General features: G+C 37.2%; 2 protein-coding genes across 17 annotated transcripts; one reads left to right on the top strand and one right to left on the bottom strand.

Moving 5' to 3' along the window:
- Positions 1-3,582: 3,582 nt before the first annotated feature.
- On the top strand, positions 3,583-41,867 carry ZC3H14 (zinc finger CCCH-type containing 14). Of its 12 annotated transcripts, XM_067728495.1 has the most exons (18): positions 3,583-3,745; positions 4,228-4,270; positions 7,700-7,780; positions 9,204-9,318; positions 11,782-11,822; positions 12,296-12,491; positions 12,846-13,275; positions 13,815-13,975; positions 14,372-14,472; positions 15,708-15,863; positions 28,844-28,918; positions 33,587-33,746; positions 34,712-34,944; positions 38,402-38,522; positions 39,425-39,561; positions 40,084-40,175; positions 40,997-41,103; positions 41,590-41,867. In XM_067728495.1, exons 1-18 carry the CDS (start codon positions 3,710-3,712, stop codon positions 41,594-41,596), a joined length of 2,292 nt encoding a protein of 763 aa, XP_067584596.1. In that variant the 5' UTR covers positions 3,583-3,709; the 3' UTR covers positions 41,597-41,867. The 12 variants fall into 12 exon arrangements, with proteins under 12 accessions (XP_067584596.1, XP_067584509.1, XP_067584531.1 ...); XM_067728408.1 differs by lacking the exon at positions 7,700-7,780 and having other exon boundaries at positions 40,087-40,175; XM_067728397.1 differs by lacking the exon at positions 7,700-7,780 and having other exon boundaries at positions 3,584-3,745.
- Positions 41,868-41,996: 129 nt separating this feature from the next.
- Positions 41,997-208,211, bottom strand: EML5 (EMAP like 5). Of its 5 annotated transcripts, XM_067728349.1 has the most exons (42): positions 207,595-208,207; positions 174,495-174,654; positions 165,975-166,073; positions 164,088-164,156; positions 162,453-162,638; positions 160,408-160,543; positions 158,905-159,106; positions 140,573-140,710; positions 132,615-132,871; positions 131,301-131,513; positions 124,941-125,108; positions 124,158-124,264; positions 123,523-123,641; positions 121,967-122,153; positions 118,948-119,053; positions 117,446-117,539; positions 116,357-116,457; positions 111,581-111,783; positions 110,471-110,582; positions 109,263-109,390; positions 104,787-104,928; positions 93,558-93,710; positions 92,699-92,830; positions 91,568-91,656; positions 90,597-90,773; positions 88,359-88,560; positions 87,530-87,656; positions 81,119-81,197; positions 79,873-80,002; positions 77,500-77,598; positions 64,543-64,563; positions 58,641-58,814; positions 57,621-57,829; positions 53,852-54,009; positions 52,324-52,438; positions 50,034-50,222; positions 49,688-49,860; positions 47,863-48,025; positions 47,449-47,552; positions 46,540-46,693; positions 45,990-46,090; positions 41,997-45,700 (listed from the first exon to the last, which is right to left on the bottom strand). In XM_067728349.1, the coding sequence occupies exons 1-42, from the start codon at positions 207,789-207,791 to the stop codon at positions 45,664-45,666; spliced, it is 5,910 nt and encodes a 1,969-aa protein (XP_067584450.1). In that variant the 5' UTR covers positions 207,792-208,207; the 3' UTR covers positions 41,997-45,663. The 5 variants fall into 5 exon arrangements, 4 of the variants coding, with proteins under 4 accessions (XP_067584450.1, XP_067584459.1, XP_067584473.1 ...); XM_067728358.1 differs by lacking the exons at positions 41,997-45,700; positions 45,990-46,090; positions 47,449-47,552 and having other exon boundaries at positions 46,546-46,693; positions 207,595-208,209; XR_010941171.1 differs by lacking the exons at positions 41,997-45,700; positions 45,990-46,090; positions 46,540-46,693; ... (1 more) ...; positions 47,863-48,025; positions 49,688-49,860 and having other exon boundaries at positions 50,088-50,222; positions 53,852-53,990; positions 207,595-208,211.
- Positions 208,212-237,999: the final 29,788 nt, after the last annotated feature.

Raw genomic sequence — 237,999 nt, 5'->3', positions numbered from 1 at the left:
TTTCTCCTGGCCCAGAGCACCTCCGCCCCCCCCCTTCCCTTTGTCTAAGCCTTCTGTTGCTCTCCAAGCGTCAATTCAAGGCTCTGCTTCCAGCACAACTTGCTAGCCACCCCATTCCACAGTGATCCCCACACTTGGCAAGAACGTTAAAAACTGTTTCATGTAGGCTTCTTTTATATCTCCTAGAATTCCTAGGACACTACTGGGCAGAGGGTAGGCACTAAATAAAAACTTGTTAATTGAATCGGGAAGAAAATAAAAGAATTTTAAAAATAGAAAATGATTGTAAAACCCAAGCGATGTTATACACTGAGCTGAACTTCCTCCCTCACGGTCCACAAGTGCCACTTGCTGACCAAGTCCTTAAGCTCTATTTTCCTGCAACCATGTTAATTTGACAGTAACAGCCCCATGACAAGCCACTTGAACAAAGACTTCAAAGTGTTCGGCATGAAATTATTATTGGCTTCTGTTTGTATGGAAGGAAGTGAGATAATTTATATGGTTCAACCCCAAAAGATACAAAACGGTGCAAGGAAAAGTCTCCTTCTTACTTTCCTGCACTCCTCCTGGGGGTAACTGGTGTTACCATAATACTATGTACCCGTCTACAGAGAGTGTGTAGATGAATAAGCAATTACATATCTGTCTGTATTTTTACCTCCTCTTGCTACCCAGAAGTGATATACATTCTTCTTCCTGTGAAGGTAATTCTCTTTAAAACAAAGTAATAATTTAAAAATTTCTACAGTGAAAAGATGTTCAATAAAGGGAAAGAAATTGTGGTTTTGGTGGTACACTGACTGATACTTCCTTAGGGGTTAAGAAATTAATCTGCTTTGATACTTGGTGAGTACCCACTATCTCTCACTATATAAATTACCATGATGATGCTGGCAATATATTTGTTCAATGGACAAGAAAATGAAGAAAAGTATGTCAGCTTCCATAGCAAAAGCAATTGCTGTGACTGGAATTCCCAACACTTAAGGGCTTTTGATCCAAGGGTAGACATGCCATGAGATATTCACTAATGAAAAAACTTGTCTATTCAAACCTCATCTCTTGGAAGCCAAATGCTGCAAAGAGAAAGATAAATAAGATGTATGGCCCTGTTCTCAAAGACTCACCATGTGAGGAACAGGTGAATATATAATTCTAGTAGGCAAATACACTTAATGGGTAGATATTCTAAGTGGAGTGATATTCAGTTTATCACTATGATCAGCTTCTGGCTGTGTCTGGAAGGACAAATAAAAAGTTCATTAGGCATTCAAAGAAAAAAAGAGAAAAGCATTCCAGGCTGAAGGACACCCCCAAACACCTCTCTTCTGCCCTCCTCTCCCCCGACACTTGCAAATGATGTGCAGCACCCAGTTGGAATGCTGCCCTGAGAGGAGGCTGGAGATGCTAGGGGGCCAGTGTTAGAAGACAACGGACTCCATGCAATTGGGGTTAGTACTCGACCTCTTTGACTTCAAAACCAATGCTCTTTTTAGTAATCTTCTCTCTTTGAAAAACAGCCCAGAGCCCTCAACTGGGATTCATTGAAATCTAGTCCTCATTGTCTCCTAGAGCAAAATATGTCATTCCTCCTGAACTGGAGAGAACTTCCACGCCGGAAAATAATTCTCATTGTCCTGCTTAGTCTTTTTCAAGTTGAATACCACTAGTCCCTTTAATGGTTTCTTTCAGGCATCATTATGATCATCTTCCTCTGGATGCAAATGTGGTTTATGAAGATGCATCTTACAGGGAAGCACCTGTAACAATGTCAGACCACTGAACACCATCGGTTTAGTGGGGTCATCCCCTCTGTGATCCAGACACACTCCTGAGATCTAAATATGCAAGTTCTTAAGCAGCCTGCGAGTCTCCTTCTGCAGTTTTAAATGGATTGTCTTGAAAGTTGACTCTTTCTTGAATACATTTTAAAAAAAAAGTTTTACCTATTCTGAATACATTTTAATGAAAACATTCTCTATTTTTCATAAAATGTTCTTTCACTATTATCTAAATATTGACTAAGGATTTTGTATGCAGTAATGGCAAAACATGTGTTTGCATTCTTAGTTCTGAAATGGTGGGTAAAGAGATAGAAATAAGGTGCCTGTCTTTTGGATTGTGAATGTTGTTAATGCAGGAACTCAGTCTCACTCATTTTTGTGCTCTGGCTCGTAGCAGAGCATCTGACTCAGGGTAGGCATTTAATTTTTAATCAACAACCACAGTACTGCAATGAGCCAAGCACAGTTCAAAATACTTCCCAACTATGAACTTACCTCATCCTCATAATAACTCTATGAAGGAGAAACTGCTATCATACTTATGTCACAGATGAGGAAACTAAGGTAGAGGGGATAAGCAACTTGCCTAAGGTCTCAGAGAGGGTAGCAGAGCTGGGATTCAAACCCAGACAGTCTGGCTCCAGGGTCCCTGTTCTCAGTCACTCTGCTCTGCTGCCTCTCATCAATGTTGAATGAGTGCATGATCATTGGATTTATCCGTGAGGAATGCTTTTGTAATGTAGGTCATTAATTAATTTTATCCTTCAAATATTTAATAAGTGCTTACTATGTGTCTAGCGTCCCAAAAGAAATTCTGGAGAAATACAGACCTACAAGGAGTTTATAATTTTGTTAGAGAGAACAAACGCACATGTGCACACACACATGCACGCAAATGAGATGAACATTACAGAAAGGATAGTGTCATACTAGTAGCTCCCACATAGACGTTATAGTAATTCCGAAGAAAAAAAGGATTCTATGAGATGAAGGACCGTGTGGCCGACAGACCCTAGGTGGCCTCAAGATTTCTGCCGCTGCTGTTTACACCCTTTGTAATCCCCTCCCCTTGAATGCAGGCAGCACCTGTGATTTGCTTGCAGCTAATGAATATGCATGGTTGAAGGATTTTGCAATCTAATTTTGTAATTAAGACCCTAAATCAGTTGATTTGGGGGTCAGGCCCTGGGAGGCCCTGGCTTAATCAAATGAAAGCCTTTAAAAGAAGGACTGGGCTGGGATCCTCTCTTCCCGGGCTTGATGTAGTGAGCAGCCATGTTGGTGAAGCCCTCGGCAAGGAAGTGTGGGCAACATCTCTGACCTGAGGGTGGCCTCCAGACAACAGCCGGGAGAAAGCTGAGGCCCTCACTCATAAACCTGAAAAGAGATTAATTCCGCTTACAACCTAAATGAGCTTGAAGGTGGCTTCTTCCTCGGTGAAGCCTCCAGACTAGAACACAGCCTTCCTGACACCTCAACTGCAGCTTTATGAGACCCTGAGCGGAGAATCCAGCTAAGCTGTGTTCAGATTCCAGACCCATGGAAACCACAAGATGGTAAATGTGTGCGGTAATTTGTTATGCAGCAATTAATAACTAATGATACCACTTCAGGAATTAGCAGATATGGGGAGAGGGGAGTCCTCTCTCTACGCTTACTTTGATTCTAAGGTTTTACCGCGGCTCTCCTCCCGGCCAGTAGAGGTCGCCAGAGTGCCGGCTCCCCGGGCCCGAGTGCGCGCAGGCGCAGGCTTAGGCGCAGGCGCGCTCGACTTGGCTCGAGCCGGTGGGGGCGGGTCACGCAGAGCGCGCGGCCGGGAGCGGCGGTGGTGGGGGCGGTGAGGCTGCGGGCTGGCAGCTGGACTCCGGCTCCCAGTAAGCGGAACCCTTCGCGGTGCTGAGCCCACCGCCGGCCCCGGAGCCATGGAGATCGGCACCGAGATCAGCCGCAAGATCCGGGTGAGGCCCGCGTCGGGCGGGGGCGGGAAGCCGGGCCTCGGCGGGCGGGCGGGCGCGCGGTTGTCAGGAGTAACGGGGGGTGTGGGGCCCGGCCTGGGCGCCGCGGCCTGCTCGTCGCCGACGCTTTTGACTGGCCGCGGGGTCGGCGAGCAGCGTCTCCTCGGCCAGGCCGCCTCGGGCCTGGGCGCAGCCGCGGCCTCAGAGAGCGGGCTCGCGGCTGAAGAAGGAGCCGCCGGGAATCTGAGGGAGGCGTTGGGGTCCCGGCGAGAGCCGCGCGGGGAGCTGGAGGGGGCGCCGCGGGGGGCGCCGCGGAGGAGGGGTTCCGGGGTGGGACTGGGGGGCCCGAGGCGTCTCCCCACCCCCACTCGGGCGCCCGGGGGGCAGGAGGTGTGCGCGCTCGCGAAGTTGCCTCTGCGCTGCAGTCGGTCTGTTTTCCCAGGGCCGCCTTTCTCACGCGCACGATGGTTTTTTTCTTCCCTCAGAGTGCCATTAAGGGGAAATTGCAAGAACTAGGAGCTTACGTTGGTAAGTCTTCTGTTGTTAGCCTAATAGACTTTAGAATTTGCAGCGAATTTAATTTTAGGAATGCATTTTTCCTATCATGCCTTTGACTTTGGAGAGACGCCCTTTTACCTTCGAATCTGATACTCCCTGGTTACTTCTTTTCCGTACTCTTTCCATTGAAAGCTTTATATGCAACATTGTTTTTTTTCCCAGATCCCCTTCTAATAGGGTGTTTTGAAATCGTTTAGCTTCCTCTGTTGAGGCTCTGTCATATTTTCCTTAATATTTGTCTGATTTCTGTTGTTTTTCCTATTTTCTTTCCTCTTGAACTTCATTTTTCAGAATTATTATTTTGCATGTGCATGATGCTGTCTGGCAATTACCTCTCTCGTGGTTCAGTGAGTTTTATTTTCAGATCTCTTTATTTTTCCTGCCCCTTTTTTTCTTACCTCCCGATGGTAATGTGTCTTTTTTCTTTTTATTTTTTTATAAATTATAACTTGAGTGTTTACTCTGGGCCAGGCACTGTGCTTAATTATTGTCGTATATGCATTAGGTCACGATAATCCCCAGGAGAACACTGGAAGGTAAGTGGTAATATCCCCAGTTGTACAAGCAGGGGAACAGGCTTTGGGTGCTTGGCTTGAGCAAGGTTTTATGGATTGAGACCTGCGTCTGTTTGGCTCCAAAGCTGGTGCCTCCTGTAAAAATAATAGCTACCACTTATGATAGTGGTTCTCCAGGTGTGGGAGACCCCAAGGGTCTCTGAAGTCAAAACTATTTTCATATTAATACTGACAGGGTATTTGCCATTTTCACCGTGCTGACATTTGGACTGTGCAAAAGTGGTGAGTAAAACTGCTGGTACCTTAGCCCGAATCAGTATCTCACACCAAACTTTACAAGAAATTATCGTATTCTTCACCACCCTTCCACTTGCAATTACAAAGAAAAAAAAAAAAAGAGGCCAGTTTCATTTATGAATGTAAGTGATGAAGTAAAATATTTTTTTAAACCCTGGCCTTGACTACATCTTTTTAATATGTGGTGTTAGGAAATAGGAAGTACTCATAGTACTTCTGCCATACTGAAGCATGATGGGTTGTCTTAAGGCAAAGAATTCGTGTGATTGAGTTGAGAACTGACCTAGCCACCTTTTTCATGGAATTTTTTTTTCTTTTGTTTTTTTTGGAACTATTTTTTAAAGTTTAGTTGATTTACAATATTGTGTTAGTTTTAAGTGTACAGCAAAGTGATTCAGTTTTACATATATATGTACTTTTTTCAGATTGTTTTCCGTTATAAGCTATTAAAAAATATTGAATACAGTTCCTTTTGCTATACAGTAAGTCCTTGTTGCATATCTGTTTTATTATGGTAATTTATCTGTTAATCACATACTCCTAATTTATCCATCCCCCTCCCCCCTTTTACCCTTTGGAACATCATTTTTAACTTCTAAGAAAGACTAACGGGCTAGTTACATAATTTGGATTTTTGGCAGACATTTTCCTGAAAGTGAGCAAAGGTAAAGAACTAGTAAAGTTTGTTGCCAATGACAAAGTTGAGCTTTCAAATGAAAATCAGAATTTTGGAAAATTTGTCTTCCTCCATAAATTTGACAGCGTGGTGATATTAGCAAATGGTTCTTCTATACTGTATAATGAAATGTATCCGTATGCCAGTGGTTTTTAGCTCAGTGAACCAGTAATTTTTCAAATGACCAATGCATGAATATTTTTAAACTGTACAGGGATAAGAAAGATCCATTAAAAGTGCAGGATGGATCAATGGATTTTCATGTAACAGAGTACAAAAAGGTCATTGATACAGTTTTTAGATTCAGTATTGTTGCTTACCTTCAAGAAACTACCACTCGTTGAGTTTTGGTGTAGTATCACAGGAGAATATCCACATTATCTGAAAAGGGTACTAAAATACCCCTTTTCCTGTTGCATACCTGTGTGAGACCAGATTTTCTTCACATTCTTTTTTTAGAACAACATAAAACAGGTTTATTGTTTATGGCATAGGTGTATTATTTTAAACGAATTAAGAAATCTAAAAATTCTGAGTTGCAGTTTCTAGTATGGTAAATATCAGTAGCTATACGCACATGAATAAAAGCTGTTTGGGATCATCAGTAATTTTCAGTAGTGTAAAGGGGGGCCTGAGACCAGATGGTAGTTTGCCACATACTAATTATTTGTTGTCAGGATTGTTGTAAGACTAACAGATAAGAAAATTGAGGCTCACAGGTTAAAGATGAAGCTGAACCAGGATTGTTTATTCTTTTATTCATTCAACATTTAATGGATGCCAGCTTTGTGCCAAGAACTTGTTTTGGGTCAAAAAGAAATCCACAGAAAACCTACAGTGAGAACTTTAGTAATTCTAGCACATGAAAACATAAACACATATTACTTGGGTCTAAATTCAATCTGATGATTCCTATCATTTATCAGAAACCTCAAACCAAGAATTTTGAGCCTATTAATATTAAAAACCTGGTTACAAGCTTGACGAAGTCCAATGGGAAGTGTAATTGTAGTAAAGATATCATGTATTTTATAGTTTTCAAAATATTTTCATAGAGTTCTATTTGTACCTGAACACAATGCTGGAGTGGGGATGGCAGGTAATTTACTTTTTTACAAATAAAGAAATGGAGTCTTGGGAGGGCTAAATACAGCTGGTCAGCAGCAGATTTAAGACCCAAGAACTCAGGTCTTCTGGGTCGTTGATGTTTCTATTATGGTTGCTTCATAATAGAAACTTGGTGAGTGAACAGAAGGATAGGAGTCACTCCCGTATGCTCCTCTTGAACTCATCTGTCCCAGCTGTTAACATATTAGCACAGCTTCTCAACTTGTTTGTCTCTACTTCTTGACTGGAAGTTTCTTGAGGGCAGAGACTTCATATTGGTTGTGTCTCAGTGGCCTAGCAGAGCACCAGATATTTTCATAAATGTTGATTAAGTGGGTAAACAGGGATCACCATTAGACTATTTGAAATATACATTATTTGTTTACAGTTAGCTACCTAATTATTTGAATGTATAGGCATCATTGTCCTTCTGAAAAGGGTGACTTTCTAATCCCTTTCTTTGTGCAGAAGTACTGGAAACCTTTTTATGGAAACAATTCTTTAGTAAATATTTGAATATCTATTTTCAAGGCATTGAGTGGGATATAAAGATGAGCAGCTGTTTGTTAAGAGTTGATACGGCTTCATTTGTGTTTGTTTAAAATGGAGTACTTTAGTGAGATGGCAGTTATAATTCAGAGCAGTCTTAAATTCACATTTTAGGAAGTATGAACTTGCAGGAACCGTCAACATTTTACTGTTTTTCAGTACATAGATTTCAGATGAACTTGAGAATGCTATTAGAATTCTGTAGGAATGTATCATGAACACTTTATTTTATTTATTTTTTGGCCGTGCCACAAGGCTTGCGGGATCTTAGTTCCCAACCAGGGATTGAAGCACCGAGTCCTAACCACTGGACTGCCAAGGAAGTCCCAGAAACACGTTAGTTTTCATTAGATTCTTATTTCTCATTTTGTGTCTACTGAGAGAACGATGTTAGAATTTCTAACAGCCTTGTTGAAATATAATTGTTATAAACTCCACCTATTTACAGTTTGCTATGTCTTGATATGTATACACCATAATCAAGCTAATGAACATATCCATCACTTCCAAAAGTTTCCTTTTGGGTTTTCCTGGGGCTCTTTTGTATCCTTCCCTACCGTCTGTCCTTGTCCCCACCCTGTACCAGAGCAACTGCTGACCTCATTTACATAAAATTTTATAAAATGCAAACTAATATATAGTGTCAGAAAGCACAGCCTATTTGTTTTCATTACTGACATTATGAGGGAGAAAAACTGTCAAGACTGCCAAAGCACCCCAACTTTGTTTTCCTTTCCTGGGTTACCAATGGCAGCCCATGGTAGGGACACTTTGTGTAAATAAGCTGTGAGGCTTATTTACTAAAGTTGCCAGAAAGCAGTGGAGCCTTTTGATACTTTACAAAGAAAATAACAAATGACTGGCTACTTGTTCTTTTATCTCCTCACATTGAATTGCATGCTTCTAGCAAGTATTCTGATTTCTCTGTTTCCATTTGTAGATAGGGCTTTAGTGTATTTGTGCTTTTCTTGAACTGGATTTTTGATATTTCTTCTTGAAACAAATGTCTGATAGTAGTTCTGAAATGAACCTTTCTGCCTACATAGAAATGTTGTGAATATTTAAGGTATTAAAGAATCTAAAGGAATTTTTTTTGGTAGGGATCAAAGTTCCTGATAAATAGCTTTTGCTTTTGCTTTGGGGTTTTTTTGTTTGTTTTTGGTCCTAGACCTCACCCTCATAATTCACTGTTAGGAGGGTATAAGAATGAAACAGTGAGTTGAGTAGAAATCATTTAACTAATCTTAAGATTAAATTTTTAAAATGATGTATAATTTTGGGGTGGTTTTAGTTTATTTGATGTTGCTGCAAGTTTATTACCCTAATTAAAATCTGCCTTTACCAAGGATAAAGGTGTTCCTTGAGAAATGAGTGTCATTTTGAAACAAACACGCACAAAACTGAACAAAACTCAGTATTATTCTTGAGAAATGTCCAGTATGCTTTCTGGAAGCTTTTCTGAAGTTAATGAGCATTATTAAAAAAGATTAAAGGAAATGAATGCACTCTCAAGTTTGATACCGTAATTCAGAATATCTAGTTATGTAAATATTTATTAGTTATTCCTAGTTCCTGTTCTTCTAGTAATTGAAATACTTATGGAATAAAGAGAAAGAAAGCTATACTTTTTGTCCAGCATAATTCCACTAGAGCTGACATTCTTAGAACTACATCTATATTTTCAAGCACATCAGCTTCAAGTAGAAGAAAATATTAAGGAAAGCATAAAAAGTTTTTATATACTTTTCCTTTTAAATAGATGAAGAACTTCCTGATTACATTATGGTGATGGTGGCCAACAAGAAAAGTCAGGACCAAATGACAGAGGACCTGTCCCTGTTTCTAGGGAACAACACAATTCGATTCACCGTATGGTATGTTTCTGAATATTTACCCCTCAGACCAAAGTTTGGCTCAAGTCAAGAGTAGGTGTTCTGTCTGAAAAGAGGTTCTTGAGAGGAGAGTCAGATTCAGTGTTGTGAGGCAGGTTGTGAGTGTTGAGAGCACAGCCTCTGGAGCCAGACTGCCAAGGTTGAATCCTGGATCTGCCTCTTTCCTTGGTTTCTCCATCTGCAAAATGGGTATCGTAAATCACCTTTATAGGGTGGTTGTGAAAATTAAATAGCTAATACATGTAATGTGCTCACAGCTGTGCCTGGCCCATAACAAGTCCTTAGTATGTGTTGACTGTAGTTAATACGTTTCTTTTGTAAACTTCAGCATGTTATCATTCCTTTCCCTCCACCAAAACCAGTTATAGATGTTTTTTGGACTGGGTTGACTTCCTGAATTGCTTTCTTCAGTCAGCTAACTTAGGAGGCAAGGTTTTTTGACAAAATTTCAAATCAATTTTTTAGTTTGGAGCTTTTTTTTTTTTTTTTTTGGCGGTACGCGGGCCTCTCACTGTTGTGGCCTCTCCCGTCGCGGAACACAGTCTCCGGACGCGCAGGCTCAGCGGCCATGGCTCACGGGCCCAGCCACTCTGCGGCACGTGGGATCTTCCCGGACCGGGGCACGAACCCGTGTCCCCTGCATCAGCAGGCGGACTCTCAACCACTGCGCCACCAGGGAAGCCCAGTTTGGAGCTTTTTGAAGTCTGGAATTTTGAAGTAGGCAACTTTGTGTTCAAATATAAATCAGTATTTTAATTTCCAGTGTCCTTTTTCAAACCACATATTCCTTTGGTTGAGAATACTGACTAAAAGCATGAGATTTAATTTATGAAGGCAGGCCAGGTTCTGGTACCAGGTTTGAGGTAGAGTGAGAGCTGGGGGAGGGTAACGATGTGGCTGAGAACAGAGCAGGAAGGATCATATAAAGGTCCTCACTGGGAACCACCAGTTGCAGCACAAGTTGATAGATGGAGCAAAAGTTGCATGAGCAGTGGCCTGCTTAATTTGAATGGCAAGGGACTGGGAGACCAGATAGGCAATAAGGAGGGATATGAAACTGGTTAACTTGCCTTTAAACCAAAGTTTGTCTTAAAGGCATTTTGGCCCCAATGGGAAACTGTATCCTTTATAACTCCGGTGAAGCTTTCTTGAAATTCCACACAGAATTCTCTGGGTTTATATTACACATTTTTGAAGAACATTGAGTGCAGTGGTTGTTCCTTAAATGTTTTGGTACATACACTCCTACAGTGTGGGTGACCTAACCCACTTATTATGGTTTGTCCCCAGAGTTTACCAAAAGAAGAGAGATCATGGTGCTTTTGACTGGGGAAATTACCATTATCAAGAGTACTGCTTTTTTTTTTTTTTTTTTAAATGCTTCAGCGGTCCAGGTACTTGTTTTGTTTCATGTACGTTTTTTATGACTAGACTTTTGGTTCAACATTTGGATCACTTTGAGTCCCAGTAACGTAATATGGGACATTGACCTAGTAGATCCTTTCTCAGATAACTTGAGGGAGTGCTTTAGACAAATTTCTTAATAAGCAGACTGCCAACTGAATTTGAATTTAAAATCACATTAATTCAACTCTTTCATCTTGCCATAAATTTTATTCTTCACCATGTACTGATAAAAGTGATGGTGTCTCTGTTTTGACACTTTGCTTTCTTAAGTGTTCATTTACACCCGCCACAAACAGACTATTCTGATTCTTTGGAGCCCTGCAATAACTGTATCCTAGGGGATAGTGGCATGTGACTGGGTTCTGGGTGAAACATTATTATAATGAGATATTTCTGGTGTTTTTAGGATGCCTGGCCTCCTGGAAGGATTGTAAGCCAGTTTTGCCTTGTACATAACTACTAAAATAGGTTATATTATAATTAAGGTTGTGGCTTGTTTACAGCATTAGTTTTGAAAACAGTAGTTATAATGAAGTGATATAGTATATTTTGAGATTATTTTTAAAGTTTTTTCACCTCTCAGGATAAAGTTCTTCCAGAAACCATCTAAGTAGATAAAAAATAAATTTAAACTGTGCTTAAAACAATTTTAATAATGTTACTTTACGTTTATGGTATTTTATCTCCTTTTATCTACCTTGAATCTTTAGTTCTTTTGAAACAGAATGATATTCTTTGTGGATCAGCGCTGTGTGGTCAGATGATAATCATTGCCCTTATTTTTGCAGAGGCTAGGTGTTGAAAATAGTGATGAAAAAATAAGATTTTTGATTATTCTACAATATTCATATACAGCCTTTTTAAAAAAAATGTAAAACTTAATTTTAATACTATTTATCCATTAAATTCCATTCAGTACCATCTGTCAGTGTTTATCTGAAGACTAGATCTAAAATGTCATCAAATTTAGAGTCACAGTTGAAATCCAATGTTTCTTGATTAACAGAAGCTTTAACTTTTTTGGTTTTTTTCTTTTAGGCTTCATGGTGTATTAGATAAACTTCGTTCTGTAACAACTGGTAAGGTTCATAAAGATGATGTGTGAGTTTTTGGAATTTGCTATAGCATATGATCGTTTTTCTGAAGTCACTTATACTGCTTTGGGGAAAAAAACCATAAATTTGAAAATGGTAGTTCATTTGAAGTTTTTGAGGAAGCCCACATTTTTATGAATTTAAAAGCAATAAACTTAATATAATTCGAAGGTGATTTGAACAAGGGAAGGGAAAGTATGCAATTTATTCTAAGGAAATAATTATGGATGTGTGCAATGATTTAGCTTCAAGGGTATTTCAGTGTTTTATAATTGAAAATTAAAAGTCCAGTAATAATAAATTAGATATATTATTATATCACTATGTATGGAATAATATTCACCCATTAAAAATGTTGTGGAAGAACACATATTTATTGCTTTAAAATTGGTGGTGAAGAAGGGGAAGTTTCAAAGTAATAAAAATAGCTTCAAGGGACTGTGTGTTTTTCGTTCTAGACCCCTCTAGTCTAAAGTCTTCCGATACCAACATCTTTGATAGTAATGTACCTTCAAACAAGAGCAGTTTCAGTCGAGGAGATGAGAGAAGGCATGAAGCTGCAGTGCCACCTCTTGCAGTTTCTAGCACTAGACCTGAAAAAAGAGAATCTAGGGTTTCTACAAGTTCACAGGAGCAGAAGGCTACTAATGTCAGGTAAGAGTCTTGTGTAGACCTGTGGGCAGGTGGGTGTGTGTATGTGACATTTACATTAGTTAATATGTCTTTAAATTGCTGTTTTCAGAAATTTTTGGAAATGAGGTGGTCATGAGCAGTTTTTTTGAATAAAATAATGAAGGATAAGTCCAAAGTATGATTACCTTTTATATAAAATGTAGTAAGTCAAAGTTTAAAAAAAAGAATGCAATTTCAAAGTAGTTTTTAATGGACTACATAAAGGGATTATCCATACTTTTTCATTACGATGTATCTAAATATCCTTTGAAGAGTTGAAGGTACTGCTCTAAATTGGTAACACACCCTTTTTGGTTTTGTTTTCCTTTTTAACAGACAGACTTATGATGATGGAGCTGCAACCCGACTAATGTCAACAGTGAAACCTTTGAGGGAGCCAGCACCCTCTGAAGATGTGATTGATATTAAGCCAGAACCAGATGATCTCATTGATGAAGATCTCAATTTTGTGCAGGAGAATCCCTTATCTCAGAAAAAACCTACAGTGACACTTACGTATGGTTCTTCTCGCCCTTCTATTGAAATTTATCGACCACCTGCAAGTCGAAATGCAGACAGTGGTGCTCATTTAAACAGGTTGCAGTTTCAACAGCAGCAAAACAGTATTCATGCTGCCAAGCAACTCGATATTCAGACTAGCCGGATATATGAAACAGGACGTTTGTGTGAACCAGAAGTGCTTAACAGCTTAGAAGAGACTTATAGTCCCTTCTTCAGAAACAGCTCAGAAAAGATGAGCATTGAGGTTTGTATATACTTTTAAATTCTGACTCATTAGGCTGAAAATTGTCAGTTCTTAATGCTAAATTGTACATGGAATAACTAAACACATACTGCAAGTTTGTTTTAAACTGATTTCTGTGCTGCTCAACATAATACATCAGTCAGATTTTCCTCTCCACAACTGGCTACAGATACTTTACATCTTGTTTACTTTCCTGGATGCTAACAGTTGAGATAGCTTTAACCTTACCTTATCATTTTGCGAGGATTTTAGGTCAGTATTAGATCCTTCACAGCAACTGCCAGTAAACAATTGAGTAACTCCATTTTATTGGTTTCCTCAACAGTGCTATATGCTGCTGTTTATAAATGAATTAAAGCACTGGTTTTTGTCTTAGCTAAAGGTTGGCTATTGGAGATATTACTTGTATTTTTATAAGAAACCAGGGAAATAGCCCATGAATTCTTAATGTGCTTGGCGTTTTCTTGAAAAGAAGCAAGTATTCTGTAGTAGAATTTTATTTTCTGAGACTAGGTAAGTGGAAATTTATCTGATTGCAGGAAGAAAACTTTCGGAAGAGAAAGTTGCCTGTGGTAAGTTCAGTTGTTAAAGTAAAAAAATTCAATCATGATGGAGAAGAGGAGGAGGAAGATGATGATTGTGGGTCCCGTACAGGAAGCATCTCCAGCAGTGTGTCAGTGCCAGCGAAACCTGAACGGAGGTACCCGAATATGTCTACATTAATTTTTCACCGCCTGGTGGAGTCTTCTGGGTTCCTTGAAGAGGGTATCATGAAAATATAAATTTAATACCATGTAAGACTTTTCCATTGGTTTTTGAGCAACACTTCTATTAATGAAAGAGAAGTTGCCTAAAATTGGAGAAGATTGCAAAGAATATTAAAAACTGTAATATGGGTGGGAGGAAGGTTGATCCAAATTCATTATTTTAAAAAGTTATAAGGTTATAAGGTTCTCATCCAGTTGGCATTTCCTAAAAACTACAGCTAGTCTGTTCCAAACCTAAGAGAAGGCTGTAGTAAAGGTATAATGGATGGCTAGCATGTAAAGAACTCAAATCTAAAATTTAATCAGTATACCTTTCTTAACTATTTTAGACCTTCACTTCCACCTTCCAAACAAGCTAACAAGAATCTAATTTTGAAGGCTATATCTGAAGCTCAAGAATCCGTAACAAAAACAACTAACTACTCTGCAGGTAATTTAAATGTATTATGTTGACATTAAGTAAGAGATTTCTGTAAGTCTTGAGTAAGCTATAGATGATTGCTCCTCAAGTTGTGATAAAATACAGATGCCTGCCAGATGTCAGGACCAAGGTGAGGTTCAGAGAATGATTAAAAGGAGATTTGACCAGTTTGAGAAGCTTTCCCGACTGTCAGTGGAACTTAGTTCTCTGAGCAACTCTAATGCCTTTTACTCCCTCTTTCTAATGTATGTGAAATATATAACGGAAATCTTAAAGGGAGTTTTGATAAATATGAGACTTTTCATATTTATAGCATTAGAGTCAACATTAGATATGAACTTATGTTATTTAAAAGGGAGCAAAATTTGAAAATATTAAGAGCCTGAAATTAGAAAAATTTGTCTAGTATACGAACAGGTTGGTTTCTTTCCTCTCAGTAGAACCCATTACTCTGTGCCCCATGTGCTATAGCCAATATGTAAAATTTTCTGTTAATAAGCTGTGATGATTACCCACTCTAAATTTTTAAATTTTATTTTTGCTATGGATTTGATGACTGTTCTTTTCGCATTGTTCTGCTTTTCTATTCTCCTTTGCATCTTTTTATATGACCGCTTTCTGAAGTGAAATAAACTGTAAGCTACCAACTTTTGAGCCTGATCGTCACCTGTCCCCTTGCTTCTCCTCATCCCTAATTTAACCCTGAACATAAACAGCTTTTGGCTTATAGGGTAAGGATTATCAGGCAAAGGCCAACACTTGACATAACAGTTCATCTGTTTACATTTTCTTTTTTGGTCTGTCAGCAATATTGAGTGTTTACAATGATGAGAAATTCAGACTTATCACTGTGACCTTAATTTCCTGCTTTTGTCATTGGAGAGTTTTCCAAGTTTTTTGAGAGATAGCATTGAAATTCTTTCTTCACCTAGGTTATCTAGATTACAGTTTGAAATTGTTATAGAACCATGAGGCAGAACCCAGACTACATTTGGTTAAAAATGAATACATGTGTGCTGCAGTGTATTTATGGCATGTAGTTTAAAATGTATAAATGTTGTTTACATAAGTATGGGTAACTGAGTCATAGAATATTATAAGGAAAAATGAGGTGTCTATGAATTGTTTCTAACTCCTCATATTCTAAACCCAAGGAGGCATTTATATTTAATGTGATATTCACTGTTGAGTTTTGAAATATTACTTCATTTGGATTTCCATCTTTTTTGCTTTTTATATAAAAGTCTCACAGAAACAGACACTTCCAGTTGCCCCCAGAACTCGAACTTCTCAAGAAGAATTGCTAGCAGAAATGGTCCAGGGGCAAAGCAGGGCCCCCAGAATGAGTTCCCCCATTAAAGAAGAGGAAACAAAAGGAGATAATATAGACAAAAGTCAAGGTAATAATTTAAATGATATTTCATTGCCTATTACACTTTTTTCATGAGGCATTAAGTATTTTCCAGTGGGTATTTATGAAATGTTGGTTATACTATGAGAAAAGGGCTTATTAATAGGCCCCCAAATAGAATAAGGGACCATGAGGAAAGTCTGTACCTACACTTTTTAGAATTTAAATCTTATCATTAGGGAAATTTTTAGTGTTCTCAGAAGTGGAGAGAATAGTGCAATGAATTCCCATGAACCCAGTCACCTAGCATTAATAATTGCCAGTCTTTAGAAAGCTTCTACTTAAAGATACATAGATACCTACATTCTTCCTTTTCTTCTTTTTGTTAATCCTACCCCTCTTCTCTTGAACTTGAAATCTTTAAATCTCCCCTCTCTGAGCATCCTGTCTCTGACCTGCCAGAACTGCCTTATTGTCCCAGTGATACTACTTTATCCCCTTGTGCCTGACATACTTCCAGCTGATCTTTCTGCTTCCTTTCTCTCAACCTCCCACCCCCAACTCTTGCACAGACTCTCCTGTCTGAAGTGTGACTCTGATCATGTGACTCTTCTGTGAGAGCATTTATAGCTTCTCTTCCTACTGTGCATTATCTAGGACTGATGTCATCAGCTTGGCCTTTAGGCAGCTTGTGGTCCCTGGGCCTGCCCAGCCCTTCTCCACTGCTCTCCAACCTGTTTCTTCTGTTCCCATCAGGAAAGAGTCTAGTTCTTTTCCTCTTCTACTGAGATCTGATTAAAAAACTCCACCAAAACTGTATGCTCGTCATGACTTAATACTTTTACAGTGCTGGAATACATTTTTTCATTCCTCCTCAGCTGTGTCCTTTAAATTGTTCCAGGTTCATCTCAAATTTACTTGTTTTGTGAAGCCTTAAGGATTCCATCTTATATTTGTCTGTTCTCTCTTTTTTTAAAGAAGTCTTTGACTATGGTGTGCAATTTGCTGTGTCAGCATTATGTGCAGTTCCAATAAATCATGGACCTGAAAATGGGAAAACCCTTAAAGTAGCCAGTAGGTACTAACTGGGCCAATTTGTGAAGAGTAGTTGGAAACTGGGATTTGAGCTTTAGTAAGGATTTCCAGTGAATTGAAGTCTGTCAAACGGTTTTGAATCTGTGATTTCATGATGGCATTTTTAAGTAAACAGTCGGTCCTTTTGGAGGATAATAGATACTAATTCATTGTCTTGGAAACCAGAGAAATAAAATAATTGAGCATTTATGCTGTCTTTCCTTTAAGGATGGTACCACTGGGTATCAAAGTAGTATAGGAGTTAGTATTTGTTTTTGTAAGTGAAGTTTTATTGGAAGTAAACTATGCCCATTTGTTTATGTATTGTCTGTGGCTGCTTTTATACTACAACCACAGAGTTGAATAGTTGCAACAGACCATAAAGCCCACAGAATTTAAAATAGAAAATGTTTGCTACCCCTTGTGATATAGTAGATGAAGGAAGCATCTTTTAAAATTATTCTAGCTAAGAAGTGAAAACAAAATGATAGAATTCTAGTGGTTTTTCCCAACTAACAGTGAATTAATGAATCTAGGCACTGATAATGGCTACTAAAATGGTTTTTAAAGTGAAAATCAGCCATTTTGTGCCTCCCAATGAAAGAATAAAACACTACCTTAGTCTTGCCAGAGGATTTGAACCTGAGTGATCAAGCCTCTGATGCAACAGTCAGCTTGCAGGAAGTACAGAGGCCAGAGGAATATGTTAATTGCTGCACCATGAGTGTGCAACAGGCAAAGTACCCTCTCTGGGGCACTGTATAGGTCAAACAGCCTGAGAATTCTAGATTAAAAGACTTAAAAGACAAAAGGGGTAAGATTAATCTATAGTGTCTAGGTTCATACACTTGTGTGATAAAATCACAAACTGTAGATATTACTATAAAAGGCGTATGGTGGTTACTTTTGAATAGGACTGATTATATTGGAGTACATGAAGTGGGGCTTGTGGGGTAGCTTATTACATAGTCTGTTTTCTTGATCTGAATGGTGGTTATAAGGGTGTTTTGCCTTATAAGAACTCATTAAACTCTTACTTTTGTGTGGCTTTCTATATCATCGTTTTGTTTTAAAGTAAAAGTTTAAAAAACTGAAAAGGTATCAAGTATCTCTACTGATGAGGACTGTTACTACTCTTACCGGTACCATTTGTTTGCAAGCGTGAAGTGACACACTGCGAAGTCATTAATTAGTGTGCTTACTCACGGTTTTGTAGCTTTGTCTGTGACAGGGTTTTTTTTTTTTTTTTAATTTATTTATGTATTTATCTTGGCTGAGTTGGGTCTTTGTTGCTGCGTGCGGGCTTTCTCTAGTTGCGGCGAGCGGGGGCTACTCTTCATTGCGGTGTGCGGGCTTCTCACTGTGGTGGCTTCTCTTGGTGCAGAGCACAGGCTCTAGGCGCGCGGGCTTCAGTAGTTGTGGCATGCAGGCTCAGTAGTTGTGGCTTGCGGGCTCTAGAGCACAGGCTTAGCAGTTGTGGCACACAGGCTTGGTTGCTCCGCGGCATGTGGGATCTTCCCTGACCAGCGCTCGAGCCTGTGTCCCCTGCATTGGCAGGAGGATTCTTAACCACTGCGCCACGAGGGAAGCCCTGTGACAGGTTTTTAAAAATCTATGCACATGTATTGGCATGAGTTGTTGATAGTGTTCTCTCATCTCTCTGACCTCTGTAGTTTTACTGGGCTAGCCACCTCAAAATATTTTGCTTTTTCTCTTTTTGTCTTGGGTTAATGTGTCACTAGAAGTGTATTTTGTCAGTCTTTTCAAAGGTTTATCATGACAACAATTCTGGCTTTATTGATTCTCTTTTGGTGTGTTGTCTATTTCATTGATTTCTGCTCTTATTTTTAATATACCCATCTATATTTTTCTTACTAATTTATCTTAGCCTGTCCTTTTTATTTTGCAAATGTAAACATTTAAGCTATGAAATTCTCTTGACGTGCCATTTTTGCTGCATGTCACAATTTTTTTTTTTTTTTTTTGTGGTATGCGGGCCTCTCACTGTTGGCCTCTCCCATTGTGGAGCACAGGCTCCGGACGCGCAGGCTCAGCAGCCATGGACCACGGGCCTAGCCGCTCCGCGGCATGTGGGATCTTCCCAGACTGGGGCACGAACCCGTGTCCCCCTGCATCGGCAGGCAGATTCTCAACCACTGCGCCACCAGGGAAGCCCTCACAAATTTTGATATATACATTTTTCATTATCATTTGAATTATCTTTAATTCCCATTATGATCTTCTTCGACCTGTAAGTTATTTAAAAGTGTTTTTAATTCATAGTATATGGAAGTTTTGGGTTTTGTCTGTTAACCTTTTTAATTATATACTATGGACTTAGTTGTACTGTGGTCCGATAATGTGATCTGTGTAATACATACTCTTATGAAAATAGTTAAGATTTAAGGCAGTCAGTTTTGTACGTCTTTCATGTGCATTTTGGAAGAAAGTGGACTCTAATTGTTGAATTGAGAATTTTGCATTTAGTAGACAAAGCTATCCAGTTAATATTGTTCAGATCTTGACCTTGCTGAGTTTTCGGTCTACTTATCGGTGATTGAGAGGGTTTTGAAATTGCCTGTCAGGATGACAAATTTGTCTTCATTTCTCTGTACTTCTGGTAGATTTTGTTTCAGTTACTTTGTGGCTATTAAACTAGGTGCACATATACTTAAAATTATCCTGATGAATTGAATCAGGAAGGTACATCTTCCTGATGAATTGAACCTTTTATCTGTATCTATAATCCTTTATGTACTAAATGATGCTTTTATCTTCAACTCAGTTTTGTCTGATATTAATATAGCTATTTAGTTAGTATTTGCTTCATATATACGTGCTTCATGCATTTTTCAGTCTTCTCTGACCTTGTTAGGCATATGTATCTCTTAACTATCATAAAACTAGATTACTGTTTTAAAATTCAATCTGAGCTTGCTTTTATATGAGTTTAAACCATTCACATATATGAGAATTATTGATGGAGTTGGACTAGTTTCTGTCACCTTTTTTTGGTTTGTATTTGCCTGCTTTCGTTTTTTGATCTTTTTTGTCTTTTTTAAAGATTCATTAATCACTATTGTAATTGTTGTTGGTTGCCCAGCTCTCCTTTATTTTGTACTGTTTTAAACTCTGTTTCTGTTCTTTTATTGGTTACCACTGAAATTTTACCATACAGATTTAATATTCCAGAAGTTAATATTCTGACCCCATCCCCAAACAGTAAATAGATTTTAGAATACCTTAGCTCCAGTTTTACCCCCTCAGACTTTACATTATGTTTCCAGTGTTTCCATTTTGGCCCTTTTTTTAATGGATAAATTGGGCACCATTACTGTTTTACCCAGGCAGTGTTTGTTCACATTTACCTACATATTTATTGTTTTTTTTTTTTCTCATATCACTTGAATGTTATTTGGGGATTGTCATTTTCCAGTATTTTAAAGTATTTTGAAGTGTATTCTTTGGAAGTTTCTTTGGAACAGGTCTGTTGGTGGTAAATTTCCCCAAGAGTCTGTTCACCTACAAGAGTGTTCATTTCTCCTTGTTCTTGTGCAGTAGCTAGCTTTACTGCATACACAAATCTAGGTTAACAAGAGTTATTTGCTCTCATCACCTTGTTTATATTATGCCATTGTCTTCTGGCTTCCATGGTTGTTGAGTGGACTTCTGTTATTCTAATTGTCTGTTGTTCCTTTGTAGGTGATCTGTCCTTTTTCTGGCTGCTTTCAGGATCTTCTGTCTGTCTTTGATGTTCTGCAGTTTCACTACAATGTGTCTAGGCATGGATTTCCTTTTATTTTTCCTATTTGGTATATGTTAAATAAAATTTTATATTTAAAGTAAAATACGGTACATTATGAAATATATGCTCACCATAGAAAATTTGGAAAAACAAAACAAATCATTGCAATACCTGCTGATAGATTAGAAAATAATCAAATAGTATAGAACAATTTAGAATAACAAGTAACATTCTTTGCTTCATTATTTTCCACACTGGTTCTCCTGGAGGCCACCACTTTTAAATGCTTCTGTTTATGACTTTCTTTCATTTTCTCCATGTCTGTAATAATATGCTTATACCGCTGTTTCTTAATTCACCAACTATAGATGTTATGTTTTGATTTCTTGCTACAGTATATCAGTATCTAACTCTCACTTTTCCTTGCCTCCAAGCCCATGTAGTAAATTCACTATTTTTAGTTCATCTACGGATTACTTTTATAATTTTAAGTAATACACCTATTTCTTGTCTGATTAACTGTATCAGTATATTTTGACTCCTGAAAGATAAGGATATTTATGTCCTTTAATTCTTATACATCTTTTCTCATCCCCCCCACTTTCTAAATTCTGTCACCCGTACTTTTATATTGCTGAAGATCTAATTTACATTTTGTTCTGTTTTTCTAGTTACAGTTGCCATGCTTTGTAGATTGACTGTAAAAGTAGAGAACCAGTAAGCAGTGTTTAAATCATTAAGACTCAAAATGCTTCTCAGGGCCAAGTTTACATCATCTTCTAGAGTTCTTCATTTAGGGGTTCCCTAGAGTTGTTTACATTTTTCCCCTTATGTACAGTGTTTTGTTTTTCTTTGATTCTTCTTTTTTTCCCCCTTCTTGCATTGCCTACCTGTATTATAGTCTGAAGGTCTATCATTTTATACTATTAAATCTTTGGGTTTCCCTTTTTTCTTAGGTACCTTCCTCCTAGAGCCTCTGTCCTCTTCTGATCATCCCACTGGTTGCTCTCTAGGTCTGGTTCAAGGCTGTCATCCCAGGATTTACTCCTCCCCCGAGTTTGCTCTGCATTTCCTGGATCCCACTTTATCTTCTCAGTATAGTCTTCTGTTTTGTCACCACATCATGAAGAAACTTATATGGGAGGTAAATTTTTTGAGCCCTTAGAAATCGGAAGTATTTGATACTTCGACTAGGTACAGAATTCTGATCCTCAAAAAACTTTGAAGGCGTGACTTCATTATCTTGAGGCTTCTAATGTTTATGCTGAGAAGTTGGTAGCCCATCTGATTCTTATTCCATTATTAATACTAGGGCTTTTCCTCTGGGGATATTTAGGATTTTCTCTGTGGTGGTTTGTTTTTTTGTCTTTGTTTTTTTTTTTTAATGGAAGTATAGTTGATATACAGTGTTTCAGGTATACAGCAAAGTGATTGATTTATACACACACACACACACACACACACACACACACACACACACATATACTCTTCAGATTCTTTTCCATTATAGGTTATTAGTCTTATGTGTTCTTGATGTCTGAAATCTGCTGTGATAAGTCTAGGTACTAGTTAGTTACTTACGGGCTGGATACCCTGGGCACCCTTTTAATTTGAAAACCCATGCTTTCAGTCTGGGAAATTCTCTTATATTATTTCTATTAAAAAATTGTTCTTTTCATTGTTCTCTTCTTCTGGAAATTCTGTTAGTTGGATGATAAATTTCCTGCCTTGATTTTTCTCCCTTTTCTCTCCTCAATTTTAACTTGATCTTGTTCTACTCTGGAATATTTTCTTGACTTTATCTTCAGTCCCCCTATTTTTTCTTTTTTAAGACAGGCATATTTTAAAATTTCCACAAGCTCTCTCTTGTTCTGTTTTTCATAGTATCTTGTGAATACAGGATCATTTCAAATTTGTCTGAAGAACATAATAAGGTTTTTTTGGATTTTTTTTTTAGAGAATTCTCTTTTGTCCCCTAATGGATAGTTTTCTATCAGTGGTTGTTTGGTGTTTTTGCACTTTCATTTGCAGGCTCTTTTTAAGAAGTCTGGACACGTGGTTACTAGTATAAGAAAAGGCAGTACGAAGACGTACCTAGTGTTGTGGCATGGGCTGTAAGCTTTACTGTGGGCAGGTTTTGTTTTAAATAAAGCAGATAAGGAGCTGCTTTATTGGTCTTGAAATTGCAGAGGAATTTCCCTGGGGGGCCCTTAAACACTCCCACTAGCTGCCTAGATTCTCCCCATATCATTTGCTGAGTTTATTTAGAAAAGAATATTTTTTTAAAAATTAAAAAATTTTATCTTTTAAATGTTTGTGCCTATACACAATGTTTTCTTCCAGATGTCCACATAGCTTGCTCATCTCTGTGAGGCCTTCCCTAGCCCCCCGAGCCACACACTTCCTACCACAATTTTCCTTTTTCTTTTTTTTTGGCCGCGGTATGTGGCATGTGAGATTTTAGTTCCCAGACCGGGGATAGAACGTGTGCCCCCTGCTGTGGAAGCACGGAGTCTTAACCACTGGAGTGCCAGGGAAGTCCCCCAGCCCCCTTTTCTAAAACTTAATTTTTCTCCATAGCACTTATTGCCATCTAATACATATTTTATATTTTCATAGTTTGGATACTTTTATCTAGACTTGGAGCTTTAAATATCATCAACATAAAATGTGTTTTATTTGTTTCTTTTTGAGGCTCATCTCCTTCCCCTCAACCACCACAATATAAGTTCTTTGACTGGGGGGGGGTGGTGGTGGTGGTGTGTGTGTGTGTGTGTGTGTGTGTGTGTTTCATTGCTGTTATCGAGCACCCAGAACAGTGCCTGGCATGTGGTAGGAGCTTAGTAAATATTTGTTGCCTTAATGAATGTGTCACTCCTGCTTGCATCTTACTTGTGGTTCTCCCAGTGTCTCATTTATGGCTTTTTTGCTTGGTCAGTATTTGTGCATGTATTTTCTATTTTCCAGAGGTGGTTGAAATCTCATCTGCTATGATCCCTTCCTAACCCCCATCTCTAAATCAGGGATCTCCAGATTTCTGACCATACAGTTTTTTGTATTCTAAAATTATTTTTCAGTGTGTACGCTAAATGTATGTATTTAGTTTACATATACACACTCAAATGCTCTTATTGATATGTATGTTAGAACAAAGTGGATTATCCTCTTAGAGACCCAATTTGGAATCCATTGCTTTATGTTAAGGATTTGTGCCATTTTTAAGTTCTTTACTTCATTTTTACGGACTCTCCAGAAGGAGAGGCTGTAAATGCATATACTTAATATATCATGTTGGACTGGAATCACTGTGAAAGACTCTTAGTAAAGAGGAGTTTTTGTATTCAGAGAAAACAAGGAAAATTCCCCCTTCGTTCAGCCCACTGCCTTCCTCAGAGGTAAGCACTGCATTTACAGACTGGTGTATGTCTGTAGTCTTGGCATTTTTTTTATATGTATGTACATGTCCATCCTTTCTGTATAGAGTAGAATTATCTGTATATTTATATGTACATATGTATGTCTGTATAAAGGAATTACACCACATGATTTTCTTTGTAACATGTTTTGTTCCATTTAATGTATCATAGAAGTATAATAACCTAGTGATTATGAATACGGGCTCAGGGAGAGAGACCGCTTGCGGCAAACCCGGCTCTGCCACTCACTAGCTGACCTTCACCTTTCTGTGCTCTGGTTTCCCAAGAATATGTGAACTTCCTCTGTTGATGGATATTGACGTTGGAATCTATGGAAGGATCTTTGCTTATTTTGCATTCTAAAGTTGGGCTGGGCCCAACTTTGAAGGGCCCAGGCTTTGAAGCCTCAAATGGCCTCTTTTTAGGCACTTTGTTTCTTTGTGACCCATCCCCTGTTAGAGCACTTTTCTACTTTGCTCACTGAAGTTGTGTTTGCTGCCCAGCTGATTTGCAGGTGGTGCTTGGCTGGGGATTTGCCACTCTTCCTAATATTGACTATACATGTCCTCTGTTAGCTAGTGCTCTTAAAAAAATTCCATGCAACTCTAAAGCCTTGTAAAATTTGAAAATTATTTTCTGTGTAAAGATTTTGAAGAGTTTAGGTTAATTTACAGATGTAATGGAGAAACGAATAAAGATTCTTGTATAAATTTCAGCACTTTTTCTCTGTTCTCTAACTGTGAATGACATCTATTTAACTGGGAAGTCAAAGGCTACAGTTCTTTGTACAAATTCTTTTAGAGAGGCTGTGGGGAGTTGTGTTTACCGTCTTGCATCCTTATATTTTGCACAGCTTATTTGTTGGCTTGGTGAGTAAACCAAAGTAAAAACAACCTTTCTCAAACTAAAGCTGTGGAGAGACATCTGTGATCTTGGATTGGAAGACTTTAATATTGTTAAGATGGTGATACTCCCCAAATAGATCTTGAATTCAACTCAATCTTTGTTAAAATCTTTGCTGGCTTTTTTGTAGAAGTTGGCAAGCTGATTTTAAAATTCACATAAAAATGAAAAGGACTTGGAATAGCCATAACTATTGAAAAATAATAAAATTGGCAGACTTATATTTCCCAAGTTCAAAACTTACTACAGAGCTACAGTAATCAAGACTGGCACTGGCATGAGGGTATACATACAGACCAATGGAATCAAATTGAGAATCCAGAAATGAACCAGTATTCTTATGATCAATTTGAATTTCAGGAAGGATGCAAAGACAATTCATTGGGGAAAGAGCAGTCTTTTCAAAAAATGTTGCTGGACACCTGGATATCCACCTGCAAAAGAATGAAGTTGGACCCTTACCTTACACCATATATAAAAATTAACTCAAAATGTAAGAACTAAAATTATAAAACTCTTAGGAAAAAATAGGTATAACTCTAAATGAGCTTGGATTAGGCAGTGGTTTCTTATGGCACCAGAATCACAAGAAACCAAAGAAAAAAATAGTTAACTTGCACTTCATCAAAGTTAAAAACTTTTGTATTTCAAAAGATACTATCAAGAAAAAGAGAAGACAACCCACAGAATGGGAGAAAATCACATATCTAATAATGATCTAGTATCAAACCAAGGCCAAGTCCTCATTTTCCCTATCTTTAAATTTCCACCATATCTTATATCAGTACAGTTGAATTCCATTATTACCACACATATATATATACATTTTTTTAAGATTTTTTTGATGTGGACCATTTTTAAAGTCTTTATTGAATTTGTTACAATACTGCTTCTGTTTTATATTTTGGTTTTTTGGCCATGAGGCGTGTGGGATCTTAGCTCCCTGACCAGGGATCGAACCCACACCCCCTGCTTTGGAAGGTGAAATCTTAACCACTGGACAGCCAGGGAAGTCCCATCACCACATATATATATATATATATATATATATATATTTTTTTTTTTTTTTTTTTTTTGAGGTACGCGGGCCTCTCACTGTTGTGGGCCTCTCCCGTTGCAGAGCACAGGTTCTGGACGCACAGGCTCAGCAGCGATGGCTCACGGGCCCAGCCTCTCCGAGGCATGTGGGTTCCTCCTGGACCGGGGCACGGACCCGTGTCCCCTGCATCGTCAGGCGGACTCTCAACCACTGCGCCACCAGGGAAGCCCACCACATATATTTTTAAAGAGATTTGTCTGTGATCATGGGTCCAATTACCCTCCCTATCCTCTCCCTAGAAAGGAAGTGTCAAGTACTGTCCTATTACTATTTTCAAGGGGAAATGAAACTCGATACTAGATAAAACAATTTAAAAATAATCTGAAGCTTGAAAATTATGGGTAATTGATGAAGGGGCAAAAGTACATTAAGTTCACATCATATTCAGGTATGAAGTATGTCATGCTGTTTTATTGCTTAGTTTATGCTTCAGATCTTCAGTGCTCCTCATATGAGGTAAATAATAGAAAATTCTGTGTGTGTCACATGTCTGCTTCCAGCCAATCAGAAGCCAGAATTATTTTGTGTGTAATAATAGGGTTTATTGTTTAGAGAGGAGCTATAAGTAAGACTCAGAGGATACAGGGGCCTGCATATTAGGGCTTCTTAGTTGTGGCAAAGAGAACATTGGTCTGGTTTGTTTAGCATTTTCAGATTTACTTTGGAGCTCTGACTCCAGAAATGTACAGCTCTATCTTTTAATTTATAGGTTTTAAAATGTTACTTTTAATACTTCTTAAAGTAACAGCCTTAGTGATTGCTTTTATTTTTGATGAAAGTTTAATGGGCTGTGAAAGAAAAATTACCAAATACTAAGAAGGAAAGAGAATTTTATGAAAATGTCTTCAAGGTTTCCATCACCATCTTTACCAGTTTTCTTTTCACCTGGGCCAATTGACTTAGGTTCTGTAACAAGTTCCTCTTGTTCACTGAGTGAGCTAGACAATATTTCCCAACTTTTAAGGAAAATATCAACTGATATCAGTGAAATTAAAGGGATGAAAGCAGCAATTTTGACAGTGGAAGCAAATCTTCTTGATTTAAATGTTAGAGTGTCACAGAATGAAGCAAAAATTTCATCTTTGGAGGTTAAAATGAATGAATATTCAATGTTAACATCTGAATGCAGCAGACAGTTTGAATATCTTCAAGAGGTAGTAGATTTTGAATCACAGTCAGGAACTACTGATGTAAAAATAATTGGCTTCCTTAGAAACCTTGAGAAAGGTAAATTCCTAGTATGTGATATCATCGTGTAGTAGTTTTCATATGGAGGCAGCAAGGCACAGAGAACTTGAATTTTTCATGGACCTTTAATGACAAAATCAGACTCTTCTACATGATTTAACTTAGAAGCCTAGACTTTAGAATTCCGTCCATTTTAGTGGATCTCTCTAAAATGATGGTTTGAAAAGGTAGATGAGTATAGAGAGATGAAGCAAAACTTAAAATGTCAGAGAATGGTCCTCTTTCATGTGTCTGTCTTGTGAAATTACTTGGAAATGTATAATTCTTCCATTGTTCACTGTTTATGCTAAAGAGACCTGTTGTTAGTATTTGAATTCCTGTAACCTAATTACACATCAGTTTCCCAAGCTGTCCTACAGGAATACAATTTGACCAAATGATATCTGTATTTTAGGTCAGCTCCTCAGGATTTACTGTGTTTTTAACCATGATAATTTTGAAAGGAATTAACTTTCTTTTTGCACACCACTAAAATGTAATATAATATAATATGTTTTAAAAGAAAATAGCTGATAAAACTTTGGTAGGTTTTAAAATTTTTACTGAAGTTGAATTTTAATGAAACATGATAGTTGGCAAACAGTTGCCAACTTACATGTCGGCACTGAGTGAGCAGACTGTCCTTGTGAAACTGACAGTAATAGATTTACTAAGAATTAGCATGCGTGCGTCTTACTGATATTTCAGTATTTGGAACCCTATCAATTACATTCCCTCGTACACCGTACTGTAACACTTCTGTTCTAAATCAGCAAGTGAGTACCTAGTATCTGCTGAGCACTGGGCTGGGGAGGTTTGGAGAAGTTATGATATTCTCCCATCACTGAAGATAGAAACTGAAGATAGAAAAATCAATTCTGTGTCTCTGTTTTATTTCATTTTGCAGTGTAACTATGAGGAAATTATGAACGTGTTTAAGAAATAATACATACTCTAGCTGAGCATCTTTTCTTACAGGAGATCCAAGTGATTGTTTACATGCTTTGCTGGTTTAGGACCTGGGCTGTAGAGCTCTGAGTGTCTACTTACTTGTTCATTATTCTTTTTGTATCCATCCAAGCCTGTAGTTTGTCTTTTGGGAACTCTGATCAGATAACTCTGGGGTGTTGTTTTGCACTTTTGTGGGTGGGGGATTGACTTATAATGGTCAGAGCCTAGGTGATTGAGAGAAACACTTCTCATGTTGATCTTGCAGTTGGCTGTTGCCTGTCTCCCAGGACGCAAGCTGAGGGTCCTTGCAGCACCTCCCCCTCGCTTTTGCACCCCCTTTTTCTTTAGCACCAGGCTTTATCTCCAATCCAAGGAAACCAGCTTCCAGACAGGGAGAACCATTGCCATTTTTGATTTAACCTGAGTACAGATTTTTGTCTTACAGACCTTTGGTCTATAAATATTATTAAATTGTATTGTTGAAGCTTTAAACTATTTTAAAGACTTTCAATTAAGAACCCAGAAAGATTATTTTGGTCTTAATTTCTGGGAAGCACACGTGCTGGTATTGTTTGTTTTTTAAGCTTAGTGAAGTTTTAAAATTTGTATTCTAGGAACTCAACAGAGGCAATTGTTATCCCGACTGCAAATTGACCCAGTAATGGCAGAAACTCTGCAGATCAGTCAAGGTTGGTAATAATCTTAAATTTTCTTTGTAATCTAGCATTTTTCAGTTGTTATTTCCATTCCTTACACCTCATTTAATGTATCTTGTATGTCTTAGATCCTGCCCTAAGATTCCATACTAAGATCTGTGAAAATATTTTAGGGCCAGGAGATAAGATCTGCATTTTCTTCATGCTATGTGGTGTTTGTATTTTTCACCTCATGCAGAAACTTTCTTCCTTTGATGCCATTTCACCCAGATCCCTGCAAACTGTTGGCTGCTCATGCCCCTGCTTTAGGGACCACTTGAGTCCCTACCCTACTCTCCGTCCAAATTTTGCCATTGCCCTGAGCTGCTTTAGTGTCCTCTGGCATGTTCAACATTATCTCCTCACTTGTGCTTCACTTTAGAATCTCATGGCCAGGGCTATACCTAGAGCTTACCATTCTTAGAGCCACCGTAACTTGTTTACCTGTCTCCCTGACCCCCAGCACACAGACAGAAATACCATGGGCTACCTCAGGACTGGGGTGAGTGCCTTATTTATCTTTGTGTTCTCAGTGCCTGGCCCCTGCCAGATGCGTGTAAGTGCCTAATAACTGTCTGCTGAATAAATGAAAGGAACCATTGGATCCCTGGAATCGTTAATTCAGATCCTGTTTTCTCCTGCATCTGTTTCCTCTAAACCTGCCCAGTGTTGGAAGCTGTGGTCCCTTGACCCCTCCCTGTTGGCTCCTAACTGAATTTTCTTCACCCGTGTTCAGGATTCCACAGTCAGCAACTATATTCCCTGACCCGTCCTGGCCTCTGTCTTAGAAAGGTGTGCTTACTGTCTCTAAGGGTTACCTTTTACCCAGATGCCAGATCCTACTCAGTTGACGAACATCCTGGTGTCGCCACACTTCTGTAGCTTTGGTCTCTACCCTCTTCTGGCTTCTCCCTTCTGTCTATAAAGGTGTTGAGGTTTTCTTCATCCTTGATGTTGCCCTCTCATCTCCCCACATTCCATCCTGCTTTCTACATAAGAGTATTTTCAAAATGTTCGGCAGCTAAGGTCTGTGTATGTTGTATTTGCGTCATCAACTCTTAAACTTTTTTTGTTTCCTTTATTTTTATCCATGATGCATGTACAATTTGAAGCATCAAGCAGTTCTACAAGGCTTATGAGTTAGTATATCCTTTGCTTACCTCCTATCACGTTTTTTATTTCTGAGAGCCCTTTTGTTTCTGCATATTCCTTTAATTTATTTTTTAACCTACTGATTTTATTTCATGTATGCAATACTTTCTCTTATTTCTCTGAAGATATTAAAGGCAGTTTTGGACATTTTCCTCCCCTCCCTCCTTGGTCTTGTTTTCTCCAGGTTGTTTGCTTTGATCACTGTATTTCATGACAGGTTCTCAGATGTCTGAGGATCCTTGGTTGACTTACATTTAAGAGTGGGGCACTTAAAAAGCTGGTTGGTGTTTTGGGTTCATTAATTGGGGGATGAGGTAGGGGGTTTTGACTTTTGAATGTAGATCCTGCAGTGGAGAGTGATTTGTCTTGCCTGTTTACTTTGGGGACACCATGATGTCTGTGTCTTTGGGTCTTTTCTATCAGGTTGGTAAGCTTCTCCAAAGAAAGATCTTTCAAGAAATGGAATGGCTGTCAGGGTTCTGGGAGCTAAGTGGGGACAGGGGGCTGAGGGACGCACCTCAACATTAACTACTATGTAATGTTTACTTAACCCACACGTTTTCAGAATCGTACTTCTTTCAACATGGCTGGCATTCATTGGTCCAGAAACCCTCTCTGTTTTTACCTTTTCAGGAGTCTAAAGCTCCACTTTTCTCTAAGAGAGAAGTGGTCAAAGGTTACCAGGAAATCTAACTGATTTTTGAAACTAATAGTATATACCTTTAGTTAATTTTGTTGTGGCACCTTTCTGTCAGAGACCATGATGCTTCATCATAAGCTTATCTAGCAATGATCGATGGGAAAGCACATCTCCAATTATTCCAAGTATCTTTAATATAAAGGTTAGGGGAATAGGTGTGGTAAGGATCAGAAAAGAAGAAAACAGATAAATAAAAGAGAAATGGACACTTGAACCCACTTCTGTTGTACCCTGTTTTCTCCCAACCCCTTCCCAGGGTCCCCTGTGCTGCCACTTTCTTAGCCTTTGAAGAATCTTGGGATCCACATTAGATTGCTTTATTATTGGCTTACGATTCTGCTTTTCGAGATCTACTAAGTTAGTTTTCTACTTTCAAAATATGGTTATCTCTTCTTTTACAATTATTTTCTCTGTGAGTTTTTAAAAAAATTAACCCTTTAATTGACATTTTATTAGAGTTTCAGGAGGAAACAATGCGTGGGTTCAGCCTGTGGTCTTTACCCAGAAGATGTCACTAACTCTCCCATCTGTCTGCCCTACTTGACCCAGGCTGCTCTCGTGAGTCTTGCAGAGGTGACCAGTGGCTCGTGTGGAGTGTATAGCTCTGTTTTCTGTGCACAGTTCTCTAAACTCTGTGGTGTGTGGCACTTGAGTTCCAATGTTTTCTTCCATCTTTGATCCTTTGGCTTCCAGGACTTCACTCTCTCTCTGTTTTTCTACTAATTCCTTTTCATTCTCCTTCAACTCCCCTTCTCCGCTACTGCCCCTTAAAATGTTAACTTTATCCTTTGTCGTGCCCTCAGCATTATTTCCATCTCTACTGTATTCTCCCAAGATGCAGACTAGTAGAACTGCTGTGCCTCAGAAAGAACAGGGCGGTGAGAAGGGGCAGCAGCCCGTGGACTGAACTGCGGCCCTCCTGTTGCTATAGCTCTGAGAGCTCAGTAAACGATCTGAGAGCTTGGAATTGCAAAGTGGTCGTCTGTAACATGGAGGAAAACCTGCTTCCCAGGCTCCCTGTGAGGATTCAGTGAGAAGACGGCAGTGCCAACTATGTGCAGTTTATTAAATGTCCTCATTTCACCTTCAGCTTCGACTCCGCTTCTCTTACTTCTCTCCCCCTCCTGATAGTCTCGAATCTGAATTTTCAACTTCTTTCTAAACACCTGAGTGTCCCACAAAATCCTCAAACTAAAGAAATCTAAAATTGAAATTTATCTTTGCTCTCTTTTAAAACTGTTCTTTCTCCTGTCCTGCTTCAAGGACAAGCCTCTCCTCCTACACTTGTCTTACTGTTTCTCCTGCCCTTGCAGGGGAAAGCAGGTTTGCCTCCTTCCTGGGACAGTAGTTGAAAATGCATCTGCTGTGAAGTCTAGTGCCAATTCGAGTGTGGAATGTGTCTCCTCTTCCTCTGACGTGTGTGAGGAGAGGACAAGGGGTGAGAATCTGGTATTTCGGAGTCTCTCCGTCTCTCTTGGGAAGAAGCCTCATAGCTGAGATCTGGCACTCCAGTCCATTCCTGCCACTGTGTTTTTCCAAAAACCAACTTGCTCATGTCACTTCCCTACTTAGAAAACTCTCTGGATTACTTACTTCTTCTAGACCAGATTCCAAACTCATTGGCACATACAAGATCCTTTACGCCTCAGCCTTCTTGCCACTTACCTACTCAGCCCTCCACATACCCCTCCAGTCACACCACGTTTCTCACCGTGTCCCTAGGAGAGCCCCTGCCTTTCTCCAGTGACTCTACCTGAAATGCTCTATTCTCCAGTTCTCTCTCCCTCTTAGTTTATTCCTGATCATTCCTTTAATACCTGCTTCAAATGTTCATCCTCTGTAAGCTTTTTTTTTTTTCTCTGTAAACTTTTCCTTGATTTCCCAGCCGGAGTAGGTTACTTTGTATTCTCCCAACACTTTGTTCATACCTCTTTTGGATCACCTTTTGGGGCATGCTGTTCTGAAATTATGTATACATCTATTTTTCTATTTTTTCTTTGTGTACCTAGCACAGTGCTCTCACATGCTCAGTTTGTTCAGTGAATGAACGTGAATAAATATCCTGTGAATTTTGGTTTCTGTTATTTCCCTGGTAATTTTAAGAGAATTGTGACTTACTAACTTCATTCTGTTGATTGCCTATTGATAGGTCAACCAACTGCATCCTGGGCTCCAGGGCTTGGTGTATTGTATAAAGTAGTTTAGCTTAAAAATCATATCGTAGATGATGTGATCTGTGGCTGCTTACATTAAAGGTCAGTTTTCCTTGCTATATTTTTAACAATGTCAGTTCATCTTAGAATTCCCTTTCAAAGTAGTCCATCTACAACCAGGCAGAAATTATGCCAGTTGTATTCTTCTCATCAGGGTATGTTCTGCTCTGTAAGTGTGCAAAATGAACAAAACAGATTTTAGAAAGATTGTTTTTTTTAAAACAGCCTTGGTATCATTCTAGGGTGCATTAAGAGTCTCTATTCTTTATGTTTTTAGAAAATATTGTTGTACTTAAGTAAGTTTTATTGTTAATAATATCCCATTAGATGCCTCATGGAAGAACCTTTCTATACTGTAGGCAGGAAGTGTTCATTAGAATGCCTTGATAATATGCTGTATGAGGAAAGGAAAACTTGACTTCTTTGAAAAGATGTTTGGCATAGAATTGCAGCCTTATTCCTGAGTAGAACCATTGTAATTTTCCTTTGAAAATAATTACAAATATATAAAAGATTGACATTCTTCTCACGTGTGTGATGTTGGGAATGCAAGGTATATTCAAAAGTAAACATTTGTGGCCAATTTTTTTGGCTCAGATTACTATGACATGGAATCCATGGTCCATGCAGACACAAGATCATTTATTCTGAAGAAGCCAAAGCTGTCTGAGGAAATAGTAGTGGCACCAAACCAAGAGTCGGGGATGAAGACTGCAGATACCCTTCGGGTACTTTCAGGACACCTTATGCAGACACGGTAGATGGTTTCTTTTTCTTGTGTAGCTAATTTGTGTTGATTAGAAGTGGAGGTTAACCTTTAGTTCCCAGCTTCCCCCCTCCCCATCCTAGCCCCCAGTGTAGAGTGCTTTATTGATTCTGTAGTTAGGCCATGTATCATAAGGCACATCCAGTTTTCAAAAACTCCAGTTCATCTTTCTTATTCAGAAATCCATTATCCTGCAAATAAGTCAGTATATGATTTAGCTCTTTTCTTAAGAGATCCTTAAGAATCTTAAGAGGGGCTTCCCTGGTGTCGCAGTGGTTGGGAATCCGCCTGCCAATGCAGGGGACGTGGGTTCATGCCCCGGACCGGGAAGATCCCACATGCCGCGGAGCCTGTGCGTCTGGAGCCTGTGCTCCTCAGCGGGAGATACCGCGACGGTGAGAGGCCGCACAAAAAAAAAAAAAAAAAAGAATCTGAAGAGATTCTTTTCTTTATGCACATTCAGGAAATGAAATTTAAAAAGCCAGGTGATCAAAATCAGGAAGTCTAACCAGAGAGTTAGCAGATTGGGTTGGGGTGATTATTTCCTTAGATAATGGACTGAATGTTCTGTAAAGAAACAAACATAGAGTTAATAAAATCAGTGTAAATATAGAACTGCTGGCTCTGTGTTCTGAGCATAGATGCTGGTTTCTCCGTTTATTTCCATTTGACCCTGTGAAGGTCAAACGGATGCCAGGGGTCAGGGTTGAGGGGAGATTGCCCTGAGAGCAGCCTGAAGGGTCGGTGGTGTTGATGCTGCAGTGATTGGCCGTAGTCATTGTGTGTTAGCAGGAATCCACTGATGCTGTACCTGTAAGTCCTACCAAGTCTTTTTTGTTAATGAAGAAACCGCAAACCAAGGAAGGGACTGATAATTCTGTTGAAGAGCACTCTAGGAGGCTTGGCTTTTTGTGCGTGTTTCCCTAATTCTATGGTATTTTCTATCTGTCTGGCAGAGATCTTGTACAACCAGATAAACCTGCAAGTCCCAAGTTTATAGTGACGCTGGATGGTGTCCCCAGCCCCCCAGGATACATGTCAGATCAAGAGGAGGACATGAGCTTTGAAGGAATGAGACCCGCACACCACACTGCAGCCTCACACGAGGGACTCGCGGGTCTCCTCCACCCACAGCAGTTGCACTTGCTGAGCAGGCAGCTTGAGGACCCAGATGGTAGCTTTACAAACGGTGTGTTGGGAGCTCAGACTTTCCCTTCTCAGGGTGCTGTCATTGTGAAGGATGTCTTTGACATGTTTCTCAACCTTGAATGAATATTGGTTGTAGGCCTTGCTTTTATTTATAATTCAGTAGTGGCCTTTTTCCTTCTCTCAGACAAAATGACCAGTTAAATTTGAGACTGTTTGTCCCTCATGTGTTCCATAAGTGGGCTGTTATTCCAGTGCTAAAATGGAGTTCAGCCATGGAAGCCAAAAAATACCTCTTCAATATACTTGTTAAAGGATGAACCATCGTTCTTGGTGCCTTGTTTACCTTTTTTTCCCATTTAGAAACTATACTTGTTACTTTCCACTTGAACCAGCAGTAGTCTCTCGTAATTAGCTTGACAGAAAAGTCAATTTGGATTTCGATGCTATTTCTACCTCAGTGAAATTCCCTTGAAAGGAGTTTCTCACCTAATCTGTCAAAATACTTCTTGGAAGTTTAGAAAAGACCTTATGTTTAAATAATTGATATAGAGGCATAGTAGTTACTGGAAATCAGGTGAACTCAGTTCAGATGGCAGCATGCTTTTAGGCATTTCTTATCAGTGCTTCTCTCACTGGACACCAGTGGCAGGTGCAGTGCCACTGAGCATTTTCATTCATGTTAGAGAATGATAATCATGCTCCTCATAGCTTGTAAAAATTTTAGGGACACCTTCATTGGCAGGGGAGACAGTTACTGAATCTTAAATATGAAGAGTATCAAAGAAAAAACAATAATGGGTTTTGATATTTTTGCAAAGTAATCCTCTTTTGGTAGAGATACGAAAATGTACCAAATACCTTTTTCAGTCGCTAAAAATAGCCTTCAGGGGGAGATCATGACTGAGCAAAGGAGATGGTGCTGTTATCTTTAACTGAGGGCTTTTTCTGCTGTGAGTCAGTAGTGTAGTGTCATGGTTTTGATTGGTGGAGGGAGTTGAAATATTTGACCTTTCTTTGAAAGGAAGAAAAGTTGTACATGTTAACCAAGGTGGTAAGAACTATAGTAATCAGGCAGTCCAGATTTCTTGATCCTGTATATATTTGTCTAAAATAAGAGAAGATTCTGGTGTTTTTAGTACTTTGGTTTTCAGTTTGGTAGTTTAATTTTTGGTGTGTTAGGGTCTAATTTTGTTTAAATGTAGATGTCCACGTTAGGCTTTATTGGTATACGTGTCATAGCAGTGACAATCTAAATAACATGTTAGTAGAAATTCTTGCCTGGATTACACAAGTGCTGTGGCCGTTATGGAGACAACTGTGATGAGTGGTGAGCCTTCTTTACCATTGCTTTGATCTGGGACTCTCAATTTTTCATGGCTGCTCAAAGATGAAGCTTTGTAATGGTAGTTAGGACATAAGTGAGGCTGGAAAAACTCCACAAAGAGGCTCTGGTCTCTCTTGCTCTCCACCTCCAAGTAGGGAGGTTGAAACTTGGTAATTGCTTTTGGTGGCTTTCTGTTGAGTGTATCAAGGAGGCCACCAACAGCAGCATATGTTTTAAGCCGCTCCCACTGGCCTTCTATGGCAGCACAGATTTTATAGCTTGCAATAAAAAGTGAATTTGCCTCTTAAAACTTAAATAGGAAGAGTTTTAATAGCTTATGAAGTAAATGTTAGGGAAAACCAGCATTGTGACCTTTGTGTATATATGATGTAATTTTTTCATCAGAAAGATAAAGTTTCTTTGTAAAGTGTTTAACTTCTTTAATATTGCTCATGAGATCCAGCAACTTTACTCCATTTTCCAGCCAACCTGCTCTTGGGTATTCTCTTAACTTCTTTCACATGGTCTGCATTCTCATGTATATGGGTTTAAAGTATGTTCTTTAGGAGGGGATGGTAAAACATATTTTCTCTGTAGGAGTTACACACAAAAAAATTTAAAAGTGGAGAAAACTCCTCCTTCCAGACTATCATATTGGATACTTTTATATCCTGGAGCTAAATAATAAATTTTACTGTTTTTAAAGTAGCATGGAAAATTTGTCAGGCACAGTCCTGATAGCTGTCTGATTATGCTCCTAGCTGGGCTTCAGGTCGGGATTTGTGTGCCTTGTTCTCCTTCATGAAGACCGAGGTTGGGTCACTACAACAATGAGTACTCCTGATACTGGCTGTTGCGTTGTTTGGTTTTGATTGGTTGCCTGTTTTACATTCTTCTTTCCATTAAATCATGAAACTCTTAAGGAAGACATTATTTTCTCTTGGTATAGATGAGGAAACAGAAGTTCAGAGATGTTGGATAACACATGCCCAAAGTGTCTAGTTCAGCCAGTAAGTGACAGAGCCAAATTGCAGCTGCAGGAGGACTAGGTGATGTGCTTGAAGTGCTGTTTGCTCTGATGAACATGAATACGAACCATAATATGTAACACCCTTGATTCTTTGTTTTTTTGGCTAGGGTGTCTTGGGCCAGAAGCTGGCAGCTTATGGCCTTCAGGTGTAATTTTATTTGGTTTATTCTGTGTTTTAAGTTTCAATTAGTTGCTAGCATTTAAAATTTAGATCTCATAGGGGAATTTCTTGGCAGTCCAGTGGTTAGGAGTCTGCACTTCCACTGCAGGGGGCATGGGTTCGATCCCTGGTTGGGGAGCTAAGATACTGAATGCCGCACAGCCTGGCCAAAAAATAAAATTTAGATATCATATAAAAAGGTCTTTGGCTTCCTGAATTGGGAGGCAGTCTGGCAACACTAGTTCCATTTTCCCACGTCATAGTAGTTGACATTGTATCTGGGACATGGCCTCCTGAGTGGAGCGGCAGTGAGCGCCATGGGTGGTCACACACAGCTCTTTGGGCTGCTCTTCCGAACCTCTGTTTCCTCCAAGAGGCTTTCTGCCATTTGATCACCTTACACCCAGCCAGCCTCACTCTGTTAGGTGATCTGCCAGGTCCCTGTAGGTTATGACATTTGTGACTCATTTTAAGCAAAAATCTTTTCTTCCCTTTATACATTGATGTGAAGTTATCACCTGGACTTAGAAAACTGCACATACCTCAGCGAGTGGGAACACTTGTATTGAGACACTTATCATCTTAACCTGAATATGAGAATTAGTTCACATTTTTTATCACCTGGTGTGCTCAGTTCTCATTTCATTTTATTGGCTCCCTATTTGACATTCTTTCCTGTTTTATACTTAATTCAGCTGAAATAATTTTGAGAGAATTTTTCGGTGAGAACTTGGCTCTAGTTGCAGCATCACTGTCCACTTTACTCTTCACAGTGAAAACCGTAGTCTACTTCCTAGTAATCTTTTATAGGATTCTAGTATCCGTGTTAATCAAATTAATTGGACTCATTTATTTTGTGTAACTTATACACGTAGAAGAACATAAGATTGTAAGACTGGGTTTTGAGGGAAATTTATTAAAGGTGCCATGTCCCTGAATTGATCAGAATTAATGAGATCCTTTTAATTTGTTTCCCTTTGTAGCTGAGATGAGTGAACTGAGTGTGGCACAGAAACCAGAAAAGCTTTTGGAGCGCTGCAAGTACTGGCCTGCCTGTAAAAATGGGGATGAGTGTGCTTACCATCATCCTGTGTCGCCTTGCAAGTGAGTAGCGGCGCACTAATTCTGTTTTCAGTTTAATTCTAGATACAGCTGACTTTTGTTTGTTCTTTTCTGTGGACAAGTTTGAGTTCTACAACTAAATGCAGCAGTGATACTTACTCCGGCGCTCGCAGGACAGCATTCGCTTGTGTCTGTGTGTATTTGGTGGCGGAGGTAGGAGGAGGCTTCTTTGGGCCTCATACCTTGAGATACTGAAATTCCTGGGTTTCCTTGAGGATTCTGTACACTTAAGGAGATGGGTATATGGTAACCGCCCCAGTTTGCATTGTGTTCACACACAGATTTTAAGACTTTGGGGAAAAAATTAGTTAATAGGTAATGAGAAAATATTCTGGACTTCAGTATAATTTTTGCTTGCTAGCTGGCTGGTTCTGTGGAGTGAGCTTTGAGAGATGAATTTTTTTTTTTTTTGGTCCTGTAGGTGGAATCTCATCATGTTTTAACTTTAAGGAAATTTTGATGTGAGAATTTTATGGATGTGCATATAGAGGGAGACCATAGGATGTCTCATTTTTTTTTTCCTCATAGTATGGTGCCTTGCATATATGTTGTGCTCACGTAAATTGAGTTTACTCCATACAGTGTTACATAGACCTTAATTAGAGAGTAAGTGGTGTTTCTTATTATCACAAAAAACCCTTCTACCTTTCATGGTGGCTTGGCTTGAGTTGAATTACCAATTACCCCAGGCTTTGGAATAGACAGTTGTGTCCTGTTTTGATATCTGGCATCATTTAGAAATGGAGTTTCCTTTTTTTTCTGTTACTTCTGTGTTTCTCAAAACAAGTAGTGATGAAATTAGGAGTATAATGGACTCTCTCTACAAAAAACTAGTAATGCATTGAGGAGATTAAATGTGAGTAATATGTCTTTTTGTTTTATAGAGCCTTCCCCAATTGTAAATTCGCTGAAAAATGTTTGTTTGTTCATCCAAATTGTAAATATGATGCAAAATGTACTAAACCAGAGTGTCCCTTCACTCATATGAGTAGAAGAATTCCAGTACTGCCTCCAAAACCAGGTTGGTGACTTTGCGCCCTACTACATTTGGGTGAAAAATGACGTTTTGTGACTATAAACTGAATTAAAAAGAAAAACAAGGAATAGTTTCAGAAATCATTGTGCCATAATCAGTTATTCTAACTAATCTTTAAAGAACGAGTGTACCCATCCTGTAGTATTCTAAATTTTTTTTTTTTTTTTTTTTTTTTTTTTGTGGTACGCGGGCCTCTCACTGCTGTGGCCTCTCCCGTTGCGGAGCACAGGCTCCGGATGCGCAGGCTCAGCGGCCATGGCTCATGGGCCCAGCCACTCTGCGGCACGTGGGATCTTCCCGGACTGGGGCACGAACCTGTGTCCCCTGCATCGGCAGGCAGACTCCCAACCACTGTGCCACCAGGGAAACCCTAAAGTATTTTATTTTAACTAATGAATATATAAATCTTGTGTTTTAACTTAAAAGTGGGTCCCATAAAAATATCAGCAGACTGCATTAAAAATTATTTTGCCAAATAAATTTCACCTTTGTCCTTATTTTTGTCAGCAGTTACAACACCAGCACCACCTTCTAGTAGTCAGCTCTGCCGTTACTTCCCTGCTTGTAAGAAAATGGAATGTCCCTTCTATCATCCAAAAGTAAGAACTTTAATTTTCCCAAAAATGAATTTAGTGGTAACTTCTCAATTCTGAGCTTGTAAGGTCACTAGCAAACTATACTGTCTTCCTTCCCCCAGCCCCCAACGTTTAACATTTTTGTTAGAGTTCATGTTATGGTTTTTAAGATCTTTAAGTTATTCCTTAGTTGTCCCTGAGCCCGCGTCTGGCCCATTAGGCCAAGCTGTCTGAACCGATTTAATGTCAGTAGCCTAATCTCTTAGGAGAATGAAGCTCACTTTCGCCGGTCACTTTCCATTCTTCTTTGCCCCTGTGTGTGTTCCCCCTCCCGCAGCCCCCATGCCAGAACTGAGATGATGAAATCCAGTAGTATTTAATGATACCATCCATACTTCTACCATGGTTTTAATTGTCCGGGTACTAAAGATTGGTTGATGTGTCTCCAGCTGTTTAGTTGCTCAGCATGAATCATCTTCTCTTTGGAATAGCAGTCTGGAAACCGTACGAAAGGCCTTTACTTCCCCAACTGCAGTTGGGCACAGATGGGGGTAAAATATAAGGGATGTTGGGCAGTATGTGCAAGGTGGTTAGTACATTGATTAGAGGCAGTTTGTATTACATACTAAAGTCCCTTTTGAAACTTAACTTGCTGTTACTCTTTCATTAGGATTTTGTGTCTTGGTGGGGGTCCATTTTTCAGGGCTTCAGTGGTGTATTAAAGCGGAAGTTGCAGATCATCTCTGCTGCCCCATTAACCTTATGGTGGGCTGGTTACTGTCATCTCAGATTGCTGTGTGTTTTTGTATTAGCTTTGCAGATGTTGAAACTATTCTCTCTCCTAGCACTGTAGGTTTAACACTCAGTGTACAAGACCTGACTGCACATTTTATCATCCCACCATTACTGTACCACCACGACATGCCTTGAAATGGATTCGACCTCAAACCAGGTAAAGGTTAACATCAGTTTTTCTAATGTCATTTCAAATGCTTTTCTAGTATCTAGTTTCTTAAATTTATAAGCATACAAATTTGGGGGAAACTTAATCACTTTGGTTTTTCTCTGCTGTTCAATTAAGGGTCCTTTGGAAAAATAATCTACTACATAAACCAAATTTTGTTTCATTCAGCAGTTGCTTGTTTACCTAGATCATCTCCACATCAGATTTTTCTTTAACTTCTGAACATACTATGTGAACATAAACTTAAGGCCTTCAAGAGTTATACTGCTTACAAATCTCACATCAGTTTTCTTAGACATTAGTAATTGTAAAACATTGAAAGTAAATTTCAAAATATTTTTACTGTGGCCTGTAAATTTAAATGCATATGTTAGTATTAGAACCAAATATTCATTGTCTGAAAAAACACAACTTCTCTTAACTGATGTTAATTAAAGCAGTTAATTGAAAAAATTTTTGGTTTTTTTTATTCAGTGAATGACACCCAGTCCTACTTGGCAGAAGACTGTGGAGTTTGAAAGTTTCCATTACTGATGAAAGACATTCTACAGAATTTGTCAAATCTTTGAAACTTGGAATATATTGCTTTCATAATAATGAAGTTTATTGCCTATCATCTGAAGTGTCTAATTTTTCAAGTTTGTACGTTTATTAAGTGATTTTAACATTGGGTGTTTTTTTTGTTGTTTTGTTTTGACTATGGAAAGATAGTTTCAGGAGAAGATGAATTCTATTAAAACATTTGAGGCATGTTTGTGTGTGAAACTGCTGTGTTCAAGTATCAGCGTTTACAATGTTGGTGATATCATTGTTAGTACTGATAATCCAGTTTCAGGCTACAGCGTTGCTATGTGTGTAGAGAGATGTATGAGGGCATTGTTCTTCTTCCAAAAGTTGGATTGCTGTTTTCTTTGACTCTGAAAACAGGAGTGGCCCAAAGTGTTGAGGTGGCTTAAGACAGTTATTCAGCCTGACTTTTAAAGTGAATTTAGTATGAAAAACATGATAACACAAGCTTCTTGGGTTGACTGCTGCTTTGGTAAATGGTTCCCAAATATCTCAGTCCCTTGCTTTCTGAGAAAGGATGAGTGAGCTGGGGCGTGTAGGGTGAAACAGTTGGAATGGCAAGGGCAAAAAATAGGAACAGTTCCTTAAAATGCCTTCATTTACTGTTAACATATGTTTTTTAAATAAATATTTTGGGATCTACATTATCACAAAATTATACAAAATATTTTTTACAAGTATATACATAAGGTATCAGAACAAACTTTAAACTCACAAGGTTATAGCTATACATATATATTCTCACATTCTGAAAAATAACATTCTAAGAAGTAACTAACTCCACAGAAAATATAGTTATTACTGAAGATAATTTTTTAAATGTAAAAGTTAGATTTTTTTAAATGACAGACTGTATAATTACAGAGATCAGATGGGTAAACTGCAAAATAGGACTAAACTTTTGGAATACTGAATGAAAATAGGCTTTTGTATATGTGGTTTTAAAACTGTTTGTTAAGGCAAGAAGTGTCCAATGCTTTAGAATTAAATAACGGATCACTGATTTTAAAGACGATGTAGTTTTTTAAAAAAGTAAAGCTAAAAGTTGGTTAGAAAAGAGTTAGTTAATGCAAAAGGGATAGTAAAGACTCAAAATATTCTCAGGACCAAATTAAACTATTAAAAAAAAAGTTCATTGACTTGCTTAGTCATATACCCAAGGGATAATAAAACTACATATGTAAAAGTCCACGTTTCAGAGCTTAAAACCAGCAGCCTTGTGGCCATCTCTTTTCCATTGAGAGAAGAAAGAATTATTATCCAGTTATTAAAGTTGCACTTAAAGTCTTTTAAGTTGCACTTTGCTGTGCTTATAAGACTTGAAACATTAGAAAAAGTGCACACAAGAGCATGCATAAAGCTATCAATCATGTAGTTAGTTAGGCTTGGGTGAAATGAATGACAATTCCACTTCATTCTAAAAAGTTTTCTTCATTGAATTGAAGGTATTTTTTCATTCCAGTGTTAACTTACTTGAGATGCTTTACATCTGTGCAGAAGAAATTTGATTTAAATTGTATTTCCAGAAATTTAAACAGACTTTTTAGTATCATTACTTATAAATGGAGTATAGTTGCATTCTCATAATTTCACTGTAAAGAACGTAACTGGGAAACAAGAGCTTAAAGTGGTTTTAGTTCAGCCATTTTACAGGGAAATAAATAAAAACATGCTAAAATCAGATTGTTTTTTTGCTATTTAATAGACACAGCCTGGAGACACATTTAAGAGTTTTTTCCTTCAGTTGCTATGGTTTATGGGCAAGCTAAGGTTGACTCTAAAATATCTGTTGGGTAACTTGGTCCAAAATGAACCATCATCGAAAAAGATCACCAAAAATAAGGGAACAGACGTGGCTAGCATTCCACAGTGGAACCAGGGTGCAGAGGGTGCTCTGGCATGCATCTGCCAGAAACAGGACTAAAGGTGCTAGGAGAAGGCTCAGGTTACAAATTCGGGAGTTTAGTCAAATACTGCACACAGAAGTAATTCTCTGGGTTAAAAAAACATAGGTCATAATCTACATGGCCTACTGTGGTTATTCACCTTCCCGTAGTTGATGGCTGCTATAAGCAAGGTGGCTGTGGGATGACTACTTAAAATCAACGTGACCTTTAATCGGGAAACTGACAACAGTGATTCAGGCTGGCTAATCAGGTTGGCCACTGGGAAGAACAAAAATGCAGTGGAAGCAATTTTATCCTATATAGTTTATTTGCTTAAGGTTATAGTTGAGTTTCTACCCGCACTGTAAAGGAACTGGAATTTCTCTTTAGCCAAAAGCAGGTGAACTTGACTCAGAAGGAAAATTTGAAACTGCAACAGCCTCAAAAATAGAGGGAGAGGAGAGTGTGGTTCATGGGAATTTTTTGCTCTAATTTATTGGCTGCTCCTTTATAATACACGTGAATAGAAACTTAATATTAGTGTTTTCTCAAATTGGGCTTAGTTTAGGAGAATCCATTGATAAGAAAAATGAAAGAAAATGACCTTAATGTTTCAAGCTTCTTAACAAACACCCCAATCAGTCCTTCAGACACAGCTATTCAGAGCTTTAAAACTGGCCAGGTTCAATCACTGCTTAGGCTTTCCATGATAAAATTCAGCCATATCTGTTTTTAATATTTACAAGGTGTTGCACATAGAAAACAGATTTCCAGAAACCTGAAGAAGGGGTCTATTACACTACGAAGATATTTAACACATTAAAGTAAAAATTATAGGACCAAAAGAGCATCTTAAACTTCTTCATACTTAGAAAAATATATTTTTAAATAGCAGTCTGCATAACTTCCAGTCTTCAGGAAACTACAGATAAGCTAAACAGCAAGTTCCTGAATGGCAAGTACCGATCTTTGGCAGCATTTAAAGTGAACAGGAGTAAAGATGTAAGAGTTCAGCCCCAACCCACCAAAAAGGAATTTTTATAGACAAGTTTTACAAGTGGACCTATCTTCATTCCTTTTGAAGTCAGCCGATGGGGTGACATACATCTAACTAAACAAGTTTTTCCAATAGAAAAAAAAGGCTATAAAAATTTTATTTCAAGAGTTAACTAAACTGTATAACTTCGTAAATGTGAACTTAACGTTTTAGTTTACATGTTAAACAATGTTTCTATTAGACTACATCTTTAAATACTCAGTATTCTCTGCCAGTTAAATACTATTGCTATATAAAACCTTAAACTGTACACCACTGGAAATGACTGTTCATCATACTGCTTTTTCATTAATGAGGCCATGATCATATTTTACTCTTTCAATTATAGGGATGAATTCTGAACACAAGATTGACAGCTCAAAAATGAAAATGTAGCGATCATACACTAACTTTGGATTTGTTCCTGAATTTAAAATTTCCAGGAGAAAAATGTCCCTTATAAACAGGACTTCATTAATGCTTAAAAAACATCATGTTCTCCAGTAAAGCCTGTGTGTGTTTTCTTAGGGAAAATAATGTTTGCCTTTTAAAACCTGTGATCCTTTAGGGTGATGGTGTATTTCCTTATGTGAACACAAGGATAAAATATTTTATTAAACAGTTGAAACTTGAAAATAAAATATAAATTCTAAAAAGAAAAAGCTTTGCTAAAAAGAGGAAGAAAATTATCCAAGTTGGATTTTTAAGGTTTTGGTTCATTTCTTTGAGGAGCACTGTCTCCCAAACCTCCCCAGGAAGTCTGCCAAATCTGCATCCTCCCTAAAATGGGGGGTGGCTTTTACCAGCAAATAGTTATTCAGTCCCTCCTTGAAATGTAATTATCTGGCAGTGTATGGATTATGGAGAGTTATTTAGTGCATATAACAAATATTTTGAACTTATCAATCTTCCTACTTTAACAAATTTGGATAAATCCCTGTTACAGTCTTAAGTTAGCACCACATGACCATGCAGCGTTTGGTTCTGGTTTTTTCCTCTTGTGTAGTTCTGGTTTCTCAAGGCTGTTGCTTTATGGAGTCTTCTCAGCATCCATATCTTTCAATGAGGCATATGTACACATTTCCAGACAAACAAACTGCAATCAGAGAAAGAACTGCAGTGAGTTCACTATATTTATAGATTTTCAGAACAGTTTACAATGTTTTAAATTAAGCTTTCAAATCATACATGTGTAAAAACTTTACTCTTTCAACTCCTTTTATTCTGTATTTACATAGTATGTGACCCCAAGGAGCCATATGGTTAGGCGACCTTTTTATGATGACTAGCTGAGTCCATAAACTGAACCTGTCAAAGAAATAGTAATAATCTCTTAACTAGTAAAAGACAGTCCCTGCTCTTCTTGGGCTGAGAAAGTTACCAACCTGCAGTCATCACCTCCAGCACTAATAACATGTCGATCACCACTGGTAAATCGAATATTTGTCACATGGGGTGAATGACCCAAGAACCTTTTGTGCTTCGCCTAAAAAACAAGAACAAAGCTCAGGGTGTGTGATGAACACAGAAGTCAAAGGTTCTTAATCAGGAGCTATTATCTCCATCATGAGTGCTGTGGAGAAAGCAGTTTGGAGCACAGCTAATGATGAAATGCTTTCTCAGAATCAGTAATGGATCTGCATTGAAAAGCATTTGAAATTTGGTAACTGATTAAAGGTTTGATAAAAGACTAATCACAGGATAGTCTGCGAAGATGGCGCGGCTTGGGGGCAAGGGGAGATAATTTCTAATAGCTTTTATTTCAGAGTAATGGATTTAGGAAATTTGGAGAAAATTTTAGAATCACAAATTTAAAAGTATTTTCAAATCATGAGACAATAACATTTTAGCTATTATGTGGGAAAAAGTACTAATGATCAGAAGTCTAAATCAGGAGTAAAGTTGCATAAAATACTAAACCCAACGTAAACTTACAAATTTTTCAGGACATGGGAAGTCAAATAACTTAACCATGCCAAAGTCATCTCCTGTTACAAGGCTGATTCCTGAATGAGAGACGCAGGCACAGGTGACATCGGCTTTCTCAGCATGTCTGGACCAGATTCCCATAACTTCATCTCCTAGAATGCTAGAGAGAAGGAATAAAAAAATCCACCATAGCACATACAGGTTTACCATACTGAAAAAGTTTCTTGGTAATTAACCTCTGAGTACCTAGTTATGTTATTTAAACACAGGAATAAGTTATGACAAGGTGTTACCTTGTCATAAGCCTGAACCTGCCGGGATGGCACTCCCTCACCCCCGATACACACACCTTTTCTCAATGAAGTTCTATAATTTTAAGGGTTTATAGATTAATCCTTTATAAAGTCAGTTAATACTTTATGATAACTGATAGAACTATCTTAAAAGTGTTGATGGCATTTTTCATTTTCATTGATGGTTATGCATGGTTATCTGTTCTACAGCCAGCAAATTTGAACCCATTTTATAAGGTTTCATTTCTAACAGCTGCTATCAATAGCATTCCTTTAGACAGGGAAATAATACAGTTGCCTAACAGTACCCAATACATGTTTTCATTATCTGTTATTAAACCTACTTATGTTAAGGAAGTATCAGGGCATCTTTAAAGTCACAACTTTGATTTCCTTTAATTAAAAGAACTGATAAAGCATAGAAATATATTTGATCAAAAGGGGTCCCAGCATGAGTAAGTATATCATTGTCTTCTTAGGAAGAATTCAGGATGGTAACAAAACTTAAAACTCAATTACTGTTCCTTAGTGGGAATGGCTCTAACTGTTCAGAAATAGGATTTTCCAGTTTTCCTTGCTGACCTTCAGTCAGCTCTTCCCTTCTGATACATGAAATATTTACCTAGTCCATGTAGCCCAAGTAATTCTGTCAATGGCAGCCTGATCCATAAGATGTTTTCCTGAAGGCACTTCATAGACATGCCGTTTATAGCAACCAGTGGAGACCTTTCATAATATTAAAATGGAACAATTCCATCATGTGAGAGGCAAAATCCAGAAGTAGTTTATAGTAAACTGGCAAAGTGCTACTTGATTTACATTTCTAACATTATTAAGACTAAAACATGACTACAAAAATCTGTGAGCAAAAAAAATGAAGAAAAGGACTGGTAAGAATAGATTAGTAAAGAATTTATGCAGAAACAGTGAATAGTAGTGAATAAAAGGCAAGAGTTGAGAAGCTCTGGAACTGAGGAGTTTTAAAAGCACTCACTAACAAAATGTAAAGACTATTCGAATAGTCTTGGTACTGTACCTGGAGATGTCTGCTATCTGCAGAGAAGTCCATTTGAATGACAAAACTTGGAATGTCTTTGCAGTAGCTGATTCTATTAAGGGTGGGACCCAATGTTAGGTCATAAAAATCCACTGAATTCTCACTGGAACCCACTGCCAGAAACCGGGAATCTGGACTAAATCTGAACATGTAACAAAAGATTCCATGTAAAAATGCATTAGACCACATGAAATAGTATAAACATTTAAGACCACTGACTTTTCAGTTCTCAAAAATAAGTATTTGAGACAAATAATGTGTGATATGGCCTCAAAGAGATTTACCTGATAGTCACAACAGATTGTGTACACTGATATTTGTCTGTGTTACAGAAAACAGAAGGTTTATATTTTACTTCAACATTAAGTGGTTCCTGAATTTTCATCTCCTAATTTCTTTAAAAATAGCTCAGTTTTTTAAAAGCCACTAACAATTTACATATATTCCTAAATTACATAATTCAGTACGATAGGATCCTTTCATCTGGAAAGATCATATCTTAAGAGCAAGGGACACAGACCAGCTTAACTCATGTAACGTTATTAGATGAAGTGATACTACTTGAAGCTTGGAAGAAGTTATTTTAAAATAATAAAGTACTATTTGCCTATCGATGATGCAAAGCAGTATGGGACAGTTCAGTTTTTTGAAAATACTCCGTAAGTCTTGCTGATGTACCTTTGGGAAACTGGAGAGCTGAGGGAAGCCATAATTACTGTTTTATATACTGAAGATCCGAGGAAGGCTTCATTTGTAAAAACGGTTTTACTGGTGAAAACAGTGCAAGCTTTTGACAGACCTGGATTCAATAATCTATCTTGATCACATAGAAGTGCTCAGTAAATGGTAACCACTGTTAATATAAGCTTAAGCACTGAAAAAGGCTCAAGAAAAGTTTTAATTAATTCATAATCTGGGGCATAGATGTTCAATGACTATGGATTAAATGAATGAACTATATAGTCAGTGGAGATGAAGAGAAGTAAAAGACGTTTGGGGTTATAAGTTTAATTTTTCAGGCTTTCTAAGAGATGTTTGGGGTTATAACTTTAATTTTCCAGGCTTTTTTGGGGGGGGGGGCTGCATTGGGTCTTCGTTGCTGCATGCAGTCTTTCTCTATGTGGTGAGTGGAGGCTACTCTCTGTTGTGGTGCGCGGGCTTCTTATTGCGGTGGCTTCTCTTATTGCGGAGCACACGCTCTAGGCACACGGGCTCAGTAGTTGTGGCTCACGGGCTCTAGAGCACGGCTCAGTAGTTGTGGCGCATGGGCTTAGTTGCTCTGCAGCATGTGGGATCTTCCCCGACCAGGGCTTGAACCTGTGTCCCCTGCACTGGCAGGCAGATTCTTAACCACTGCGCCACCAGGGAAGCCCTTCCAGGCTTTTTTTTTTTGCCACGCTGTGCGGCTTGCGGTATCCTAGTTCCCTAACTAGGGACTGAACCCGGGCCATAGCAGTGAAAGCGCCAAGTCCTAACCACTGGACTGCCAGGGAAGTCCCTAATTTTCCAGACTTTTAAGGGCAGATGGAAGATAATTCTTGGCAGGATGAACTTACTGGACATGTCCAGTGTGATACTAATTCATCAAACATTCCCTGAATACTTGCTATTATAAGGCACTGTGGCTGGTGCCCAGTGGACTCATAATTTAGTAAGGAGAAGTAGCTAAGTATACAGACAGCCGTATTTCAGCATACAATTTATGATGTGTTGAAATGCTACAGGCACTAAGGACCTTTTTTCCAAATGCAAGCCGGGTCATTTAAAGAGTATCCTTGACATACCATTCCATTTGTTGACTAACCTGATATCGTGGATTGCACATCGTCTATCTCTCTTCTTTCCCCATATCTTTAGAGAGCTCACAAGTAAAATAATAAATTCTCCATTTTTCATTCCAATAGCCACCATGTCCCCTTCAGGGCTATAACACACAGTACGAGCAGCATGTCCCAAATTCACTTTGTTCAACATCTTCTGCATAAGAACCAAAAGAATCACAGAGAACTACATTAAGCAGAGTACTTACAAAGTAAACCAGTTTCTCCCCCAAGTTCTCAACACAATGCTGAGATAGTTCTTTAAGTGCTAGCAATTTAGAACTTTGCTTCTTAGAAATTGTAACATCTTTTAAAAAAAATTATACCTACTTTATCAGCAATGTCCCAGAGTCTCACTGTCCCATCTTCTGCAGCAGAAAGGAAAAAATCCCTGGAAGGATGTGTCGCCAGTCCCCATATAGGTCCATCCACATGACCGTTAACTAAAATATTACATGCTGCATTTTTCTCTCCAACTTCAATTATTTCAGCATTCCTTGTCCCTACTAGTATCTTGCCCTGAAACACAAGTGGGGCCAATATATTTAATGGAATACCACAGTTGCTCTTCTTAATAATATGAGAACGACCTTCTGGCCTATGTGATACTGTGACTTAGAATAAGAAATATACAGATCTTCCTCAACTTATGATGGGGTTGCATCTGATAAGCCCATCATAAGTTAAAAATGTCATAAGTTAGAAGTGCATTTGACACACCTAACCTATCAAACATGATAGCCTGGCCTACCTTAAACATGCTCAGGACACTTACTTGAGCCTCTAGTTGAGCAAAATCATCTAACACAAAGCCTATTTTATAATAAAGTGTTGGATACCTCATGTCGTTTATTGAATACTATCCTGAAAGTGAAAAACATAGTGGTCGTCTCAGTACAGACAGCATGGCTGTAAGTGAATTGATTTTTGGCCCTTGCGGCTGACTGGGAGCTGTGGCTTGCTGCGCTGCCCGGCATCACGAGAGGATTGTACCGCACGTCACTAGCTGGGGCAAGATAAAAATTCAAAATTCGAAATATGGTTTCTACTGAATTTGTATCATTTTTGCACCATCTTAAAATCGAAAAACTTTAACTTGGGGATGGCCTATATATTTGGTCTGTCCCCGCTTACTGGCATGAAGCTCCTAAAACCCTTGGGATTTCCTAAGTGATGAACAAAAGAGGGGTATCTTTTGTTATGGACCTCACCAAAGGATGGGGGCTGGTTGCCAGGAGACGCAACTATGTGATTAGGGGTTAGGAACTGGCAGTTTCACTCTCTCCTCTCCCCACCTCGGGGATGGGAGAGGGGCTAGAAGTTGAATCAGTTACCAATAGTGAAAGATTTAATCAATTATGACTATGTAAGAAGCCTCCATAAAAACCCCAAAGGTCAGGGTTTGGAGAGCTTTCAAGTTGGTGCACACGTGGAGATGCAGGCTGAGTGGTCATGGAAGTTCCTCTCCCCTCCCCATATACCTTGCCTTGTGCAGTTCTACATCTGGCAGTTCATGAGTTATATCCTTTTACAATAAACTGGTGATCCAGTAAGTAACATGTTTCTCTGAGCTCTGTAAGCCACTCTAGCAAAATAACTGAACCCGAGGAGGGGTCGTACAACCCTCTCTAATTTACAGGCAGTGGGTCAGAAGGACAGGTAACTGACTGGTGTCTGAAGTCCAGGAGGAGTTGTTGGGAACCCCAAGCTACAGCCGGTCAGAAGCATAGGTAAGAACGTGGCATCTGAAGTGGCGGTGAGGGGAGCAGTCTTGTAGGATTGAACCTTCAACCTGTGGAATCCAATCCCTTCTCTGGCAGATACTGTCAGAACTTAGTTGAATTTTTGGACACGCTGCTGGTGTTGGAGAATTGTTTGGTGGTGTGTGGGAAGCACCCCCAAACTCAACATACACACATTGGATTTGGGTCCAAAACCAAAATAACATACTTTCAGAGAATTTTTTGCTTTGACTAATTTAGTAGCAAGCCAGCCATTAGCTCATGCAAAGCTTTCTATGACCAGAGGCGCATCTGCAAGAGCACTGAGCCAGGCTGCATGTGCAAGCCCACGCTAAAGATAATACACCTCGCTTCTCCAGTCATCAAAGTTTTGACTTTGACTATGATATATTAGTCTGAAGATCTCCAAAGAGGTGTAAGTGCATTGGGATACAGGAAGAAAGTATTGGATTTTAGTTAAAAATAACTATAAGTAAAAGTAAGCTTAACTAATATTTAATACACAGGATAATACATGTATGTAATTTATAAACACACTTATTGTGAGTGCATGCACGGTCAAATTTTTTAGAGCAATGTGTTTTTTTTAAACAAATGGAGACAGCTGCTTTAATCAAAACGAGTCAACTGGCAAATAAATTTAGCTGTCTACCAGAGTTGAATTAGCAGATGCAAGAAAATAAGGAGGTTTAGATACAGTGCTTAGGAGAACAGCTTCCTGTCTTTCTGCAAAGAAAGCAGCAGAGAAGAGGCAGAGGAAAAGCGGCAAGCAAGTCCATCTTTGAGTTATTATTCATCAAGTTGCGAAGGTGAGAGAATCACAGGAATAACTGTTTTCTACTGTCTGCTGCACTGTAATGCCTCAAGAAACATCTTACCTTGCCTCTGCACACAGAACGGACACAATCTGTGACTTGTCCTGTCTCAAGCCTGAAGGCGCGGCATCGCCTCAGTTCCTGATCCCACAGTTTGACTGCTCCTCCTTCTTTTGACCTAAGAAAATAACAACCCAAACCAAAAGAAGCATTTATTATTGGCTATTACAAATAATTTTTATTATAAACAAATACTAAATTATAAGCAGAACAGGAAAAGAGGCTCCAATCTTATATTCTTCTAAACTTTCTATGGCAATTTTTAGATATAGTGTCTCAAACATTCAGTTTAAGCAAATTTTATTTTATGAACACTTATTTTTCTGACATCAGCATAAGTTTACTTAGCACCGCCCCCTGCCCATACATCATATATCCTCTCTCATAATACTTCTTGACTGAGGAAACGTGCAAAATGGATTTTTTTTTTTTTTTTGGCTGTGCATGTGGCTTGTGGGATCTTAGTTCTCCGACCAGGGGTTGAACCTGGGCCACAGAAGTGAAAGTGCCAAGTCCTATCCACTGGACCGCCAGGGAAGTCCCCAAAATGATTCTTAATGTTAAGAGGATAATGGAAATGCAAGGCTAGATAATAGGATTACAGATGCTGTGCTACAGAATATATTTTCAGGGCCAAAAGAGCAGCACATTTCTTTCCAACCACTATTATTAAATATGCTACTGAACAGTTTAGTAGGTTACTAGTGAGTAGGAGTGTGCAAGACTAGATGAGGTGTGGAAACACGAGTGTCAGAGTAATATGCAAAAGATAAATATAGCCCATTTATGTTTTTTTCTCTTATACAGTCTTCCTTTATGTGAAAAGCAAAAGCTGCTGCATATTTGTGGTTCTTTCAATGCTGTATAGGAATGTACTTACTTCCTGGTCACATATACATTCCATTTTAACATGCATATGAATATGCTAGTAGGAAATCAATGATAAGTATCTGGTTTCCACTGGGAGATTTGAAAACCACTCAGAAAAAGGCCTCTCCTCACACATTTTGAGGTCTTGTCTTAATTTTATCTAACAAGTTTGCCTCAAGCAAAAGCAAACAAGGCAAAGTTTATTTTTAGTATCCTCTCATCCTTTTCTAATGCAGCAGTATGAATTTTATCCCTTAGTATCCAGTTTGAACCAAAAAGAAAGCAGGCAGTCGAGATGCATCCTGAGTCCAATGGCAAAGATTCCCCCATAGATCACCACCTGCTACTCAGCCAGTATTTATACAGGCAGAGAGGCATTAAGAAAATCAATTCCTAACCTGCAAGATAGCTACCTATCCATACCTCAGAAAAATGATCACCCAGTTGGAGTTTAGACTTACCTACAATGTGAAAAACATTGGGAGGGATTTAAGACCAGAAATAAAAATCAACAAGCTGGTGCATAAAAGGCAGTAAAGGAGAAGCATATGAGGAGGAAGGTCAGAGGATAATCCATGTGGCCTAGACATAACTAACTGCAAACCAGAGGCATCACAACGCATGAATATTCAGTAAGGCTGTAAAAAGAAAGAGGACTCACGGCCTCTCCTTGCCACCAGTGACAATAAGTCCGTCTCGAAGGGTGGTGTACATGGCAAACACAGGCCCATTGTGAGCTTTGGCCACGATTCTGCACAATATGTGGTCGTTCCACACACAGACATCTCCACTGATGGTACCTGTAAACGTCAAGTTATTCTGAAAAGGAGTGGGGAAGGGGGAGATAAACTCATGAAAAGTTCAAATAGAGTTCAAACAGCAATTCTCTATGTAAGTGTGAGCCTATGTCACTTTTTTTTTTTTTGGTAGTGAAGTGTTTATTAGGAGGAAAAAGGGTACGTGTGGAGAGACACATGGGTGGACTCAGAGAGAGAGTCACGCTATGTCACCTTTTTGATACAAAGAGCATGGGTGGCGGGAAAACAGTAGAGTCAAGAGTCAGAAAACCTGAAGTCAAGGCTTAGCTTTGTTAGGGCCATTTCCTTTTCCAGGTCTTTTGTTTATTAGCTGGAATAACTTTGGTCAAGACTTTTAACCTCTATGAGTATCAACTTTTTCAGTGTAAAATGAGGGATCTCTAAATCCCTAAAGTCTCTAAGGTCCCTTCCAATTCAAATATGCTGTAATTCTAGTTTATATCACCTCTTTGGATTGCTTCCCTCTAGCTGCCCAAGAAATAACTTAAAAGTCATTAGTAACTGAGAGTAAAAAAACAGAATAGGAATAGGGAGTGAAAATAACTTTATTAGGTTTGATAAGGTATTTTGTCATGGAAAGTAAAACTATTATCTGTAGCAAAGTTGTAGTTTTTCAGAAATTGTATATGAAAATATTTGCCATGATTTCTTAAAATCAAAACAGCAAAAGTTACTGCCTTTCTGCAATGAATCCAAACTAATATAAACGTGTTAAGGCACCGAAAGCTTAAGAATGACTGAGGTGCCTGAGAACTGCAGTCCTGATGCAGTTCATTTATGCAAAAGCTGGAGAAAGCAAATCCTGCGTTATGTGCTAGTTTCGTCTCATTTTAGCTTCACTTTTAGAGCAACTTGTAAAAGATCCTTCACCAAAAACAATATGGAAAGAACCAATAAGAAAATAAGATTTTGGATTGTATCAAAAACAGATTTTCTTGAATCTTTCTGAGAATACTAGTTCGTAGGCTTAATTTCCCTACAATTTAATATTACTTCAAATTCCTCAGCATTTATACTTAATCTCTGTATCTTTTATTTGGAAAACAATGATTACATTGGGTTGGCCAAAAAGTGCCTTTGGCTTTTAAGTAAAAATAAAAGACACATTTTTCATTTTCACCAAGAACTTTACTGAACAACATATTCACCTTTTTGTTCCACCACCTTCTGCCATTTTTCAGGCAACTTCATAATTTCATCTTCCCAAAATTTTTTATCTTTTTGAGCAAAGAACTGTTCCAGGTGCCTTTTACAGTCTTCCAGGGAATTGAAATTTTTCCATTAAGAGAATTTTGCAAATACCTAAATAAATGGAAATCCGAAGGTGCAATGTCTGGTGAATACGGCAGATCAATCAGAACTTCCCAGCCACGCTGTAACAGTTTTTGCCTGGTCATCAAAGAAACATGTGGTCTTGTGTTATCCTGATGGAAGATTATGTGTTTTCTATTGACTAAGTCTGGATGCTTTTCGTCGAGTGCTGCTTTCAGTTGGTCTAATGGCGAGCAGTACTTGTTGGAATTAATCATCTGGTTTTCCGGAAGGAGCTCATAATAGAGGACTCCCAATCCCACCATATACACAACATCACCTTCTTTGGATGAAGACCGGCCTTTGGTGTAGTTGGTGGTGGTTCATTTCGCTTGCCCCACGATCTCTTCCATTCCACATTATTGTACAATATCCACTTTTCATAGCCCATCACAATTTATTTAAAAAATGGAACACTGTCATTATGTTTAAGTAGAGAATCGCATGCAGAAGTACGGTCAAGGTTTTTTTTCGCTTAACTTATGTGGAAGCCAAATATCAAAGCGATTCAAGCTGGTGCAAATGATTTTCAACACTTGATTTGGATATTTTGAGTATGTTGGCTATCTTCCTCGTGGTATAACGTTGATTGTTCTCAGTTAATGTCTTGATTTGATTGCTGTCAACTTCAACTGGTCTACCCGACCGTGGAGCACTGTCCAGCGAGAAATCTCCAGCACAAAACTTCACAAACCACTTTTGACACGTTCGATCAGTCACAGCACCTTCTCCATACACTGCACAAATCTTTTTTTTGCATTTCAGTTGCGTTTTTACCTTTCTTGAAATAATAAAGCATAATAGGCCAAAAATGTGGCTTTTTTTCTTCCATCTTCAATATTAAAATGGCTACACAAAAATTCACCAATTTTGATAAGTCTTTTTTTAAATGCACACTGATATGACAGCTGTCACATACAATCTAACAAAATTGTTTCTAATGACGTTAAAGACATCTAAGTGCTAATAGAGCCATCTTACAGAAAAAACTGAACGAACCTTTTGGCCAACTCAATACTTGTCACATAGGAGCATCTTTAATTCACGCCTTATCTGCGACTGGAATGTAAAAACTAACATTTTACTTCGTCTGCTCTTTTCATAGCCCCCTAGCATAGAGGATGCTCAAAAAGGCTTAAACTGAACATCAACCCATTTTATTATATAACAAAACATTCGCACTGATTGCACTGTTGCTTCAAACATAAAACGTCAATTATGACTAATATTCTTTTTTTTATGAAAATATTGAGAAGGTTTTTATTTAGGCAAAAGAAAAATGAACAGGCAATAGTATCACTCTTTTACTTATAATTTCTAAAGGCTCCGCACATATGACTAACAGTATAATCTTCAAGTTTATTTTCTATTGGGAATGGGCAATTGACTAAATAAGGAATTTTATACACAAAGATTAGTTAACGTAGAAGGGGCATATTAAATGTATGCAAACACTTGAATGCATAAGCTTTTCTTCTGGAAAGAATTACTGGTCTTGTATTAAGAATCTCCACAATATTTAACTGAAGTTTGACATGGCACAACCAGCACTTTCAATGGTCTCAAAAATATAAGTGTTCTTTAAGAATCTAGAATTATAATTTTCTTCCTTCGGGTATTACATACCCACATAAACACTTTAGTAAGAAAACCGACTTAGTTTTTTGATGCACCAAAGGATTTAAAAAGCCTGGCCAGGGCAAGGTATTAAAGGAAAGAGATGTGTCTTGTAAACCACAAGCCCAGATGGAATGGGGGAGGGGAGGGGAGGGGAGGAAATGGCTCTTGAACACTCTTTCTAGTAAACTAGACCAGGAACTGAGCTCGCCTTCTTCCCTTTAATGAGAGACATTGGCCAAGAGCACTTCCAGCTACATAATAAGCAGTGAGTTAAGATGATAGGAAGCAAAGGAAATCCTAAACCAAGTACCACCTTAAATACTAGAAAAATCACGTTTCGTGATTTATCTTTCTCCTATTCTGACAAATTATTACAGGACCTAGGAGATTCAGGGTGACACTTATAAAATGAAGGCTTTTGAGAATGGCAGTGGCCCAAGGACTCAGATGTTTTATAATCCTTCTCCCTCGTTAACTCTCTTTCCCAGTCCCTGATTTCTGAAAGTATCAGAATTTGAAAGCTGAAATATATGCATGACCAGGACATATGTAAGGATTAGGGGACTAGAGTGCCATATAAACAACATTCATGTGGTTCATCTATCTAAGGCAAGAAAATTCAAACTCGTCCAATTTGGGTAATTCACAGTTACACTACCACATGCATTTTAAGAGACATACTGCACCAAATGCAACAGCAAGCATGGTCTGCATCCGGGCATCTTGCAGTGTGCTCAGTAGCCCTTTTTTGCTAAGAAGAGCTCTTCCTGCCAATGTCCAGAACTTAACATGCTTTACTCCCACAGAGACAAACTGGGAATCTGAATCTGGTCGGAATTCTGCCACAAAAATACGTTGGTTGTGACCAGCTCTGCTGGCAATTTTGGCACCTGATAAAAAAGATACAACAAAATTTTCTAGGTTAGTATAAGAACTAAGCTAATTTTTACAGGATCAAACAGTTATTGAAAATATATAGTTCAAAAAATAAATGCTTATAAAAAGAGAGAGCAGGGAATTCCCTGGCGGTCCAGTGGTTAGACTCAGCGCTTTCACTGCTGAGGGCCCCCTGATCGGGGAACTAAGATTCCACAACTTGCGCCGGCACGGCCCCCCAAAAAAGGGAGAGGGCATGTCCCTTGCACTGCTACCTAGCAATCACATGACATACAATTAATAGTGTAGAGGGTCCTTTTTACATATTTTTGCAAGTGATGTGTGATTTATGGAAAGCTTTATTATAATTTAAGGGGCATTTTAGAAACCATATCTTATTTTTTTCTGTGTAGCTCTATGAATTTCACTTTTTTATAATGGCTATGTAACTGAAAAGTTTTGTCCGAAATGTGTTAAAGTAATATTACCCTATTGCCCTTCCATTATCACTTAACAATATAATTCATCGCATTCTCGAGTAAGATCCTCTATAACCAAATAATAATTAGCAAGACACTTACATGCATAGTTTCTTACTGAAAGAACAGTGAATCATTTATAATATTAATAACTTTCATTAGTTTATACTTTGTTTACAATTTCACTGGGTTTTGAAAGTAGAACATACCTACAACTGTGTATGGGTATTGAGTAAGGCTTAATAGTGAATAATGGTTTCAATCACCAAGTTAACACAAATATGAAATAGAAAATTCCTATCACCCCATTTTTATTTTTTAAAATTACAAAGAAAAAAATTCCTACCTTCCTGCCATCTCCAAATGGTAATTGTATGTTCTGGGTCTAGCCCCACAGATAGCAAGAGTTTTCCAGTAGCACTGAAACTAACTGAACACACTCCCTTTGAATGGTAGCATCTTAGTATAGATAAAGTCTGCTTGTTCACTGCATCCCAGATGTGGATAGAAGGAGCTGTAGCTAAACAAAGATAAAATCCCAAAGTTGTAATACACCTATTACAAATGTTTCCATTTCTAAGGCTGATGCATACTCATCTCTGAAACACAAGAAAAATATGTACCAAAGAAAGACTGTACTTAATAAAAAATAGCTCAAAACTAAGACTGAATTAAAAAGAAAGAAAGAAAAGGGAAGAGAAAGGAAAGGAAGGGAGAAAAATATAGACTACTTCCTCAGGCTATAGTCCAAATTGCACTTTTGAGAAAATAGCATTTAGACAAGCAAATTAGGTAATCACAACTTTAAACAACTTTTCAAAAAATAATGTATGTTTTAGATACACGTTAAATCTTTATATAATTATGTGGAGAAATATAAAAACATTATACACTTATGAAATACCAGGATATATTTATTACCTATTTATATGAAGGAGAGAGAGAAAGTGAATACAAATTGAGAAAGGCAGTAGGTAGGAAACCATGTGAATAGATCACAAAGGAAATCTTCAACTGCATAGGCATATATCTGGTAAAAAACTAAGTTCATATCACTTTATAAGACAGTAGTTTTGTTTTTTTTAAACAGGATTTCATGGAAGAAATTAAACTGCTAATCTTTTTAAAAAATTATATTTGTTGTTTTTTTTCTTTTTTAGATTTTTAAATTTATCTTGTCCAGCCTTTTTCTACTGCTTAAAATGTCTTCCCAGTTCTCTGTATTTCCTAGGTTAAAAAACCATAGCTTTGGACTGTCCTTTTTTCAAGAATTGCACCCTATAAAAAGGAATAGGTAAGTCAATTCAGCAGCTAATTCAGTCTCAGAACATAAGTACTTTTAGTAAAATAATCAAAATATGGAAGAGCATTTGCTTCAAATTATAAATGTGATTATAAATTTAATCTCTCCAATGATGGACTCTGCACTTAGCACGAATCCACACTCCTCTCCATGATCGGCAAAGCCCTACGTGACTGACTCCTGCCCCTCTCTAGGTTCATCTCAGAGGCCTTACTGCAGTCACACGGACCTTCCTGTTTCTTGGTTCAGCTTTAGGGCCTCCCCAGGAGGGAGTTAACAGATGCAGGACTGAGGTTACTATCACTAGAATGGCCTGCTTGCTAGTGTGTGAGAACTTGACTTTTGAAATGTTCCCTATGTTGATAAGGTTATTTTGTCCACGGGGGGCACTGAATACCTGCTTTCTTCTGGGACTATGGTATTTTAGTAGTTGTGGCTTTGTGTCTATGTGACCAGCCCCCAGTAAAAACCTTGGTCTCGGAGTCCTCAGTGGGTTTCCCTGGGCAGAAACACTGCACCTGCATTGATATATCTGGCTGCTGGTAGAAGAAGCAGGTTCTGTGTGACCCCTGGAAGAGTGTGTTTTGTTTTTTGTTTTTTTGCGGTCCGCGGGCCTCTCACTGTTGTGGCCTCTCCCGTTGCGGAGCACAGCCTCCGGACTCGCAGGCTCAGCGGTCATGGCTTACAGGCCCAGCCGCTCTGTGGCATGTGGGATCTTCCCGGACCGGGGCACGAACCCGTGTCCCCTGCATCGGCAGGCGGACTCTCAACCACTGTGCCACCAGGGAAGCCCTGGAGGAGTGTTTTGGAAGAGACATAGAAAGCCTGTGCCTCTATCCTCTAGGCTCCACCTGATGTGTCTTTTTCCCTTGCTGATCACTGTAATAAGCTACTGCACCGTAACTATCTCTGGGTCCTGTGATTCCTTCTAGCGAATCACTGAATGTGTGGGTGGTTGTAGGATTCCCAAACCAGGCCTCAGCCTAGAGCCCCCAGGTCACCCTTCAGGTATCACTGTTTTGTATCATTCTTGGCCTAGCTAAATGTTACCACCTCTGAAAAAACACTGTTTTGTGGCCCTCGCCCTATTTGTTGTTTTTATCACATTTATCACCATCTTAGATCATGTTATTTAGGAAAAAAAGTACTTATTTATTGCCTGTCTCCCTCTAAAGCAGACGTCAGCAAACTTTCACTGTAAAGGGTCAGATAAGAGACAAAATTGAAGGTATTATGCAGGTACTTGTGTAATAAAACAAATTTTCACAAAATTTTTATTGGTGAAATTCACTGAGTGAAATTTTTTATAATATAGATCTACTAATGAGAATGAAATTTTTTGGGGGGGATAATTCACTTAAGTAGGGTTCAAAATCAGAGTTCTTTATTTTTTTAAAAAAAATTACAAATGTTCATCTGATAATGATCTATAATAATTTTCAACTTTGAAAATGTCTCACACAGATAGGTACTGTCAAATATGAATATCATCCAAAAGCATATGATTTTTTTTTTTTTTCTTTTGCGGTACGCAGGCCTCTCACTGTTGTGGCCTCTCCCATTGCGGAGCACAGGCTCCGGACGTGCAGGCTCAGCGGCCATGGCTCATGGGCCCAGCCGCTCCGCGGCATGTGGGATCTTCTCGGACCGGGGCACGAACCCGTGTCCCCTGCATCGGCAGGCGGACTCTCAACCACTGCGCCACCAGGGAAGCCCCGAAAGCATATGATTTTAATTGAGCATATTAATCACTTGGAAGGCATTCAGAAAATTCTATTAGAGTCTTATCTTGATATTTGCATTTTAGCATGTATTACATTGCAGAATAATAACTTTAAATTGAAGGTTAGGTGGAAGTTCCTCAATTGTACAGTTAAACAGATTTTTTAAATATGGAAATTTTCTCTACGCTTGTATCAAGATCTAAAAAATGCTGCTGGAACTGTAACTTGAGCCCAGAAAATACATTTGCTACAAATTTTTGTGGGAATGGGAATCTCAGTTCTCATCTTAATTTTTGACAGTATGAGAAGCATATAGTGAAGTTTGGTGTTACTTGTGAGTCAAAGATTAGTTGCCATCAAATGACTTTCCTGCAGTATAAGTTTCACATATATGCACTGTAACTGAAATTTCAGGTTGTAATTGTAATTTCCCTGTTATTTCAGGTTGAATCATTAAGAAACATTATCAAGTATGCAGCAAAAACTAATTTCCAAAGCCACTGAGTTTTCCATAACAGAGACTGAGGGCAGTTCTTCTCACTCAGAAAAATTTCAGTCCTGGCTCTGAGCTACATAAATTGCCAAAAAAACAAAAAAACCCAAAATGTTACCACTGCTAAACCACTGAACTGCTGTGGGGATAAGGCAAGTCAGGACTTTCACCTTCTATTTCTAACATAAATTAACAGAACTGATGATGGTTAAGTCTATGAGAGCAAACAAAATTAACTGTTGACTCCAAATAACAAAATATTGAAGTTCAATTACACATGACAGATTGAAATATTTTCCACAAACCACCTGCTGACAAAGAACACAATGAATAGCCATAAATGCCTTAAATGATTATAGAGGCAAACTTCAGTCACTTAAAAGTCTGCACCGATTCCTCAAATAAACAACTGGCAACATTTGTCAACCCATCAAGAGCCAAGGGAAACCATTAAAAATCATCTGCCTTTTTCTGGCTTTGTTTTTAGAGACTACTGATGTTGTTCCCAATGTCCTCAGTTCTTTTAGAAATGGTTTTTGCCAGAAAGCTAAGAGTCTTAAGTTTATTTTCTCTGGACACTTGTTCGTTGTAATCAAACATGATTTAATTAACTCACAGTAATAAACAGCTTTTCTTGATTAGCTAACAAATGAGTCATTCAGAACCTTACTTAAGTTGTAGCCACATTTTATTTTATTTTTTGAAGAAATTCTGTTGTGATGAGATATTGTTTTAAAGTTTCTAATTTTTTCTGATTTTTGCTTTCCTGTGAACTGGGAATACTGTGATAAAGTTTAGTGTGAAAATGTTGACATATATTGTATTCTTTCAGCACAGCTATAGTATCATTGCATAATAAACACAATGTTTTACCAACTAATTTCATAACAACATAATCCACACTTCACTGTGCCTTTTGAGTTTGACATTTGAAGTCTATTTTCCTTTCCTCTCTCTTGTTTTGACATGATAGATATACCGTGGTTAAAAAACAAAAAAATGGCAGCAATGTGGATGGACCTAGAGAGTAGCATATTTAGTGAAGTCAGATAGAGAAAGACAAATACGGTATGACATGACCTATATGTAGAATCTAAAAAACAATACAAACAAATGTATATGTAAAACAGAAACAGACTCACAGACATAGAAAACAAACCAGTGGTTACCTAAGGAGACAGGAAAGAGGGGAGGGGCAAATTAGGGATATGAGATTAAGAGATGCAAACTGCTTTGTATAAAATAGGTAAGGATATATTGTATAGCACAGGGTAATTATAGCCATTATCTTGTAATAACTTTTAGTGGAGTATAAGCTGTAAAAAAATGAATCACAATGTTGTACACCTGAAACTAATATGTACATCAACTATACTTCAATAACAAAAAAATGTTGTGGAATAGCAATACACGTAGCACTCAAAACCTGTCAAGTTTTAAAAGAGAATCACTGCAATTTGCAGTGTGCTAAGCAGCAGTGGAAAGCAATGAGAGTGTTGTAAACAGTCTCTGTTGCAACTATTCAACACTGCCATTAAAGCACAAAAGCTGCCATAGACGATATGTAACTGAATGAGCATGGCTGTGTCCAATAAAACTTTATGGATACTGAAATCTGAATTTCATATACTTTTCATGTTTTGTGAAATTTTATTCTTCTCGTGTTATTTTCCAACTACTTAAATTAATAAAAACTATACTCAATCATGGGCTGTACAAAAACACGTGCCGGATCAGATTTGGGCCAAGGGCTGTAGTTTGCTAACCCCTGCTCTTGAGTGTAGACCAAGAGAGCAAGGACCTTGCCTGTTGTGTTGAATAAATTTGTAGTTAAATAGTCAAATCACAAAATCATGCTTTACCCTGGAGGAGGGGAGGGAAATAGATACAAATCACATAAATTGGTATAAATCAAATAAATGTTTTCTTATCAAACTGCTAATTCTTACTATATTATGTAAAGTGAAATACAGTTGAAAAAGCCTAGTTATTATAATATCTAAAAACAACAGGCATGCATTGTTCATCTAACAGCTTTTTAACTTCACAAAGCCACGGTCAAAATCAATAATAGGGCTTCCCTGGTGGCACAGTGGTTGAGAGTCCGCCTGCCGATGCAGGGGACACGGGTTTGTGCCCCGGTCTGGGAGGATCCCGCATGCCGCGGAGTGGCTGGGCCCGTGAGCCATGGCCACTGAGCCTGTACGTCCGGAGCCTGTGCTCCGCAACGGGAGAGGCCACAACAGTGAGAGGCCCGCGTACCGCAAAAAAAAAAAGAAAAAAAATCAATAATAAAAAGTTATTTTCAAATCTTTAAATGCTCTGTTGATCTAGTATGTGCAATAATTAAGATGGTTACATAAAAATAATAAATTTTTAAAAATTTTATTTCTAGGCAATACAATTTATTGATTCATATTTAAGATCAAGTTTTAGCCCCACCTTTATTCTTACCAGCTATGTGATATTGGCAAGTTAATATCTACTATGAAGAATTCTTGTGATGACTTACAACAATGCTGGGCACACTAAGAAGGTCAAAATATATTACCTTTTTTTAAAAAAAAACTTATTATTGCAGATAGGGCTCAGCATCATGACATTAAAATGCTGTATTCTTAATTTAAAAGAAATCCAAAATAGGTTCAAGTATCTTATTACTCTATAAAAATTTGGGCTATCATTACTTAACAATACGACTAAAATAGAAAATGATTAATTTCCTTACCTGACATGTCTGCTGAATCACCTATAATGGAAATATAGCAGAATAATAATTATCCATAAATACTATAAGCAAAATTTGTAAAAACTCACTTATCATAAAATGATGATTTTAAGTAATTTAAATAATTGTTATATAAAAATTAATTTTATTATGCAAAATTGAGTACACTGTAAGTAAAGCCACTAATTTCAATTATATATGCATATTAACATTCTATGCATATGACCTTTCAATCTTTGGATCAATATTTTCTTTATATATAGTGAGTCACATGAAATTTTAAATATAACAACTTAAAATAATATTGATATGGTTTAAAATTGATATGACTTTATTTTGGTTTAAAAAATGCCCTGTTAACAGGTCCTTTGGGCTTTAATGGATCTCTACATGCAGGGAAGAATTAGATCTAAACCTTCTGAGAGAAATGATGGCAAAAGTTAGCATGTAGCTCAAGAAAAAAAAAAAAAGCTCTTAATTCAGGCCACAAATTAACCCCTTTCTTATTTTTTTTAATTAAACATTTTCTGTATGAGTAAAAGATTACCAAAAAAGAAAACACGAAACTCATTATATTTGCAGTGGAAATATTTATTAACCACAATTTTAGAAACAATAGTCTATTGCAAGAAAGAAAGCAGAAAAATTTAGCAATCTTTTCAAAATAGATGATTGTTCTGTGCTTTGGTAGAGCTTTATATCCCTATGAAATAATTATTTCAATGACATATGTAGACCTATCGTATCCTGACCTGGAATACGAGAGAAAAGGTAATGAAGTACTTGACTCTGCTGAACAGACCAGTCAGGATATAGCACTTTTAGTTTTGAACATGCTCTGATAACAACCAAATGATGAGAGGACTTGAAACTATGTCACATGAAGAATGGTTTAAAGACTGAGGGTGTTTGGTTTTGGCGATCAGGCTTATCCCAGAATATCTGCAGGGCCTGGGACAATTAAGAGTACAGATAAAGATCTAAACATCACAGGTCTAAATATTCTGGGTGCCCCAAAATGAGGACCAGTGAATTGCAATGAAAGAGAAATAAATTTTGGTTCTATATGAAGAAGCACTTTATAACAGAGCTTCCTGGGCTTCCCTCGTGGTGCAGTGGTTAAGAATCTGCCTGCCAATGCAGGGGACACGGGTTCGAACCGTGGTCTGGGAATATCCCACATGCCATGGAAAAACTAAGCCCATGTGCCACAACTACTGAGCCTGCACTCTAGAGCCCACAAGCCACAACTACTGAGTCCATGTGCCACAACTACTGAAGCACGCGTGCTTAGAACCCACACACTGCAACGAAGAGCAGCCCCTGCTCGCCACTCGAGAAAATGGCGCAACTTGAGAAAGCCTGCGTGCAGCAACGAAGACCCAACACAGCCAAAAATAAATAAATAAAATAAATAAGTTGATTAAAAAAAACAAACAAACAGAGCTTCCTAAGGAGAGGTTAGGTTACTCTGTTAGGCATCAAGTGATAATGGGGTTCAAGCACGTGTAGGAGGATCCTTAATCAAATATGTAAAAAAGGAAATTCAAACATCTAATGATGGACAGCTAATGATGGATAAAATGATATATTTGGCTCTGACATTCCAAGAAAAAAGAAAAGTTTGAATGTAACTGGCTAAAATACCACAAAAGCAAATATTTCACTTCCTCTATGATTTACATGACTTTTTAACAAAGAGAACCATATGCATTTTAGAAAGTGTTTTCGTGCTTTGTGGGTTTTAAACAAGCCTGGCATGCAAAGTACCTACTGATTCAATTTTCTTTAGGTTCAGAAGAGAAAAAGTCTCTTACTCTTTGATCTTCTCTTGAGTCTGTCTTACACTTAATTAGGCATCAGTAAAGAACTTTATGTCTTGTGGAATGGTACAAGTAGGGCAAGGCACAGAACTACATACATGATCTAAAATCCATCTCTGTACTGGCTGAACTTTGACTTGGAAGGAGAAAGAGGGGGAGATAATTAGCCATTCCACATTCTCTATAGTGTTGCCTTTCAACAAAAGAGAAAGAATACAAATATCAAATCATGCATTTGAAACTAACATAATATTTTATGTCAATTATATCTCAATTTTAAAAAAGGAAAGAAGTAGAGGTCAAATTTTATGAAAGATTAATTTGTGACATTTCTTAATCAAAAGAGAAAACTATAGCCCTAATATGGTAAACAAAGTTTCTTTTTTTTTTTTTTTTTGCGGTACGCAGGCCTCTCACTGTTGTGGCCGCTCCCGTTGCGGAGCACAGGCTCCGGACTCGCAGGCTCAGCGGCCATGGCTCAAGGGCCCAGCCGCTCTGCGGCATGTGGGATCTTCCTGGACCGGGGCACGAACCCGCGTCCCCTGCATTGGCAGGCGGACTCCCAACCACTGCGCCACCAGGGAAGCCCCCAAAGTTGCTTTTTTAAAGGGAGAAAAGGGGAAAGAAAAGGAGAAGGAGCAAAGCTGGGAAATGGAAGAACCATACCTTCTAGGATTCCATTCATCCACTAACATAGAGATTTTGTCTTTTTTTGTAAGCTGCTTATACCCCGAGCACCAAGAACAATACCTTGCACGTGGCAGATACTCAGTAAATTTGTTGAATAAATGAACTTAATAAAAATTAACTGATCAATAACTATATGCCAAGAGGCACTAAACATGATGCTTTCATGACCAAAATGGTAACTTGGTCTCTTATTCCTCATGCAAAGTGAAAAGAAGACTTCAATTTCAAAAACTTAGTGTGAAAATGGGCTAGATCTACATATTTATATTCAAAGATTAGAAAGGCTGGGCCTCCCTGGTGGCGCAGTGGTTGGGAGTCCGCCTGCCGATGCAGGGGACGCGGGTTCGCGCCCCGGTCCAGGAAGATCCCACATGCCGCGGAGCGGCTGGGCCCGTGAGCCATGGCCGCTCGGCCTGCGCGTCCGGAGCCTGTGCTCCGCAACGGGAGAGGCCCGCGTACCACAAAAAAAAAAAAAAAAAAAAAAAAAAAAAAGATTAGAAAGGCTGGATCAAGAGGCAGAATAGAAGGATGTGGAGTTCACCTTCTCCTACAAATACATCAGAACTACATCTACATGTGGAACCCTTCTCACAGAATACCTGCTGAACACCAGCAGATCTCATAAAACCAAAGTTGCAAGAAAGATCACCACGTAACCAGGTAGGATGAAAGAAAAAAAAAAAAAAGAAGAATCAGGACAGGACGTGTGCCCTGGCAGAGAGCTATGAAAGAGGAAAGATTCCCTCACCCTGGGAAGTCTCTTCACTGGTGGTGAGATCAGCTGGGACAGAAAGGGAGCTTCAGAGGCTCAGAGAAGAGTAGAGCAGCCGGTTTACAGCAGGCAGAACAGATAGAGACCAATACAGAGGGTCCTGGCCACCTCCCTGCCCTCCCCAGCCTGAGATGTGCATCTGCTAGTGTGTGTGGGGGTGCTGGGCACTGAAACTTGGGTTTCAGAGGACAGATCTGGGGAGAGGACTGGCGTTGGTTGTGTGGAGACAGCCTGAAGGGGCTGAAGTGTGGTCCAAGCCACAATCAGGGGTGTGCGCAGGAAGGAGCTTGGGTCTGCCACTGAAGTCCCATTGTTAATGCTCGAGGGGAGGGGCAGGGCCCCTGCCGTAGCAGCCTCCCATTCTTGGAGTGCTCATGGTGGTGCAGCTCTGCCTCTTTGAGCTCTGGGAGAGTGTAAGTACCAGAGGATTGTCCATACTTGGAGGCAGGGCTGAAATCCAAACCGATCCCCAGGGGCCGTGTGACTTTGGAAGCAGGGCTGAAATCTGAGTGTCCCAGAGGTTGTGGGATCTGTGAATTTAGGCACTTTGTAAACTCAGTGCCCGTGGGACATCCGAGCAGATTACTGGTGATCTTGTGGATGGGGCGGGTCCAGCGATAGTGGCTGTGGGCTTTTCCACAGTCTGGGCTGACTCAGTAGCTCTACAGTGGGTCCAGGTGCAAGACTTTGGCAGTCCCGGTACCTGATCTCAGCAGTTCTGCACCAAGGGATCTGCGCTAGTGGCTTTGTGAGCACAGCACCTAAGGGACACCCAGGACAACTGCCTGAATTCCCACAGTTGAGGTGGGGCCGAGGGCAGTGCCAAAACAGTGTACTTTGTGAATCCACACAACGGGTGACAGGCAACATCACAGAGCGCACTTCCTGGTGGACAGCTCCTACAAAGCAATACTCAGTGGCTCCTCTCCCTGCTCCAGCCCTGCCTACCTCACACCGCAGTTCAGAAACGGATCTGGGGGTGTCTACTCCAACAAGTGGGGAGCAGACTTTGCCCCCAACAGGGCTGTGACAAGCACAGACCAAAGAGGAGGGCCCATTCAATATCCAGTGCAGGCTCTGGTCACCACAACAACAATTACACCCCCTATCAAGGGGATAATGGTCAACACACACTGAGGAAAGATGTGGCAGGTATCCATACTAAAAACAGCCCTCGCACTAAAAATATTAGACTCATGGAGCATACACAGGGACAATTCCACATAAAAAGAGCCCTTCAGGACCACAGTAGATAACTGTTTCCCTTAAATTCATAAAGCCAGAGAAATATGAGTAAAATGAAGAAGCAGAGGAACCACTCCTGATTTAAAGATCAAGAGAATTCCCCTGAAAGAACAAAGAATGAAGCAGACCTCTCCAGTTTACTAGACCCTGAGTTCAAGAAGGAAATAATGAAAATACTGAAGGAATGAAGAAGGGCTATTGATAGAAATGCAGATTACTATAAAAAGCAATTAGAAACTATAAAGAGGAGCCGATTAAAATTAGAAAACTCATTTGCCAAGACAAAAGCTGAGCTAAAGGCAATAAATAGCAAACTGGATAATGCAGAAGAATAAATAAGTGATCTGGAAGACAGAATAATGGAAATCATCCAATCAGATCAGCAGACAGAAAGACAAATGAAAAAAACAATGAAAGCAATATACAAGACCTATGGGACAATATAAAGCATCCCAATCTATGCATAAGAGGGATCCCAAGAAGGAGAAGAAAAAGGGATTGAAAATATATTTGAAGAAATTATGGCTGAAAATTTTAGAAGGAAACATATATCCAGGTACAGAAAGCACAGAGGGTCCCAAACAAGATGAACCCAAACAGACCTATACCAAGACATATTATGACTAAAATGGCAAAAGTTTAAGACATAGGGAGGATTCTAAAGGCAGCAAGAGAAAATAAAGAGTAAATGACAAGGGGACACCCATAAGGCTCTCAGCTGATTTCTCCACAGAAACACTGCAGGCCAGAAGGGAGTGGCAAGATGTATTCAAAGTCCTGAAAGGGAAAAACCTGCAAAACAGGATACTCTACCCAGAAATATTATCACTTAGAATAGAAAGAGAGAGAAAGAATTTCTCAGACAAGCAAAAACTAAAAGAATACAACAATACTAAACCAATCCTAAAAGAAATATTGAAAGGTCTTCTCTAAATAGAAAAGAAGCAAGAATCTACAGGAAAGAGAAAATCACAATTGGAAAGTAAATCAAATAATCCAATAGACAGATTTTTAAAAAATCAAAAAAAAAATTTGTGAAAGCAATAACTACAATGAACATCAAAAGGATAAACACAAAGATGTAAAAGATGACATCAAAATCATATAATGTGGGGGAGGAGAGTAAGAAATGTAGGTTTTTTGTGGATTGTTTGTCTCAAAGTCTCTTTATTCCTTTGCTCATTCTTTATTATGAAATGCTTGAGACATGTCAAGTGGTTTTTTTTTTTTCTTTGTGGTCACACTGCACAGCTTTCAGGATCTTAGTTCCCTGACCACAGATTGAACCCAGGCCTCTGGCAGTGAAAGCACTGAGTCCTAATCACTGGGCCACAAGGGAACTCCCAATTTTTTTTTTTAGAATGTGTTTGAGTCTACTACCTAGTCTACCTAGGTTTGAGTCTACCTACCTAGTCTACTACCTACTGGTAGTAGGACTACCAGTCTAAAGCAAAAAGATATAGTAATGAGTTATCATACTTGAGAAACAGTGAAAAACAGAGTAACCACAAATCAAAAACATACAACAGATTCACAAAAACCAAAAAGAAGAGAACATAAGCATAATACAAAAGAAAATCATCAAACCACAAAAGAAAACAAAAGAAAAAGGAACAAAGAAGAAACACAAAAACAACTGCAAAACAAGGTTTAAAATGGTAATAAATACATATCTATCAATAATTACCTTAAATGTAATGAACTAAATGCTCCAAACAAAAGACACAGAGTGGGGAGGGGATAAATTAGCAGTTTGGGATTAACATATATACACTACTATATATGAAATAGCCAACAAGGACCTATTGTATAGCACAGGGAACTATACTCAGTATTTTATAATAACCTATAAGGGAAAAGAATCTGAAAAAAATAGATATATGTGTATGTATAACTGAATCACCCTGCTGTACACCTGAAACTAACAAAACATTATAAATCAATTATATTAATAGTTCAATAAAAAAAAAAGAAAATCATATGTACTCTCAAGTACAGCTGTAAATTAGTAATTATGCTCCTAAGCCTGAAAAATCTCAACCAAAGCCTTAAAACAGTGTGAAAAACATAAGAAAAGTCTCCATGATACTAAGAAAAAAAAAAAAAGGACACAGAATGGCAGATTGCATACAAAAAACAAGAGCCTACAATATGCTGCCTACAAGAGACGTGAAAGTGGTTTCAGGCGAAGAATACAATAAGTCCCCTATATACGAACAAGTTCTGTTCTGACAGCGTGTTCGTAAGACCAACAAAGTTAGCCTCGGTATCCAACTAACACAATTGGCTATATAGTACTGTACTGTAATAGGTTTATAATACTTTTCACACAAATAATACATAAAAAACAAACAAACAGAAAAAATAAAGAAGACTTTTTTAATCTTACAGTACAGTACCTTGAAAAGTACAGTAGTACAACAGCTGGCATACAGGGGCTGGCATTGAGTAAACAGGCAAGAAGAGTTACTGACTGGAGGAGAGAGAGGAGTTAGGAAGGAGAGAGTAGAGCTGAAGGATCATCAGCAATAGGAGATGGAGGGCAAGCTGCAATTTCACTCACATATGACGCTGATGGAAGGCATGTTCGCATCTTTGAAAGTTCACAACGTGAAGGTTCGTATATAGGGGACTTACTGTACACATAGTGAAAGTGAGGGGATGGAAAAAGATACTTCATGCAAACAGAAATGACAAGAAAGTGAGGAGAGCAATATTCACATCAGACAAAATAGACTTTAAAACAAAGGCCATCAAAAAAGATAAAGAAGGCCACTATATAATGATAAAAGAATCAATACAAGAGGAGGGTATTACACTCGTTAACATACCTGCACCCAATATAGGAGCACATAAATACGTAAAACAAATACTAACAGACATAAAGGGAGAAACTGACAGGAGTACAATAATAGTAGGAGACCCCACTCACATCAATGGACAGATCTTCCAGACAGAAAATCAATAAGGCAATGGAGATCCTAAATGGCACAATAGACCAATTGGATTTAATTGATATTTTTAGGACATTACATCCAAACAGAATACACATTCTTTTCAAGTGCACATGGAACATTCTCTAGGATTGACCACATACTAGGACACAAAACAAGCCTCAACAAATCTAAGAGGACAGAAATTACTTCAAGCATCTTTTCTGACCACAACAGCATGAAACTAGAAATCTACCACAGAAAGAGAAGCGAGAAAAAATGATTACATGGAGACTAAACAACATGCTACTAAAAAACCAATGGATCAATGATGAAATGAAAGAGGAAATTTAAAAATACCTTGAGACAAATGACAATGAAAACACAATCATACACAATCTATGGGATGCAGCAGAAGCAGTTCTTAGAGGGAAGTTCATAGCGATACCGGCCTTCCTCAAAAAACAAGAAAAATCTCAAATAAACAACCTAACCTACCACCTAAAAGAATTAGAAAAAGAACAAACAAAACCTAAAGCCAGCATAAGGAAGGAAATAATAAAGGTCATGGAGGAAATAAATACAATAGAGATTTTAAAAAACAATTGAAAAAAATCAATAAAACCAAGAGCTGCTTCTTTGAAAGGGTAAGCAAAATCGACAAGCCTCTGGCCAGGCTCACCAAGAAGAAAAGAGAGAGGACCCAAATAAACAAAATAAGAAATGAAAGAGGAAAAATAACAACCAATACTGCAGAAATACAAAGAACCGTAAGAGAATACTATGAACAATTATATGCCAACAAACTGGAAAACCTAGAAGAACAAGTTTCTGCAAACCAAAGTCCAGGACCAGATGCCTTTACTGAGGACTTTTACCAAACATGCAAAGAACTTATACTGATCCTTCTCAATCCCTTCCAAAAGACTGAAGAGGAGAGAACACTCCCAAAGTCATTCTATGAAGCTGTCATTGCCCTAATACCAAAACAAGACACAGACAATACCAAAGATACTTGCCTGGTGGCGCAGTGGTTAAGAATCCACCTGCCAATGCAGGGGACACAGGATCGATCACTGGTCCAAGAAGATTCCCACATGACGTGAAGCAACTAAGCCCGTGTGCCACAACTACTGAGCCTGTGCTCTAGAGCCTGCAAGCCACAACTACTGAAGCCCACATGCCCTAGAACACACGTGACACAACTACTGAGCCCACGTGCCACAACTACTGAAGCCAGCATGACCTAAGGCCTGTGTACTGCAACTACTGAGCCTGTGTTTTGCAACTACTACAAGAGAAGCCACTGCAATGAGAAGCCCGCACACCACTACAAAGAGTAGGCCCCGCTCATTGCAACTACAGAAAGCCCGCGTGCAGCAACCAAGACCCAATGCAGCCAAAAAATAAATTAAAAAAAAGAGACAATACCAAAAAAGAAAACTACAGGCCAATATCTTTGATGAATATAGATACAAAAATTCTCAACAAAATATAAGTAAACTGAATCCAACAACACATAAAAAAGATCATAGGCCTTGATCAAGTGGATTCATCCCAGGGTCACAAGGATGGTTCAACATACACAAATCAATCAACATGATACACCATAAAAAGAAAAGAAAAGAAAAGGAAAGGAAAGGAAAGGGAAGGGAAGGGAAGGGAAGGGAAGGGAAGGGAAGGGAAGGGAAGGGAAGGGAGGGGAAGGGAAGGGAGGGGAGGGGAGGGGAGGGGAGGGGAGGGGAGGGGAGGGAAGGGAAGGGAAAGGAAGGAAAGGAAAAGAAAAAAAAACAGAAGGGAAGGGAAGGGAAGGAAAAGAACAGAACAGAACTACATGTTCACCTCAATAGATGCAGAAAAAGCATTTGATAAAATGCTTTTGGATGCTTCAACATCCATTCATGATAAAAACTCTCACCAAAGTGGGTATAGAGGGAACGTATCTCAACGTAATAAAAGCTATTTATGACAAACTCACAGCCAACATAATACTCAATGGTGAAAAGCTGAAAGCCTTCCTGCTAAAATCTGGAAGAAGACAAGGATGCCCACTCTCACCACTTCTATTCAACACAGTATTGGAAGTCTTAGCCACAGCAATCAGACAAGAAAAAGAAATAAAAGGTATCCAAATTGGAAGAGAAGAGGTAGAACTGTCATATGCAGATGACATGATATATATAGAAAACCCTAAAGACTCTACACAAAACTACTAGAACTGATAAATGAATTCAGCAAGGTAGCAGGATACAAGATTAACATACAGAAATCTGTTGCATTTCTTACATTAACAACGAAATATCAGAAAGGGAAAGTAAAAACACATTAAAAAAATAAATTTATTTATTTATTTATAGCTGCATTGGGTCTTCATCGCTGCGCATGGGCTTTCTCTAGTTGCAGCAAGCGGGGGCTACTCTTCTTTGTGGTGCGTGGGCTTCTCACTGTGGTGGCTTCTCTTGTTGCAGAGCATGGGCTCTAGGCGTGCGGGCTCAGTAGTTGTGGCTCACAGGCTCTAGAGCACAGCCTCAGTAGTTGTACGTATGGGCTTAGTAGCTCTGCGGCATGTGGGGTCTTCCTGGACCAGGGCTTGAACCCATGTCCCCTGCATTGGCAGGTGGATTCTTAACCACTGCGCCACCAGGGAAGCTCACACATTCTCTTTTAAAATCGCATAAAAAAAAATTACTTAGGAATAAACCTGACCAAGGAGGTGAAAGACTTAATATGCTGATAACTAAAACACACTAATAAAGGAAATTGAAGATGATTTAAAGAATTGAAAGATATACCATGCCCTTGGATTGGAAGAATTAGTATCATTAAAATGGCCATACTACCCAAAGCAATCTACAGATTTAATGTGATCACTATGAAATTACCCATAACATTTTTCACAGAACTAGAACAAATAATCCTAACATTTATGTGTGACCATAAAAGACCTAGAATTGCCAAAGCAATCCTGAGGAAAAAGAACAAAGCAGGAGGCATAACCCTCCCAGACTTCAGACAATGCTACAAAGCTACAGTAATCAAAACAGCACAGTACTGGCACAAAAAAACAGACATATGGATCCATGAAACAGAACGGGGAGTGTAGAAATAAACCCACACACCTACAGTCAATTAATCTTAGACAAGGAGACAAGAATATACAATGGAGAAAAGACAGTTTCTTCAGCAAGTGGTGTTGGGAAAGCTGGGCAGCTGCATGTAAATCAATGAAGTTAGAGCACATCCTCATATTATACACAAAAATAAACTCAAAATAGCTTAAAAACTTAAATATAAGATATGACACTGTAAAACTCTTAGAAGAAACCACAGGCAAAACATTCTCTGACATAAATTGTACCAATGTTTTCTTAGGTCAGTTTCCCAAGGCAATAGAAATAAAAGCAAAAATAAACAAATGGGACGTATGCAAACTTATAAGCTTTTGCATAGGAAAGGAAACCATAAATAAAATGAAAAGACAACCTATGGACTGTGTGAAAATATTTGCAAATGATTCGACCAACAGGGCTTAACTTCCAAAATATACAAACAGCTCATACAACTGAATAACAAAAAAATGAACAACCCAATCAAAACTTGGGCAGAAGACCTAAACAGACATTTCTCCAAAGAAGACATACAGATGGCCAACAGGCACAGGAAAAGATGTTCAAATCACTAATTATCAGAGAAATGCAAATCAAGACTACAATGAGGTATCACCTGATACTGGTCAGAACGGCTATCATCAAAAAGTCTACCAATAATAAATGCTGGAGAGGATGTGGAGAAAAGGGAACCCTTCTACACGACTGGTGGGAATGTAAATTGGTGCAGCCACTATGGAAAACAGTATGGAGGTTCCTCAAGAAACTAAAAATAGAGTTGCCATATGATGCAGCAATCCCACTCCTGGGCATATATCCAGAGAAAACTCTAATTCGGAAAGATACATGCACCCCAATGTTCACAGTAGCACTATTTACAATAGCCAAGACATGGAAGCAACTTAAATGTCCATCAACAGATGAATGAATAAAGAAGATGTGGTATATATACACAATGGAATACTCCTCAGCCATAAAAAAGAATGAAATAATGCCATTTGCAGTAATATGGATGGATCTATAGATTATCACACTAAGTGAAGTCAGAAAGAGAAAGACAAATACCATATGATATCACATGTGGAATCTAAAATATGACACAAATGAACTTATTTACGAAACAGAAACAGACTCACAGACATAGGGAACAAACTGATGGCTACCAAAGGAGAAAGGGGGTGGGGGAGGGATAAATTAGGAGTTTGGGATTAGCAGATACAAACTACTATATATAAAACAGATAAAAAACAAGGTCCTACTGTATACCACAGGGAACTATATTCAATATCCTGTGATAAACCATAATGGAAAAGAACGTGAAAATAATACATACATTTATATATAACTGAATCACTTTGCTGTATACCAGAATCTAACACAACATTGTAAATCAACTATATGTCGATAAATAAATAAATAATATATTCAAAGATTAGAATATTTTGTATATAACAGGTGAAGTATTGGTCTACTTTCTTTTTAAAAGTAGAAAATTTTACAGAAAGGAAGATTACAAAGGTCTTTGTGGCATAACTGTAGAACTAATTGATCAGAGAACAAGTTTCTAACTGATCAGTTTAGTAATTTATGAAAAATGGAGATATTAGAAGCATAAGTTATCTTATTCAAGAAGAAAAAGACATCTGGAAAGCTGGCTTAGCAATTGAGGCCCACTGAGATCCAATAAACCCAATGATTTTGATAATTTTTACAAATTATACCAGGGTTGTGACGATGTGACTGACCGCGTCTATTATGTAGTAGTCATAGTGATCAATGACTGGTAGATATGTCCTAAAGAGACCTACTATCCTCTCAACATTTTGCTTGTGGAGTTACAGCCTTCGTTTAAGTTTTCTATAGAGTTAAAAGAAAACAGCAAGATAGGGGATTTCAAAAATAGTTGGCAAATTAGATCACTGCCAAAGAAAAGGGCAGAAGGGCTCTACTAACATGGAACAGACTCGGCTTCTCTCTTCTTTCTAGATTATGCCCTGCTGAGGCAGATGTGCTCCCCCTCTCAGTCCAGTTACTTCTCGGCTCCTCTTATTTACCATTCTCTCCTCAAGTTCTTCTTTTCTGCTTTATATGCTATTGAATAAAAACTTTTTGCTCATCAGAAATTTCTGCTACAGGACTAAATCCAACTATTTCAACTACCGCAGAATAGCTTCTTCTTAATTCTGAACCATGTGAGCCAACTCAGATAACCCAAGTGAGAGAAAGGTGCCTGGAAGCAAATAATATGGTAAAACTGAGTATCTGCTTTATGTATAAATGCATTTTGAACAATACACAAATATGTTTTAGTTTTTTCCTAAGATATTAAATTAATTTGAACAAGACAATTACTTAAAATTGTTTCTTTTTAAAATATAGAAACATACCTACTTGGCCAGTTGCCACTATGTTGATAAATTTGGGGTGCTGATTTACAGTGAGGCACAGAATATCATCATTATGTTCCTGATAAAAACTCTGAGTCCCTAGAAAAAAAAGAATTTGAGAATTAAATCTGAAAACTTTAAGGTGAAATAGTCAAATGCACTTACACAGAGTAATAAACTGCTGTGTTTAACTTACTTGCTTATTTAACACACATACATGTATATATTTTTTGTGGCCGTGCCGTGCGGCTTGCAGGATCTTAGCTCCCCGACCAGGGATCGAACCTGTGCCCCCTGCAGTGGAAGCGCCAAGTCTTAACCACTGGACTGCCAGGGAAGTCCCAACACATATTTTTTGAGCACAACATATACACTTCATCCTAAGGATGGAAACATGACCAAGAAATCCTTAAAGTAACGAACCCTGAAATGCATAAACCACGTAATACGAGGTTGAAGACATCAAGTGGCACAAGAGAGTTAAAGATCAAAATGCTATGGAAATTTGTAGCAGATTCTTCTTCTTACGAGCAGATGGCACTTCTGGACTGACACGACAGATTCTGTAAATGTGAATGTGAGTGGGGAAGGGCCTTCCAGGGAGAGGGATACGTGAAGCAAAGGTACAAAGGCAGGAAAGTACTGGGTATGCATATAGATGGCTCATTTGGCTGAAGTGTAGGGTAACAAAAAAGAAAAGAAAGAAATAGGTTGCGCAGGCAAATTGGAACTAGAATTACAGAGCATTTTGAAAACAAGCCTATTATTAAATTTCATACTTATTCTGTAGTCAGTGGGGAGGTACTGAAGAATCCTGATCAAAGAAGTAATGTGATTACTCTAGCAGTAGTGACAGTGAAGAGACCTTAGCAGACTATGATTGTGCAGGAGGCAGTAAAGGTAGGCTTGTGCAAGTAAAACGGAGGGGTGGGAAATGAGGTCAGGACGGTAGACTGGGTCCAGATGATAGAGTACCATCAATACTAGGTCCTCCGAAAAGCAAAACAAAACCAAAGAAAACATTTTTAAAATGTCATTTAACATATCTAACATTACTTTAAAGGAACTTCTCGAAGTGAAATGGGCTTCATATTTCCCAGGGCTGAGAGTTCAGTTAAAGGAACAAACAAGTAATTATATGTGCTGTTGGCTAAATTAGTAGATCAGCTAATAGGTCAAGACTTCTTAGACTGTAAACAGAGCAATGTATCTCCATAATGGTGAGGGGCCAAATAACCAGGACTGGAGCAGGTGCTTAGTCTTCCCTCTGCCATCTCTCGCTACATCCCATCATTAGAAAGATGATTAATTAAAAACCAGGAAATTAAAAATAAAGAAAATTACAAGTGTAAATATGAAAGTGTATTTATACTTTCATCCCTATGTAATTTGTCTTTTGTTATCGTCCCTATTCTCTTTGAAGGATAAGTGAAGCCTCAAAGAGGATTTTCTTTCTAAGAGGTATTTTTTTTAAATGACCCAAATTATTAAATGGAAAATTGCCACTGATTTGTGTAATACTGATAAATCTTTTTCTTAGGGCAACTAAAACAGAAATATCATATTAATTATTAATACTGACCAGGGGTTGGGGGATTATGACTCACATAATCCACTCTACCTAATTAGAATGAAGTTACCAGAGGAAAAAGCCAGAAATGTTTGGACTAGATAATCTATATTTTTACTTCTAACTTTTAGACTTTTATGAAGTTTACAACTATATGTAATAAAATAGAATTCAAAATTAATACTGAGTATTGCTAGTAGAATTATCACATCATTGGTCATCAAATGATGCTCAGAGAACTTTCTTTGCTTTTCAACAATCCAATCAGTTAAAGAGAAATCAGGAAATATTTTCTCATTTTCTTGAATCTAACAAGGTATCATCAGTCAAGTCACCGGCAAGCAGCTTTCTTAGTTAACCTCCTCGGCTTTCCGAGGGCTCAGTGTGAACATTGCCACTCCACCCCGCTCCCTAGCAATCACTCATCCAACGTGCTGCTTTCAGTCACTAACCGTCAAAGACAACCATCCAAACCATCCACTTATGCGTTTAGGTTATGGGGAAATAGAATAAAGTCACAAATGGTTTCACTATAAAACGTGCTTTCAACATACAGTAATCCTTTACTTCTCATCGAGATCTTTGAGCACTTTGCGTTATGAAATCCTTTTTTGCCGTGTTAAATGTCTTCAAGACTGTAAATTTGTTACTTAAAATATTACTAGAAAGTTCTACAGTATGAAATATTTATATTCTAGATTCACATATTTTAATTATTTATATTTTTAACAAAGAGTTTTAAGATGCTAAATTAAAAATTCTAAATTTTAAAAAGTGGGGAATGGAGAATCAGGGTTTCCTACCTGTAGCAATGTTGTGCACAATTCCCACGGATGCAGTGTGATAAATTATATCATCACCATCATTTAAATAATGAACATTATTCCTACAGTCTCTGCCTCGATAGCCAAAAACAAGCTCCAACACAAGGTCCTATAACAATGATAAAACCATTATACAATTCCTCATGTCTAAATGTTCACCATTATTTTGTTATATAGAGTACTGGTGTCTTCAGTCAAAATGGAGGATGCATTTTTGATGTTTTACAAATTTCAAACACAAAATTAACCTAGATATACCTCTCTATGTAACCCGTTTTGGGCAGCTGAAACACACATTCCATACTTTTCTACATAAAGTCATAAAAATGAAAGGAGAACCACAAGGTCATCTGATTCCAAGAATTTTAGTTCTTGAGATTTCATGTGTTAAACATTGAGATACTTCTTGTGTCCAAAGAAGAATATTTCGATTTGTGTTAAACTGTTAGTCAAAATATTTGATCTGCGTACGTAACTCAGGATAACTTATGTCCAAGTGATGTACTTTCAAGGATCCAGACAGTATATCAGCTTTGTGCACTAAGCAGGCTGTCTCTGATAACTCATGCTAAAGTTCTAGCAGATAATTCTGCTACTCCAAGTGTCCATTTTCACTGACCCTGTGAGGCTGAGTGGGGTAGGAAGTACAACAATCACCCTCCCACAGCTTTATGCCTTGTTTTAGACCTCACTTAGCACAGTTTGCTTGTTGCTGCTGATACTGAGATTATGAAATGCCTTCCTTTTTTGCTCAATTATTGTGCAAAGGTTTCTTTGCTTTGAAGCAGAACCTTCATTAAACCCTACAGTGAATACATTACATGGAGTAAAAGTTCCTGATTTGGTGTAAGCATTAAACCTTTAACTTATAAATTCAAACTGCTAAGTATAAGACACTGCCAAAGTGCCTATGCTTCCATAAACCACAGATCATTTCATACATTTACATTTAGAAGTTCTCTGAGATACAGTTCAATTTAGGGTATTATTCATAGAAAACTAAAAGAAAGACTAATTAAAAAAAGGAACAGGATATCCATCCAAGACTCAGATTTGACAGTTAAGCAATCAATTTTTACAACCAAACAAAAAAGAATATTCATCAGTACATTTATTTTCATAAAGAATAAAGAAAAGATTTAGATGTTTTCCAAAAAGGAAACAAACTAAACCCTGTATACATTTTAAGGTACCAATTAACACCGGGGAGTGGGATTTTCCTCACCTCTATGGGTCTCTTTTTCTTGCCGACATTGTTGGTCTGGAGTTTCACTGGCTGTGGCGGGGCCCTGCTCACAGGAGGCCTGAAACAGGTAAGTGGGAAAGAGGAAAGGAACCCATCACTGGGTGCCTTCACTGGGCTTCTCTCACCTGCCCTCCAGAGGCAGATGTCTCTGACACACCTTCACAAAAATGAACCCAATCTGTGTTTCTCACTAGATTCCACCCTCCTTATCTTGATATCTTCTAAAGCAGAAAGGTGGAAAGAAAATATTAGAACTTCTATTCATTTTTCTTTTAAATTCTTTGGTGTATGTTTCATAAATGTAACTAATATAATAGCACAAGAACATATAGATGATAAAAATATACAAATGTTAGTTTTACACACTCAAAAACTTCTACATGGTGTACATTATCAACAAAGCCTAGATTACTGCTCTGAAGTAAGCTACCTCAGTATCTTTCACATGGCAGGTACTCAATACATTCTTCTTGAATTTTGAAAATATTTGTATAAACTTTCCATACTGTTGGCAACATAAGTCATGTGTGAGTTCAAATCTGTACTCTTTACCTGCTCCTCTGTGCCCTTTATCTTCTCTTCTTCTGAAGTCCCTAGTATGGTTATGGCATCACCTTCAGTTAGTCAAGCAAGACATTTTACAGTTACAAAGCACTGTAAACCATACAACACTCTGTAAAAGGTTATTACTATTGTCTCCAACTCCTTCTCTTCCCTTATTCTCACTATTAACTACATATTTTTCAACTTTACCTACACAGTAGCTCTCAAATCTATCCCTCTCCTTCTCTGTTTCCATCACTAGTTCAGGATCTATTTATAATGAATGTGTCATTAGGTGTATAGAGTTCCCATTTTCTATTATTTAAATGTGGAGACTCTTCCCTAAAAAAAAAACCCTTTGTTTAATTTTTTAAAAGTCCACACACATCATTTAGTTTAGTTTTAACTCAGAGAGCCGTTATTCAAATGTTTAGTAACCTAAATACTGAATCTAAATCAATCATATATCAACTTCCTCTTTCAAATTTTAATATTAATTTTGTAACAACTAAATCAGAAAATGATGTAAATTAACTTTCCAGTGGAAAACATTCCAACGTTTCTGAATAAATCCATAAAATTAAAGGCATAACAATATATTTGCATTTTCAAAATGATTTTCAAATTATACATCTATAAAAAGTAAATGAAGTGTTATATCTTGAACATGTAATATAAGAGAAATGTGTATTTTCATATATAATGTGAAGCAGTATGTAGAAGTATAGAAGCATGACTGGTGACATAAAAGTTAAATGTACTTGCAACACTCTATAAAGAACTTTTCAAATTATCACAAAATTTTTTGGTTTCAAACCTTTTTCATATACTTTTTTGAATATCTGTAAGTAATAAATATAACTCACTTTATAATATTTAAAAATATTTCTGCTAAAATCATTTTGAAGAATGACAGAAGCTTTGGCTTTACTTCCAAGTCAATTTTGTTGAACTTTATTCAACATTATTGTCTGAGAACTTTAATAAATGTATAATTTTTATCTATAAATCCTGTAAAATGGTTAAGCATATTTTAATTTTTATAAAGATAATTTATGTAAGATATATTATTGCTTGAAATTCTACAACTTGGAAAATTATACAAGTTGAATGAATAAAGTTTTAGTAAAGCAGTTACTTATATAGTACAAATCCAATAATTAAGATGTAGTCATTTCACGCATACTGATTTCAAAGGAGAAAAACATGGAAAACTGTGAATAGAAGTAAAGAACACCAAGTAACATAGCTTATTAATGGTAAGTATGAAAGATAACAAAGATACAAAATTGGGTCGCATAAAGCATAGCAAAGAGAGAGGATTACCTGGAACCTCTTTCCAGCAGCAGATAAAAAAGGGAAAAGATTACAACACAGATTTGCATTTAAAATAGTAGTACAATATTTCCTGTAATAAAATATGTTTACAAGTTTAATGCAGATAAACTATATTGTATATAGTAAAGGGCTATTGTTTTTATTTATTGCTATATATAAGAAAAGGCCTAGGCTTAGGGCTACTCCATTCATGGCAGGGAAATCAGAAGAAAGAAGATGAAAAAGAAAAGAATTCAATATGTTCTATGTTGTAAACATTAAAGCTTGCCATTCTTATTTTTCCACAGTGCAATCTGAATTTCAAACAAAATATTTAAGCTTTCTTAATGTTTATTAACTTAAATGGCTGGTAGCACTGGCCCTGCTATTAAGGACTGCCTAAGGAACCTAACTAAGCTCCCCCTCCCCTGACCCAAAAGGGATTCCCAGTCAGCCAGTCTAACCAAGTAGGCAGAGTGAGTCTCGGGACCATGCTGGATTTGGGACTTTTCTAGCAAAGGAAGTAACTTAAAAGAAAAAAAATTCCCCTTAACAACATAATGACTGAACAGAACTGGAAGGGATCACAGAAGTTAATCTTATCCATCCTCCCAGTGAAACCAGGAATCGTCTTTACATGTCTAGAACATCCCTTCATAGCACTGATGACAAGTGGTCATTTACTAAACTCTGCATGAACACTGCTCGTCACAAGGAGGTCACTCCTACAGAAGTCATTCATACCTAAGACAGCAATTATATCTCCACTTTGTTTTCTTTTTTTGAAACTAGTGATTCCCAAAGCGATGAATTATTCTTTGTGTAAAGTGGCCTCCCAACATTCCTTTACCCTCTATTTCCTTCTAGATCACTGTAAACTGCCAATGTCCCTTTAAAATGCAGAGATCAGTCCTGAATAAGCTACTCCAGATCTGACGTTAGGTCTGAATGTTTTATTTCTTTTAAAATAGTATAAGATTATGAGGGCTTTTTTAGAAGTCACATCACAGTCTGGACTCATATCTTTGCACACATCACCTCCTGCTTAAAACAGATAATGAAGTCCTGATATCTGCCAAATTAATTAAGGAGTGCCTTATATTTGATGTGTTGTACAATCTGATCTCAAATCGACTTTTTCATCCTATCTGCCAGCATTTTCCTACTGGTACCTTTTTTACTTCTAAAACAGACTAGGCTTTTCCATATTGTCCTGTTTCAGAAACTGTCTGAAGACATTTTTATCTCACTAAAGGTAGCTACAAAAGCACCCTAAAGAGTCCCTTCTTGCACATATCATTTTATTAAACATACAAATATCATTACTGCCCATATGTGAATGTTTTGAAATTAATGAATACATTAAACAAGCATTAAATGAAGCTAACAGGTTTGTTATCAACTGAAAAAATTTTCACTGATAAATATGTGTGACTAACTGTTTTTATGAGTCTTTGAAATTTAAGGAAAAACTAAACTATTAGAGTATAGGAGTTTGTGAAAAGTCATTTGTAAAAACACTGATTATAATGAAGACCCTCATAACAACACCCACATATTGTATCTATAAATGCAACTCTTCTGTAGGATTTGTCCTATTTCACTTTCTGGTTCTTTCTCAACAAATGTAGTTCAATGTTTTATAGGGGAAAAAAACAAAACAAAACCGTAAAATACCACAAAGACCAAAATAGAAGAATAAATTTTTGAGTAAAGTATTTTCTTTAACAAAATACTTACCTTACTACTCCCTGCCTTCAAAAGGAGCAAGAGGAAAAAAGTAAGGAGATATACATGAAAACTGATGATGAATAAAATGTAGCAGTTTACTAAACAGATTAAAGATAATATGTCAACAGAATTCTAATGAAATACAAAAAGGCCTAAATTTTATGTCACATTGTTTTGAATATTTTTATTCAAAAATACTGGAAATTTGATTGACAAGTAACTACTTAAAATACATAAGATTAGCTATAAAAATATTTATAGAAAAAGAAAAACATAAAATTATTAATGTCATTTAGGAAAAAGACTCCATGAAAGTGTCAACTAAATAAAGTTGTCAAACTGTCATCAGAAATATTTTCCTTTTAAGTGGATATTTGACAAGCATTTGTTTTGTTTAAAAAGTGCTTTGTTTTGTATATGACAATATACTTTATTTCAAACATGAAAACAATTATGTATACAGACCATTTTATCTCCTCACAAAAATTCAAAGCTGATGAAAAGAAATATCTCTTCATTTTTATCTCCTTTGATTCCTGCATTTTATGAAAATGAAGGCTCCTAACTATGAATCACAATAATGACTTCTTCTGCGTTGGCATTTTCAGAAGAATTTAGTAGAGGTGAATTGTAAAATAATTTGAGGACAAAATGCAAAATAAAAAATAATTTTGAGAAAGTTAGCTATAAAAAATGCAAGCTAACAGCAAAGATTACAATTATGACCGTGTCAACCATTCTTTGTGAGCAGTAAAATGTTTCCATCTATCAGAACTCAGGTCTCTTCAGCAATGAAGGAGGAAATTTAAGTGTTTTACCATGAGAGATGGCCTACAGATTAAAATTAGGTCACATTTTCTGACATACCAAATTTATCTGATAAGTGATAATATTTTCTTCAAAAAATCAATATAATAAATGAAAAAGATTAATGGGAATGTCTAGAGTTCCTTCTTCCCTATATTACATTTTTCATTACCTGTGAGGTATAATTTCTTTTAGGTAATATTAAGTACTATACTGCAAATATTCTAATTATGAACATCTATATTTGCATACTGATATGTACTCTTCTGATTAATAAATATATAGGTAGTGTTCATTACTTTGTGGATATTTAATTTCAGTACCAAAAAGAAAAACTGTTAGAGAGTTCCCTGGTGGTCCAGTGGTTAGGACTTGCCACTTTCACTGCCGTGGCCCTGGGTTCAATCCCAAGCCATGCGGCGCGGCCTGAAATGAAATGAAATTCAATTCAATAAAAAGGAAGTGTGTCAGTATTAACCAGGTATCTCCTTAGGTTACCTTGTATTTTATTCCAAGGAAGGGGCGAGTGAAGACTTACTACTTAAATTCTTATATACATTATTTCATTTCATGAAGTACTCCATAAATTGGGGATTATAATGCTTATTTTTCCTTTGTGGAAACTGAGGCTCAGAGAGAATGGTTTCTCAAGGTCACACAACTGGCAAATGATAAAAATGAATATTTTAACCCATTTATCTGATTCCAAAAACCATGTCGTTTGCACTATATGACGTAGCCTTCTACCAAGTCATTTCAACCTTGCTCAGCTTTTAAAAAACATACCTCTAGTTTAATAACTTGCCTCTTTATAAGTGATGAATAAACGGATAATCACTGTCTACCCTCTTTCTGTAAGGTGACCCCCCATTGCTATTATCTGAGGTATACCACCATCAGCAAATGGGGCACCTGGAAGAGGAGCTGTGGAGGCATCATGACCTCAACCTTCTACCTAGAATTTCAGTTCAACAGCATCTCTAGTTCTCCCCCCTTTTCCATCAATAACATGTATCTCACCCTTCCAACTTCATTCTTTTCCCTGGATATTAAATCCATAGGTGCAAACTCAAATTCCTCTGCCAATGCTTTCTTTTAATATTATTTCTATCTAGCTGGGCTCCAATGGTCTTTAGCACTATCCTCACTAACTATACATTCACTTGAATTTTCCACAAATTCTGTTCACTGTGAATGAATTCCCTTTCATTTTTAGCTTTTCCCTCAAATACTAACTTTTTATAATAACATTTTCCTCATCACAGCTTTCTACAGAAGAGGTCACTGCTGTTCCTACCTCCCACTGCTTCTTTGTTCTTCAATGTAGTTTCTGAATAATTTTTCCTTTATCATTTCTTAAAACCTCTTCATTTCTGAAATCCATGCCATTCACTGATCCATATGCCTCTTTATTGCTTTCTATCTTCTCTAATGATTTTAAAAGCATCAGGCTCACAGTTTCTCTCTTTCCTCATAAAACTGCAGTGCACATAGCCTTACTTTTGATTTGCTGATTCTAGACAAAGACCAATAATTCCCATTAGAGACAAGCTATACTTCAACTTGCCTTTTTGGAAAAATTTTAAAATAATGACTTTCTATCCTTGATCAAAAAGGCACATGGATAAAAAGGCCTTTTAAAAATTTAATCATCTCTCTGCTCATGTGCTTCCTAAAACATAATAGGTATTGGATTCAATTTGTATTACTTCTTGAAACCCTATCACATATATTTATAAAAGTTAGCAAATAAGATTCCTTTAATCATATAGACTTTATATGTAGCATCATTCCCTAAGCTACTTGCAAAAGACAGTGTCATTACCAAAAAGTATTTAAGGACAAACATGCTTTCTAAGAGGTGCTGGGAACTGTAAAATGCAAGAGTACCACTGTTACTGAGTTTTTGCAAAAATTCATTCAGTTAAACAATCAATTCAAGTTTTAATACCAATATCTTTTTCTTCATCTAGTTTTAAACTTGATTGTTACCTCTCATCAACTGAGGGTTCTTTTTGTTGCAAATGAGGCTTGATTCCAAACACTGGGCGAATATTTGTTGATAAGGCTCTGATGGTGTAACTGATTTCATTCTCCCTTGTGACATCACTGTCATAGCCTAACATCAAAATATAAGAATTATTCTCTATTTTATAACTGAGGAGCTCACTTATGATCTTAAAAATTGGATACAAGGATGTTCAACAATATGAAATAAGTTTAATACACTGTGTTATAATCAAATTATGCAATAACATACAGCCAGTAAAAATGATGTAGAAGAATATTTAATGATAAAATTCTCAAAGTATTGCTAAGTGATAATAGCAAGCTACAAAAAATAAACTCAATATGATATCATTTTTGTTAAAACAATATAATGTATATAAATGCACATACCCCTATGGGTAACCCCAAATGCTCAACAGAGATTACCTCCAAGTGGCCAAATTATGGATGCTGTGTTTATTTTTTATTGAAAACACACTTTCTAATTTTTCTGTAATGAGCTGGTATTACTGGTATATTAGGAAAAAACCAAAATTAAAGTATGAGGCTCAATGCTATAAATTTATTTTAACAGTACTAATTTAAAGTATGATTATCATTCATTGGTAAATGAAGAATATCTAAGTTATTAGTATATGACAGCCTGTTGTTTTTGATTCACAAAACAAATTCTGTTGTTAAATAGACCGAAAGGACTAAAACCACAATTATTCAAGTATTATTATTACTTATTTAACTTCCACAGTTTAAATCAGTTGTGCTAAATTTTTTCTATGTTTTCGTTAAACTAAAATATTTTAAAATGACATACCCCCATCTTCTTCAGAATCTATATCAGATTCTTCACTATCACAAGGCCTTTTTTCTCGATATCCCTCCATTTCATTTGTCCAAACCATTAAAGACATATCTGTACCTCCTAAGGTAACCAACATGCTGTCATCAAAAGTCCAGCGCACATTTGTGACATGTGTACTATGGGCCACATACCTCTTAAACTTTCCAAATTTTCCCTAAAGGTAAAAAAAAAAATTCAAAAAATCTTTCTGAGAAATTTTATTACTTGAAAACATTGTTATAATTTTGAATTTATTTCTTAATCTGTGATTAGAAATTAATCATTACAAGGCACCTTGTAAAAAAAAAAAAAAAGAAAATACTGAAACTCACTAAAATAAAAAATAACAATTCCCAAACCTGATGAGGACAGGATAAAACTAGTAGTTTTGCACATTGCTGGTACTATGGGCATAACTTTTTTGGAAATCAACTTGGCATTCTACATTGAAAAGCATGAAAATGCTGACCTTTGTCTCACCAATCCCTCTTTAAGAGATCTATGCTAAGACATTTTCTGTGCAAAAAATAGTTGCTACAGTATTTACTTATAGCAGTGAAACATTTTAAATACCTTAAATATTCAACAGAGCAATAGCTAATTACAGTGGATATCTTTGGAATAGTACATATCTGTTAGAACAATGGCTAAGCAGACATATTGTTGGAAATAGACACAATAACTGGGAAAATCAGTATATAAATGCCTATGTACATAGAGCACGGCCATATTAACAAAAAGTAATTAGCAAACATTTCGGTATATACCCAAGTAAATATCTTTCATCGTAGTTCATTACTGTTTTTGTTTATAAGCAGATGTTACACATAGGAATGTATTTTTCTTGTAAATATGAAGAAAAATCCAAGTTATAGATACTGGCAACTTTTAAATCTAAACACTAGCATTACCAAATTTCATAAGTAAATTTCAGATCAACATATCATAAGCAGGTTTTAGATGGACATCTTTTCAAGGGTGTTAAAATAAGAAATGTCTTAAATATACAAAACACAGTAATAGCTAAATCAGTGAATTCTTTGGAAATGAAGACTCTTAATAAAAATTAGCTGAAATAGAAGGTGAATCTGTCATCAAAACACTGTAAGAAGGTAGCTTCCCTAAGATTTTGTGGTTCTTGCTACAGTAAGGTGAAGAAGGAATCTGCAGACCAATATCCTAGAACGTATTTTTAAGGTTCCTATACCATCTAGAATATTGAGAATGATGTTTTTGACTAATAAATGTTCTATTGGAACACTTTCTTATACAGAAGATACTACTACTTAAGTGTATCTAAAACAGGGATTTGTGAAATATTTTCTTGGGTGCCTGAGTTCTCTACAGGAATTTTTAAACTTGTGTTTTCATTTTGATGCTGATCTAAAAATATTCATATGAGCAGTTAATTAAGACCACCATGCACTGAATATCACGATTTCAGTGCCATATTTCAAATTTATATTTATGTCCATGTTGGTACTAGATTACAACATATATTTGAATTTGTGACAATTAAGAAATAAATGCATCTATACTTGATATATGAATTTTATTTTTGTGCTAAGTGAAAGCCTAATGTTTCCCAGTGGTTTGAATAAAGGAAAGCAACAAAAGAATTTAGTCATCACACAGCACACAGTAGCATGGGCATGCACATTCCAAAGAATCTCTACAGTTTGGTTTTAGGAAAATAACATCACTCATTCACATTAAACCAAAGTTATTTTGACTTTATAGGCAGTGTCATTTATAGTATTTTGTATTTAATTTGTTAGAACATTTTAAATGTTACAGTTGTAAATATCAAAAGTTTATATTTCCTGTTAATGGTATATATGTAATCAAAAGAATACTAAAATTCTTTAATATTAGGGCTAAAAGAATGTTTCTTCTAAAAGGGCTATGGATACTCCTCAATACTGAGAAACTGTACAATATAATATATAACTTAAGGCATAGGATCATAAATTATACTACTACTTCATAAATTATAATACTACTATTATCTATAGCTAATACTTTTTATCTATAGATAAAAGCTATAAATATGATGTCAAGAATAGGAAACGTAATTCTGAACCTTTCATATTACAACATTACATATTCCATGTGTAATATTCATATTATAAAAAGAAATGCTATGAAAGGGCATTACTTTAACCATTTTTATAATTATGATCATTAGGAGAATTAAAGAAAAACACATACTTTAGCAGGATATCTAAATAACTTCACAAATCCCAAATCATCCCCAGTAGCTAGGACTGTTTTGTCACTGGTGAGGCAAGAGGCAGTTACATCTGTGACTTCTCCAATTACTGGCCAAATTCCCTCACAACATAAACCAAGCACACTTGTCCATGATGCCCAACCAATTTTTTCTACCTAAAAAAGAAAAAAAAATGCTCTAAGGTTATAACATCTAACCCTAAAAAATTAACAACAAAAAATCTGAATATTTTTCTTTGTAATTAATATATGTCACAAATAAATTAAAAATTTTAATAAAAACAGTTAAACAAATTAGTAGCTGTCTTGGTTTTGTAGCTTCCCAAGTCCACTAGTTCCTACAGAAAAATTTTAACATAACATTATTCAAGATGTATTTATTATATATCCACTGTGTATTCTAGATGCGGAACGTACAGTGATAATATATAAGACTTTTTCTGCTTTTAGAATAATCAAGAAATTTATTCTTACACTTCATGTCTAAACTTCTACTAATAGTTTATAAGCATATTTTCCAATTAATCATTACTGGAAATTAAGAATTTTACTTACAGTCCCTCTCCTTATTAAGCTACTTTCACGTTATATTTGTTTAGCTTCTCTTCCTTGGCCATGTCAAAAAATTTTGCTAATATATCAGCCACAAAACCAAACACATTTTTTTCTTTTTTTTCCCCCTCAAACGAGAATTTGCCAATAAGCATCTTAGGCACATGGGTTCCAAAAGATCTGACAGACATGCAGTACTCCAATCTTAGATGGCATGTCTTTTACATGCTATTGCATGCTTCTTATCCTTTGAGGAAAGTAATTAGAGAAGAGCTAGACATACAAGCAAGCAATTTATTTCTTTTCTTAATATAGAATCTCTTCCTTTACCCAGATAGGCATCAGCTTTCTAACCACTTTCTGTCATATCAACATTACAAGCACTACTATCTTCCTACCTCTCCACTGGGGATGGTTTGTTTTTTCCCTCTGGGAGCTTCAAAGAATAACTGTTCTTTAGCACCAGTGTTGACCTGTAAAAGCTTCCCTTAAAAAAAAATTTTAAAATATACACATATATAAAATATAAATACATATACAGTTAGTATGATATTTAACTTTTATGGGAAAAATTAAGCTTAAACCCTCTGCAGTCAACCATATATATAATAACGTAAATAAACATAAATGGCTTAATTTGTGTGTGTGTGTGTGTGTATATGTGAACTATTTCTGTTGTTATACATCCCAATCAATATGGGTTATGTAATTGGTAGTGCCTTTGCATATTCCTACTCGTAAAAATCCTAGAAATAAAATTTGAAACCTTTTTTTAAAGAGTATTTTGTTAAACTACATTTGGAAAAACTTCAATTTACAACACGAGATTTATATAGGTGACTATCTGAAACAAAAATTCCTAAAATGGAGCATTTAAAATATTTAGCATTTATCTAAATTATTAAACATTGCCATATGCCACGCATTCTGCTAAAAAACAGATACTCATTAAATTCTGTATGTTATACAACTATGACAATTTTAGGGAATGTATTTTATTGAATGCTGGGAAAATTACATTAAAACTGGGAGTTCCCTGGTGGTCTAGTGGTTAGGATTCCAGGCTTTCACTGCTGTGGCCTGGGTTCAATCCCTGGTTGGGGAATTGAGATCCCGCAAGCCGTGGGGCGAGGCCAAAAAAAAAGTGGGGGCAAATACTGTTATTAAAAAAAAAAAATCCTCATTAACATAACTATTTTCCAAAATTTCAGTTACTATTTATATCAAGCTCATCTGACAAAACCAGGACAAATGACTGAAAAAAATTTGTATAATATTTAAATTACTTTACAAATTAAAGAATTTATCACTTACTGTACTATCATCTGAATTACATTAGAAGTATTGCAAAGTCTAAACTCACAGCATTCATCTTTAGGTGTGAAATAAAGTAATGGAAATCATTTTGAGAATAACGTTTGTTTTTCACAATGCTTTTGAACTCATCTGTTGAATTACTTGTTTCTCCAAAATAGCTATACTAAGTCAAATGAAACTTTTATCAAATAGTAAGTTATTTAGAGTCTTACCTCTAACATCCCAATCAATATGGGTTATGTAACTGGTAGCGCCTTTGCATGTTCCTACTCGTTTACTACTCATTACGTTGTATATATCTATAAAGCTATCATGTGATGCTACAGCAAGATATTTCCCAGAACCTGTAATAGAAACATATTTGCTTGAAATTTTCTACCCTTAGAAATATTTTTTACACTCTACAACTAGGGTCAATTTTCTTAATTTTTTTTTGGAGGAACTCTTAGATGTTTCCTAAGTTATAACAAGACATATGAGTCAAACGACAAATGGTAACATTTTCATGTATATTATAATTAACACAATTAAATAAAATTTTAATGTAGTGAGGTAGTTCAGTGGAAAGAAAATATCAAAAATTATATACAAAGTAATTTTCATATTCTTTGCATGTAACCAGAAAAAAAAAGAAAATCTCTAAATTTACAAAAAATATAAGTAAGCCAACATAAGTAAATTTTGCCTTAACATTAGTAATCCTGTATTATAGTAGGTTTTGTCATTGGTAATGAATATATGGAAATTGAAGAAGCAAAACTCATGTAATTTCAAAAGCATTAAGAATATAATGAAAACAGTTATCCAATCTGTCTTACATTATAAATGAGGAAAATGAAGCTCAAAGAAATGCCTTGGCCCAAGTCACACAGAAAATTTAGGGACAGAATTGGCACTAAGCCAGATATTTTGCCACTGATCTAATATAGGGCTTTTACCTCTCATTATACTGCCTCTTCTAGTAAAAAACTAAAATTCTGAGATAAAATAACAGTTAATAAAAATCACACATTGATACATTCACTGCCATACTCAAGTTAATAATCAAGTATGATTTCAATGAAATCTTACCTGGTGAAAATCGAATATCTGAAATAATGTCTTTTCTGTGGTGAAAAGATACAAGATCCTCCAGAGTATCTGCATTTGCCATTAAGAAACTTCCATCATTGAGACCTACAGCTAAAGCTTTACCATCAGGAGAAAAACAGCAACATCTCCCACCTAAAAGAGAAAGAGAGCATGTATCAGGTAATTTCCTTTTATTAAAAAAAAAAGTATATGCTTAAGGAAATTTTAATTTCAAAGAGGATTCCTATATTTATTATGGTTTCTAATCAATATTAGAAAGAAATAAAGATGCAGATAATAAAGTTTTCTATTGAGATCAATGGTATGGCATTCCAAGCGTGAGTTAATACAAACCATTTCCTTTTCTGAATGTAACAAAAGTGAGTACTGATATTTACCTTAAAAGGAATTAAGCTGATGAAAAGAATGAGAGATGACTAACATAAAAAGTCAATGATATATGTGGAAAAGTTGTTGTTCGGGGAGTTTGCTACCTTAGTAGTTTCTATCCAACAAAACAGAAATTTAAGAAATAAGGTCATCTTTATAAAAATGTTTTCAAATTAAAAAAAAATCTGACAATAGGCAATTATCAGTTTAAGCTCGGAAGATTTATACATATTTCAAAACTATACATGAAGAAATAGTGATGTTAATATTATTAATTAAAAAAAAATAAGGGTGAATGCTGTATTGGCAAACACAAAAAATGGGCTTAACTTGACGGCAAGGGATGTAGCAGGCATATTCAAAGCCCTAAGGCTTTTGAAGTCTTGCATAAAGTTTGGAGTGGGAGGGATAGGGTACACCTGTTATAGAATGTAAAGTTATAGAATGAACTGAGAATAAGCAGTCATGTAATTATCAAGCATACATTAGAAATCTAGGATGTGATTTCTGATACTTAAGAGTCAAGAGATGATGGTGACCTGAAGCAGGGTAGCAGCAGTGGAGGTAGTGAGAAATGGTAGGATTTGTATATATTTTGAAGAAAGAGATGGCAGGACCTTGACCAACTGGGAGTAAAGTAGGAAAAAGAGAAAAGTAGAGGCTATTTTTTCGTTTGATTGATGATGTCATTTGCTGAGATGGGAAAAACTAGGGGAGGTACAAGTGTTTGGTTTTGTACCTGTTATGAATGCCTGTGAGAAGTTCAAATGAAGACATCAAGGAGCCAGTTTGATACATTAATACTTCTCTGGAGTTCAAGGGAAAAGATATATACAGGCTAGAGATATACATAAGGGAGGTAACAGCACACAGATAGCAGTTATAGCCATGAAACTGGAGAAGGCCTGATATTAATTTATTGCCTCTCAGCTCCAAATCCACCCTCCTTGTTCCTGCTATATGATTACTGGAGCAGGACCCTATGGACATTTTTCCATTGCCAGTTGACTTGGTTTTGGCCAGTAGAGGGTGCTGGAGGGTTCCTGCAAGGCCAAAGAAGAAGGAAGGGACTTTTCTTCCTTCTGCTGTGCTGTAACCAGTGGATCAATTAGCGGACAGGAACTGGGGGAACAGGGGGGTTTCTCTGCCATCATAGCAGATCTCCTAGATCAGCCCTCCGGCAAGTTTCTTTTCCACTGGCAGGTTGTATGTTCCTGAGGCACCTACGCCCTCTCCAAAGAGATCTGAATCTCAGCCTGGGGGAAGAGGGGAGGGTCCACCCTGTAAGTTCATTCCTTGATCACCATCCACTAGCCCTATGGGTAGTAGCTGCTTTCTGCATCTGCTACTTCTATACCCCTTAGAATCCTCTTTCACACCTTTTAGTAGTTAAATCACCGTTCATTAGCTAACACTCCATATTAAATTTTCCCTGTTCAAATTACTGGGGTGGTTTCTGTCTCTGATTGATACAGAACTGGTACTGAAGTGGTCACAGGAGACAGACCATTAAAGATGGGGTTTGCAGAACTGGTTTAGTCATGCCTTTCTTTGGGCTTGAGCATAGTGCTGAGCCCTTGTCAATGGGAAATGGATGCTAGCAATCCAAGGTATGCACTGACATAACAATTAACGAAGCTATCTCCTGTGGTTGACTGTGAAGTATCCACTGAAGCTGAGTGCCCTGGGAGTCCAAGCGGCTGCTGCCCTTGACCATTACAACAATAATGGTGACCACAAGTTCTGTGTTTGTACAAAAGATTACACTGAATACACAGAGCATTTACAGAAAGAAGTAACAAGCGCAGGTTCTTTTAAACTCTCAGCACGAGTCATGGTCTGAGTAGAGAACTTCCAAGACAAACCTAGAAGAATTTCTGACAGGGCTGATATTGCTGAATATTTACAATGTCAATTGAATTCACACACTCACCAAGTTTTCTTGTGTGAAAGTTAGGCCGCTGATTGGGAAGAGAACCCTTAACCGTGGAGTGGGAGCATCTGGCTGGACTCAGACAAAACTGAGAATCTTGAACTTCTGAGTTATTTGGAGTTTCACTGGCCAATGCAAATAGCTTCCTCTCCAGTGTCTGAGAACACACACCTTCTGAAACAGATGCCTTGCAGAGGATGCTTAACCTTCTGAAGAACCATCACAATCATTCCTTTGCTGTCACTAGACCCCTAACTCGGATCAAATCTCAGCATGCCCTAAGGCAGAGGTTGGCAAACTTCTTAAAGGACCAGAGAGTAAATATTTTCAGCTTTGCAGACTACTCAACTCTGCTACTGTAGTGCAATAGCAGACCTAGACAACACATGAAAGAATGAGCATGGCTGTGTTCTGATAAAACCTGATTTATAAAATCAGGAGGTGGGCTGGAGTTGATGTATGGGCTGACCTCTGATATACGGGAAGAAATCCAAAACCCTAGGGAGGTAAGAATGTTGGAGGAGATTTTTCACATGCAAACTGCATACCCTCCCATCAATTACATCCCTTGAAAAAGTCTAGAAAATAGTCCCTTCATGAAAGCACTGAGAAATACATTAATTAAGGGCAGCACCTGCATCACTGAAAAGCTCTGTGACTGTCCTCCCATAAAGGTCAGGAATGGGAAATGTCACCATTAATATGGGCTCCCTGATTCAAAAGATAATCCTGGAGAAGCAGAGGTCAAGCAGCAGCACTTAACCAACAAAAATAAGGTAGATTATTTTATCAAAAAGGGCAGCAGGGATGTACTAATAACCAGAATGTGCTGGCCTGTGGAGATTTCTGTTGGTGGCTAATTAATCATCGTGTCTCCAGGAACAAAATAAGTAACTTACTAGATTAGTGTTTGATCTATAAGTAGGAAAAACTCCAGACCTGGTGGCTAAAACACCTGACTTAAATCACCACAATGGAGAGTCACAGTTTCTCAACCAGTTTTCAGACCTAAGCCAATTCATATACTCAGAGCCCCCTGATTGAAGGAGGGCCAAGTTCCAATGAGGAAGAACCCTGTAGCACTGTCACAAGTGTATAACATAAATCTTTCTCCAAGGATCTGTGGCCGCTTAGTAGAATGACTGTGAACTGAAGGAAAGGAAAGATCCAAACTTTCAGGAATTACTGGACATGGGCTCTGAACTGACACTAGTTCTTAAGAACACTAAAAGCTGCTGTTGTACAAGCAGTAAAAGTGGGGCCTTATGGTGATCATGTGATAGATGGAATCTAAGTCCAATTTTGAATCATAGTGGACCCAGGTGGTCTGTGGACCCCACCCAATTCCTGAAGTTGAATAGATATACCTGGCAACCTGTAGAATGCTCTACGGCTGGCTCTGTGATCCATGGGGTAAGGGTCATTACAACAGGAAGAAGTAAGTACAAACCCCTGGAAATTCCTCTCTACTAAGACAACCAGAAACAAAACCATAAGCCTGAGAATTGCAAAAATCAGTGACATTACCAAGGACGTGAAATATGCAGGGGTAAGAATACCTATCACATCATCTTTGCTTGTTTGGTCTGTACTGAAATAAGATGGATTTTAGCTAATAACTCTGGATAATAAATTTAATCAGGTTATGATTCCAATTGAAGCTACTCTTCCAGATCTTTACTAGAACAAATTAACACAGTCCCTAGCATTTCGCTGCAGTTATTGCCCTGGTTAATGCTTTTATCTCCATACCAATTTGTAAAGACCACCAGAAGCAGTTTGCTTTTACCTGGCTTGTATCTGTGGACACCTTCAAATCCTTGCCTCAGGGCTATTTCAACTCTCCTGTTCTTTGCCATAATACAGTCCACAGAGATCCTGATCATCTTGACATTCCATAAAACATCTCAATGGTCCACTACATTGATGACATTATGCTGAATGGATCTGGGGAGCAGGAAGCAACAAGCATAATACTTTAGATGCCTTAGTAAGACAGAAGTGAATCAAGAGAGTGGCAGGTAATTCCCACAAAAATTCAGGAACCCTGCCACCTCAGTGAAGTTTCTGTGGATCCAATGATCTGGAATATGTCAAGACATTCCCTCCAACTGAAAGACAAGTTGCTACACCTCCCATCACCTACCACGAACAAAAGGAGCAGAATGCTTGGTAGGCCTTTTGGAAAGCAACACATACCACATTTGAGTGAGCTGCTCTCTCCATCTATCAAGCCACTTATAAGCTTCCAGTGGGGACCAGAACAAGAGAAGGCAAGCTGATCGTCCACTTTGGTCTTATGATCAAGCAGATTCAATGATACTCCAAGTGTCTATAGTAAATAGGGATGCTGTATGGAACCTCTGGAAAGCTACCAAAGAAGCATACTTCGGACTGGGAGAAATTCCATGCCCTCCTTTACAGATAACTATTTTCCTTTTGAGAAGTAGTTTCTGGATTGCTACTAGGTCTTATTAGACAGTAAGTAAATGCCTAACTATGGGATATCAGGTGACTGTATGTCCTGAGCTTTCTTTCATGAACTGAAAGCTACATGACCAACCTAGCCACTGACTGGGTGTACACAACAGCAATCTGTCATCAACTGGACACAGAATAGAAAAGACCAGGCTTAGAGAGATCTGGAAGTTACAAGTAATTTATATGAACAACAGGTGGCTCAGAATCTTTCAGCAATAAATCCTATAGTGCAAGGCCTCTTCTCTCTCTCAATCTACACCTATGGCCTCATAGGTGTTCATTATGATCAGCTGACTGAGGAAGAAAAAATCCGAGCCAGACTTACAGATGTTCCAACACAATATGTTGGTACCTGCCTGAAAGCATCATAGCCCCACTCAGGGGTGACCCTGAAGGACAGCAGTAAAAGTAAAACTTCCCAGCGGGCAGCCCTTCAAGCAGTACATCTGGTTTACCACTTTTGTAGTGAGAGACAACTAGATAGACAGATTTACACTGATTCATTAGCCACTGTTAACTATTTGAATGAACAATCAGGGATGGAAGAAACAGGATTGGAAGATCAGAGACAAGGAAATCTAGAAAATAGATTTGTGCGTAAAACTCTCAGAAAGGGCATAGGCTGTGAAGATTTTTGTGGCCTAGGGAAAGCCCAATAAGGGCATCCACTGCAGAGGAGGTTCTCAATAATGGTCAAAATAATATGCTCTATGGACATCAGGCAGCCTCTTTTCCTAGCCAGCTAGCACTTGCTTAGTGAGCCAAAGGTGGCAAGGACAGAGTCTATGCTCGGGTTAAAAAAACATGGACTTTTCTTTACAGAGGCTGATCTTGCTACCACTACTGCTGAGTGTCCAACCTGCTAACAGTAGAGACCAACTGAACCTCTGATATGGCACCATTCCCCAGGGAAACTAGCCAGACACCTGGTGGCATGCTGATTACATTGGACCTCTTCCATTATGGAGAGGACAAAGAGTCATCCTCACTGGAATACACATGAACTTTGGATTCACCTTCCCTATTCACAGTGCTTCTGCTAGCACCACCACCTGTGGACACACAGGATACCTTATCCACCATCACTGAATTCCGTGTTTCTGATAAAGGAACTCATTTCAGAGCGAAGGATGTGCAGCATTCAGCTCATACCCATGGAATTAACTAATTTTATCACATACCCTCATCACCCACCGAGGGCTACTAACAGAATGATGGAATGGCTTACTGAAAACTAATTTATAGCACCTTTTGGGAAACAGTATCTTGAAAGACCAGAGTTTTGTCTTATAGGATGTGGTATATGCTTCACAGCATAGACCATTATATGGTGCTGTCTACCTCACAGGCAGAATACATGGGTCTGGAAATCAAGAGGTGGAGGTGGGAATGGTTCTTCTCACTATTATATCTAATCATATCAAGTATTTTTGCTGTAAGCTTCTTTGCCATAGACATTTTGCCGCAAACATCTTTGGTACATAACTAATTGACTGTGAGGCAATTCTGCTGTAGAAGATAAAATAACTGGTTGACAGTTTGGTTTGACATATACAATACAAAAAAATATGTATGATGATGATTTCTTATTTTGAAACACACTACATTGGAGGAGAAAGAGGCTGAGGGCCTAGAAGGCACAGAGTTGAACCCACAATTCCTATGGAACTTTATAATGTCTATCAACAGGTGTGTGACAATCCATGCTCATGGATTAGTAAAATATCTACACTACCCTAAGCAATCTAGAGATTCGATGTAATCCCTATCAAAATTCCACTGGCAGTTTTCAGATACAGAACTAATAATCTTACAATTTGTATGGCACTACAAAATACCCCGAGTAGACAAAGCAATCTTGAGAAAGAAGAACAAAACTGGAGGCGTCACACTCCCTGATTTCAAACTATAGTACAAAGCCATAGTAATCAAAACAGCATGATACTGGCATAAAAACAGATGCACAGATCACTGGAACAGAATAGAGAGCCCAGAAATAAACCCATGTGCACATGGTCAATTAACTTACAAAAGAAGTCAAGAATGTACAATGGGGAAAGGAGAGCTTCTTCAATAAACTGTGTTGGGAAACTAGAACAGCCACATGCAAAAGAATGAAACTGGACCACTATCTTATACCACACACAAAAATTAACTCAATACGGACTGAAGACTTGAATATAAGATATGAAACCACAGAACTCCTAGAGGAAAACTTAGGTGTTAAGCTCCTTGACATAGATCTTGGCAATGATTTTTTGACTGACAGCAAAAGCAAGAACAACAAAAACAAAAATAAACAAGTGGGACTACATCAAACTATAAAGCTTCTGCACAGGAAAGAAAACCATCAACAAAATGAAAAGGCAACCTACTGAACTGGAAAAATAATTGCAAATTATATATCAGGTAAGGGACTAATATCCAAAATAAATAAAGAACTCATAAAACTCAACAGCAAAAAAACCACATTGATTTAAAAATGAGCAAAAGATCCGAACTGACATTTTTTCAAAGAAGACATACAAATGCCAAAAGGTACATGAACTGATACAGAGAACAGATTAGTGGTTGCAAGAGTAGTGGGGGGTGGGGGTGGAGGAAAAAATTCAGGTTTGATTATAGTTAAAAGCTAAAGCCATAAATAAGAGTTTTTAACAGGAATTTTCCAATATGTCATTATACAGAAAAGTGCAAAGGCTAGCAAATATTTGGAAAATACTGACTTTATACACATTAAGAATTCAGACATTAATTCATGTTGCATATTTATACTTTGGTTATTCTATAACTAGTTACCATAAAATTGGATAATTTGGCAAAATTTTCATAGGATAGTTTATATTAACTATAACGACTTAGGGCTTCCCTGGTGGTGCAATAGTTAAGAATCCGCCTGCCAATGCAGGGGACACGGGTTCAAGCCCTGGTCCGGGAAGATCCCACATGCCGCTGCCGCGGAGCAACTAAGCCCGTGCGCCACAGCTACTGAGCCTGCACTCTAGAGCCTGCGTGCTGCAACTACTGAAGCCCGCGCACCTTGAGCCCATGCTCTGCAACAAGAGAAGCTACCACAATGAGAAGCCTGAGCACCACAATGAAGAGTAGCCCCCACTCGCTGCAACTAGAGAAAGCCCGCATGTACCAACAAAGATCCAACACAGCCAAAAATAAAAATAAAATTAAAAAATGTCTTAGTTATAAAATGTTAAGCCTCAGGACCATAATCCTTGCATGTTCATTTTCTGAAGAAAACAGTATTTACTTACTGAATGTTTGAAAGAGATAACTGTGTTTTATAATATTTAAACCACTATGACTTCAGTATTTTGTTATAATTACGTCAACCAGCATGTCCCTTTAAGGTTATGAACCATACATGTCCCTTTAAGGTTATGAAAATCCACTTGTCTTCCTCTTGAATTAATGATGATGAAGGAAAAATGAAGTGAGTATAGAAGAATATTTAAAAACAAAAATACAGAATCATGACTTTTCTCTACAACCTAATATAAAGATCTACTCCTAGAAGGAGCCAGTAATACTGGTAGACATTTTTTCTGGTCTGATATAAGATATAAGTCCAAAGATTCAGGAAACACAACAAATCCTAAATAGAATAAATAAATAATAAACCACATACATGCACAATGTTATTAAACCTCAGAACTGCAGAACAATGTAAAAGAGAACAATGGAAACCATAGGAATAATAATTCTGAATCAAGAACTCTAGAAGCAGTTAAATTAGCATTCAAGAATGAGAGTAAAAAATGAAAACATGTTCAGACTAGTAGTATACCAAGGGCAGGGCAGTGGAAACAGTTCCCCCGAGGGGCAATATATTGCCAATCAAAAATTTTAAAACAATAAAACTGAATAAAATTTCTTTTGCTTTTAAAGAATTGCAATGTCAGTGATAAAATATTTCTCCTGCCAAAACAGACCACTCCCACTGTCCTAGTCTTATATGCCACTGGTTCATCCAGAGGAAGATGAGAGAATTTCCAACAAGTACTTATTATGGATATTCTAAAACTGTATTTTAGAAGAAAATGACAAAAGAAAAAGTTTGAGATACAAGAAGAAAAGGTGAACAAAGAAATGCATAAGCATAGATAAATCTAAGTAAACACTGCATGAAACAATAATAATGTCCAATTGAAGGGAGGTTAAAAAAACAAACAGAGATCCTCAAAAAGTTACACTCCTGGGTATTTATCCGAAGAAAACAAAAACACTAAGTCAAAAGGTATATCAACCCTCATGTTCACTGCAGCATTATTTACAATAGCCAAGATATGGAAACAACCCACGTGTCCACGAATGCATGAATGGATAAAGAAAATGTGGTATAGATATGTCTGTATGTATATACATATATATGCATACATACACACTGTAAGATTACTCAGCCATAAAAAAGAATAAACTCTTGCCATTTGCAACAACATGGATGGGCACTGAGGGCATTATGCTAAGTGAAATAAATCAAACAGAGAAAGACAAATACTATATCCCACTTATATATGGAATCTAAAAAAAAAAGCTCAAAGATACAGAGAACAGACTGGTGGTTGCCAGTGGGGGGTGGGCAAAATGGGTGAAGGGGGTCAAGAGGTACAAATTTCCAGCTATAAAGTAAAGAAGTCATAGACATGTAATGTACAGCATGGTGACTTCAGTTAGTAATACAGTATTGCATAGCTGGAAGCTGCTGAGAGAGTAGATCTTAAAAGTTCTTCTCGGGCTTCCCTGGTGGCACAGTGGTTGAGGGTCCGCCTGCCGATGCAGGGGACATGGGTTCGTGGCCCGGTCCGGGAGGATCCCACATGCCGCAGAGCAGCTGGGCCCGTGAGCCATGGCCGCTGGGCCTGCGCGTCCGGAGCCTGTGCTCCGCAGCGGGAGAGGCCACGGCAGTGAGAGGCCCGTGTACTGCCAAAAAAAAAAAAAAAAAAAAAAAAAAAAGTTCTTCTCACAATAAAAAAAAATTTGTAAGTATGTGTAGTCATGTTATTATGGTGATCATTTCACAGTATTTACAAATATTGGATCAATATGTTGTGCACCTGAAACTAATGTAAAGTTCTATGTCAATTATATTTCAATTTAAAAAAGGAAAGAAAATCTGATAGGTAATAAAAACAAGTGTGTTCCAAATCTGACTGGTCAGGACTTCCAATGGACTTGGGAAGGAAAGAATCTTTTGACACAGTGGTTTTCTGTGCACAAAGAGGTGTGACTGTGGTTTTGAAATCTTACTATAACCCTTCACACCGAAAGTTCATGTACACAACCACTGGTAATTCTCCCTAGTTTTTCAGAAAAAAACAAAAGAATACAACACACACACACACACACACACCAGAGAATGAAAATGCTGAACATCAATAACTCAAAAAAAAAAAAAAAGAAAAAAAAGGGAAGGACAGTGACTAGAGCTCTAGAGTTCCAGAGATTGTGATTAACTTCAGATTTTTAGTTAAGCATATATGTTAAATATTTAATAACAGCACTAGAAAAAGAGAATAGACTTCTATTGACTTAAAAGTCAATATAAGGAAGCAAAAATAAATCAACTGATTGAATTATAACATGTTACCTAACTTCAGCTTGGTCTTTACATTGCTAGCAATTCTTACTTTCATCTGCTTAAGCTATCACATTTCTTTCAGTCACAATTCCCAACTTTTTCAGCCAGAGCTCCTCCTACAATATCCTCATGCTATAAAATAATATTCCCTACCACTTTACTAAGAAATTTGAAGTGGGTGGGATAGGGAGGGTGGGAGGGAGGGAGACGCAAGAGGGAAGACATATGGGAACATGTGTTTATGTATGACTGATTCACTTTGTTATAAAGCAGAAACTAACACACCATTGTAAAGCAATTATACCCCAATAAAGATGTTAAAAAAAAAAAAAAAGAAATTTGAAGCTATTGTATATCCTCATCTGGCCTAAGTTAATAGTAACAGTCTTGCTCCAACAATTGAAGCTCTTGTCGCTCTATATTGATAGGGTAGCCTCATTTACCTCCTACAAATGTGTTCAGTTCTGTTTCATCCCAAAATATCCTCCTCTCAACTCTGCTACCCCTTTTTAAGTTAAGGCCTTCCTGATTTCTGATTCTGAATTATATATAATCCATAGTCATAAAGGGTAGAAAACTTAGCTTCTGTTTTCATCCTATATTCTTTTTTCCAAAATGATATTAAAAACTGACTCAGCGTAGGCATGATCATAGTAGGTCCCATAAAGCAAAGACCGGGTATAATTAATTTTCTTCATATACCATCATGAGCAAGTAGACACAGAATAAATATTTTAAGTCTTTTTTATATATTTACTATTGCTTTCTTACATTTGTGAGGGTTAAATAATTGTGACAATTTGATCTATGCTCAAGTCTGAGAGGCACTTACCTTTTTTAAGTTTCCGGACAGCCAACATACAATGACTAGGAGAGAGATCCCATATTCTTAAGGTCTTATCATCACTTACAGTAGCACAGATGGGCAGATAAGGATGTGTAGCCAAACCCCACACCTCTCCTTCCATGTGTCCCTGTAAATAAAACATAGTTAAGATCAATTTAACCTAAAGATACTTGTATTTAGAAGAAAACTGAAGACAACATTCAATAATATATAATAATGATAGGATAATGAATAATAGATAAATCTAATAAAACTTTTCTCTTTATCTTTGGAATACACCTTAAAATAACTTCGTAACAGTTTTATCTCCACAGTTACAATATAATCAAGTTGCTGCTGAAAATTAGCTTCAAAATCCTACAACATTTAATGTAGAGAAAATAGGAATTGGCTGCCCTGGAATGCTAATAATTGTCATACAGGAGGGACTTCCTGCATGACAAAGCAAGGGAGTACTGCAGACCTGTGCACCAGTGAAACTGGTAGAAATTATTAAAAAAAAAAATTAAGTCTCTGGAAATGGTTTCGAGGAAATAGAACAAATGAAGAAACATTTACTCAAGAAAATCTGCTAAAATTCAGTAAGAACAGTGAGTTTGCTGTATTTGAACCGAGACACCCCTTTTCTCCCTCTTCCCCACTCACTGACATGAAAACTCCATACCAGATTGATGTAACCAAGAACAAGGGTTGTCTCTCTCCCCAGCCACTAGGGGAGCTTTCTTCCCAGAAGGGGCAGGGGTCAGCATTTCTCATCCTCCCCCAGCTACCTGTTATTGAGGCTAAATTCTTGGTGATTGCTGCTGAGAGGTGGGAGCTCCCTCCTTCTATCCACCCCCTATTCTGAGATGGAGGCTCTATCTTAGGTGCAGTGGCCAGTAAGAATACTGGGGCCTCAATGTCAACTCAAGAAGACCTGAGGCTACTTGCTCCCTCCCCACCAACTGAGCACTGAGATCTAAAGCAACGGACACTCAGAAAAAGGAAGCATTCCACTGTTTTCACCCTCAACTACAGAGCCCTGGATCAGAAATTTTTCAGGGAGAGAGAGAGAAGCAAGCCATAAAACAGCTCCTAGCCTCTTTTCAAAGCAACTGACTTCATTTACTACAACGTGGAAAAGTTGAAGCCTAAAGGTGCTCTTGAAAACAATGGAGGTTGTTATGAAAGTTAATTGGGAGGCAACTGACAGACTCACTGGACGTGTCTAAAATGAAGGCCAGCTAGTCTGTCTAGGAAAAACAGGAAAATCTCATAGACAACAGGAAGAGACTGCTTGACTTCAGAACAAATCTCAAACAGTAACCTAGGGAACTGTCCCTTTTAAGAAGCCTGAATTTGATTGGTTTAGCCTGTAAAGGAATTTATTCTCCAGGAAAATGCTGGAAACAATAATCAGTGAGCAATTAATAGAGTTTAACAGCTGGATGTGGTTAGGGAAAGAGGCCATCAAAGAGGACAGAATACTTCCTAAATCATTTTATGGAGCCAATATTATCCTGATACCAAAACCAGACACATCACAAAAAACTACAGACCAATATCCCTTATAAACATGGATGCTAAAATCCTCAACAAAATACTAGCAAACTTATTCCAACAACATATAAAAAGAATTATATACCATGACCTAGTGGGATTAGTCCCAGGAATGAAAGGTTGGTTTAAAATCCCAAAATCAATTAATGCAATATACTAATTGCTTTTGACAAATGACACAATCTTTTTTTTTTTAACATCTTTACTGGAGTATAATTTCTTTAGGTTGTTGTGTTAGTTGCTGCTGTATAACAAAGTGAATCAGCTATACATATACATATATCCCCATATCTCCTCCCTCTTGCGTCTCCCTCCCACCCTCCTCATCCCAGCCCTCTAGGTGGACACAAAGCACCGAGCTGATCTCCCTGCGCTATGCGGCTGCTTCCCACTAGCTATCTATTTTATATTTGGTAGTGTATACACGTCCATGCCACTCTCTCACTTCGTACCAGCTTACCCTTCCCCGTCCCTGTGTCCTCAAGTCCATTCTCTATGTCTGCCTCTTTATTCCTGTCCTGTCTCTAGGTTCTTCAGAACCATTTTTTTTTTAGATTCCATATATATGTGACACAATCTTTTATGATAAAAATAAGCAACAAACTAGGAATAAAAGAGTAATTCCTCAACCTGATAAAGGGCAAAGATGAAAAATCCACAGTTACCATTATACTTAATGGTAAAAGACTGGATGCTTCCTCCCTAAAATCAGAAACAAGACAAGGATCTTTACTCTCATTACTTCTGTTCAACATAGTACTGGCAGTTCCAGGCAGCATAATTAGGTAAGAAAAGGAAATAACAGGCACCCAGATTGGAAAGGGAGAAGTAAAACTATCTCTATTTGCAGATGACATAATCTCTTACAGTATACAGAAAACCCTAAAAAATTCACCAAAAAACTATTAGAAGTAATATGAGGTAAGTTATTTTAACAAAATAACTACAAGACATGTACACTGAAAACTATAGAACATTGTTGAAAAAAGTTAAGGAAGATCTAAATAAATGGAGAGATCCATGTTCATGGATCAGAAGATTTAATATTGTTAAGAGGCGCTAGTCCCCAAACTGATCCACAGAATACTGCTGCTACAAACATTGTTGTACGTGGGTTTTTTTGGTATATACATGAATGCACTTCTACTGTGTACATACATTCCCGCACTTTTAATTACTAGTTTTATATTATCTTTATTTCTAGCACAGAGAGTTTCTCAAAAATTTCTTGACTATTTTTGAATAGTTTCTCTTCTAGATGATTAAACAAAATCTTTCCAGAATTTGTGAAAAATCTCATTAGGATATGGATTATGATCATACAGAATTTATTTACAGCTTTTATGCGTTTAGTACAATTTTATAGTTTTCTTAATACACGTCTTGCATATTTTTAGCCATCTTTATTTCTGGTTACTATATAGTTTTCTTTGTGAGTACCATTTTGTGTCATATGTGTTAGCTGATCATTGCGATATGTAGAAATACTACTGACTTTTACATGTTGACTTTGCATATATGCAATTTGTAGGACTCTTCAATTAGCTCTAATAATTTTTCAGTTTATTCTCTTGAATATTCAAGGCATAGGGTTATAATATCCGCAAATACTGATATCCATCCAGCGTCATCCATTTGCTTCCAACATGTACATCTTTAATTGTTTTCTGTTTTGTTTTGTTTTACTGGACTGGCTAAGACCTCACATACAATGTTGGACAGTAATGGTGAGACCTGGTATCCTGTCTTGTTCCTGACATTTAGGAGAGAGTAGATATGTGAAATCTTAAACTTTATAATAAATATTAAAAAAATAATGTCATTTATGACTTCTAAAAATCTCTTCTTACAATTATGAAATTGTATTTTTGAATAGGTCCATCTATGGATTCATCTGTAAAAGTGTATTTGCGTTTATATTTTCCAAGAGACCATAAATACATTAAACACCATGACTCTAACATCTTTTTACTTTAAAGGAACATCATGTGACTGAAATTAAAGAGTAAGACATGAAAGTTTGACAGTTAATTTAATATAAAATGTTTTTTTATTTGCTTACAAATTCTCCTTGTTACATCAGGATATTATGTTAACCTTAAAGCATGTGCAATGTTCTCATCTACATGTGCTCTTTGGTGTCTTAACAGGAGTGAAGTGGGGGGTTGGAGAAGAAATCAGTCTGTATTAAGAAAGAACATAATTCTTTTTCAGGGTAAAAGGCAAACCCAAAATGTGTTACTATACAGAGTTGCATGAGGACAATTTTTCATTAGAGTAAATACTACTTCACCTGCTGTGTTTTATAGTATCAAAAACCATAATATACATAGGAAATGTAAACCTGAAAAATTAATACAGCATTCCTGATGGAAATGTTAAGGATTAGCTGATCCTGCTGTTTTATGTTATATTTCTGCCACACAAAGTGTGTACTTCTGGATTTTCAAAATCACTAACATATTTTCACGGATAAATGTTTTCAGCAGTAAAATTTTAGCGTACATTCATTTATTACTTTTCTAAGTTAGAAACTTGAGAAAGAATGAACTAAACTGAAGAGTTTCATAGGAAAACAACTGCCTTAGGGTCAACAAATGTACTTCAAAGAAATAAAATTAAATATGAAATAAATGGACTGGGTTAAATTAATTACAACTCGCTTTTCTTTCCATTGGTTTCTTGCTTTGCAATAAGAAATTACTGAAAATATTGGCAATTATTCTACATGATAATGTGCATATTATTTACAGATACTACTCATTTAACTATGATTAAATTTATGTTTTGTAAATATTAACATTAACAAATATTTCCCTAAATAATTTAACATTATTTTTCACCACTGCCAACTTCTGGCTCTTATGTATTGAATCAACTGTATACAAAGGGAAAAGAAAGCATATTAACATTTAAAATTACCTGGACCAGAAGTGTTATTGGGCCACTTTTATCCACTTCTAGTATTTCACCATTCTTTGTACCAACTAAAAGATGACCATGTCCTAATGATATGGCACGTATAGATGGGTTATCTTCCAAGAGAAGACCTAAAATGTTAAACGGAGATGTTCTTCTAGGTATGAAGTTACTATAATACAAGGGTGTATATATTGCCAATGATGCTATTTTGACAATGCAAATCATGTTACACGGTTGCTTTCTCCTATATTTTAAGTATTCTAATAAATGTACCACATTTTCCCCAATCATTCAATTTACTAATCTCAAAAGTAAGTACCATTTATATGCTACAATTCCATGATTCTATATTATTCCAGATCCCCTACTACCAGTCTGACAGCTGTTTATTTTCCTTTTACATTTGCTCCTCATCCACCTCCTGACCCTCTTAGAGCATGTACAATATTCTGGTTAGTAATTTTAATTCAATTTGATTTAAGATTAATTCATTTATGTTTACTGTACCCTAGGCAGACTTCAGAGATATACTGGTAAACGTGATAGAGCCAAGCTTCTGCCCTCACAGAGCACACAAAGAGGAAAACAGACCTTGTGTGAGGAGCATATTGAAAATGGAACAAAAGGGAATTCAACCTTTTGTGAGGGGGAGAGGGGATGGGAGTGTAAGGAATCATTCTAGAAGAAACAGCGTTTGAGATCTGAAAAATGAGCATATGGTCAAGAAACTGGAGGAAGCAGGAGGGAGGAGAAAGGGAAAATTCTAGGCAAAAGTGACAGCATACAGGAAGGCCTGGAGGCCAGAGACAGAGTGCTGTAGTGCCTTAACGCACCATGAGAAAGGGTAAAGGAAGAAGGGCCTGCAAGGCTAGAGAGGGAGAGTCAACAAAACACTAAGATGAAACAAAAGGCCAAGTTTGAAAACAATACCCTGACTGGTGGAAAATGTGACACTCACATGGCGATTTTCTTTGAAAAATTAACATTGATAATCTTGTATTTGTTTATATATTACTATGCATATCACTGAAAATAGATTTTGAAAGGACAGCAATGATTCTGGCATCCAGTTAAGTCGCTTCTCTTACTGAACTCTGATGCCTGTCTAGTAAAGAAGGAAAAATATACCTTACGTGCTCCACCTCAGTGCCCACCATGTTAATAAGCAATTAATCTTTTTTCCTACAAATCTCAAAATCTCAAATCACCTTTAGATCCTGGGGCCAAAGCAGCTCTTTTTATAGCATAGGTCTTGAGACATCTTTCAAAGGAGTCATCCCAAAGAGCTACTACCCCATCTTTCCCTCCAGTTACGAATCCCTACAAAAGTAAAAGTTTTAAGTTAATGAAGATCTAAATATTTAAAAAATAATAACCTTCTTTTATATTGAAAAACTCTGGAGGAAAGAATATTTATAGCCAAAAGTTACAGCTTGTAAAAAAACAGAAATTAGCATAGAATCCATTATGTTTTTTTAAACACCAACATGGAATTTGCAAAAATATTTACCATGACACAAAACATTCTACTTTTAGAATAGGACTTTAAAAACACAGTTTGCAATTTAGAACCATAAAGTAGCTCTACCACTTTCAGCACCTTCTCCTGGAGGCTTCATAATCCCATCCTTTAAAAAGAGGGGATAATAATAATAGCTACGGGACTTCCCTGGTGGCTCAGTGGTTAAGAATCTGCCTGCCAATGCAAGCGACACGGGTTTGAGCCCTGGTCTGGGAAGATCCCACATGCTGCGGAGCAACTAAGCTCATGTGCCACAACTACTGAGCCTGTGCTCCAGAGCCCGTGAGCCACAACTACTGAGCCTGCATGCTGCAACTACTGAAGCCCACATGCCTAGAGCCTGTGCTCTGCAACAAGAGAAGCCACCGCAATAAGAAGCCTGCGCACTGCAACGAAGAGTAGCCCCCGCTCGCCACAACTAGAGAAAGCCCACACGCAGCAACGAAAACCCAACACAGCCAAAAATAAACAAATAAAACAAATAAATTTATTAAAAAATAATGACAGCTACCTCACAGGATATGGTGATAACATATAAAGTACCTAAACAATTTTTGACTCAGAATAAAAGATTAATAAATACTAAGTTAAACTTTTTTTTAATAACAGCAGACCTATTTCACTCTGGGTTCAGGAGTTTGAAAAGAGGAATAAAATACAGTCAGGAAGACTCTAGCTCACATATTATTATTGGGTAGCTCAGCTAAGTAGAAAGGTAGTGTCCCTGTACTTGTGAAAATGTTCTGCACTCCATGATCAAACTATGTTTAACTTAAAATTTATTTAGGTTACTTACTTTTTCCAATGCATGCATACTGAACACTGGTCCATCATGTGCTTTAACTGTCTTTACAAGAAAGATGTCTCTCCAGATACACACGTCTCCTGTGGATGTTCCAGAAAAAGCCATCTCTTCAGTCCATCCATATACTGCACACATCATTGTGTCATTTTTCCCTGGTGTGCCTACGTAGCCTTTTCTTCCAATCAATCCTCCCCCTGGTTCATAAAAAATATTGTGAAAGTACCACTCTCAAAACGTATAAAATTCAAAGCAATAAAATTTCTTTTCGGCTGTTTTTCTTGTTTAAAGAGAAAGACATGTAACAGTAAGGAGAGTTAAAAAGAAAAATAAAGGTCTCTCAATCAGTGACTTGGGCAACACCTTGCTTGGCTGCGGCAGGCATACCCACGGCTGCTTTCAGGTCATAGCTTTTTGGATAAACAAAAATATGTATTCAGTCAGTTTAAATCAGTCTTTTGATTAATTTTTTAAAAATTATATTATGACATATTTAATACAAAAAGTAAAAAAAATACAATAAGCTCTTCTATATCCATTATCAATTTACATAAAATTACTAAACAATCAAAACGTATGCCAATCCCATCTCCCTTCTTCACCCGCTACTATTCTGAATGTGATCTTGATTATTCTCACACATTCCCTTATACATATTTTACTACTCATTTTTGAATTCTTAGGTAACACGTCATTATTTTTCATGTTTAAAATTGTCTATAAATACATATCCTGTATGTATTCTTTTGCAACCTGCTTTTTTCACCAACAATTTGTTGTGGAGTTTTATACATGTTGATTTGTACCCCTAGAAAACTCATTTTCCTGACTATATAGCATTCCATTATATAAATACAACATTTTCCTATTAATGGGGACTTAATAAAATTGCTTCCAAGATTTTGCTATTGAAAACAATGCTGCTTTAAACACTGCTGCAAGGGCCTCTTCTATAAAAGTGCAAGAGATTCTCTAGGAATGCCTAGGAATGGTCATAGCGTATTTGCAAAAGGAACAGCATGTAGATGAGAGGTATCATCTCTATGACCAAATTGTCCTCCAAAGTCGATACACCAACATATACTCCCATTAATAGTGAAAGGAGTTCCTGTTGTTTCCTACCTTTCAGAACACTTGGTATTATCAGACTGGGGATGTGAAATATCAACTGAATTTTATTGTGGTTTTAATTTGCATTTCTCCAATTATTCATAAGCTTTATCATCTTTTCCTATTTTTATTGGTCATTCATTATCTCTTGATATCTTTTGCCCATTTTTCCAAATGAACTCATTCACTCATTCATTTATTCAAGAAATATATATAGATACCAGACACTATTTAAGGCAATGGGGGCAGAGCTATGAACAAAACAGACAAGACAACAAAATTCCCTGCTTTCATGGAGCTTCCTGGTGAGAGACAGTCAATAAATATGACAAATAAGTAAAATGTGCGGGATGTTAGATGATGACGGGTGCTATAGAGAAAATGTAAGCATAAAAGGGAGATAAGAAATGAGAGGGGTCCATTTTAAGAAGGGTGGTTAAGAAAGGCCTCATTGAGAAGGTGGTATCTTCATGAAGACCTGAAGGAGGTAGCAAGAGCAAGCCATGCAAAAAGAGCATTCAAGACAGAGGAATCAGCAAACGCAAAGGCCCCAAAGCAGGAACGTGACAAGAATCTTCAAGGAACAACTAGGGAGGCCAGTATGGAGTAGCAAAGAAAGTAAGGGAGGCAGTAATGGGAGATGGGGTCAGAGAGGTCAAAGGCAGCATTACAGACCATTGTAAGGATTTAACTTTTACTCTTTATGAGATGAAAAACATTTGGGTGGTGGAATGACAAGACTTGGCATATTATTTATTACCGGGTTCATTCTGATTTCTGGGTTGAGGGTAATTTGAATAGTGGCAAGGACGAAAAGAGTTAGAAGGCTATTTCAATCATCTGGGCAAATGCTAAGGGTGGCATGGGTCTGGTGATAACATAGAAGATGATGAAAAGTAGTCATATTCCAAATGTATTCAGAAGATTGTCTTTTCTTAACATAGCAGCCAGAGTTGTTAGTGCACTTGGAAGGGCAGTTAAGTCAAGTGGTGAAGGGGAAAAAACAGGTTAGACTTCTCTCAAAAGAAGGAGAAGATAACTCACAAATTTAAAGTGTAAACAACTGTGTGGATGTGTTTTAGTACATAGGTAAGAAGAGAAATTGATTAGCAAATGGAAGGTAGAGCTCAAAGAGTAGTTTTGTTTGGTTTTACTTACTTAAGATGGAGAAATAACACCACATTTATATACTGAAAGGAAAGAGTTGGTAGAGAGGGAAAACTGATAATGCAAGAGAGAAAGGGAAGAAGAGTTGGAATGATGCCCTTGAATAGCTGAGAAATGGGATCTAGCGCACAAGTGGAGGGGACTGGGTTTCACTAGAGCATAGATTATCCATCCAGAGCAGGGTCAGCAAACTATGGGCTGTAGGCCAAATCCTGCCATCACCTGTTTTTGTTCAGTGCCCACTGGAGCACAGCTGCAGTGGCTACGTCGGTTTTCTTCTCTGCTCCCAGAGCCTGCCTCCCTGACTTTTGGCTGCCAACTAGCAGCTGCCTAGGGCCCGAGCTGGTCACCATCCACAAGTTGAGGACTTTGCTATGGAAACTTCTGGGCACCCATCAGTGAAATCACAGTCCAGGAGTTGCCTTGCCTCTGGCCATCTGCCGAAGTTGAGAAGGTAGGGTTCTCCAGGAGGAGAAGACACACTAGAATCAGTGTGTCGCTAGGGCAGAGTGAAGCTGACTATGGTCTCCCCCGAGTCCAACCTGCAAGTCCTGTTCACTGCAGCAGGCTGATCTTGGAGGGAATGTCTCCAGTTAACGGCAACTGGGTGCAAACTGGGTACGGCAAGGCAGGAGTTCTCTCTCTTGTTCTCTAAGTATCTATATAATATTCTTGATTTTGTCTCTGTGTCTGGAAAGTCTAAAATATTTACTATTTGGCCATTTACAGAGTTTTTCACCTCTGGTTTAGATAATCATTATTGAGTTTTCTGATACACACAGCATAACATGTTTGTATTGTACAAGGTCATACCAGCCATGGAATAGAGTTCAAATTCCTTAGAGATTAATAATTCATAACTTGCAATTCTCAAAGGCTATATCTGGGATAGGAGGTAAGAAGCTCCCTTTTAGCCTTAGTCCTAAGTCATCTTTAACTTAGTTTACATAAAGCTATGCATTTAGAGGGCAGACAGATGGCATTTATTCAGATTAATAAAGTGGTTACTTATTTCCCAGTTGACTACTGAACTCTGGATCAGAACCTCAAAGTGAGGAATGCTGAAATGCACTAAAGTCTTAACATTTATCCTTTTATGGTTCAGTTTCAGGTCTACTTTATGTCAAATCAAAGTTAAAGAAAAAAGTTATTCAATTGCAAATCTTTTCACTTTAAGGCTATTTACTTTCTTTAAGTCTCTTATTTCAGACAAACTTATAGTTGTTTTTTTTCCCAAAACCTCAATAATAGCATTACTTGCTGGGTATTTGCAAGTCCAAGTGACTAAGATACTCAAAAGTTTCGTTTAAATGAATGGGAATGAAAATTACAAATGTGAAGATACTTCTTTTTACTTTGTAAATGTATATACACTATGATCTGATGAGTCTGTGATAAAGTATTAAAACAAGTCTGAAAATCGACTCATGTCCTATGTAGTTTACAATTTGAAAGTTAATTCAACTTGGGAAATATCTTCACTAAGCCTATTCTTTTCTAACCTATGTCTCACTTCTCTCTATAGCTATGTATTTTATCTGAAAGGTTTAAGTGTACTAAGACTTTGTCAAATTGCTGGAATTTATAAGTATCCTATTCGATTTGGAAAAGAGACTTTTTAATTTTAAAATATGAACTTCTACAGTCACTAATTTACTAAATGACTAAAGTAATATAACATTCCATTTCTATATCATTTTATAGCACATAAAGAATTTTGACACAATTTCTCACTTTTAGTTTAGACTAAAACACATGTCTTCAACAGAAGAACGAAGTCTGGACATCACTTGATTAATCTCATAAGTTAAATTCTTTTGCAAATATGAATGCTATATCAATGCAGCCAATAATGATAAAATAAATCTTAACTTTGTTTAAAATGTATCAAGACAACTGTGAATCAGTCTTTTAAAAAAATAAACTTTTCACTTTTGAGAATTTTAGATTTTCATAAAAGATGCAAAGATAACACAGAGTGTTCTCATATACTGCTCGCCCACCCAGTTTCCCATAACATTAACATCCTACAATACTACAGACTACTTGTCAAAACTAAAAAATAGACATATTTGATATATTACTATTAACTGAACTCCAAACTTCATTCAGATTTCATCTATTTTTCAACTAATGAAACTTCTGTTCCAGGATCCAATTTAGGATACCACATTGTACTTAACACCAAATCGCTTTTAAAAGTAATAGTAGTTCTACCAAATGTAAAATAGATAGCTAGTGGGAAGCAGCCGCATAGCACAGGGAGATCAGCTTGGTGCTTTGTGACCACCTAGAGGGGTGGGATAGGGAGGGTGGGAGGAAGACGCAAGAGGGAGGAGATATGGGGATATATGCATATGTATAGCTGATTCACTTTGTTATATAGCAGAAATTAACACACCATTGTAAAGCAATTATACTTCAATAAAGATGTCAAAAAAAAAAGTAATAGTTTCTTAAATTTCAAAGGAGCAAAAAGAAGCACTTCCTTACCTGCTCTTCGCCAAAATTTCATGTGTTTAATTCCAGCTGTAATTAATTTATCAGGCACGTACGGGTTCATCTTTACAACAAAAATCTTATCTTTACTTCCTCTGAAATAAATACCAAAATGTTTTAACTCTGAAGATAAATCTCTCCTGTAATAACCTTTTGCCTAATCCAAACCCTATCTTGATTACTCCATTACTAAATGCTTGGCCCACTTGTCTCTTAGGTTTAGGCTACGTAATCATGCATTTGTACATTTGTTATTTTGTTATTATTTTAATTTATTAACTCCTCTCAACAGAATCTTAAAAGATAGGAACCGTGAGAACTGAACTTCTTTTGGATAGTACCAACTATAGTACTGTACATAGAGAATGCCATTTGTGGCATGAATGAGTTAAAGAAAAAAAATTTTTTATGGTACTCTGTTACAGCTTAATATAGTCTTTCCAAATACAAAATCCTCTTAAACTATCTTTTATTTGGGTCCTGTCTATATACTCTGCAGAAACCATTTATCTATATTTTAAAGTGCTTTTATGTGTCACTTTAGGGAATAGGAAGTTAAAAAAATAGTCTCTGAAACTGTTGACTATTTCCTCCTTTAAAGCAATTGCTAATATTTTTTAGTATTATAGAAATAATAATGCTCACTGTAGAAAATTTAGAAAATGAAAACTATAACAGAGAAAATAAAAATAATCTATAATTTCTTTGTGATACATGTGTGTATGTATCTCCTTTCACTCAAATATATAAAATGAGTATTTTATCATGTTTTCAATGACTACAGAATAGCTTATCTTACAGTGGAATTCACTCTACCTATAAATGGAGATTTTTGATAATCACTACTTCGAATATCATATTACAGTTACATTAAAAAGTGTGTGCACAAGGGATAAACCTACAATGAATCATGAAATCATTTGTCTTTTTACCACAATTATACTATTTATTCAATGGTAATAAAGACGGCAACAATTTAAAAAGTTACGTTGGCTTGATTTCAAAACCGTTATAAGTAAAAAAAATTTTAAGTCCAAGGTAATTTCAGTATTTTGCCAATGTGATATCAAGTTTTTTCCCTACCTTGCTATCGAAAGTTTCTCTCCTTTTTTCCAGTCCCATAGCACAATAGTGTGGCTATCATCTATTCCAACTGAAGCCAAACGTTTCCCATCCGCTATGAAAATTAATCACAGAGATAGACTGATCATTAACATTCAGAAGATAAAAAACACTCAGTACATATTCTGATACCACAGCACTATATTTAAATTTTTATAAAATAAAATATTGTTAAATGTTAGGCATACATACAGCTATGAAACAAAAAGCAGAATTTATAAGGAAGGGGAAGAATAGTGTCTCAATGCATCTAAACCTATCTGCTGACTTCTTCCTCTGACTTCACTTACCTCATCTTCTACCAGCTTAAGACAGGGGAAAGGAGGAAGATAAGAAAAGTAGAAAAAAGATATTTAAAAGATGAGAAGGAAAGGGAAAACTAAGAAAGAAGGAAGGAAGAAGTGATATACGCCAATGAATTTCACCATAGGAACTCTACTGTGATATAAGAAGTCATAGGGATTACAAAAAGCGAATCAAATGCAAAAGACACAGGTTACAAATACATATTGCTGTTTAATATGACTGTTTGTAGTGAAGGTCAATTATTTTAGTTGTTACTACCATCAAGCAACAAGTAATGACTATTAGACAAGAGATTGCGCTAAGTCAGTCATGCTGGCAGGTGTGCATATGTTTATAGGTTGTAAAGGCAATCTATAATAAAACATTTGCCACTCTGCCACACTTTTTGCAAACCTCAACTAGTATGTTATCGCTACCAGTGGTATTTTTCTTGTTGACTCCTTTACCATTCAGTTTCTTCACCTTTGGCAGATTTTAATATGTGTATATACAATTCCCCCCACAAACTATAGCAATTCACTATCACTTCAGTCAGAGCAGCAGGAAGCACAAATTTACTGTTTCTTAATATAAAATTCTCTATTAATGGTATTTCCCCACTCTTCCCAATCCATACCCCAGCTTTCACTGTAGATCTATCTGTAGTTGTTAAACTTTTATATATGTAGCAAAGAGTTAACATGATCTGAAATTATTTTGATAAGACAGATTGGAATTGTCACTTCATAGAAATCTTATACAACAAATATATCAGTTCTCACCTCTTTCTTAGCTTTCACCCTAAACATTTTCAAAGTTTACTCTGTGGCTGCAAAACATTAAATGAGATCAGGGTTTGCCCAAGGTTGGAAATACATACCACTAGTGGTAACTGAGACGGTTTCAGAGGTTATGTAGACAAACATTTTTTATTTTAATAGAAACATCTTTATAACAATGGGTATTAAAATTACATTTCATTAAATTATTATTATAAAACAGCTAGCAAACCCACACTTTCAGAGCCTTGATTGGTTAGGACAACAGTATGCACATTTGATAAAAAATTGTGAAGGTTACTATTAAATGACAAGTTTAGGCAACACTAATTTAGACTAAAATGCCATGTATTGCCTCTGCATTTTGATCATTCTTACTGAGACAGAAAACTGCCTTACCTGAGAAATCAACAGCACAGACACCATATTGGTGGTAGCCCTTTAATATCGACAATGGTTTAATGGTCTCTGTGTCCCATATGTGAACTGAGGGATCCCTACCTACCTAAAATAGAAAGAATTATAAAAGTCATTTTATGCAATTAAATTGTTTATTTTCATATCTATAAAAGGAAAACAGGAGATTTAACAACCTTTGTCATATTTGCTATAAATATTTATCAAATAAAAAGTATAAAGCAGACTGTATACGTGATCAACATTTTTCCCTTACATTTGTTGAAAAGCTAATGAGACTAGGCTCAGTGTTTCAAGGAATGTTCTACAACTACGTAGCTCCTAAACCTTATCCTATACTTCATCAATAAAGATAATGCTTACCAAGCATCTATTATTGGCAGCATTACTATGCTAGGTACAATGAGCACTAAGACAATTAGACAAATTTTGCAAACTCATTGGGAAAACGAGATATTTTCCGTTAAAATATGAACATCTGGTAATACATGCTTAATGGGGATGAAAAGGTTGTAGAGAAAATCTTCATGGAAGAGATGCTACTTGACGTGGGCCTTCAAAGAGTGTAGGTCTTAGATAAAAAGAGAAGTAAGCAAGTATATTCTAGGCTAGGATAATAGTGTAAACAAAATACAGAGGGGTTAAAGCGCCAAGCAGGTTAACACAACTTAATTCTTTATTCCTTTAGACTCAAGTAATCACTTTCTTTATACAGATTAAGAGATATAATAACTTTGCTTATGAAAGCAACTCCTGAAATAACTAACATAGCTGCCAATTACTGTTAATTTTGAGATTGGTTTTATATAAAGACATAACAAAAAACAATACTGCAATCGATCAATATTTCACTAAGTTATTAACTGCTTTCCTCTGTCCTGTCATTTGTCTACAGATCTACTGTTTTCTATATAAGCTGGAGTTCTAAACCATTTTGAGTTACTTTTGGTTTAGGTTTCTCCCAGGTGATATGAATTGCACCTGTTAATAAACTTTTTGTTTTTCTCTTGTTAATCTGTTTTTTTTCTTTGGCTGTGCCTCATGGGTTGTGGGATCTTAGTTCCCCGACCAGGGATCAAACCTGGGTCCCCTGCAGTGGAAGTGCAGTGTCCCAACCACTGGACCACCAGCGAATTCCCCTAATCTGTCTTTCTGTTAGAGTTCTGGCTAAAAGTCTAGCAGAGGAAGAGGTCATTGGGTATCCAGGGATGTCCTGTGGGCATACTGACTTATAGTTTAATTTGGCCCAAACTCCCTAAAATTCCAGAATTATGGTAGTAAATGACCAGTTTTTACAGTCTTCATTCCAGTAGTAGCAGAATAATGTCCAAACTCCTTGCAACAGCACAATGGGTACATAATCGTGTTTTAAGAGGAACCATTTATATAAACTAAAGGTGAAAGTAAATGGTGCCCCTGAGGCCTCTGCCAGCTCATTTAATTCGTTCTTCCGCTAATGTCCATCATGCACTCTAAGATTTGAATACTTTGCGTTGCTCACAGTTATTTAAAGAAGTTGTATTTTTATTTTTTTATTTTTTCCCCCACTGTTACACGTGATATGACACACTTAAAATACATTCCCCAACCTCCCCTCTATCAGGTAAACTACTCAGCTCAAATGTCATCTTCTCTATGAGGGTTTCCCTGATTCCACTAGGCACAATATATCAGTCCTTTATAATATTTCAAGAGAGCTTTATACATATCTCTAGCCTAGTGGTTCTCAGCAGGGGGTGACTTGCCTCCCAAAGGCTGTCTGGAGACATTTTTGGTTGTCACAGCTGGGGTGGGTGGTGTTAACTGGCCTCTAGTCCGTAGAGGCCAGAGATGCTGCTAAACATCCTACAATGCACAGGATGGCATTATACACAAAAATGCAATTATCTTTACAATAAAGAATTATCTGGCCCAAAATGTCAACAGTGCCAAGGTAAGAAGCCCTGATCTATACTTATGACACTGTATCACAATTTTCTTGCGTGTTTGTCTTCCCCCACAGAGTATGAATGTTTTACCATGGCAAGGTGTTTTATTTATATTCCCAGAGTCTTTCCTGGTACACAGCACATGCTCTATGAATGTTTCTGAATGAATAGAAGAAAGGAGGGAGAAAAGGAGGGAAGGAAAGGAAGGAGAAAAGGAAAGAGTCAGGGGAGGTACAAACAGAGTGAGGGAAGATGGGAGAAAGAAAAAGGGAAGAGCTTTCTCTCCTTTCAGGGAAGCTACATAGGATGATGCAAGTTTCCCACCCCCACCCTCAATATATCCCAGAAGGTATACTTACACAGTATTTAAAGCCAAACAGACTAAGGGCTTTAGGCTTTACCACTTATTAGCTGACAGATCTTTGAGAAAATTATCTAATTTCTTTAAACCTAAACTTCTTCATTTATAAACTGGGGGAAATGGTTTTACTCTCATAGAGATGAGGTGAGAATAAAATAAATATACATTAAGAAACTAGTAAAGTGCTTACACACAGTGAGAATTTATAAATATCACCCTTTCCCTTCCTTCTCTAAGAATATCCATATAGAGAGGTATCAGTTATGACTTTTCTCCATGTTTTCTACTTTGGTAAACCCGAATATGTTACTATCATGATTGCAAAATAAAAACATAGTCATCCTGTTTGTCACAGAACATTTCTTAGATAACTTATATTATTTAAAATAATTAAAAAAACAGATTTCTAGTCTTTACGGTTTTTGTAATTTTTACTCATAAATTTAAAAAATTAATATTATCCTGACAGAAAGGTGTCAAGCCAGAGCTCATAGTTCCAAATTCAAATTACAATAAGTAAAACAATAAAACTCTAAGGAAAACTATAAGAAAAAAGTTTTATTTGTAATATGAAAATAAAATCCCATTCTAAAGAATTCTTCATTTCCTAGAATACAAAAGATAAGGAAAAAAATGGACTAACTTAACTTTAAACCCAAACGAAGGTCTAACCTATCTGGGCTGTTGTCGCATAGTCTTTCAAAGGACCTACCTGGCCTGTTGCCACATAGTCTTTCACAGGATGAATAGCCAGGCAGAGAATATCATCATCGTGACCCAGGTAAAAGCGCTGTGTGTTCTGTTGTCGATTATAAATGACACCCACTGCTGCCACATGGTACACAATTTCACCAATTTGAGTATAGAACAGATTACTTCGACAGTCATACCCTCTGTAACTAAATATAGAAAAATCATATAACATTAACTTTGGCCTTTTACTGATAAATATGGACTATACAGAGGACATTCAATTTCCAGCTTTACAAGATACTGAACAATTTTAAAAAATACAAATATCTCAGATCCCATAAACTTTTGTGAACTGCTCTGATTACAAACAGCTAAATCCAAGCATAATACTAAATTTGTATACTATAAAGCAAAAGTTCCTTTTTTACAAGTGAAAGGGTATAGAAAAGAATATATATTTGTATTTGTTTGTACTATATTATACATAAATATTTCTGAAACTAGGTAACAGTGATTCCCTTTGGGTGGGGGGGAAATGATGGCTGGGAGGGCAGAGGTAGGAAGATGATTTTCAGAGTGTATCCTTTTATACACACTGTTCAACCATGAGAATAAAATATATCAATATATACTACAAAAATACGTTTTAACAACAATTTAAAAATATTATACACATCCAGAAAACAAGTAGTCAAATCCCCTCAAAAATGATCAATATAGATAAAATAGATAACTAATAAGGACCTACTGAATAGCAGCACAGGGAACACTACTTAATACTCTGTAATGGCCTATATGGGAAAAGACTCTAAAAAAGAGTGGATATATGTATATGTACAACTGAGTCACTCTGCTATACACCTGAAACTAAAACAACATTGTAAATCAACTATACTCCAATTAAAACACACACACACACACACACACACACACACACACACAAAATGCTTCCAAACAAACAAACAAAAAGAAGTACTGTCTATTTTAACACTGGAAGAAAAATATTTTTACTAAATAAATCTGTTTTTTTTTCAAATTCTTGAAAACATTATAAGCCAGGTAAGACAATGATTACTAGGTGAGGGGAAGGGAAGAGTTGGACTGGAGACTCTGTTTGTCCTGGGATAAAATGTGAGATCTGTATTGCCAGATATTCTAAGAGAATCCAGAAACTGTATTTTATTGAAATTATAATATATAGGCCAAAATGCTTAGGCCAAAACAAGCCACAATATCATTACAAATTAGACATATTTAGGGGAGATGATAATCTCTCACATTTCACTTATTTTGTTTAAAGAGATCCATTTCTATAAATATAACACTAAATTTTCATAAGACAAATTAATTTTTTCTTTAATAAATACTTATATAGTGCCAGAAAACATTCTAAGTCACCACAAGTATTGACTTATTTACTCCTCACCAGAATCCTATAAAGAAAAATATTGTTATCTCCATTTTACAGATGGTAAAACAGAAACACAGAGAGGTTAAGTGTCTTGCTCAAAGTCACATAGCTAGTAAATGTGAACCAAAATTCAAACACATAAATGAAAAGTAGTCGTTTTGTACCCGTGAACAAAGTGTAATCGAATACTATTTCCTGGAGCCCGCTCTCTTCTTTTAGAAGTACCACTTTTTTGTTTCTCTTTGTATTGTTCTTTAAGCTGAGGTAGATCTTCCGTGTAAACCTTTAAATAATGTACATAAGTAGAAATATTCTTAGAACACAAATTTATAGAGGTGTTATATATTCCTAATGTAACTTCAGACATTGTGGTTACTATGATCGCTAAAGTTTTAACAACTGTCTTCAGTAGGAAGATTCTTTATGAAATTTACTTCCTTGGAAAGACAAACGTATTTACATTTTCTAAGTATCACACTGACAAATACACATTTAGTTTCCAGGAAATTTTTATACTTCGTAAGAGAGTACTTTAAAGGAAATAAATGTAAGTGTACTGCGACAAAAAGCACATATAATATATAATACAATACAATACAGGCACAGTTAGTATATCAAGCACTTAATATAAATAACATTTTACACAAGTATACTTTAACTCTTAAAAGGGGAAACAGCCATACATTTCTTGGAAAATTAAAAACTGCAAAAGATAACAATAGATGAGTAAACAACAGGGAGCAAGATAAAGAAGAAACTAGAATTTTTCAGGAAAAAATCACGTGGTAATAAAAATTACCTGCCGACGGTAGGTGAGCTGTGTCTCTTGTTCAATTTCAGAGTCCAGTTCTGGAACATCAGACAGATCTGAATCTGATTCATCACTATTAGAGTCAGCCAGATTTTCTGTAATTTAAAAAAATGAAACATTACCTGTTTAAAGAAGATTCATTTTCAAAACAGCACAATAAAATTAATGATCAAGAGCTGACTGTGCCAACTGACATGGAGACAAGCCATAAAACAAGCAAATGAAATTACCTATTCAAGTGACACAGATGTCAGTAAACTGTACTACAGATTATCTTCCTCTCCACTCACTGCAAACTCAATAGTTCCTTTAAATCCCTTCACTGGCTCCCCAATGACCGCTACATCAAATTTAAATGTCTGTGCAAATATAAGTGAATATAACCTATAATTAACATGAAAAATAGCTAGAAAATACCATAATGCAACAGATGAACTGACATTAGATAATTTTTCTTTGTCAAAAAAACCATACTGAAACCTAGATACCCATCTCCCAGAGAATATATTAAATGTTTGTTTTACTAATGCATGTTTTTTACTCATCATTTGATAGATGAAAGTGTAACCAAAAGTACTTTGTAGTCCATGCTCTGTGACAACTGAGTTTAAACATATAGACCTAATATTTTATTTAAAATTTCCACTAATAATAATAATCTATACTGTTAACATACGAGGCTTGTGTATGTTTCAAGAGTAAAATTGTTATTTGGGGGTTACTGAAGAGTTATTTGACAGAGAAATTGTTTAGGCAGTGTGTTCTACTCACCTTGGGGTGCTATGTGAAGAGCATCTTTTAGTTTTCTTTCAGGAATAAATTTCCACTGAAAGACAGAGTGATCTGCTCCACCAATAGAAATAACCCACTGATAATCATGTGACCATCTGACATTAGTTACATGAGCTGAATGGCCAATGTATTTTTTAAACTTGGCCCCTATAACAAAAATATACCTTTAAATTGATAAACAAATGCCAATACACACACACAAAAACACTATAAACAACAATTTCTATACCTGAACCAATGCATCCTATTTCTATTACCTTAATTATGATGAACGGGGAAAAATGTTAATTCAAAAATTCACTGAGTGAACAAATGAATGAGTGTACATCAAGGGACATAAATCTTTGCTCTACTGATTCACAATATAATTTGGTAAGAACCACAAGAGCTGTGAAGCATTATCTTACTGCTTTGAGAAAAGCCTGCAGCTACAAGGGGATCAATTGTTTTTATATTCAGATATTTGAATGTTTTGGCCTGACACCTTTGATCTTAAGTGATATTGACCAATCTCCTCCCCCACTATTCTCAGCCTTAGCTGCGAAGATCCTTTTAAAGCTTAAGCCATCAAGAAAATATTAGCAACATATAAAAAGGACTACACACCATAACCAAATGGGATTTATGCCAGGAATGCAAGGTTGGTTCAATATACAAAAATCAATCAATGTAATATACCATACTAACCAAAATAAAATACATCCAGTTGTCCCAACAACTATCTTTTATAGTCATTTTTTTAAACCTAAATATTTGGTATAATGTCCTTCAATGTGGGTTTATCTGATGTTTCTTCATGATTAGATTAAGATGTGTTTTTTGCACAGGCAATGTTGTGTCCTTTTGGATACATCATTTTAAGGGGCACCACAGTTCTATCACTAGTGATGTTAAGTAGCAGCATTTGGTTAAGGTTTTATATACCAGACTTCTCCAACTGTAAAGGATTTGTTTAACTTTCTGGCTAATTTTTAAAAAATCTGTGCAATGATAGGAACCATTTTTGTGGTTCTAAGTTCAGAATACATTTTCTATATCTTGCTTAGATAAACTTGATATTTGGCAATATGTATATGTTCCTGTTAGAGTACACTAAACACAATAATGTTTGGTTTCATTTTGATAATGTTTTAGAAGTTTTATTTGAAGCTACAGAAGGCTTGTATTTCAGGATGGCAAAGATCCATCAATTACAAACTGGAGAAAAACCTTCACCTTAGCCATGAATTTAGGGATAGCCATCTAATCAAAGCATAAAAGATGTGACCCAAACTATATAGATTACAATTTACTGCTACCTGACAGTAATGTTATTTTTTCAAGAATCAATTTTTTATGTAGCTTAACAGAAGTCAGTAACTTTCTAGATGGGTAACTTGCCACAATTCACTCCACAAGTCCAATAAGGTAAGATTTAGTCCCATCCCTCTTATAAGAGAATGCATTATTTGCCTGTCAAGAGGACTCTGGCTATTACTTCCTTTGATGGGGCCCTTACATACTCTTAGGCAACAGAGAGACTTACAAAGTAAAACCAGAAATTTCAGCAAATAAAATTCCAAGTTTTTAAGGTGTACTAATTTTGTTATGTTTAGAGCAAATGAAGAAGAGTTATCTGAGCACCTATTCTAATTGACTATATTGGGTGATAGTTCCAAGAGAGGTGTAGATAATCCTATAAGGCCTTCCAAATGATTTTCTCTGTGACTTTTCAAAGATCAATTCCTCTGGAAGAACCAAGGCAATTCAACAAGAAAGCTATGGAATAAGTCTAAGGGAAGCCAGTTATTTCTAATCAAAGTGACTTTATTAATAATTATTCAATAGCCAGCACTGCTTATCTAACTATGATAAACAGTTTATCTTAAAAGTAAACCTAGATATCACATCTTTTAAGAAGTGACCATGACTCACCAAGACCAATCATATCCTCTTATCATGCTTCCAGAATTCCCTGTTATTACCCCATGTATTTATAACACTCAAATGTAATAGTCTATTTACTTGTTAACTCCTCTAATAAACTATAAGCTCCTTGAGGGCAGGATTGTATCTTGTTTATCATACATCCCTAATGCCTGATACATAGCAAACATTCATTAGGTATCTGAAGAAAGGGAAAGAAAGGAAAAAAAAAAAGAAAGATCATATTTTCCCTTACTCTGCCTATACACTTGAGTTGAAATGCTAGATTGTAGAGGAGGGAAGAAGAGTAGTGAAGGAGACTGAGCGGGCATGAACTCCAACACTTACAATTCATTAAAGGGGACAAAAAGTCTGATGTAAAGAGTATTGGAGTTGAAATCAAAAGACTAGGTTTGAGTGTCATCTTGACTACTTAATAGCACAGGAGCTTGAGCACATCAGTTAACCTCTCTTAGACTCCATTTCCATTTTAGTATAAATTGGATTATAAGCTCTCAAAGTCCCTTCATTATTAAAAACTGACATATGATAGGAAATGATAAAAGAACATTTAAGGTCTAAACAGTATGTCATCAATTAGGACTAACATCTCAGAGAAAAGATTTATCAAAGCAAGCTAGAATGGTCATAGAAGCATTCCTAATTTAAATGAGAACAGAATGATAATTCTTGGTGAGGATAAAGCAATAGACTGAAATATTTATGCTTCAATGATCCCATGTCTTTTCTAATTTATTTTAGGGTATATTTTAACACAAAGTTAATATGAGTTAAATCTCTTCAATAAATTGTAGCAATATGACAAAAGATTTTTTTCCCATTTAACAATGTTTTGATGACCTTAAAACTTCTAGATATAAAATATATGAGAATATCTTTTTTGACCCTAGTAAAAAGTAGAATTCCTTAATACATAAAACAGCATTGTTCAGAAAAATAAAGAGAAACTGATTTGACTACACTGAAATAAAAACTAGTCGACAAAAGACATCATTAAAAAAATAACTAACAAACTCAAAAAAAGGCATCTGTAATCCATAAAAATTACAAATCATTTGTATCTATAGTATATAAAATTATTTCTATAAAACAATAAAAGAAATAACTCTAAAACATAGGCAAAAGATATGAACTTGTGTTTGATAGAAGAGGAAATGTCGAGAATCAAAAAATATTGGAAAAGATGGTCAATCTCATTAGTAATTAGATAAATGTAAATTAAGACAATGTGACACCATTTACACCAACTAGATTTACAAAAATAAAAAGTGTGGCAATGTCAAGTGCTTAAGAGGATGTAGATCAACAGGGTTTGTAAAATGGTATAACCATTGTGGAAAACAATTTGGCATTTTCTTATAAATTCTCTATGACCCAGCAATTTCACTCCTAAGTATACATCTTTGGAAACTTGTATATCATAGCAAAAGACTAAAGAACCCAAATGTCCACTGACAGGAGAATAAACACATGAACTGTACCACATTTTCACAAGTATTTTACAGCAATGAAAAACAAATACACTAGAGCTACATGCAACAATATCTTAGAAATCTCAGAATCTTAGAAAAGCGGTGTTGAATAATTCCCCATCACAAATCTGTTTTATTGTTTGATATTTGTTTTTCCAATGAATTTTCTTCTGGAATCTAAAAAATATTTTTACCAAATAGAAATGTTCATTTGTCAATAAGTACTGAAAGAGTCTTGGCAATTATTAACAGTGATGAAGGTGTCAGATTAAAGCAACCATGCCCTCACCTCTCCATCCTCCCCCACCCCACCTTCTCACCCACCACCACAGCCTCTGTGCTGCTGCCTGGGAACAGTCTGATTATTTGAGAGATTATGGTCAAGAGCAGGAGAATCTAGAAAGAAAGAGGATAACAATGGACAAAAAAAAAAAAAAAAATAAGAGGAGTAATACTCCTTTGGCCTGGGATTTGAGGGGGCTAAATGTGGAAGAGGAACATTCTGGGCTAATCTCACACATTTTGTGTTGCAATTACAATGATTCTATAACGTAAGCTACTTCTATTATTTAACTTCTTTCCACATTTTGTAAAAGCTTCACTTCTTAGAATGTAATGGATATTACTTAAGTGGACATCTAAAATACATTAATACATCAGACAATCTTTTCTCAAACTTTAATTGGATCAATAGTACAACTTATTGTAATGAAATAATGTACAACTTCATAACTAATCTAAAAGAGAGTTTTTCTAGTAATACTACTAGCTTTATGCAACTATGTAAATTCAATAAATACAGAATCTTAAAATACTTCTACTAATCTTTGTCTTCTTCTCTCCCAATTACCTATCAATAGTCTCAAGCTGACTCACAAGTGCCTAGAAATAAAAACCCCTACCATAAAATAAATGTCTAACAAAAATCTAAAAAAAACAGAAAATAAGAAAAACAATTTATATTCTTGAAGCAGTAACTGAACAAGACTAACTTCTCTTAAAGACTTTGGTAAAATATTCCTACAGCAATTCAGAAGACTACTACACATTTTGTAAATGAAACAAAATTATTGAGCAACAAAAATATTGTCTTCCCTGTTGCAGAAGATAAAGCTTGTGAGTAAATCCCATGCATTTGACTATGAAAACTCAGAAAATTACTCTTTTTCTGCAGAGAGGTCAGTGTATGAAACAGTGAGTAGAAGCAATGTCTAAGATTAATATCACCATGATTAATCTTACTAAATCTCACACCTTCTAACTAGGCAAGTATCATTTTGAGTCACAATACAATTTGTTGTGCCTGGTGACTCTCATGTACTGGCTATGTGGTGGGATCCAGAAATACGGTACTTCAATTGCTAGAGATTTGTTAGCCTTTATTAACACCCTTAGCATTACTTATGGAGGTACTTTCACATGCACCTAGGAAGCTGACATGTTGCAGGCAGGAAGTGACAACATGGCATAGCTGGTAGGATCTGGAACTCACCACTTTACTGTAGAGATATAGCAATTACCAGTCTAGACTTCTGGGAAACTTGCACCCTTAAGTTTAACATCAAGGGGACTACCTAAACTATTTGAATAAAACTATTTCTGCTGTTTCCAAAATTACCTTTTAACTAAATTGCATTTTAACATTTGTCCAACAGCTTTTATTAACCAGGTAAAAATCATGACTGCATCTGCTATAGATGTTGATACTCTATGAATACACTCAGTGCACCTAATATAAGGCCCTATATTATGAGAGAGTTCTTTGAAAATTAAATCTCAGAAGAAACTTGGCTTTCTCTGAGCAGTAATAAGTATGCTTTTTTTTTTTTTAAATAGCTAAAGTGAAAATTATTTTGTGCCCTGCTTTATTTTATTTTTGGTTTCCAGGAAGCTCAGATTCAATTTTGATGTTTGACTACTGAAGAAGAAAATGTCAAACATTTTCTTTATCTGATTTTAATATAATATTTCTATTTATACTTCCCCTGGTATGAATTATTTACTCATATAATTATTTTAGTACTTATGGACTTGTTATAAGCTGACTCAAATACCTTCTGGAACAAGGCATGGAACAAATAAATGACTAATAGAGCATTTCATTTAATTATTCTCAGGTCTATTAACAGAATGATTAATATCATCACTTTATAAGAGATCCAAGAAAGAGAGGTGATGCATATTATATATAGAAAATAACCAGTGATAAGACCACTTATTTTTCTCCCACCCCCAGTTATGAAAAATAAATGTCAAAACAATACATGTTAAGGATTTTAAGCAAAAACACACTCTCAGATAAAAACCAACAAACAAACCAATAGATTCCAAACTGTGACCTGTACTCGCACAGCTGACTACTTCATCAGAATTCTTGAGAAAATGACATAAGAAAAATGTCTCCTAAAAGATATATGTTCAACAAGTTAAATGATTAAAGATAATAAGCCATAAAAAAAGTATAACTATCACTGTATATCCCAACTATATGAAGCAATTCTGGAAGTGGGGAGAAAAATGATTCTTTAAAAAGAAAGAGGTAAAGTATTAGCCCATTTATAATATATGAATTCAAAAATAATTTTCTAATAAAAACTTCATATCCCAAAATAAATGTAACATATGACAATAATTTCTGAATTATCAAAATACTATAAATAATTCTGTTCATTTTCATGAAATCCTTCACCAAACCAACAGCACCTCTCACTGCTGTGGCCTCTCCCGTTGCGGAGCACAGGATCCGGACGTGCAGGCTCAGGGGCCATGGCTCATGGGCCCAGCCACTCCGCGGTATGTGGGATCTTCCCGGACCGGGGCACGAACCCGTGTCCCCTGCATCGGCAGGCAGACTCTCAACCACTGTGCCACCAGGAAAGCCCAGAACTTAAGTCTTTTATAAGACAGAGGTTAATTAATAATATTTTGAAAGAAAAGATACCTTTTCTTAAACAAGGATATCGAAATAATTTTACAATTCCATAGTCATCAGCTGTAACTAAAACTTGGCCAGTATAGTTTCCATCTACTGAGTTTATATCATTGATATCTGAATACTTGGGCCAAATTCCATTTACTTCAAGGCCTGAAACACATGTCCATGAAGCCCAATGAACACCTTTTATTTCTTCTTTATTTGTCACTTCTTTTCCTCCTAAAAATAAATCACAGTATTAATTTAAGAAGTTATTTCCTTTGATTTTTACTCAAGCATAAACTGTACTGATAACATGGTAAACTCCAAAATTTAAATATCTTCTCCATCCTGTTAAAGGATAATACATGAATAGGTAAGTGAATATAGTAAGGAAAGGAGGAAATTAAGTGCAAGGAGTTGTTAAAAAGCCACTACCAAAATTATGCTGATTCAGAGACATACAGATTTGATGATGATGTAGCTTAGCAGGTTCATGCATGTGGACAGTAAAACTGAACCCTATTAAAATCATGCTACAGATCAGCCACAATGGGGTAAGTTAGAAGGAAAAGTAAAAGCTATACAAAAGTGGCAAATCAAGTATTGAAAAAGAAACCTAAGAAGATACACAGTTGAGAAAGATAACTGAAAGGATCACAAAGGAAGGATGAGTGACAAGTAATACATTTATGTTAGGTAATAGGACTTCAGGATTCAGTCAATCTTCATTACATACAGATTGTTAATGAAAATTTTGGAGAGATGCATTAATTTAAATATGCAGCTACTCTTGTTAAATAAGTTATTTTAATATAGTGACTAATTCACTAAACATCATACTAAATAAAGGGCTGAGAGATAATATTTTGATGGTTGTTTTTATTCTTCTCTTTTTAAATCTTTGATAAAAATTCTGTTTTTCAAAATTAGTTTGTTAGCTATATTATTAATATTTGCAAAGTCTGAGATAACAACAAAAACCCAATTTATAGTCAGACATCTGTATCAGTTGTATTTAGTTAATTAGTTGTACCCATTAAAAATGGCATTTTGACTTTCTAATATACACTAGGACTTTACCATATACTACTCATATGGCATGGACTTCAACATAAAATAGGTCTTAGCTCCTCCAAGCAATTAAGTTTTAATTAAGAACCAAAAGGATTTCAAATGATAAGGCAGCCATAAAGATCACAATGCCTGAAATATTAGCTTGTATCTTCTTTGATTTCCTATAATCAAATGTAACTTACACTCTGCCTCTAATGAAATTCTAAGATATTTTAAAGAAACTAAAAATCTACAAATTATAAATAATTTATAGGAAATTTTTACCTGGCATCCTATAAAACAGTCTTTTACCATTCCCATCATTTGTTTGTAAATATCTACTGTCTGAGGACCAGTCCAAGTGAGTGATGAAACTAAGTGATCCAACACATTCCCCAAATTTTTTATAACGCTGAGAAACTCCATAAATATCAACTGAGCTGTCATTGCATCCAACAGCAAGGTAAGTTCCATCTGGTGAATATTTTAACTCATGAATTGCCTCCTTCCGATCTTTAATATGTACAACTTCCGTCATATCTCTGTAAAGAGAAAAAAAATGAGACCATAAACAAAGAAGTCACTACAGAATTAGTTCAGTTTTCAAATGTGTCTACAATGACTCTGAGGCTGTATCAAGTATTTATAAACCATAAAAAAAATGTAAATGAGACAAGTAGTATTAACTCAGGAATAATTTTGCCTAACAGAAATATATGAGGACAATATATGCTGGAAGTAGAGAAAAATGCTAAATTTCAGTTCCTAAATTACTTAATTTTAAGTAGTTCAGAGATTCATACTAAATTTCTGGAGTCATACAATAAAGGAAATAAAGTCATGGATTTTTATGATGAAGTTCCTTATAAGTACTGAGTTTATGAAAAATGCTTAATTATAAAAGCCATGATTTTCAAATTAAATTTTTGTAATGAAGCAAATGCATAAAATTGCATCCAGGAAATAAAGAAAGGAGAAATTGATTTGTATTATTTCAGTAATACATTTGAATATATATCTTTACATAGATACCACTAGTTACTTTTATTTCAACCTCTTTGACCTTTTTTAATAGAATACAAATTCTTCCCAATTAGCGACCATGTCAGCCAGCAAAGTTAAATATTTTTAATGATGCCTTATAACTGACTTTCCAGAAAAATAACAGGTACTGGTAATAGCCATAAAAATGGGTAAACACTTAGTTAAACACTACTGAGTTTCCAAACATGTGGAGTTGGTGGAGGGGCGGAGAAGAGAGAGGCAGCAAGGGAGAAGGGGCAGGAGGAAGTGAGAATTCTATTTCTAACTAGTGCCAGGGACTTTTTCCAAATAAATTTTGCATTACCCATCTGAAACGTTATCAACAGATAATTCAAGAATAAAAGCTTAAATGGTTATTTCCCAATTTTTACAGTTTCTAAATGGACAATTTAAAGCAATAAAACTCATATTTCTTTCAGTAACATTAAGTATTTAACGTTTTAGGCACATGACACACAAAGATGAACTCATCTTCTGTGAGAGACAGAGATAAAGTAATTATACTTTATAATTGAGAAAATGTAGTGAGTGCTCAAAAGGTTATGTGTGAAGTTCTATAAGAAACACTGAAAAATGGTTAAGACTAAAGGCAGGGGACTTCCCTGGTGGAACAGTGGTTAAGAATCTGCCTGCCAATGCAGGGGACACGGGTTCGATCCCTGGTCTGGGAAGATCTCACATGCCAAGGAGCAACTAAGCCCATGCACCACAACTACTGAGCCCACGATCTAGAGCCTTCAAGCCACAACTACTGAGCCCATGCACCACAACTACTGAAGCCCATGTGCTTTAGAGCCCGTGCATCACAACTACTGAGCCCACGCATCACAACTACTGAAGCCTGCGTGCTCTAGGGCCCACGTGCCACAACTACTGAGCCCACGTGCTGCAACTAGCCACCGCAATGAGAAGCCCACACACCACAACGAAGAGTAGCCTGGCTCGCCGCAACTAGTGAAAGCCCACGCACAGCTACAAAGACCCAGCGTGGCAATCAATCAATCAATAACTAAAAGACTAAAGGCAGGAAGGGACCAAGGAAGAGTGATACCTATTTGAGCATAAGACCTGAGGGGCTGGCTAAGTATAAAAGATTGAAGGTTTTCCAGAAAGAAGACACAGCATGAGCAATGAAAATACATGGCACATTTGAACAACGTGGATACAAGATAAGTGGGAAAAGCAGTGACTTGATGGGGTTAAAGAGATAAATTGAGGACAGTGTGTAACAGATCTGATACATTGCCAAGGAACTTGGGCTTCACCCTGGTGTTAATCATATAAAGAAAGAGACGAAAATCATCCCCTTAACTACAAAAGGGAATCAGAACAAAACAAAACAAAATAAATGAAGGGAAAAAAAGTACTTTTTAAAAGAGCTTTCCTGGTCAACGTCACTTTTGCCTTAGACTCTGCAACTTGCAAGGTCCTCTTCCTAAGCACAGAATAATGTAGCTACTTCTACCTTTCCCAGTGACTTCTTCCTTTCAGTTTTAATTTAAATCCATGCATCTTACCTCCCTTTCTTCATACCATTCATCCATCCATCCACTCAGCCATCCATTAGTACATCCAGCCATTCATCTATATCTATATGGAGCAAGATTTTTAAGAAAACATCTAAGACACTATTTGAAAGCTTTTCTTTTTTATACCTTCTTTATTAAAATATAATCATTCCAGTATCAATCATGAACATTAGTTAAAATGCTCCTGGAAAATTCTTCAGAATTATTTTGGTAATTTTTTTACAGCTTTTTTGTTCTAGGGACTTAACTGCTCCCAGTTAACAAGAGAAATAAGTGTGGATATCTGAGGCTGTCTCTTGCTTTCTACCACTGTGGCCCTGTCCACCAACCAACACACGCACACAGAGAAGAAACCAACAGTGAGGGAAAGAGATTCTGATTGACTGGTTTTATAGTACGTATTACGTTATTACATCAACACTATGAATTATAACTATCTTCTCTGACAAAGTTTCTTTGACAAATTTACAGGTAAAAAGACTATTATTAGATGAAAATGTATTGATTTCTAAAAATTCTGAATTAAGTCTTCTGGGAAACTGGTATGCAAATTCTGTGATTTCTTTAAGAAGCAGAGGGAGGTCAAAGCCTGGGAATACTCATACATTATCAGTCTGTAACACATCACAAAAGTAAAAGTACACAATATTAATAGAGCATATATATTGATAGAGCATATAACAGAAGAACCGTTCCTAGGTGAAGGTGTTAGAGGAAACAGACCAAAAGAAGTGGAGTTTAAACTTCATTCTGAGGAATTAATGGGACTTAGCTCAGCAGAAGACAGGAACTGGGAGGAAAAAGCCTACATTCCAGCCGAGCTAAAACTATGTGAAATTGCTGATGGCAAGAGAAAGCATTCAAGCTCAGCTTGAGAAGCCCAGTATAGTGGTACTGAAACAAGCAAAGGGGGCTTTGATGTGAGCCAGAGTCTCGCAAGGAAGACTAAGGGAAAATTATAAAAGTCCTCATACATCTAAAGATTTTTGGCCTTAACTTGTAAATATAAGCTAGGGTGGGATGAATCAATCAGATCATTAATCTGGTTCGAGAGTAAAAAACAAATTGAAGGAGTATAACAGCAGGATTAAGACCAATTAGAAGACTACTACAGATGGTGGTTGCTCAGACTTCAGAAAGAAGTGAAATGATCTGAAATATACAGTATTATACAATCCATACTATTATAGAGTATTTAGTATATGTTAAAGATATTATCATTCTAATCTTATTCACAAACCTTAACTAAAATGCTCCTAGACAATTCATCAGGTAAGTAAAATCAACAGGATGTAGTGATGGATTATAAATGGTGGTTACCTCCTAGAGAAATGGAAATAAAAACAAAAATAAACAAATGGGACCTAATGAAACTTAAAATCTTTTGCACAGCTAAGGAAACCATAAACAAGACAAAAAGACAACCCTCAGAATGGGAGAAAATATTTGCAAACGAAGCAACAGACAAAGGATTAATCCTCAAAATATACAAGCAGCTCATGCAGCTCAATATCAAAAAACAACCTAATCCAAAAATGGGCAGAAGACCTAAATAGACATTTCTCCAAAGAAGATATACAGATTGCCAACAAACACATGAAAGAATGCTCAACATCACTGATCATTAGAGAAATGCAAATCAAAACTACAATGAGGTATCACCTCACATCGGTCAGAATGGCCATCACCAAAAAATCTACAAACAATAAACGCTGGAGAGTGTGTGGAGAAAAGGGAACCCTCCTGCACTGCTGGTAGGAATGTAAACTGATATAGCCACTATGGAGAACAGTATGGAGGTTCCTCAAAAACCTAAAAATAGAACTACCATATGACCCAGCAATCCCACTACTGGGCATATACCCTGAGAAAACCATAATTCAAGAGACATGTACCACAGTGTTCACTACTGCACTATTTACAGTAGCAAGGACATGGAAGCAACCTAAGTGTCCATCGACAGATGAATGGATAAAGAAGATGTAGCACATATATACAATGGAATATTACTCAGCCACAAAAAGAAACGAAATTGAGTTACTCGTAGTGAAGTGGATGGACCTAGAGTCTATCATACAGAGTGAAGTAAGTCAGAAAGAGAAAAAATATGCTAACACATATATATGGAATGTAAAAAAAAAAAAAAAGGTTCTGATGAACCTAGGGGCTGGACAGGAATAAAGACACAGACGTAGAGAATGGACTTGAGGACACAGGGGAGGGGGGAAGGGGAAGCTGGGATGAAGTGAGTCAGAAGCATTGACATATATACACTACCAACTGTAAAACAAAGAGCTAGTGGGAAGCAGATGCATAGCGCAGGGGGATCAGCTCAGTGCTTTGTGACCACCTAGAAGGGTGGGATAGGGAGGGTGGGAGGGAGGCTCAAGAAGGAGGGGATATGGTGATATATGTATACATATAGCTGATTCACTTTGTTATACAGCAGAAACTAACACAACATTGTAAAGCAATTATACTCCAATAAAGATGTAAAAAAAAAAAAAAATCGTGGTTAGAGAGAGAGAGGTATCAATGATAATGCCTAGGTTTTTGGCTTACACAAGAACATGGACAGAACAGGGCCCAGAGACAGAAGATCAGTTTGGGAGGGGGGATGCTGGGTTCAGCTTTGGACATGCTGAATTGCAGATGTCTTTGAGATACCCAAGTGATGTTAAATAAGCAACTGAATATGCATGACTGGAGTTTAGAGGCGATAACAGGGCTAGAACTATGCATCTGGGATCATCAGGCTATGGGTAGTAACTGAAGCTACAGGCAGCATGAGATTACCTAGTGAGAAAATACAGAGTAAAAAAGAGCAGAAAGCCTAGAATCTGAGCTTTGAGGGACTTCAATTTTACTGGGTAGACAGAAGATAATTAGCATATAAAGAAAATGGAGCCAGAGGCTGCAAAGACAAAGAAAATTAACATCTAAAGCCAGGGAAGAGCATGTTTTGAGAAGGAGCAAGTTGTTCAAGGGGTCAAATTTACTGCTGAGAATCAATTTAGATGAGAACTGAAAAATATCTCCTGGTTTTAGTTACAGGGCACTATTAGTGAGGGTTTTCCAATTTAAAGATGAAGGCAAAAGCTATATTGGAATGGAGGTAGAAAGTTGATAAGTTAATTGGAAGGAAAGAGAGATAGTAAAATAGGCAGGTTTTTGAGATTTTTACTGTGAAAGAGAAGAGAGTAGAGATGTGATATAACCAAAGAGGGCCTCAGGCTCGAGGTAGGAATTTTAAGATAAGACATATTTGAGCATGTTTTAATAGTGCTCTTGGTGGGGGCAGAGAGACAAAAACACCTTCGATGTGAAAAAATAATGGACATAAAAGAGTTACTTTTTGAAAGCCAGGAAACAACTTTCAGAACTTATTACTCCCATGAAATGAGGCAGACAAAATATAAATATGTTGGAAAAAAATTAAATGAATGTGTGATTAGTTAGGGGAAAAACTGTCCTAATCCTTTTAAAGTTGATATAACTCAGCAGTGACACTGTCAGAAAAGACAACTGACTAGAGACTGGTAGAATCTAAAATGGCAACGTTAATATTTTTACAACTAAGTCTACCCCATACACTGCAGGAAACCTTACTCCATCTTCAGCATAACTTATTAACCATGCTCACCAAGCTCTTCCACTGACGTCTCCCTAATTACTTATGAGAATGAATTAGCGCCTCTGAAGAGTTTGATGTTGATAATACCATGCAGCCCACCACCAGTCAAAGTTTTATATGTATTCATATGTATCTTCTAATTTGAAAAATATTTGCAATTTTTCATTTGACTCCATGATATTAGTGTTTGTTTTAATATAAAATTATTTAACATTTTTATCACAAGGAAAAGAGACGTTCTAAGAAGTTATAAGATTTTGCCCTGGCACATCACCTTGTACCCCAATTTAAGAATCAGTGTGTTAGTTTCTAATCTATGCTATGTTCCTCTAATCATAACATAATCACTCCTGTGAGGGCACTTTACTACTGCTATACTTATAAATTCTGCTCTATGATACAGAGAATATACACAGCGAACCAAGAAGAAACAGTGACCAGGTAAATTAAGAAGGATTAGGAATATTTTCGAGGGAGTTCCCTGGTGGCCTATTGGTTAGGATTCCAGGCTTTCACTGCCATGGCCCAGAGTTCAATCTCTGGTCAGGGAACTGAGATTGCGCAAGCTGTGCGACGCATGCCTCACTTACCCCCAAAAAAGAATATTTTTGAGTTGCTAAAATACTGACTTATTAGAGATAATTTATTCACCCAGTTTCTTGCATACAATAATTGAAAGGACAAGTAAATGTACAAACGAAAAAATAACAATCACTATTTTTAATGCATACCAACTATCTGACAGAAATTCTCAGGTGTTTTACATGCATCTTAAATTCTTGGTTGTAAAACAACCCAAATGTACTTAATGACACTGAGTTTTACACTTAAAAATGTTTAAAATGGTAAATTTTATATTATGTATGTTTTATCACAATAAAAAATTAGATTAAGAGAAAAATCTCAGCATATCTCATTATAGAAACCTGTCCCAGAAAGAAGAGTCATATCTATAGCAGCTCAGAAGTACAAGAGAACATGATGTATCTGAAAAAATGAAAGATGTTTTATACATGCTAAAAGAAAGAGACTGCAGTAGAAAGAAATAGGCTAGAGAGATGGGCAGGATATGCTATGTTAAGAATTATGAACTTCATCCTAAGGACAGTGCGATGCTTTTTATCATACTTTAGAAAGACGAGGGATGCAAACAAATGTGTTTTAAAAGGCATCACTATAACTGTAGAGTGTTAAAAAGGACTTGAGGAAGCAAAATAGGAGGTAAGGAGACCAGCTGAGATGCTATTCCACCAATCCAGGTAAGACATGGCAAAAGTTTATAAAAGAGTACAGTGGTGAGAGTGGAAGGAAGTAGATTAATTTGAGAGCTATTTAGGAATTAGGTTCTCCAGAATTTAGTGATTAACTAGACATGAGAGACAAAGGAGAGAAATGAATCAATGGTTTCTGGATTGGGCAACTGGGTGGATGGCCCTATGATTCATTAAACTGGATGTGAAAAATTTCATAGATACTTGTCATCGTGAACACGTGTGGATCTACAGCAAATTTTTAAATGGCTGTATAGAATTCAACTGAATGCAATAATCCAACATATCTATAATCCAACAAAAGATGCTAACTGCTTTAACAAATTCTTTAAACTTTTCTAATTACCCAAACAAAGGGAGAGATGCAGGCATGTTTTTCAAAGCATAAATCTGCAAATGACAACAAAACCATTCACTCATTTTTAACAGTTTCAAGGTCTCATTCTCCCTCTTCTATGTTAGAAGATCATTACTGAAAATCAATACTACCAAGAAATGGAAATTAAGACCCAAATTTAACTCAAAATTTTAGTCATTAATCTACTAAGCATTCTTAATCCCCCAAACCAAGGGTTTTGAGTTAACTTAATTTTCTGACAAAGCCATTTTTAAAAACATATTTTTTATACTTAATGAAACTAATATTTGAGAAAATGTATGTTAATAAGAAGGGAGGGGGTTAAAGGAAATGGGTAAAAATAAGTACTATGCACTCTATCTCACTTAACAGAAATTTACTCTCTCTACTTCTACCCTATTACATACCTTACTCTAAGTACAGTGAATGAGCCATCCTTCATTCCAAGGGCAAGATGGATCCCATCTACATTTACAGCTGCACAACGAATTGGTTCTTCCATATTACACCTTGCTATTAGTGCGTGATCAACTAGGCTCCATATCCTGTAACATTTAATTAAAATAAAAGAACAGTTAACTAACATATGCTTAAAAAATGACAGACTCTATGAAAAAACTGTTGGTTAAAATAATAATTTCATTTTAAGAAGGCAAGATAAACCTAGATTTTTAACTGTATGCTTGTGGCTGGGAATTCTTATCTACGAAACAGAAGTACTCTTAATGCTTAAAATGACAAGGGTTAATAGAATCTTTTATTTATTTATTTACTTTAACATCTTTATTGGAGCATAATTGCTTTACATTGTTGTGTTAGTTTCTGCTGTATAACAAAGTGTATCAGCTACACGTATACATATATCCCCATATTCCCTCCCTCTTGCATCTCCCTCCCACCCTCCCTATCCCACCCTTCTAGGTGGTCACGATGCACTGAGCTGCTTTCCCTGTGCTATGCAGCTGCTTCCCACTACCTATTTTACATTTGGTAGTGTATATATGTCAATGCCACTCTCTCACTTCATCCCAGCTTACCCTTCCCTCTCCCCATGTCCTCAAGTCCATTTTCTACGTCTGCATCTTTATTCCTGTCCTGCCCCTAGGTTCTTCAGAACCATTTTCTTTTTTTAGATTCCATATATATGTGTTAGCATATGGTATTTGTTTTTCTCTTTCTGACTTACTTCACTCTGTATGACAGACTCTAGGTCCATCTACCTCACTACAAATAACTCAATTTCGTTTCTTTTTATGGCTGAGTAATATTCCATTGTATATATATGCCACATCTCCTTTATCCATTCATCTGTCGATGGACACTTAGGTTGCTTCCATGTCCTGGCTATTGTAAATAGAGCTGCAATGAACATTGAATTATGGTTTTGAATTATGGTTTTCTCAGGGTATATGCCCAGTAGTGGGATTGCTGGGTCATATGGTAGTTCTATTTTTAGGTTTTTGAGGAACCTCCATACTGTTCTCCATAGTGGCTGTATCAATTTACATTCCCACCAACAGTGCAAGAGGGTTCCCTTTTCTCCACACCCTCTCACGCATTTATTGTTTGTAGATTTTTTGATGATGGCCATTCTGACCGGGGTGAGGTGATACCTCATTGTAGTTTTGACTTGCATTTCTCTAATGATTAGTGATGTTGAGCATCCTTTCATGTGTTTGTTGGCAATCTGTATATCTGCTTTGGAGAAATGTCTATTTAGATCTTCTGCCCATTTTTCGATTGGGTTGTTTGTTTTTTTGAGATTTAGCTACATGAGCTGCTTGTATATTTTGGAGATTACTGCTTTGTAAGTTGCTTCGTTTGCAAATATTTTATCCCATTCTGAGGATGGTGTTTTCGTCTTGTTTATGGTTTCCTTAGCTGTGCAAAAGCTTTGAAGTTTCATTAGGTCCCATTTGTTTATGTTTGTTTTTATTTCCATTTCTCCAGGAAGTGGGCCAAAAAGGATCTTGCTGTGATTTATGTCATAGAGTGTCCTGCCTATGTTTTCCCCTAAGAGTTTTATAGTGCCTGGCCTTACATTTAAGTCTTTAATCCATTTTGAGTTCATTTTTGTGTATGGTGCTAGGGAGTGTTCTAATTTCATTCTTTTACATGTAGTTGTCCAGTTGTCCCAGCACCACTTATTGAAGAGGCTGTCATTTGCCATTGTGTATTCTTGCCTCCTTTATCAAAGATAAGGTGACCATATGTGCGTGGGTTTATCTCTGGGCTTTCTATCCTGTTCCATTGATCTATATTTCTGTTTTTGTGCCACTACCACACTGTCTTGATTACTGTGGCTTTGTAGTATAGTCTGAAGTCAGGGAGCCTGATTCCTCCTGCTCCGTTTTTCTACCTCAAGATTGCTTTGGCTATTCGGGGTCTTCTGTGTTTCCACAGAAACTGTGAAATTTTTGTTCTAATTCTGTGAAAAATGCCAGTGGTAGTTTGATAGGGATTGCATTGAATCTGTAGATTGATTTGGGTAGTACAGTCATTTTCACAATATTGATTCTTCCAATCCAAGAACATGGTGTATCTCCATCTGTTTGTATCACCTTTAATTTCTTTCATCACTACCTTATAGTTTTCGGCATACAGGTCTTTTGTCTCCTTAGGTAGGTTTATTCCTAGATATTTTATTCTTTCTGTTGCAAGGGTAAGTGGGAGTGTTTCCTTAATTTCTCTTCCAGATTTTCATCATTAGTGTATAGGAATGAAAGAAATTTCTGTGTATTAATTGTGTATCCTGCTACTTTACCAAATTCATTGATCAGCTCTAGTAGTTTTCTGGTAGTATCTTCAGGATTCTCTACGTACAGTATCATGTCATCTGCAAACAGTGACAGTTTTACTTCTTCTTTTCCGATTTGGATTCCTTTTATTTCTTTTTCTTCTCTGACTGCTGTGGCTAAAAATTCCAAAACCATGTTGAATATTAGTGGTGAGAGTGGGCAGCCTTGTCTTGTTCCTGATCTTAGTGAAAATGGTTTCAGTTTTTCAGCATTGAGAATGATGTTGGCTGTGGCTCTGTCATATATGGCCTTAATTATGTTGAGGTAAGTTCCCTCTATGCGTACTTTCTGGAGAGTTTTTATCATAAATGGGTGTTGAATTTTGTTGAAAGCTTTTTCTACACCTACTGAGATGATGATATGGTTTTTCTCCTTCAAATTGTGAATATGGTGTATCACATTGATTGATTTACTATACTGAAGAATCCTTGCATTCCCGGGATAAACCCCACTTGATTATGGTGTATGATTCTTTTAATGTGCTGCTGGATTGTTTGCTAGTATTTTGTTAAGAAGTTTTGCATCTATGTTCATCAGTGATATTGGCCTGTAGTTTTCTTTTTTTGTGCCATCCTTGTGTGGTTTTGGTAGCAGGGTGATTGTGGCCTCATAGAATGAGTTTGGGAATGTTCCTCCCTCTGCTATATTTTGGAAGAGTTTGAGAAGGATAGGTGTTAGCTCTTCTCTAAATGTTTGATAGAATTCTCCTGTGAAGTCATCTTGTCCTGGGCTTTGGTTTGTTGGAAGATTTTTAATCACCGTTTCAATTTCAGTGCTTGTGATTGGTCTGTTTATATTTTCTATTTCTTCCTCATTCAGCCTCAGAAGATTGTGCTTTTCTAAGAATTTGTCCATTTCCTTCAGGTTGCCCATTTTATTGGCATATAGTTGCTTATAGTAATCTCTCATGATCCTTTGTATTTCTGCAGTGTCAGTTGTTACTTCTCCTTTTTCATTTCTAATTCTGCTGATTTGATTTTTTTCTTGATGAGTCTGGCTAATGGTTTACCAATTTTGTTTATCTTTTCAAAGAACCAGCTTTTAGTTTTATTGATCTTTGCTGTCATTTCCTTCATTTCTTTTTCATTTATTTCTGATCTGATCTTTATGATTTCTTTCCTTCTGCTGACTTTGGGGTTTTTTTGTTCTTCTTTCTCTAATTGCTTTAGGTGTAAGGTTAGGTTGTTTATTTGAGATTTTTCTTGTTCCATGAGGTAGGATTATATTGCTATAAACTTCCCTCTTAGAACTGCTTTTGGTGCATCCCACAGGTTTTGGGTTGTCGTGTTTTCATTGTCATTTGTTTCTAGGTATTTTTTGATTTCCTCTTTGATTTCTTCAGTGATCTCTTGGTTATTCAGTAGTGTATTGTTTAGTCTCCATGTTTTTTTTTGTTTTGTTTTGTTTTTTACAGATTTTTTCCTGTAATTGATATCTAGTCTCATAGCACTGTGGTCAGAAAAGATACTTGATACGATTTCAATTTTCTTAAACTTACCAAGGGTTGACTTGTGACCCAAGATATGATCTATCCTGGAGAATGTTCCATGATCACTTGAGAGGAGAGTGTAATCTGCTGTTTTGGGATGGAATGTCCTATAAATATCAATTAAATCCATCTTGGTTAATGTATCATTTAAAGCTTGTGTTTCCTTATTTATTTTCATTTTGGATCATCTGTCCTTTGGTGAAAGTGGGGTGTTAAAGTCCCCTACTATTATTGTGTTATTGTCGATTTCCCCTTTTATGGCTGTTAGCATTTGCCTTATGTATTGAGGTGCTCCTATGTTGGATGTGTAAATATTTACAATTGTTATATCTTCTTCTTAGATTGATCCCTTGATCATTATGTAGTGTCCTTCTTTGTCTCTTGTAATAGTCTTTATTGTAAAGTCTATTTTGTCTGATATGAGAATTGCTACTACAGCTTTCTTTTGATTTCCATTTGCATGGAATATCTTTTTCCATCCCCTCACTTTCAGTCTGTATGTGTCCCTAGGTCTGAAGTGGGTCTCTTGTAGTCAGCATATATATGGGTCTTGTTTTTGTATCCATTCAGCCAGTCTGTGTTTTTTGGTTGGAACACTTAATCCATTTACATTGAAGGTAATTATTGATATGTATGTTCCTATTACCATTTTCTTAATTGTTCTGGGTTTTTATTGTAAGTCTTTTCCTTCTCTTGTGTTTCCTGCCTAGAGAAGTTCCTTTAGCATTTGTTGTAGAGCTGGTTTTGTGGTGCTGAATTCTCTTAGCTTTTGCTTGTCTGTAAAGATTTTAATTTCTCTGTCGAACCTGAATGAGATCCTTGCTAAGTAGAGTAATCTTGGTTGTAGCTTTTTCCCTTTCATCACTTTAAATATGTCCTGCCACTCCCTTCTGGCTTTCAGAGTTTCTGCTGAAAGATCAGTTGTTAACCTTATGGGGATTCCCTTGTATGTTAATTGTTGATTTTCCCTTGCTGTTTTTAATTTTTCTTTGTATTTAATTTTTGATAATTTGATTAATATGTTTCTTGTCTTATGTATTGAGGTGCATGTTTCTCCCTGGGTTTATCCAGTATGGGACTCACTGCACCTATTGGACTTGATTGACTATTTCCTTTCCCATATTAGGGAAGTTTTCAACTATAATCTCTTCAAATATTTTCTCAGTCCCTTTCTTTTTCTCTTCTTCTGGGACCCCCTATAATTCGAATGTTGTTGCATTTAATGTTGTCCCAGAGGTCTCTGAGACTGTCCTCATTTCTTTTCATTCTTTTTTCTTAATTCTGTTCTGCAGTAGTTGTTTCCACTATTTTATCTTTTAGGTCACTTACCCGTTCTTCTGCCTCAGTTATTCTGCTATTGATTCCTTCTAGAGAATTTTTAATTTCATTTATTGTTTTGTTCATCATTGTTTGTTTGCTCTTTAGTTCTTCTAGGTCCTTGTTAAACGTTTCTTGTATTTTCTCCATTCTATTTCCAAGATTTTGGATCATCTTTACTATCATTACTCTGATTTCTTTTTCAGGTAGACTGCCTATTTTCTCTTCAGCTGTTTGTTCTGGTGGGTTTCTACCTTGCTCCTTCATCTAATGTATACTTCTCTGTCTTCTCATTTTGCTTAACTTACTGTGTTTGGGGTCTCATTTTTGCAGGCTGCGGGTTTGTAGTTCCCATTGTTTTTGATGTCTGCCCCCAATGGATGAGGATGGTTCAGTGGCTTGTGTAGGCTTCCTGGTGAAGTGGACTGGTGTCTGTGTTCTGATGGATGAGGCTGGATCTTGTCTCTCTGGTGTGCAGGGCTGTGTCCGGCAGTGTGTTTTGGGGTGTCTATGAACTTATAATTTTAGGCAGCCTCCCTGCTAATGGGTGGGGTTGTGTTCCTGTCTTGCTAGTTGTTTGGCATGGGGTGGCCAGCACTGTAGCTTGCTCGTTGTTGGGTGGAGCTAGGTCTATCGTTGAGACGGAGATCTCTGGGAGAGCTCTTGCCAAATGATATTACATGGGGCCAGGAGGTCTCTGGTGGTCCAATGTCCTGAACTCGGCTCTCCCACCTCCGAGGCTCAGGTCTGACAGCAAGCCAGAGCACCAAGACCTTGTCAGCCATACGGCTATTTTGGACTCAGCCGAATATGGAGCAAAGCAACAAAATGGATTGGATCAGTGACTCTCAATTTTTAGGGCATCAGAACCACTTGGAGGGCTTGTGAAAACACAGGTTGCTGGGCTGCACCTCAGAATTTCTGGGGCAGAATTTTTCATTCAGACTTTTCTGATTCTGACCTTTTGGCCTAGAGAAAAGTTTGACTGTTTCTGAGCTGTCTGGCTCTGCAGAACATTGCTCTCTCCCCAGCTCTAGGAATATTCTTCTGCCTTACTCACTGGGGGCTGTGGGAGGATGAGCTGGGGCCCTGTACTTCCAATTAGCCAGATGAGGAAACTGAAGTTGAGAGCAACCAGAAAACTTGCCCCAGGTACACAGGGTGTAAGAAGTAGACTCAGGTGCCAAATCAAGTCCTCTACCAACAGGGCCACTGTCATGCTGCCTCTTCTTGTCTTGAAGATAATGAAGCAGAGTCTCCGGTCCAGGTGGTCTCAACATCATATTACTCTCTAAAGGCGAGTCCTCGGAACCAGCTACTACTGTGGGAGCAGTGGGCAGGATACCAGAATCTTTTATTTTTAAGACGATGTAATAACATTAATTTTTTCCAATCATTCATTTTAGGTGGATGATTTCTACCCTGATTAAAGGCGAGATACATATATAGTATAGTGGTGTATGGTATACACCATATTTAGTCTTTTAAGAATAACACTTCAGATTATGCAAATTTAGTCTTTTCCAGACCCTAATGTTAGAAAGCTGTAACAAGAAGTAAAAAATGCCCATTGTTTGAAAGTTAAGTATTACACTTCCAAATAACATAAAGGACAAAGACCAAAATTCTAATGAAAACTAGTAACATTTTAGAAATAAATTACAACAGAAGTATTTCATATCAAAACTTGTGGGATATAGCTGAAATAGTACTTAGGGAGAAATTTAAATGCAGATATTATCAAAATAAAGGCTACAACTTAATGAACGAGCATCTACTCTCAAAGGTTAGGAAAAGATCAGCAAAACTAAGTATATTTTTAAACATTTTATAGCAGTATCTTATTTTTAAAAATTCTATTTGTTTTTGCTGTTTTCTATGATTTTGTATATTGTTTCTATATCCAGGAATTTTGCTAAATTCTCTTTTTAATTCCAATAATTTCTCTGTATTTTCCTTTTAATTCTCTACATATACAATTATAACACCTGCAAATGACAGTTGTTTCTTCCTTTCTATTCAAAAATCTCTCTCTCTCTCTCTCTATATATATATACATCTATTGAAAATATATACACATATACACACATATACATATATATATACACATATATATATATTTAGGCTCACTGTGCTGACAAACACTTCTAGTCTGTAGCTGAATATAACAGTGAAGAATAAAATAATGAAAAATATAATGGTGAAAGTGGGCACCATTTTCTTCTTCCTCATTTTAAAGGAAAACTTTCAGTGTTTCAACATTAAACATGATACTTCCTGATGACTTTCTATGCCCACAGATTGTGGGCCACACTGGGCCCACTGCCTGTCTTTGTATAGTCTACGAGCTAAGAATGGTTTTGCATTTTTTTAATTGAAGTATAGTTGATTTACAATATTGTGTTAGTTTCAGGTATACAGCATAGTGATTCAGTTATTATTTTTTTTGCAGATTATATTCCATTATAGGTTATTATAAGATACTGAATATAATTCCCTGTGCTATACAGTAAATTCTTATTGTTTATTTTATGTAGAGTGGTTTGTATGTGGTAATACCATACTCCTAATTTGTCCCCCGACCCGCTTTGGTGACCGTAAGCTTCTTTTTTTTAAAATAAATTTATTTATTAATAAATAATTTTATTTTATTTATTATTTATTTATTAAATTTATTAAATTTATCAAAATAAATTTATTTATTTATTTTTGGCTGCATTGGGTCTTTGTTGCTGCACACGGGCTTTCTCTAGTTGCAGTGAGTGGGGGCTGCTCTTCGTTGTGGTGCAAGGGCTTCTCATCACAGTGGCTTCTCTTGTTGTGGAGCACAGGTTCTAGGTGCTCAGGCTTCAGTAGTTGCGGCCCGTGGGCTCAGTAGAAAACAGAGAAAATTCTCTGATTTATGTCAGAGAATGTTATGCCTATGTTCTCTTCTAGGAGTTTTATGGTATCGTGTCTTACACTTAGGTTTTTAAACCATTTTGAATTTATTTTTGTATATGTTGTCAGGGAATGTTCTAATTTTATTAATTTACATGCAGCTGTCCAGCTTTCCTAACATCACCTGTTGAAGAGATTATCTTTCCTCCACTGTATATTCTTGTCTCCTTTGTCGTAGATTGACCACAGGTGCATAGTTTATTCCTGGGTTCTCTATTCGATTCCATTGATCTATATGTCTGTTTTTGTGTCAGTTGCATGCTGTTTTGATTACTGCAGCTTGTAGTATAGTCTGAAGTCTGAAAGGATTATACCTCCAGCTTTGTTCTTTTTTTCTCAGGATTTCTTTGGCAATTCTGGGTTCATATACATTTTAGGATTATTTGTTCTAGTTCTGTGAAAAATGTCATAGGTATTTTGATAGGGATTGCATTTAATCTGTAGATTGCTTTGGGTCGTATGGACATTTTTAACAATATTAATTTTTCCAATCCAAAAGCATGGTATATTTTTCCATTTCTTTGAATCATCTTCAATTTCCTTTTTCAATATTTTGTAGTTTTCAGTGCATAGGTCTTTCACCTCCTCCGTTAAGCTTATTCCTAGTTATTTTTTCTTTGATGTGATTTTAAATGGAATTTTAAAAATTTTTTTCTTTCTGATATTTCATTATTAGTATAAAGAAATGCAACAGATTTCTGTATATTAATCTTGTATCCTGCTACCATGATAAATTCATTTATTAGTTCTAATAGTTTTTGTGTGAAGACTTCAGGGTTCTCTATGTAGAGTATCATGTCATTTCCAAATAGTTACAGTTTTATCTCTTCCTTTATAATTTGGATACCTCATTTCTTTTTCTTGTCTGATTTGTGTGGCTACGACTTCCAATACTATGTTGAATAGAAGTGGTGAGATTGGGCATCCTTGTCTTGTTTTTGAATTTAGTGGGAAAGCATTTAGCTTTTCACTGTTGAGTATTACATTGGCTGTAGGCTTGTCATAAGCAGCTTTTATGATGTTGAGATATGTTCCCTCTATACCCACTTTGGTGAGAGTTTTTATCATGAATGGATACTGAATTTTTTTAAATGCTTTTTCTGCATCTGTTGAGTTGATCATGTGGGTTTTGTCTTTTCTTTTGTTAATACAGTGCATCACAATGATTAATTTGAGTATGCTGAACTATCCTTGTGACCCTGGAATGAATCCAATTTCATCATGGTGTATGATCCTCTTAATGTATTGCTGGATTCGGTTTGCTAATATTTTGTTGAGGATTTTTGCATCTGTATTCATCAAAGATTATTGACTGGTAATTTTTTTTCTGTAGTGTCTCCGTCTGGTTTTGGTATCTGGGTGATGGTTGCCCCACAGAATTAATTTGGGAATGTTCCCTTCTCTTCAATTTTTTGGAATAATTTGAGAAGGACAGGTATAAATTCTTTGTATGTTTGGTAGAATTCCCCAGTGAAGCCATCTGGTCCTAGACTTTGGTTTGCAGGGAGGCTGCTTTTTTGTTTTTGTTTTTACTACAGATTCTATCTCACTTCTAGTGATTGGTATGTTCAAATTATGTGTTTCTTCTTGATTCAGTTATAGCAGTTATACTGCTATATGGATAACTACTGTTATCCATTTCTTCTAGGTTGTCCAATTTGTTGGCATGTAACTGTTCATAGTATGCTCTTATGATTTTTTAGTATTTCTGTGGTATCAGTTGTTATTTCTCCTCTTTCATTTCTTATTTGTTTAGTTGGATCCTCTTTTCTTCTTGGTGAGTCTGCCTGGAGGTCTGTCAATTTTGTTCATCTTTTCAAAATACCAGCTCTTGGTTTTATTGATCTATTGGTTTTTTTGATCTCTATTTATTTCCTCTCTGATCTTTATTATTTCCTTCCTTCTACTGCCTTTGGGTTTTGTTTGTTCTTTTTCCAATTCTTTTAGTTGGTAGGTTAGGTTGTTTGAGATTTTTCCTGTTTCTTGAATAAGGGCTGTATCACTATGAACTTCCCTCCTAGAACTGTTTTTGCTGCATCCATAGATTCTGTAAAGATGTGTTTTCATTTTTGTTTGTCTCTAGGTATTTTATGATTTCTTCTTTGATTTCATTATTGACGCATTGGATTTTTAGTAGCATGTTGTTTAGTATCCAAGTGGTTGTTCTTTTCCTGTTTTTCATTCTGTGGTTGATTTCTAGTTTCATACTGTTGGGGTCAGAAAAAATGCTTGAAATAATTTCTATTCTCTTAAATTTACTGAGGCTTGTTTTCTGACCTAATGTGTGGTCCATCCTAAAGAACATTCCATGCACAACTGGAAAGAAAGTGTACTCTTTTTTGGATGTAGTGTCCTGTAGATATTAATTAAGTCCAACTAATCTACTACGTCATTTAGGACCTCTGTTGCCTTATTAATTTTCTGTCCGGATGATCTGTCCATTGATGTCAGTGGAGTGTTAAAGTCTCCTACTATTATTGTGTTATTGTCAATTTCTCCCTTTATGTCTGTATTTGTTTTATATACGTAGGTGCTCCTATATTGGGAGCATGTATGTTAATGAGTATAATATTCTCCTCTTGTACTGATTCCTTTATCACTATACAATGCCCTTCTTTATCTTTCTATTTATTTATTTATTTATTTGGTTGCACCGGTTCTTAGTTTCAGCAGGCAGGCTCCTTAGTTGCAGCCTGCCTGGTCCTTAGTTGCAGCACGTGGGCTACTTAGTTGCAGCAGGTGGGCTCCTTAGTTGCGGCTTGCCGGCTCCTTAGTTGTGGCACATGGGCTCCTTAGTTGTGGCTCAACAGCTCCTTAGTTGTGGCATGCAGCCTCCTTAGTTGTGGCAATGTGAACTCTTAGTTGTGGCATGCATGTGGGATCTAGTTCCCTGACCAGGGATTGAAACCGGGCCCCCTGCATTGGAAGGTGAAGTCTTAACCACTGGACTGCCAGCGAAGTCCCCCTATTACGTGTTTTTGATTTGTTGTTACCACAGAGTTCTAGTGTGTTGACTTATAACTATATCTACTTGCTTTAAACTGACAGTCATTCAAGTTCAAACACATTACACAAGATCTACATTTTATATTCCCCTCCCCCACATTTCGTAATTTTGATGTTCTATTTTACATTTTCATGCTTTTATTTTACTGTTTATTATAATCATAATCACTTATACAATTTTTTTTACTGTTTTTTCATCTACATCTTGCTCATTTAAGTGACCTTCAATCCTTACTATATATTGCCTTTCCTATTGTGATTTTTCCCTTGCCTATAGATTCTTGCTTCTTTTCTATTTAGAGAAGCTCCTTCAATATTTCTTTCAGGATAGGTGTAGTATTGCTGAAATCTTCTAATTTTTGCTTGTCTGAGAAATTCTTTATCCCTCCTTCTATTCTAAATGATAATCTTGCTGGGTAGAGTATCCTAGGTTGCAGGTTTTTCCCTCAGGACTTTGAATATATCATGTTATTCCATTCTGGCCTGCAAAATTTCTGCAGAGAAATCAGCGTTATCTTTATGGAAGTTCCCTTGTAATGGACTCTTTGTTTTTCTCTTGCTGTATTTAGAACCCTCTCTTTAACTTTTACCATTTTAATTATGATATGTCTACATGTGGGTCTGTTTGGGTTCATCTTGTTTGGGACCCTTTGTGCTTCCTGTACCTGTGTATGTTTCCTTCTTTAGGTTTGGGAAGTTTTCAGCTATAATTTCTTTAAATACATTTTTGATCCCCTTCTCTCCCATTTCTCCTTCTGGAACTCCTATTATGCATAGGTTGGCACATTTTATATTATCCCATAGGTCTCATATATTGCTTTTTTTTTTTCATTTGTCTTTCTCTCTGCTGTTCTGATTGGGTGATGTCCATTATTCTATCTTCCAGATCACACATTCTTCTGTGTCATTTAGTTGGCTATTTGTTGCTTCTAGATTGGTTTTTACCTCAGCAATTGAGTTGTCCTTTTTTTTTTTCTTTTTTTTTTTTGAATTGTCTATTTTTGACTGGTTTATCTTTACAGTTTCTAGTTCCTTGTTACAGTGATCTGCTTTCCTATCAATAATCCTCCTTAATTCAGTTAGCATTTTTATTATCACCTTTTTGAACTTGGGGTCTGGTAGACTGGTGAGCTCTCTTTCATTATTTGTTCCTTCAGGGAATTGCTCTTGTTCTTTCAATTGGGAGTAGTCCGTCTGCCTTTTCATTTTACTTAACTTTCTCTGTCTCTATGAATTTAGGAGAGACTGTTATTGACTACAATCTTATAGGGATGTTTTTATGTGGGAGTGTCCCTGTGCAGACTATGTGTGTCCAATGCCTTTGGTGCAAGGGCTGGTTTTGGTGTGAATGCCAGCCACATCTTTCCTCAGGGTATGCTGGCCATTATCCTCTTGATCGGGAGGGGGTGGGGGTGGGGGGGAGGGGGGTGGCAGTTGGTGCTGGAGGATCTAAAGCCTGTTCAGGGCATAAGGCAGGACTCCCTCTCTGCTCCATGGCTATTGCCACCCTGTCAGGGACAGGGTCTTCTCCTCAGTTGTCGGAGTAGAAGCCCTGAGGGTCGGGCTTGACCAGGCTCTGTTGCCCCTGAGTGTGTGCCCTGCCCCAAAGGAAGTGAGTGCTGAAGCGAATGAGGCCTGTGCACTCACAGAGGACCTACATGCCGCCTGTGTAGGCATCTGCGGCTCCACTTAGAAGCAGGCTGAGGTTGCATCCCTTCCTCTGTTGTGTTCATCCCAGATCTAGCACAAGGCTATAGTGTGGAGTAGGCTGGGGGTCAGGGTACTGTGGCTGCAGGAATTGAGGCTGCACTGCTGCCAGAGATATGGGCTGCCTCTGTGGCAGTCTTCTCCCAGGACTCGTCTGCCCCAGATCTAACGCTAATCTGCAGTGTGCAGTGAGTGGGAACAGGGCACTCTCACTGGGAGACCAACTGCTGCATGCTCCTGTGTGTGCTGACAAGGGTCACCGCCACCCCAGGCCCACAGTCTGTCTCTGCGTCTTTTCCCAGAGCCTGGTTGGCCCAGATCTCATGCCAGGCTGTGGTATGGAGCAAGCGGGGCCAGGGTGTTTGCCCCATTCAGACTGGGGAGTATGGTGAGGTGGCAGACACCAGTGCAGGGCTCTCTCCACCCTGACTATTGGCAAGTCAGCATGTGCACGCTCCTTGCAAGTAGAGTCTAGGCTGCTCTAGCCCTTCTGTCTGTCCCAGTAGTTCTCCCAGAAGGTAAGGGGGCTTGTCTCCTCTGCGCAGTTCTTAGGACTGGGATGCCCAGATGTAGCTCAACCTGCTTGCTCTCCAAGGCAAGGGTCCTTCCATGCAGACCTTCTCCTTTCAGATCCTTCCCAGGGGTGCAGGTCCTGACCTGATATCTTTTTTTTCCATCCTACCCAGTTATAGAAAAATATTTCTTGCAGTTTTGGTTGTATGGGAGTTCTGTCAGTTTCCAGTTAGTTTTCCATGAGAATTACTCCACATGTAGATGTATTTTTGACGTGTTTGTGGGGGAAGGTGAGCTCCATGTCTTCCTACTCTGCCATCTTGATCCCCCTCCTTGCTTTTACATTTTTAAACGGTTGAAAACATTTTTCAAAGAATGACATTTTGAGACATGAGAAAATTATATGAAATTCAAATTTCAGAGTCCATAGATCAATTTTTATGGGAACACAGCCACACTGGTTTGTGTTCATATTGTCTATGGCTCCCTTCATACTACAGAGGTGGACCTGAGTGCTTGCAAAACAGACAGTAGATGGTATGTGACACAGATCACCTTGCACTACTTTGGTGCACTACAAATTGCAGTGACACAATTATAACCTGATAGAATTCTGAGTCCTATGTGTATTGTCACATCATGGCATTTTATTATTTCCAGCAGAAACCCATCATGTCAAAACAAGAGAAAAAAAAGAGAAAAGTGAACTTCAAATGTTGTGTTTTTAAGGCAGTGGAGTGTGGATTACACCGCTATTGAATTAGATGGTAATGCATTATGTTTATTATGCAATGACAGAATACAAAGATACATTAACATTACCAGACTAAGCACTCATCACAATATTTTCAACTCACAGGAAAGCAATGGTCAGAAAAATCAGAAATTTAAAATTATAGCAGAATGAGGTTTTACTTACAAAAGTAAGTTTCTGAGTGGCTCATTTGTTAGACAAGCAAAGAAACTGTCTATTGGTAATGTATTAACTAAATCATTTTAGATTGCAGTAGCTGAAGAAATGTGTCCAAAAAAAAAACCTTGTTTAAGACAATTAGCCTTTTGGCAAGAACAGTTGCTTAAAGAGTTGAGTGTGTTGGGAATAACACCAACAGTTAATTTAAAACAAGGCAAATACTTTTGAGTGGTTTTCTTTGAGTCTTGATAAGTCAACAGATGTTACTAATACAACTCAGTTGTTTATTTGAGGAGTCAATGGCAAGTTTGAAGTGATAAAGAATTAGCTTCTACGAATAGTTTGCATGAAACAACTACATGCTAGAATATTTTCAAAGACATTAGTGAGAAAGCAATAATCCAATACAATGTATTTTTATACCACATTGGGGTATAAAAATATGTATGGGGAAAAATGGCTTGGACAAATTTACAAATTTACTTAAAAATGTAAGTTGTTTAAAGCCTATGAGTATTCACTGTATTATTCTTTTGCAAGTATTTTGCACACACACACACACACACACACACACACACACACACTTGAATCATGTGTTTTAGAACCAATGGTGTTAATGGTGAACTTCATCTTCTCCAGTGGATTTAACCATTACTGTTTCTGAGTTTTTATCAGGAACAGTAGCTAAAAATCCTGACTTGCCCACACAGCAGGTTAATGGCTTAGCAATGGTAAAGTTTTATTATGATATTTTGATCTCAGAGCCAAGACTGAAATTTTTCTAAATCAAAATTGCCCTCAACTACCATTATTATTATTATTATTATTTTGGCTGTGCTGCATGGCATGTGGGATCTTACTTCCCTGACCAGGGATCAAACCTGTGCCCCCTGCATCAGGAGCACATAGTCTTAACCACTGGATTGCCAGGGAACTCCCTCAACTACCATTATTAAACACTGAATGGCTTTAGAAATTAGCTTTTGCTGCACATTTGATACTGTTTCTTAATAAATTCAACCTAAAATTATAAGGCAAAAGCAGAACTTATTTGAAACCGTTGGAAGGAAGGAAGGGAGGAAGGGAGGGAGGGAGAAAAGAAAAGAAACAACAGCCCCAAAATGGAGTCACTTGTGCTAAGCCTCACATCAACAAACCAAAACTTAATAACTAACCTAACTGCAGTTTCAGCTTCTCCCAGGAGTGGAATTTTAAACCAATCAGTCTGGAATTTCCTGATCAACAGTAATGAGGTAATCTGCATGATAGATTGATCACCCCCACCCCCCTACCCCCACCCCCAACCCCCGCCTCCTTCAAAGGAAGGTGACCTTGCCTGAAATAATCCTTTCTTTTGTTTTTGACTTTCTTGTCCCACTCTTTTTCTGCCTTCAAAAACCTTCCATTTTGTACAGCTCCTCAGAGCACTTTTCTACTTTCTAGATGGGATGCTGCCCAATTCATGAATCATTTAATAAAGCCATTTAGGTCTTCAAATTTACTCAGCTGAATTTTGTTTTTTAAACAACACTGTGGTAAAGTTATTGGAACAATTAATGTTGTTTGAATAATAACATCAACCTGCTTTATTTACTTCCTGTGCTATCAAAACTTGAAACAAGAAGTAAGATCTCCATCCCCACATAAATCTGCAAGGGATATCTTTTCATAGTCTAATCTATAGTTCTAGCATGGTGTTTTGGACTACTCCCCTTGGGCAAGCCCTGGTCTTGACTTCTGCCCCTATGCCCCAGTAGAAAGCCATAAAGAGCCCAAGTTTAATCAAGGGAAGAAAAATGCCCTCAGTGCAAAATTCCCTTTTTTTTTTTTTCACAACTTGTCTGATAGTTCCTTTAAACTGTTCAAAGAACAGTTTAAAGGTGATTTACATTTTAACCAGCATTTTTAGTTGTTTTCAAAGGAAGAGTTCTTTCTGAATAACTTGCCCACCAGTAATAGAAACAGAAGTCTGAGCAACTGCAAGCAGATAGAATAGTGAGTCTCCAGAGAAAGAGAACCAGGCACGGCCTTGACAGGTCATTTTTGGCCTAGGTCATTTTGTGATCTAAGCCTGGCCACACTGCTTGTCCTTGTACAGGTCTCAGTAATTAATGCCTTAAGGAAACAAAAGAATGCAGAATCAAATGACTGTTATCAATAGCAAAGATAATAAATCAATTGTAAAATCTCCCAGTTCTGTTTCAGTGGTAAAGATTAGCCAGAAGTGCTCAACTACCAGATCAACTGGAACCTAATGGATGATGATTTTGACCTTTTCTGACTCTTGTGATTTCAATCAACTAAAGCTTGGACTCTGTTGACTTTTGCCCTAATTCTATGCTGAATTCTCTTCTGCCCAAGCCCCTTCATGAATATATGCCCTTATCTTAAAACTTCCCCAATTTTGCTATTCGGGGAGACACTGGTTTGGGAAAGGTCCCTGGTGTTCTCCTTACTTGCTTCAAGTAATATAAATCCTTCTCCCAATCTTTGGCTTGATTGTGTCTTTTGGTTCGACACCCACCAAGAGGTGAACCCAGTTTATAGGTACCACAGTTACTTTTTAAAGCACCAGTTGTCCTTTTTTCATAGTTATGTGGCAGCTAATGACAGCAGTCCTCCTAAAATGCAAGAAACTAAACAATAGATCCTAGCAAACCATGTGGGTGAAGTGTAGCCCCACAGAGAGTTTCTATGTGAACCCAGAGCTATGGCATCCCCCACCTACATAAAACTAAGTAACACAGAGAGAGTAAATGGCATGATTGATTAACATACCATTTAAAATATCAGTAGTTATCTAGAAAGAATTAGGTTGCATCCCCACCTCACTTCTTATACTAAAGTAAACTTTACACAGATTAGGAGTTAAACAAAAAATAAACCCACTAATGTACTAGAAAAATGTATTGGAAAACTTTTTAACTTTAGGGAGGATTTCTCTATGCTAGAAAACTCAGAAGTCATAAAAGAAAATGCTGATAAATTCAGCTGCATAAAACAAAACAACAACAAAAACTTCTTCATAGCAAAAAACCTAAACATAGTAAAAAAGCAAGTAACAAAGACATCAAAGTGGAAAAAATATCTCAACTCACATCACTGACCAGTAGTTCCCAAACTTTAGTGTGTATCAGAGCTACCTGGAAAACCCCAAATTGGTGGATTTCTGATACAAGGTCCTGTATAATGCATGATAATTTGCATTTCTTACAAGTTCCCCTGTAATGCTGATGCTGCTGGTCCAGGAATCACACTTTAAAAACCACTCATAGACAAAAGGCTAATTGCTGCTTTCATATGTAGACAGGTGTTAGATCCTATATTAAAATAATTAGAAAAAGACCAATGTACTAATGGAAAATACGCAAAGAGCTTGAACAGACAGGTCAAAGAAAAGGAAATACAACTGTCCTCCAAACGTATGAAAACATACTCAAGACCCCTCAGTATGAGAGAAAAGCATGTTTTCAAAACATAACAAGATATCATTTTTCACCTTTTGGGGTAATAATTAGTGCTGGCAAGGGTGTGGGAAAACAGGCACTGTCACACATTGCTGTAAGGTATGTAAATTGTTATTGCCACTGTGTAAGGCATTATCTACCAAAATTTTAAATGCTTATGTCTTTTGAACACTGTGAAGAATTTACCATAGAAATATTCATATTTACACATGTAAAAAATGGCAAAGGTATAAAGACATTTGCTGCAAGCAGTGTATTTAGAAGCACAATACTGGAAGAACCTAAACTCCCATCAATGATAGATTAATTGAATAAATTACAATACACAGTGGAGTATTATATAGCTGTTAAAAAGGCAATCCTGTACATTTTGATATGGAACAAACTCCAACTTAGGTTTTTAAGAGAAAAACCCAAATCTTATAAATAGTTGTTAATTCTATTAATTTTAAGCACCTATTATGTTCATCTGTTACACCATAAGCAGATAAAATTTTAAACTAAGGGTTTTTTTTTTTAAGTTTTTCTTATGTTTCCCTAAGGACAAATTCAAATTCCAGCCTATGCAATTACTTTATGAATTGCTTACCTGACTGAACGATCATCACTTCCAGTCACGGCCAAAGGTTTAGTAGGATGGACGGCAAGTGCCCAAAGTTCACCTTCACAATGGCCTTGCATAATTAGGAAAGGTTTGTTTCTTTCATGCACCACAATTTCAAAAATTTCGCTGTCCTGTGTTCCAACTAGAATGTGGTCACCTCGCCAACAAACACTCCTTACAGACAAACCTAGTCAAATTGAATTGTATTTAAGATCAGTACTGTAATAACAGAATGCCAATCTGCCTAAACCACTGTTACTTTTTATACCTTAGATATAAGATAAAAGGAAACTGAAAGTCTTGGATCCACACATTTTCTTCATTTATCTGTACTGTTTTCTATGTGGACTATTTCTATTTTTATATACTTAATTTCTACCCATCCTTCAGGGAATACACTCTTCTTCCTTACTGGACAACATCAGTCATAGTCTGACCACTTCCTCAGCCAAAGGCTTATAACAACAGTGTGCATCATCCACAGAGTAATTATTCAGAATTAAAGAACTGTATTATTTTTCTCTTATAATAATCTGACTTTTCTCGTGTTTATATTTCATTTCTTCAATGTGCTCATAAAATCATTAAGAAGAGAGACTTCTACTTTTTCTATATACAATCCCTTTTGTAACCTCAGGAAAGCTAGTGTTTTCCTCAGTTTTCTCATCTATATAGTATGGTCAATATTAAGCTCCTGTGTAACTTACAATGTAAGAATCAAATAAGAAAAAGTGTCAAATTATTTTGTAAACTTTAAAGTACAATAATGCTCAGCAAAACTAATGAAAACGGTATAACAGTTAACACTGGATGATCGTTATGTGCCAGACACTTCTAAATATTTTACATATATTAGCTCATTTAATTCTCTGAAATAGCTACTCTTATTCTCATTTTACAGATGAGGTATGCAGCTCAAGGTCACACATCTAATACTTCCAATCCTCTCTTATAATTCCACACTAGTGTATAATACGTTTACTTTTATAGTGAAAGATTCTGTTTTATTACATCAATTTTTAAAAACCCTCCCAAAGAAAAAATTATCTCCTGATTGCTGACAAATTTGGATGAAGGAAAAACACATATACATGAATTTAAATAATCCTAAACAAAAGTTCCCCTAGCTCTCAACACACTATTTTCAACAGTTTATTTGCTAAACAGTTTTTTTAGCGTTCTAATAGTAAAATATTTTCAAAATTTAAGGTTACCAAAGTAAGTACCTATCACATCTCTCTGTAGGTCCCATTATAACAGGCATTAGACATGAAAAGAACCTCTGTCATAACACTAAACATAGATGGTCTTCAGGCAAAATTTCTCCTCTTCAGCAGAAGGATTTTAATTAAAATGTATACAGTATGAAGGGGCAAATATAAGTCTCATTTATTTTACAAAACATACTTTTAAGTTTACTGAAAGAAACCAACAACCCTTGGTATATTTAGAATTTGCCTAGTAATGAGATATTTGTTTTGTTATTACCTTTGTACCCCTGGTCTGTCTCCCTGAGATCAATCACAGTTATTGGTTTAAAAGTTAAATCCCAAAGACGAATACAGCCATCTCTGCCACCAGTAGCAAAGCCTTCTTCACAAGCATTCATGCTAAAAATTCCCGCCTAGAAGAGGGAATAAAATAATTTAATAATATATACTTTTTAAGAAAATACACTATATATGATGGTAGAAATCCACTTAAAATTTTTTATATGGCATAGGAATAATCAAATACATCAGAAAACACAAAGGATAATCTAGAAACAAATCTATGCATATATAGGAACTCAATATGTGACCAAGGTGGTATTTAATGAGATGGGCATAACATAAAAGAAAATTCAGTTAAACCTTATACCATATATAGAAATGAATTACACAAAAACAAAAACATGCAGACCAAATTCTAAACGTAAAAAATGAAACAAATATATTAGAAGAGTCAGAACACTTACGTAACTTTGGGCTGTGAGAGAACTTTTTTTAAGCGTGGCAGGTTACCCACCAAGGCATAAAGGAAAAATTTTCAATTTTTCGTATGAGAAAAGATATCGTAAAAAAACAAACTGGGGAAATATTTGCATTGTGTATGACTGTCAAAAGGTTAATATCCCTAATATGAATAATATTGAATATAAATAATATTGAATAATAATATTGAATATGAACAAATGAATAAAGGAAAGAATATCCAACAACAACAGTAACAAAAAAAGAGTACAGGATAAGAAAAGCCAATTAACAGAAAAGGAAATTCAAGTACAGTTGACCCTTGAACAATGCAGGTGTTAGGGGTGCCGACCTTTGTGTAGTCGAAAATTCTAGTAAAACTTAGAATTAGACCTCCACATCCAAGGTTCTCCATATCTGCAAGTTCTGCGGTATCCATGGATTCAACCAACCACAAATTGTGTAGTACTACAGTATTTGCTATTGAAAATAATTTGCATACAAGTGGACCCTTGTAGTTCAAACCCATGTTATTCAAGGGTCAACTCTAGTCAATAAATACATGAAATTTCACAAATAGACAGGAAAGCAAACTAAAACAAATAGTTATTATTTTTCACCCAGAAGACAAGCAAAAATTTCCAAGAGTGGACACAACCTCTGCTGATGAGTATGAGGAAGAAACTGGTATTTTTATATATTGATGGTAAAAATGTGAATTGCCACAACCTTTGTTAGAATCTGCTATTTCTGGTCTTTAGGCATTTTGCTTAAAGCAAGTCCTGCTCTAAGTGGTTCTTTAATATACTTAATATGTAATATATATTGAATAGTGATTCATATTAATATATGTAATCACTTTTCTACTTGAGATTGTCCTGCTACCAAAATGGCAGCTCTGTGCTCTCTAGCTCCCCTCACTATGTGAGGGACTCAACTGCTAAAAAAGCCCAAATCAAAAAACACTAAAAGGTTTTTGTTTGTTTGTTTTCAAAACTTTTTTTGGCCATACCGCATGGCATGCGGGATCTTAGTTCCCCGACCAGGGATCGAAACTGGGACAGCCAGGGAAGTCCCTAAAAGGGACTAAACACTAAAAGGCTTTAACAACAGCTTTTTTTTCCTGATAACTTATTTATATGAAAATCTCATGAAGTACAAAAATTAAATTCCTTTGCCACTCACTTAATGAATCAATGATATTAAAATTAAAAAGTTAATTTTATCCTAGAGCTATCCCCAAATTTCCCACTGGTAAATTGGCTACAAAAGCACTAGCTTTATTCTAATGTGGTTAATCTAGGATACTTTTAGGTTAAATTTAACAAACTTTTTTTCAACAATGAAAAAGACACCATACTAAAGCAATGGTTTGAACAAAATAATAATTATACTAATTTAATTGCATAATGTTTCTTCATTGAAATCTTGAAAACAAAAACAAATTAATTCAATTGTAATAGTAGTTTTCAAGTTACTGAATTGAACAGAAAGTCTGCTATATTATGGAACCTTTTGTTCTAAGACAGGAAGGTAAGTAATTAATACCTAAAAGTATTTAAAATATTTAAATATACTTACAGTATGAGCTCCTTGTATTGTTCGTATAAGATTAATTCCTTTCCAAACATATATATCCCCATTGAGTGCACCAGAATATGTTAATTCATCCCTTGCACAGGCCAGGCACAATATTGTCTGAAGGTCACCAGTCTTACCAAAGACCCCTCGTTTTGGGGTCAGAGCATTTCCACATAAACTCCAGAACTAAAAAGTACATAGTATAATCGAATTACCAAAGAATGCTCATAATATAACCAAAAACATTTCCAATACTTTGATGCTATATTAGAGCAGCAGACTAGAAATTACCTAAGAAACTCCCTTACGATACAATAGCGTTCAATGTTCACATCCTCATCTTAGTGTTGTCATTAGCTATGTTATAGCAGATAAATCACTGTTTCAATCCTTACTGTAAGAATAAGGTGGGGTTGAACTAAACTATTTTAAAAATATGCTGTGTTTTCCTTAGGTTTCTGGAAAAAAAACTACATAATCTTTTAGACAGATTAAAAAGTTGGGAAGGGTTAGCAATGAAAATGAAGCTAATATTCATTTCTTCAGTCACACTGGCAGTCACATTTCAAACGCTCAAGAGCCACATCTAACTAGTGGTTACTCTATGGGACAGCACTGATGTGGATTCTAGAACAATGGTTCTTAACTCCTGCTGAGCATCAAAATCATTTGGATAGCTGGGCTTCACTCTCCAGAGATTCTGTCTCAATTTATTTCAGTGGGGGGTTCAGGTATATTGCGTCATTAATTTCCCCCAGGTGATTTTAATATGCAGCCAAAATTGAGACTCACTAATTTAGAAGAAAAAAATAGACTGAAATTGGGACTTACTGAAAGGAAGAGAACCAGCTATACTTATGCACAGAAATCACGGAGATTTTTAAATTTAAAAATCATACATTGATTAAAGCATTCATTAGCTATTTGAATGGATAAGTGATCATTTTTAGTTCTTTAAGGCTTCAGATTTTAAACTTAGATCTTTAGGTCTTAGAATAAGATCTTGAAGATCAGGTAAGATCTTTTAAGTACATAATATTAATAAATCATATTACTTTAAGTGGCAATTTACTTATTATAAAGTTGAACTTATTCTCTGGGCCTAACTTCTTTACGCAGAACTATCTAATGTGTATACTCCTGCCCTGCCCCATATTCATTTCTTTCTTTCTGCAAACATTAACTTTACCTGAATCCACATAAAAGAACAAAAACCCTCATCATGAAGATTTATGTTTGACTTCCCTATCTTCTTCCAAAAATGAACAAATCATTCCAAATGTGTATCTTTCTTATTTTTAAGCTTTACAAGTAAAGGAACTGCTCAGCTTTGAAAATATCAGAGAGCAACATACTAATCTCTTTTTCATCCACCTCTGTTTCTCTCTGTCTCTCTCTCACTCTGTCTCTCTCTCTCTCTCTCGCTCTCTCTCTCTCTCTCTCTCTATATATATACCCACGCACGTATATACACACACACACAAATATGTGTGTGTATGTGTGTGTGTGTGCGTGTGTGTGTGTGTGTGTATATATATATATATATATATATATATCCTAAATTGTAGTGTGATGTGTGCTTAGTGGCAGAGAATAAGTAATCATGACTATTATAAAGCAAGACCCTTCTAGTACCTTGATATGTTTTACACCACAGCTGACCAGTTTATTTGGCTGGTACACATCCCAAGAAATATCAAATATCTGTAAACAAATCAGATTCATGGTTAAAATACTTATTTCCAGAATCATTTAAGAATCCTGTCCAAAAGCCCAAATAGCCCCAAACCCTACATATCATAAAACAATATTCCTCAATAAATAATAATCAGAACCCTACACTTCAAGATCCTATGAGAAATAAAGTATGTAAATGATAAGGAATAAAAACTATTTCTTAGTTTCTATGAACCATATGAAACTACTAGTGGAATGGAAATTAACATCTCTTTCTAATTTTTTAAAAAAATTTGGTCTATAAATAACAAGAATGATTCAACAGAAACAGGGAATGAGGCAGGTAAGTGCATAATTTCTAAAGAGGAAAGATAATTAATAGAACATACACAACACTTATACAGCCAGAAATAGAGAACATTTTTGTAGCTTTCTATCACACAGAATTACTTACATAAAAGATCCAAACATTTATTTCACAGTAAAAATTCTGTTTCTAGTTTTCAGTTTTTTTAAATTGTTTATGGGTCAAACAAAACTAACTTACATTTTGGAGATCCCCAGGCTTCATTTTTTTCTAAGGTTCCATAAATTATAAATACACACAAACAATTTTTTGTTACAAAATCAAACAAGAAAAAACCCAGCTGAAATAAAATATGCATTAAATATATACTTAATAATAAATGAAAGAAAAATTAATATTTGAAAAATAATCTCATAACAGATAAAAAACAATTCTGCTATCTGGTAGTCTTTACCATGTTTCTTTGATATCTGCCTGCATAATCACCTAATATGCTTACTACCTCTAAAAATTTACCAAGTGATAGTCTTTAGTGATAATGAAGAAAGAATACATCTTATAAATTAACATTTAACAACTCACCATACATTTAATATACAGATTAAATGAAAAACATACTGATGCACCTTTAAAATACTAACCACAAAAATACTTTTCAAAAATTCCAGTGACAGTACCATTTTTCATAGTAATCAGTCTATTTACTAAGTCCAAAGTACTAATGTGTGAAATGCTTTGATCTAAGTAAGTCAGAATACACAACTGTCTAATAAAATGTACCTAACACTTTAATAATTATCTAAATTGTGTTTGCGTATAACAGGCCCCTCTGAGAATCTGCTGAAAACCAAGTTTATTTTCCAAAATGCAAATACATTAAAATTTTTTATACAATTTTTACAGATTCATAGATTTTCCCCAAATAGAATCAACAACTGTAGCTCCTGTGTTGGTTCAGGTTAGGTGATTATGCAGACAGGTGTCAAAGAAACATGGTAAAGACTACCAGATAGCAGAATACAGCAGATACACCAAAAAATCAGACATTTTAAAGAGTTTAAGACAAAGTATTCATTATATTAATTTCATACAACTTGGAATAAGGAATGTATTTTTAACAAGTTTCCAAAGTGAAAAATGTTAGGTCTCTAACATAATTTCAAATTCATACGTGCAACAGTATTCACCTTAACTATGATGCATATGTGATAAATCAAACTGAATAATAAATAGAGCCTAGGCATGAACCATTCAATTTTTAAATTTAGGTTTGAATAACTTAAAACTCATCATTTTTGCCAAAGCAAACACTGGGTTAAAGGTTTTATGCTAAAACTATACATATCAAGTCATGTTTTTGAGTACCACAATACATATACGCATCCTAAAATTTTATGAGTATTTATAACTGCATTTAAAATTTTAAATTCCACATGAGCAATTGGCAATAACAAAACACAGAAACATAAAATCTCCTGACTCTTCTCTGGCTTTTTCCCACGCAGTACCCATTAGAAACTCCAAAGGAGAATACTTACTCTATCTGTGTGACCTGGAGCCATAGATAACATTTTTCCTCTTTTCCAATCCCAAACGCAAACTGCATTCTTTGAATCAAGTCCAACTGAAACCAAGCGCTGAATTATGTCCAAGAAGACCAGGGAGCAGGGGGAATAAAAAAGTAAACAAATAAAAAAGGAACCAAATTATAAATGGCAAACAAATTCTACTCATGGGTATTATAAACATCAAAACTTACACACTTATATTTTATAGACCTCATAGAGAAAGGCTGGATGTATTTCATCTTGTTAATATTTGCATATATGTGTAGTTCTTCATATGAGAAACAGAAGAAAGACTTCCATTTCTAACAGTAGGATTGACAGAACACCCTAAACATCTCTCCTGCCAAAAACTAAAAATGCTAGATAAAATGAAAAAACATCTTTTTAAATGCACTGTTGAGCTGTCAAGGAATTAAGAAATCTGAGAACAAAAACAAAGTGATTTCCTATGGGAATCCTGGAAGTAAGAGAGCTCCTATACCCACTTTACTCTAAAGGTATCAGCTAACTCCTGGTAAGCCTAATTTTTGTTCTTCAGGCTAAAGAGGAATAGGAGATAAAGTTTAGGGCCTGCCCAAGGTAGGGATTTGAATTGCAGACCTTTGACTAAAGCAGTAACTCCTCAGAGTAATGGAGAACAAGAAACCATCCCGTTTCAAAGAAAGGGGCAGTGATGCATGAAGGGGAAAAAAACCCTCCTGAAAATATGTAGCCACAAACAACCTTCACATGGTTGTAGGGCCTATGTCCACATGAATCATGAATCCTTCAAATGAAAAATTTCATTCAGAGTGGTCCTAAGGGTTGCAGAGTTTTCAAGCATTTTCAACTATGTGGCACAGGCAAATATAAATCCTATATGGAGGACTGATACATCAATCCATCCCTCGAAGAATTCCTACAAGTAGCAAGTCAATAAAAAATAAACTTAAAACAAACAACCCCCACACCCAATAACCAGAGGAAATAAGGGACCATGAGTGAGAATCAGCAAGTCACCAGAAACAGAACAATCAGTCTTGAAAAGTATCAGACATTGGAATTATCAGATAATATAAAATAAGCTTAATATGAGTAGAGAAATAAAATTAAGGCTTCAAAATATCTTCATATGAGACAAGAATGGGAGACCATAAAAAGTATCCCAGCAAATTTAAGGAAGCAAACAATTTCTAGAAATGAAAAATAAATGAAATTAAAAATTCAGTGGAAAAAAGAAAAAAATACCTCAGTGGAAGAGTTATATAGGCGATTAGAGGGAGATGAAGAGACTGAGCTGAAAAGAGGGGACAGTGAGATGAGAAGTATGAGAGAGGTTAGGAAACATGAAAGATGGCCCTTGGTCATGAAGGAGTATTAGGGTCTGAACTTGCCCCCCTGCCATAAACAACTAGAAAACTGTACAAAATATATAAAACAAATATTTTTGGACATTCTTAACAGGAAGTGAAGCACTGTAAACCCTGAATGAGGGGGAAGCAAACAAGGTAAGTTCTGCAATTGCCCCAGCCTTCATTTAGGTGGCATTTTCCAGACTATAGCACAGAAAGGTGGAAGCCAAACAGAGCCCAGAAGACTTGCTGATTTGAGAAGACAGAGCCTGGAGTTCAGAGAGGCCAAGATGGCTAGAATTTGCAGAGCAGAAAAAGAACTCTAGAAAATCTGTTTATGGGTCCCCTTGAGAACACCAGTGCTTGCATGTATAAGGTGAAATCCATGAGGCCATGCAAAGAACAAATTCTGAAAAAAGAACAATTACTGGGGAGCTAAAGCCAAACAATTCCCAGAGATCATAAAGGGTCAGGATCACTCAAATTCCCAATAGCAAGAATGGAGGTATATCCTCGAATTCACCATGTATTCAGTAGAGATTCCAGGAGGGTCACACCATAGTAGTGAAGTTAAACCAGTGGTCCTAGAGGAAAAGCTACTCTAGGCTTGACCAAAAAAAGCTTGAAAGCAAGCTTTTCAAAAGGACCAAACTGATCGACAAGGAACTTAACTACCTACAAAAACAATGTCCAACATGCTTTAAAGGGATACAACAAAATCCAGCATTCAGAATATAATATACACAATGTCCAGCATCCAATAAAAAAAATTACTGAACATGTTAAAAAAGAGGAAAATGTGACCAATAACCAGGAGAAAAATCAGTTAATAGAAACAGACCCAAGAATCACAGAAATGATTAAAATTAGAAGATACTGGCTGTTAAAATGGAAATGTTCAAGATGCTCCAGAATTATTTTAAAACAAACACATAAAGAATAAAAAGAGAAATGGAAGATATAAAAGAAAAACATGTTGAACTTTAAATATAAATGTTAAATTATCTGAAATGAAAATTCACTCCAAAGGATTACCAGCAGCTTAGACAATGAAGAAAAAATAAATGAACTTGAAGACACAGCAACAGAAACTATCAAAAATAAAGCACAGAAGGAAAAAGGGAACAAAGTAACAGAGCCTCAGTTACCTTTAGAAAAATTTCAAGTGGTCTAACGTACAGGTAATTGTGATTCTAAAAGGAGAAGAAAGATGGAAGAAAAGAAAAACAAAACTGAAGAAATAATGGCCAAAACTTTCTCAATTTGATAAAAAACATAAACCCACAAATCTAAGATGCTCGATAAACTTCAAGCAGGATAAATCACACACACAGAAAAAACACATCCACACACATGGGCATCAAACTGTTGAAACCAGTGCTAAAGAGAAAAACCTTAAAAGTGGCCAAATAAGAGAGAGAATTTTGGTGTGTAAGGACAAAGATTTAAAAATAATCCTGGGCTTCTCATCTGAAGCTATGCATATCAGATGACAATGAATAACCTCTCTAAAGTGCTGAGGGGGAAAAAAGTCAACACAGAATTATATACTTACCAAAAATATCTTTTGAAAACTGGGTCAAAATTAAGTCTTTTTCAAATAAACAAAAGATGAGAAAATTCATCAACAAATCAGCACTATAAGATATGATACCAGAAGTTTCTTCAGGCAGAAGGAAAATGATACCAAAGAGAGACTTAATTAACACATATCAATGAAGAGTACCCAAATGGTAAATATGTAAATAAGACTTTTCTTACTTTTAATTTTCTTTGAAAACTAACTGTTTAAGGAAAAATCACAACAGTTATAATGGAGTTTACAAAGCATGTAAAATGAATGAAAATGAAAGAAGTAAAATGAATGACAACAGTAGCACAATAAACAGAAGGAGAAAAAAGAAATAGCAGAATACATATTTTCCCGTATTTTTTCAAAGTGCACAGGAAACCTCATGAAGATCACAAAATTGTGAATTACAAAATAAGCCTAAACAAATTTTTAAAAATTAAAATACAGAGTATGTTCTCTGACAAAGACAGAATGAAATCAGAATAACAGAAAGTTATGCAGAAAATCCTCCAAATATCTGGCAACTATCAGTACAATTCTAAGTAACCGCAGAGTTAAAGAAGAAATCACAAGGACCCACCCACAACACGTACTTTGAAAAGCACTGGTTTAGAAGTAGGGGTAGGCAAATTATAACCCTCAGGCCTGTACCCTGCTTTCTGTAAATAAAGTTCTACTGGAACACAGCCACACCTATTCCTTTATAAGGTGTCTATGACTGCTTTCACACTACAATGCAGAACTGGATTAGCTGTGACTCCTGCTACTGGAGTAGCTGAGACTGCATAGCTCAAAAGCTTAAAATATTTACTATCTGACATGTTGTAGAAAGTTTTGCCAATCTCTGGTTTACAGCACAGATTCTGGTACCAGACTGCCTAGGTTTAAATACCAGCTCCATCTCTCACTAACTGGATGACTTTGGGCAGTGATTTAGCCTCTCTGTACCTTAGGTTCCTCACCGCCTAAATAGGGATAATGAAAAAAAATCTCATAGGGTTAACATATATAAAGGAATTAGAAGAATGCTTGGCATAACCTTAATGTTATATAAACGTTTGTTATCATCATTATTATGATGTTCCCATAACCATAATTAACTTTAAGAACCCATGCCCTCCACCCGTCTGAATGAGAAATGTCATTTAGTACCTAGCTAGAAAGTTTCCACATAGTAAAATTACTATCTAAGTCCCCAAATGGGTAGAATGAATGGCTTGCATAAAAAGATACAGAATATATTTTGTATCTGGCTCTCCATGAAGTCACACTTGCAGAAAGTCCAAATGAACTAGAGGAGATGATTTGCTCCTCCTAAGAGTCTTTAATATTTGGGAACTAGAGAGTAATCAGCAAATATCTAGCTAAAACAAAGATATCTACCTCTTGCTATAGTATACTATGTAGAGATTAAAATTCACAAGACAAGTATAAAGTGAGGAACAGTCAGAGGGGCACTGCCCTTTCTATCAATGCCTCTTCTCTCTGGCTAAGTTCATCACACACAAAGTGAACCACAACTGGTCAAAAGCTTTAAAACTCCATGTACCTCAATAGAGCCCCAGAGCATCTGGCTCTGCACAGGCAGTAACAAAATAGACCTTCCTCTGTAGCCCTGATAAACATATCATGGCCAAAATCAACCTCCCTAACAACAGGTTAAGTAACAGCAGAGAGGAAAAGATAAAAATAACCAAGCAAATACTACCCCCTCTCTTAGCTTTCTATCATTTTTTACTTCATCATCCTTTCTCACAGGTGAGGAAGAGCATAAAGAAAGTTTTCCAGTGAAAGCAATGCTGGAACCATATCTTAGAAGATAGAGACAGTCGGGTAGAAAAATAAGAGAAAATTCACTTAAGGCCAAAGGATACCAAGATCAGACAGCTCATGGTGCTTTCAGGAAAGAGCTAGTACTTTGGTGTGGCTGAGGGGAGGAGTTGCCAACGGGGAAGTGGCAGGAGACAAGACTGGAGAGGTAGGCCAGAAACAGGAGAAAGAATGAGCTTTGTTTTTTAATGAGTTAGAATAAAGAGAGAACTCAGTTTTAAACATGTAATAAATGGTATATCTATACGACATTCAAGGAGAGTATATGGAGGTGAGGAGAGAAGCTGAGGCCACTGTTAACTGACACAGGAGTTAAAGTCATGGATCTAGTAATCACCTAAAGAGAATAAGTGAAGTGAGGGGGGCTGGGGAAAGGAAGGCTACAGACTCCTAGGAACACTGACATTTAAGAAGCAGACAGAAGGAACAGCTCCTTTCAAGATAACTAAGAACTAACAGTCAGATAGGGAGAAAGAAAACCAGATAAAGAAGGCTCTATCCAGCTTCCCAAATTTCTCCCTGATCCTATTCCCAAACAAAATCTTGGTTGTGTCCATTAATTAAACCGGAAGTATAGCTGACCTTGAACAACATAGATTTGAACTTCCTGGGTCCCCTTACACACATATATTTTCCAACAGTAAATACTACAGTACTACAGGTTCACAGTTGGTTGAATCCACAGACATAGAGGAACCGTGAATACGGAGGGCCGACTACAAGTTATATGCAGATTAACCCCTGTGTTGTTCAAAGGTCAACTGTATTTATTAAAAAGTTCTAGCACACTAAATACTCAAATGAGAAAAGTATCTTAATAGGCACAACTAGACGAATTCCATGAGTTCCTGCAAGTGTGAAACATATTCAAATAATAGACAAACGTAAAAGATTCTAATATGGGGGTGGGGGGTCCTTGTGATCTCAGTATTTATTAAGTGAGGACTAGTTGTTACAAATGTTACAAAGTAAAAATCACAAATTTTGCAAAATATCCAGGACTTAATGTAGTAAATATTGATCAATTCATAAAGAAAGCCATCAGAAATTAGGATCTGGCAGAGCAATGGAAGAGATGAAAACTCAAAACTAATACAATAGGCACTTGAGATATGTCTAGATATCAAGAGATTACTAAAAGGTCCTTGGAAAAATCAGTGAACTCCTTTAATATTTTTGCAAATACGACTCTTCATAATCATGTACCAGCATATAATCGACAAAGTTAGGCTGAAAAATTAACATTTTATTCTTAGTTCATTCTATAAATTAGCAGAGTTTTAACTATAACTTAGATTTTGTTAAATATGGGAATGTGTTTTTATAAATTATCATTGTGTTTTCAAGATAAAGTATCAAATTCTCCTCCTCCTACCCCTCTCTACCATTTACTATGAAATTTTAATCTGTTTGATGTGGATTTATATAGCCTTTTCATGCCCTAATTATTCTCAATGAGGCAGACTTCCAGTATTAGCATGGATAGTCAATCCATTTAGAAGAAACCCTCTGGGGAAAGAGAATTCAGCATACTACCAACAGGGAGACTCATTCATTGGATAAACCTTAACTGATCATTTACAGTTTCAAATCTAGTAGAAAATGCAAAAATTATACAGTATTTCCTAATTGGTATTTCATAAACAGTTTACAGATATTAGTGAATAAATAGATATGTTCCCAAATATATTTCTTAACTAAAGCATCTTCTCATTAACATAATTTCAGAAATACTCTTAACTTAATCTTCAATTGGCAGCAGTTCCTTACAAGTTTTAACTGTACTTAAGATGGATGAATTCCTTCTGAAATATAAACAACCACCTCCTAAGTTCCATGTTTGGGAAGCAGTAGAGCATTGCGGTTAAAAACATGAGCTTTGGAGTGTGACTGACCTGGGTTCCCGCTCTGGCTCCATTTACTAGCTGTGTAACCTGGGGCAAGTTATTTAACCTCTCTAAGTCTCAGTTTCTTTATCTGTAAAATAGAGATAATAATAATATCTATTTCATAGGGCTGTTGTGAGGATTAAATGAGATAATGTAGGCTTAGTACAATGTCTGACACTTAGTATGTGCTCAATAACTTTTAGCTATTATGTTTTTTATAAGCTTACATTTTAAAGTAGCACATTCTTATGAAGATCTGTGAAAATAAAATGCATGTACCCAAGACTTTTCTTATATGTTGCTTAAAGTAAGCAAAATTTAAAGCTTCAACTAGTAAAAGCTATGGGCATGATTTCTCCTTGTATGTAAGAGAATTTCCTCAGCCATGCAATACACTGCATTTAGAAAGGGCAATTTTAAAATTAAGAAGAAAACATCTATATTTAAAGTATACAGACATTTATAGTTAAACCATTGTGGATATCATAATACCTTTGGTAAATAATTCTAAAAAACAACTTTGTTGGTTTGTTTCATAAAATATAATTTCCTGTGAAGTAAGCAAAGAGTATTATTCTCTTCCTTTTAAAAAGGAAAATGAAGTTTTGATATGAGGACATTAAGGGACTTGAAAAATAACAGAAAAATGGGAAATGAATTAAGGTTCCGGAATTGCCAATCACTGCTACACAGTGGTTCTAAACCTAGAAACACATTTTTTCCCCAAATGAGAGGTTCAAGTTACATCTTTATAGATCTCTTACCGGACTCTAAACAGAAGGTATATTAATCTATGCTACTCAAAGAAGCTATTTCTCAGAGTTGAAAATAAAACATCTACTGGCTGTCATTTTCAAGTGACTAGAACAAAACGTAATCTGTTTCTGTAAAATATAGATCTACAAAATTAATTTTAAGAATTAAAAAGCAGACAACTAAAATTCTTCTAAAAGTTAAAATAATTTTTAAAGTCTAATTTCACTATAAAACTTTTAAAGACTGTAAATTAACTAAATCTGCAAAACCCAACTTCTTATCACTTCTTAAATATGTTTTAGGTACAACAAGTTCCATGAAAGCACCACAAAAGAGCTGTTAGCTTAATTTTTTAAAAATCGATGACTAGAAGTAAATAATAATTTGCAAATTGATTAGTAAGTGGAACAAAGATTACACCTTTTGTTATGAACTTTGATTTTATATAAAATAGCTCATATTATAAAAACTGCATTATTTTCAATTAAAAATATAATTTTGGGCTCCCCTGGTGGCGCAGTGGTTGGGAGTCTGCCTACCGATGCAGGGGACACAGGTTTGTGCCCTGGTCTGGGAAGATCCCACATGCTGCGGAGCGGCTAGGCCCGTGAGCCATGGCTGCTGAGCCTGCGCGTCCGGAGCCTGTGCTCCACAACAGTGAGAGGCCCGCGTACCGCAAAAAAAATAATAATTATTTTAATAGAAACCTTTAAAATAACTAAAAATTAAAATGTTTACAGCTCTACTTAGAGAAAGTGAATTTTCCTAAGATATCTTCCATCTTTCCTATTAACAATATAATACCTGGAAAAGAGTTACATGTAAAATTTTCAAGAACAACCAGGTAATGTTCCACCGAGTCAGAATCACTTTGGCTCTAATAGTAGTAATTAATTCAACTGAAAAGTTCTTGATACAATGAAATAAAAACTCATTATTATTCTTATTTTTCTTATATATATCTACCACCCACCCCCTCTACCCACCTCCACCTTGAATAAATGCTTTTTGTCAAATGCTTTCCAATTTAATATTTACAGATTTATAATAATTTCTTATAGTACACACTTTAAAAACACAGTTTACAAAAAGAAAAAAAATTATCACATACCTGTCCATCTAAGTCAAATGCTAAGCAAGCTATACCATGTGTATGAACATCCTTTAGAACTGATATGGTCTGCACAGTGTATGAATCCCAAACACAGATATAAGGCTCTTTCCCAACTTGTCCTGTTGCCACCAATACTCGTTCAGGATGCAATGCAAGGCTGCAAAATAAATAAATAAACAGATTTAAAACTGCTTACAGAGCTGTTATATCAATGTGAAAATTAGACTTTAGTTACTTATTTACTTAAAATAATTTGGCCTTAAAATAACTTCCATAAAAATCCATCTTAAGAGTTACTACTTCAATGGTATATGTAATAATCAATTATGATAGACTTCATAATCTTGTAATATGATATAGTGTGTGTAAACTTTTCAAAAAAAGAATTCTCACAAGTAGTCAACTGAACCACAGCAATGAAGCAGTAGCAACCCTACCACATGCCAACTTCTCATCTGGTATTCATCTCATCTGTTTTAAGCCCTCTCTCCCATTTACTCTTTTATTGTATAAAGTTAGACCAAATGTTAGTGTCCAAAAATAGCACTGAGTAGCCCTCCTATTATAACATTAATATTAAATTACAAATCCCATTTAAAAAAACAGAAAGGTCACCCATAATTCACAGAAAGTAGTCTGTAAGTCTTTAAAAACAAGACAAAGACCAAATAGTTGGTAATGGTTTATGTACATCAGTAGAAGGCAAGCAATGAATATAAATTTCTCCTTGATAAATTATTCCACAAGTATATTTAGATGATCAAATTCTCCTTTGGGAGAAAAAAAAAATCACTCCGAGCATCAGGGTGGAAGATGAACTGAAAGAGGGAAAAGTTAGGAGGGCATTAAAACCGAATTAACAGATTTGATGTACAGAGTAACAGAAAGGGAACAGTCTAAGATGACTCTTGGGTTTTTGGCTTGGGCATCTGGATGGCCTGGAGTGGTATCATCAAGTCAGGGAATACTAAGTGAGAAATTATGGAGAGAAAAGTTAAGCGGGAATGGAAGGTTGGTTCAACATATTAAAATCAACCAATGTAATAAGTATGTCATATTAATAATAACACCCAAACCCCCACACATGTTCATCTCAATAGATGCAGAAAAATCATTTGACAAAAATCTAACCTCTTTCATAGTAAAAAACACAACAAACTAGGAATTGAAGAGAATTTCCTCAACTTGAAAGGGCATCTATGAAAATGCACAGCTAATATCACATTTAATTGTGAAAGCCTGTAAGTTCCCACTATAAGTACAAGAACAAGACAAGGATGTCAGCTCTTGCCACTTCGCTTCAACATGATACTGGATATTTTAGCCAGGACAATTAGGCAAGGAAAAGAAATAAAAGAGAGAAGTAAAACTATCTCTACTTGCAAATGACATAATCTCATACATAGGAAACCCTAAGGAATCCACAAACAACAACAGAATAAATCCCAAGTAGAGCTAATAAATGAGTTCAGCAAGGCTGAAGGATATAAGATCAATATAAAAATACAAATTGTATTTCTATACACTAGCAACAATCTGAAAATTAAATCAAGAAAACAATTCCACTTATAACAGCATCAAAAAGAACAAAACACTTCGGAATAAATTAAACAAAAAGGTACAAGACTTATACACTAAAAACTACACAATACCATTAAAGAAATGTTAAGAAACTAAATAAATGGAAAGAAATCTCGTGTTCTTGGAGGGCCATATTGTTAAGATGGTATTACTTCCCAAACTGATCTACAGAGTCAACACAATCCCTGCCAAAACACTAGTTACCTTTCTTGAAGAAATTGACAAGCTGATTCTAAAACTCAGAACAGAAAAACAATCTTGCAAAAGAACAAAATTGGAAGACTCACACATACCAATTTCAAAACTTACTACAAAACCACAGTAATCAAGACAGTATGGCACTGGCATAAAAACAGACATGCTGATCAATGGAACAGAATTGAGAATCCAAAAGTAAACTGATATATTTATGGTCAATTGCCTTTCCATTAATAAGAAAGGTCTTTTCAATAGATGGTGCTGGACATCTGAATACCTAGAATGAATCTGGACCCATACCTCAAATCATATACAAAAATCCACTCAAAATATAAAAGCCAAAACATAGGCATAAATCTTACTTAATTTGGATGAAACAAAGGTGTCCTTAGATCTGACACCAAAAGCAGAAGTGATAAAAGAAAAAACAGATAACATGGACTTCATTAAAATTAAAAACTTCTGTGCTTCAAAGGACAACCATCAAGAACATAAAAACACAACCCACAGAATGGGAGAAAATATTTGCAAAGCATATATCTGATAAAGGACTTGCATCCAGAATACAAAAAAAAACAAAAACAAAAAAACAACCACTCAACAACAAAACCACAAACAACCCTATTTTTTATGTGGACAAAGGATTTGAATACACATTTCCCCCAAGGAAATTACCAGTAATGAAACTCCCAACAAGCAAAAGCCCATCACCAGATAGCTTCACAGGTGACTTCTACCAAACATTTAGATGAGAGTTAACACCTATCCTTATCAAGCTATTCCAAAGAATTGAAGAGGAAGGAATACTTCCTGAACTCATTCTATGAGGCCAGCATCACCCTGATAGCAAAACCAGACAAAGATATGACTAAACAAGCAAATTACAGCTCAATATCACTGAAAAGCATAGATGCAAAAAACCCTTAACAAAATATTAGCAAACCATGATCAAGTGGGATTTATCCCAGTGATGCAAGGATTTTTCATTACCTGCAAATCAATCAGTGTGATACACCACATTAACAAAATGAAGAACAAAACCCATATGATCATCTCAAAAGATGCAGAAAAAGCTTTTGACAAAAATTGAACATCCATTTATGACAAAAACTCCCAGAAAGTGGGCATAGAGAGAACATACCTCAACATAATAAAGGCCAGATATGACAAACTGACAGATAATATTATACTCAATGGTAAAAGCTGAAAGCATTTTCCCTAAGATCAGGAACAAGACAAGGATGCCCACTCTCACCACTTTTATTCAACATAGTAATGGAAGTCCTAGCCACAGCACTCAGACAAGAAAAAGAAATAAAAGGAATCCAAATTGGAAAATAAGAAGTAAAACTTCACTGTTTGCAGATGACATGATACTACACATGGAAAATATTAAAGATGCTACCAGAAAACTACTAGAGCTCATCAATGGATTCGATAAAGTTGCAGGATACAAATTAACATACAGAAACCTGTTGCATTTCTATACACTAACAACGAAGTATCAAATAGAGAAATTAAGGAAACAATCCCATTCATCATCGCATCAAAAAGAATAAAATACCTAGGAATAAACCTACCTAAGTAGGTAAAAGACCTGTACTTAGAACTATAAAACAGTGATGAAAGAAACTGAAGATGACACAAATAGATAGAAAGAGATACCATGTTCATGGACTAGAAAAATCAATATTGTTAAAATGATTATACTATCCAAGGCATTCCACAGATTTAATGCAATCCCTATCAAAATACCAATGGCATTTTTCACAGAACTAGAACAAATAATTTTAAAATTTGTATGGAGACACAAAAGACCCTAAATAACCAAAACCATCTTGAGAAAGAATAGAGCTGGAGGAGTCAGACTCCCTGACTTAAAACTATAGTACAAGTTAAAGTAATCAAATCAGTATGGTACTGGCACAAAAACTGGCACAAATCAGTATGGTACTGGTGGGATTTGTGCACAGATCAATGGAACAGAATAGAGAGCCCAGAAATAAACACATGCACTTATAGTCACTTAATCTATGACAAAGGAGGCAAGAATATACAATGGAGAAAAGACAGTCTCTTCAATAAGTGGTGCTAGGAAAAACTGGACAGCTGCATGTAAAAGAATGAAATTAGAACATTCTCTAACACCATATACAAAATAAACGGAAATGGATTAAAGACCTAAATGTAAGACTAGATACCATAAAACTCCTAGAGAAAAACATAGGCAGAACACTCTGACATAAATCGCTGCAGTATATTTTTGGATCCATCTCCTAAAACAAAGGAAATAAAAGCAAAAATAAATAAATGGACTGTACATCTGAAACTAACACAACATTGTAAATCAACTGTATTCCAATAAAATTTTTTTTAATTAAATAAAAAAAGGAACCTAATTAAACTTAAAAGCTTTTGCACAGCACAGGAAACCACTGACAAAACAAAAAGACAACCTACTGAATGGGTGAAAATATTTGCAAATTATATGACTGATAAGGGGATAATATCCAAAATATATAAACTTAACATTAAAAAAAAACAAACAACCCCATCAAAATATGGGCAGAAGACCTGAATAGACATTTTTCCAAAGACGACATTCAGATGGCCAACAGACACATGAAAAGATGCTCAACACTGTTAATCATCAGAGAAATGCAAATTAAAACCACAGTGAGGTATCACCTCATACTGGTCAGAACGGCTATCATCAAAAACAACACAACAGGGCTTCCCTGGTGGCACAGTGGTTGAGAGTCCGCCTGCTGATGCAGGCGACATGGGTTCGTGCCCCGGTCCGGGAAGATCCCACATGCTGCGGAGCGGCTGGGCCCATGAGCCATGGCCGCTGAGCCTGCGCGTCCGGACCCTGTGCTCCGCAACGGGAGAGGCCGCAGCAGTGAGAGGCCCGCGTACCACAAAAAACAAACAAACAAACAAAACAACACAACATATATCGGCAAGGATGTGGAGAAAAGGGAACCCTCGTACACTGTGGGTCAGAATGTAAACTGGTGCAGCCACTGTGGAAAACAGTTTGGTGGTTTCTCAAAAAACTACAAATAAACCACTGTATGACTCAGCAATTCTTCTCCTGGGTATATATCCAAAAAAACCAAAAACATTAATTCAAAAAGATACATGTACCCCAATGTTCACATAGCAGCGTTATTTACAATTGCCAAGATATGGAAGCAACCTAAGTGTCCATTAACAGAAGAGGTGTTTTATACACACACACACACACACACACACACACACATACACAATGGAATACTACTCAGCCATAAAACAGAGTGAAATTTTGCCATTTGCAGCAACATGGATGGACTTGGAGGGCATTTTGCTAAGTGAAGTAAGTCAGACAAAGAAAGACAAATACTGACTGTATAATATCACTTACATGCAGAATCTAAAAAATACAACAAACTAGTGAGTATAACAAAAAAGCAGACTCACAGATATAGAGAACAAACTAGTGGTTACCAGAGGGGAGAGGGAGGTGGGGAGGGGGAATATAAGGGTTGAGGATTAAAAGGTACAAACTATTAGGTATAAAATAAGCTACAAGACACAGGGAATATAGCCAATGTTTTATAATAACTATAGAATATAACCTTTAAAAACAAAACCCCATGAGTTCATACTGATACCTCCGATTTTATTTTATTTTTTTAACATCTTTATTAGAGTATAATTGCTTTACAATGATGTGTTAGTTTCTGCTTTATAACAAAGTGAACAGTTATACATATACATATGTCCCCATTTCTCTTCCCTCTTGCATCTCCCTCCCTCCCACCCTCCGTATCCCACCCCTCTAGGTGGTCACAAAGCACGGAGCTAACCTCCCTGTGCTATGCGGCTACTTCCCACTAGCTATCTATTTTACATTTTGTAGTGTATATATGTCCATGCCACTCTCTCACTTTGTCCCAGCTTACCCTTCACCCTCCCCGTATCCTCAAGTCCATTCTCTAGCAGGTCTGCATCTTTATTCCCGTCTTGCCCCTAGGTTCTTCTGACCATTTTTTTTCTTTTAGATTCCATATATATGTGTTAGCATACGGTATTCATTTTTCTCTTTCTGACTTACTTCACTCTGTATGACAGTCTCTAGGTCCATCCACTTCACTACAAATAACTCAGTTTTGTTCCTTTTTATGGCTGAGTAATATTCCATTGTATATATGTGCCACATCTTCTTTATCCATTCATCTGTTGATGGACACTTAGGTTGCTTCCATGTCCTAGCTATTGTAAATAGAGCTGCAATGAACATTTTGGTACATGACTCTTTTTGAATTATGGTTTTCTCAGGGTATATGCCCAGTAGTGGGATTGCTGGGTCATATGGTAGTTCCATTTTTAGTTTTTTAAGGAACCTCTATACTATTCTCCATTGTGGTTGTATCAATTTACATTTGCACCAACAGTGCAAGAGGGTTCCCTTTTATCCACACCCTCTCCAGCATTTATTGTTTGTAGATTTTTTGATGATGGCCATTCTGACCGCTGTGAGATGATATCTCAATACCTCCGATTTTAATCCAAAACCACAGGGTTCATTTAATAAGGTATGCCTGTAAATAAGGTTCTTTCCTTATTTACAGGCATACCTTGTACTGTGCTTCATCGATAGTGCGTTTTTTACACATTGAAGGTCTGTGGCAACCCTGCATCGTGTTAAGTCTATCAGTGCCATTTTTCCAACAGCATTTGCTCTCTTTGTGTCTCTGTATCACATTTTGGCAATTCTCATAATATTTCAAACTTTTTCATTATTATATATTTGTTATGGTGGTCTGTGATCAGCAATCTTTGATATTACTACTATGACTCACTGAAGACTCAGATAATGGTTAGCGTTTTTAGCAATAAATTATTTTTAAATTAAGGTACGTACATTGTCTCTTTAGACACATGCTATCACAGACTTAAGACTACAGTATAGTATAAACATAACTTTTATATGCACTGGGAACTAAAAAATTCGTATGACTAACTGCTGCTGTTTTCGCTTTAGCAGTGGTCTGGAACTGAACCTGCAGTATCTCTGAAGTGTACCTGTATAATTTCTTCCTCCAAGAGTGGAAGGCTTATTAGGCTCTCATAATCTGAAGTCTATTTATTTATTTAATTTTAGTATATATAAAGCTGTTTCAGAATTGCTAGCCCTGTGAGAAACAATTTTACTAACCAGATTATAGCATTATCTACAGTTATCTTTGTCTTCATTCTTATAGTATCCAGCCCAGATATTTTTTCAGATTTTTAGGTTAAGCTTCTCCCTGTAAAGCCCAGCAGTGGAGAGGAGAAAGCTTGTGAAACTGTGGTTGGAATTTGTTTTTCTATTTTTACTTATAGTTATTTTTTCAGTTTTGGTATTCTCTGTTTAAATAATGGTGAGACTAGGGTTTTGCATAGAAACATCATAGTTGTGAAGTGAATTCTGCATTGTTTAGGGAAAAGATTCTGTGAGGTTACTACATACCTGCCTCTGTCCTCAGTTACCTGGAAGTTTGAAAAGTTTTAAATTTAATGAGGTTCAATTCATAATTTTCCTTTCTGGAAGTCACACTTTTTATGCCCTATTTCCTATACTTCTTCTCAGAAATATTATAGTGTTAGCTTTTACATTTAAGGTATATGGCTCAATTTGAGTTAAATTCTGTATATGGTGAAATATAGCTAAGGTTCACTTTGTTCCACATATGGATATTTAACTGTTTTCAACATTACTCGTTGAAAAGACTGTTTTTTGAGCATATTTTATATGCTCACAGAAATCATCCAGTAGATCATCAAAAACATTGATACAGGAGACTGGGAGAATTTCTGGAACAGGGAAAAAAGGGTGGGATTTGTGCACAAGTAGAGGGATTAATGTGAGGAAGGAGCTGCATGTATTGCTGATGGATGGGTGGAATCTGAAAGTTCTCTTCTGATAGCTCCAAGTTTCTTAATGAGAAAGAAAGCAGGAGTGTTTTTCCAAAAATCTTGAAGTTAACTTAATATCTTAGAGTTAAGTTTTATCCCACATATTGCCTACTAAATTGCAGAACATATAGGGATACTCAACAATGCTACAGATTGATTTGGGAGAAAGATGATAGAAGTAACCATTTCAAGGTGTATTCCTAGCCTAAAACATAGGTGACTACCCATCCATATTGTGACATCATCATTTGAAATACATGGAAAGAACAGATTCTCTTTTAAGTTCCTTTTCCTATTACTATTCCTGAATATTAGAAATTAGGTAAGAGCACTGTCATCAGATCTGACAATCACATAAGTTATTTTAAGCATTTACTCTCTAAATTTATCATAACTATAAAGTAGTAACACAATAAACAAACATAAAGGGGGCTGTCTCCTTCAAGACAGTTATCTTCATATATTTCCCTTCTTATACACAATTGTGCATCAGTTTCTTTAAATTTATGCTCACAAATCTTAAATGTGCATTTTTACACTGTAACATAATCCTTTTAAACCCTTAGCTGATAAATTTTGCGTTTTCCTCTCAACCTCCAAGCTCCTCATGAGCGCAGTCCTCCACCATCAACTTCCTCCTTTGCAGCTGATAAAGCTGCCTTGTACTCAATGAATAAATATAGATGGAATTAGAGAAGATTACTTTGCCCTCAACAAATTCACTAACCTAAGTGCAACTGTTACAGCTGACTCTGCCCTCCCTCTTGTAAAATGGAAGAAACGTCTCTAACCCACACACTCTGCACTTGTGCTCTGGATCCCGTTCTCTTTACTTTCAAGTAAAGGAAACTTATTTACTTTATTCCTAGAGCTATGTTTTCTGGAATTATTGCTTCCTCACTACTGAGTCATTCCTATTAACACTCAAATATACTTAGTGAAAAACACTCCCTTGACCCTTCACAGTAAAATGCCTCAAAAGAGTTGTCTCAATTTTTCCACTCCCTTTACTTTCTCCACATATTCCAACTAAGCTTCCACCACTTCTCCTTCACTAAAATAGTTGTTTTCAAGGTCATGTGTGACCCTGTCAAATCTAATGGTCAACTGTATGTCCTTATTTTCCAACACTTTTCAACGGTATTTAACACAAATGACCACTCTTTCCTTTTTAGAAACACTTTCCTCTCTAGGCTTTCCTGATTCCATAATCTATTAACCCACCCTTCTCTGTCTCGTTTGCTAGGCCCTATCTTCCACACCCAACCTCTCAATGCTAAAGTGTCCGAGGGCCTTGTCTTGGCTGTCTTCCCTTCCTTTCCCAGCTGATTTCATCCAATCCCATGACTTTAAAAGCACATATATAGTGATAACACCCAAATCTATATCACCAGCCAACAGCAACAGATGTGTCACGGGCAACTCACATTTAACACATCCAGCATTTTTTTCCTCCTTAATTACCCCCCAATCCACTTCTCATCTTAGTAAATGGCATCACTATCTGCTCAGTTGCTCAGACCAAGAATCTAAATTTAATTCTCACCACCTCTCTCTTTCTTATTATTCATCACACACATTCTATTAGCCTGTCCTATTGACTCTATCATCACCCTCATCTTCTCTGCTACAACCCTAATCTGAGCCACCTGCCCTTCTTCCTCTATTGCTCCCCTTTAGGGTCTTCTTAACATAGCCAGAGTGATCTTTTAAAAGAATATAAATTTCACCTAGTTAAAATCCCCCAACAGCTTCCTATTACAATTAGACTAAAATCCAAACTATCTAACTTGGCACTTACAAGGCTCTACAAGATATACCCTCACCTACTTCTCAAACCTCAATTTCTACTATTCTCCCTTTTGTTCACCACACTCCAGCCACACTGGCCCTTCTGTCCCTTGAAAAGGCCAAACTCATTATACTCGCAAGGTCTTTGTCTAGAATGATCTCCCAAATCTTGCTTCATTCATATCATTCATGCTTCAGGTCAATGTAACTTGCTTAGAGAAACCTTCCTAGTCATCCTAACATATTCTACTCCATTACCCTATTTTATATGTAGTTATCACTGTCTAAAATTACTATCGTGCACTTATTATCTTACTCTCCTCCACTAGAATGTGTACTTCATTAGGACAGAGGATTCCCCTTTTTCTTCATATTATACCCTAAGCGCCTCGAACAATAATTAGCACACAGCAGGTATTCAATCAGTATTTGTTAACTGAATTTCCAAAGGAGCTGCTAGTGTTAAAAGAAATTTTTAAAAATGAAATAATCCTCAATACAGAAAAATCCTTATGTAGCTTTTTTGTTCTTGAATCCTTATTTATAACAGTAAAAACCTGAAAACCACCTAAATGTCCAACATTTAGAAATGGTTAAATAATTATGGTACAATCACAGGATGGACTCTCATGCAGTCATTAAAAATGTGATTTTTCACAGTACTGGAGAAAAGTTATGCTATAATGTTAAATTAAAAGCACAGAATCCAAGATTTTACATATAATGTAACCTTAATTACTTTAGAATACATGTATCAGACACAATCTGCCAAACTCTCACAAGAAGAAATCGATGATCTCAATAGGCCTGTATCTATAAGTTGAATCAATAATTAATAACCTTGAAAACAGAAAGCATCAGGCTCAGATGGGTTCACTGGTAAATCCTACCAAACATTTAAGGAAGAAATTATACCAATTCTCTACAATCTCTTTCAGAGAACAAAAGCAGGGGGAATGCTTCCTAACTCATTTTATGTGGCCAGCATTACCCTAATACTATGAAACCAGATAAAGACATCACAAGAAAAGAAAACCACACATTAGTACTTCTCATAAACATAGATGCAAAAATCTTCAACAAAATATTAGTAAATCGAATTCTAAAAAGTATAAAAAGAATTATACACGACAACTATGTGGAATTTATCCCAGGTATGATTAAAAAATCAATTGATGTGGTCCATCATATCGATGGACTAAAATAAAAATCACACAATCATATCAACATATGCAGAAAAGGCATCTGACAAATGCCAATACCCATTCATGATAAAAACTCAAGGGAAACCAGGAATACAGAACTTCATATCAACCTTATGAAGAGTATCTACAAAAACCCCACAGCTAACATCATATTTCATGGTGAGAAACTCCTTCCCACAAAGATCAGGTGCAAGTCATGAATGCCCCCTTTTACCACTCCTTTTCAGTACTGTGCTGGAAGGCCTTGTTAATGCAATAATGCAAGAAAAGGAAATAAAACGTATACCGACTGGGAAGGAAGAATAAAACAGTCTTTGTTCGCAGATGACATGATCATCTATGTAAAAAAAATGCAAAAGGATGAGCCAAAAGAATTTCTGGAACTAAAAAGCAACTATAGCAAGGTTGCAGGACACAAAGTTAATATACAAAGTTAACTGCTATCCTATACACTGAGAGTGAACAAATGGAATTTGAAATTTAAAATGCAATACCAGACTCCCTCTTGCGAGAGCACTGGAATCACAACTAACTGCTGAACAATCATCAACAGGAGGACACTGGAATTCATGAAAAACATGCCCCACATCCAAGGGCAGGGGAGAAGCAGCAATGAGATAATAAGAAGGGCGCAACCACAATAAAATCAAATCCCATGGCTGCTAGGTGGGTGACTCACAAACTGGAGAACATTTATACCACAGAGGTCCACCCACTGTAGTGAAGGTTCTGAGCCCCATGTCAGGCTTCCCAACCTGGAGGTCCGGCAACAAGAGGGGGAATTCCTAGAGAATCAGACTTTGAAGGTTGGTGGGATTTGATTGCAGGACTTCGACAGGACTTGGGGAAGCAGGGACTCCACTCTTGGAGGACACACACAAAGTAGTGTGTGCATCAGGACCCAGGGAAGGGAGTGGTGACCCCATGGGAGACTGAACCGGACCTACTTTCTAGTGTTGGAGGGTCTCCTGCAGAGGTGGGGGGAGGCTGTGGTACACTGCAGGGACAAGGACGCTGGCAGCGTAAGTTCTGGAAAGTACTCCTTGGCGTGAGCCCGCCCAGAGTCTGCCATTAGCCCCACCAAAGAGTGGGTAGGCTTCAGGGCTGGGTCACCTCAGGCCAAACCACCAACAGGGAGGGAACCCAGTCACACCCATCAGCAGAAAAGTGGATTAAAGTTTTACTGAGCTCTGCCCAACAGAGCAACACCCAGCTCTGCCCACCAACACTTCTCCAATCAGGAAGCTTGCACAAGCCTCTTAGAGAGCCTCATCTACCAGAAGGCAGACAGCAGAAGCAAGAAGAACTACAATTCTTCAGCCTGTGGAATGAAAGCCACAATCACAGAAAGACAGACAAAATGAAAAGGTAGAGGACTATGTCCCAGATGAGGGAACAAGATAAAACCCCAGAAAAACAACGAAATGAAGTACAGATAGGCAACCTTCCAGAAAAAGAACTCAGAATAATGACAGTGAAGATGATCCAGGACCTTGGAAAAAGAATGGAGGAAAAGACCGAGAAGATGCAAGAAATGTTTAACAAAGACCTAGAAGAATTAAAGAACAAACACCTAGAAGAATTAAAGAACAAACAAACAGAGATGAACAGTAACTGAAATGAAAAATACACTAGAAGGAATCAACAGCAGAATAACTGAGGCAGAACGGATAAGTGACCTGGAAGACAGAATGGTGGAATTCACTGCTCTGGAAGAGGAGAAAGAAAAAAGAATGAAAAGAAATGAAGACAGCTTAAGAGATCTCTGGGACAACATTAAATGCACCAACATTCGCATTATAGGGGTCCCAGAAGGCGAAGAGAGAGAGAAAGGACCCGAGAAAATATGTGAAGAGATTACAGTCGAAAACTCCGCTAACATGGGAAAGGAAATAGCCACCCAAGTCCAGGAAGTGCAGAGAGTCCCAAGCAGGATAAACCCAAGGAGAAACATGCGGAGACACACAGTAATCAAACTGACAAAAATTAAAGACAAAGAAAAATTATTAAAAGCAACAAGGCAAAAACGACAAATAACATACAATTAACATACAACACATGACAAATAACATACAAACATACATTTGTCATATAAAAATGACAAATAACATACAACAGCTGATTTCTCAGCAGAAACTCTACAAGCCAGAAGGGAGTGGCATGATTTATCTGAAGTGATGAAAGGGAAGCACCTACAAGCAAGATTACTCTACCTGGCAAGAATCTCATTCAGAGTTGACGGAGAAATCAAAGGCTTTACAGACAAGCAAAAGCTAAGGGAATTTAGCACCACCAAACCAGTTCTACAAAAAATGCTAAAGGAACTTCTTCTCTAAAGAGGAAACACAAGAGAAGAAAAGGACCTATAAAAACAAACCTGAAACAATTAAGAAAATGGTAATAGGAACATACATATCAATAATTACCTTAAACGTAAATGGATTAAATGCTCCAACCAAAAGACAGAGGCTTGCTGAATGGATACAAAAACAAGACCCACATATATGCTGTCTACAGGAGACCCACTTCAGACCTAGGGACATATACAGAATGAAAGTGAGGGGATGGAAAAAGATATTCCATGCAAATGGAAATCAAAAGAAAGCTGGAGTAGCAATACTCATATCAGATAAAATAGACTTATAAAGAATGTTACAAGAGACAAAGAAGGACACTACATAATGATCAAGGGATCAATCCAAGAAGAAGATATAACAATTATAAATATATATGCACCCAACATAGGAGCACCTCAATACATAAGGCAAATGCTAACAGCTATAAAAGAGGAAATCAACAGTAAAACAATAATAGTAGGGGACTTTAACACCTCATTTACACCAATGGACAGAATCATCCAGACAGAAACTTAATAAGGAAACACAAGCTTTAAAGGACACAATGGACTAGATAGATTTAACTCATAATTATAGGACAGTCCATCCGGAAACAGATTACACTTTCCTCTCAAGTACACATGACACATTCCAGGATAGATCACATCTTGGGTCACAAATCAAGCCTCACTAAATTTAAGAAAACTGAAATCATGTCAAGAATCTTTTTGACCACAATGCTATGAGATTAGCAATTAATTACTCAGAATAAAACATAAAAACCACAAACACATGAAGGCTAAACAATACGTTACTAAATAACCAAGAGATCACTGAAGAAATCAAAGAGGAAATAAAAAAATACCTAGAGACGAATGACAATGAAAACATGATGATCCAAAACCTATGGGATGCAGCAAAAGCAGTTCTAAGAGGGAAGGTTATAGCAATACAACCCTACCTCAAGAAACAAGGAAAATCTCAAATAAACAATCTAACCTTACACCTAAAGGAACTAGAGAAAGAAGAACAAACAAAACCCAAAGTTAATAGAAGGAAAGAAATCATAAAGATCAGAGCAGAAATAAATGAAACAGAAACAAAGAAAACAACAGCAAAGATCAATAAAACTAAAATGTGGTTCTTTGAGAACATAAAATTGATAAAACTTTAACCAGACTCTTCAAGAACAAGATGGAGAGAACTCAAATCAATAAAATTAGAAATGAAACAGGAGAAGTTACAACAGACACTGCAGAAATACAAAGCATCCAAAGAGACTCCTACAAGCAACTCTATGCCAATAAAATGGACAACCTGGAAGAAACGGACAAATTACAAAGGTAAAACCTACCAAGGCTGAACCAGGAAGAAACAGAAAATATGAAAAGACCAATCACAAAAATTGAAACTGTGATTTAAAATCTTCCAACAAACAAAAGTCCAGGACCAGATGGCTTTACAGGTGAATTCTATGAAACATTTAGAGAAGAGCTAACACCCATCTTTCTCAAACTCTTCCAAAAAATTGCAGAGGCAGAAACACTCCCAAACTTATTCTACGAAGCCACCATCACCCTGATACCAAAACCAGACAGAGATACTACAAAAAAAGAAAATTACAGATCAGTATCACTGATGAATATGGACGCAAACATCCTCAACAAAATACTAGCAAACAGAATCCAACAATACATTAAAAAGGATCATACACCATGATCAAGAGGGATTTATCCCAGGTATGCAAAAATTCTTCAATATATGCAAATCAATCAATGTGATACACCATATTAACAAACTGAAGAATAAAAACCATATGATCATCTCAATAGATGCAGAAGCTTTTGACAAAATTCAACACCAATTTATGATAAAAACTCTCCAGAAAATGGGCACAAAGGGAACATACCTCAACATAATAAAGGCCATATATGACAAACTCACAGCAAACATCATCCTCAATGGTGAAAAACTGAAAGCATTTCCTCTAAGATCAGGAACAAGACAAGGAAGTCCACTCCCGCCACTGTTATTCAACATAGTTTTGGAAGTCCTAGCCACGGCAATCAGAGAAGAAAAAGAAATAAAAGGAATCCAAATTGGAAAGGAAGAAGTAATATTGTCACTGTTTGCAGATGACATGATGCTGTACATAGAGAATCCTAAAGATGCCACCAGAAAACTACTAGAGAGCTAATTAATGAACCTGGTAAAGTTGCAGGATACAAAATTAATGCACAGAAATCTCTTGCATTCCTATACACTAACAATGTAAGATTAGAAAGAGAAATTAAGGAAACAATCCCATTCACCACTGTAACAAAAAGAATAAAATACCTAGGAATAAACCTACCTAAGGAGGTAAAAGGCCTGTACTAAGGAAACTATAAGACACTGGTGAAAGAAATCACAGATGACACAAACTGATGGAGAGATATACCATGTTCTTGGATTGGAAGAATCAATATTGTTAAAATGACTATACTACCCAAAGCAATCTACGGATTCAATGCAATCCCTATCAAATTACCAATGGCATTTTTCACAGAACTAGAAAAAAAATCTTAAAATTTGTATGGAGACACAAAAGACCCCAAATAGCAAAAGCAATCTTGAGGGAAAAAAACAGAGCTTGAGGAATCAGACTCCCTGATTTCAGGCTATACTACAAAGCTACAGTAATCAAGATAGTATGGTACTGGCACAAAAATAGAAACACAGATCAATGAAACAGGATAGAAAACCAGAGATAAATCCATGCACCTATGGTCAACTAATCTATGACAAAGGAGGCAAGGAGTTACAATGGAGAAAAGACAGTCTCTTCAATAAGCGGTGCTGGGAAAACTGGACAGCTACATGTAAAAGAATGAAATTAGAACACTCCCAAACACCATATACAAAAATAAACTCAAAATGGATTAAAAACCTAAATGTAAGACCAGACACTATAAAACTCTTCGAGGAAAACATAGGAAGAACACTCTTTGACATAAATCACAGCAAGATCTTTTTTGACCCACCTCCTAGAGTAATGGAAATGAAAACAAACAAACAAATGGGACTTAATGAAACTTAAAGCTTTTGCACAGAAAAGGAAACCATAAACAAGATGAAAAGACAACCCTCAGAATGGGAGAAAATATCTGCAAATGAATCAACGGACAAAGGATTAATCTCCAAAATATAGCAACAGCTCATGCAGCTTAATCTTTTTTTTTTTTTTTTTTTTGTGGTATGTGGGTCTCTCACTGCCGTGTCCTCTCCCGTTGCGGAGCACAGGCTCCGGATGCGCAGGCTCAGCGGCCATGGCCCACTGGCCCAGCTGCTCTGCGGCATGTGGGATCCCCCTGGACCGGGGCACGAACCCGCATCCCCTGCATCAGCAGGCGGACTCTCAACCACCGTGCCACCAGGGAAGCCCATGCAGCTTAATCTTCAACAAAAACAAACAACCCAATCAAAAAATGGGCAGAAGACCTAAATAGACATTTCTCCAAAGACGACATACAGATGGCCAAGAGGCACATGAAAAACTGCTCAACATCACTAATTATTAGAGAAATGCAAATCAAAACTACAATGAGCTATCAACTCACACCAGTTAGAATGGGCATCATCAGAAAATCTACAAACAACAAATGCTGGAGAGGGTGTGGAGGAAAGGGAACCCACTTGCAGTGTTTGTGGGAATGTAAATTGATACAGCCGCTATGGAGAACAGTATGGACGTTCCTTAAAAAACTAAAAATAGAATTACCATATGACCTAGCAATCCCACTACTGGGCATATGCCCAGAGAAAACCATAATTCAAAAAGACACATGCACCCCAATGTTCACGGCAGCACTATTTACAATAGCCAGGTCATAGAAGCAACCTAAATGCCCATCAACAGATGAATGGATAAAGAAAATGTGGTACATATATACAATGGAGTATTACTCAGCCATAAAAAGGAACAAAATTGGGTCATTTGTAGATACGTGGATGGACCTAGAGACTTTCATACAGAGTGAAGTAAGTCAGAAAGAGAAAAACAAATATCGTATATTAATGCATGTGTGTAATCTAGAAAAATGGTACAGATGAACCAGTCTACAAGGCAGAAATAGAGACACAGATGTAGAGAACAAACGTATGGACACCAAGGGGGTCGTCATGGTGGTGGGATGAATTGTGAGACTGGGATTGATATATATACACTAATATGCATAAAGTAGATAACTAATAAGATCCTAAGATAACTAATAATAAAAAATAAACAAATTTTTAAAAATGCAATACCATTACATTAGCACCAAAAATTGAAATACTTAGGTATAAATCTAACAAAATAGATACAAAACCTATATGAGGAAAACCACAAAACTCTGATGAATGAAGTCAAAGAAGAACCAAATAAATGAAGAGATATTCTATGCTCATGGATAGGCAGACTCAGTACCACCAAGATCTCAGTTCTTCCCAACTTATCTGCATGTTGGAGGAGGTCATTGAGAGGACATGACCACTGGTTGACCTGAGAAATGGACCCAGGCAATCAGAGGCTCCTTACCCTCTCCGTGGGATGTCCATTCTGCCCACTGTTCTCATACAAGGAGCCACTTCAAGGACACAGCCTTGAGAAAGTAATGTGCTATTGAGACCATCTGGACTATACACATGACTGAACCCCATGAAGGTCTCTAGATAAATGCTTAAGATTCTGGAGGGTGGGTACGGAGATCTACTTGTCATGCAGCTGCCCAAGACATGCCTTGTATGTAAGTTCCCTTGTTTATTAAAACTGCCACCTTCCAAACTGGAGTGGTCTGCCTTTCTTCAGTCCCTCCTTGCCCTCTATGTATGGGGGCCAGTTCAGAATTTCACTCAGGGAACCCGTGAGGTTGTGAACCAACAATGCAACCTCAATCAAAATCCCAGCAAGTTACTTTATGGATATCAACAAACTGATTCTAAAGTTGACATGGAGAGGCAAAAGACCCAGAAAAGCCAACACAATATTGAAGAGGAAAAACAAAGTTGGAAGACTGACACTACCCAACTTCAAGACTTACTATGAAGCTATAGTAATCAAGACAGTATGGTACTGGGGGAGTGGCCAAGATGGCAGAGTCAGAAGACCCTGAGCTCACCTCCTCCCATGGCACACCAAAATTACAACTATTTACACAGAAACTATTGATGAGAAAGAAGGGAATACTAGCAGAAAAGATCTTCTACAACTAAATATACAATGAAGGAACCACAATGAGATGAGTAGGAAGGGTGGAGATGTGGCAGAGTCAAGATCCACACTCCCAGGTGGATGATCCACAAACAGGAGGATAATTACAACTGTAGAGGTTCAGCCCAAGGAGCCAGTGGTCTGAGCACCCTATCAGGCTCCCCAGCCTAGGGGCTTCTGCACTGGGAAGATGAGCCCCCAGAACGTTGGCTTTGAAGGCTAGTGGGGCTTACTTTTGGGAGAGCCAGAGGATTGTGGGAAGAGACTCCACTCTTAAAGGGCACACACAAAATCGCACACACTTCAGGAGGACCCAGGGCACAAGCAATAATTTGAAAGAAGCCTGGGTCAGACTGACCTACTGATCTTGGAGAGCCTCCCAGAGAGGCAGAAGGCAACTGGAGCTTATCTTGGGGACAAGACAAAGGTAGCAGTCATTTGGGGGAGGCTGTTCTACTACATGGACGCTGGTGCTGGCAAACACCATTTCTGAACCCTCCTTCTAGCTTATTAGTGTCAGGACCCAACCCTATCCACTAGCCTTTCAGCACCAATACTGGAATGTCTCAGGCCAAGTAACTAGCTGAGCAGAGACACAGCCCCATCCACCAGCAGGCTTGCTGCCTTAAGGTCCCCTGAGCCACAGTCACCCGGGGATCCAACACTGTTTGCCAGAGGGCCCGGGACCCAGCCATGCACACCAGTGGGCAGCACTAGCCCCAGAACCAGCCTCACCCACCGGAGGATAGGCAACAGTCCCAGGATACCTTGGGCTCTGGCCCCAGCCACCAGTGGGCAGAAACACAAACTCTGGGACCCCCAGCTCTGCCCACCCGTGAACAGGAACTAGCCTGGAATCCCCTGGGCCTCCCCACCCAGTAGCAGGCCGACACTAGCTCTGCAACACCTAGGCCTTGCAGCCAGAGTCCCCAGGACCTAGCCCTGCCACCAGCTGACTGATACCAGCTCCAAGACACTCTGGACCCCTCAGCCAGCTGTCCCAGGATCTAGCTCCTCTCACCAGTGGGCCAACACAAGCTTTGGGACACCCCAGACCCTGCAGCCAGCTATGTCTGGAACTGGCCCCACCTACCTGCAGGCCGACACTATATCTGGAAGACCCCAGCACCATACCCACTCCAGAACCCAGCTCCAACCACCAGTGGGCCAGCACTAGCCCCAGGACCACTGGGCCACAGTCAGCAGCCTCATGACCCAGACCTGCCCACCAGTGGCCAGCATCCTCTACACAAGGCAGTGCCTGGCAACTAACTGGAGTGTGGGCCAGCCACACCTACCAGACTCCCATAGTAGTCAGTGTGCCACAAGACAAGCACCCACACAGCCCACGCAGCAGGCACCCCTAGAGCATACAGCTCTGGTGACCAGGGGGGATTGTGCTGTTGGGGTGCAGAAGAACTAAGTGACAGGAAATAGGCAATTTACTTTATAGAGAGTTCAAAGTAGTGACGGGTGAACAGAGTGAGAAGTTGAAAGTTTCTAACAAAGAGTTTAAAAATATAAAGAAAAGCCAAGCAGAGCTGAAGAATACAATAACTGAAATGGAAAAATACACTAGAAGGAATCAACAGATTAAATGATACAGTGGAATGGATCTGTGAGCTGGCAGACAAAGTAGTGGAAATCACTTAAGCTGAACAGAAGAAAGAATAAAAAGAAATGAGGACAGCTTAAGAGACCTCTGAGACATCAAGCATACTAACATTTGAATTATAGGGGTCCCAGAAGGAGAAGAAAGAGAGAAAGTGGCAGGGAACATATTTGAAGATATAATAGCTGAAAACTTCCCTAACCTGGAGAAGGAAACAGACATCCAGGTCCAGGAAGCACAGAGTCCCACAGAGAATCAATCCAAAGAGGACCACACCAAGACATAAAAATTAAAGATAGAGAATGTTAAAAGAAGCATGGGAAAAGTAGCAATTTATGTACAAGGGAACTCCCATAAGGCTATCAGCTGACCTTTCAGCAGAAACTCTGTAGGCCAGGAGGGAGTCGCATGATATATTTAAAGTGATGAAAGGGATAAATCTACAACCAAGTATACTCGACCTGGTAAAGCTTGTGTTCAGATTTTATGGAGAGACCAAAAGTTTTATGGACAAGCAAAAGCTAAAAGAGTTCAGCACCATTAAACCAGCTTTACAAGAAATGTTAAAGGGACAACTCTAAGTGAAAAAGAAAAGGCTACAACTAGAAAGATGAAAATTGTGAAAGGAAAAAATCTCACTGGTAAAGACAAATATACAGTAAAGGTAGTAAATCAGCCATAGTAAGAAGATTAAAAGACAGAAGTCATAAAATCATCTATATCTGCAATAAGTAGTTAAGGGATACACAAAAGATATAAAACAAAAGATGTAAAATATGATGTCAAAAACAGTAAACATGCAGGGGGAGGGTAAAAATGCAGGGTTGTTAAAATGAGTTTGCACTTAAGAGATCAGTAACTTCAAGTAATCATACATACACATGCGCACACACACACACATGCACAGAATGCTATGTACAGTGTGGGGAATATAGTCAATAACTATGTAGTATCTTTGTGTGGTGACACATATTAACTAGACTTATCATGGTGTTCATTTTGAAATGTATAGAAATATCAAATCACTATGTTGTGTAATAGAAACTAACATAGTATTGCAGGTCAATTATACTTCAAAAACAAACAAACTCACAGAAAAAGAGATCAAATTTCTTGTTACCAGAGGCGGGGGGTGGGGGTGGGGGGGAATTGGATGAAGGTGATCAAAAGACACAAACTTCCACTTATAAGATAAGTAAAACTTAATAAAATTAGAAGGAAAAAAAGACAATATGGTATTTGTAAAAGAGTAGACAAAATATATCAATGGAACAGAATACAGAGCCTAGAAATAGACCCCTATAAATATAATCAGCTGATCTTTGACAAAGGAGCAAAGGCAATACAATGGAGCAAAGATAGTCTCCTTCAACAAATAGTGCTGGAACAACTGGACATCTACATGTAAAAAATGAATCTAGACAGAGACCTTATACCTTTCACAAAAATTAACTCAAAATGAATCAGAGACCTAAATGTTAAACTGTAAAATTCCTGGAAAACATAGGAGAAAACCTAGATGACCTTGGTTTTGGTGATGCCTTTTTAGTTATAACATCAAACACAGGATCCATGAAAGAAATAACTGATAAGCTGGACTTCATTAAAATAAAAAACTTCTGCTCTGTGAAAGACAATGTCAAAGACAATTGTCAATCCAGACAATACAATATTATTCAGCACTAAAGAAATGAGCTATCAAGCCAAGAAAAGGCATGGAGGAACCATAAATACATATTACTAAGTGAGAGAAGGCCATCTGAAAAGGCTACATACTATATGACTCCAACCATATGACATTCTGGAAGAGGCAAAACTACAGAGTCAGTAATTACATACACTACCATGCATAAGATAGATAGCTAGTGGGAACCTGCTATAAAGCACAGGAAGCTCTGCTCGGTGCTCTGTGATGACCTAGATAGGTGGAATGCGGGGGTGGGAAGGAGGTCCAAGAGGCAGGGGATATATGTATACATATAGCTGTTTCACTTCACTGTAGAGCAGAAACTAATACAACATTGTAAAGCAATTACACTCCAATTTAAAAAAAGGAAAAAAAAAATCAGTTGTTGCAGGGAGGGGCAGTATGTGAACAGGCAGAGCAGAGGATTTTTAGGGCAGTGAAAATACTCTGTATGATATGATAATGATGGATATATGTCATTAAACATTTGTTCAATCCCATAGAATGTACAACACCAAGAGTGAACCCTAAGGTAAACTATAAACTTTGAGTGATTATGATGTGTCAATATAGGTTCATCTTTGGATAAAATGTACCATTCTGGTGAATGATGTTGATAATGGGGAGGCAATGCATGTGTGGGGAATATAGGAAATCTGTACCTTCCTCTCACTTTTGCTGTAAACCTAAAACTGCTCTAAAAAAATAGTCTTAAAGTCTTATGATACATGTATCATAAAGACTTCAAAGCCTAAATATAAGGCCAGAAACTATCAAACTCTTAGAGGAAAACATAGGCAGAACACTCTATGACATAAATCACAGCAAGATTTTTTCTGACCCACCCCCTAGAGTAATGGAAATAAAAACAAAAATAAACAAATGGGACCTAATGAAACTTCAAAGCTTTTGCACAGCAAAGGAAACCATAAACAAGACCAAAAGACAACCCTCAGAATGGGAGAAAATATTTGCAAATGAAGCAACCGACAAAGGATTAATCTCCAAAATTTACAAGCAGCTCATGCAGCTCAATAACAAAAAAACAAACAACCCAATCCAAAAATGGGCAGAAGACCTAAATAGACATTTCTCCAAAGAAGATATACAGACTGCCAACAAACACATGAAAGAATGCTCAACATCATTAATCATTAGAGAAATGCAAATCAAAACTACAATGAGATATCATCTCACACCAGTCAGAATGGCCATCATCAAAAAATCTAGAAACAATAAATGCTGGAGAGGGTGTGGAGAAAAGGGAACCCTCTTGCACTGCTGGTGGGAATGTGAATTGGTTCAGCCACTATGGAGAACAGTATGGAGGTTCCTTAAAAAACTACAAATAGAACTACCATATGACCCAGCAATCCCACTACTGGGCATATACCCTGAGAAAACCGAAATTCAAAAAGAGTCATGTACCAAAATGTTCATCGCAGCTCTATTTACAATAGCCCGGCGATGGAAACAACCTAAGTGCCCATCATCGGATGAATGGATAAAGAAGATGTGGCACATATATACAATGGAATATTACTCAGCCATACAAAGAAACGAAATTGAGCTATTTGTAATGAGGTGGATAGACCTAGAGTCTGTCATACACAGTGAAGTAAGTCAGAAAGAAAAAGACAAATACCATATGCTAACACATATATATGGAATTTAAGGAAAAAAAATGTCATGAAGAACCTAGGGGTAAGGCAGGAATAAAGACGCAGACCTCCTAGAGAACGGACTTGAGGTTATGGGGAGGGGGAAGGGTGAGCTGTGATGGGGCGAGAGAGAGTCATGGACATATACACACTAACAAACGTAGTAAGGTAGATAGCTAGTGGGAAGCAGCCGCATGGCACAGAGATATTGGCTCGGTGCTTTGTGACAGCCTGGAGGGGTGGGATAGGGAGGGTGGGAGGGAGGGAGACGCAAGAGGGAAGAGATATGGGAACATATGTATATGTATAACTGATTCACTTTGTTATAAAGCAGAAACTAACACACCATTGTAAAGCAATTATACCCCAATAAAGATGTTAAAAAAAAAAAAAAAGACTTCAAAAAAAATAATCTAAAACACAATAGTAATATCTCTAGGTTACAAGACTGTGGGTAAATTTTTTCTCCTTTTTCTATATTTTTCTATTTTCTATTATAAATATGTATCAATAATTTTTAAAATATAATAACCACCCTCTAAGAGGGGACCTACCAAACCTCTCATATTCCCTATTATGTCAATTTCAGAATCCTACATGGTCTCTTTGTTTGCTGCAAAAATTGTCTTTTGCAGGTGCATGTCAACTTGCAATCTAAATCTAACATCCAGACTCTGGTAAAACTTCTTACCATGTTAGTAGTGCCACCCTCTTTGGTGTTTTGTGTGTTATATACATTGTCCACGGGTTAACTAATAATTAGAAAAGTCACACTGCAACCAGGTAATGATGACCAGTCTGTGGACTCTGTAATTAGTTGTCAACTATGTTCTAAGACTTAAAATAGCCTTCCACTTTCCACTCCTAATTGGGAATTATACCCTGCTTCCTGATCAACCTTAATATCTGTAAAAATATGGACACTGAGGTGGTTAGACCTGGTTACACCATCATCTTGTGGCTAATTTAATATTATCACAAGCAACATCATACTGAGTAAAAATTGCAAAATTCTTAGGAGTAACTGCCTGTGGCAATTGTCATTACTCTCCATAGATTGAAATGAATATGTAATGTGAGCTTCCACACCAGAGGCAGTAGTGTCTAGTACTGTATTCCTGACCAGGAAAGAAAGTCCTCTCATAGTAATGAAAAAAAGATAAAGAATGAATGTCCTCTTTGGTTGGGAGGTGAAATAGGTACGTGATTCCCAGGAACAGAGAGAGCAGCAGGATTTCCTCAACAAAGAGACCTATGGCAACCGTGCATCTCAGTTCTTCTAACTGATTTGAGGAACAGGTTATATACACCTCTCTTAACAAAAATTTATTTCTGGGCCTTTAAGTTCAATTAGGTGCTCCTGTTCTGCCACACATTCCATGTTTCCAGCACCCATGACTATGACCTCTCCCTTTCTTGGGCTCCATTGAGAGGTTGAACACCCATCTATACCTTGGCAATGATACAATCCAGAATTCTGACCTCACATCCAACCTCTTTGCTTTGTTTCTATATCCCCAGCCCCTGTATTAAACTAAAATCAGGTATCTCTCCCTGATTGTTAAGAACAAGGTAACTTTTAGAGTGAAATGAGTTAACACCTCCTACAATCACAACCTCTTATTAGCCAATCCAGCATTATGAGCCACCCATCCCAAAACAAAAATTTTTTTAGAATTTAGTGGTGTTATGATGAATTGAGCCTGCCTGTGGCCTCAAAAACCGCTAGATCCAGGGTCCAATGTCCATCTTCAGTCCCACTGCCTATCCCCTCATTCCAAGAATTTTTTAGTATTTTTCTGCCATGCTTACTAATACAGATGGATATGCATGCCAGTGTTGTAAGGTGGGCACTATATTTCCCTTGATCTTTTAATAATCCAATACACAGAGGGTGATATTGTAGACAGGAAATCCAGGATCTATTAAGCCTTTCATACAAGTTCTTGCTGTCTTTGGCCAATATGGTGATACCATGTGCCACCTTATAATTAGAATAGATACCACTGCAGCCAAGGCAGCTTGTTTACACTGGCTAGGTGTAAACCCTTGCCAGTCCTTATACTGTTTCAGAATATTGATTCATACTGAAGACACTTGGAGGACACTTGCTGGCCTAAAGAGAAGCCAGTCAGCTGTCAGTGGCAACATGCAGCCTCAGCTACCTTGCCCTCATTGGACATAAATCTAGGGTGCTATTTCAACTGTCCTTGTGAATATGTCCACTTTAGAATTTCATAGAGGGGGGATGATCTGTCCTTCTGAGGGGCGTTTAGATGCTTCTTCAAATATTAACATATTGGATATTTGGTCTATTTCTGACTGCAGATTCTGGCTCCAAAATGGAAATTTATTAATGGACAATCTTGGGCTTTCCATGGTCCAAATCATTGGCCCAAACCCACTACAACTGATCTAGGAGTCTGCTGAAATCAACACCTGGGGCATGGAGTTACACCTCAGTTGGTACCATCCAGGATGCACATAATTTTGCCCATTAAGTGAACCTTCCAGGTCCCCAGTGAGTAAGCATTTTTCTGGACTGATGATGCAAGGTATCTGTCTTTTCATGTTTTCAGCCACTGATGACACTGGGCAGATCCATTAATGGAAAACAATACAAAGGGTTGCTTTTTTTGATAAAAAATCTCCAAATGGACCTTAGGTAATAGGCCCAAATTTTTAAAGGGGTCTCAATACTTGGTAACTGATCAATATTGTGATATAATGCATAATAGTAAATGAATAAATTTGGGTAGGCCCTGAGTTTTTTGAGTTTGACTTCCCAGCCCACTACCATGGATTACTTCTATATCTAGAGCAGTGGTTTTTCACCCTGGCTGCTTATTGGAATCATCTAGGAAGCTTAAAAACAGAAGCAAACAGCAACAAAGAAACTATACCTGAGACCCACCCTAAATAAGTTAAATTGAAGTTTCTAGGGATGAGACTCAGCCGTTGGTGGTTTTATTACGTTTGCTTTAACTCTCCAAGTGATTCTAATATGCAGCCAGGTTTGAAAATCAAGAATCTAGAGCAATGGTTTTCAAACTTTAGAATACATCAATATCACATGTAGGTGATTAAAGTAGACTGCTGGGCCCCCATCTAGATTTTCTGATTTGGTCTGGGGTGAAGCTCAAGAATTTGCATTTCTAACACCTAGTTAAGTGCTAATGTTAGCATTAGCAGGTGATGTTAATGCTGCTGGTTAAAGGACCACACTGAAAACCACTGATCGAGAGTGTGCTTTTCAAATTTTGATATTAAAACCCACAACTTTAATATTTTAAACCCAAAACATTACCTGAGAACGTTGTTAAAATTCAGAGTCTAATCCAGTAGGCCTGGGGTAGGGTTTGAGACCTGCATTTCTTGCTGGTCTAAGGACCACATCTTTGAACAGCAGGGATCTAGAGCTGCCATTTTTTAAATAACCAAGCAAACTAGAAGCTGCTGGAGCAAATCTTCAAGGAGGCCAGTTTTGCATACTAATAATGACATGACTCATTTTGATGACTTCTTTCTTTGTTCCCCGATCACCTGAACATACACAGTCTCCTGGACAGTCTCGTGATTACAATGTAATTATTGCGAAACAGCCAACATCTCCACTAACGTGAAGCTCTACTCACCTTACTTGATACAGCTGATCACTTCCTTCTCCCTGAAAAACTCTTTTTACTTGCCTTCCATGACCCCATACTCTCTTGGTCTTCCTCCTACCTCTCTAGCCACGTTTTTGTCAGTTCTTTTTCACCTCCCCTATATTTAAATGTTGGAGGGCTGCCGGAATCCATTTTTCAGATTCTTTATCCATACTCACTCCTTCAGTAGTCTCATCCAGGCTCATGGCTTTAAATACTATCTAGATGCTGATAACACTCAAAGCCCAGAATGCTTCCCTGGATTATAGACATGCATGTTCAACTGCCTAATGTACAACCCCACTTGGTTGTCTATTAGCATCTAAAACAGAACACTTCTAAAAGAGCTCATGATCTTCCCTTTCTCCCAAAACAGAAAATTTGCTCCTGCCAGTCTTTGCTAATTCAGTAATTGGCAACTCTATTCTTTCAGGTGTTCTGGCCAAAAACTGCAATCACCATTGATCTTTCTTTCCTGTCACAATTTATACCTGGTCCATCAGTAAATCATGTAGCCTCTATCTTCAAAATATATCTAATCCTTTCTCACTGCTTCCACTGTAACCACTCTGGTCCAAGCCACCAATATGTCTTAGAACAGTCCCCTAAGTGGTCTCTCTGCTTCCATCCTATCCCTCTCCCTCAGTCTGTCATCAAAATAGGAGCCAGAGTGACCTTGTTAAACCATTAACTCAAATTATGTCACTAATTTGATTAAATTGCTCCAATGGCTTCTAATCTCCCTCAGATGGGAAAGCTAAAATCCTCTCAAAAGCCTGTAAGGTCGTACACAATCTGTTCCCACCACCATTACTTCATCAGACCTCATTTCTTTACTACTTTCACGTGAATTCACTGCACTCCAGCCACGCTTTCACATTGTTCCTCAAGCACATGAGGCATTCCATTTCAGGGCTTCTGAACTTGATAGTCCCTTTGACTGAAATGTCCTTCCCTCATAGCCACACAGCACATTCCCTCACCTCCAAGTCTCTACTCAAGTGTTAAATGTATACTTTACAGTGAGGCGTTCCTGGCTACCCTATCCAAACACCTATCTAAACTCTTCCCAGTAGTCTCTATCTCACTTTCCTGTTTTTTTCTTAGCCCTTACATACTATATAGATATAGATAGATATACACACTATATATACAAAAATAATAGATAATATGTACACACTATATACATATTTATTATGTATATAAATATGAAATTTACCTTGTTTATTATCTCCCCCCAGTAGATACAGGTTCCATGAGGGCTGGGAATTTCACCTGCTTGGTTCACCACTATACTCTAGAGCTAAAAATAGTCCCTGGTAAATACTAATAGGTGCTCAATAAATATTTGCTGAAAGAATAAGTAAAGCAAGAAATACCTATTTTTACACTAAGATGTGTCCCAGACACCAATTAAGAAAGTGTCTTAAGGGACTTCCCTGGCAGTTCAGTGGTTAAGTTTTCGCTTTCCAATGCAGGGGGTGCAGGTTCGATGCCTGGTCAGGGAGCTAAGATCCCACATGCCTCGGGGCCAAAAAACCAAAACATAAAACAGAAGCGATATTGTAACAAATTCAATATAGATTTTTAAAATGGTCCACATTAAAAAATATCTTTTAAAAAAAAGAAAGTGTCTTAAGAAGGTGGGTATAACCAATTGTGGCAAATGATGATAAATCAAATAAGATTAGAACAGAGAATTGACCACTGGATATAGCACTGTGGAGGTCACTGGTGACCTTGACAAGAGTTGCTAGGGTGAAATAGAACAGAGCTAAGACTGAATGGGAGAAAAAGAACTGAAGATAGTGAGTACAAACAACTTTTTCAGATATTTTCTCTTAACATAAGACGATTGCATATGATGTTACCTCGTCTCAAAATGCTATGCCTTCACTCATTTCTTCTGATGACGACTTCTCTGTTTTCTTAAAGATCCAGACAGCTTACGTATTCTATTCACTAGGTAACATCACTGTAACTGTTATGTGCCCATGTACATACCACTATCCACAGTACACATAGTATTCTAAGTGATTCTTTACTTGACTGATAGTGTCTTAAACTCCTAATACGTTAAAGCTGGGATACTTCCACAAAGATGTTCAATAAATATTTCTTTGATGAGTGAAAAGACCTTGAAAGAACAGTAAGTTAATAGTTTCTAAGAAACTATTACTTCTTAATAGCTTCAAAGAATTTATTTACCATGTTTTCCTTAATTTATATCCAAATATATTTTACTAGTTATCTATGTATTAGACACTATAAAATAATAAAGGAAAAGTTATTATAACACAAATGTAAAATTTGTCTTTTCCCCAAGTAAATAATAAAGATACATTTAATGTACATTTATGACAATTTGAACTATTATTCTGGATAATTCAAACCTTTGACTAAAAACATCTTAATTTTATCTCTTAAACTGTGCAGTATTTGAAAAACAACCATAAATATTTTGATATCCAAGTACATAAAGTGAAATCTTACAGAACAGAATTATTAAATAGTCTGTGAAAGTTCAGGTCACCAATTCTAGTTACTTAAACACAGGGACATTTTACTAAATCTGTATGTAATCTAATACTTTCTGAAGTATTGCTTCTAGATATTACACAATGCTTAAGAAAATTCTGGTATCAGGTTTGAGGGCAGGGTTTCTACCCATTTCTCAAACTGCTTATTTAAGAATTCTATGCGTGCATGTTTTGGGATACAGATTGGCAACATGTTTCCTAAACAGAATCATCTGGGGCACTGTTTGAAAAACAAATTTCTGGGATCCAGCTCTAGAGGATTCTAGCTTAGCACATTTGATGAAAAGGCTAGAAACTGGCAAAAAGTTCCTTAAACTGGCAAAAAGCTCCTGATTCTGTTGATCAGTCAAGTTTGGGAAATATTGACCATATATCTGGAAACATTAAGTAGACAACAAGTAGGTTTGCAGCAATTCCTGCCAGACCTTAAAAAGTTGCTACCCTCAACCCATAAACACAAAAACTACTGATCCACCATGGAGACATCATACATTCTGAAACGCTTTTCCAAGACAATTTTGATTTGTGTTGAATAAATGAAATTTCCATACTATAAATACAGAGCTGTTAAAAACCACTTTTACTAGATTATGATGAAGCTTGATCAGTTTTCTTTCTTCAAAACACCACCTACCACAATTGAAGAGCTACTACACCTTTCATTTTGCCTAAAGGAAAAAAAAAGTAGTAACAAAATGCACCAAGCTAACTACATTCCATCAATGGTCTTCACTGGTGATATATGACTTGAAAACTATCAATAACATTCACTACTTCAAGCACAAACTTGTCAAAAATGTGTTGATGGGTAGTATCTAGAAAAATTAATTTTAAAAGCTATTGTATCCTTTGGGAAGACAGCTGGCAAAAGTTTCAAAATATAGACCAAGCTACAGATGTTCATCGTATATTAAAACTACTAGTAGTCTATTTTATAACTTAGTCTTAAGCCGGTAATAAACACTTAATAACTAGAGAATTTTATCAATATAACTTGGGACACAGGAAAAAAAACCATTAAGAAAGAAAAAGTGACTCTAAAATGCCTGTGTTATTTCTGACAGTGAAACTAATTTCTACATAAGTCAGTAATACTGAAATAAATATAACTAAAGGACAAATTACTATATATATGCATACCTAATAAAAAGAAGTAAGACAACTACATGCAACACAGACAAAATGATAAAGTCATGTGGCACCACCATTGGCAATGCCAGATGTAGTAAGATGATAGAACTGGTAAGCAACTGATCATTATTTAGTCTACAACCAATATGGCACCTACACTTTCAAAACCTAAAGACAACGACTTGCTCATTCTGGTACAGTCAGCTTCAGACTAAGTTATATTCAATTAATATGTTTTGCCTAAGTTTCAAGCAAGTATGAAAACAAAAGATGATAAAAACTATACTTTTTACTAATGAGGCTAATATTACAGCAACAGTTTTCCACCATGCCATCACATTTATGAATATTACATTTTCTGCTGTGACAGAATTGAAAAATCACTGGAGTAGTAACTATATTTGTATTTCAAACACTGAATTGAAACAAATTTGAAAGCTTTGAACATTTTCCTGATCTATTTCACAAACAAGAATGATCTCTACCATTATTGTATGAAACAAAATTTCCAAAACAGTTTGAGCGATTTCTAAGTTATAGTCTTAGTACTGTACTAAATTTGTGCCACAATTTCAGGATGCTATATATTCAGATTTTACTACCCCATTGAAATTTTCAAGAAAACTTTTTATTGTTATAAATTATTTTAAGGGTGAATCCTTTGCATAAAATCATAAGTATCCAATTATGACAAAAATTAGAGTAATCTCACTTTTGAAACACGCTGAGATACTACATATATGGTTGTACAACTAGGTATATATTATATACCAAAGGAAGGCAAAGCATCACCTCCTTACAATTTACTGAAACACAATTATAAAAATTCAAGCGGTGTGACATAATATAGCTTTAAATTACTGCTGGAAGAATAAACAAAACATCATTTACCCCATCAAATAAATCATATCTAGTTTCAGAAGATCTTCATACCATATTGCTCTCAACTACCAAGTAGTAAAAACAACAGAAGTGCACCTCAAAATCCTTCACACCTACCTACCCCACCTACTGAATCGAACCTAAGAGACTATCTGGAGGAGGGCTTCAGTCAAGGCTTCTTCAACTATATAAGGCTACTATCCCCTGAACTGTCAGAGAACTAACACATGGAAAAGAAGAGAGAAACGGGAAAGGATCAGGGAAAAAGACAAAGAACTGGGGTAAATTCTACTCTTGGGGTGAATAACAACAAACAACCGAACCCAAAACACTATCTCATTTCCTACTCCACAATCTCAGCTTCTGGTCTCCTTATCTTTACTCCATCTTGCCCTACCTATTGTTTGTCCTAGGCCTCCTTTTCCCTCTTACAGAGCATAAACGTACAGACTTGCAAAATAGAAGATCTTCTTTATTTACAGAATTTAAGTGGCAGAGTTTTTTGCCTACAAGACATCAAACCATGATACTGGATTTGAAATGCACAATTTAAATCCTGTGGAAAATAGACATGGGGATAAAACTGAGTAACCAAGTCCAATCATAGAATCTCTTTTAAAAAACCCAGAAGAAGCAAGCGCAAGTGCGCGCCCACACACACACAAACACACACATAGTCTCCAAATGTTTTAAAACACATTCTCCATCATCAACGACAAATATACTGTGCTTGAGACAATAATCAATGGACAAGAATAATTTCTGCAGCTTTTAACTTTATTTGCCACAAAAGTTCTGCTGAGACACTGATTGAAAATTACATTTCAAATACACCGCTCACTAAAGAAATGTAAACAAGCACTGGGACCAACTTTAAGATGCCGCCCACAAAAGAATTAAAATGAAGACAAAACTGTGATTTAAGTTAAAAATACAAAAGTATATTTATTTAGCATTGCTTTATTGAAAAGGAAACAGAATTGGAAATCAGAATTATTTTTAGCACCTTCCTCGGATCAAACCTATCCCCAAACTGCCTATAGGTGTGCACATTTTAAAGTCCAATGAATTGTCTGAAGGTTGCCAGGGTTTCTTTTCTATCTGCTGATAACAGCAGGGAGCGAAACCTCAACTAATCATTATGGCCAAGAAATGAGAGCCCTCCAGGATGCCATCCTGGGCGCGCTCCCCAGGACCAGCCTAGAGCTTAGGGGACTTTTATCAGTCCTCTACTAGGTAAAGGACTTCCCTCGGGCGCTTTAAGAATTCGTTGAATAAGAAATCAACGAAGGGATTTAAAGGAGTAAAATGCTACCAAAATAACCTTTCGTACATTTCACAAATCTGATGGAAGAAGAAGGGTACACAGCCAGAAAACCGAGCGCCCAGTGGATAAGCGGACTTGGTGTCACCGCACCGACCGAGAGGGAGAGACTCTAGAACGCGAAGATGGGGAAAGGCATCTAGAACGCGAAGATGGGGAAAGGCATTTCTCCGGTGTTAACAGGGTGGATTCGGGACCAGATGGCTGTGGATTTCTCTCCCGGGCGATACGCCCTGAAGGAGCGGGTCACGGGCACCCAGAAGGACCGGCAAGTGCAAACTCGGCGCGCGGATCTCAAGGGGACGGCGGCCGCCCCCGCCCCTCCGTACCTGATGATGTCGTCGCTGTGGCCCCGGTAGAACTTCTGGCGGTGCTCCCGCGGGCTGTACACCACGCCGACGCCCGCCACGAAGTACACGATCTCCTTGGCCGCCGTGTAGTAGAGGTTGTTGCGGCACTGGTGGCCCCGGTAGCCGTACACCCACTCGAGCCGCAGGTGGCAGCTCGGGGCGCTCCGGGCCGCCATGTCGGGGCGCCCACCCCGCCGTTCCGCTCGGGCCCGCGGCGGCGGCGGCGGGAGACAGGAGGCGGCGGCGTCCGGGCGAAACAAGCCCTCCCGCGGGCGGCCGGGACTCGCCGCCTGCCGCGTCCTCTAAGCCGCGCCTGGCAGGTGCATGTCGCTTCTCCTGCCGCCGCCGGCGCCGCCTCAGCCCACGGGCGGGAGGAAAACCCTAGCCTCGCGGAACATGCTGAGGGCCGCGGGCGCCGCCGGCCGTCAAGAGGGTGCCGCGCGCCCTCTCTTCGCCCACCTCGGTCGCCTTGTCTCCTCAGGCCGCAGCGCCCAAGCCTTGAGCCGAGCCGAGCGAGGGCCCGCCTCCCGCCTCCACGCCTCCGCCGCCGCCCTGGCACCCAGCTCCTCGCCCGGGTCACCTGCGGCGTTCACGTCCCGCCGCGGCCTCGTCCCACAGCCCGGCGGACCCGCGCCGCGCGCCCCCCAGCGCAGGAAAACGGCGAGCGCGCAGCCTCGCGCGGCTCCGCCCCCTCGCCGCCGTCGCAGCCAACGCCCGCGCTCGCCCTGCCCAACCCTGCCCCGCCCCTCCCAGCGGGGGAGCGCGAAGGCGCTGGGTGCTCCCTGGGTACCGTTGCCGGGTCGCGGTTCCCGTCCTCTCGCTCTCACCTAACGTCTAGTCCCGCTATCCTCGGCCAGGACCAGCGACCCCAGCCGCCCTGACCGCGTCCCGCTTAGGCCCCGGCGGCACTCTGGGCCACCCTCATTCCCTGCTTCTGGGATGTCTCGCCCGGGAAGCGCCTGTCTCACAAGGCCCCTGAACCGGCCAGGGCTACGTTTATGCGTGGAAGAATCAACACTAGGATGTTAACCTCATTTTTTTTTTTTCCTGATACCTTGTGTGCGTGTGTTTTCTAGCTGCTTCGTAGTGCTCACTATACCAAACATTGAGTGGGAATAAAACCTGACTTCCTAAGCGCACATTTTCTTATTTGTATACGTGACCTCAAAGCTTAAAGTAGAATTTAAATCGTAAAATGACACGCCAGATCCAATTTCTTAAGAAATAGCAGTGGTACCTGAATTTTTTAAATTACTGTTTTGAACACCAATGAACTCGATACTTTTTGCATTGCAGTGATGTTGAAAATGTCTTGAGTCATAATTCTGGAGAATGAGCCTGTAAACACAAGTACTGGGAGCGATGACTTCCTCTGTCAGTTCCCCTCCTCCTCAGTTTTCTAAGTGCCCCCTCTCTCACAGGATTTACCAATACCTGTAAAATAATTTGAAATCCATATTTTAAAAGGTTTTAAATGCAGAATGATAACCATAAGGTTTACAAAGAGAAATAATAACTTATAAAATACAAATATGAATCTTTCGTGTCTAAAAAAAATCCGTTTTGATTTCCCTGGGAAATACCAAAACTTGGAAACCTGAGAAAAGCTAGAATAAACTAACATCCTTTTAAGAAATGTGACTGCACAGAGGTGATGATTCCTAGATGGTACACATACCTTGCAATGGATGTTACCCAATCTATGCTTCCTCAAAGATGCAAATTACCAGTTTGAGACAAGAGGATACCTTTTTAGTTTTGGTTATGACTTCTAGTCTACATGCAGGAAAGAAGGGCCATTTCAGAGGAAGGAATTTGCATAAATGTCATGAAAAGTAAACTCTGAAGGAGTGAGTAGATTTGGTGAGCTCCACCAGGAAGGCTGAAAGTAGAAATCCAATCTGGTGTAGTTCAGAATAATCATCTAACAGGGTAGTGAGGAACTATGATGCAGGAAGAACTGACTGTAAGAGATTTATACAATTACCAAGCTTTCAGACATTTTTAAAAGTTTATTAGTTTTGCTATTCCCAGAGTGATTAGCTATAAAACTGTCAATAGAAATAATCAATAAACCAATCTATGATAGAAATAGAAAAGAGTTTTATTTGAGCTAAACTGAGGGCAATAGCCTGGGATACACAGATTCAAGAAGCACCTGAATTGTGTTCCACTGGACTACAAAAAGGGGGTGGCGTATAAAGGCAAAAACCATAAAATTACATAAGTTGTTTGTCAAGAATTAGGATGGGAGCTGGCAAGAAGTAAGGGTGCTTGTTAAGCAAGAATTCGTTGGGGTCCGAAATGATTGCAGAGTTACAAGGGGAGACCTTGGGACCATTAGACTGTGGCTGGCAGCCGCTAGCAGATGATTATTTTGAGAATGGCTGGTGGTGTCCTTGAGACTGATACTGTTCAGAAAATTCAAGTTCTAAGAAGTTCTAAGTGACGCACAACATATCTGAAACCACATCCACAATGGCCACCCAGCTCCATTTTGGATGCCTGAACCACAGGTTTTCCATTTTGATTTTTAAATGCATTCTTTTCTTTAATGGTTGAAGCAGATGTACAATGCATGTTTAATAGGCCACAAAACAGACTGTTCTAGTTAGCATAAGGTTTAAGTTAAATCATGTATGAGCCAGAATGACTTCCACATACCTCAGTATGTGAAAATTTCTTCCATCAGAACTCTTGTAATGAGGGCAGCCAAAAATTAGAATGGGGTGGAGAGCAAGACTGGGGGAAATGTGCCACACTCAACAGCTTGTCTTTGGCTTCTGATAACAAGAATCTTAGCAGAAAGCGAAGAGGAATGCAGATTAGGCTTCTGGCACTTGCTGGGAAGCAAGAAAGAACTCAGGCTTGAGAAGTGGCTCTGAAGCCATAAAAAGGCCTGTGTGGGGTTCCCTGGACAAAGGCACATACAATTTCTCTTTGTCACATGTATTTGTTTTTTAATAAGAATATGTTTTCTAACTCACTACTGAGTTCCTTGAAAACCTCTGGTGAGAAAAAGAAAAAGTTGTGGCTTATTTAAATTTAAGTAGTGAACTTACAAAAGATGAAATATTTTGTTGCTGTACAACTGTGGTACATTAATTACTGGTTACATGTAAATTTTATGAGATGTAGGATAATGAGGAATAAGACATACTTTTCTCTATGTTTCGGGCTTTTTCAGTACAATGTCTTATGGATCCCACGATATATATTTAAGTAGTAAGCATATTAATAACAGATTGAAATAATTTATTTTTCCACTATCATATTTTCCATTGCAATTTTTTTTTTTCTTTTGCGGTACGCGGGCCTCTCACTGTTTGTGGCCTCTCCCGTTGCGGGGCACAGGCTCCGGACGCGCAGGCTCAGCGGCCATGGCTCACCAGCCCATCCGCTTTGCGGCACGTGGGATCTTCCCGGACCGGGGTACGAACCCGTGTCCCCTGCATTGGCAGGCAGACTCTCAACCACTGCGCCACCTGGGAAGCCCCCATTGCAATTTTTAATGACCCAAGGGTGGAGTGTGAAGGAAAATCATTCTTAATTAAACCATCCTCAACTGACAACTCAAGACCAAAAGAGACAGCTGAGGCACAAGGGTGGCTAAAATGTAAAACATTCATGAATATTAGAGAGGAGAAAAAAAAAACCCTGATTAGTTCTTACCCCTACAACTTTATATATAATCTGTTATTACTAATGTCACATCAAAAAGCTTAATCAAGCTTTTATTGCTAGATGTGATTTCACCATCCGTACCTTTTGAAAGTAATGCAAATAAGGATGCAGGAGAAAGACCCCCAAATTCTACATATCAACAGGTGGGCATTTTTTAGTCATTTTATTTTATTTTATTTTATTTTGTTTTATTTTATTTTATTGCCATACGACGTGGCTTGTGGGATCTTAGTTCCCCCACCAGGGACCGAACCCCTGGACCCGGAAGTGGAAGCACGGAGTCCTAACCACTGGACCGCTAGGGAATTCCCTTAGGCATTTTAAATATAAGCTACAATACCCATTGGTAATCTATATCTTGAAACTTGAATTCCCAGTATGGAGCTTTATATTCTGAACAGTTGAAATATTAAAGTTCAAGCAAATAAATTTTTTGCTGACTACTACTTTTAGCTACCCTCAGGTCTTTACAAAAGAAACGAAAAGCAAAGTATATAAAGCATAAAAGCCAAAATTCATGCTATTAATTCTAGCTAGCTAATTCAGCCAACTTATGAATCATAATGATTTTTTAATATGCCGTCCATAAAAATGTTTCTGTAACCATACCTTTCATTAACCTGTTTTATGTACAGAGCATAACAGTGCCTGACCCTACAGTAGATATTCCATACATATTTGTCAACCATTAAATACAAAAGAGAAGACATGTGTAGTCATAATAGGTTTCCTCTTAGTTTTATTTTGAATAGTTGAAACTTTTGAAAACTTGAACATTTTTCTGATCTTCAATACTGTATTAGTCAGGACTTTTTTAGTTGTATGTTACAGAAACCCACTCAAAATGGCTTAAGATAAAAATGGAATTTTAATGCCGAAAAGGACTGCAACTAGAACTGGTATCTATGCACTTGGATCCTAGGGCTCGAGAGATAACATCAGAACCAGGTCATCAGAATTAACTCAGTTCTGTTTTCCTTTGGGTTGACTCCATTGCCAGATCAGCAAAATAGCTGCTAACAACTCCAGTTCTACCATCTGATTCTCTCAGCAATCCCTGTGGAAAGAGTATTTCAGCAGTTCCCCTGGAAACTCCTTGACTTCAACCCCATGGACTCTGATTGGCTGACTTGAGATACATGCCCATCCTTGGATCCACAGAGTAGTGCCAGGTGCGCTAAAACCACAGGAAGCGGGAGTGGGAGAGGGGTGATTCTCCCAAGGAAAATTGAAGTGGTATTAACAGAATGAGAAGCAATGGATGCCAGCAGTGGCTATCCAGGGCTGACTTAGAATCTTTAGTGTTCTCCAATCTCCGTTTACATAACTAAATACACATGCTATCTAAATTAAAACAAAAACAGGAGTTTGCTAAAAAAAAAAATGCAGCTTTAAGACAAGACTTCTTCTAACCAGCTTGTCACCCCAATGCCCTCCTTTTAAAAAAATTCTAAAGTTAGTCCCATATTTAGGGGAGGCAAAAGTTACAGATGTTCCCCACCAGTAAACATATTTCCAAATGCCTATTTGATTCCACTTAAAGCCATTCAAAATAGGTGTATAATTGAAGTAAAAAAAAAGTCTCAAACCAAATTATCCTCTTCTACACATCTACACACCTTGCCATCTTCTCTTTCTGTATTAGCAACTTCAGTATTCCCCCAGTTAGGCAGGTTGGAAAGCAAAGCAGTTTTCTTTGGTTTCTCACCTCCATAATCAGCAAGCCCTTTTGACTCTATTTTACAAATATCCCTAAACTGCATCCCAATCTCTATGTCTACACCCTCCCAATCTCTATTTGCCATTTAACTTCTAATTATCTTTTCCCAAGATTCTGAAACCCGAGTTATCTATAAAGATCGTGTATCTGATCATGCCACTCCCCTGTTTCAAGAAACTTTTCTAGAAGCAATGAAGGCATCTTGAGCCTTGAAATATTCCTATCCTTTGACTCAATAATGTCTCATCTAGTTATCTGTCATAATGTAATAATTAAAAATTCAGATCAAGATTCATGTATCAAAACATTTACCATGGCATAATTTACAACAATAAAAATCAGGAAACCTGGGACTTCCCTGGTGGCGCAGTGCTTAAGAGCCCACCTGACAATGCAGGGGACACGTGTTTGAGCCCTGGTCCGGGAAGATCCCACGTGCGCCACAACTACACAACCTGTGCTCTAGAGCCCGCAAGCCACAACTACTGAGCCCACAAGCCACAACTACTGAAGCCCGCGTGCCTAGAGCCCATGCTCCGCAACAAGAGAAGCCACCACAGTGAGAAGCTTGCACACCACAATGAAGAGTAGCCCCCACTCGCCACAACTAGAGAAAGCCCGAGCACAGCAACAAAGACCCAAAGCAGACAAAAATAAATAAATACATAAATAAATTAAAAAAAATCAGGAAACCTAACTGTCCAACCATAGAGAAAACTCTAAGTAAATTGATTCAGCCCATATTAAAAATACATAAAACCATTGAAAATTAGGTTTGCAAATATATTTTGGCAACATTGGAAATTTCCCATAATGTAATATAAAAAGTTTTTAAAATCCAGTTACAAAAATGTATTAATATATACAGAATGAGCCCAGTTATAGAATATATTAACAGCTAAAACAAAAGATACCAAATATTAACCGTTTTATAATATGATGGGTAATTTTTACACTTTTATTGGTGTGTTTTCTAAGCTCTTTAAAACATACATGAGATGAGAGAATTTTATTTCTGAGATGGGAAGAGAATTATATTTGTTTGGGAAAAAATACTCAAATGCATGCTTGGCACAGAAAATGAGATCCCAAATGAGTTGAATGTAGGCAGAACTGTTCCTCGTGAGGAATGAGAAATGATTTGTTGCTCCAGGCAGACGAGGAAGGAATGAAATCAGAGAGATGGCAAAGCTGCAAGTTTTGCCATGCAACCATCTCCAAAGCCTCTCAGAGTTTCTAAACACTGAAATGTTAGTTGTTGTTGTTTTTATTGGAAACTAGAGAAACAGGGCTTCTAATCTAGATTGATGTAGTAGGAAGCAACACCCCATGAAGAGAATTATAAAGTTGCTGGGGAGGCAGTAGGGGAAGCCCAGGATTCTAAGAGGTGGTAAACTTGGGGGTCAAGCCATGTTAAACACTCCAAGTGGCAGGGAAGTCCCAGCTGACATGTCAGTTACACACACCAGTTGCTTCTATAATTAAGAAGAAGTAACAGAAGTAATCTTTAACAAACATTGGGTAGCTTCCAACGGACTACGGAATAAAGGACCATCTCCTCATTGAGACACATGAAGCCTCCAACCTGTTTGTCACAATCATCTCCAGTCAGTTCCTCCCTGCCTTGAACTAGCCCTACTAGCTATATTCTGGTCTTCCCTAAAATTAACCAGACATTTCCAAAGCTCCATGCACCCCTGTGTCATTCATGATGTGTATAATCTCAGCTCTCCACTGTCAGCCTGGCAAATTCCTACTGAAGATTTGAGGTCAAGCTCAAATGTACCATCTTCTTATGGGTTGAACTGTGTCCTCCCAAAATTATATGTTGAAGTCCTAATCCCCAGTACCTTAGAATGTGACCCTATTTGGTAATAGAGCCATTGCAGATGTAATTAGTAAGATGAGGTCATACTGGAACAGGGTGGGCCCCTAATCCAAAATGACTGGTGTCTTTATAAAAAGGGGAAATTTAGAGAAAGACAAATATTATATGATATCACTTATATGCAGAATCTGATAAAAATGATACATATGAACTTATTTACAAAACAGAAACCAACTCCCAGATCTCAAAATCAAACTTATGGTTACCGAAGGGGATTCACTTTGCTGTTCACCTGAAACTAACAGAACATTGTAAGCCAGCTCTACTCCAATAAAAAATTTTTAAAAAGGGTTAGTGGAGGAATTTGGACACAGGCACCCACACAGGGAAAATGTCACGTAAAGATGAAGGCAGAGATCTACATGCCAAGAAATGCCACAACCACCAGAAGCTAGGAGAAAGGTATATAACAGATATATCCCTCAGAGCCCTCAGAAGGAACCAATGCGACCAACACTTTCATCTCAAACTTCTTGCCTCCAGAACTGTGTGACAGTAAGATTCTATTGTTTGTGCCACTCAGTTTGTGGTAGTTTGTTACAGCAAACCAAACAAACTAATACATACCTCTTCTCTGTGGTTTGCTGTGACATCCCCATCCACTCTCCAGAATTAATCAGCTTTCATTTAAGTCCCTAGTACATAATATAAAATCATACATATTTTTAACATCTTTATTGGAGTATAATTGCTTTACAATGTTTTGTTAGTTTCAGCTATATAACAAAGTGAATCAATTATATGTATACATATATGCCCATATCCCCTCCCTCTTGCATCTCCCTACCACCTTCCATATCCCACCCCTCTAGATAGTCACAAAGCACTGAGCTGATCTCCCCATGCGATGCACCTGCTTCCCAAGCTATCTATTTTACACTTAGTAGTGTATATATGTCAATGCTACTCTCTCACTTCGTCCCAGCTTACTCTTTCCCCTCCCCATGTCCTCAAGTCCATTCTCTAAGACTGTGTCTTTATTCCTGTCCTGCCCCTACGTTCATCAGAACCTTTTTTTTTTTTTTACATTCCATATATATGTGTTAGCACACAGTATTTGTTTTTCTCTTTCTGACTTACTGAACTCTGTATGACAGACTCTAGGTCCATACACCTCACTACAAATAACTCAATATTGTCTCTTTTTGTGGCTGAGTAATATCTCATTGTATATATGCACTACATCTTCTTTATCCATTCATCTGTTGATGGACACTTAGGTTGTTTCCATGACCTGGCTACTGTAAATAGTGCCTCAGTGAACATTGTGGTACATGCCTCTTTTTGAATTATGGTTTTCTCAGGGTATATGCCCAGTAGTGGGATTACTGGGTCATATGGTAGTTCTATTTTTAGTTTTTTGAGGAACCTCCATACTGTTCTCCATAGTGGCTGTAGCAATTTACATTCCTACCAACAGTGCAGGAGGGTTCCCTTTTCTGCACACCCTCTCCAGCATTTATTGTTTGTAGATTTTTTTGATGATGGCCATTCTTACTGGTGTGAGGTGATATCTCATTGTAGTTTTGATGTACATTTCTCTAATGATTAGTGATGTTGAGCATCCTTTTATGTGTTTGTTGGCAATCTGTGTATCTTCTTTGGAGAAATGCTATTTAGATCTTCTGCCCATTTTTCGATTGGGTTGTTTGTTTTTTGGATACTGAGATGCATGAGCTGCTTGTAAAGTTTGGAGATTAATCCTTTGTCAGTTGCTTCATTTGCAAATATTTTCCCCATTCTGAGAGTTGTCTTTTTGTCTTGTTTATGGTTTCCTTTGCTGTGCAAAAGCTTTTAAGTTTCATTAGGTCCCATTTGTTTACTTTTGTTTTTATTTCCATTTCTCAAGGAGGTGGGCCAAAAAGAATCTTGTTGTGATTTATGTCATAGAGTGTTCTGCCTATGTTTTCCTCTAAGAGTTTGATAGTGTCTGGCCTTACATTTAGGTCCATTTTGAGTTTATTTTTGTGTATGGTGTTAGGGAGTGTTCTAATTTCATTCATTCTTCTACATGTAGCACTCCAGTTTTCCCAGCACCACTTATTGAAGAGGCTGTCTTTTCTCCATTGTAAATGCTTGCCTCCTTTATTAAAAATAAGGTGACCATATGTGCATGGGTTTATATCTGAGCTTTCTCTCCTCTTCCATTGATCTATATTTCTGTTTTTGTGCCAGTACCATACCGTCTTGATTACTGTAGCTTTGTAGTTAGTCTGAAGTCAGGGAGCCTGATTCCTTCTGCTCTGTTTTTCTATCTCAAGATCACTTTGGCTATTTGGGGTCTTCTGTGTTTCCATACAAATTGTGAAATTTTTTGTTCTAGTTCTGTGAAAAATGACATTGGTAGTTTGATAGGGATTGCACTGTATCTGTAGATTGCTTTGGGTAGTATAGTCATTTTCACAGTGTTGATTCTTGCAATCCGAGAACATGATACATCTCTCCATCTGTTTGTATCATCTTTAATTTCTTTCATCATTGTATTATAGTTTTCTGCATACAGGTCTTTGTCTCCTTAGGTAGGTTTATTCCTAAGTATTTTATTCTTTTTGTTGCAATGGTAAATGGGAGTGTTTCCTTAATTTCTCTTTCAGATTTTTCATCATTAGTGTATAGGAATGCAGAGATTTCTGTGCATTAATTTTGTATCCTGCTACTTTACCAGATTCATTGATTAGCTCTAGTAGTTTTCTGGTAGCATCTTTAGGATTCTCTATGTATAGTACCATGTCATCTGCAAACAGTGACAGCTTTACTTCTTCTTTTCCTATTTGGATTCCTTTTATTTCTTTTTCTTCTCTGATTGCTGTGGCTAAAACTTCCAAAACTATGCTGAAAAACAGTGGTGAGAGTGGACAACCTTGTATTCTTCCTGATCTTAGTGGAAATGGTTTCAGTTTTTCACCATTAAGAATGATGTTGGGGCTTCCCTGGTGGCGCAGTGGTTGAGAGTCCGCCTGCCGATGCAGGGGACACGGGTTCATGCGCCGGTCCGGGAAGATTCCACATGCCGTGGAGTGGCTGGGCCCGTGAGCCATGGCCGCTGAGCCTGCGCGTCCAGAGCCTGTGCTCCACAACGGGAGAGGCCACAGCAGTGAGAGGCCCGCGTACCGCAAAAAAAAAAAAAAAACAAACAAAAAAGAATGATGTTGGCTTTGGGTTTGTCATATATGGCCTTTATTATGTTGAGGTAAGTTCCCTCTATGCCTACTTTCTGCAGGGTTTTTATCATAAATAGGTGTTGAATTTCGTCGAAAGCTTTTTCTGCACCTATTGAGATGATCATATGGTGTTTCTCCTTCAATTTGTTAATATGGTGTATCACTTTGATTGATATGCTTATACTGAAGAATCCTTGCATTCCTGGGGTAAACCTCACTTGATCATGGTGTATGATCCTTTTAATGTGCTGTTGGATTCTGTTTGCTAGCATTTTGTTGAGGACTTTTGCATCTATGTTCACCAGTGATATTGGTCTGTAGCTTTCTTCTTTTGTGAGATCATTGTCAGGTTTTGGTATCAGGGTGATGGGGGCCTTGTAGAATGAGTTTGGGAGGGTTCCTCCCTCTGTTATATTTTGGAAGAGTTTGAGAAGGATAGTGTTAGCTCTTCTCTAAATGTTTGATAGAATTCTCCTGTGAAGCCATCTGGTCCTGGGCTTTTGTTTGTTGGAAGATTTTTAATCACCGTCTCCATTTCAGTGCTTGTGATTGGTCTGTTTATAGTTTCTATTTCTTTCTGGTTCAGTCTTGGAAGGTTGTGCATTTCTAAGAATTTGTCCATTTCTTCCAGGTTGTCCATTTCATTGGTCTATAGTTGCTTGTAGTAATCTCTCATGATCCTTTGTATTTCTGCAGTGTCAGTAGTTATTTCTCCTTTTTCATTTCTAATTCTGTTGATTTGAGTCTTCTCCCTTTTCTTCCTGATGAGTCTGGCTAATGGTTTACCAATTTTGTTTATCTTTTCAAAGAACAAGCTTTTAGTTTTATTGATGTTTACTATTTTTTCCTTCATTTCTTTTTCCTTGATATCTGATCTGATCTTTATGATTTCTTTCCTTCTGCTAACTTTGGGTTTTTTTTATTCTTCTCTAATTGCTTTAGGTGTAAGTTTAGATTGTTTAATTGAGTTGTTTCTTGTTTCTTGAGGTAAGATTGTATTGCTATAAACTTCCCTCTTAGAACTGCTTTTGGTGCATCCCATAGGTTTGGGGTCATCGTGTTTTCATAGTCATTTGTTTCTACATATTTTTTTATTTCCTCTTTGATTTCTTCAGTGATCTCTTGGTTATTTAGTAGTGTATTGTTTAACGTCCATGTGTTTGTATTTTTTTTACAGATTTTTTCCTGTAATTGATATCTAGTCTCATAGCATTGTGATTGGAGAAGATACTTGATATGATTCAGTTTTCTTAAATTTACCAAGGCCTGATTTGTGACCCAAGGTATGATCTATCCAGGAGAATGTTCCATGAACACTTGAGAAGAAAGTGTATTCTGTCGTGTTTGAATGGAATGTCCTATAAATATAAATGAAGTCCATCTTGTTTAAAGTATCATTTAAAGCTTGTGTTTCCTTATTTATTTTCATTTTGGACAATCTGTCCATTGGTGAATGTGGGGTGTTAAAGTCCCCTACAATGATTGTGTTGCTGTCGATTTCCCCTGTTATGACTGTTAGCATTTGCCTTATGTATTGAGGTGCTCCTATGTTGGGTGCATAAATATTTACAATTGTTCTATCTTCTTCTTGATTGATCCTTTGATCATTATGTAGTGTCCTTCTTTGTCTCTTGTAATAGTCTTTATTTTAAAGTCTATTTTGTCTGATATGAGAATTGCTACTCCAGCTTTCTTTTGATTTCCATTTGCATGGAATGTCTTTTTCCATCCCCTCACTTTCAGTCTGTATGTGTCCCTAGGTCTGAAGTGGGTCTCTTGTAGGCAGCATATATATGGGTCTGGTTTTTGTATCCATTCAGCCAGTCCATGTCTTTTGACTGGAGCATTTAATCCATTCATGTTTAAGGTAATTATTGATATGTATGTTCCTATTACCATTTACTTAATTGTTTTCAGTTTCTTATTGTAAGTCTTTTCCTTCTCTTGTGTTTCCTGCCTAGAGAAATTCCTTTAGCATTTGCTGTAGAGCTGGTTTTGTGGTGCTGAATTCTCTTAGCTTTTGCTTGTCTGTAAAGGTTTTAATTTCTCCGTCGAGCCTGAATGAGATCCTTGCTGAGTAGAGTAATCTTGGTTGTAGGTTTTTCCCTTTCATCACTTTAAATATGTCCTGCCACTCCTTTCTGGCTTGCAGAGTTTCTGCTGAAAGATTAGCTGTTAACCTTATGGGGATTCCGTTGTATGTTATTTGTTGCTTTTCCCTTGCTGCTTTTAATATTTCTTCTTTGTATTTAATTTGTGATAGTTTGATTAACATGTGTCTTCATGTGTTTCTCCTGTATGGGACTCTGTGTGCTTCCTGGACTTGATTGACTATTTCCTTTCCCATGTTAGGGAAGTTTTCAACTATAATCTCTTCAAATATTTTCTCAGTCCCTTTTTTCTCTCTTCCTCCTCTGGGACCCCTATAATTTGAATGGTGGTGTGTTTAATGTTTTCCCAGATGTCTCTGAGACTGTCCTGAATCCTTTTCATTCTTTTTTCTTTATTCTGCTCTGTGGTAGTTATTTCCACTATTTTATCTTCCAGGTCACTTATCTATTCTTCTGCATCAGTTATTCTGCTATTGATTCCTTCCAGAGAATTTCAAATTTCATTTATTGTTTGTTTGTCATTGTTTGTTTGCTCTTTAGTTTCTCTAGGTCCTTGCTAAACACTTTTTGTATTTTTTCCATTCTATTTCCTAGTTTTTGGCTCATGTTTACTATCATTAATCTGAATTCTTTTTCAGGTAGACTGCCTATTTCCTCCTCATTTGTTTGGTCTGGTGGGTTTTTACCTTGCTCCCTCATCTGTTGCATATTTCTCTGTCTTCTTATTTTGCTTAACCTACTGTGTTTGGTGTCTCCTTTTTGCAGGCCTCAGGTTCGTAGTTCCCGTTGTTTTTGGTGTCTGCTCGCAGTGGGTATTGTTGGTTCAGTGGCTTGTGTAGGCTTTCTGGTTGAGGGGAATGGTGCCTGTGTTCTGGTGGGTGGGGCTGGATCTTGTCTTTCTGGTGGTCGGGGCTGTGTCTGGTGGTGTGTTTTGGGGTGTTTGTGAACTTATTATGACTTTAGGTAGCCTCTGTTCTAATGGGTGGAGTTGTGTTCCTGTCTTGCTAGTTGTTTGGCCTGGGGCATCCAGCACTGGAGCTTGCTGGCTGATGGGTTGAGCTGAGTCTTAGCTTTGAGACGGAGATCTCTTGGAGAGCTCTTGTTGATTGATATTACATGGGGCCAGGAGGTCTCTGGTGGTCCAATGTCCTGAACTTGGCTCTCCCATCTCAGAGGCTCAGGCCTAACATCAGGCTGGAGCACCAAGATTCTGTCAGCCACATGGCTTAGAAGAAAAGGGAGAAAAAAAGAAAAGATAAATAAATAAATAAACAAAATAATTAAAAATTTAAAAATTACTAACATAAAAAAGTAATAAAAAAGAAAAGAAGAGATCAACCAAATCAATAAACAAATCCACCAGTGATAACAAGTGCTAAAAACTGTACTAAGATAAACGTAAAAATCAGAAACGAATCAGTCGTAGACAGCAAACCTCAAGTCTACAGTTGCTCTCAAAGTCCACTGCCTTAATTTTGGGTTGATTCGTTGTCTATTCAGGTATTCCACAGATGCAGCGTGCCTCAAGTTGCTTGTGGGGCTTTAATCTGCTGCTCCTGGGGCTGCAGGGAGAAATTTCCCTTTCTCTTCTTTGTTTGCACAGCTCCTGGGGTTCAGCTTTGGATTTGGCCCAGCCTCTGTGTTTAGGTTGCCCTCAGGCATCTGTTCTTGCCCAGACAGGACGGGGTTAAAGCAGCGGCTGATTAGGGGGCTCTGGCTCACTCAGGCTGGGGGGAGGGAGGGGTAAGGTAGTTATAACTGGAATGCAGGGCGAGTCTGCTGGCGGCCAGACTTTGCAACAGCGTGAGGTGCACCGTGTGTTCTCCTGGGGAAGTTGTCCCTGGATCTTGGGACCCTGGTGGTGGCAGGCTGCAAAGCTCCCAGTGGGGGACGGGGTGGGGGGGCATGTGTATAGCTACCTGTGCTTGCACACAGGCTTCTTGGTGGCTGCAGCAGCAGCCTTAGCATCTCATGCCCGCCTCTGGTGTCCACACTGATAGCCACGGCTTGCGCCCGTCTCTAGAGCTCATTTAGGCGGTGCTCTGAATCCCCTCTCCTCCCGCACCCCGAAACAATGGTCTCTTGCCTCTTAGGCAGGTCCAGACTTTTTCCTGGACTCCCTCCCGGCTAGCCGTAGCACACTAGCCCCCTTCAGGTTGTCTTCACTCAGCCAACCCCAGTCCTCTCCCTGGGGTCTGACCTCCGAATCCCGCGCCTCAGCTCCCAGCCCCGCCCACCCCAGCGGGTGAGCAGACAAGCCTCTCAGGCTGGTGAGTGCTGGTCGGCACCGATCCTCTGTGCGGGAATCTCTCCACTTTGCCCTCTGCACCCCTGTTGCTGTGCTCTCCTCCGTGGCTCTGAAGTTTCCCTGCCGTCCACCCCTCATATCTACCAGTAAAGGGGCTTCCTCGTGTGTGGAAACCTTTCCTCCTTTACAGCTCCCTCCCACTGGTGCAGGTCCCATCCCTATTCTTTTGTCTTTGTTTTTTCTTCTCCCTACCCAGGTACGTGGGGATTTTCTTGCCTTTTGGGAAGTCTGAGGTCTTCTGCCAGCATTCAGTAGGTGTTCTGTAGGAGTTGCTCCACATGTAGATGTATTTCTGATGTATTTGTGGGGAGGAAGATGATCTCCATGTCTTACTCCTCCGCCATCTTGAAGGTCTCCTAACTGCTTCTTAATCAGTCCATTCTGCTTTAAGTCATTTCTGCCCTGAGTCACGTGTACTTTGTCCAGATGTTCTCAACACCATAGTGCTCTCTCAGGGCTGCCTCCTTGAAGCCAATCATACATATTTCTATAGTAGCACTTATCATACTGAACTTTTGGAAATTGTTTATTTATGCTTCTAAAATGTGTGTTCCTGAGAGCATATTTTTACGTGTTTATCCTTTTACAATCTATAGTCCTCCTTCTTTACTTAGCCACTACCTCAGCCTGGATTCTCAAGAAAACTGAGACAATGATTAAGGAATGGCTCTTTCAGTTGGGAAGGGCAAACCCAGGGCAGTGAGGTTGAGGAAAAGAAAGTGAGGTAAGAAAACTTGAAACAATATGTAGTACATTACTGCCTGGCTACCACCTTAGAAGATGCCTTCAAGAGACAGAGCAGACCACTATGCAGGTGCATCCACCAGGCACACAGGATTTCCCTTAATGGGCTGCAAGGGCAAAGTGTGGCCTGGAGTAGTCTATGGGAAGAAGGAAGGGGAAGGAGGGGGAATTTATTTGTCCAGCTCCCTCTTGTCTCGTCTTTCCCACTGGTTAAAGTTCACCCATGGGGAGCTGGAGTTAATGCCCACACTTCCAGGTGGCATCATCCAGTTTATTCTGTGATCTCTGGGCCACTGGCTCCCTAAGCCCCATTTCCCACAGGGTAATAGAAAGAGGGCTGCACAGTAACTACACACACAGTGAGTTGCATCACAGGGAGGAATCTCTGCCAAAGTCAGGGAACCTAAATCTTTCATAATGGGCAGTAAGCCTGTTTGCCCTGAAGGGAGGTACCATCTTTATTATACTGGACAATAAACAGACTTACCTTTTGCTCCAAAGGGAGATACTAACTTTATCTTCCAGGGTTGTTCACTACACAAACATCCTTGAGAAGATTGTCTGGAACAAAGGCAGTCAGTGCCTTTGTAAACAAGTCGTGCAGAAACACAGGAGACCCATAGAGCATTGTCCCCTAACACAGATCCAATATGCGGCTGCCCAGTGCTTATTTCCTGAGTGGAAATGCTACTAAATTGTGATCAACATATAAAATACTTTTCTGCAGCAACTGCAGGTAATGCAATATAATATCGTCAAAAACAAAACTGGACAGTAGTCAAAGCTGTGAGGACAGATTTTATTCAGTAATACTATTGCAATAAGAAAGAGGGTCCAATGTGAATTGAACTCACCTTTCCTGAAACAAAGGGCTGGAGACTTAAAAGGCTGGGTGTGTTCAGGGAAAGGCACTGCAGGGGTATTAAGGGGGGTTAGTTTATGTGACTAGGACACCTGGAGTTGTTCACTGGAGTTTATTCAGAGGAGAAATAAACATCTACCTTTATGGCAGGAGGCGTTGGTGCAAGTTGAAGCCAGACAGTCACTGAAGTTAGGCGGTTATCCCCAATATGATAGCACTTATCATATTGAATTTTAGGAAATTGTTTATTTATGCAGATGCAGGGACTGAGGATGAGAGAGAGAGTTATCTCCCTGGATGTTTACATTTCAAAGAGACAGCTCTCAAGTCTTTGAAGAAACAGTTTTGGGTGGTAGATTTACATCTTAGAGGGCAAAGAAAGGATTTATAATTGCAAGCATTCTCAAGTAACTGCTCTAAGAGGGAGTTCAGGGCTCTATCACCAGGTTTTGGCTCGAACAAACAGTAAATTCTCCTGGGAGCATTGATCTTTCTCAGGGGTCTGGGGTCCTTCTAGGGACATGGCCTCAAGCTGCTAGAGCCAAGCTAGAGTTTGTTGTCTCTCTCTTTTTTTTTTGGCCGCACTGGGTGGCATGCAAAATCTTAGTTCCCCAGCATGCCCCCTGCAGTGGAAGTGCAGAGTCTTAACCACTGGACCACCAGGGAAATCCCCCTAGAGTCTGTCAAGTCTCTTAATGCATAGGTTTGGATGGAATTGCTATATGCCAAGAGTTCTGCAGTTTTCAGTATAGCAGTTGTACAACTAGCTACCAGTAAGAAATAAGAAGCATATCTTGACATCAATGTAATAACAGAAAGCATGAGAATTTTTTGTTCAACGAACTTTTAACAGAATACTTTCAGGACCATAAATAACTCTATTCAAACAGTGAAGTAACTGTAAATGCTCTCACAGATACTGAAGACATTTTTATATACTGTAGTAGCAATTATTCTGTAATAATTGTTGACTTGTTTCAAGTTGCTTCATGTTTCTAATGCCCTCAAACATCACCCAAAATTCTATTATTTGAAAGCATGCCACAGAAAGAAAAAGGTTAAGAACCACCACCATAATCTTCCCTAAACATAAATTGAGCACCAACGTGTGAATCACTGGGCTTGGTACTATGAAGGAGTAATCAAGGAGAATGAACTCACAGTCTGTGCTTTGAAGAATTTACGCTTGAGTGAAGAAAACAAGGTGAAACCATACAGACCTTTAAAGACAAGTGAAAAATATATAAACAAGTGAATTATATATACAAATTTTTAATAGAATTGAATGGCATATCTAAAAAATTACAAAAGGATTATAGAATAAACATGCTCTTATCAAGAGAGACTTTATTGAATTCTACTCATAATTAACACCTACTACATTTAAAAGATGGATGTAGGGACGATAAGAAAGAAAAGTAAATGTATCATAGTTTGTGCAAAAAAGTAAACTTAGGTGCAAAGTTTCTACGAAAAAATAAGTCTTAAGCTAATTTTTTTTTTCTTTTGCGGTACGCGGGCCTCTCACTGTTGTGGCCTCTCCCGTTGCGGAGCGCAGGCTCCGGACGCGCAGGCCCAGCGGCCACGGCTCACGGGCCCAGCCGCTCTGCGGCACGCGGGATCCACCCGGACCGGGGCACGAACCCGCGTCCCGTGCACCGGCAGGCGGACTCTCAACCACTGCGCCACCAGGGAAGCCCCTTAAGCTAATTTTGATGTAGGAGAACCTTTCCTAGAGAGGCAAATACAGTTTAGTTGTAGATAGGACTGTTCTAGAAAAAGGAGATATGATAATTAGAGTTAAAGTAGATAAAGCTGGGACGTATAAAGGACAGGACAGTAATAAAATGCCATATATATTTCAAAGTTACAGCCTTTATACTACACTGGGAAAATATTTTGGTCAACAAATGAAATACCGTCTCTAAGTAATATCTTTACATTTTGTAATATTTGTTTTTACTTTAATCCCTGCACCCTATGAGTATTCAATAAATACTTGGTTTACATATTTTGTAACTCTTTTAAGCAACTTATATCCATGCACTATGGTCTGGAGAGATTAGCTGCCTATGCCCATTCTATAACCAAGTACAAAATACTGGCATATCACTGAGTTGTTCAAATGTTGTTTACTCTCTTATTTATGATGCCTTCTAGCACATCCTGGTTTATCTTCAAGAACTTGGAGGCTTTAATATGCAAAATACAAACACTGTAGGATCTGAACTGTATGTTGCATTAACTACAATTACTCCTCCTACCATCACCAACCCTAACTTGAAATTCTCTAAAGGTTTCCCACTGCTTAAAATAAATACCCAAATCCTTAGCAAGGCCAATGACCCCAGCAGGGTCCTATCTCTCCACCTCCATTTCAGGGATTAGTGACCTTGAAGTTAAAGCATTAGAAAGTGTCTAAAATGAAGCATAAAGAGAAAAAAAGAGTGGCAAAAGGAAAATGGAGCATGTAAGAGCTGTGAGACAATATCAAATCGTCGAATACCGGTAATTGGAGTCTCACAAGGAGAGAAAACAGAGATGAAGACACATTTGAAGAAATAATTTTCAAATTAATGAAAAATTACAAACCACAGATCCAAGAAGCTCAGAGTATCTCAAGAAGGATATTAAAACATACACACACGTACTCCTGGACATATCACAGTCAAACCACTGAAAATCAAAGCTAAAGAGAAAATTTCTGAAGAAAAAAGATTACATTCAGAAGACGAAAGATCCTGAAGAGTCTACCCAAAAAAGCTACCAGAGCTAATAAGTGAGTTTAGAAGCGTCACATAAACAAGGTCAGTATATTTAAAAAAATCTTTTTACTAATGGTTACTGTAATTCAAAAACAGTTTGTTAAACTTTTTTGATGAAGGTCTTTGACGAAACATTCATTAAAAGCAGTGTGCAAGCAAATAGTCAACTTTGCAGAGGCATAATTCCTCTAAGGCTCTATAAAAATTTTAGGTATTGTAATTTGGATAACAATAACACATGATTTAAAGCAGTATTTCTCATTCTGGGGCCTTCAGATCATGAGAAGTCTGTGAAAGTAATAATCTTTCAACTATAGAAAGGTAATTGTATACTTTCCAGCACAAGCTAAAATATCAACTTGTTTTGGACTGGATCTCACCTTGGATACAATGGTTACTTAATTTCAATAAGAAGTTTTTGTGTTCTAATTTTTAATTTTAACTTTGAAATAATTTCAGGCAGATAGAAATGATAAAAGAATTCCTGTATATTTTAATATTTATCCATATTCCTGATACCCTGAATATTAATTAGCACTTATCATATTCTCGTTACCATTCTGTCTCTCTCTCTCCATATGTGTTTATGGAAATATGTATATACATATAGGTATGTACATACATGTGTGTATATATATGCACATATATATGTATATGTGTGTGTAAATCCTTTCAGAGTAATTTGTTGACAGAATTCCCCTTTTTTAGTGTGTATTTTGTTTTAAAAATGACATTCTCTTAATTATAGGATAATTATCAAAATAATCAAATAAACATTGATACACTACTATTGTTTAATCTACAAGTCATTTAAATTTTGCCTATTGTCCAATTAACGGCCTTTACAGGAGAATTTTAAAAATCTGATCCAGGATTCTATTCATGTGTCGCATTTAATTTTCATGTCTCTTTTAATCTGGAAAAAGTTTCTAAGTCTTTACTTTTCCATTATCTTGACATTTTGAGGAACACAGGTAAGTTATTCTGCAGGATGTTTCTCAATTGGTTTTATCTGATGTTTCCTTCTTACTAGATTCAGGTTATACATTTTCGGCAGTAATACAAAAAACAATATTCTATCCACCTCAGTACATCATATCCAGAGGCAAATGATATCTATTTGTTCTCTTACTGGTTATACTAACTTTGACCACTTGGTTAAGGTGGTGCCTGATGGGTTTCTCCTCTATAAAGTTACAGTTAATTAGTTAGTATCTTGTGGGGAATTAATTTAAAAGTTTTTATATGAAATTTTGATTCATAAGCACTGGAAAATAAATTGACAATGACTACAGTTTGGTACACATAATCTTTCAAGCCATGCTATTCATGAGAGGTATTTGAGGGGTAATAAAAGATTATAGACTACTGATTTAGAATATAATTATTTTAATCTCTGATTGACAATTGCATGTGACAACATCTTTAGTCAGTTTGTTAAATGATGTTTGTTAAATTCTGTAGAGCATTTTCTATGAATGCTCAGAATAAAAATCTCACTCTTATAGTAATTAAATTTGTTCAAAGGACAATCAGCTAGTCTATTACAGGTTGAAATTTTTTTTAAAAGGTAACAATGGAGCATTTTGAATATTGGCACATCTTAAAACACATTCTTTCCTGAAAATTAATTTTTGTTGCTGAGGTTTTTAAAATCCTTTTCTATTAATTTTTAAAGATCAGATAATACACAGGACTGTAAATAAAAATTTGCTTATAGAAAGTAACCACTATGAATATCTGATCATTTCTGTTGACCAATATTCCAACAGGGTTCACACAGTGACAGCGGTAGAGCCGCAGGATTCTTGGAAGACTACAGGATAAATAGGTCCATTTAACTCATTATTCAATGAGTTATTTGATTTTTCTCTGCTTCTTTCCTGAGCAAGACTGTGAAAAAAATTTTAATTATAACTCGAACAATTTTAAACAGTTATTCAGAGCATTAGCCAAAAGCAGAGAAATGGGCAGAGATTGGAGTCAATGACTAGAGTGAAGGGTGAAAACTCAATGTTGAAATTAGATTATAAAATGTATATACAAGAAAAGCAGTTTTAAAATTATAACATTGCTATAGAAATTAGGTAGTAAATTAAAGAAGGCACTTATGCAATATAATCATTTCAAAAAGGAACTGTGGAATATTCCAAAAGGAAGCAATGATTTGCTTAACTATTAATCCTATCCTCCCTGATTTCAAACTATAATACAAAACTATAGTGATCAAAACTATACACTATTGGCATAAAAACAGACACATAGATAAAGGGAACAAAATAGAGAACGCAGAAATAAACCCATGCATTTATGGTCCATTAATTTATGACAAAGGGGGCAAGGACAGTCTCTTCAATAAGTGGTGTTGGGAAAAAACTGGACAGCCACATGCAAAAGAATGAAACTAGACCACTGTCTCACACCATACACAAAAATTAACTCAAAATGGATAAATGACTTGAATGTAAGACCTGAACCCATAAAACTTCTAGAAGAAAACGTATGACATCAGACTTGATGAATGTTTGGATCTGACTTGAAAAGCAAAGGCAACAAAAGCAAAAATAAACAAGTGGGACTAGATTAAACTAGAAAGCTTCTTCACAGCAGAGGACACCATCAACAAAATGAAAAGACAATCTACTGAATGGGAGAAAATGTTTGCAAATTGTGTATCTGATGGGGGGTTAATATTCAAATTTATCAAGAACTCATAAAACTCAATAGCAAAAATAAAACAGTCAGATTAAAAAATGGGCAGAGGATTTGAATAGGTATTTTCCCCAAGAAGATATACAGATAGCTAACAGGCAAATGGAAAGATGCTCAACATCTCTAACCATCAGAGAAATGCAAGTCAATACCACACCTTACATCTGTTAGAATGGCTATTATCAAAAAGACACGAAATAACAAGTGTTGGTGAGCATGGGGAGAAAAGGGGACCCTCAAGCACTGCTGGTGGGAATGAAAACTGGAAAACATTAAGGAGTTTCCTCAAAAAATTTAAAAATAAAACTACCCTATATCCAGCAATTCCACTTTTGGGTATTTATCTGAAGAAAACAAAACAAAGCAAAAAATTAATTTGAAAAGATATATGCACCCCCATGATCACTGAAGCATTGTTCACAATAGCCAAGATATGGAAACAACCTAAATGTCCACCGATGGATGAAGGGATAAAGAAGATGTGATATATAAATAACATGGACTACTTCTCAGGTGTAAAAAAGAATGAAATCTTGCCATTTGCAGCAACATGGTTGAATCTTGAGGGAATTATGCTAAGTGAAATAAGTCAGAGAAAGACAGATACTGTATGATTTCACTTATATGTAGAATCTCAAAAACAAAACAAACAAACAAATAAAACAAAACAAAACAAAAGTAACTGATACAGAGAACGGTGATTGCCAGATGACAGGGGAGTGGGGAGCAGGCGAAACAGGTGAAGGGGATCAAGAGGCACAAATTTCCTGTTATAAAATAAATAAAGCATGATGATGTAATGTACAGCATGGTGACTGCAGACAATAATATTCTAGAGCATACTTGAAAGTCGCCAAGAGAGTAAATCCTAAAGATTGACTTTGTACGGTGACAGATGGTAAATAGACTTATTGTGGTGATCATTTCACAACATATACAAATATCAAATCATTATGTTCTATGTCTGAAACCAATATAATGTTATATGTCAATTATACCTCAATAAAAAAATTTAAAGATAAACCTTATCAAAACAGGAATTAAACAGAACAAAGTATTGAAGTAAAGTAATTCAATAGCATTGATTGCTCCTACTTTGTTAGACATTAAGTGAACTTGACTCAGGTTCCAGTGAACTGGCAGATCACAGAGGAGGCCAGAATCACATAAGGAATTATATAATACTTACTGTAATTATGTTGTTGTTGTTATCAGAGATGAAGAGTAAAGATTTTTTTCAAGCAATATTACACACAGGGACTGGGAATACACCTAGATGAAAATCTGTGCCATAGAATGAAAGTTTGGATTGGTTACATATAAGCACAGGATGCACCTGCTGGAATAGAAATAACAAACATAAAATATGATGTATTAAGTTTGGATTTCAGAAAAAGTGTCAGAAATCACTTAAAAAATAATCTACCTTAGTAGGAAGAGAACATGGGATAGCTTTCCATTACATAATCATATATTGAGGGGTTTGTAGCCTTTGAACACAAGGCACCTTTAAGAAAAGCTTAGGAAGTATACTGTTGAATTATTGACCTTATCTGATGCAATTAAAAAAAATAAATTTATTTATTTATTTTTGGCTACGTTGTGTCCTTGTTGCTGTGCGTGGGCTTTCTTTTAGTTGTGGTGAGCAGGGGCTACTCTTCGTTGCAGTGCTTGGGCTTCTCATTGCGATGGCTTCTCCTGTTGCAGAGCACAGGCTCTAGGCGTGTGGGATTCAGTAGTTGTGGCTCGCGGGCTCTAGAGTGCAGGGTCAGTAGTTGTGGCGCACGGGCTTAGTTGCTCCACGGCATGTGGCATCTTCCCGGACCAAGGCTCGAACCCGTGTCACCTGCATTGGCAGGCGGATTCTTAACCACTGTGCCACCAGGGAAGCCCTGACGCAATTTTTGAACAGTGATTAATTTTTCTAAGAGTTACTGCTTCTTGTGAAATATTATTTAGCTATATCATAAAAGAGGTTGAAACATTATCATTGAGATTGTCTTAATGTACGTAACAGAAACATAAAATGATATAAACGCTAGTAAAATTTGTTGTCTTCCTTTCGTGTCAGTGGCTTAATGTGCAATTAATAAAGTGACAGAAAAATATGTATTAGTTTTGAACTTTTTCCTAGAAAGCAAGCAATTTACTGACTAGTCACTTACTTGCATTCTTAACGACAGGAGCTCACACCTCTAATTTTATTTTTCTTTATAAATATAGTCATATGCTTTTCTTTCAAAACCTATAAACATGTATTGTGATTGGATATTCATTCATTCAACAAATACGTATTGAGTGTTTATCATGTATCAGGCTCTGGTCTAAATCCTGCGGTCATGACAGTTTATAAAACACAGAGTCCCTGACTTCACAGAGCTTATATCCTAGTGGGGAAAAACAGATAATAAGCACATAAATACATGTCTCTACAAAGCAAAATAAGGGAGAATAAGGAGATCAGGACTGTGGGAGTGAAGTTGCTTTTTTATGTGACATTGTCAGTGAGGCTGGCTTCATGGGTGTGTGACTTTTGTGGTGGCACAGGGCCCCATGCTTAGCAGGGTCTCGTGCTTAGCAGAGTCCCGTGCTTGGTTTGATGTTGGGTTGCTGTCTTGAAAGTCTTGATAGCAAGGGGTCCTGAATTTTCATTTTGCACTGAGCCCTGTAGGTTAGGTAGCTAGTCCTGGTGGTCAGGGATGACCACTCTAATAAGGTAACATTTGATATGGGACATGAGGGATGGGAGGAGGATATTCACATGGACCTCTGGGGATAGAGCATTCCTGGTAGAAGAAAGAGTAAGTGCACGTGACTTGAGATGGGACCATGTTTGATCAGTTCAAGGAATAGCATAGAAGCCTGTGTGACTTGGGTACAGTAAGCCAGTGTAAAATGGCATTAGATAAGGTCAGAGAGCTGGGTACAGTGAGTGGGTAGATCATGTAGGGTCTTATGAGTTAGTGTAAGAACTCTGGCTTCTAACCTGAGTGAGATAGCCAACATTGCCTGGGGCAACATGGTTTAGGTAGAGGTGGATTCTAGATCTATTTTGGAAGTAGAACCAACAGGATTTGCTGATGAATTTGGATGGGTTTGTTAGAGAAAGAGGAGACAAATATATATGTAAGGCTTTTGGCCTGGACAACTAGAAGGATGGATGGGCCATTTTCTGAGATTGGAAGGACTTCAGAAGGAACAGGTTTAGCAGTACAGAGAGGAAATCAAGGGTTCATTCTGGATGTATCAACTTGAGATGCCTGTTTGTCTCAAGTGTAGATGTCCAGTGATTCTTATGAGTCTGGGGTACAGGAGAAACGTCTGGGGGGAAAATATAAGCAACAGGTGGATGATATTTAGAGCCTTGAGGCTGGATCATACCACCTAGCGGATAAATATTGATAGAGAGATAAGACCCAGGAACTGAACGCTGGGGTACTCTTAACTTTTAGGCCTGAGCGATAAAGGCAAACTGATGAAGGACACAGAAAGAGCCAGTGAGGAAGTAGAGTTCCAGAAGGAGAGAGCTTAAGGACTGAAGGCATGGTCAACAGGGTCAAATTCTGCTGAAATATCAATTATGATTGGCCACTGGATTTGGCAAAGTGGAAGAGTGCAGTCAACTAACAAGTAATTTTTTATGGAGCATCTAGTGTCATGGTGGTCAACACTGGCTACACCTTAGAATCACTTAGGGAACATTCAAAATTTACTAATACCAAGGACTCAGTTTTAGAGACTCAGACTTAATTGGGTTTGAGTGAGATTTGAGCATCTGTATTTTGTGAAAGCTACCCAGATGATTCTAGTGGGTAGACAGGGTTGAGAATCTCAGGTCTAGGTGTATTCAGCAGTGACTACTAATAGTTAGGGGGACAACGCTACTATATATTTTTAAAAAGTTTAATTATAAAACCATGTTCAATTGGGGACATAAAAACTGCTGTGTAAGGTAGGATCACAAGTATACTCTGCAGGAATAAGTAAAAATTTAGAGAGTAGAAGCAATTTAAGCTGGGCCTAAAATTTGGTAGGTAGATAACTTGTAAAGGAGAAGGAGGACATTCCTGGAATGTGTAAAGCTATTGAAAAGAATAGGGGTGCACGTGAGGTGGAGGTTGGAAGTGTGATATTAAATTTTAAAATTTATATTATAAAACTAATACATTGATTTTCATTATAAAAATTGAAGATATATTAAAAGCATGCTTTTTTTTTCCCTGAAAGCTAAATTTCCAAAAGTGAGATCAAAGATTTTTTCTATTTTAAACTTCAGGTTATTTTCTAAAAAGGTTGTCAAAATTCCCAGTAATCCTACAATGGATGAAACGGTTTCTTTCTTCGTATTCTTGCCGACACAATTTTTATCTTTCTAACTTTTCCTAACCTGCTGAGTGAAAAATAAGTGCTGCTCTAATTTTTATTTCTCTGATTAACAGGGAGGTGGATCAACTCCGCATATGTTTATACTTTATCTGTCATGTGTTTTACAATTTTTTTTAACTTTATTCTTGGTTTCTTTTGCTTTATAGGAGTAAAATGTGTTACATAGTCAAATAAGCCAATCTTTCAATGACAACTTTTGGGTTTTTGTGCCTGTTTGGTAAAAATTTCTCCTGCTGAAGATTAAAAAAAAAAAGCTTTCTAACTTTTCTTCTTTTACTTTTGGAATTTGTTTTAACCAGGAGGTCTTTATTTTTGTACACTGGTGAGTTGACTCATTTTTTTTTCCCCCAGAAGGAAAGCTAACTATCCCCTACACAATCTGTTGGAAAGGCTATCTTTTCCTTACCATTTTGAAATACCATGTTTGTCGTATGTTAAGTTGTCATATATCTGCAGCCATTTCTGGCTTCTCTATTCTAGTCCATTGGTCTCTTTGGGAACCTGTTCTAGTACCTCCTTGTTTTGATTACTATAGCTTTAATGTAAGTTTTTGATACCTTGTAAGGCAAATCCCCCCTTATTATTATTCTTTCTCAATTTTGGAGGGGGCTGTTCTTCCTGATGATTGTCAGACTCAATAATTCTAGTTATTAAAAACACACAGAATTTACAGGGTAATTTGAAGAGAACTGAAACTTATCACTATCTGATCTTCCTATCTAGGAACATGGTATATATTTGTATTTCTTTTCATGTGCCCTTCAGGAAAATGTAGCAGTGTTCTTCCTGTGGAAGTTAGCTGCGTCTTGCTAACTTTCTATCAGTGGATGTCCAAAATCTAATCGTGGGAGAAAAAAAATGAGCGTGAACGTATTAGCATTTGTCAGTTTTGCTGCAATAACAAATGACCCAAACTTCTCAGGAACTTACAACAATCACATTTCTTTCCTGTTCACATTGCATGTTGGCATTTGAGGGTCAGCTGCAGTGCTGTCGCTTGGCTGTCCTTTGCTCCCCCTGTCATCTCACTCTAGAACTCAGGCTGAAGAAGCAGAGGGAAAAGAACAAAAGCCAACCACACAAAGGCTCTTAAAGATTCTGGTAAAACATGAAGTGTATTTTTTCTGCTCATAACCCATTGACCACAGCAAGTCACATGGCCGACTCCAATGTCAGTGGGGGCAGGGAAGTCACAGGGCAGTAGGGGGTGGATGTTTAATCTTCCTGTAGAGAAGGGATGAATGAATAACTGGGGACAACAATACAGTTTGCCACAGTATCCTAAGGAAAAGGAATAATGTCATGGAATTCAAAGCCCTATAAACACTTAAAAATTTGGAACTTCCAGAGTAAAATGGAAAATTTCTCAGAATATGAGGGAAGGAAAGGGGAATGCCAGTAAGTATAAATATGAGACTTGCACAAGAAGACAAAAATATGTTCCACCTTGCAGTGAGATGTTAACTCTAGCCATTCCTACTCTTCTCAGGTGCTAGCGGGGGTTCAGGGATGGGTGGTCAGGATGTGAATGAGGTAGGTCTGCTGGGCAGATGACTCTTCTGGATTCCCTCTTCATTGTGTTTCTCTCCTAAACCCATTTAGTAAGAATACTGTAGGGTAGCACTCTGTTATTTCCTCTAACAATGGAGGGAGGGACAAGGCCAGGCATTGTGAAGAGAATAGAATAAAGGTGCAGAGGTTCTTGAGATGACAGTTTTCTGTTTGGTTTGATGAAGAGGTGTAGGTTTTATGTTCAGTTAAATAATCTACACTACCAAGTCTTAATATTTCTCAAGATACTAATTAATAGTTGGATCTTTAAACTCAAATAGTGATCCAGAACTTGTATTATTAAGTATAATATTATTGGAAAGAAAGCCATTTTCAGCAAGTATCTTTTGAGTACATATTATGTGCCAAACACTATTCTAGGCGCTGAAGATGCAGCAGACTTTCTACTCTCGGTGCTTGCATCCTGGGAAAGAGTGGGTAAGGGTAGAGAGAGACAGTAAATATATATACGCATACAAATGAAATATATCAGGTGGCCATAGGTGCTGTGGAGAAAAATGTGGCAGGGAAATGAGTTGGGAATGATTTGCAGGGAGAACCTCTTTAATAAAGTGACATTTCAGTGGGGAACTTTATGAAGTGACAGAGTGAAGCAAGTGGCTACCTGGGGGAAGAGTGTGGCTGTCAGCAAACACTATTCTGCTAAGCCCAGTCAAGGACCAATAAGGAGGCCATTGTCACTTCAGTGGAGTGAGCAAATCAGAACGGGTAAGATATGGCCAGAGAAGTAGGCAGGAGCTAGGACCTGTAGGACCTTTAGACCTTGGTAGGGAGTTTGGATGGTGGTGTTAGAGCATTACAGAACTTAATTTTTTTTAAAGAACAGTACTCTCGCCAAATCAAAGACATTTAATTACACACTGCCCTCCTGTCATAGGTGTATATAAGTGTCCTTGTGGTAGATCAAAGTATTATAGCAAGCAGGGATGTAAGAATATAATGTATATTGCATTTTAAAAACCAGTACTTTTAGTTTGCATTTTAAATATTTATACCAGGATTCCCTGTATATAAATGCCATATGATAAGTAGATTTTGGTTTGATCACAATGTCATTATTTTAGCTAAAAAAAAATCTAGGTCTATTTTTCTTTTTAAAAATAATTTGAAAAGGATCTGCACGACCACTTACCAATGAATAGAAATAAGGCACTCTTTCATATCATGTTCAATCGAAAGAGTATGACATGGAGCCAGAAGTGATTGTCACATAAATAGAATTTATATCAGCAGAGTTCTAAGCTTACTTCAATTATTGAAAATTAATTCATTTTCAGACGTCAGCATCCGATTTTCAGAGTACAAGAAGCTTGATGGAAAAAGCAACTGAATGCAATCAGCCTCTCCTTATGTGTTCGGTTTAAAATTGTTTAGGCTGTCGTATGTGATATGAATCAGAGAGACTTGATAAATATTCGTTAGAACACCTAGATGCTCACCTTAGTGGATGTGTAATTGCCTGTGAAATTCAGACTGAAACAAGCAAATTTAGAATAAAACGGAATGTTTAATAATTGTACTTTCACGTTTCTAAGACATTTGCCAAAATAACAAGTGATGACTTCATTGGGAGAGCCACAAGAAGAAAATGGATCTTGGCAGATGGTCAGCAATTTGAGGTTAATGAAACCAGCTCATGTACAGAAATTGAGAAGCATTTTATTTATTTTTAGGGAAGTCACTAGTTTTACAGTGTTTTTCAATTTGGAAATTACAATGGTAGTAGCAGAGTATTCAGAGAATATTTCCCACCAGGCTAGGAAAAATTATTTTTCAAATATTTGAAACTCCAGGAATATTAGATTGTGACTAACTTCATTGCATAAAGTAGTTTGTCTATGAATAAAGTTTTACATAAGTTTGAAGACTTGAGAAAATGTGAAGATTTGTAAATAGAGCTATAGTAATTAAAGTTGTGTTATATTTTCATAAATATTGACCTTCATATCAATGGCCTTGGATAGACAATCCAGAAACAGCATTCATTCTATCCTATAATTTAGCACATAATTAAGGTAGCATTCAAAATCACTGAATCAAAGTGTCTAATAAATTATGGAATACTAAATAAATATTTTTAAAAGCCCAAGAGCTTTCCTGTATAACAAAATTTCCTAGAAAGACAATTATCAGCAATTGGCAAATAATAATTACTTTGGCTTTGCCTTCCAATAGCCAAATGTCTTATTCTGTTCACTGCATTGACTATAATTTTCTGAACAATATTAAATAATAGTAGTGCTAGCATGTCTTATCCCAGATTTTACTGGGGATGCTTCTAAGGTTGTACTGTTGAATGTGGTTTAAGATAGCTATACTTTAACATGCTATAGCTATACTTTAACAAGGACATAAGGAAATGTCCTTATACTCCTAGTTTACCAATAGTTATCACTTTCTCTCCCATCCATAAGAGGAGAGAGATTTTGCTCTAGTCTGTACTGTATCCCCATAGTTTAGAAAGTGCCTGG

This window comes from Pseudorca crassidens, chromosome 1, assembly GCF_039906515.1.
Source record: "Pseudorca crassidens isolate mPseCra1 chromosome 1, mPseCra1.hap1, whole genome shotgun sequence".
NCBI classification, from domain to species: Eukaryota; Metazoa; Chordata; class Mammalia; order Artiodactyla; family Delphinidae; genus Pseudorca; species Pseudorca crassidens.
Note: the sequence above shows the minus strand (reverse complement) of the source record. Positions and strands in the feature narration are given on the sequence as shown.

Coding starts and splice junctions, on each gene's coding strand:
- ZC3H14 (XM_067728495.1), top strand. CDS start 3,710: ATGGAGATCGGCACCGAGATCAGCCGCAAGATCCGG. Junction 4,271..7,699: donor AGAACTAGGAGCTTACGTTG/GTAAGTCTTCTG, acceptor CCGTGCCACAAG/GCTTGCGGGATCTTAGTTCC. Junction 13,276..13,814: donor CAGAAAAGATGAGCATTGAG/GTTTGTATATAC, acceptor ATCTGATTGCAG/GAAGAAAACTTTCGGAAGAG.
- EML5 (XM_067728349.1), bottom strand. CDS start 207,791: ATGGCGGCCCGGAGCGCCCCGAGCTGCCACCTGCGGCTCGAGTGGGTG. Junction 104,929..109,262: donor CAATAACACTTCTGGTCCAG/GTAATTTTAAAT, acceptor TTTTATTTACAG/GGACACATGGAAGGAGAGGT. Junction 81,198..87,529: donor GAACCCTCAGTTGATGAGAG/GTAACAATCAAG, acceptor TACCTGTTTCAG/GCCTCCTGTGAGCAGGGCCC.